Source organism: Sinohyriopsis cumingii, chromosome 11 (genome assembly GCF_028554795.1).
Source record: "Sinohyriopsis cumingii isolate HCF-2022 chromosome 11, ASM2855479v2, whole genome shotgun sequence".
NCBI lineage: Eukaryota > Metazoa > Mollusca > Bivalvia > Unionida > Unionidae > Sinohyriopsis > Sinohyriopsis cumingii.
In genome coordinates, this window is record NC_142971.1 from 11,631,373 (window position 1) to 11,903,284 (window position 271,912).

The following is a 271,912-nucleotide window of genomic DNA, read 5'->3' on the forward strand; positions in this document are numbered from 1 at the left end:
GGATTTTTAACGTAGCTTTTAACAAGTGTTCAGTCATATCGCTACGATGTCTGCAGTGTGGCAGTTTATAGTGACGTCTAGCAGACACGTAGCATGATGTCCCACCCAGTCGCATTATCCTGACACCAGGCCGACCAGTCCTAACACTAACCTCTTAATGCTGAGCGCCAAGAGAGGGAGCTGTTAGTACTATTTTTTAAGTCTTTGGTATGACTCGGCCGGGGTTCGAACCCACGACCTCCCGCTTCCGAGGCGGACGCTCTAACCACTAGGCCACCGGAGCGGTTATTAGACAGTGTGTGTGTGTGTGTGTGTGTGTGTGAGCGTGATATAGATTTTTAACATAGCTTGAACAATTTTTCAGTCATATTGATATGATGTCTGCATTGTATCGTTTTATAGTGATGTCTAACAATATTATAGGGCATCATGCCACATACATGTAGCATCATGTCCCACCAGGTAACATTATCCTGACACAAAGCCTACAAGTCCTAACTACTAACGTCTTAATGCTAAGTGCCAAACGAGGCAGCTGCCAGTACCATTTTTATGTCTTTGGTATGACTTGGCCAGGGCTCAAACCCGCGATCTACCGCATCAGAGGCGGATGTTCTAACCAATTGAGCCACCAGAGCGGTCGACATTATGTGAGGAAAAATATTTGTTTGGATTTTAACATAGCTTTAACAATTTTTCAGTCATATTACTACGATGTCTACAGTGTATCAGTTTTTAGTGACGTCTAGCAAGGGGGCATCTTCCCGTAGACATGTAGCATCATGTCCCACCCAGTTACATTATCCTGACACCAGTTCCTACCACTCTTAACACCACATATTTATGCTGAGCGCCAATCAAGGCAGCTGCTAGTACCATTTTTATAAGTCTTTGAGGGGATAACAATCAAGAAATACCAAGAAGAAAAAAAACTTGTTTAGATCCCTGATGCATATTCTAGAGTTGAGTAGATCACATAAAAATCTGGAAAGCACTTTGAACACAGTAATTAAAATGGTACATTATGAAATATAAAGATAACACTGTCCATGGGTCAACTTTTATACATTTTTGGAAGCCACCCTTTGAGAGGATGAATTCTCATCATAATTACTGTCCCCGAAATAGTAAGCTATGCAATAGCAACAAGTTGCATATTATCGATATTGAAGAATTGACTGTAAAATAATTTTTAAATAAAAATTAACTTCTTAGCAGCCCTCTCTTTTATTATTCAAAAAAAAGTAATTTACATTGTATGCAATGTACATGTTTTGATATCATAAGGCGGTACACAACATGAGGACATCTAAATATTACAACATAGAGGGGCAAATGAACTCTCTGATACATGAAAATATCCTACAACCTAATATATGTGAATAGAAAAATATACAAACACCTCTATTTTTTCTATTTTCAGTAGTATAAAAATCTGTAAGAGTGATTTACAAACATTTACATAACAACCCCATTTTCCAACCTTTTAAATACCTCTTTCTCCATAAATCTAGGTATACTGTTGTGAGGAAAAATTAGAAATTTTTATGGATAAGAACATTTCTCACATGTGAAAACAATTATTTCTGAACAAACAAGATTAAATTATGAACATATTAGCAAAATATGTGAGTTAAATACTTATTTATAAATATGATTTACAAACACTTTAACAAGAAAGTGCAGCAATCAAATGGATAAAACCTAGCATAACATATATAATGATGACAATAAACTAAAAATCTTCGCATAATTTGCATGAACAGTTATTCTGAGAAAGAAAACGACAGATTCATGATTTCTGTGAATTTTCTTTCAACACAGAAAGGGAACAAAGTTTTTAATTACAACAAGGTTTTTACCTTATATGCATGATCAGATATAAATAAATTAATAATATAATGTACCTACTGACCTTAGCTGAGGTGAATATAAACTTTTATGAACTAGTAAATCCCCATATTGACGTATACAAACCAACGTTTCAATATTGTGGATCAATCTATCAGGTTTACTAGTTTATAAAACTTCATATTCTCCCAAACAAAGGTATATAGTTTTTTATTACTTAATTTAGTATTTTAAAAAATTGGAAATTTAACTGTACGATGCTAAATTTTTTTTAAACAAGTCATGATGTCATAACAATTCAAACGGCATGATATTGTAACAGCCAATGATAACACATCTCTCACTGGAATCATGTAATATCAAATTATTGATTAATTTTTTTAAATGATCTGATTTTCTGAAATAAATGCAATATAAATCATGAATGCTGATGATTAACGAGTTTAATAAACTAGTTCATCTAATTTCCTCCACAACATGTACATTACAGAGTACTTAGAGACTAGTACAAAAACAATTCCAATTTAAAACTCATATCCTGCACACTTTCAGTATATAATCCCCCCCACCCCTCATTCAACCTTGAGTTCTTTTATAATATGTGTAACAAACGATACAGCATCAGAACCCCAATATTCCCTAAGTTTCAAAGATGGGAAACAAAACATTTTTCTGAAGAAACTAGATTTGAGTTTGTAAACACATGATATCTTTGAAGACCAGAAACATCCAAGTCCCAAAAATTCATAAATTTACAAAGTCTGAAAAAGTGCTCAAATGGCAGAAAATCTAATCTGATTACCTAAACATGCATTCTAGCAAGCACATCAAATTTTATTTGTTTACTTTCATTGGTTTATGTTTACTCAGGTTAACAAGATAAAGTAAAAGTCCAAAATTCAAACTTCAACTGCTCTAATAGCTTGAAATTCTAATCAGGTCATCTACACATGCATACATAATGCTGACCAAATTTCATCTATCTAAAGTGGATTTTACTTAAGTGTGTTAAAAAAGATTTCATAAAATTGTCCATGTATAAAACGTTTCTAAAAATGTAAGCATTGTAGGTACTGACAAAGTTGTTCCCTTTATTAACACAATGAAACCTAAAAAAAAACTGTCCCCTATCTGGCCAATTTTTTGTAAAGTACCGTATTCAACCTAACAGCCACATATACTCTGGTAAAAGCATACCTCTCCTTTTCAGTCAAACCTAGCACAAAATATCCATTTTTATAAGCATTTCTGAATCTTTGCAGACATCAGGAAGTGCTGTTAAATATAACATAAACTTGACAATTTTCTTGCAATACACCATCTTGTATCCTTGTTGCCAGTTAGTTTCATGGGTTAAAACATTCTTAAAAACAGATCCTAGTAGTTCTTTATTGTGTGCAACCATACTAGGGAGAAAGAATGAACAGCCATAGTTTAAGTTTTTACAAGGTAACTGGTATCAAATATATGGGTAAACAGTTTTCATTCTTTCAGTCCCTGTGACCTAGACCTCGAACCATTTTAGCTCAAAATCAACTGATATTTTTTCCTTGCCCCAAATGCAAGCTACATACAAAGTTTTGAAATGGTGGAAAGTGCAGAAATGAAAAAGGTATGGATGGACATCATAAAATTGTATATGCACTGTCTTATGGAATCCATGTAAAATCCTCGTCTAACAATGAATGTCGAAAAAATATTAGATTAAATCTTTAGAGCTACTGCTGTCATCTATTGACAGATCTGAGCAATCTGGTCCACTGAAAATCACCATGTGTTCTGTCCTGACACGCCTTTGAAGAGCACTACCCTGACATGAATTTTCTGACACATTTTCTTCATTATCTCTTCTCCCCATCTATCTAAATTAATTCAAGATGAATCTTCGCATTTTAAGCTTAACAGGGTATGAAATGTTTTAGATAACTGAGAATCTTAAGAGCAATATTAAATTCAGGAAGATGAACTTGGTTTGGACAACCTGGTAATAAATAAACTGGATTAAGATGATCCAGGTATACTTTGTATGTTCCTTGGCAAGTCTGTACAGTAATACCTCGTGCATTCGCGTTTCTGGATTCGCGAATTCACAGATTCGTGAAATTTTCATTGGTACCCTCAACATACATGTTTTCTTTATTTTATTGAATTGTACCTTCGTTATATGACTTCTGTGACATGAAGTTTACCTAGTTTACCTTCCTGACAATGACAAAGAAAACGTTAGTCATTAAGTTTACAGTCCCATTCGTTACTTGGTGTTACCTTACTGTGAGTGCAAAAGAAAACGGCAGCCAATGAATTAGTATAGGGGTAATATTAGTACATGTATACATGTACCGTACTGTAAATGCGCTAGTGTGGCAAATACCCATTAGGCGATACTGTACTCTAATTTTACCTCAACCATTTATTTCTCTTTTTAAGGGTAATGTATTAAGCTAACTTTTAAATGAAATTAAAGTGCTTTGGGAGCATAATTTGGGTCATATTTAGGGTTTAAACCCTAGAAATAAGCATTTATTAGCAATTTTAGTGACTCATACCAAACATTCGCGATTCCTCCTGATCCGCGACCGGTTCTGGAACCTAACCTCGCGAATGTTCGAGATATTACTGATAAGGTGAAATTTTATTTCAAAGCAATGTCGGACACAGCTTATATAAAGCAACTCTCAAAACTATTTCATAACTCCCTCATTATAACACAGTCCAGAAAAGTCTGGGTATATCAACTTATAGTAAGACCACCTTTTATTTAAGTACATGATATAGTACTCCCTCATTATAACACTGTCCATGAAAGCTGCAGAGTATATCAAGTTATACTGAGACTACCTTATACTGAAGTGCATGATAAAGTACTCCCTCACTGTAATGCTTCCATGAATGCCAGAATATACCATCTGATATTGAAGTACATGATACATTGCTCCCTCATTATAATGCCATCCATGAAAGCCAAACAGTATATGAACTTATAATGAGACTGCCTTATACTGAAGTATATGATACATACAATTCTACTACCACATACTGAAGTGGGATCCATACTTACACTTGCCTTACAACAGCAATCATATTATAATGACGAGACGGAGGTTACATTACAAATTTCTGATATTTTGTAAGTTTTTTTTGTCTTCTCTTAATAAGGATACCTAGAGATATAAAATCAATATCCTTTACAAAAGCACATCCACAGCAGTGCTATGCTTATATATTCTTTATCGCAAAGCTTTAACTGAGCATAGATTCCTAGTGTATGAAAAAACTGTTTTCAAATCTTCACTTTCAAGGTACCTATTTTTCTTATATTGTATGTGTTGTTTATGCCAGTATCATTACATACTTATAAACACAGCTATTAGTGCAAGTCAACCACAGCTGCATTCATGAGCATCAAATTTACCATCATCATCTCATCCTTTCTTAGAATGTTCATAACCTTGAACCAGAACAATATTATCTTACACAGTCACTCAACTGTCTCAGATTCTCCACCACTAAAATGAATGCATTTAAAATGAGTGAGATAATTACTTGCACATGGGTCAAATACAAGATCAGGTATTCATTGATAAACATTCATGCACATACGTCAGGTACTAGCTGATAAACATTCATGTACATATGTCAGGTCCTCATTGATAAACAGTCATGTACATATGTCAGGTCCTCATTGATAAACATTCATGTACATATGTCAGGTCCTCATTGATAAACATTCATATATGTGTCAGGGTAACATTTGGAAGTACCGTATATACTCTAGCGCAAACTGGATCAAACTGCAAACTGTACAGACCAAGATCTTACAGTGCATTTGGCACTGGCAGACCTGGGTCTATACAGTTTGTTAGGAGTAATCGGTAGAACAAATAAAACAGACCCTAGTATATCAGCACATTGTAGTGACAGATCAGGAAATCTGTCAGTGCACTGAGAGATGGCAGATCAGAGTTTGCAGTTGCACTCAACTTGAACGTGACTATATACAGTAACCTGAAAACCATATCTCAATTATGAAAATGTGTATCAAATTTTAATTGAGTCAACTACCTTACTTGCTGATTGGTATAATTGGTGAGGTGCAAGTACACAACATGAATATTAAAGTGATGCATTTACTAGTATTTCAGATCGAATGTCCTCATGACAGAAGGAAAATCTGATATTAGCATATCATTTATATGTGCCCAGAAAAAAATACCAACATGTTCAATCATCTAGTGTACTAGATGATGGGTGCATTAGAAATGCTATGTTCCTGATACATCGTCTATTAACTCGAGTTATTATCCATTAAGTAGAATTTTAATTATAATTCATCCGCTTTCTCTGAACTTTTTCTTCCCAAACTAACAAAAGATGGATTTATTTGAAGCATTTCTACATGTCAATTTGTTATGAAATGTATTCCTTTTAAAATATATTACACTAGCTATTGCCATACTTAAAGGCAGAAGTCAGTAGATAATGGTACACATAAAGATCTTAAATTACCAAAGTTGTTCTTTTCATTCAAATAAATAGCCATCTTAACATTATGATCACCAATGGTAATCATGAGCATCAACATATCTCGGTCACCTATAGTTCTTGTTCATCTATTTGCATATGCAAAAGTTTGACCTTAAAGTAATAAATTTCCACAAGGTCCAAAAGTCAGGCCTTCAAATAATAAACTTCCTTGAGGCCCTACTCAAGGGAATTTAATTAGAAAAATATTTCACTATGTACAGGCTTTCAATGTCGACAAGGCACAGTTTAGATTTGTCACCACATGACTCATCTATCTTGTGGATAAACCAACAAATATGTGCCCATGGCAATATATAGATAAAACCTCATTCATAATTCTGGAAACTATTTTTGCCATATGAATAACATTCACAGTACAAAATCATCATTCCCACATACACATGGATGCAAGCATGAACTCATGTGCGCACACACACCTGCGTGCATACATACAAGCACACAAAATATGCATCAAAGTACAGACGCACACAACACATGCAGTATAAAGCTCATCTTGGTCCCATCATTACAAATACACTATTGGTCTCTCTTGCAATGAATTCAAAGGAATCAAATGATGAGAATGTATCTTCTAAAGCAGGTGTGTCCAACCTGTAACCCTAGGCTGTATGTGTACTGTATGGTGTATCCATAACTTCAATTACAGTGAAATGTCTCTCCTGGAAAAACTCTCCCCTGAAATGTTCTTCTTGTAAGGAGTGTCAAGCTCTGAGGGTAATCCCTTCCGAAATTGCTCCGAGAAGGAGGTATGCTACAGCCAACATCTTGTCAGAGAAGACCCTGATGTAGTGACTTATTTTGTCTAGAAACTGGTTTTAATTTGGCCAATAATTCTGATGGTGGAAGTCCTGTCCAAGAGAACTGAGCAGTAATTGGATCTATGTGCAGTTTCCAGTTTGCCAGAAGGAGAAACTGGAGGGGTCCTGAGTGAAATCTGGCTAGGAGACACAAGTCCACCATGGAATTCAAGGTTTCAAGAAGGGGTATGTGGTCTGGACTCGGTGTCTATCACGAGGGCCATGATTCTGACAACTCTGTCCCTCAGGACATTGTGTGTCAGGAAATTTCTTCCCATGTACATGTAATCTTCAGAAGGAAACAGCTCCAATTTCTTGAAGTGGAGTAAAAACCTGTGTGGTCAGTATGGACCAGCAGCAAGCCAGATCTTTCAGAGAGACTCTGACCAGAAAATGAAATCAATTAATTGTTGATTTACTGGAGGACTGGGATCCTCACTGACCTTAAGTGAATGGCAACTACTTCCAAGACTCTGGTAAAACTCAGTGTGAGATGGCTAGGCTTAATGACAGGGTGAAAATTGGAAAAAACTCCTTGCCAAAGCAAAGTTTGAGATACTACATGTCAATAGGAAGATAGGAATGTGATGGCATGCATCCTGAAGGTCAATTGAGACTACCCTGCTGCCGGGCCTTAGGGGCCATCCATTTAGTACGTATGCAAATATCTGGCAGAGCTTGACCCCTCCCCTCTGATTGTAACCATGCATGATTTTTTTTTTTAAAACCCGTATGCGTAAGCTTCACGCACACACACCCTCAAATTCTAAAGAATGGTCTATATTTAATCCACACAGAAATGATCAAGGATTAATAATATTAATGTGTTTAATAAAACAGACAGTCCACCGATGTTAAATGTCTGGCTGCATTAAAAAATAAGCTGCGTAATTTAAAAAAGTTTGTCTAGTGTCTGCAAAAATTGAAATGCCAACTTAAGTTCAGTCGAACAGGTTATGTATTTTTATCAAGGTTTCACCCCACCCTCCTGCGTTTCCTATGTGTACATACATTATCAGCAGACCCTCTATACGCAAGCGTATTCATTTGGGTTAACCCCTCTCCATGTGTACATACTAAATGGACAGCCCCTTATGGCATTCCTGACTGAAGTAATGGTCTCCATTTTGAAAGAATCATCCTGCAGAAGCTTCTTTAAGTTTTAACGGTCAATTATTAAACTCAAGTTTCCACTTTTTGGGGGTACCAGGAAGAAACTTAATGTTGCACCTCTTCCATTAATCCCACCAGATTCAATTGGTAGAACCATACTGGGTTCCCTCCCAAAGGAGTAAGTTCCTGGAACTGAAACAAGTATCCTCTAAACCAACCCATTGTCTTTTATGCTTGACCAATCAAACAGAAATAGTCTAGCACCTATGGGAATCAAAGAAAGAGGGATATAACACAGGAGATGGAAGCAAATTTCTAGGGCTGCCCATCTCCTTCCTTAGAAAAGGGAGATGAGACAGAAAAATTCCTCCATTTGTCTTCTGGCAACCCTTTCTAGGACCCAACTGCCGTGGGAAAGGTCTGAATTGGGGTTACTTTTTGGAATGGGGTTACATGGCTCTAAAGAACTCTTCTGATAGAACTTCTTGGCTGGTTTTGACTGGCCTGGAATGGAAGTGAGAGACTGGTGTTGTTGGTCCCCCAGGTCTACCCAGTGTGTGATTTGGATTTTTAACGTAGTTTTTTTTTTTAAAATTCAGTCATATCGCTACAATGTTTGCAATGTGGCAGTTTATAGTGATGTTTAGCACTGGGGCATCATGCCGCAGACATGTAGCATGATGTCCCACCCAGTCCAATTATCCTGACACCAGGCCGATCAGTCCTAACACTAACCTCTTAATGCTGAGCACCAAGCGAGGCAGCTGTTAGTACCATTTTTATAAGTCTTTGGTATGACTTGGCCAGGGATCGAACTCACGGGTCTTGGGAAGCCATAGACTGAATAAGACCTCAGATACTTGTAGGCAGTAACAATAAGGGTCAAATGAGAATAAAAATGGTGTATCTTTCCCTTCAATTACACAGCCCTGAATTCCTTTAAAATTTTGGCCCAAAAAAAGGGACTGTTTTAGTAAAACCTACCTGGGACCCAGGGAAGGCACTTTTAATATGGGGTACTCACCCATCAATGCAATTTATAATTTTCTTATCATTTTAACATGAACTGTGACATAAAAGTACCCTGGCATGTATTTTTTAAACACTGCCTTCCCTGGGTACAATGTATGTCTAAATGGAACAGCTCTAACTATAAATATTACTTTTCTTTATGTAATATGTTGTTGTTATTGTAGGGTTTACGCCATTTTTCAGCACATGATAGGCCATACATGGCAGCCAGTATTAATGTTGGAGGAAAATCCACGGAAAGAACCACCAACCCTCGATAAGCTACTGGCAAGCTTTCTCACATACCCACATTGGCCGAATTCGAGACTCGAACCCACACAGACAGAGATGAAATGGCAGTGATCCATAACGGAGAGCGCTTTATACCACTCGGCCACTGGGTGCCGCTTTATGTATTATGTGCATCTTTCTTATCTCATCATTATTGCCACCATTTGTCACCTACTTTACAGTCTTGCCGACTGGTTTCTTGTTGTTGACATTATTTTTGTCACTTTGAGAAAACATGTACAAGTCTAAGCCATTACTGTTGAAATACTTCTGTTCACACAGAGAACTCCTGTTAAAAATTGTATCCCATAAAATTGTTTTTTGATTGTGGAATTTTCACCAAATGTGAAATAACTTTACAAAATCTGGAATAGCTGGCATCTCTGCAAATGCTTGTGCATATTAATGAAGTTTTGTATATGTCTTTATCAATACTGCCCTTAAAGTTCTACTATTGTAACATATGCCAGCAATTCTGGTTTTCTGGATTTGGGATTGCAAGTATTATCATGATTAGTGCTGCTGTGAAAAAGTGATGCAATTCTATCTTTAGACTCATTAAAACTGAGGTCGAGGCCTATCATTTTTAAAATAATAAAAAACCCAGATGTTTCCAAAGAAAAACAGCTTGACCAAAACTGAACAAGTCCAGTGTGTAATCTCTCTCTCTCTCACACACACACAAAGATACACACATAGTAAGTGTAGTCAAAGTATCCATATACATGCATATACTTTAAAGTACTCATATACACACAGCTTTGACAACTTCTTGAGGATCAGCCTCACTGGACCATTTCACTTTTAATTACCATATTACCCAATACAATATAGTGGATACTACTTATAAATGACCGTTAAAAATACGTACTACTAAATTGTGCAGACAAAAAGTCTGAATTAGATAAATGTATACATATGTTAACAATCTTCCACACAAGTATATTCTATATTAATGTAAACTGTCACTTGTGAACAAACATGAATAAAAATGAATCAATACAAAATAATAAGTATGTCTTCATTTGTATAATCCCAACCTTGTGTGCAGTTAAGATATCTATCCCTTAAAACTGTTTATGTTATTTATCAAGTTCAATTGAATCTCTTTATCCACTCTGATGATTACTTTCTTTCTTCAAAGATAAACATTTGTTTTCGATATCGAAGAGTGCTCTCCCCATATACGAGCATTTTGTTTCTCATTTCTCCAGTTTGACAGAATCTGTACATTCAAATTGTGTTACCCATCTTGGCCTGAACTGGCGTTTGTTCCAGCTTGCATCACATGATTCTTATTTTGAACAGAATGAAGTTCTTCCAAACCACAAGAATACACACTCTGCAGTCTGAATTCTTTTGCAGCCATCCACTCTGAAAATGTTCCTTGATCATAAACTTTCCAAACCTTAATAAGCCACTTTTCTGTCACATGTTTGTCTTATTCATTTAAATTTACAATTTGCATAAAGAGTAAATTCCCCACTTTGACATGGGTAAAAAGACCTAATTTCTGCTTGCAAATAAACAATTTGTGATATTAGCAAAAGCATTCTACACAAAAATTATTTCCGTGTTATATTTATACCCAAGAAACGGTAGCACTGACTGGCATAGTGTTTGTCTAACCTCAATAAAATTTGATTTGTTCTTTCGGACATCCAACATCCTGATTCCATAACTGTGTTTTCTCTCTGCTTCAGCATTCGAGACATCAATATCAATATCAAAACTCCATTTAAAATTTTCAAAATAAATATATATTCAGTCTTAAATGATGCGAATGGCTACACCCACGAGTCTGCTCCTTGCTGTCCTCCATCTTGTGTTAAACTGTAACCAGGTGGACCCCCATCATCTGGTCTCCTTCTGTTGCCTTTCTGAACCATTGCATAGAGAGGCTCATTTGGATTGATGTTTGACTGGGGTTGCAAATGGGACTGAGGATGACTCTGAAAAGGAAATTTAACAATATATGAAAACAGAACTTTCAGCCAGCATAAAAATTTGGATGTGCAAGCAGGCTTGACATTCCTCATCTGACATACATTAGTCTTAAATGCAGATGCAGTAATAAGGCAGGTAGGTGTCTTGAGTGGAAAGACACCCATCTCAAGATAATATCCAACTATTTGAAGAAACTGACGGTATTGGACATGTTTAACTGTGTTTCAACTTTGACCAACTTCAGCTGGTCACAACCGGATGGTGCACTGGCATCTTTTTAAGAAAGTTGCAGTGCTCATGCTCAATTTTGTGGTTGTTTAGTTGGTTAGTTTTACTGGTACTTTAACACATTATTGGCTGGATTACACCAAAGAAATAGGAGCCAAATGTTCCTGCTAGATCTTTACCTATCACATTTTGTCTGATATGACACACTGGGTTGGATATGACAAGGCAGTTTTGGAGAAAGTCATTCTCTGTTGACTATTTTTTTAATAAATATATATATATATATATATATATATATATATATATATATATATATATATATATATATATATATATATATATAGTAAAAATAGTGAATACTTTATGAGAGGTATTAATCTTTTGTAGGTTTTCCACCCAGTTGCTTTGAAAGTCACAACATTAAATTAGCTAACCAAGACACAATACAGAATATTCTAAAAACCATAATACTAAGTCTGATGGAGAATGGATAGACAATTCAGAGTGTTGAAAACAGTTTTTCATATCATTACTATTGAAGCACAGACTGCTGCTAGCAGTGCCACCAAGACACAGTTGTAATAAAGCATGTCCTATGAAACATTCCTACCAAATCTGATAAAATATTAACTCAGTTCTAGAGTTGCGGTAGGGTAGACAACCCAGACACAATTCTGATATACTGGTAGTATGTCTTATTAAACAAACTATACCAAGTTGACCAAAACTGGCTCAGCCAGTGTTCAACTTTTTTGCTAATGAATCCTACATCATAGGAGAGCAGTAATTCATACAGCATGCCCTAAAAAGTATTCATAGATAGCCTGATTGGTAAGCTGAATATAGGTTTTCTGTATGAATACTGCTGAAGCCACAAGATTTCTTTAGGAGCCACTGCAGACAGAATGCTTGTCGAAGAAAAACTCGCAACAAGTTTACCTGGTCACTAATGAGGACAATTCATTGCAAGTTAAGCTGTTCTAGAAAATAAGCTGAATAATTGTCATTATTGTCATTATCATTATTATTATTCACTAATAAAAACTCCTAGCAAAACATTCAGTGAAAGGTCTTCCAAATATAACTTACTCATATATTGACATTTGAAGGGACAAGCAGTTTTCCTGCATAGGTTTTGCCACAAAACTGCCTTATTACTATAAAGGTTCTAAACTGGCAGAAGTGAATAAAGTTAAAATAAAAACTATAAAAAAAACCACTTGCTGCATTGACTTATCATCTTGAAAGGAAAATGAAGATCAGCACAGAAACAAACATCTAAATTAATAAACTTGTCCTTTTCACACAGTGAATCACTAGATATTTTTTTTAAACATGTCCTTTTCACACAGTGAATCACTAGATAACAAAATTTAAAAACTGTTCTTTCACACAGTGAATCACTAGATAACAAAATTTAAAAACTGTCCTTTCACACAGCGAATCACTAGATAAACAAAACTTTAAAACTGTCCTTTCACACAGTGAATCACTAGATAACAAAATTTAAAAACTGTCCTTTCACACAGTGAATCACTAAATAACTAAATGTAAAAACTGTCCTTTCACACAGTGAATCACTAGATAAGTAAATGTAAAAACTGTCCTTTCACACAGTGAATCACTAGATAACTAAATATAAAAACTGTCCTTTCACACAGTGAATCACTAGATAACAAAATTTAAAAACTGTCCTTTCACACAGTGAATCACTAAATAACTAAATGTAAAAACTGTCCTTTCACACAGTGAATCACTAGATAACAAAATTTAAAAACTGTCCTTTCACACAGAGAATCACCAGATAAAATTTAAAAAAAAACTCCTTTCACATAGTGAATCATAAGGTAAAACTAAAACTCTTTCAAACTTTTGAGATTAAGATGGGACTACAGCTTTTATCAAGATAGTCACCTACATATAGAATTCAATCACATGTCTTCTGTCATAGACAAAGGAAATTAAACTTCACAATAAAATTAAGTTTTGACCAAAAAGATCTATTTAATCAGCTTTTTTAAACAAAGCTAAAACTGTATCGTGTAACTGGTTATGTGTGAATCCATTAAACCAGGATCACAACCTCTTGCTTACTGATGAAGAAATCCATATCATGTGCTTTTACATGCCTCAAAATTTCAACTGTCAGAGTCAAATAAAATGCATGAATAATAATGACCTATTTCCAATACTTTTGGTGCAATCATGCTTAACATATACACAAAAATGACTAATTAGTGAAGATTATCAATGCTTTTTTAAGCTTAAAGACAGTGTATTTAAATGCAGATGGTTTTAAAAAAAAACAACAATTATACCTTACACCAAGTAAGAGCTATCGACAGAGCTTGGTAATGGTATAGCTGCTGATTGTGAAGAACTCAGGTACTGTATGGAAACTAAATTTATAAACGACTGACAGATGGACACCATAACATAATCTGCTCTGCCTCCTGGTAGTGGCAAAAACACTTCCAAAGTTTTGTTTAAATTTAAACATTTTTATAGTACATTCAAGTAAAATAAGATCCTGATTTTAAGATTCTAACAGATGTCAAAATTAGCTTATGTTTAAACTTTACTTATATTACATCTGTTGTACAAGAAAAATCTTTGTGTGATGCAATCTTAATGTAAGAATACTGTGATCATAGAGGCCTGGATATAATAGCAGTAACGTGCTCACTTTGCACCTCAAATGCAGGCACATAATGGTTGTTGTTGTTGTAGGGTTTTATGCCATTTTTCAACACAAGATAGGCTATACATGGCGGTCAGTAGTAATGGTGGAGGAAGAACCTGGGGAAATCCTGGAAAGAACCACCAACCCATGATAAGCTACTGGAAAGCTTTCTCAGGTACCCACATAGGCTGAGCCTGATTCTCAAACCCGCAGACAGATGTGAGATGGCAGTGATGCATAACTATGAGCACTTTAGACCATTTGGCTGCTCAGGGCCCTGGCATATAGTGGTCTCAGTGTCCTTGATAGAACAGCAATAAGGCACTCTCTTTGCACCTCTCATGCTGACAGATTATGGTCTTATAGGCCTTGATAGAATGGCAATAAGGCGCTCACTTTGCACCTCTCATGCTGGCAGACTATGGTCTTAGAGGCCTGAATCGAATGCCAATTAAGGCACTCACTTTTGGTGGTTCTTTCCAGGATTTTCCCAGGTTCTTCCTCCACCATTAATACTGGCCGCCACGTATAGCCTATCATGTGCTGAAAAATGGTGCTAAACCCCAAAACAAAAACAACAACTCTGACTTTTCTATATACATTAAAAAGTCAAAATAAAAAAATAATATACCTTGTACTACAAAATGATGCAAAAAATTATCAGATACAAACTAACTATATCCTTATTTTTCCATGAATATAAAGTTAATAATACAATAAGAAAAAGATAAAAGTGAAATGACTACATTTGGGTAAACACTGTTAGAAAATGTGGAAACATTGCTGGCAGTTTTTTTAATCAAATTTCAGAGACAAAGTCTGATGGAGTGGCTGACAAAGTTGCTATCCTCTTTAACTCTTTGTGTTGATAGAGGAAATCTAAATTAGCAAAGCGTAACTGGTATTAAATAGTCAAATGCAAAATGCTTTTCATATCTGTAATATTCATTTTCAAATCATTCATTTACAAATATTTAAAACTTTCTGTTTTTACCAGTCAGAAGGAACATGAAATGAATCTGAAATATAATCTTGCATTTGAAATATCATCTCAAGCTAAAGAAGTGCTGAAAACATCTGGTTTTTACACTCCAATCAAAAACATGATGAAAATGAAATCTTTATTATCAAATTATCCAGACTATATCAAATTGTTTGAATTATCCCAGTTCTTACCGGTGGAAGATTGGGTAACAAAGGCACCCCACCAACTGGGGGTTTCACTCTGTGATTTCGCTCTACTATTGGTGCATATCCTGGTCCAATGTCAGACATTGGGATTTCATCTACTCTATTCCGACTGCCATGGATAAAGTGATCTGAAAAAAAAGAAGGGCCTGTCTAATAAACTTCAATACAATAATAAGCTGGGCAAATGCAGACTATGTCCATTGCATTTATCATGAGACAATTTTCAAGCCACTCAAGTGAATGACAACAATAAACATGAGTGAAAGACAGCCATAAGCAAGGGTGAACAACAGCAATAAGCATGAGTAGATGACAGCAATATGCACAAATGGATGACAGCAATAAGCATGACTGGATGACATCAATTAGCATGACTGGATGACTGCAATAAGCATGACTGGATGACAGCAATAAACATGAGTATACAGCAATTAGCACAAATTGATGACAGCAATAAGCACGAGTAGATTATCACAATAAGCACAGGTGGAAGGCAACAATAAGCATAAGTGGATGACAGAATTAAGCAGGAGTTTATGTCTGCAATAAGCATGGGTGGACGGCAGCAACAAGCAATGGTGGAAAACACCAATAAGCCTAACTGAAGACAGCATAAGTGAACATAAGTGAATACAGCAGTACAAATGAGTGGAAGACCTATAAGTATGAGTGGAAGACAGCAATAAGCATGAGTGAAGACAACAATAACTTGTTATACAAGTCTCCTGAAAATGCTTTCTTATGTTATTTCTAATATAATATGCACTGACCTGAATCAATTATTCTGCCAAATATGGAGTATCTTGATTATGAATTGTTTTATGATTCTGCTAATGCAGGCTACACAGGAGCTTGATCATATCAGGGCACAATCTTTACATATTTTAGCAAACATGCAGTTTAATGCCCTGATGCACTGATGAGAAAGGTGTAGTTTAATGCGATGAGGCACTGATGAGGAAGACGTAGTTTAATGTGATGAGGAACTGATGAGGAAGATGTAATTTAATGTGATGAGGACCTGATGAGGAAAGTGTAGTTTAATGTGATGAGGCACTGATGAGGAAGATGTAGTTTAATGTGATGAGGCACTGATGAGGAAAGTGTAGTTTAATGCCATGATCCATTAAAATGAGGAAAGTGTAGTTTAATGTGATGAGGCACTGATGAGAAAGGTGTAGTTTAATGTGATGAGGCATTGATGAGGAAGCTGTAGTTTAATGTCATGAGGCATAGATGAGGAAGATGTAGTTTAATGCCACGATGCATTGATGAGGAAAGTGTAGTTTAATGCCATGAGGCACTGTTGAGGAAGATGTAGTTTAATGCCATGATGCATTGATCAGGAAGGTGTAGTTTTATGCAGTGAGGCACTGATGAGGAAGATGAGGAAGTTGTAGTTTAATGTCATGAGGCATGAGGAAAGTGTAGTTTAATGCAATGAGGCACTGATAAGGAAGATGTAGTTTAATGCCATGAGGCACTGATGAGGAAGATGTAGTTTAATGTGATGAGACACTGATGAGGAAGTTGTAGTTTAATGTCATGAGGCATTGATGAGGAAAGTAGTTTGATGCCTTGAGGCATAGATCAGGAAGATGTAGTTTAATGCCATGATGCACTTATGAGGAAAGTGTAGTTTAATGCCTTGAGGCATAGTTGAGGAAGATGTAGTTTAATGCCATGATCCATTGATGAGGAAAGTGTAGTTTAATGCCATGAGGCACTGATGAGGAAGATGTAGTTTAATGCAATGAGGCACTGATGAGGAAGATGTAGTTTAACGTCATGAGGCATTGATAAGTGTAGTTTAATGCCTTGAGGCATAGATGAGGAAGATGTAGTTTAATGCAATGAGGCACGATGAGGAAGGTGTTGTTTAATGTGATGAGGCACTGATGAGGAAAGCATAGTTTAATGCCATGAGGCATTGATGAGGAAAGTGCAGTTTAATGCCATGAGGTACTGATGAGGAAGATGCAGTTTAATGCCATTTAATTAGATTAAAGAATTTGACATGACGACCCTTGTTGTGAAAAAATGACATTCAAAAACTTGCCACAACAACCACTGATATGAAAAATACGCTAACATTCAAACACGTACCATGATGACCACTGATGTGAAAAATGTGCTGACATTTAAAAACTAAAGCAAAGCACTTTAACAATAATCCAACATCATACCTGTTGATTAATCATGTGTTGATAAAGCCATACCTTGATCCATTAATAATTCCATAAATTACTCATATCTGTTGGTAAATCCATATATTAATCTTATCTGTTGATAAATCCATTCCTTAATCATTTTTATTGATAATTCAATAAATTATTCTCATCTGTTGATAATTACATCAATTACTGATATCTTATGATCAATCCATACATTAATCTGTTAATAAATTAATACATTAATTATATTTGTTGATAAATTCTTACCTATTATTATCATATCCATTGACAAATGTATTGAAGATGAACTATTCCATCTGCTATATCTGTTGATGAACTTCATTTACATGTGTATACAGTTTTGAAATTATTTGCATAAGATTGCTGTTAGGTCATTAGTCTCTGCTGTTAGCAATTATGTATTCATAATTCATTTCATAAATAAACAACTCATTCACAGGTTTCTGTTCATGTGTTTTTGCTTCATCTAACCCCATATGGTTTCATTATGTTGCAAAGAATGGGACAACTTTCAGCATAGCTGGTTTCAGATGGAACTGCAAATGGTCTTTAGTGATGCATCTAAACTTGTATTAATGCAAACAAACTGAAAATTGGTTTTGGTGATTTTCTTTTACATCGGCTTCAACTATTTCTTATCATTCCTTTCTCTGTTAATGTAAACACTATGCATACGATTCAACCTCAAATGCTCAACGTTCTTGTGATACAAATTTTCAGCAACAGAAAAAGAGTAGCAAGTTGATAAAATCCTGAAGGGGTGACAGACCTTGGACAATCAAATGCTACTGTCATCGGCAATAATCATCGATTTTCCTCAACATTCAAAGATCATTTAGGGGAAGAAAAAAAATCATTTACAATAAAACCAAATATGGCTTTAAAAACAAATTGATGAAATAGCAAATGACCAGAAAAAACTGGCAAGTCAGAGCATGCAAACCTCTGCATGAAACCATGGGACAACATGGTGGCAGTTTTAACACTATGAGCACCTTGATCAGCAGAGCTGAATGCATGCTGTTTGTATTAACATAGGAAAGAATGGTATGAAATTATTAAAGCCAGTGAAAGAGGAACTTTCTTTATCCATTTTAGGCATCTGCCATAATATCTGCAACCAAATGTTATCATCTGTTGAAAAAGCTTTAATGTTTTAAATGCGATTATCTCCAGAAATGCAAATTTGATCTATTTAAATTTTAACTAACCTTGATCAGGGGCCAGGGCTGGGTTACTATGTCCTTGGATCATCCCACTGCCACCGCCAGAATGTCCATCCTGCTTGCCAAACCCTGAGTAGCCACCATTGCGAGCTATCCCACGGTTAGAGGACAGCGTGGTGTCATCATATCCCTGACTTGCCATTGGGCGACTGAGCGTGTTGTATGGAGTGGAGAAATTGCTATGTGATGGACCTGTCCCATCAGGTCTAAATAATTGAATTATAATCACATGAAATATTTCATTTTTATATGAAAAAAATGTGGCAAATGCTCAGAAAACTCTCATGTTATTGTCATTAATATAATGTTTTTTTTCTCCAAGTCGGACAATTTTAGTGAATTGTAAAATAAACAGTGGACAATCACATGGGTTCTGCAGTTCAATGGCTTATTTATAAGCCATTCTATACTTAACCATCCTTGCAAATAATTTTCAAAAGCTGAATACAAAATCATGGCACAGATAACAATGAAACTTTTGCCATTATCACTATTGGGAGAAAAAATTACCCATTTCTTGTGATGCATCACAAGGGAGACAATAAGCTGTTCATCTGAAAACAAAGCTTTGTAAAGTATTTGTACATTGTCATTTTTAGAACAACAGTTATTATAAATATAAGCACAGATACAAGATAAACTCCAGCATATAAAAGAATGACTTAAAAGGCTTATCCAATTCTTTAGCTTCCTGAAAATGCTTATACAAGACTTTCTCTCCTTCATCTTTAAACTTCAGGGACCTTACAGTAAGATGTGGGGCCCCGAGTGGCCGAGTGGTCTAAAGCGCTCTTCATTACGGATCACTGCCATCTCACCTCTGTCTGTGGCGGTTCGAGTCTAAGATTCAGCCAATGTGGGTATGTGAGAAAGCTTGCCAGTAGCTTCTCGTGGGTCGGTGGTTCTTTCCGGGGTTTTCTCTGGTTCTTCCTCCACCATTAATACTGGCCGCCATGTATAGCCTATCATGTGCTGCAAAATGGCGTTAAACCCCACAACAACAACAACAACTACAGTAAGATGTCATACTCACCGTGTAGTGACTGTAACGTTGAAATCTGTTTCTGTGTAACCAAGTCGGCTAAATTCATTATGTAGTACTTTGAACTTCCATAAAGCTTTAAGAACCTGGAATACATAAGAATTCAAAGTCAGCATGATCATTGCTACAGCCAAGAAACTCTACATCTCTGCAAGTCATACTTCATTGCCTTTCAGTGCTATTGTGGTACTGACATAACTGAATTCTCCATCGGGGAATCAATTATGCAACAAAACCCATTTCTAAAATGATGTTAAAATTATCTCCTGATTTTTTCAAGTGTAATATTATCTTTTTTATTTAGCTCAGCCTATGCGTATACTCCCAAAATAATGCCTTGTAAAGTATGCTCTTTTAAAGATAAATATATATTATTGTCTCCTGCCTTGGTGTTATATGACACTTCTTTACACTCATATCTAATTGTAGAATATATATGCATTAAGAATTTATAATATATGATCTATTTATTGTCACACACCTTTAGATGACGTCAGTATAGTCATTATAATACAAGATCTATTTACTGTCACAAACTTTAAATTAAGTCTGTGAAGTCATTATAATATATGATCTATTTATTGTCATGCATTCTAACATAGGCCTATGTAGTCATTACAATATATGATCAATTTATTGACACACTCGAACATAAGCCTGTGTAGTCATTACAATATATGATATATTTACTGTCACACACTCTTAACATAAGCCTGTGTAGTCACTACAATATATGATCCATTTATTGTCACTCTCTCTAACATAGGCATGTGTAGTCATTGTAATATATGATCTATTTATCGTCACACGCTCTAACATAGGCCTGTGCAGTCACTACAATATATATTTACTGTCACACACTCTAACATAAGCCTGTGTAATCATTACTCTATATGATCTATTTATTGTCACACACTCTAACAAAGGCCTGTGTAGTCATTACAATATATGATCTATTTATTGTCACACACTCTAACATAAGCCTGTGTAGTCATTACACTATGATATATTTATTGTCATGTACTCTAACATAGGCCTGTGTAGTAATTGTAATATATGTTCCATTTATTGTCACACTCTAAAATTGGCCTGTGCAGTCATTACAATACTATTTATTGTATTTATTGTCATACACATTAACATAAGCCTTGTAGTAATTGTAATATATGATATATTTATTGTCACACATTTTAGCACAAGTCTGTGTCGTCACATGTATGTTATTACCAAACACTGTTGGGAACGACACAAATGTATTCTGTTACCAGAGACTGATAAGAAGGACACATATATACAGTTACCAAATACACTGTTGGAAATGACACAGGTATGCTGTTCACAAACACTCTGTCGGAAAGAACACACTTACACTGTTACCAAACACTCGGATGGAAAGGGCACACATGTATGATATTTCCAAACACTAATGGGAAGAACAAACATGTATTCTGTTACCAAACACTGTAATGGAAAGGACACAAATGTATGCTGTTACCAAACACTCTGGGGTCCCAAAGTGGCTGAGTGGTCTAAAGCACTCTCCGTTACGGATCACTACCATCTCACCTTTCTGCGTGGGTTCGAGTCTCGGATTCGGCTAATGTGGGTATGTGAGAAAGCTTGCCAGTAGCTTCTCATGGGTCGGTGGTTCTTTCCGGGATTTTCCCGGGTTCTTCCTCCACCATTAATACTGGACACCATGTATGGCCTATCATGTGCTGAAAAATGGTGTTAAACCCTACAACAACATCAACCAAACACTCTGATGGGAAGGACACAGATAGCTTCAATCTACACTATACAATGATATATCAAATATTACACCCAAGGCCCTGTAAAAATACTTACTGCGGCAGTGTATTTCACTGTCCTGTAGGTGAACTTGGTCTGGTTCCGTGCAATATGCATCAGCCTGGTCACCCCATCCTCCTGACAGAAGGACCTATAATATTACACAGCAAGGATGACTTATTTCAGCTAATACCAGAATTATCCTTAGCAGATTAGAAACAATTAGTTTTTCTCAAGTCAAAATTGTCAATGCATCTCAACAGACTTTCATCTGATCCAACTTTGACAATTATGGCAACTCAAGCTGGTTTGAAGTGTGGAATTTTGTCAGAATTACTTGCAGCAATTAGGTACATGTTGATTTTGTTATTTATAGGCAGCACATAAATAACTGATTTTGTAACTGATCATACAAGAATACTGTTCATTCAGATCTTGCTATGTGGCAACTAAATATTTTATGGGCTATGAAACCAGTCTATGTGTGATGGTCTTTTAAATAAAATATTTAAAAAGAATGAAAGTTGTTGATTGGCCAAAATTACGTTAAAAATTACCTCAGAATTGTCTGAAGAGGAGCAAGTATGGGTAAATTGTAAACAATAGTAGACTTCAGCCTAAAATAATTTTCATTTTATTGCTGTTACCACATAGGTATTACTGGATGGGGAGTTACCACTGGACTTGATTTTTATAGTGGGCACCTACACAGGAATTTACTCAAAATCAAGTTGCGTGGTATATCATTTCAAAAGTTTCCACTGCGATAGACTGTGCATAAGATTCAATGCATGTTTTGTTATTCTTACCATAAAAGTACATTAAACTGCCAAAACAAAATAATATTATAGTCTACAGAAATCAAATTAGTTCCTTCTCAACGACATGATAAAAGCCCATACATGAAAATTGGAAAGAAAGTTAATAAAACTCAACTAAACTTTTACACGTGATGCTTGCAAGATGAACAACAGTAGTGCCATAGCAGTCTCTCCCATACAGCAGATTAAAGTACAACAGTAGTGCTATAGCTGTATCTCCCATACAGCAGATTAAGGTACAACAGTAGTGCCATAGATGTCTCTCCCGTACTGCAGATTACAGTACAACAGTAGTGCCACAGATGTCTCTCCCATACAGCAGACTACAGTACAAGCGGTCTCTCCCGTACTGCAGATTACAGTACAACAGTAGTGCCACAGATGTCTCTCCCATACAGCAGACTACAGTACAAGCGGTCTCTCCCATACAGCAGATTACAGTACAACAGTAGTGCCATAGCTGTATCTCCCATACAGCAGATTACAGTACAACAGTAGTGCCATACTTGTCTCTCCCATACTGCAGATTACAGTACAACAGTAGTACTATAGCTGTCTCTCCCATACAGCAGATTACAGTTCAACAGTAGTGCCATAGCTGTATCTCCCATACAGCAGATTACAGTAGAACAGTAGTGCAATAGCTGTCTCTCCCATATGGCAGATGAGTTACTGTAAAAAATTCCAGTCATGTATCAAAATAAATTTCTTCTGCAAATTCCTAACTTTTCTGACCAGAATTTAACGAGCCTTCACATTTTTAACATAAAGAATAGAATATTTGGGTAAAATAAGTTAAGTATGGGTATTCCAAATAATTGTAGGTGTGTTAAACTATACAGATAAACTGGTTAGGTCTTGCACTTTATTTTTTACATCTATTGCAAGTCATGTGAAATTAGTGATCAATAAAAGAAAAAAATTCTTCGTTTCATTTCGCGAAGACATAGTCTACTATGGAAGACTGATAAACCATTAAGACCACCTAAAACCATCTTTCCTTTTTTTGTATCTTGCACAAGTAATTTATATGATTTAAGCTTTTTAGTTTATATTTTTTTTAAATATTTGTATTACACCGCTTATCGACTGTCAAATCCCAACTATCCGCAGATTCAATCATTAGAAATTTCTACTTGTCAATTAGTCACAGGAAATATTATTTTATGAGCTTAGGAACCAGCCTACGTATGTGTAAATTGTACACATTAGGTGTCTTGAACAAAAACCATTTCTGCTTTAATGCTTCTGCCATGCAGGTATGAGTAGATACCAATGTGGAGATAACTGGGTTGGATTTTCACAGTGGGCACCTACAAGGGAATTCCTGTTTGAAAATGAGGCCCAAAGCATATCATGGTTAAAACTTTCCTCTTGCATGGATCGTACATAAGATTAAGCATCATCTGCCAATCTTACAAGAAATAAAAGTTAAGCAATTTAGGCCAAATATTTACATTACAGTTCATGAGAACTGAATTAATCATTTGTGCCCATTATCAACTGATTTACCTCTGGACCTTCAATATATTATAATTTATCCAAATGACCATTTTTCCAAACAAAATCCATGAATTCACAATCCATCTGATAAAAAATTTTGATCCCAAGGGTGGAATTTTCCTCACCAACACTGAAGCATAACAATGGATGCTTTATATCACATCTCTGAATGAAAAACGAGGGTCAAACTCAATATGGCATACTGTTTAATACTGATATAATGTCCAAACAGCAAAAGACCCACTGAAAAATATAGTGTCAACTTTATGTGGTATTCAATCATATTTTAGATTTCAAAGAACCATGGTTGAAATGGCTCAGGTAATGGGAATACAGTGTCTAACTTGTGTACTGCAACTAGCTTGTGAAATGATACAAATGTAAACAGGTCAAGAAATAAAGTCCACACTGTTATCCGTAACATTATTCAAGAAAGACTTTGAGTCAGAATTCATTTACTCTTCAGAAATAATGAGAAACTGATTTTTTAACACGAGTCCCTCGAAGGAACTAATGCTTCACTGGCTGAAAATGAACTTCCATTTAGAACCAGTTTTTAATTGTAAACTGAATATTTGATCATTGTTTAAACCTAACATCTTGATTATTTCAAATAATGGTTTATGTCAGATAGCTTTTTTTTGTAACAAATCATTTCCTTCATTCCAAACTTTAGTTAGACTGGATAATTTATGATAAATAGAAGCAATGGAGCTTTAATACATGCCATCTGTGAAGCAATTGTAAAGTGATTCATTAATTACATTATTTTTGAGTTATAATGCATTATCTGAACACAGCGTTATTGCAACATCCCGCAGTATAAGGCTCCCTACCTGATAAAGCTAGTCACATGTATGACTTCTATGAACAGCATTATTCAGAGGTACTGAAGGTACTTACCTGGCAAAGTCTTGGTTGTGCTGTATGACTTCATTCAGTGTAGCCAGCACAGCAGAAACTGTCTCATCATTAGTTTCTCGTGGACGATTGTCCTGTGGCAAGTTACTTACTAACTGCTTCATAGCATATTTTCCTGAAAACAACCACTAAACATCATCAGATTTGTGTCAAATTGGGAAGATATAATTGTAAAAACAATTACCTTTGTAATTCTAAACATTTAAATTTTTCAGAAATAAACCGAATGCATTTAGCTATAACATTTATTCAGCCGATACCAATCCAGGCCAGCCAAACTGGTTGCCTCAAGTTCTTGGGAAAAGCACTCAGCACTCATTTCCACTGTAAGATACAGCCAAATCAACAAGTGAAATGTTCCATTAAAAAGCATGCAAGCAATCATCACATGGTTATGCATCAAGTACCATTACAGTAAGGTCTGTTCCAGTAAAATATACATGGGACCTTGGGAAGGAAATTTTAATGTAGAATAGTCACTCGTACTGTAATTGTGAATTCTGTATTACTTTCATATGAACTCTATGGGTAATCTGAGTATCCTGACATATATTTTTAAAAAGTGTCTTCCCTGGGTATCATGTGTATTTAAATGGAACAGCCCTAATCAAATGGATGACAATGTCATGGTCATCATAAGGTATTAATCTACAAACTCTGCTCAAAGTCTGGATCTAGACAAACCTGTAAAAATGTGATCATTTGACAACCTTAAAGATTGAAAATTACCATGAAAAACACATTATTAAGTTTCTTTCATAAAGTAAAACTGTTATTTCTCAAAACTGCAATTTTGTCAAATTTGACCATTTGTTCAGTATTAGTTGCTGTTTATTTTGTTAGGTTCAAAACAAGCTACATATATATTCAATTATACATGAGAGATCTCGTCGATGAGTACAACAGACCTGCCAACCCTGATGAGTCCGTCTCTGTAAGGCAGTTGATTTTTTTCAGTAAGATGACCAGTTTTCAGTAAGGGTGTAACAAAATATTATTAACTGCTATTGTAAAGCTGGAAAACATAATTAAAAGTTTGACACATCGACAATAAACATTATGTTCAACTGAAAAGTTTGTAATGTACGCATAGATTTTATTTACCACTAGTACAGTTACACAAACTGTAGTTCCAAACCCTATGCAGCTCATTGACTTGTTGCTATCTCTCAACTTGATATAATTCTGGAAATTCTTTTCCAATTCACATGACGATGGCAATCATATCTCCTGCCATAAGACATACTCAAATTGGCATGTGATGTCCAATAAATATAATTGTGTCCTTTCCAGCTTTTATACACAAGAATCTGAATACTCCTTTTCATTCTTCTGTGTTGATTATTAACACTTTTCAAGAAGTTTATTTTTCCTTTGGTCTTAAACAATGGAGGTATAATATTAAACAAATTCCAACAGAAGCACCGGATAAAGCACCGCTTTCATGATGCCATTTAAAAACTCTATAATCAACAGTTTGATCATGCAGACGCGTCGCATGAACAAATAGGTGCAGTTTAAAACACCTGGGGTAATTCTGTTAAGTTAGTCTGGTTCCCTGACTAATTTTACTAATTTTAAGATAAAACCCAGATCCAAATAAAACATGGATGAACCAATTATCCGGATTTTTCAGCAATGATCATTTTTCCATCGTTTTTGCTAGTATGCAATCAACAATGGAAGAGACTGAAGGTAACAATAACACTGATGAATATTTGTTTCTAAGTGACATCATCTACCTCAGAAACAGTTTATCATTTTCATTCGAAGAATAACATTTATTAAACAAGAATCCCTTATTTAGGCAAAAAGAATTCTGATGAATTCAAGACCATTTCTTCCTTTCAACTGTCTTGCATTGAAACCATCTCTGATATTCTTCAGCAATAACAAGATTTTCAAAGTAGCTGTTGTGGTACACATACTGGATGTCAGCTTGGCACAATTTTCATTCAAGACAAAGTTCACATCATTATCTTTCGATGAAAATCCCATGTCATCAATGGTCATCCATGGAAGGGGTGATAATGACAAGATTTTTAAAACAGTTGTCATGGCAGCCATATTGGATGTATAACCAGCACCATTTCATTTAGGGCCATGTAGGTATCATAATTAGTCTATTGCTGATAAATCCATGTTGACATAGCCACACATTTGGAAAGAAGTCGAGATCACAATATATTCAAGACATGATTTTCCATTCAGAAGTAACAATAACAATATTTTCAAGATGGCTGCTGCTGTGCCCATAATGGATGACAGACTGGCACTATTTCCATTTATTACCAACTAGACATAAGAAGCCTTTTAGTGAATTTCCAATGTTGATATGAATTTCCATGTAGGAGAAGCAGCAATAACAAGATTTTCAAGATGCTGATGTATAGTGATAAATACAGTTATGTGACATCACTGACATAGAGAGATTTGTGTAAAGTACCAATATAACTTATATAAAAATTTGGAGGCATGAAAAAATAAGTACTCTTTCAATATTGTCAAACATCATTTCATGAGATTTTACTTACCTACTAATTCTTTATTCCTTTCATCTAGAGAAAGATTTCTGAGAGCTGTGGCAGCAGCACATACAACCCTGTCAAGCTCATAGGTAAGTAAGTCAACTAGACCTGGCAGACCTTTCTCTTTCCGAACAATTGCACGAATCTCGACAGCTGGCTGTAAAGTATAGAGAGTGGAATATAAACTGCAAACAACAGCAAGACATAAACTTGCATAAATGTCCTGCTAATAAAATGCACACTTTAACATATCTATGACTATAATATGCTTCCAAATTGGTACAATATGCTTTCAAATTGATATCATGTCATAAAATCCAGTAATAATGTAAAAAATGTAGTCAGAAACTTGGATATCATTGTGACATCATGACTTTCCTTAACATGTCACAGAGATAACTTTTCTTATGGTTTGTCACTGTGGCATCAAGGTTTTATTTATGACAAGTTGCATCACTGTGATGTCATGATTTTATTATGACATGGTGTGTCACTGGTGTCATGACCTTCATTGTGACCTCATGTCACTGTGATGTTACAATTTTTCTTTATGGTGTCAATGTGATGTCATGACCTTTCCTTATCAGATAGTGTATCATTGTGATGCCATGACTACTCAAAATGTGTCACTGAAACATCATGCCTTTCTTTATGACATGGTGTCTCTGTGATGTCATTCCTTATAATATGACATATTATTTAAACATCATGACTGATTGCATGGTTTATCAAGGTCATGTCATTACCTGACTTGTAACATCGCATCTTGCTGTGATGTCATTACTTGACGTGACGTGGCATGTTGCTGTGATGTCATTACTTGACTTGTGAAATGGTATGTCGAATTAATGACGTTATTACTTTACTAGTGACATGTCACTGTGATGTCAGGACTTTACTTATGATGTAGTATCTCATCATAATATCAGGACTTCACATCAATTATATTGATAAAATGGGCATTACCTTGGAATCTAATAGTACTGGGGGTGATATTTCAGCCAATCAGGCATAATGAATTGAATACACAAGAATATAGAATAATGACACTATTAATGATCTCAAATAAAAAGACTGGTTTTCAAATGACCAAAATGAAACATAAGATTTTTTTATATTTAAAAGAAAACATGAATAAACTAGTTATCTGCAGCAATGCCTCTACTAACACAAACATGTGAAAACATGTATACAAAAGTTAAGTATGAACAAGACGCACTAGTACAGGGGTCAGCAACCTATTTTACATAGCATGCCACTTTGTTCCAGATTAATTACAGAATGAATGAGCGCACACCACCAGTAAGAGAGTAACAGTGTCAAAATCAAATCTTTACGTGCCACACATCCACCATGTGGCATGTGTGCCGTAGGTTGCAGGCCCGTGCACTGATGAATTAATATGTAGAACTCTTAAGTGAAAAAGGCATCAGCAAACAAGGAATGAAGGTCTAATGCCATACTTTGGTTAAAACACTATGCCATAACAAGCTTGAGAAAAAAAGCCTTGTCCTTGTATACTGACGAGTAGTTGATAAATCAGAATAAGCAGAGCTTTCCAAACTGCTCCCAATATGGCACTCTTGTTTCTTTTAATATAATACTGCCAACACAAGTTGGTTTCAGCCATTTCTTGCAGAAATAGATACTGCTGTTTTACAATAAAAAATTAAATGAATGAAAGGACAATTTCCAATGAGGTTAACACCAGGGTCACATGGTCTATGCAACCTGTAGCACTTTCCCAAAGTCAACGGAGCAGCTTATAGAAATTTCTGGTTGAAATACCCCAAGTTATAGTCACATAATAGTAATGTTTATGCACTGAGAGGCTAGCCAAGGTTCCAATGTGATAACCCAATCTACACCTTGGCATATTAAGCAGATATTATTGTGCTTTGGGTCTGTGTATTTTATTGGATGTGGCAGCAAGCCACTTTATCCAATCAAAATTAAGTTATTCAAATCTGAACACTATTCCTACATGACTGAGACAAGGGGAGCACACGACCTGAATGGACAATTTTTCAGTGCCAGTCCATGTTTGCACAAATACCTTTCACTCAGATACACCTGTAATGGCTTCCCTCTGGTGCACAGTCATAATTCTGTTGTTAAATTCCAAAGTATCCTTCTTAAGTCAATTGTCCAAACCATTTTTGGCCGATGTACAATGCACTAGGCCACTGGTTAGCCGTCAGTAAATTAAAAAGGGAGGCAACTCATAAAATCCAATAAAGGTCAATAGGACAAAGCACCAATATATATGTTTGATCTGCCATGGTATAGATGGGATTATCACATCAGAATCTTGGCTAGCAAAGATACTAGATAGGAAGTGCCAACATTTTAAGTTTAGTAGCTCACTCAAATACATGATGCAATTGCTATGAAAGGACTAAAAGTAGGCCATAACTTATTGTCATTAGATTTGTGTTTCTGGCTGCTGCCTTACCTGCCAGTCACAAGCAGCTAGGTTCTGCAGGGCTCCACATGATGCTTCAAGTGTGACAGGATTTGAGCTGGTTAGTAGATGTAGATACTGCTGCACAGCATTAGCAGACCATAACCCCTTGTATTCATTGGCCTGTGGAGGAAGTCTTGGAGGTGGTCTACAAAGACAGAGTGATTAGAGTCAGTTAACAGTAAAATGCTGGCCACATGCATACATGCCAACCCCTGGCAAGGAAAAAAAGAGTAATCCAAGTGGACAACAAGAGTAATCTAAGCAGAAAAAGAGTAATCCACATATAACAGAATAAAATTCAATAAGCATATGTACACAATGAATTGCTTACCCCTTCTGGTCTTCTTACATCAATTACTGCTTCAAATTTTCATATATATCACTTTGAGCTTTAAAAAGCAACAGTCTCATATTGCATTTCAAAACACTTTGTACCAGCTGAGATTATGAATATTTTACACACCAGTAGAGAACCAAGTGCTGGGTTACTGAACCTGGATCTTAATTCATTTTTATTTTTGCTTTCCAGTTATTGAATCTTTTAGCTGGTAAATAAAGTGCCATCACACATCAAATCTGTCTACATGAAGTACATTGTCAGAAAGAATGCCAACCTGATACTTCAGGAGTTCTTCTAATTTATCAGCAGCCTTTCCTGCAGCAAGGTGTATCATAAGACAGGGACAACCCGATATGTACACTGATGGAGACATTTTTCAAAATATAGAATGCAAATCCTTTATGAATTCCAGTCATCACTGATGCAGTATCAGCTGAAAGCCTAATATAGTTCTGCCAATTTATGTTTATTCCAAGCATTATCAAACAAATAAAAAATGTTTTCTCCAGTGGAATCTACTGTTAATTCTGGTAATGAAGAAAGAGCACTCAGACTTTGCCCTTTTCATTCTCAAAGTCTCTTGCACAGACAGGGTACAACTTTTGTCATCATAATCACTGCTCCTGTCTGTCGCAATACTAAATGGCCCAATTTTCATGGTTTCTGCAATTTTAAGTGAACTATCTTCTGCTAAACACCTAATAATATTAGATGATTTTGTTCTTGCAGATGCATATGTTCTGCAATTTTGGAATCTGGAAACAGCTGTTTGAACAAAGGACCAACATAGTCTTCTACTGCTAGGGGTAGTCTGTTTTCTATTAAGAACTTGGTAAATAATGGCTCTGCATTTATTAGTTCCGCTTTAAAAAAGAAGTTACAAGTTACCTTAGTATTGGAGTTTGTAAAACGAGCTAATTCAAGGTTTCTTTGTTTTTACCATTATGACCAATATTAAAATCATTTCCACACAGCCTGCAGTGGGTGTGAAGCTGCCCTAGAATGGAGAGCTGTATTGTGTAATTCATGTATTCATCTTTGAATTAGATTTTTGGCTTTTTCTAATCCATCTGTGAAATTATTTGAAAAACATTATTGCTCTAACACACTTTACTAAATTTGACTTTACTTTTAGCACCAAATACCTACAGACTGGTTCTGTATCAGATCTGAATTAGAACAAAGAATCAGCAAGCAAAGATTAAAAATTAGAAAATCAGTCTGTTCTCTCCTAAGCCATATAACTGCTATAAATAGAAATTGAGGTCAAAGTTTTAAAGTAAAACCAGCATGTTTCTTGGAAATAGGGCAGCTGCTATAAATAGAATCTAATACTATTAGGAAAGTGCACACAAGGCTACGGACAAGTGTACTCTTATGTCGTAGTTACATAGAAGCTGTTTTTTTAGAGTACGGTCTGAAAGATTAATGGGATTTTTTAATAAAAACATGAAAACAAATTATTAATTTTTTTGGGAGGGGGACATACCAAAAACGCGTCATCTGAATACATTTACGTGCATGGCGTAATTAAGTGAGAAAAAAAAGTGTAATGATTATGCCAAAAGAGTAATGGTTGGCATGTATGCATATGATAGGGATCTAGATCACTTCAGCATCTCTGATCTGAGTTACTAGTAAACAAAGTGAAAAACTGATGCATAATCACTTTAACCTATTAATCCTATCCCAGCTGAAGTCAGCTAAAAGGCTTAGCATCTTGAATCATTTGAGAGTAATACGAGTTTCCATTAATACTTAGCCTTTCTATTCAATTAGTTTTAACACATCTGTAGTGATCATGTACAAACAACATCCAATGTCACTGCCCAATGGAAGCACAGCAACTTGGACTTGAACATTTGTTTTGCCATATAAGAAATAAACCAGTGCTATGAATGGCACATTATATCCCCACCTCATTTCGATTCATATTTGACCTTTAGTCCCCATCCAGTTCTCACATTTCTCATTCTCCTAAGGGAATCACCATACTAATTTAGATCCCATAGTATATGTATGCAAAACACCATCATATTAAAAATTCAATAACTTTAAATTTCTGTACGCTCATGATCAAACCTATACAAATATTAGTAAAGATGCATCCTGGACGACAGCTTCTGTGAATAGTGTTAAAAGACTGAAACTCCATCCAAAAAAATGTCTCTTTTTTTTCAGTTACAACTAGGATAACTGCTCAGAAGAATCTTTTTACTAAAAATCTAACTTTTATTACCAACCAATCCTGGACAGCTAAACCCATATATACTCTATTTTATATTCACTCATTTCCAGACTGGTTCCCATTTTAAAAAAAAATTAGTATCAAGTAGGAAGTGTCCTTTAGATCCTATCCTGGTCTCACATTTCTCTCTCCTTTAAAACCCATCCAGGTCTCACAATTCTCTCTCTTTTAGACCCCATCCAGGTCTAACATTTCTCTCCTGTAGACCCCCCATCCAGGTTTTACATTTCTCTCTCTCTCTCTCTCTTTTAGACCATATCCAGGTCCCACATTTCTGTTTCAAACTGAATTATCCATCAGCACTGTGGCTGTGTTGCTTAAAATGACAAAAAATGTTTTCAAGCTTTTCTTAAAACAATGCAAGTGACAGTGAATATCATGAATGTGTCTGTTCTCAGTTATGAAAATGAACTATCTGACCAATTGCATGTTTTCCCTGACCGTATGTTTCATGTCAAACGCAGACATACTTTCTGTTATTAAACATGTTAAATGAAAGGAACTGACCACACGTCTCTAATAATTAGCCTGTGCTTGATAATAAAACCACCATCCATTTAAAAAAAAATTAGTAAATTTTTGTCTTTGGTAATTTAATTTCTCACAAGGACATAATGAATAAGACAAAAGCTTCAGCCGTGGGCATTGCACAATGTTTCTCTGCATGTTCAGCATTGATAAAACAACTCCAGCCTTGGACATTACACATTTCCCTGACTGCTTGTCTATCTTAACATTTCCCTGACTTAGAGAACAATACTTCCAGATGTTTCCTCTGACATTTCTACTCAAATCTGAGTGTATGTGTGTGTGTGTGATGGAATTAACAATTTTTCAGTCATATCACTATGATGTCTGCAGTGTGACAGTTTATAGTGATGTCTAGCAATGGGACATCATGACGCAGACATGTAGCATCATGTCCCATCCAGTTACATTCTCCAGACACCAGGCCGACCAGTCCTAACACTAACCTCTCAATGCTGAGCACCAAGCAAGGCAGCTGTTAGTACCATTTTCATAAGTCTCTGGTATGACTCAGCCGAGGATCGAACCCACGACCTCCTGCATCTGAGGCGGACACTCTAACCACTACTCAAATCTGAACTGAAATTTCAATTTCCCCTTATCAACTTTTCCCCCTACTTTCCTGAATATTCAAAATTCTGTGGCTTTTTCCTAACTGGTGAAAATCCTGCATCTGACAAGTACTTACAGTTGATTTGTATCTGGGCTCTTTCCTTTAGTTTGTGGCTTCTTCTTACCACCACCAAAACAACCGGTATTTTCTGTGAAAAAGAAGTTAAAGTATTGGAACCTATAATTCTTCTTTCACAAAAGAATAGAAATAATTTTTACATATCAAACAATCATCAAAACACTTCTTTTGCTTTGAGCAAAAAATTCAAATCTTGATGCATTTAATGTAAAAAACTGTTCTAGCACAGTTAAAATATTTTTGTAACAAAAGTTATTTATTTACAGTACTTTACAAAGGTGGCAGATGGCTGAAATATCTGTTTCAATATGTGAAATAAAACAAATCCAAGTGTAAATGTACCAATGTTTTAAATTTTAGAATGTAACAAAATGAGTTCTTACTATTACAAATTTCCCTTGCAATACATAAATGAAAATCATGTTAATGATCAAAAGCACTCTGCAGTCACCTCTGACCATATTGAAAAATAAATCTCTGAACCCTTGCACAAACCTTTGCTTGGCTGTTTCTGCCGTTGTAATGTTGCATTTCTCTTCTTAAAGAATTCAGGGTCCTCCACTTCCTGAATACGATATGTCAAGTTTCGCAATATACACATACAGTTTTCCACCGGTTTATTGTCAATATTATTCTGCTCATTTGCACTTTGTAATGTATGAATTAACGAGTTCACTAGACCATGACACTCGCGTAACTTCCTTCTTGCTTCAATGCCAACTGAACTCACATTCCTGAAATATAAACTAACCTAATTAGGATTTTAATAATGCCATTACAAATTATAATTGTACAAGTGATTAATATTAATTTTATTCAATGACAACCTTAGTACTCTTGAAATAATCTAATATATCTCAAATCTTTTATTTTAAAAATCTGAAATATATGCTTAGATAGTTAATACTCATAATTACTTATGCATGTCTCTTTAAAAACAAACAAAATATGAATTTTTATTTAAAATGCTCTTTTAAAAAATTCTATCCTAGAACTGAAATAATACCCATATTGGCCAAGCCTACCATACAAATGAAACAATACCAAACACTGGCTAAGCCTGTATTAAAAATAAAATAATACCCACATTGTCCACGCCTATTCTAAAAATGAAATAATACCCACACTGGCCTTGTCTATCCTAAAAAAGAAATAATAAACCCATTGGCCAAGCCTATCCTAAAAATGAAATAATATGCACACTGGCCAAGCCTTAATAGAAATGAAATAATGCCCACATCGGCATAGCCTATCCTAAACATGAAATAATACGCACATTGGCCTAGCCTATCCTGGAAATGAAATAATGCCCACACTGGACTAGCCTATCCTAGAAATAAAATAATACACACAAATATCCTAGAAATGAAATAATACGCACATTATCCAAACCTGTCCTAGAAACGAAATAATACACGCATTGGCCTAGCCTATCCCAGAAATGAAATAATGCCCACATTGGCAAAGCCTGTCGCTGAAATAAAATAATACAAACATTGGCCACACCTATCCTAGAAATGAAATAATATGCACATTAGCCAAGCCTATCCTAGAAATGAAATAATACGCACATTAGCCAAGCCTGTCCTAGAAATGAAAAAATATGCACATTGGTCAAGCCTGTCCTAGAAATGAAATAATGCCCACATTGGCAAATCCTGTCTTAGAAATAAAATAATACAAACATTGGCCACACCTATCCTAGAAATGAAATATGCACATTAGCCAAGCCTATCCTAGAAATGAAATAATACGCACATTAGCCAAGCCTGTCCTAGAAATGAAAAAATATGCACATTGGTCAAGCCTGTCATAGAAATGAAATAATGCCCACATTGGCAAAGCCTGTCTTAAAAATATAATAATATAAACATTGGCCAAGCTTATTCTAAAAATTAATTTAATGCACACATTGGCCTAGCCTATCCCAGTAATGAAATAATAAGCACATTAGCCAAGCCAATCCTAGAAATGAAATAATGCCCACATTGGCCTAGCCTATAATAGAAATGAAATAATACACACATAGGCCATGCCTATCCTAGAAATGAAATAATAAACACATTGGCCAAGCCTACCCTAGAAATGAATTAAATCACACATCGGCCTAGCCTATCCAAGAAATGAAATAATGCCCATATTGGCAAAGCCTGTCTTAGAAATGAAGTAATGCCCACATTGGCCTATCCTATCCTAGAAATGAAATTATGCACACATTGGCCTAGCCTATCCTAGAAATGAAATAATACACACATTGGCCTAGCCTATCCTAGAAATGAAATAATTCCCACACTGGCCTAGCCTAGCCTAGAAATGAAATAATACACAAATTGGCCTAGCCTATCCTAGAAATGAAATAATACACACATTGGCCTAGCCTAGCCTAGAAATGAAATAATTCCCACACTGGCCTAGCCTAGCCTAGAAATGAAATAATACACAAATTGGCCAAGCCTATCCTAGAAATAAAATAATATGCACATTGGCCAAGCCTGTCCTAGAAATGAAATAATTCCCACCTTGGCCTAGCCTATCCAAGAAATGAAATAATTCCCACATTGGCCAAGCCTGTCCTAGAAATGAAATAATGCCCACCTTGGCGATGCCTATCCTAGAAATAAAATAATGCCCACATTGACCTAGCCTATCGAAGAAATGAAATAATACCCACATTGGCCTAGCCTATTCTAGAAATGAAATAATGCCCACATTGGCCTAGCCTAGCCTAGAAATGAAATAATACACACATTGGCCTAGCTTATCCTAGAAATAAAATAATACCCACACTGTCCAAGCCTATTCTAAAAATGAAACAATGTCCACATTGGCCTAGTCTATCCTAGAAATGAAATAATGTGCACACTGGTCAAGCCAATTCTAGAAATGAATTAATACACATATTGACCATGCCTATCCTATAAATGAAATAAAACACATTGGCCTAGCCTATCCTAGAAATGAAATAATGCCCACATTGGCCAAGCCTATCCTAGAAATGAAATAACATACACATTGGCAGAGCCTGTCCTAGAAATGAAATAATTTCTTTCAAATTTTTCTCTTAGCATACTTCATCTGCAGAACCAAACAGTATCTGTATGAGTAAACAATGATGTAAATGCTCCTGATGCCCAATTTGGTATCTTTTCCAAAATATAACTTATTGTAGTGTCCCTAAGTGCAAGAAAAAAGGCAAAACCTAAAAAAAATTCACTTTTTGTGCTATGCTATAGGTTTGGGTTATAATTTTGTGTTATTTTCTTAAAATAAAAGACTAGAAATGGAAGTCATTATTACTGTATATCCTCAGGTTACTTTCATACATGAAACAAACCCTATGATTCTGGAATATCCAGTGTATCTGGAGAATTATCAGGCCTGTGTTAAAAAAAACCACATACCCAACAGCAAAAATTGTAAGCTCATATCTGCAGCTGCATTATGTGCTAGTGGATCAGTCCAAATGTGTTATGCACATTATGTAAGTGTAGATCTACATCTATGCAACTGTAGATCTAAGTAAGAGACAATTAATAGAGACAGGAGCCACAGTGACTCAGTGGTTACTTACTGTAATTGGGACAAAAAGAGTATACGTTTGAATCCTATGACTCAATCTGCCCAGGCTGGCAACCATGGTGCATTATGCCTTGACATTAAAAATTCCTAGCTTTGTTGCTAAGCAATTTTAATGGGTTATTTTACTGACAGGCATAAAACCCATAATAATTTGTTATGTACAGTTGTATTGCTTAAAGAAAGAGCCATTAATTCTCTGAATGTCCAACTAATTTGATGTGTAAACTGTTCAATGAAAAGCAGTTAAACTCTGTAGAGCACTCCAGCTATACCCACCTAAGAACCCCTGTAACATTCCGGAAGATAGTGGTAAAAGGTTCATGGCCCTGGAAGGTGGTCATCCCTGGTTTGTCATAGCCGGAGTGTGGAATGATTACCACATTTACCAGAACTGCCAGGCCATCATCAATTATTGGTTTCTTCAGGTCCTGTATGTAAAATTGAAAAACTACTCTAGTAAAATTTAATAAGAATAAAAAGAGTTCAAGACATTTTGCTACAAACTATCCAATTTTTTATTTGCTGTGTTAAAATTACTAACAGAGACCAAACTATTTAAAGTTTTGCAGTGCTATATTTGCAACTTTTTTAGAGTTGTAAACTCTTGAAACATTCTATAAAAATGAAGAATTGTATACACATGGTAGAAGTTTGATAGAAACATCCCATAAAAATGATAAATTATATACAAATGGTGGAAAAGTTTGATAAAAAGATCCTGTAAAAATTTAGAATTATATATACACGCAATGAAAACGTTTAAAAGAGAGTTGCAGACAATCATTCTATCCCTAATTTGACTCTTTTTACTGACCTCTAAAGAGGAGAGATTCCAGAGGACTCCTGTGACGCTGTCCCTAACATCTTCATCCTGTGTTTTTCTCAGAAGCCGGATCAGAGCTGGTATACCGCCAGCATTCTTTATTGCTCTCTGCAACAAAAAACATGCACGACCTGCAGATCTGCTGTCTTATCCTTCAAGAGGGTGGGGAATTCAGACTTAAAAATTCCATAATCACATAACCAACTTCTGTACTCAGAATTAGTCTATTACATGAAACATGTATGAGAAGGAATTAATTTTAACATCATGAAACCTCTACCATTCAAGCTTTAGTAAAACTGTGTCACTTGAAAAACTTCAATATAAAAGTTTCATGAATACTTTCTGTGTACAGAATTTTACATGGCTTGCATCTGACCTACTTATGCTGTACTTCTATCTCTCCAATCATCTTTAGACCGGTGTTACATTTACAATCAAGTAATCTAAATAGGGGATGTTCACATTTTAGGAGGACTAAGTAATTTAAGAAAGGGATGGCAAGTATCTCATGTAAATCAAATTGACAAAGATAAGTTTTTATTTTGGGACATCTGTGACAAAGTCATAACATAACTATCATAAATATATGGGGGAAAAAACAAAATTTAATGGACTCTAGCGCTGCATACTAAAAACTTCTGTACAATAATTTATGGCCATAAAGGTCATGTCCAATTTACCTTAATGAGCAGAGCAGTCCTATAGCTGTATCTGCAGATCACAATCCTACCATTGTATCAAGATCACAATCCTACCATTGTATCTGCAGATCACTAAAGAGCTATAGAGAATACTGTGACAAGAATTTATATAACAGCAGGTTTGGCTATCAAAGTTGTCTTAATGCAAAGAAAATCAGGCCCAGCTTTAGCCAAATTCTCAAAATCCTGCAATTTGTGTCCTAGAATGGACCTGGTTTTATTAAACTTTCCAAAAGAGGTTATTACTTACCTTATTATCATCGTTATTTTTGCCATATGAGAGATTCTTCAATGCACCACAGGCATTCTTGTGCACCTCTGGAAATTCACTGTTCAGCAGCTCAACTAGGGGAGGTAAACCATCAAGGCCTCTGGAAAATCAAAAGTCAAAAATTGTCCCAAATCGTCAAATAATAAATTTGCATATATGTAAACAAGCTCTGAATATTGCTTACACGAAAACTTCCTCCATGTTATTAGTTTCAGGTCTCTGTTCAGTGAGGTGATTTGCAATCTGTATGCACAATTGTAAATATAAATTTATTAAGTATGAAATTTATGTCATTAAATATTTTGCATGGTTCAAGCTGCATGCAGCAATTAGCAGACTGCATTACTTAAGAAGTTTCAAAAAGCTTGTATTATTAAGGAGTTTATTACCATCATGAACATAAGTTTGTGATTCTATATCTACTGCACTGGTTGAGCTGAAACATATTTCAAAATTTCCTACTGGAATAATTGTTGATTGTATTTGGACAGAATTACAATTTATGTCAATGCTACAAAACCCGTTCTTTTTTTCCTATGTTTGCTATGACATTTATGACAACCCCTCCAACACACCACATCCTCTTCCCACCAGCCAAGCTGCAAAATGCTCCAAACACAGATACCAAAAATGTTCCTGTAGTAATGAAGATGATCTATCTATAAAAAAAGGCTGTAACTCTTGATTACTTGTTATGTTTACTGCAGGGTCCATCTCAACAAACAGTATGAGAAGTGACTTGTACACAATGAAAATTGCACTGACTTGTGACAAATTTAATTAAATTTGGATACAGTGACTGATGGTACATAAAGGCTTTATTGACTTTGATATGACAACCCTGATCCACATGTTTTTTTTATGAACATCTGATCAATACCATGTTCTTTATCAACCCCTGATCTATACCATGTTCTTTATCACCCTTCCATATTACACAATATCTTTCAAAATTGCATCAATGCCAACAAATCAAAATGTGAGCAATGTAACTATATCAAACTTTGATAATATCATTGTTTACCTTATGAGTAACATTTCACAACTTCAGCTGATTTAGCATGTTTTAGACTGTTCACTAATTGCCTAATTCAACATTGCATAGTTTGTGTGTGTGTGTGTGTGTGTGTGTGTGTGTATGTGTGTGATTTGGATTTTTAACATAGCTTTTAAAAAAAAATCAGTCATATCACAACAATGTCTGCAGTGTGACAGTATATAGTGATATCTAGCACTGGGGCATCATGCCGCAGATACGTAACATCATGTCCCACCCAGTAACATTATCCTGACACCAAGCCAACCAGACCTAACACCAACCTCTTAATGCTGAGCGCCTAGTGAGGCAGCTGTTAGTACCATTTTTATAAGTCTTTGGAATGAATCTGCCAGTTCAAACTCATGGCCTCCTGCATCCGAAGTGGACACTCTAACCAGTAGGCCACCAGTGCGGTCATTGCATAGTTTACATTTTGCCCTGTTTGCTTCTATTATAAAATACTGCCAAACTAGCCAGGTAAACAAAGAAATATTCAAATAATGATTTGTATTTAAATATTTGCAAAACGTTTTTTGATTTGAATGTCTGGTTATTCATATCAGCTCTATGCACTGACCTTGCTTTTCGCTAAGACAAAACTGGTCATTACAATGTGATGTTACAAAGATATCACATCTAAATCTAATGGGATTCTATCCACATCTCAAAATGTAATCATGCAAGAGTATATTGTACCTTGTTTTAGCTTTTATATCATCGTCATTATAACAAAGATGCTGTAGGTAGGCTGCTGCATTAGCTTTGATCATGTCACTTGGATGGCTCAAGTAGTCAATGACCTCCTGCAGATCTGGTCGGCGCCACTTCATTGCTGAAATGTATTGTTTATTATTATTACTATTATTATTATTATTATTATACTTTATTTAAAAATGACCCACCTCCATTCAATGATTACACCAAAGTCATTAAGCAAACTACAGTGATTTCACTCACATTTATTCTGTGTGATGTACAGAACAAATGGTTGAGTTCCAATGTTCTTTTCTTATAAAATTTTCATTTCAGACACAATTCATCTTCTGATGATTCATTCAGCAAACACTGACTGATGATAGCAAAGATGAAAATGATATTTATGGTTTTGAAGTAGATGAGATTGTTATTCTTGTTATGAGGTTTAATGCCATTTTGCATCAGCACATGACAGGCTATACATGGCAACCAGTTGATCTGGTACACGAAGAACCCAGGATAGTAGTAGCTGAGAAAATTAGAGTTGGGAAAGTGTTATTTTAAATACTAAATTAATGTGGTTGAATACAAATCCTGATGTATATGCTGAATGGACAAAAAAGGAAGGTGTGCCTGTCTATCCCCCACTTAGCAGTATTTAATTATTTGCACCTGAAAGCACTAGTTTGAAAAAGTCATCTATGTGACTTGATGTTTACAGTCAAGTTCAGACACTGACAAACAATTCTCATAAATGGTTTGTGTATCGATGATGTACAGTAATTAAAATACATTATGTACAGTAATTCAATACATTATGATGTACAGAAATTACAATACATTATGATGTACAGTAATTAAAATACATTGTGTAAAGTAATTTCAATACATTATGATGTACAGTAATCACAATACATTATGATGTACACAAATTACAATACATTATGATGTACAGTAATTAAAATACATTATGTAAAGTAATTTCAAATCATTATGATGTACAGTAATTACAATACATTACAATGCACAGCAATTACAATATATTATAATGTATGCATGGTTCCCACACTTTTTTAAATATAAATTTCCAGTTCTTTTCCAGGTTTTTCCAGGATGAAATTAATTTTTTCAAGGTTAACATATGACCATTACTGAATGGAATTATAGAACATTTTGGATTATAAAATATGCATGTTCCGAATCTGAAGATGTTTCTCTTTCAAGATTCTCCAAAACATATTATGTCAGATAAGATAATCATGTACAAAACCAGAAAATGAGTCACAGTAAAACAAATCTGACTATATTCCTATAAACTGGCATTTAAAGCCATTTCAATGTACAGAATACAAATCTAACTTTTCTTCACTGATCTGCATTATGTTGCTATGTGGAAACAAAATAATGAGCATAAATTATTTCGTTTCCTTTCAAACTTTTAATTCCAAAGAATTCTAGAGCAATATATGTGCATGTTTTACAAAGTAAACATTTCCTATCGCAATATGAAAAACCCCAACAATAAATGCTAAGTATTAGAATCTTATCTTGTAACAAAAAAAGTTTAACCCTGAATTTGTGTGCCAATAAAATCTCAAACAAGATTTTTCAACCAACCTAAACTCCTTAAGACAATTTGGTTAAAAATTCCCTCATTTAAAGACATTAATTTTACAAAAGGGTTGATTTAAATTTTGACAAAAGAACTTCAAAATTATGTATTGATGCATAAACAAGGACTGAATTTTCTGTAAAATCAACTTGTCTTCTTATAGCTCAGTAAACCAGTCCCAAAACCTGTATTAATACATGTGCTCTTATCGTTTCTTAATATATAATAAAAGGGATGACAATTTCCCATTTCACCTGCATCCTATTTAAGATCTGAAACCAATGTTTCAAGCTACATGTCACTGTAATAGATTCACACCAAAGTTCAGCTCAGAGATTCAAAATTGTTCTAATCCAGGTTTCCTCTGAATATTCCAACCCCATTTTTCACATTTGGACATTTAAGACAGAGTGTGGGTTCAGAGCAATTACATATAAAAAAATCTGGAATCTGCTGCCACCTAAAGATAGTTTACAAGGTGGCCTAGCAAATTTAAACTATGTAATATTGACTTATACCTGCATGAAATCGATAGTAAAATTATTTATTTTCTTAAAAATGTCAAGTATATAATTGTTATGTCTTTAATTTGCTGACAGTATAGACAAAACTCAGCATAGATAAAACCTGACCCAGTACTCGCCATTTGCATTAATAGTCACATGACTTCACAAGTCTCAAACGATGACATCAGAAGTCCAATAGTCATGTGATATCAACAACTCCTTTTTAATGATGTTGTACAAAATTTCAATTACATTAAATGAAAGTCTGATACTTTTTGTAAAAACCAGAAAAAATATATAATTCTCAACACATTTATTTCGAGAACCACTACAAGAAACTTGGTCAGTCTGATTCATCAAGCAGAGTAGTCTGGTTCCCTGCTTCGTATGTTCACTGCATGAGAGAGCACATGTCAACGTGGTAGTCACGTGATACAACAAAACCTTGATGAAGTTGGTCTCAGAATAAATATAGAGAATTTTGTGCTCTTTTGTTTTTGTATTTTTATTACAACCAGTATACAACTTTCATTTAATTTGTTTTCTACAACATTTGAAAATAACGATTGTTAGATACTGTGTGCTCGTGCAATTAGCAATCACAATCATTAGTACCAGCTCAAATTTCATCAACGCATTAGTTTTATCGTCTTTCAGCTGATTGAAGACATAACGATTTTTAATACTCTCAATTTCCGAGAAAATAAATAATTTTCATATCGATTTCATGCAGGTTTAACTCGATTTAACAACATTTAAGTTTGCTAGCCCATCCGCAAAGCAGCTATGTTTTAACACCACCATGTTGGCCTCTTGAGATGCTAGACTGGTTTTCATACCTTCCATATAAAAAAAGATATATGGATATCATACTGTCTGTGAAACAAAAAGTCTACCAGACGAATCTAATCCACTGAGCGCTTGGATTGTCTCAACAAATTTATTTACAACAAGCACACACATGATCCATACTGCAACCTCATAATATTCTGGTTAGAGCTCGATAAATTTAACTCATGATCAGTTCAGTTATGACTCAGTTACATAATTGTTTCAAGCGTCAAGTAGTGGAGGAAAATTCCCAGGTTTTTCTCGACTTTCATCATATTTGCAAAATTCAAGGACTTTTCACGGTTGGTAAAAAAATTATCGGTAGCGTGGGAACCCTGTGTATGGTAATTACAATGCATTAAGTACAGTAAATTAAAATACATGCAATTTAGACAGTCTGTGTATCTACAATGGGCCGTGATTAAAATACATACAATTTAGGCAGTTTGTGTTACCTATGATGTACAGTCATTACAATAGTGTAATTTAGAATCCAAGTGCAATCTTCATTTCTTTTCAGTAATCAGGGATCTTGAACAAGATAATCCATGCTGCAATTTAAGGGCTCATTTCTTAACACTTTTTTTTTTGAAGAACGGCCAAGATGAATATGAAAAATATCTGCATCTGTGGTTACAGAGTTTTCCAAACTTGCACATCACAAACAGTAGACAAAACTATATGACAAATTACAACACCAAGACTCAAGTTCTCAAACTTTAAAGTAACAGCCATTCTTATGTCTCACATACAGGTCTTAGCTTCAGACCTTAAGTACAGGTCCTAGCCTCAGATCTATTGAGCAGGTCATAATTTCAATTTTCATTCACAGATCTTAGTACATGTATCATATCTCAAGAACAGGTCTTAGCCTCAGATCTATTGAGCAGGTCATAATTTCAATTTTCATTCACAGATCTTAGTACATGTATCATATCTCAAGAACAGGTCTTAGCCTCAGATCTGAAGTTTAGGTTATAATCTCAGGTCAAAACTCCAGGTCTTAGTTTCAAATCTCAAGTACTGACCCATGGAAGCAAAACTGCCCAAGTAGAAAAACTGAACTCAAAACTCCAAAAAATTAGAAACCATACTTACAGTATCCCAATACAGTCAAACCTGGTTATCTCAATTATCATCCAGGTATCAAGTCATCAGGGTTCATAAAAAACAGTAACAAAATTTTAAAGATGTCCTTGACCTTTATTCCTGTCTGTTACTCTTAGATTTACTGCAATGTTGCCATCAAACAAGTCAGTTTTTAAGATTAATTATTGCTTTATTTCTAGTTTTACTTTAGTAACAAGTGTTGTGATTTCATAACTTTGTAGGCAGAATTCAGACTCCAACTGTACATTGCAGACAATACAGAAAAGTGCTGTTAATAAATTACTCATGTGTGTACATATATGTGCAATCCCTGAAAAAAGGTACAGTGTGTACTCTATTCTCTTTTAAAAACACAATGTATATTTTGCTGTGAACATATCACATTAATATTCCTCAGTAAATAAAACAACCTTATCCCCTGAAGAAATTTTAAAAACAAATGAAAAATTCTTAAACCTGACCACCCCTATGGAAGCAAAGAGGATTTGCTTGTGTCTTTGCTGATGGGAAGAAATATATATGTGTACCTATAGCTGCCATTAATCTAACTACAGATATTATTTAATGGAAATTGATACACTATAAAGTGTCATTAATGTCAAATTTTATGGGCTGAAAAAAGGAATCAGAATTTTTAAAAAATGTTAAAAACGTGAACACACTTAATACATTGCAATGGCTAAAAGAAATTATCATTTTTTTGTTGTTCTTTTATTTCTTCTTCAAATGGCTACTGAGATGCACATGTGTACTGTAAATAATTTATATTTATTAAGATCTTTTAATTGAAAAGAAAAACACTGTACCTGATTTGGACTTTACCAGAACATGTTTCTACCGTCACAGCTTAGCTCTAATTAGCCCCTGTTGTATTCAGGCAAGATAATATATTTGTATTCTTAACAGGCTATTAAACATAAAAAATTACCCATGTCTCCAAAAATGCCATAATTGTCATTGGTCCATATCTACTATTATATTTGGCTGAAGCACCCATGACTGTCTAATTTGCCTTTAGCACTAAAGCCACTCCAGCAGATCAGTGACTTTCTCTGTAAACACAGCTCACTGATTAAACAGAAAACCAGCTTATTGTCCAGTATTTATTGATACAAGGAACCAGATCACAGAAAGGTTTAGCAGCAGCATGTCTTCTGAACTTGCCACTGCTTTCTGTAATCCATTAAAGTGCAGCCCAAGAGCGATAAATGTTCATTTGCATAATGTAGCTACAGTATAAATAAGTTCTATTCAAACAGTTACGTGTCACTTTTCAGTGAAATCAGATTTTCAGTGAAATCAGATTCAAAATAGTTTAGTCTTATCAGTATTTATGAGGGACAACATTTAATCTCGCTATGGAGACATCCAGGAAAAGGAGAGCTTATTTTGTCTATAGGTTGTTATTTTAAGGGATTCATAGAGGAGGATGTTTAAGAGCCTAAAACTGTGCTAAAGGGACATTTTAACTCATCTGACGAAGTTCAGAACTAGATCAAAATTTATGAGGGCTAACCCCTCTGTTCAATGTAAGACTGATGCTGATATCGTCCAGTTCCTCCCAGACACCATATGAGAAAATTTAGAGTTAAAGTATTTTCTTTTGTTAGTGCTGACTTGTGATTAGTCAAAAAAACTTACCAAAATTGTGTGTGAATATGGTTCACTTTTATTGATCATTTCTTGTAATATTTCTCTGAGATGGATGTTACAAGTTGCACTGCATCCAAATAAGCAGGTCCACATCACTTTTCCAATTGAAACTTACCCCCAATGTAATGCAGTTATTGTCTAAGCAGAGGTCAAGGTAAGAGGGGAAATATTAGCATAGCACAGGATTTTATTAGGGACTGGACCAAAACACTCATCATACACAGGTTCACGAGATAAGCAAGGTCGAGATAAATGAGTGTGACTGTATCTTTTAAATCTGGAATGCATTTAGATGAACACAGCATAACTTTATCGTAAAATTGTATCCTCTTAACATATTTTGGGGCCAAGTTCTTTCCAAAAATCAAAACTTGTTAATATTAAACACAAGTTTAACTTTTGTGCTCAGAAGTTTCACGAGTATGGGGCCAGGTATTCATCTCATATCTTCATTGCAGGTGACAATCTCAGGATATCAGAAGTGCACATCTTAGTCTCAAATCTTATTATCGGGTCTTACTCTCAGATCTTATGATCAGGTCTTAGTCTTAAACCTTTTTATTGGGTCTTACTCTCAGATCTTATGATCAGGTCTTAGTCTTAAACCTTTTTATTGGGTCTTACCCTTAAGATCTTGTGATCAGGTCTTAGTCTTAAACCTTTTTATTGGGTCTTACCCTTAAGATCTTGTGATCAGGTCTTAGTCTTAAACCTTTTTATTGGGTCTTACCCTTAAGATCTTGTGATCAGGTTTTAGTCTTAAACCTTTTTATTGGGTCTTACCCTTAAGATCTTGTGATCAGGTCTTAGTCTTAAACCTTTTTATTGGGTCTTACCCTTAAGATCTTGTGATCAGGTCTTAGTCTTAAACCTTTTTATTGGGTCTTACCCTTAAGATCTTGTGATCAGGTCTTAGTCTTAAATCTTTTTATTGGGTCTTACCCTTAAGATCTTGTGATCAGGTCTTAGTCTTAAACCTTTTTATTGGGTCTTACCCTTAAGATCTTGTGATCAGGTCTTAGTCTCAGATGTCAGTATTGTATTTCTCCCTTAAGAGCTGAGACCAGGCTAATAAATTTATCAAAATGCAGGAATGGGCTTCTTATCAATGGCAGTGGGTTTTATTAATAGCGTGGGCTTATTATCAGATAAAATACAATACGTATATTTTTAAATCATACTTCTACTCATAATAAATAATAAAATTATTGTATTGAAAATTACAAACATGACTTAACAGTGGCATCGGCATCAGATGATAAATTAGATGATTTCTGTATCCTTTCTGTAAGCATTTGTCCCTTATTTACATACTAGTGAACAAACATGAAGAGAGAAAAAGGTCATACTGAATTACCTGCTGGTTTCATCTTCCAGTGGAATATTGTCTGGCTTGATATTGCACTGCATGCCTGGTATGGCAGAAATGCCTCAATCATATAAACCATGCACAATGCATGAACACCACTATACCAGTTTATCAACTAGACCAACCCTTAATGACTATTCCAATTAAATATAAAGCATACAGGTAATGTAGGTCAACTATAAGCACTTCAACTGAAACACAGCAAGTGAACAAAATCACTGAATGAAATCTTCATTACTGAGCAAATACGAATTTTGACCAAATTAATATTGTGCTTTTTATCTTTGCTGTACTCTTCATTATTGTTATTGTATTGAAATGAACAAGTAAAACATTGTCATGCCAATGGGTAAAAACTAACATTTCACCACTCTGATGTTATGTTCAGCCCCAACCTTTTATTTTAGAGTATTCAAGTGATCCAGTTAATTACTTTAATTTATTCTGTACCTTCCTAATTCTTTACCTTTTCTCTGTCCACTGTTTGTGTGAATACTAAAATGGAAGACTTCTCTTCTGTGGGGGAGCCACATTAGCTCAGTTGGTAGAACACTGGACTCATAAAATTCAAGAGTCACTGGCTTGGATACCTACCCATTCCAGCCCAAGCCAGATGCCTTGGTGTGTCCATGGGAAAGGCACATTAATTCCATTTTGTCACATGATACAGTCCATAACATGTTAAAAGTGCACTTAAAACCAACAAAATACAAAAGACATCTTTTTTGTAGTACTAAATTTTGCTCCTTTAAGCTTATTTAAGATACAACTTTTCTCTTCTTAATGTGACACTTAAAATTGTTTGAATTCAAGGAAAGAATCAAATTTTATACTGACTTCTGCCATCTACAGATGGAGTATGTCTGCTGCCATCAGAGTGGTAATCATCTTGGGGGCCAGCAGCAACAGGGTGTGCTTCTCCTCGTGGAATTTCATCATCATAATATGGTGGCCTTCCTTTCTCATCTGGGTATTCCGGCTGACTGTCGTGCTCATATGGTGGCCGGTTATCCAAAGGGTCAAAGGAATCCCTGGGGTCAAACTGGGGTCTATCTCTGTAGATCCCTTGTCCAGCTGAGTAGCCAAGGATACATGAATATAATTAATGTCATGAGCAGCCAAGCATACACGAATATAACTAGTGTTATGATTAGCCAAGGGTACACGAATATAACTAATGTTATGAGTAGCCAAGGGTACACAAATATAATGTTATGAGTAGCCAAGGGTACACTAATATAACTACTGTTATGAGTAGCCAAGGGTATACGAATATAACTAATGTTATGAGTAGCCAAGGGTACACTAATATAACTAATTTTATGAGTAGCCAAGGGTACAAGAATATAACTAATTTTATGAGTAGCCAAGGGTACAAGAATATAACTAATGTTATGAGTAGCCAAGGGTACACTAATATAACTAATTTTATGAGCAGCCAAGGGTACAAGAATATAACTAATGTTATGAGTAGCCAAGGGTACAAGAATATAACTAATGTTATGAGTAGCCAAGGGTACAAGAATATAACTAATTTTATGAGTAGCCAAGGGTACAAGAACATAACTAATGTTATGAGTTGCCAAGGGTACAAGAATAAAACTAATGTTATGAGTAGCCAAGGGTACAAGAACATAACTAATTTTATGAGTAGCCAAGGGTACAAGAATATAACTAATTTTATGAGTAGCCAAGGGTACAAGAATATAACTAATTTTATGAGTAGCCAAGGGTACAAGAATATAACTAATTTTATGAGTAGCCAAGGGTACAAGAATATAACTAATTTTATGAGTAGCCAAGGGTACAAGAACATAACTAATTTTATGAGTAGCCAAGGGTACAAGAATATAACTAATGTTATGAGTAGCCAAGGGTACAAGAATATAACTAATGTTATGAGTAGCCAAGGGTACAAGAATATAACTAATTTTATGAGTAGCCAAGGGTACAAGAATATAACTAATTTTATGAGTAGCCAAGGGTACAAGAATATAACTAATGTTATGAGTAGCCAAGGGTACAAGAATATAACTAATGTTATGAGTAGCCAAGGGTACAAGAATATAACTAATTTTATGAGTAGCCAAGGGTACAAGAATATAACTAATTTTATGAGTAGCCAAGGGTACAAGAATATAACTAATGTTATGAGTAGCCAAGGGTACAAGAATATAACTAATTTTATGAGTAGCCAAGGGTACAAGAATATAACTAATTTTATGAGTAGCCAAGGGTACAAGAATAAAACTAATGTTATGAGCAGCCAAGGGTACAAGAATATAACTAATGTTATGAGTAGCCAAGGGTACAAGAATATAACTAAATTTATGTGCAAATGAAAGAAATATTTTCAGATATCACAGATCTGGACATAATTTCACTCAACAATACAAGTCATCCTGCAACTCATGTCTCATGCCTTTAATTTTCAACAAGAATCAATACTTTATGTTAACATACCTAATTCTATACAACTTTAGGAACTTCTGAAATCTGTGGTTTAGATCAATGTTTCTAACAAAATATAACTTAGGGAATTTCCTGAAATCAATGCTTTATGTCAACATATCTAACTCTATTTAACTTTGGAGATTTCCTCAACTCAATATAAAGTGGAGAAATTCTATACTTAATTTAAAGCCATTTATTTTCAAACTTACTGTTAGGACTCTGTATATAAATTCAAGTATTATATGCTTCTCCATACTGAACCTTTTCTATGGAACAATGTTTCTGATGCACCAAGAATGCATTTCACTTTCATGCACTGAGCATGTCTTCCACTTTTATCCACTGAGCATGCATTTCAATTTCATGCACTGAGCTCTTTTCACTTTCATGCATCGAGTATGAATTTCACTTTCAAGCACCAAGTATGTACATCACTTTCATACACCGAGTGGTATATACCTTCCACTTTCATGCACCAAGTAATGCTTTTACCTTCCTGCACCAAGTATGCCTTTCACTTTCATGCAATGAGTATGCATTTTGCTTTAATGCACTGAATATGCATTTCACTTTCATGCTCTGAGTATGCTTTCCACTTTCATGCACCAAGTAGGCATTTCACTTTCATGCACCAAGCAGGCATTTCACTTTCAGGCACCAAGTAGGCATTTCATTTTTATGCATAAAGTATGCCTTTCACTTTCAAGCAACAAACTCCTTTCATTTTCACACAAAGAGTATGCATTTCATTTTTATGTAGAGTATGCTTTCCACTTTCATACACCAAATAGGCATTTCACTTTCATGCACCACGTATGCCTTTCACTTTCAAACAACAAGTAGGCATTTCACTTTCATGCGCCAAGTAGGCATTTCACTTTTATGCACCAAATAGGCATTTCACTTTTATGCACCAAGTATGCCTTCACTTGCATGCAGTGAATATACCTTTCACTCTGACCAACTGAGTACACCTTTCACTTACATGCACTGAGTAAACCCTGTACTTTCAGGCACCAAGTATTCATTTCACTTGGTCCCTTTGCTAACCTTGAGCACATTTGCAAATGGTTAGGATGAAACATTTATTAATCTTTGCTACTGTGATATGTTTTACTTATATAATAATATTTAGAACATTGTTCAATTAGTCAAATTATATGAGCAGACTTGACACATGACTATGACTGCTATCTCAGTAGAAGTTGCAAGCATATTAACATTTTAACCAACTCCTTTTACATGATTCATTCAAAAGACTTAAGTAACATGATAATATGACAGGTCTACTTTTGATTCATTGCAACAATGCAACAGATACATCTGGAAGTTGAAGATCAAAAACACACTTGGCACTTATATTCTCACAGAAATGCTTACAAGCACCACTTTAATGGTGGCCCGATGCATTTTTCATTTGAACACAATAAGGCATATTACATTTATGATGACTATGATTAAAGCCAAATTAAAAACATAACTAATAAAAATGAATTTTGTTTAACAAGACATATTTAATTGGTATTTATTTCTCAAAATGTTGCTACCAGCAGGCATTACCTGCATTATTATTTACAGTGTATTATTGATTTTTAAACTTTTTAAAATGAAAACTTAACAAAATTTACAACCTGTTAATAGCTGCGAATTTCATGATGCTGATTCCAAATTTCCTGGTACTAACTGCTGTTTTCAGTGATAAACAAGTTTTTCATTTAGCAGATTTTTTTCTCTATTTTATTCATGTTCAGCATATGGGGACCAATTGTTCTGGCACATTTCTGGAAGAAGAGACCGTTTTGAAGGGACTGTTGCTCTACTGGGCAGGAATTCAAGATAAGACCGTTTCTTCCTTTTAACTGGGAGTGTTGAAACTATCGCCGATACATTTCAGGTACAATACAATTTTCAAAAAAAGTTGCTATGGTGCATATACTGGGTGTCAGCTTAGCATCATTTTCAATTAGGGCAAAGTAGGCATCATTCTGGTGAAAACTCCATGTCATAATGACCATCTATTCAGGGTAGTGGTGGTGGTGACAAGATTAAGACAGTCATCACAGCCATAATAAATGAATGACTGTCACCATTTTCGCTTAGGACCAACTAGTTATGGTAAGAAGTCTACTGTTGAAAACCCGATGGTGATCAAACCAACTTTTTGGGAGGAGTAGAGATAGCAATATTCTCAAAATATAAATTTCCATTCAGGAGTAGCAGTATGTTTTTAAGATGGCTCTCTGTGGTGGCCATACTGGATGTCTAATCAACACCATTTTCATCTATGACCAAGTAACCTCATGTTGATAATGATATAACCATCAATTCTGGAGGAGTAGTGATGAAAAAAATATCAAGATGGCCCCCATGTGGTGGCCATATTGGATGCCAGATTGACACCATTTTGATGTAAAACCAACTCAACATGACAACATATCTTCTGCTGAAAACCCCACATCAGTAGGACTTCTGTTCAGGTGGAGTTGTGTTAACAAGATTTATAAGATGGCTGCCATGATGGCCATATTGGATGTACGATCAATACCATTCTTGTTTAGAACCAGCTAGGCATCATAAGAAGTCTATTAGTAGAAATCCAATGTTGATACAACCATCCATGTTAGAGGAGTAGCAATAAAAAGTGTTGAAAAGAAGGTCACTGTGATGTCCATACTGGTCAGATATGTACTATTTTCATTTAGAACCAACCAGACGTCATCAGAAGTGAAAACCCTATGCTGATATGACCACCTATTCTGGAGAAGTAGCAGTAACAAGCTTTCAAGGTGGCTGCAATGGTGGCCATATTGGATGTCAAAGCAGCACCATTTTCATTTAGGACCACCCAGACCATGGAATGAATGTGCGTGTCAAGATTCATGGGAATTCTCCTTGTGATTTAAGAGAAGTAGCAACAACAAACTTACGCAAATGGACAGATGGACAACCAACAACAGACTATCCTGTAAGTTCTTACTGTCTATGACCAGCAGAGCTAAATGGGATCCATGCCAGCCCAAGTTATAAGCATGTATACGCGTTATCAAGGAATCTTAAAACAAGGGAGTGATTCCAAACTTTACATGTAAAGTACAATTTTACCAAAGGCTCACAAATGTAAAAGATTTGTGATGTTCAAGTAATTTAATAAAGAACTTTAACATTGTTGGTAAGGATTTCATTGAGAGGGAAGGCAAAATCACGTACCCATTCTGTCACTTCCTGCACCTGGTGATGGGCCCCTATTGTATGGATCCACCACCCTTTGGGGTCCAGCTCTCCCATCAACTTGGAAGGGGTCATCAGCAAAGGGATCTGCCCTAACTGGTGGAAGGCCATCATGACGATGATCATCCATATCTCTATTGTATGGATCCTCCACCTGTTCATGGGAATGGTTGTCTGGGTAAAGACCTTGAGCTGGATCCTGGAAGCTGTCATTAGGGGGATTCTCAACAGATCTGTCATGTGGTGGGCCATGAAAACTGTCATCTGGATAAACTCTATACCTGAAAATTTGGTGCGATTAAGTTTTCAACAGCCAAAATCAATTTTAAAAAATTCTCAAATCTGGAAGAATGCACATAAGATACAAGTGATTCCTTCGGTGCCAACACATAACCTATCACCTGCAGAATTAGATGAAGAAAGAAAAACAAGTACCCAAAACATAATTAAATAATAAATATCTGACTCCAGTCTGGTAGATTATAAATGCTGCATGAATGGTTAAATTAAACTAAAGATTAATCAAGGATTGAGCTCAAATGCAAAACTCAAAGAGAAAAATATTCTCTTTGACCAAGACTGTAGATGCTCAGAGCGAGAGAGACAAATAACAAGAACAAAAAACTTCACATAAAACTGAACTGTGTCTAAAGTTTGTGAACCTAAATAAATTTCATCCACATCCCATGTCATCAGTAGCAAGATTTATCAACTTACCATAGCAATTACAAAGGTACAGTTCATATAATTTTTCAATTTTACATGACCGTAACCTCTTATCTTGAATGTGGACTTGAAAAAAGAACTGCTCTTTCTCAAATTTAATGCAACTGTAAAAATGAAGAAAACTGAATGGGGGAACTTGAGAAAAGTAGATACATCACACGGAGCCCAAAATGAGAACTAATCGTTGTACTCAAGAATCAAAGGGAGGCAACTCGACCCAAGGATGGACTACCTACCTAAGAAGATTAATTAAACTGGATCGAGGAATTTGGCTAAAATCAACAGAAACCGAAAGTAATTACACTGTCAGCTCCATTGACCCTAACCTTTCACCTCTTGGCTTGAAAATCAATAGGGAGCTGCCCTTGCGAACTCATTCGGCCCCAGTGGTTTTTGTCGTTTTTGCCTGAAATGTTCGTAGGAAAGACATTTGGGGGGCTATTTCTGAATACATCGTAATACATCGGCTTTCAACAGATTTTCCATGAGACTAATGCCTAGCTGTATTAGAAACATCATTTTCCATTGGTTATTTTGCTTGCACATGAGCAGAAGGGTAAAAGTTGGAGTTCTTTTTTTTTTTTTTCTTAATGGTCTCATCATTTTTGTATGGAGACCACAATTTATTCCAAATGCCCACCTTATCCTAGTTTTTGCAAAGAATCACCTGTCTGTGTGCAGTTAAGACTGGTATGCCTTAGATCTGAGGCCAAAAGGTCAAAAAATCCTGACCCAAAATCGCATTCCGATCTCGAACGAATTTTGGGTGAAAAAAAACGGGTCCAAAATATGAGGTTCTTCTCTCTGCATTTTGTAGTGCACCTAGAACTTCCAGATTATTTGGTATCATTTTAGAGCTTAATCTGCTTTTTTTTAATACCACCCACATTGGTACATCTTAAATGACCTTGATGCTGCAGAGCTCGGAAGTAGGGTACAGCTTCATCACGCCTACAGACGGATCTGGGCCGAATCGGTTAAGTGTAGTCTACTTTTAAAGTTGAATGAAATTTGGGCCAAGGACACTTGGCTTGACATACAGAAAGGAAAATCACATTTTCAGCTCCAGTGACCTTAATGTAGGACCTAGCAGTGCCACAACCAGTAACCTTGATCCTGGAGCCAGCAATGCCCAAATCAATAGACTTCTAGCTCTATCCATGGTTAAGCAACATACAAGATTGGAGAGAAAAGTAGACCACAACAAACTAATGCTATGTTGCCTAAAGCACCTCTTGTATGATGGACAGTCAACAGGATATCACTAGCACTCCTGCATCTCTGGTCAAGGGGATAAGAATAAGTAGACAAATCACTTTTGATTTTTGACCAGCGCTCTGCTAGGAATGTATGTCTGAACTTCTCCATGATCATACATACTGACAGTCATGAGACGCTAGATTTGTACCAATAAACTTATCCAAGACAAAACATAATGATAGTCATGGGATGGTAGATTTGCATGTCTAAACTTACCCATGACCATATACAATGATAGTCCTGGAAGGCTAGACTGCATATGTCTAAATCCATCACCGCGCACCATGACGGTCATGGGAGCCTAGAGTTGTACGTCTAAATTTATCCATGACCATACACACTGATAGTCTTCTTGGGAGCCTAGATTTGTACATATCTAAACTTATCCATGACTGTACACACTAACAGTCATGGGAGCCTAGATTTGTACATTTGAACTTATCCGTGACTGTACACACTGATAGTCATGGGAGCCTAGATTTGTACATCTAAACTTGTCCTTGACTGTACACACTGATAGTCATGGGAGCCTAGATTTGTACATATCTAAATTTATCCATGACCATACACACTAATAGTCATGGGAGCCTAGATTTGTACGTCTAAACTTATCCATGACTGTACACACTGATAGTAATAGGAACCTAGATTGGTACATGTCTAAACTTAACCACGACCGTACACACTGATGGAAGGCTAATATTAAGTAAAATATCAGTACTATCTGACCTTAAATGATAAATTTAAAGAGCATGTCTATTTGTACATATCTAAATTTATCCATGACTGTACACACTAATAGTCATGGGAGCCTAGATTTGTACATCTGAACTTATCCATGACTGTACACACTGATAGTCATGGGAGCCTAGATTTGTACGTCTAAACTTGTCCTTGACTGTACACACTGATGGTCATGGGAGCCTAGACTTGTACATATCTAAATTTATCCATGACCATACACACTAATAGTCATGGGAGCCTAGATTTGTATGTCTAAACTTATCCATGACTGTACACACTGATAGTAATAGGAACCTAGATTTGTACATGTCTAAACTTAACCACGACTGTATACATTGATGGAAGGCTAATATTAAGTAAAATATCAGTACTATTTGACCTTAAATGATAAATTTAAAGAGCATGTCTAAAATGGCCTTTCAAGGAGTGACTGTTTTGCTGTATGTAAAGACAGCATATGTGACTTTCAGGTTCTTACCAGTCCGTATAATGCTATATGATAGTACAGCAGAAATGTATTCTATTTCCCAAGATATAGTGGACCTTTTTCAGAATAAAAAACAATATATAGTGTATTCATATCTGGTATGATAATTTGAACAGGAGGTTGAAAGGGGTGATTAAATAAGAAAATGGAAACCATATTGATTAAATCACCCTTAAATTAGTAAATGATTGATGAAAAAACGTCACTGTTACACAATTTAGAATTGCCCTAAATTTTTAAACTTCCACAATGTATTTTCCGTTTCAGAATTACATAATTACAACAAGTAGCAAGTACCTAGCAATTACAGTTAGTAGGAAAGTGAAATAGTTATGTCATAATGTTTCTGATATAAATCTGCCATTTATTAAATAGACTGCATTTTGTCCACCTCCGATGCAGTACTTTTGCTTTTTGAAAATGTGCTAACTGATTACAAAATACTGGAAAGAAAACATTGATAGAAAGGATGAAATATTTCAATATTTTCCATCATTTGGGGTATAAAACACACACACACACACACACATTTTCTATGTATAAATTACAATAACAAGTTTTGGACAGAAGAACACCTTTTTGTTCTGAATAAGCATGAGAGATAATTATTTCTTGACCAAAACTTCCCAAAATATCTAAAAAGACCAGAGGACCACAGTATTCTAAAAGGACCAATGGACGACAATAATCTAAAAAAGACCAGTGACCATGGTATTCTAAACTGATCAAAGAGTGTAAACATGATAGTAAGAAAATTGTTCCTAATCCAAAACAAATCGACTTTCTATCTGATAACATCTCAACTTTCCATTTGATAATTCTTAATCTTATTTTCTTTTACCTTCCATTTGAGAAATGGCAAACTGAAGCAAATGAGACAAAATGGGGTTGGGAGATAGAGAAATATGGATGGTTTGTAGTATGCAACAGTGGGACAAGTTTATGTACTGCCAACTCACTTATCTTTATGGGATACCAATTTTCATAGTTTTGCACACAAAACATTTGGTCATTAAGTAAGTTCTTTTGATTGGGGAAGAGGTACTATTTGTCTTCACAGATCGATCATTGTTTGTTATGTCTTTAAGCTCAGGAATTGTTGCAAAAACCAAATCCAAGAAAACTGGTACCCCCCCAAAAATGGTGAATTCATATTAATTAAAATTTACATATTACAAGCAAGCTACATATAAATCACAGTTTCATGACAATACAGTTGCAGTTCAGTACATACCATACGTTTATCTACTGATTTCAGTCATATTGGCAGAAAATGCCAACATCACCAACATTAATCACCATGAATACTATATTAAGAAACACAGTATGTTAAGCCTCGGAAATTTCAGTCATGGTGTGAGAAAAAAAATCCTGGCTGCATTGGCAATTTTTCCTGAAAACAATTTCCTAAAAAGTGCCACAAATTTGGCGAGACACATAAAGTACAGTTGATTGGTTTGAAGACTGTGGAAGACTTTGCCACCATGGCAGTTGTGGTGGTTGTAAACAAGATGAAGCTGTATCCTTATTGTGACCTAATCAGGCCAGTTCCAATTAGTATGACACTAACAACTTCATACTGACTTTTCATGAATCAGTTATGCAGATTTATCTTTTTAAGAACATGCTCATTTTCCTGAACGTAATTTATACAGAAGTTTATTTTGTTTGCATTTCATTATGTAAGCATGAGGTACATATCAAGTTTGCTCAACTCAAATGTACGCAGAACGCTTATGGAAATGTATAAATCCTGCTGCATTGCCTTTAGGTTCAAAAATCTTCTCCATGTTCCAGTCAATATCTGAACTCACCGTAACCTGCTAAAATCTCTATGTTAACATGGGTCATACTAGACCTGAAGATGTAACTGACAGACAAAGATTTAAGGCACACACAATGGAAAAAATGACAGTATTTACATCATAATGGCTCAATTGCAGAATTGTATATTTTGGAATTTTTGAGTGTAACACATAAAGCAAACTAGAAACAAAAATGCAAACTGTGTAAGGGCTGTAATATTCTCTTTTTAAAAAGTGCTGAATCATTGTTAAGGTTAACTCATTATCTCTGCATGCAATGTTTATGCATCATGAGGTAGTACCCTAATTCCGCACTTTATGATGGTATCATTTATGGCACACCGAAACAAATCATTTTAGAAAAAAGGAGATGTAGTTCAACAATGATACCAAGTAACACAGACTTTCAAATTATGTTAAAAAATAAAGCAGAATTTACATCATTTTTGAGACCCGATCTTATTAAGCCAAACATTAAGGGTTTTCAGCACTTTAGTTATTGGTTTGATTTTATACTTTTGGCCTCAGATCTAGAACAGACCAGTCCAAACTGCAGACGTACAGATGAACCTTTGTAAAAAGTAGGACAAGTTTGGGATCTGGAGTAAAAAGGTCCAATTCCCACCCTTCTGCACATGCATGACTGAAATAGCCAGTTGAAAACAGCTTTAAAACACGTAAGCATCCAGATAAATGAAAATCTCTTGTGTTTCGATGCATTCATTAGTAACCTAATAAATGTCTTCCCTACCCAAATTTCAGATAAAAATTAAAATCATCTCCAGAGGACAATGAGTTAATGGGTGAATTTAGATGACATCACTAAATTTGAATATTCCTTGCTTATTTGATCATTTGTGCTTTAACATTGCACAGAAATTTTAAAAAATTGCCATTTCTGGACAATTTATTAGGAATTCTTTTTAAAAATCACTCAAATCTTATTCCCGTATGTCACATTTAAGCGCCATGAGAAAATAAGGTTGCCCTTACATTTATATGCAATTCCGACTTTAACTAGAGAATGTGATTACCAAGGTTTGTGCATCTAAGCAGAAGTTTTATTAACAGAATATACTGGTAGTGCTGGAGAAACGTGGGTTTGTACAACTTAAAATACCTATTGTTGTCATCCTGGTAGCAATGTAACTGTCATTCTGAAGAGGTAATCCTTGGTAACCATCATTGAGTGGGCCATATCTATAAACAGCAATCACATACCGCTAACTATACCATATGGGACATTTCCATATTACTCATTGTCCCTGCTAACTATGCAAAATGGGACACTTCCATGTATTTACTACATACTACCATGACCACCCATAAACATGGTCACATTTTAGACTGGATTCTTCATAGACCCGATGATAACATTCTACGGTCCTCCCTGGTATCACATGACCTTGCATCAGATCACCTCTGCATTATATGCCATCTTAACGTATCAGTCCCTAACCCTCCACCTTTATCTGCTACTAAGAGAAACCTCTGTATGATAAATAGAATCAAACTAATGCACGACATCCAAGCTAACCTAACAACTTGCTTACCTCCTATCACAGAACAACTCGATAACTGCCTGCATTCATTGCTTGTGGGGTAATGTAGCATTACTCCAAGCACTGTCCTAAGGAGAATTACTCTAAAGACTATATACTTATATATATATTATTACGAGGATGTATATTAAAATCCCTATGGTTAATGAATGTAGGGACATTGATTACCACTAATAGTACTAGAACTATTCCCACTCTACCGCTAAACAAGCATATCAATAATTCGCTCCATACTGGGTTTCTGCTTGGTATCGAACCTAGGACCTCTGAATGAAAGATAAGACAACTATCGCCTGCCTGCATGTTCCAGCGCCCATACTACCACGGCCACCTCCACATCACCAAAAAATGATGTTTTGGTATCCGTTCATATACGGCGCTAGAACGTGCAGACACTATCGAAACTTAGATACATACATTATTTGTCCGAAGATACCTTGGCACTGGCAAGGTTAGGTTATATCTATATAAGGGAGTAATGTAGCATTACTCCAAGCACTGGCCTAAGGAGAATTACTCTAAAGACTATATATTGGGACCAGCTTCGCACTGCTAAAAGAGACCGCCGTAAAGCTGAGAGGCTCTGGCTTTCCACCAGACTCACTTTTCATAAGCAAATCTATGAAGCCGCTAAGAAGAATGTCACAAATATAGTCCATGCAGTGAAATCAGCCCACTACACTACTAAGATCACGGAAAGTTCCAGCTGCAAAGAGCTCTACAAGATTGCTAACAAGCTAATGTCAAGGAATAAATCTACACCACTTCCAACTACCTTCTCTCCAGTCGACCTTAAGGACATGTTTGAAAATTTCTTCCGTGACAAAGTACAAACAATTAGAGATAAGCTTTACACCACAATTTCAATTGACTTGTCATCACCATACAGTTGGGATACAGAATTTGAGCGGCAACCATTAGCAGCATTTGAACCTGTCTCTATGGATTTCGTACGTACAATCCTGATGAAGAGTGCACCAAAGTCATGTGAACTTGATCCAATTCCAACATCACTGCTGCTTGAGTGCTTAGATCCAGTATTGCCTTCACTAACTGATGTTATTAATACCTCTCTCTCATCCGGGGAATTCCCATATTTTTCAAAACTGCCATTGTAAAGCCTTTGCTGAAGAAACCAACACTAGACCATAACGAATTAAAGAACTACCGCACAGTTCTTAATCTCCCATTCATATAAAGAATCTTAGAAAAGGTTGTTCTATCCCAGCTTGTATCTCATCTAAATTCAAACAGTCTTTTTAGCAATGTACAATCTGCATATCACCCTTGCCACAGTACTGAAACTACTCTTCTAAAAGTAGTTAATGACATTCTCTCTGCGTTGGATAGCGGAAAGATTACAGTCCTCACCCTCCTTGATTTGTCTTCAGAATTTGACACAACAGACCATGATATATTACTTCACCGTCTCCCGCATGTATTTGGCATTCATGATACAGCCTTACTGTGGTTCAAATCCTACTTGGTCAACAGGACACAAATTGTATCTGCAAATGGAATACACTCCAGCCCAGTCGATCTATGTTGTGGTGTTCCACAGGGGTCTGTTCTTGGACCTGTTCTCTTCATTCTGTACACTCAGTCGCTCTCAAGTGTCATAGATCATCATCCAGTGTCTCACCAACTGTACGCTGATGACACCCACATATACAAATCTAGCCACCCAACTGAAGTTGATGCTACCATCCAAGGTGTAGAGAGGTGCATTTCTGATGTGAAATCATGGATGACATGTAACAAGCTGCAGATGAATGATGATAAAACTGAGGCCATTCTGATCACAACACAAAGATTTTCTCATTCACATCCTTTACCTCAAGCAATAAATATCAGCAACACCAACATTAAATTCACACAATCAGCATGAAACCTAGGTGTTAGTCTGGACAGTACTCTCACACTGCACCAACATGTCATGAACATATGCAAGGCTGCATATATTAAGCTGAGACGCATCAGCTCAATTTGCAAATATCTTTCAGCTGATGCCACTAAAACACTTGTGTGTTCATTAGTACTTTAAAGACTGGACTATTGTAACTCAATTCTGTCTGGTTCATCTCAATATCTGCTCTAGAAACTTCAAAATGTTCAAAACACAGCTGCTCGGATCATACTTAGAGTACCACGATCAGAGCACACCTCCCCACTGCTCTGTACCCTACACTGACTATCCATTCGATCCAGGATCAAACACAAAATTTGTTCTCTGTGCTACGTTTCACTGTCGGACTCTAGTCCAACATACCTATCCGACCTCACCCATGTGTACACACCAGCAAGATACTTACACTCCTTTTCTGACAATCGTATACTCATTATTCCCACTATGAAAACAAAGTCATATGGACAGCGTTCTTTTGCATACCAGGGCCCAGCAACGTGGAATGAATTGCCCACTGAACTTAGACACAAAGACACAGTGATCACATTCAAGAGGGCTCTCAAAACACATTTTGACTGCAAGAACAAACTTAAAGACCTAATAATGTTTCTTACCTTAAATATTCTCAGCAGGAGGTTTTTTTTTTTTTGTAATCATATCATTATGTTTTTTTATCTTATAGGTGTTGTCTAATGTTATAAAGCGCTTAGAGCTTAAAAAGATTAGGCACTATACAAAGTCCTCATTATTATATATATATATATATATATATATATATATATATATATATATATATATATATATATATATATATATGAATGAATATGATTTAGACTCTACCTATCATCCTGGTGATCTCTATAACTGTCATCATGTGGTGGTCCCTGGTAACCATCATTTGGTGGTGGCCCCTGGTAACTATCATCCAATGGTGGTCTCCTATACAAATCGCTGTGTGGATCTGCAAATCTATCATCTGTGTGAAGTCCTCTAGGATCCTCATCAAAGGGCAGGTCCATATACCTATCAAGTGGTGGTCCCCTTTTATCCAGCATGGGGGACTGTCTATAAAAACTATCCTCAGGTGGTGGGTCACCTTGATAACGACCATCATCAAAGGATGGGTCACCATAGCGATCATCTGGAGGACCTCTATACCTATCATCTGCATACTGACCATCCCTAGAAACAAAGCATTTCCAATCATTGCTTATAAACCAGAGTAAGACTTATATTGTTAAAGAAATGTTCACCAGTTACTTCAATTTACATTTAAAATGCTAACATTTTCTTACCTATTTTTCAGAATAATAATTTCCAACTTTATGATAAGGACTATTTTCCCTGAAATTTATTTTTAAAAATGTATTATAAAAATTACTGGTACAAATCTTTACCACTGACTGATTCAGTTTAAATATCAGTATGTCTTATCACAATATAATACTTTCAAAACTCCTTAAGATTCAAATTTGACAAGTTGCTTAATATGGTATTGTGAAATAATCACATTAAGAATTTTGTTTTTCACTGAAATGATGTGTACAAGTACACATTCTCAAAACATTCAAAAAGAAACCCCAATAAAGACATTCTTTGAAAGTGATGGGCATGAGTAATTGCTAACAATCAATGCAGTCATAAAACATGCAAGAAATGATTGCTGTAGCTAATATGTTAACAAATCTATAAACAAATCACTCAATCAAAACTTCATTGTCATGATGCATTACACTGAGCTTTCATGCAAGTACTGCACTCCCTCCTTATAAGGAGCATCATAATAACAGGGTTCCTGTTATATGGCAAGTATGATATTGGATTCCATGTCATTAAGTGGCTGTCAAATTGTATGTATTATGTGCAACATTATAATGAGGTCTCACTACAAAGCAGTATACAGAATGAGGTCTCACTACAAAACAGTACACACTGTAATGAAGTCTCACTACAAGGTGGTATACAGAATATGGTCTCACTTCAAGACAGTACACATCACAATGAGGTCTCACTACAAGGTAGCATACAGAATGTGGTCTCACTACAAGACAGTACACACTGTAATGAAGTCTCACTACAAGGTGGTATACAGAATATGGTCTCACTTCAAGATAGTACACATCATAATGAGGTCTCACTACAAGGTAGCATACAGAATGTGGTCTCACTACAAGACAGTACACACTGTAATGAAGTCTCACTACAAGGTGGTATACAAAATATGGCCTCACTTCAAGACAGTACACATCATGATGAGGTCTCACTACAAGGTAGCATACAGAATGTGGTCTCACTTCATGGCAGTACACATTGAAATGAGGCCTCATTACAAGGCAGTACACATCATAATGAGATCTCACTATAAGGCAGAACACATTATAATGAGGTCTCACTACAAGGTAGTATACATCACAATGTGTCCTCACAACAAGGCTACATACTTCATAATGTGCTGTCACTTTAAGGCAGTAACATTATAATGTGCTCTCACTACATGGCAGTATAGTAAACATAATGCAATTTCACAACAAAGCAGTACAGTATACATAATAATGCAATTTCACTACAAGGCAGTATACATCATAATGCAGTCTTACTTCAATGCAGTGTACATGATAATGTGGTCTCACTACATGGCAGTATACACTATGCTCTATTTAAAATGAGGGAGAACTGTATTGCTCTGTGTAATAATGAGGGAGAACTGTATTGCTCTATGTAATAATGATGGAGTACTGTAGTGCTCTATGTAATAATGAGTACTATATTGCTCCATGCAATGATGATGGAGTATTGTATTGCTATGTAATAATGATGGAGTACTGTACTAATATATGCAATACTGAGGGAGTACATATTGCTCTATGTAATAATGATGGAATACTGTATTGCTCTATGTAATGATGATGGATTACTGTATTGCTTTATCTAATAATGAGGGAGTACTGTATATCTCAAGCTCTTCATGATTACTCTATGAGGTAAAAAAAAATACTATCAACAATAGTACAAAGTAAAATATATCTAATGGACATACATACATATATGTAGATTTTATGTGGGGAAAACATTTTGTTATATAATACTTACCTACTACTATTGCAATGCTTTCTTTACCAGGATGCAAGTCTCTCTATCAATCTAAATAATTTCCACCTACAATTAGAACTGGAATGTTCTAGAACAAAAGAGCATGATCCCAGTCTGACTAATATGTCACAGCCCACATATGGAATGCTATCCTCTTTCCACTTGGACCTAGAGCACAGGACATCAGAATGGAGTGAGAAGAGGGAATCTTTGCAGGTAAGTATTACATAATTAAGATGATTATTTTTTTTTATCACCACCCCCAATACACTGCTGAATTTACCAATTAGGGAGTTTGATGGCCTCAACAATTTCATACAAAAACATTCCACCTGCCTGTAAAATGTTAGTATTCACAACCTTAAGCCATTAGAAGGTTGGACCACTTGTTGTGCCATTACTATGCGGTCCAACAAACATACATGTGCTGTGCCAAAGTTGCTGATGATTTGGTGTTTTTACAGCACAGCAATACAAGATGGTTATTTAGTGCCAAGGCATTTGGAGTCTAAGCATTTCCCTGGAAACATCACAGTGGTTGATCCAGGCTGATCCAATGGCTGGACTTAGCACATATCTTTCAATTGTGAGTCTGGCATGCTAACCACTTAGCTACTGTGCCTCCGAAGGTAAAAGGATAAGAAGGCAGCATGTGACCATCAAAATGCAGCTCTTATAACATCATCCAAAAAGGATTCAAACAGTCCCAAAATGAAGCTGCAGCCCTAACTTCATGAGTCCTAATACACATGAAAGAATGGTCCCTCTCATTTAGGTACTGACAAGCTCTCTTGTTAGTGAGTACAATCAACCTATAAACAGTGGATGCTGGAAAACAACCAACAGTTTCTCAGCAAACTCTTTTGAAGTCAACATTAATGAAATAATGACATCACCCTGCACTTGCTCCTTAGGTATACATACCAACCCCTAGAGGGGCATAAGTGCAATTATTCTTGATATAAGTGGCCAAATAAACATAATCTGAGCAAGTAAAATATAATCTAAATATTACATGTCATAATTATATGAAAATATACAAAAAAATTGTATTTATTTTTGCTACTAAACTGGTTCTGCAGCTTTTTAAAATTTTCATCACAAAGTATTTTTTAAATATAACTTTTCACTTCTTTATTTTTTTAATGTACCAATAAAACAAAAATCCATGTACAAGAGAGCACAAGTTAATTAGGTGGGAAAAAAATTACAAAGATTAAATGGTTGACACATATGCTAAGGGGAGACAAGACTCTCTTTCAGAATCTTTTCTGTGGAGAGGCAAACACGGAAATACAATTGTCCTGGACACCAAGCTCCTCATGGGGGTGGGGGTGGGGGTTGCATGGGACTGACCCTACAAGTGGACCTTCAGAGGCACTGATAACATTTGTTTTTCATACAAGACCATTTATGGCAAGAGTATCAGCCACCCCCCTCCTTTCTGACCCTGGCCAGATGGGGCAAAACAGGTTAAAAAGAAACAGCAAAGGGTGATGTTAATTCAATCCCTAGCTGATCATGAACTGGCCGACTCCCTATCTCCATCAAGATAAAACAGTAGCAAAGAAGCACATGTTTATTGACCTAATCCCTGCCCCAAGACCAATGATGGACCCTACTGACTGATGACTCAAGTCCAGTGACTTGTGGATGACAAGTGCCCAGTTACCTGACAGACTGATCTGACAATGACCTCTAATGGATGAGCCAATATCAGATTTATTTGCACAACGTCACTTTCTTCCCTGGAAGGTGCATTTCATTACTCACATTCACATGGTCACCACTATTAGGATGGTGCTGCTGCTCCCTAATCAGTGGGCACTACTTGCTCTCTGGTGTTTCTACTCTCTTGGAAGGGACCCAGGACTGATCCCTCATCAGTAAGGATGACATAGGATTGAGCATCAGAGATTCTTGGGGGTTATGCAATCTAAACAATCTCTGAACATTATTACACCACTGAAGCATTATTTTTTTCCCAAAGGTAGAAAAGATTAAGACTCCTCCTAGCAACGGTGGGAAAAATCTAGCGAAGATGTGGAGGAAAGAAGACCTTCTTTCTCCCTTTATATCAGCAGTGAAATTTCAGCCATGGCCCACCCTTTATCAGACCAAAGACAACAAATACAACACTCAACTGACACAAAGAAGTGAATTGGAATGCCAAAATACATTTAAACCCAAAATGATAGCAGTTTTCAAGCAGTGAATAGCCCATATCTACCAGAATAATAGTCCACATGTGGAAGTCAGACTGGAATCTTGTTTTTCTTTTTCTGCTCTGTAACCTTGTATTACTAACTGGAGGAAATTAATTAGTGAGATTGGTGACTTGTGTCCCAGAAGAAGAAAGCATTGCAACTGTAGCTGGTATTGCATTACTGCTATTAAAGTTTATATTTTAACCAGCAAATTACAGTACATGGTACATGGAAAATCAGTTTATTTTAAATTGTTTCTCGCTTTCCACTTCACATACTTTGTAGAACACATATGCAATTTCCTCCACAGGCCAGATAAGCAATTTTTAAAGCCACAACCTATGATGCATCTAAGCGGATAAAATCTGGCCTGTGGGACATAGTTTGCACATGCCTGCTGTAGAACAATAACTTGTCTAAATTCAACTTGATGAAGATTTATCATAAAAGGCCATGCATAAAAGCAAAAAAAAGCAACAACAAAATATATAACTAGGTGAAGACCATGATGCAATGCGATCCATATTGCAGGTAATAAATATTATGAAATTTCAAAATCCCAACCATGCCCTAGTAATGCATTATCATTAAATTCTGATCAGTAAAATATTTTATACAAGTGAACATAAATTTTGAATCTGGAAATAAAAAGTAAAAAAATTTCTGAGCTGCTAATCATGCCACTCCCTATTAAGATGTGCCTTGGAAAAGACTCGATTGCCAACACTACAAGTCTTGTACAGAAACTCGTTAGCATCCCTATGCATAACACAGATTACACATTAGTATCTACATCTGCCAGCAAGTGACAACAAAATTAGCTCTACCTTATTATAAGGCAGGTGTTGTACATTTATACAATTTTCTTTATCTTTATAAGCAAATTTGAAACCGATTCATTGATAAACATGTGTATTGTACAAGAATGTTACAAGCTAGCTGTTTTTTAGAGTCAACCTCCTGTTTAAGGTTCTTACAACCAATCTGTAATGTTAATATTAACTGTAAATGTTGCTCAATAATTGGATTACACAAAAAAGTATTTGTTAAATTCTTCCTCTCCTCAGGTATAAGAAAATTTAGAAAGCATAATGCAAATTAAAGTACATTTGATTCCAATGTATGTATGTATGCATGTAGGTATGTACATACGTACGTATGAAAGGTTTCAAATCTGAATCCAGCAAGGGGAAGGGGGGGGGGGAATTTGTAAAAAGTAAATATTTGTGATGGCTTTCATCTCTAGCTTACATTGCCAAATTGCATGCAAGTAAAGAAAGTTAACAATGCCACAACTCAGTGAAAAAATTAAACAACTGTAAAGTTGCATAGGAAAGGTGCTTTCCACAACACTAAATGGATTTTTTTAATACTAAGCACAAATATTACAGTGATTTATCAGTGACAAGATGCAGTTTGCACAACAACAAAACATCATATTTCTACATTTCACACATGCATGTGTAATAAGTGGGAGGGTAGTAAATCAAAATCTACCTATCATTGTAATGATTGAATGACGAGTCTACATGATTGGAAGACTGTAGAGGCAGCTGATTATCATATGAATCCACACCAAAGCGAGCTAAGCTAGTAGGATAATCATCCTCATGGTTACGAGACCTTAAATGATCCCCAGGTCCTGGGGGGGGAGACCCTGCAGGAGGGAGAGGTGAACCCCTCATGTCATCATAATTTCTGATTTGCCCTGAATATGGCATGTAATTGTCACTTGGATGGCTATCATGGGGTAATGATGATCGACTTCCATGGGCGTTTTGCACTTTTGCCAGTTGCTGAAATACAGAGAAGTGTTTATATTATTATATTAAAAATCAAAACAGTTTAAACAAGTATGTGTTCATGGAACTGTTATGGTCCTAAACTAGGTCACAGGAAAAGCAAAACTAACAAGTTTTGTAAAATTCAATGAATAATTTAGTTCTCTAATTTAAAAAATGAACATTTAACAGGAGCTTACAGTATTGTGAATTAAATCCTATATATAAATCTAACAGTTCTATCATAAGTCCAAAAGTACCAATGAATGAATTCCAATAGTCCTGACTGTGTAACTGTACCAATAGCCTTCAATAGTTTGATGTACCAACAGTCTTGATATATCACAATGATACAATTCAAAATGCCCTTGAATGATCTCACAATAATTCAAAAATAGTGATTTAGTCCAAAATGTCAATGAGCACTTTGAAATTTCAATGAATAACTTGGAAAAATATTTCCTCTCAAACTATAACTGAACACAACTAAAACCGATTCCTCAAAGACTGATGTTATGACGATTTTAAGTATATCTATATTTTTTTTAAAATTTCCATAACTGTAAATTTTAGTGATCATATATAAACATGATATAGCTCAACAAAATTTCCTTGGGTATAGATTCTATTTTAAAAATACTGAGCTTTGATTGAGTGCATACAAGTAAATTCAACCTATATATTAAACCTGTTGACAAGTTTAGATTAAGTTCTCAATGGCTAGTGAGGTCAGGTAGGTTCTTACAAGAATTAAGTTATTTCCCTTTGGATGGGTTGGTCAAGTTGGATATTATGAATTGTCATGTAGTTGAGGTATTTGTGTATATAAGGAGAGAAATGAGCATTCCTGTTTTTTATTTCATATGTTAATATCAGTCTGAAGATTTATTTAATGCTGTATTTAGATATAATCTGAGGAGACATTTGTTTGGATTATTCAAGAACTACACAGTACATGTATTTATCAGACTAAAACATTAATTTGGGACTACTGTGAATTTATTCAAAGGAGTTCAGGACAATGCCATTTCGATACACCAGAAATGTTGGCAGACCATTACATGCAAGATCTGAATACTGTCACTAAAGTACTGAGTTACTTCAAGAGTGTCACAAAAGTGTGAGTCATTGTGAGTTGTGTGTGGACTTTCAATTCTTTTGGACTTAAGTAGAACTTTTTAGGATTATTTTGGATTTATTTCATAATATTGTTAGTTCCTCTTAAATGTGCATAACTTTGACAATTCAATTATTTTTTTAAGTTTAACAACTTTCTGTTATTTATCTCATGATGACAGTCATAACTGATGGGACTGAATAATCTTGTTGAACTGGACCCATGTTACAATATTCTGTTCTTTTTTTAAACACCCCCCCCCACAATTATCTAAATGGAAAGTTCCCCCATTCCGCCAAACTGTAAACAAAATTTGTTTCCTGAATCTTCTAAAATGATAATCAAGGCTGAGTCATGAACTCAAACCTGAGTAAACAACCTATTTTTAACTTCGTACCTTCGTAACAAGACCAAGAGCAGGTGTACACCAAAAACTCAATAATGGACTAAAGTCAGGCACAAAAAATAAATTAAATATACATGACAGAACAAAAATGCTCACATCACATTGCCTGAAAATTGATCTAAATGCCTTATTTAACTAAACACACTGAAGGAGAATGTTAACAATATATGCTATTACAACCTTTCTGGTGGGAATAAAGCAATGTGAGAGAAACTGAAAAATGTTTCATGGTTACTGCCAGTTAATCGCATGTAATCATTTCTCTTCTCTGCATTTATATCATTCTAAAAGAAAATCAAAAATAGCAGTTACAGAATGAAACAGTCACAGTAAGAGTGTTACTAACATACAGTGAGTTATTTCAAGAATGCCACTAAAGTACTGTGTCATTTGCAAGATTGCTACTACAGTACTGCGAGTCATTTGCAAGAGTGTCTTAAAGTATTGTGAGCTATTTCAAGAGTGGGAATTAAGTACTGAGTCATTACAAGAGTGTGACTAAAAAGTACTATCACTTTTCAAGAGCGCCATGTAGTATGAGCTATTTCAATACTATCACTAAAGTACTGAGTTACTTCAAGAGTGTCACAAAAGTGCGAGTCATTGTGAGTTATTTGCAACTGTTATTTAAGTACTATGTGCTAATCAAGAGTGTCACTGAAATACTGTGAGTTATTTCAAGAGTGCCATAAAAGTACTGAAGTTTATTTCAGAAGTGTCAATGATGTACTTTGAGCCATTGCAAGACTTTCACTAAAGTACTGCTAGTTACTTCAAGAGTGTCACTAAAGTACTGTGAGTTTTGTCAAGAGGGTCACTAAGGTAATGCCAGTCATTGCAAGAGTGTCATTAAAGTACTGTGTGTTTTCTAAAGAGTTCCATTGAAACATCAAGTCATCTGGATGAATCACTGAAGTACTGTGAGTTTTTTGCAAGAGTGCCACTAAAGTACAGCGAATCATTTTCAGGAGTGCTGCTAAAGTAGTGACATATATCAACAGTGTCAATTAAGTAATGTGAGTTATTCTGATACTGACACTAAAGTACTTGGAGTCATTTGCAACAGCACTACTTTGGTACTGTGAACTATTGCAATAGTGTCACTGAAGTACTGGGAGTCACTGAGTGTCACTAGTACTTTGAGTTATTTCGAAAGTATCACTAAAGAACTGTGAGTAATTTGTTGTGGTTTTTGTAGGGTTTAACGCCATTTTTCAGCACACGATAGGCTATACATGGTGGCCAGTAATAATGGTGGAGGAAGAACCTGGGAAAACCCCAGAAAGAACCACCAACCCACGAGAAGCTACTGGGAAGCTTTCTCACATACCCACATTGGCTGAATCTGACTCAAACCCACGCAGACAGAGATGAGATGGCAGTGATCCGTAACAGAGAGCACTTTAGACCACTCAGACACTCGGGGCCCCTTAGTAATTTGTAAGAGTGTCACTAAAGTGCTGTGCATTATTTCAAGGGTGTCACTGAAGTACTTTGAGTCAATGCAAGAGTGTAACTAAAATGAGTTATTTCTCAGGTGTCAATGAAGTACAGTGGTCCCCCTCATACAGCCACTCCTTCTGCACCAAGAAGGTGGCCTTATAAAACGGGTATCCTTTACAGAGGGGGACTATATTTGTGAGATAACTTAAAGCAGTTAATATCTTCATTTATAAGTAGCATTAAATATCAAAATGGTCTTCTTGTATTAAAAACTATTTCAAGGAACATAAATTAATAGCTCTTATTCTTAGGCGTGAAACATGAGTGGGGTATTGTTGGCATGCGCATAACAAAACCATTCAAAAACGTTATTTAAATATGGTACATACATTGTTTTGTATCTGAAATAATTCTCTTTCCATTTACTCCATTATCCCACTGCTACAGAACATTCTCCTTATCTTTTACAATCTTGTTTATTTGAATTTTGCCAACAAAATCTTTCGGCAAATGAACTCTCCCCATTGTCATCAAGTCGAATAACTTTTACTTTTCCTTCTAAATTACTATTTCTTCATTTGCATGATGACATATTAAAGTTTTGTAATGATTTATTCCTATGTTGCTAATAGTACAGTACTGCATTTAATTTTGCAGAAGAAACTTTCGTAAGCAAAAATCCTCGTTATGAAGGAAGTGATACATATACTGTTACATGATTTTTCGGTCTTTGTCTAGTACCCTGTTTTGTTCAAGTTTAATTGTTTCTCTGTGCGTGTGTGTGTGTGTAATCAATTTAAAAAAAAAAATCTGCTGTGAGAAGCCCAAAGCTCTATCAAAATATTGCTGACCCATTTCTATCAGACCATGTTATGATCTTGACAATTATGTCCGGTTGTGATCATCAATTAAAACAAAAAAATCTGCTGTGAGAAGCCCAAAGCTCTATCGAAATATTGCTGACCCCATTTCTATCTGACCATGTTATGATCTTGACAATTATGTCCGGTTGTGATCATCAATTAAAAAAAAACATTTGTGAAGGCCAAAGCTCTATCAAAACATTGCTTACCCCATTTCTATCTTTCAATCTGACTATGTTATGATCTTGACAATTATGTCCAGTCATAAACACAGGGGCTCGTATTGTTGCTTGCAACTGACCTGTCATACATGAACTATATAATAACTAGTAGTTATTATATAGCATATGTATGATAGGTCAATTGTAAGCAACGATACAAGCCCTTCTGGTTGTAATCGGCAATTAAAGAAAACAAAAGAAAACCCACTATGTGAAGGCCAAAGCTCTATCAAAACATTGCTGACCTCATTTCCTGCAAATGTCGGTGTTAATGATAAGGCCAAAGGTCCATCAAAACATTGCTAACCCCATTTCCTGCAAATGTCAGCGTTAATGATATAATAATAACCTTAGCAGTACATGTACTTTAGTGAACACTTCTTTCAGTAACAAAAACCTAACATCCGGAAACAGACATCGGGAAAGATAACTGGATCACATACCTTACCGTAATTAAATATTGGTTCTGGACATCTATTAATTATAAAATGTGGCTGCTTGTCAGGGGTAAATTTTACATTTGTGCACTAATATGTTGGCCACTGGTCATGTTAGAGGGGTTGCCTTTCTTAAGGGGTACTTTTGAACACAAACTCGTTGGTGCCAAGGGATTCTGGCCATAAAGAGTGTGTGGCCACTGGTCAGGTGGCCGTTCTTTAGGGGGATCACTGTAAGAGTGCCATGGAAGTACTGTTAATTTCATTATCTTTTTAAGTCTAAAATTGTTATGGTTTTGCACCACTGACCATTTTGTCAGTTCTAACTTCCATGGCCTTGGGATGGTGTCGATTTCTATGTATCCAGGATGGCTGCCATGGTGACTCTACTAGATGTCAGATTAGCATCATCTTTCTTTAGGAAAAGCTAAATCATAATACTGTCATTCAGTGAGAACCCCATGATGTAATGCCATACATTCAGAAGCAATAAGATTTTAAAGATGGATGCTGTGGCACCCATATTGGACATCAGATCGGCACAATCCTCATTTAAGACCAACTAGAGTCTTTTCGTGAAAACCCTATGCTGATATGACCATCCGTTCAGAAGGAATAGCTAAAAGATTTTCAAGAAGGCTGCAGTGGTGGCCATATTGGGCTTCAGGTAGGCATCATATTTATTCAGCACCAACTAGACATCATAAGAAGACTTTTGGTGAAAACCCCATGTTGATATAACCACTAATTCAGGAGAAGCAATACAATTTTTAAAATGGCTGCTGTGGCAGCCATGCTGGATATTGGATTGGCACCATTTTCTTTTAGGACCAACCAGACAAGAGAATAGGTCTTTAAGTGATAATTCTATGTTGATATGACCATCCATTAGGAAAGAGTAATGATGACAAGATTTTCAATATGGATGCCATGGTGGTCATACTGGATGTTAGACTGGCAACATTTTCACTTATGACTAACTCACAACTTGACATCATAAGAAGTCTTTTGGTGCAAAGTCCGTGTTGATATAACCATCCATTCAGAAGGAACAGTGATAAGATTTTCAAACAGTCACTGGTGTGGCCATAATGGATGCCCATGCATCAAGATAATTTCAGTCCAACTAGACCATGGGATGAATGTGCAAAGTTCAAAGGCAATCCTGCAAGCAGTTCATGAGGAGTAGCAATAACAAATTTGTGCAAACAAATGAATGGATGGATGATGGATGACTGACAAAAGACCATCCCATAAGCTCTTCTGGTTTATGACCAGCAGAGGTAAAAATGAAACAAAAAATATTAAACCCATGAAAAATAATGGCATCACATTATCAGTAAAGAAATGTTTTTTGTTTAATGTATCTAATGTACTTGTAATTTGGCTTGCTGCAGATAAAATGTTAAATAATGTAGCATTATACAGCGCGTCTATTATAATAAGCATGGTAGGAGATTTCCCCTGTGAAGTTGATGGCAAGACATGGGAAAGGGGCCTTAATAATAATAAGCACGATATTAGATTTGCCTTGTGAAGATGATGGAAACACAGAGAGAGGCCTTAATAATAATAAGCATGGTATGACATTAGCCTTGTGAAGTTGATTTCAAGACATGGGAAAAGGACCTTAATAATAATAAGCATGGTATGAGATTAGCCTTATGAAGTTGATGGCAAGACATGAGAAAGGGGCCTTAATAATAATAAGCATGGTATGAGATTTGCTTTGTGAAGTTGATGGAAACACAGAGAGAGGCCTTAATAATAATAAGCATGGTATGACATTAGCCTTGTGAAGTTGATTTCAAGACATGGGAAAAGGACCTTAATAATAATAAGCATGGTATGAGATTAGCCTTATGAAGTTGATGGCAAGACATGAGAAAGGGGCCTTAATAATAATAAGCATGGTATGAGATTTGCTTTGTGAAGTTGCTGGAAAGACATCAAGGGACCTTATAACAATAAGCATAGCATGAAATTTGCCTTGTGAAGTTGATAGAAAGACATGGAGGGGCCTTAATAAAAATAAGCATGGTAGGAGATTTGCCTTGTGAAGTGATGGAAAGACATCAAGGGGCCTTATAACAATAAGCCTAATAGGGGATTTGCCTTGTGAAGTTGATGGAAAGACATTGAAGGGCCTTATAACAATAAGTATGATGGGGGTTTGCCTTGTGAAGTTGACTGAAAGACAGAGGGGCTGCATAATTGGGAGGTCTCTGAATATTAAAAAGTTGCAAAACCTTTGTTACAGTACGGATTTATCATTGGAAAATTAAGGCAAATGTATTTAAGATGGGATTGTTTTTTGGGGACTATTATAGTCATTTGCAATTCAAGCCTATTTATTTTCAAATATGGTCCTCTAATGACTCATAAAAAAAACCCAGCTTAAATACATGTATGTGGGCCTCAATCCCAATGTAAAGTGCATCAAAATCATGCGGAATTCCACAAATCATCAAATTATAATCCAAGCTGATACAATTTTTGTCCAAAATGATGGACCAGACCTCATTCCCAATCATCCATGAAAAATCCCTGGTATGGAGGTTAGAGTTTGGGAATCATAACCCGACAAGATTCACACTTACTGATCGTGGTAAATTCCTGTTGCTTCCGGAACTCTGCAATGACAATCGTGAGGAATGTGGGGAGGTCCGATGGTCAAACCCTATACTTCCCTCCCCTCCATTTATGTTGCCCCCTGTATACTGGTAGTTCAGAGAATTGTGCTCTGGTATAAATGGCCCACCTGGGCTACCAAACGAATCCTCATGTAAATAATTCATGTTGTCTTCACTGAAATGGAGAAACGCAAAGTTTAAGAAATTGGTGTACACGACACTCAGCAATTCATTATGACATTTAATTTTGTTTACCTTACTAATTCATATGCATTTTCACTTGTCACAATTAACATATTTTTTAAAACATCAACAGATCAAAGAAATGTAATCAGTTCTCTAATCTACCACTGCGATTTGCTTTTATCTGCCACCTGAAACTTCTGTTCTACATGTAAATATGACTACATACTGTAACTTTAATGTCATACAACAAAAATGGGATAGAAAAATATCTCTTTGCAATCTGGACAAGTGAGAAATATTGTTCAGCACAGAAAATGACATGTTACTTGCTATAAATTCACACAGACATCTAGATTTATGTTACAGTCTTTTGTGTATTCTTCCTTCCATACAGGGAAAGTTGTCCCAATCACAAAGTGTATAAATGTTCTCCTTAAATGATCCCAGATTTAAAACGTACAGGAACAATGAACACTCAACAAATGTAAACAGGTCTATCAACCAATCTATGACATTCACTGACAAACTGAATGTAAATCGTAACTGGTAAAGTCATACCAAACTTTTGGGAAGTATTACCTAAAATAAAATATTTTTTTTCTCACCATATTTTTTTAAACAATGTAGTGATGACCATGATTATTATTCGGTCATTTACACCAGTTCACTACTGGAATCAATCAAGAAAACTTTAGTTCAAGTGATGCTGAAATACCCCAAGCTGAATTTAATGAAAGAATTTGTCAAGAGACATTAATAAACAAATTTTAAATTGAAAATGTTGATGGAAGCATAAGACCAAATGGATGCAGGACATATCAGTTGACCTGTGTCGGTATCAAGCCTGTAACATGTGGATTACAACCTGTGTCTTTATGGCCATGTAAGCTAATGAGAACAAAAAGTTCAAGAAGACCAGAAATATGGATACATACCCAAAGTGTGGATGTCCCCTTTTCTCTAGTTCATTCCTGAAACAAAAAAAAACAATCTCCAGCAATGTTACATGACCTAATGTTTATCTTATTTCTGTCATACCTCCAACTTCAATGAGGTTGATCCAAAATCTAGAACGATTTTGCATTATCTATTTATCATAACCTATACTTTAAGCCTCTCTCAAAAAGTGTAGTAGAACTTACAGGGCATGATTCAGGCATATGCAGAAGTTTGCAAGAATGTATGCTTGAACCCATATGATACAAAGTAGCAAAGAAGACGTCATTAAACGTTTGCCCCTGACTCTCATACTGCCTTTAATAATCTGAATCAGGTGTTTTATGGCACAGCAACACAAGTAAGTTATTTAGTAGTAACACAACTGGAAACTGTACCCAACCCAGGTTGATCCAATGGTACATGATACATATAATTTTATGGCCACTTAATGAAATGGACGCCATGACCATATGTGCCTTTTAACAAGAAGAGTATTATAATGAAGGGTTTTATAGCAAGGAAATGTGCTTTAATTCATGTTTTCCTCATTATATGTTGCATGAACGCACTTTTTGACCTGTGTCGGTATCAAGCCTGTAAGCTGTGGATTACAAATCCAATCCTCTGCCAACTTAGCTACTGCATTTCCTGTATAAGGCAGGGTTGTGAACTTGTTTTGCAGACGTAGGCCAGTATTTGTGTGAGGCAGGCTTGTTACCTGTTATGCTAACATAGGCCAGTGTTTTTGTGTAAGGCAGGCTTCTGAATTTGTTATGTTGACATTGGCAGGTATATATGATGTAAGGCAGTGCTATGAACTTATGTGAAATAGGCCAGTATTTGTGTAAGGCAGGCTTGTGAACTTGTTATGTTGACATTAGCAGATATATATGTGTAAGACAGTATTGTGAACTTGTTTTGTTGACATGGGCCAGTATTTGTATGAGGCAGGCTTGTGAACTTGTTATGCTGACATGGGCCAGTATTTATATGTAAGGCAGTATTGTGAACTTGTGCTATTGGTATGGGCCAGTATTTGTGTGATGCAGGCATGTGAACATCTTATGTTGGCATGGGTGCATATTTATGTGTAAGATAGGATTGTGACCTTTTTATGTTGACATAATCTGGTATTTATGTGTAAGGCAGACATGTAACTTTGTTATGTTGACATGGGTTGGTATACGTTAAGATTGTGAACATGTATTGTTGACATAATCTGGGATTATTGTCTAGGGTAGGATTGTCAACTTGTTATGTTGACATGAGCTGGTATTTATGGGTGTGCCATCAACTACAATTAATTATAGTTGTGCCATCAATTGCAAGTTTTGTTGTTGTTGCTGTTGTAGGGTTTAACGCCATTTTTCACCACATGATAGGCTATACATGGCGGCCAGTATAATTGGTGGAGGAAGATCCCGGGATAACCACTGAAAGAACCACCGACCCACAAGAAGCTACCCAAACCAAAATGCATCCTTGCTGAAAGCTTATGGCAAGCTTGCATTAAGCTTGCGATAAGCTAGTTTGATGTTTATAAGCTAACATGGATGCTTGCGCAAGCTTGTACAAGCAAGTGCAGGCTTGGGCAAGCTAGCTGGATATAACCGCAAGCTTTTGCAAGCTTGTACAAGCTTTCTTGTTTGCTTCAGAAATTAAAGCTAGCTTGCACAAGCTTTCTTGTTTGTTTCATAAAGTAAAACTAGCTTGCGCAAGCTTACTTGTTTTCTTCAGAAAGTAAAACTAGCTTGCGCAAGCTTTCTTGTATGTTTCAGAAAGTAAATAATTTAAACTAGCTTGCAACAAGTTTCTTCATATATATATATATATATATATATATATATATATATCCATTGCTTGTGAAAGTTTGAGACCATGTATCCAAGTAGCAGGCACCATCACTGTCACGCCCCTACGAAAACAAATTCATGACTTGATGAACAATCATGAAGTGTTCATGAAAGTTCCTCAACTAAGTTCAGAATTTTGATGAATCATGTACTTGAGGTTCATGAACACACTGATGAATTTTTATGAACTATTATAATATCTTTGAAGTACCTGAAATGTCATGAACTAATGGTTCATGAACAATTCAAGTACTTTGATGCAATACCATGGTATTTCTTAAAAAAATGTATATTAAATATCTATATCATTATATTCATAAAATGTTCATGAAAATTTATCATACAAACTTCTCACAATATTAGTGAAATTTAAATAAAGGTGAATTTTTTCTTCTTTTTTTAAAATGATATACTGTATAAATGTTCATACATATCTTTAATTCAATACTTGTGTACTTAACCGGAGTATTTCTGGATTAATATGGGAAAATATTTTCTGGCCAGCATCAACAAAATGTATTTGCTTTAAAAAGCTTTCAATGACTTTGACCTAATTTTTTTTTCTTCTCTCCATTACTGTTATAAACTGCATATTCTATTGACTTAGTCACTGGTTGCCAATTTGCAGTAAAAACCGAAATATATTAACAACGATTATCCTGATTGGATGACTATGAAAAAAGATGTGATATGATTGGTTCATATACGCGCGCGATTTCAACAGTTAAGCTTCCTCAGAAACCAAAGATCATGCAGATGGTTAGGCAAAAACCTCGAACAAAAACCGTGGACTCCATGCAATGGACAGATGAGAATATTTTCAATATCATTTTTTTAAAGCAGAAGTGCAGAGAAGCGATTTTGAAGAATATGAAGGAAATGATTTGGTGAGAGCAAAATTAAGCAGAAAAGCATACCAAGCCTGGATGACCAAAATTACGGTGAGTATCTTTTTCTTGGTCATTCGTGATTATTTCAGTAGAAGTTATATGGATATTTTATTGGTTTATATATGTCATCATATTATTTATAACCAAGCTAATGACACGATTTTGTTCAGACCTAATTTAAACTTGCTCATCGAAGTTTTGAAAATCACTAAACATTATCACCCCCACCCCCCAGTTCATGATACCAGATGTGGTATGATATCGATAGGAGTTGAGATGTTCGAGATCGTTTTCTTTTACATGACATCACTATTTCTATAATCTGATGTAATTTGGTAATTTAAAAAAAAACCTTAAGAAAATAGTTAATGCGTGAAACTGTTCACAATAAAAGTGCAAGTAACAACGTGATGCAACCGGAAGCAGCTATACGCCACATGCGGAGTCGGAATGGATGCGTTAGTGACATACTAAGGGCCTACACCACACAAGTCTGGCATTTTATCAATAAAAAAATGGCGAAAATATTTGAAAGCATGAAATAACCATTATCTGTAATATATACGGTTATTTAGTGTAACGATGTTGTCAAAAAAATTGTCATATTTTACTGACTATACCTATGGTAGACAGATTCAATTAATATAAAACAGTGACAAAATTCTGCAATAATACAAATGCTCAGTATTATGTGTAAGGGATTAAATCATTTTTGAGTTGGATCATATTATTCCAGTAAGTAAGGTGGGGTACAATGATAATGTGCTAAAAGCTAAAAACAATGTTGATTAGAGATTATCTGTAATTAACTAACTTTACCTTTTTTCAGACCAGGCAGCAGAAAAGTAAAATTGTTTGAGGATGAAGTTTAAAGGTTAAGGAGGAAAATTTGAAAACTGGAGGATCCAAGATGGAAGAGACATTAAATTGTGACTGCTGCAACAATGTTAAAGATCCAAACAGTAATCGGATGGAACAGCTTAAGTTGCAGAAGGAGACATTCAGTAGTGACAATGGACAGGATTTGATTAAATTATAGACCCTGACCATCTTCACAAAAGAGTTATCAGACAGGTCAGTCTCTGGAAGAAGATTGGTCAGGAGAAACCCCAGCTGAAAGACAGCCCCATGACGATGAAATATGCTTCAACAGTTGATTACAGGCAACTGCCCCAATATCTCTTGAACATTTTTCAAAGAAAAATTACAGAACATACAAAAAGTGTTGCTAAGGGTTAAAAAAAAGAATATCACTTGTCAGTTTAAATTTATCTGAAATCAGATACAGTTTTTAAGATAATATGTTGCATTTTATACTGTATTAACCCCATCCCCCATCTAAGGTTATTGTATGATTCGGGATGAAATAGGTATTTGTGACTTGTCAGGTAATCATATTTTGTTTTATAGGCACTGTTCATGAAGTCATGAATCACTGAGAAACTTTGTTCATCATAGTTCATGAATATGTTCATGCACTTGTTCATGAATGATGATGATCCAATTTGTGGACTGTTTTCAGTTCATGCACATTCTAGAATAATTCATAAACCTTTTGATGAACTTTCATGAATGGTTCTTGAACCAAGTTCATGAACAGTTCATGCCAGTTCATTCATTATTCATGATCATTTCATAGGGGCATGACACTTGCAGCTAGGGGAACACATAAAGCTTCTGCAGCCTTGGGTAAGCTTGCAGTGAATGAATAAACTTGAACAATGGAATTAAACTTAATGTTTTGGCGGAACAGATTTGTTTTCCACTGCATTGCAACTATAAGATAACATTATTTAATCATTAAATATGCAGATTACTTCATTGGAATGAAGTAAAACTTTGCAATATATTATGATAATATGGTCCACAAGGAGTAGTTGAGTCTAAAATGCATTTTTGGACAGAGGCCTTCGAACTCCCAGACCCCCTCTTCACATTTTCAGGGGTTTTTTTGGAAGGGGGGAAAACACAATCATGTCTGATTTTTGAAAGCCCAGATACTTGTAGCAAAAAATCTCTGCAAGCTTGCAACAAGCTAGTAACAAGCTTGCGCAAGCTTGTGTATACTTCTTGTACCAGGTAAATAAATAACAAGCTTGCACATGCTTGTACAAGCTTGCACATGCTTGTGCAAGCTTAAGCTTTCACAAGCTTGTGCATGCTTATGACACTTTTATTAAATAAGCTTGCGCAAGCTTGCTGCAATGTTCCAAATACAAGCTTGCCGCAAGCTTTATAAATAAGCTTGTGGCAAGCTTGCTGCAAGCTTTAAAACAAGCTTGCAATTTTGGATTGGGTACTGGCAAGCTTTCTCACATATCCACAATTGACGAATCTGAGACTCGTACCCACATAGACAGTGGTGAGATGGCAGTGATCTGTAATGAAGAGTACTTTAGACCACTTGGCCACTCAGGGCCCCCAATTGCAAGTTTATGATATTTGTATACACTGTAAAAACACCAACAGATTATGTGAAACTTTTGCTAGTTTTGTAGTCACAATCACCTGGATGGTCAATGTCGTGATGTATGATATAACTTGACAGCATTTGTTTTTGCTTTGATTTGGTTGATAAATGTTTGATTCACTAGTTTTTGCATGTAAAGATGTGCCTTCTAGCCTAAAATAATGTTCCAAAATTAGTTCTTATATGCTTGCATACAGATGTTACAATCAATCTTCACATGCTATGAAAAGTATGTGGACAAGCTGACATGGACATACTGATCTCATTTTCTAATTCATCAGACAATATTTATGATTGATTAATGTACCTAGTATTTATATGAGTATGTGTATTAGTGTTATGACTCGATGGTCTTAAAGTAACAGAAATGAGCAAAATCAACAAATAATTTTCAACCTTGAATATATAATAAACATGTAAAATAATAAGTTATGGTAGTGTGAATTAAATCCATAAAAATCCTAGAATTTCTAACCCAAGTGCTACTGATTAAAGATCCGTTAAAAAAAAAAATGTGATATTCCAAAAAAGATTTCTAATGCTGTATGTGTGCCTGCTGAATCACAGTAATATAATCCAAGGTTTCCTTGTCTGAATTCACTCTAATTCCCAGTTAATGTCTCTTTCCAAAAATAGTATAAAGAGCACTTTGTATTTCCAAAGAATAACATATAATTGCATCCAATCAAGCATTGAACACAGCAATGCTTCTGCTTCAAGATCTTGTAGCACAAATAATTTCATGATAAACAAAGCCTTTTACTTGACCTATGTCACAATCATCATTTTCTATAATAATAAACAAACTTTTATCTAATACAAAATTTCTTTCTAGAAGATTTCAAATGTTTACAAGATAAAATCTGTTACTAAAATTATAAATAGAATGTGGTAAATACAATGTCCTTGACTCAGATCAAGATAAACCTGTTTAATTTCTATTGATGATGATCCTAATATTAAACCCATACTCACAGAGTAAATATTATCTATTAGTTGATCACAGAATTTTAAAAACTCAGTGATTTTGGTCAGGTACAGAATGAACTTGACTTTGGACAAGGTCACCTGCAAGATACAATTTTACACAAACCACCACATATATAAAAAAAAAAACATTGCAAATTAAATATATATAACATTAATCAACAAAATAACAGAACCCACTATTTTTGAGTACGTGTATTAGTCAACAAAAAATGTATCTAGTATGTTGTTGTTGTTGTGTTGTTGTGGGGTTTAACGCCATTTTTCAGCACACGATAGGCTATACATGGCGGCCAGTATTAATGGTGGAGGAAGAACCCGGGAAAACCCCGGAAAGAACCACCGACCCTCGAGAAGCTACTGGCAAGCTTTCTCACATACCCACATTGGCTGAATCTTAGACTCGAACCGCCGCAGACAGAGGTGAGATGGCAGTGATCCGTAACGAAGAGCGCTTTAGACCACTCGGCCACTCGGGGCCCCGTATCTAGTATGTACCTGAGTACATATTAATCAACACAATAAATGTACATAATAGTTTTTGAGCACATGTATAAATCAACAAAATAAATTTACCTAGTATTTATCTGAGCATGTGAATTAGTAAAAAGATAAATGTACCAAACAGTTTGTGTGTATCTTAGTCAACAAATAAATATACACAGTACTTATCAGAATATGTGTATTAGTCAGCAAAAAATGTATAAACAGAGTTATGAAGTAAAAGCTCAAACTTGCTGACATGTAGATACAGTACAAGACTTGCCCATTAATTCTGGACAGGTCTATATAGATCCTGATAGAGTACGGTAACAAATATCACTGGTGCAAGACATCCATTAATTCTAGACAGGTCATATGGACCATGATACTGTGTTAACATCTGGTATGCAAGATTCATTCTGGATATGTCTATATATGAATTACAGTAACAAATGGCTGATATAAACTACTCATCCATTAATTATGGACTTGTCTATATGATTCATCCAACTCAAATAACTAAGGCTATCATTGGATGTACATCTATATCATTGGATGTACATCTTATACACTGATTATTATCCACAAATACACTGTAACTTCCCCAGTATCTCTTTTCTCTTTCAGGATACTGACATAATGCATTACAACATGCTTTTCCCAGATTGCTCAAGAACTTAATTCTGCCACCAACCCCCACCACTAGCTGAATGGGGTGGGGGGGCACTTGGGTACTTGGTGTACAACAGTAATGGTTTTATGATGTAAACATGCATTTAGGTGCTAAATACAACAATGATCTATTACAGATTTAGGACAGCATGGATAGGATTAGCTCACACTGGGGTCAGAAGGTATTACAGATTAATCAACCAAAGGGTACAATTACCTCCATTACCTCAAGCTATTACAACTGTCAGGTAAAGGAGCTCCTGCAGGAATGGAATTTCAATCACTGCACCTGTATTTTCTATACATACAAAGACACAAAAGCAAGGACTGTAAACATGTTAACTGGAAGACAAGCACAAAATTATCAGATCATGAAGCCAATCCTGACCGGATTTGCTTTATTTTACATTATACAATGACCACTAGGGTTCTAGGCCTTTCACATAGTCCTTTCACAACTGGGTCTTTTAAATGCCAAGATGACAGTGCAAGTTCTGGTCAAAACTACAGTAAAGTCCTCTAAAATTCAACACATCTATATTTTAACTATTTAAATTTACAAAACTACATTAAAGTCCTCTAAAAATTTAAAACATCCATATTTCAACTATTTTAATTTGCACAACTACAATAAAGTCATCTAAAATTCAACCCATCTATATCTCAACTATTTAATTTACAAAACTAAAGTCCTCTAAAATTCAACCCATCTATATTTCAACTATTAAATTTACAAAACTGAAGTCCTCTAAAAGTCAACCCATCTATATTTTAACTATTTTAATTTGCACAACTACAATAAAGTCCTCTAAAATTCAACCCATCTATATTTCAACTATTTAATTTACAAAACTAAGGTCCTTTAAAATTCAACACATTTATAGTTCAATTATGATGAAATGGACCAACTAAAGGAAATGTATAAACTTGTATGATGTCTGTAAACCAGAAATACAAAACTAGAAATGAAGTGACATGGTCACCACAAATTTTCTAATAATAGCTAGGTTGTTGCCTAGTAATAAATGAATGCCCTCAACGGGTAAAGCAGACTGTTCTGACTGTGACAGGTCCTGAGATAAAGTCTGATGACAAATTTACAAAATGGAGAGGAACAATAAGAACACTCATTAGAAGACTTCTCAGAAATGGCAAAGTACCTGACAATAAAAGACTCTGAGAAGCTCCTGTGTCCCTTAAAATTTTAATAGGAATGAGACTGGCCAAATCACCCAAGAGTGGCATAGAACCCTTCGACATGAATGGTTTATAATTCTCCATGATAAAATCAGACTGGGGTTTATTAGACTCAACAAATGTATTGCTTTCATGACATGACCTTGACCTCTTAGAAATAAGAGAATTTGGAATAGTTGTTGTTGTTGTTGTAGAGTTTAACGCCACTTTTCAGCACAAGATAGGCCATACATGGCGGTCAGTATTAATGGTGGAGGAACAACCCGGAAAAACCCCGGAAAGAACCACCGACCCACGAGAAGCTACTGGCAAGCTTTCTCACATAACCACATTAGCCGAATCCGAGACTCAAACTGACGCGGAATTTGGAATAGTTCTGTCTTGATTCTGATGCTTATTTTTCAATTCGTAGCAATCAGAAATAACATGTCCTTTCTTTTTGCAATAGGTACAGATAGGAAGAGACAAGGTTTTTTGATCAAGCTTATCAGAAGCTTGATTTTTAAAAGTTGTGCCAGACTGAGATTTATAAGGGCTTGTATTAGGCTGAAATACTATTCTGGCAGAAGACTGCTGAGTGGAAGACTTGCCTACAAAAGGAACTTTATGAACTAAAGAATACTTGTCAGTGGCACAAGCAGCATTTTCCAAGGTCTGGACCATATGCTCATCAAGACAAGTCTTAATATCACTATGGACACAGTTTATTAAACAGGTTTAATGTGGTGTCCACTTTCATATTCTGAACATTTGCTAACCATTTACACACAAAAGGGAAATTTATAATTGTTCTGGACAAGCGATTTTACATCAAAATCAAAACTTCCCTCTGTTGTGATGATGTACATCAAACTACCCTCCCCCCTTGTGACATCCAAAGACCTGCTGGGTTCAAGTGACTTACATAGTATTACCATCTTTTCTCTCTTATTTGTAGCCAATAAAATATTGGGATGGCACAAGTCTATTTTACTCACAGGTCACCATTTTGCTCTAATATCAGTGGTTACATTAAAACACAAACCATGAGGCAATACTCTGTAACACTGCCTACTGAATTGACCTCCAATGTGAAGTTTTAATTGCAGTCTAATACTGTTTAAAATGAAATTTTCCTTGGGCAATCTTCCACACCAATGCTCTCCTTATAGAGACAGCATATTCACTTGTCTATTTTTATATTATCGTGTCAACAAAGTAATTATAATCATGAGATTATAAATCACTTGGAAGACTCAGATGAATCACAAAGCACTCTGAAAACTCAGATGAATCACAAAGCACCCTGAAGACATCATATTTCTATACTTCACTTGAACAGCAAGTGTTGAAACTCTGTTGGAACAGTTTTGTATTACTTAACAAGGTTCTACTGCAGAACTTAAAGTTGATGGAAGAAGGTAGACATAAGTGATGTCCCTTTGCATGGAGTCGGAAGTTAATCAAAGAAATAGTACGATGTGCTATTGTTAGGTGTTAATTCAGATTCAACCCAAAAATTATGCTACTGCAAAAATGCAATAATTAGGTCTAAATTTGCAACAGGAATAAACTTTAAGAGCATACTTAAATTCATGTCTCAGCATGTAATTGTCAAAATTCCTTCTAACTGGAAATAGTTTCACCCCGAATAACACCTAACCTTTGGCTTTCTTCAACAGTAAAAAGAAAGATTGTTTGTAATGGCAGACAAAGTACTGATGCACCTATCAGGTCAGTTCAAGAATAGACCCTATAATACTCCAAGAAATATAGTAAGTGAATGCTCAGTATCTAACAAACAAGGCTATAAACCTGCTAAAGGTGGAGGTCTATTATTATGGATGAATGGAAAAGAAAATGCTCTGATCTTCAAGTGCATCAGGTACTTGCAGTGGAAGAGACCTACATGTATAGGTTTGCCTCTTTTCTTACTCAGCCCATCTTACTGTTTAAAAAGGTCTGCTTCAATCTGATTAAAATGAGATCTACTCCAGTGACTCACAATAAGCATATCTGACAAGCACCAGTACAGTTCATGTTCTGCCACCCTATGGAATTCCCAGTCCATCTATTTTTAGTGTCCATCATTGCAGATAAAGAATTGCATTTTGTGTAAGAAACAAAGTGTTCCAAATCATGTCTTTTACTTTCATAAATATGACAGTTCTACCCTGACAAGTGATCTGAAAGGTCAACAGAAAATGACCTTCAAGCAATGTCCATCAATCTCTGGTGTGCCAGAGATATGGATTTTAATCAGATTTGGCACCTGTCTGTATACAATAATTATGGTCAGTACAAGATGGGTATAAGATCATTATTGTAATGGCTAAATAGACATAACAATGACTGAAACATGATCTAAAACTAGTTCTTGTCATTTAAAGCCAGGATGGTCTGTCTATAATCACAATTAGGCAGGTACATGTATCTAAGATGACTATCCAGATAAAACCTTAAGGTGTAATACAAAGTGTAACATATGCTCAAAAACAAGTCCAAAAGGCAGTTCAATTTAAGTCTCCCAAATACCAGTGAGCCCTACTCATTAAAAACTGGGTTATAATTTGATAATAATTTGCCGTCCCAACATGGAAACATATATAGCAGTCATACAATATAGCACACACACATAGCACACACAGGATATAGGTGACCCCTAGCAAGGGTCAACTATCTATTCACAAAGTCTGCTGAATTAGTCTTAATTTGGAAATGGTTTAATCTATTTTGTAGCAATGAATGAAAACTTACCCGCTACAAAAAGACTAGCATTACTGAAACAGTGTACCACTCTCTACATTTACTGTGTACCACTCTCTACATATACTGTAAAGTGTACAACATTTACTGTAACAGTGTACCACTCTCTACATTTACTTTTACAGTGTACCACACTTTACATTTACTATGACAGTGTACCACTCTACATTTACTGGATCAGTTATTATTCCTGACAGTGTGGTTCTCTAATGTTCTTTGGGTGTTCTATATTCTTCAAGTCTAAATAAAATTCTATTTAAGCAGTCAAACATGTCAATACTTATAAGTGGTTTCTCGTTAATATCTGAATCCACTGCAGTTTGGCAAGTGTATCAATCCCCTCTGACACTAACATAACAAAGTAAAAATGCAATGACTTTCAATTTTATGTTAACATACTGAACTGCAAAAATTATGTAACATGTGGAAAGACAATTGCAGGCCATGGCAAAAGGCTGGGAATGACCTCAGGCCATCATAACATCGTCATAAATAATACTGAGTTTTTACAGAGCAACTAATTGCAACTCATGTTCTGTCATATAGGTACCAGGAAAACCAGTTAATAACAAATCTGTAATACATGCCTGACTACAGTCAGACCCTTCATTGGTTCCAACTCGGTTTGAATCAACCAAGTCTTCAAGAATACTTTTCTATATATCTTAAAATGGACTACCTTTGAACGCTGAATTCAGTAATACCTTTTGTAAGGAAACAATTTTCATGGATTTTGTCATGTATATATACCATAAATTTAAGGATCCAGAAAAATAATTATCTTTCAGCAACATAATCTTTTTTTTATTTGCATATATGCTCCAAAATTCAGAACAAAATTATGTTTAGGTGGTATACTTTCTGTTGTATTTATAGAATATGCACAAAGTATACTGACCATAGTTCAGTCATTCAAGAAGAGGTGCTTGAGTGATGTTCAGTGAACAATGCTTGTGAAATCTCCTGTTTCTAACTATCCTTTTCTTAAGAAGCACAACTTTTCACTTAACTTCCACTTCTAAATTCCACCAGCCAGAGCATGGGTCACAAATCAACCAAACCTATTACCCAACATCTGGTGTTGCTCATGATGGACTCCATCTATAAATCCTAGAAGACTCAAGGTTCTAATTCAGTTCCCATAGTAAACCTATGCAAACACCATGATATTAAAAATTCAATAACTTAAAATTTCTGAGTGCTCATGATCAAACCTATATTTATCAGTATAGTTGAAACCTGAATGTCAACTTTTGTGCCAGAAACATGTGTTTTCAATTCTGCACCAAACAGTCAGGTGCTAATTTTAGTAATGAATATTCCAAACTCAGGACTGTTAAAGGACTAAATTCCATCAATATAACAATGTCTCTCTTCTTTTCACTTACAACTAAGAAAAGCTCTCAAAAAGATTCTTTTTCTTTAAAACATAGCTTATATTATTAAACAATCCTGGTCAGCCAAACCCATATATACTCTATTTTATGTTCACCCATTTCCAAGCTGCTTCTCATTTTTCTATATCATTAGTACCGTGTCCTATATCCACCCTTATTTTCTTGACAGCCCTAGGAATAGTAGTTACATAAGTAAGCAATGTGCATAGTTCTGCTTGTCAAAGAATACATTAGTGAATATTAAATTATACTGCTAGTTCATGTTCACCTAAAAAGCAATGGTACATTTCAGGCAACATTTAAATATCTGAGCTTTATTTAAGAAAATCAGAAAAAAATATTAAAATAAAGCTGTCTAACAAGAATCATCTTTTTTTAAATCACCATTTATCACTCTTCATTTTAATAATGAAATATAATTACCAGCTTTGTCATATTATGTAATTAATGATTAAAAGGTCAAGGTGACCATCTATATGTACATGGATTATCATAGAAAATGAGATTTAAATGACAAAAATTACCTAAAATTTCTCCCAAAAGACCTATAATTTAAAACTAAAGTAAGATGGACATAAGTCCATTAAAATGCAAAATATTACTTACTATAATTACTCAATAATTGGTAAATTTTCTATATATTTATTACTTAGCTTATAATCCAAAGTGCAAAACACTCCACCTAACTTAGTCCAATCTACACACTGTCCCCTCTCCCCCCTTCTTAGTAACAGTTGATACATTGGAATAGGTGTTGAATATCCCATTGAAAGTCACTCTGTGGTTTACAAAAGGTATTAATTTTGCTTGTTATCCACAAACAGAACCATATGATTGCATTGATAGTAAATTTAATTGCACTTGCATAATGTGGAGTCATTGTATTGCTGTGGCTGTCTATAGGACTTGTGGTACTAATTCAGTTCCCATAGTAAACCTATGTAAACACTATGATATTAAAAAAATTCAATAACTTAAAATTTCTGAGTGCTCATGATCAAACCTATATTTATCAGTACAGATGAAACCTGAATGTCAGCTTCTGTGTACAGGAAAGGATATGAGCCATGGCATTTTCTGGACCTGCATGTGTTTGAAACATGTGCTTTTAATTCTGCACCAAAGAGTTAGGTGCTAATTTTAGTAATGAGTGTTCCAAACTCAAGACTGTCAAAGGACTAAAATTCCATTAATAAAGCAATATCTCTATTTATTTTTTACACTTACAATTAGGAAAAGCTCTTAAAAAAGATTCTTTTTCGTAAAACATAACTTACATTATTAACCAATCCTGGTCAGAAAAATGCATATATACTCTATTTTATGTTCACCCATTTCAAGGCTGGTTAACATTTTTCCATATCATTAGTAACATGTGTCCAAGAGATTTCACTGTGTCATGCGGTGTACTTTAGTGGACACTAAGTAACACATACCCAAGTGAAAAACAGTCAATATATTTAGTGTCTAATTTATTTCACTTGAGTACATCTCTAAATCAATTGGCATAGTGGAAATCTCTAATATGCATTTAAAATAAAACATATCACTGACAGCAGCAATTCTGGACACTTTTTTGACACCTAGTTTGAGATGTGAGTTATGCAACATGTTAAAAGGCCAAGACAAGAAGTTGTGAATGTCCTTGTGCTGTCGTGAATAACATTATCTTGAAAAATGCCCAGGAATATTTTTAGGACATGTATAACGTAACTTTTTTTGCCCAACTAATATCAAGAAAAACACTGAATGTTATTTGTAAGGCATTTATTTCATAATTTGTTTGCCCAACTAATATCAGACAGCATATTATTTTCTTGACTGTGGTCAGACTCTTCAATGGTTCCAGCTCCAATTGAAACCAGTAGGTCTTCCATGAGAAAAGATTATTTTTCACTGTGCAATAAATACAAAAACTGGACCACTTACATTTACTCATAATCCATTTTTCAAAGCCTTTCATAGAACTGTACATGATTAGCAGATGAGGTTGTATGGTAATAGAAGGCACTAATACCTTTGCTTACCTGGATGTTGACATTCCATTTCAATGAGACATGTGCCTGCCACAATTTAATGGCATGCCATTGCACTGCATCTACAATCTAGCCTCTTGTTTTTTTGTTTTTGTCCTATACTGCCCAGACAAACTCTACATTTTTTTGTTGTCATAATCTCTTACAGGTTTTATGAGGTATTGCAAAGTTTGAAATACATATACATATATATATATATATATATATATATATATATATATATATATATATATATATATATATATATATATATATATATATATATGTGTGTGTGTGTGTGTGTGTGTGTGTGCATTTTTAAAATGTCCTTCAACTCTGCAAAACTACAGTTGTGACTGGCTACAGGTTACCCATTAAGGAATATAGGGGTCTGTAAGGTGTGTGTGATTTTTAACATAGCTTTAACAATTTTTAAGTTATAAAAACTACAATAGCGATGTCTAGCACTGGGGCACCATGCCCCAGACATATAGCATCATGTTCCACCCTGTCACATTATACTGAAACCAGGCTGACCAATCCTAACACTAACCTCTTAACATATTAACCCCTGGAGGTTTTTGTTGTTTTTGTCCGAAATTCGAGCAGAAAACATTTTGAAAGCTATTTCTGAATACATCCTAAAACACCAACTGCCAGGTGATCTTCCAATAACATACTGCCTAGTTGTGTTAGAAACATCCTTTTTTCATTGGCTATTTGGCTCTTGCATGAGCAGAAGGGTAATAAAAAAAATATACTTTTTAAATTTTATTATCTTGACAGACCCATTATTTTCGTACTGAGACCACTCTTTATTCCAAATGCCCATCTTATCCTACTTCCTGCAAAGGTTCATCTGTCTGTTTGCAGTTCATACCAGTCTGCCTTACATCTGAGACCAAAAAGTCTAAAATCTGGACACAAAATCGGATTCCGACCACGGGCGAATTTTGGGTAGACAAAAATCGGGTCCAAAAAATGAGGTTTTTCCCTCTGAATTTTGTAGTGCAACTAGAAATTCCAGATTATTACTCAAGCATTACCATATAAACAAAATTTATTATTTCAAAATGCAAGTATCTACCATTCTCAGCATACAATAATTACAAATTTGTATTCAAGAGTTTGATGAATAAGGTAAAAATATCACCTTACTGTCTGTCATTTCTGTATATTTTTTATGAATTATTTCTTGGAAGTGTATAAATAATATGCACAAATAGTGACTGTAATTTTTAACTCCAGGTTCTTAAATTCAAATATTTGAAAATAAAATAAGAACGAGGTTCTGTATGAAAATTTATATGACACAAATAATTCAGATTTGTATGGGTTGATGTGTACACAAAAATCAGAAAAGTATGAAAAATTATAGACAACAGAATAATTCCTTACTTTAGAGGACACATGTTACACATGTACTTGATAAAGTCTACACTAATGTAATATGTCACAATGACATTGTAAAGACCTGCCCCAGTCTTTTCCCCTTTGTGTCAGTGTTGGATTTAAACAGTCTGAATAGTTTTCTTATATCCCTAATGATGAATGGGTAACAAGATATCCCCTATTCTGGTTTTTCTATGGAGCAAATCTGACTGGAAGGATTGTGTAAGAACAATTCATTATTGTCATACTGGACACTCATCATCTACAGTGGAAATCTGACTGGAAGGATTGTGTAAGAACAATTCATTATTGTCATACTGGACACTCATCATCTACAGTGGAAACCTGACTGGAAGGATTGTGTAAGAACAATTCATTATTGTCACATTTCCAGAATCAAGTCTCATGTTGCCTAGTAACTAATTTGGAGGGAAAAAAACAACTTATTTTCACATTTGTACATGAGAAAGATACTGACAGATGGAGACTGACAAAGACTCGAAAAAGACAGCGAAAATAATACCTGAAAAAGATAAAACAATTAAGTAAGGAGTGAATACATTATCAAGTTAATTTTATACTCAGGAAAAACATTTGTTTTCATACATAATGAACAAGTAAAATTAGATTTTCTAAAATGCATCCATTCTGGAGTCTAAACTAAATTTGGACATAAAACCAGTACAAAAATTATCTGATTATTTGGATCCACAGAAAAGAAAGGTCAATGTACATGCAGTGTACCAGACATTTAAAATAATCTACTGTCTCTAACAGAAATACCTGAGAGGTAATGAAGCAGTGGTTATTACTCACATGTACACCTGTCAACACCTACAGTAACAATGACTGGTCATACATACCTTCCTACCACCTAAAAATTTATTAGCTTGAAAGTTAACAATGCCAAGCATGCACAAAGATACAGACACTTAAAAATTCAATGAACACTAACCCATTATCAAGTTTCAGAATACAACTCAGTGAACTAAAAGGTAAAATACATGAGGGGGGGGGGTGCCTAAAAAAAAAACAACATGGATCCAGCTGAATATGAAGACCTGCATAGCCTATGTCTATGAAGAATAAACTATGATTTTTGTATGGGTATACAGGAATAAAATAAAAGGCTGAAGTCATAAAAAAAATTAAACAAACCATGACTTATCAATTTCAGCATGTTATCTATATAAAAAAAAAAACAATAAAAACAAATGTTCTTCAATTTGATCAAATTCTTTCTCCAAATTATGGGCCCTGCTCCCATTCTGAATCATGTTAGAAAAGATAACAAAAACTACCCAGTATATAAAAAGACAAAACCAGTCTCCTAAGCTTCTTATAATGCATTTTTGTTTAAATTCCATTGCACACCACGATCTTAAATATGTACACGAACCCTGACCATGCCAAACTGGAACAAAAAATAGCCAAGAGTTAGGACTTGAGGTCTTGAGTTAAGTAACAGAAAGAAAGTGAAACAGAAATGCTAATTAAATCCCAAATAATCCTAAATGCCTTGTCACAAGTCCAAAAGTATACAATATTCTGAATGAATTCCAATAGTCTTGAATGCCATGATGTACCACAATGATACAATCCAGAATGTCTTTGTATGAGTTCACAATAATTACAAAATAACGTGTTAATCCCAAATTTATGAGCACTTAACAATTCCAAAGAATAATTTAAATAAAATATTCCTCTGGAATTATATCTGAACATCATAACTGTAAAATCTAATAGCAAATGGATTCCAGAGACTGATTTTGAAACAGGATTGAATTATTTGTTTCTCAAGTCCTTATTTATACAGATTTTTACTTGTCCTTTAACATAATAGAATGTGAAGACTTTCAATGGAAAAACCTAGTCTAGCTGACATTTACAATTACATAGAATTTTTAAAAAAACTATGTAAACAAACTGCCAATATGTACAGTCATGGCCAAAAGTTAAGTACACAATACAGATATACATAAGAATACCAAAACTTGTCATGTGTAATAAATACCAGGTTTCTAAGGTGAACTGAAATTTTGTTAATTAATTTAGTTGAGGTTTTAATATTGAACAGAATTATATTTGGAGGTTTGTTCGGTAAGTATCAATGTTAATAACAAGCAACTAAGTTAATACATATTGAAACTTTTGTGAATATTTACTGTTCAGTGTGTTCAAATCTGAAACTCACCATTATAAATGCACTAATGGCAAGTTCATGCTGGTAGCTCATGCTTAAAAGCTACATTGTATGCTAAAGCCACGTCTGCTGGAATGTGAAAATGATACAAGGCATATAGGTTTTGGTATACTTGACCATAACAGAATGAATAGGTAGGATTTGAATGAGACTTTTCTTACATATTTGCAGAAGAAATCTCATTCTTTTTTCTTTTTCTAACATCCCCATTTCATTAATATATAATACTCTTGTCCAGAAAGAATCCTCAAGTTGTGGGCATTTTTGACAGAGTTTAAGTAAAGGATCTACAAAGCCAAAAAGAGAGTCAGCCTCTATAATTGTATTGTCAAGATACTCACATAAATGAATCCAAGAGATGGGTGCTCATTTTAGGCTGGTCCCCAAAACTTTGGTTGTCTGTGTTATAGCCATAGTTGTTGTGAGGGAGGGTCTGGGGCCCACCCAACTGGAAGGTGTCTTCTGTGGAACTGATGCTAGTCATGCTAGAAGTTTCACTAACTACCCTTGACTGGAAAGAGAGAAATGAATAGCAAAATCCATCAACCAAGGTACAATGTTAGTACCCACTACCATTTTTCACAGTGTTAAAAAGTGTTGGAAATAAGCCCAAAGTCTGAAGAAGAGATTTTTACAAGGAAAGTTTTAGTATACAAGATTGGCTCAAAAAGGTAAAGTCTCTCTCATTACCAATTGCTCAACCATGTCACGATGGCAGCTTCAGGGCTGATCATAAAAATTTTAAAAAATCGTCTGAATTTCCATCATACAGAAAATCTGATATGTAATTGTAATGATCATACATTCTCTAAAGTAATGTAGACAAAATATAAAGAGAGTACATTAAAAGGGCTGATTCTACTGTCCAAAAAGAATTGCCAGGAATTCTAGATAAGACCATTTCTTCTTTTAATAATCTCTCATATTCTTGATCAATAAGATTTTTAGATCAGCCATCATGGCAGACAATAGTGGGTGTAAGATTGGCACCATTTCAATTTAGGAAACAGACATGATCATATAACTTTTGGTGAAAAACCCCACTCCATTATGTCCATTAATACAGGAGAGGTATCTATAAAAAAAATATTTCATGATGGTTATCATTATAGAGATCATAGTCAATGAAAGATAAGCACCATTTTCATTAAGACCAACTTAACTCACTATTAGAAGTCTCCTGGTGAAAACTCCATATTAATATAACTTTCCATTTATGGTTTATGATAGTAAGATTTTCAAGATGGCTGCCATGGTGGCCATACTTTAAGTCAGATCAACACCATTTTAATTTAGAATCAACATCATAAAAAGTGTGCTGGAAAAAAACTTTTGTTAATATGACATTCAGTCTGAGGAGGAGTAGCAACAACAAGATTTGCACAATGGATGATTGATTTTCACTTAGTACCTAAAAGACACCATATCTCCTGGTGGAAACCCCATATTGATAAAACCCCATGTTAATGGCTTTCCATGCAGAAGGCACATGACAACAAGATTTTCAAAAGGGCTCCTGTGATTACTAACTAGACGTCAGATCTGCATCATCCATCATTTTCATTTACAACAAAAATCTTTACTAAAAACTCTTCTTCATATGTCTATTCATTAAAAAGAAATAGTACTATCTTCAAAATGGTAACTGTGGTGGCCATACTGAATGTCCAAGCAGCACCAGTTTCATTTAGGATTTGAACTAGCCATTGCAAGAGGTCTACTGATGAAAATCCCATGTCAATATGACTTTGCGTGAAAATTAAAGAGAACAGCAATAACAAAATTTTCAAGATGGCTGCAGTAATAACTATATCGGACATCAGATCTGCACCATTTTCATTTACAACCAGCCAGACATATCATAAGAAGTCTTTTAGTGTAAACACCATGTTTATATGACTGTCGATTCAAAAGGAGTAGTGATAACAAGATTTCAGAGGCAACTATAATGGCTGTTTGAGCAGCACCATTTTCATTCTGGACCATTTAAACCTTGGGATGAATATATCGTTTCCCAGCAAGAACATGTAGGAAGAGTTGGAACAACAAACTTCAGGTTACAGAAGGGTGGATTATGGATGGGCAATGGACAACAGGTCATCTCATAATCTCTTCTGGGTTGTGAGCAGTAGAACTCAAATATGATGGTTCCACGATTTATTTAGTCTTGGCTATCAAAGGCATGTATTTACATCTTCCTCCAGCAGACCAATTCCAACTGTGCAATTTTTAAAGCCACACCTATGATGTAAAGAATCAGATAAAACCAGGTCATGGCCAGACCTGGCCCATGTGTCATAAGTTGCACATTTCTGCTACAGGAGAACAACTCCTGGCATGGTGTGGTGCCCTTGCTGTGGGTTCGGGTCCAATAAGCAACACTATAGTGAATAGTTGTTCAAGCAACACTATAGGGAACAGTTGTTCAAGCAACCCTGTAAGAGAACTGCTCCTGGTGTGGTACAGTGCCCTTGCTGGGAGCTTTGACATTATAATTCATCAAGCAACACTTTAAGAGAACTGCTCTGGGTGTGTTACAGCGCCTTTGCTGGGAGCTTAGACATTATAATTCATCAAGCAACACTATATGAGAACTGCTCCTGGTGTGTTACAGTGCCTTTGCTGGAAGCTTAGACATTATAATCCATCAAACAACACTATAGGGGAACAGCTGCTCCATTTGAGGTATAGTGCCATTAAGCTGGATGGGCTATTATAGCCCCTCAAACACTATAGGAGAACAGGTCCCTTAGAAGAAGGCAGCAACCTAATGATTGTACTTAATCATATTGCGACGGTCAACTCACATACTTTAGAGTATGTTATTCCATACGCTGAAAGCTATTAAATAATCTGCTTGCAACTGCTGTAAAGCTGAGGGTAAAACAAATCAGTTATACAATGCATTAACACATTAACCCCTGGAGCTTTTTGTCATTTTTGCCTGAAAATTGAGTAGGAAACACATTTTTAAAGCTATTTCTGAATAAACTCGAAAACACCAAATTCCCAGTCATCTTTCAATAGCATACTGCCTAGTTGTGTTAGAAATGCTGTTTTTCATTGGCTATTTGACTCGCGCGTGAGCAGAAGGGTAAAAGTTGGACTTTTTTGCTAAACGGAGCCATTATTTTTGTATGGAGACCACTCTTTATTCCAAATGCCCATCTTATCCTACTTTTTGCAAAGGCTCATCTGTCTGTTTGCAGTTCATACTGGTTTGCCTTAGATCTGAGACCAAAAAGTCTAAAATCCAGACACAAAATGAGATTCCGACCACGGGCAAATTTTGGGTAAAAAAAGGTCGGGTCCAAAAAATGAGGTTTTTCTATCTGTATTTTGTAGTGCAACTAGATATTCCAGATTATTTGGTATCATTGTAGAGCTACATCTGTCTACCTTTCTTTAATACCAACCACTTTAGTGTATCATGCATGACCAGATGCTACAGAGTTCGGCAGTAGGCTACTACCTCCTGCCCCATAAAGTCGTCACTAGGAATTAATGTGTTAATAGCATTACCATATTCACCATACATTTTTGGACAGTTTTTTTTTTTGTTTGAAATATAATATTTAAATACGTTGTAAGTTTTTGGACGTTGCTCAGCTATAATTTTTTCTACAATTTATGTTTTCGGACACAATCTAGGAAGATCTGCTGCATCGTTTTAATGTAAAATTCGCAGCATGTTTGCCGTTAATTTAAATGATACAAAGTTTGCTTCATTTGGTCACCAATTATTTAATGTGATCATGAACTCCCATTAACTAATATAATTTAAAATTCTTAATCATGTGCGTGTGTGTGTGTATGTATGTATGCATGCAGATAGAGTGATAGTTAAATAAACATTTTTATATTAAGCCATATACAATAAATAGCAATATCAAAGAATGAAAATAAATATGATTTAATGCTGAAAAATATTTAAATATATTATTCAATTTCAAGTAGCTTGTCCATAGCCTTTGTTAGGTCCTTGGGCAAAAAGCCCTCAAATTCTATATCACTATCATCATCTATATTGTTTAATTGTTTGTCATTTCTGATCAGCGCATTTTCACTTCCGCTCAGATTGACACTGATGTTGCACAACTTAAAAGATTTCATTATCATTGTTGTTATGTATGTTTGATTTAATTATATCTGACTTAATATATATTTATTTCAATTTAATTGTGTGTCAGTTTTTAAAAAAAAATATTTTTCATTACATGATATTGCAATGTAAATTTATTCACTAGAGATGATACTTTTTTAGAAAATAGTTTGACCTTGACTGTTAGTTTATAAACACTGGGTGTTGATCTAAATCCTGACCTTGTTTCACAATTGGTAGCAACCTTCATCAACAAGTTTTATTTTAAAATGATTGGTTGTTTCCAAGGTCATGATGGGACCTTGTCTTTAAGATAGAAACAATTTTTTAATTTTTTATTTCTTGGGTTTAAGATAATCAGACTCGTCATCTACAGCAGCTTTCTTCGCAGGCGGTTCCTTTTGTGATGCATCCTCAGAATCATTAATTCAAGGTTGTTTCTGTGGATGGTCTACTGGCCTCTTTGGAGATGATTTTGGCAAGGGAGAGTCACTCCATGAACTAGGCAGTGCCTTCTCGCTTGTTCCATAACTTATGACAAAATTATCCATCAAAAATATTACAGTACTAACAATATTATGTTTCACAACAACAGCTATCCAGTATATAAACTTTTGAAAGTGGTGGGTATTTTATTTATACTTTATATATTAATAGCTTGATTCGGCTAATAAAAATATGATTGGTTGTCAGTGTAGACATTGTTACACACAAAACTACTTCAAACAGGTGTGACAGTTATGGCTTTGATTACAAACCATGACCCCTGCTTTATGTCATTAAACAATATATCAGAGTCTGTATGGACTAGTAAAATTCATTGGCATTGTACAACAAAACAAACCACTTTTCCCTGAGGCATTATTGTCACGCTATAAGTAAGGAACAATAGCCAGATTGCAATATGTATATGCTAGACCCTGAGGCTAATTATTCGCTTCATAAATGTTGTGAGTGTGCGCCGACATCGAAAAGCTGGGAGGAAGCCAGTTGTATATAACATGGCCATAGGAACTTGTTACTGGCACCTTATTCGACGGCGTGCGATTCACAGGTAAGTGGCATAAATTGCTGGTGTTGGCTCAAAGGAAATCAAGTGAGAGTCGTAAATCCACCCTTGACAGACTGCTGGGGAGGGGGCAATGTCTGCTAATTATGTAGACCATGGGTGAATCGACATCCACTTGGAATTACGTCAGTAGTCGCTAAACCATCTTGCGGGAATTACATAAAGAAGTTCTAAGCTACTCCGACGTCATTTAAAATTGGCGGGAAACATTGTTATTCTGGGAATTACAAAGGAGCTTCGGAAAGGTCAGTGACTTATTTGCTCAATTATCGCAATCTATTACGGCAAGGTAATTGTACTTTAATTATGTGCAGTATGTATACTTCATTACTAGAATCGTTAGTATGTAGAATTACCATTTGTTTGTAGGATTTGATTCATTTGTAGTTTGATTTACATGCACATTTTGAGATATGAGCAATGTTTATGTAAAGAATTAATATTGTAATTCACTATTTGGTTAATATGTAGTAACCTCATGCATTTATTCATGTGATATTCTAGATTTGCAAATGTTGAATTGAATTATAACTTTGTATAATGGTTGCAGTGTGCAACATTAGTTAATATGAGTATTTGACTATTTGTGTATACTTTGTATGAGTATAATGTGTAAGGATGTATCAGCGCATGGATATGTGGATATCTGTGTACACTTTGTAGAAGTGTAATGTACAGAAATGTGTCTGATTATGTAATATTGTTCTGTATAATAAGATTGAGAATCTATATATACCAATGTGATGAAATCTATTGATATATGCATGATGAGCAGTTGATACCGTGTATGCCATACCAAAAAGTATGGGTATTTCGATGTGCACGAATGCGTGACCAAAGAAGGTAATGGATGATAGATTGTTGCTTAGTGTGAGGCTAGATAGCTAGAGGAAAATACTAATGTCTTTGTGTCTGTTCAGACAGGAAGATTTTAGGGACCGGAGGAACTGTAGGACACAGAGGAGGGAAATACCCTGGTACAGTTGGTCCCGAGTCTCTGGGAGACAAGAAAAGGAGAGAACGAAGTGGAGGAAGTGAAGGGTGAAGGACGTGATTGTTGGACTGAAGTGTACTGGATACCAGTCAAGAAATACTACAGATCAAGAGATGAGTAGAAACACAGGACAGGAGAAAAATCTATCACACTAAGTCAGATGATGAAATAGGCCATCACTTGGTTGAGTGAAAGACGAGTGATAGGGTTTTGGATATTGAATTTCATTTGAGAAGGGATTATCTGTAATTAAATGGCATTACATTTGTTGTTTATCTGAATTTCACCTTCTGTGTATTCAGTAATTTAACTGTTGGCATCACTGACTTGGGGCTCAGAGCATTGCATCTCTATCACTACTTCAATTTCTAACAAAAACAAGCCAGGGTGGGTCTTCTGTAATAATTAAAGATAATACTGGGAGCACTCCACCCCAATCTGAGGTAGTCAACGAGAACCCCTTTACAGTGGGGCCCCTTTACAATTATATACCAAGGTTTAAACATAGTTATTGTTCTACAGGTAATAAACCTCTCTGCAGATGATAAATACTGATTGTGGGTGCTAAATGTTTGGTACATCGTGTGCTCTTTTAATGAAATCCAGATGGCTGCCTTTTATTTCCAAACACACCTGTCAAAGAAATCCACAAGTTATATTATTAACAATTATTACCTAGACAACTTGAAATCTCCAACATGCATCAAAACCATCTTTGAGCAGTCGATTGTTTCGAGTTGGCAAGCTCTGCTCATTTTGAAGCTACCATGTGCTAGGTGGAAAAAAAGAAAGAACCACAACAAATAGATCACCTTTATTTTAAAAAATACCAACATATATGCCAACTCACATATTGCAATTTGCTTGTTATTTTTACCCTTCCTAGGTGTGCATACAACACTCACCCCATAGGAAGCTTCTCACCCTTGGTGCTCTAAGATTAGCCATCATACATGTACTGGTATTTCAACTCTCAATACTAAAATGTGTCTGTCATAAATATCTTAAGAATTATAATTCCAAAATCTTTTTATTTAGTTTGTATTAATATCTTAATTACACAGAAATAAAGCTTGTGTGCGTTTGTAATGTTATTTGTGCTTGTTGCCTGTTTTCACTTCGTTATTGTGTTCATTATGTATTGGCTGTTAAATTCCTATGTGTTTCTTCATCTCCTTGTTTTGGAAAAGAGAACAATTAGACTTTTTCTCAGCTGTCTTGCTCCACTGTTTTTGAACAAACAGCTATCACGTGATACTCGCCAGTCAACCCGTTTATGCTACGATGGACCCTCATTAACTGCTTTAAATGATCACTCCTTGGATCTCCACACTACATTGTGCTCTAGACTAAACGAACTGGGACTACATTCATCATTACCTAAGCGTAAACAAAAGCGAAGAAAGAAAAGTTGTTTCAAAGATGGCCGGCGTAGAACAGGAAGAAGAATCCCAGTTATCTCCCTTATTTTGGCACAAAATCGACCGTTAATTTAGATAACCTAATTCAAATCCCTATTAATTTGTCAACCTCTGTGTCAACTATCCAAGAAATACCTCTGCGCATTGCATTATTCAATGCCCAGTCAGTCGGACCACTGGAAAAGCTCACAGAAATAGTTAATTTTATCAACGACCAAAATGTTGACATATTTTTCCTGACAGAAACATGGCTAAAAACATCAGGCGATCAGCCCAAGTGTGCAGATCTAACACCCCCTGGTTACTCCATCAAGTCATTCCCCCATAATTCTCGTGGAGGTGGAATTGCTGTCATCACAAAGAACTCCATGATAAAACGTCTTAACTACACCACAAAATTCAATTTCGACCACACATCGTTTGAACTAGTCCAAACCACACTCACACTGGAGCAAAGGTCAGTCCATTTTTTCTGCCTATACCGCCCTCCTCCTAGTAGAAAAAACAAGCTGGCTGACTCTCTCTTTTTATTCTTGGAGATTTCAACTTTCACTTTGACTGTCCCGGAAACTCAAATACATCAAAATTCATAGATTCCATTAATGTTTTCAACCTCAAACAGTCAGTTAACCAACCCATCCATAAACATGGTCACATTTTAGACTGGATTCTTCATAGACCTGATGATAACATTCTACGGTCCTCTCTGGTATCCCATGACCTTGCATCAGATCTCCTCTGCATTATATGCCATCTTAACGTATCAGCCCCTAACCCTCCACCTTTATCTGCTACTAAGAGAAACCTCTGTATGATAAATAGAACCAAACTAATACATGACATTCAAGCTAACCTAACAACTTGCTTACCTCCTACTGCAGAATAACTCGATAACTGTCTGAATTCATTGCTTGACAAACATGCCCCAGCTACCAAGTGCACAGTATCAATTCAAAAGTGTTCTCCATGGTATAGCAGTGTTAGGGACCAGCTTCGCACTGCTAAAAGAGACCGCCGCAAAGCTGAGAGGCTCTGGCTTTCCACCAGACTCACTTTTCATAAGCAAATCTATGAAGTCACTAAGAAGAATGTCACAAATATAGTCCATGCAGCGAAATCAGCCCACTACACTACTAAGATCATGGAAAGTTCCAGCTGCAAAGAGCTCTACAACATTACTAACAAGCTAATGTCAAGGAACAAATCAACATCACTTCCAACTACCTTCTCTCCAGTCGACCTTACGGACATGTTTGCAAAATTCTTCCGTGACAAAGTACAAACCATTAGAGATAAGCTTGACACCACAATTTCAATAGACTCATCGTCACCATACAATTGAGATACAGAATTTGAGCAGCAACCATTAGTAGCATTTGAACCTGTCTCTATGGATTTTGTATGTACAATCCTGATGAAGAGTGCACTGTGAACTTGATCCAATTCCACGTATTTGGCATTCATGATACAGCCTTAATGTGGTTCAAGTCCTACTTGGTCAACAGGACACAAATTGTATCTGCAAATGGAATACACTCCAGCCCAGTCGATCTATGTTGTGGTGTTCCACAGGGGTCTGTTCTTGGACCTGTTCTCTTCATTTTCTACACTTAGTCGCTCTCAAGTGTCATAGATCATCATCCAGTGTCTCACCAACTGTACGCTGATGACACCCAAATATACAAATCTAGTCACCCAACTAAAGTTGATGCTACCATCCAAGGTGTAGAGAGGTGCATTTCTGACGTGAAATCATGGATGACATGTAACAAGCTGCAGATGAACGATAATAAAACTGAGGCCATTCTGATCACAACACAAAGACTTTCTCATTCACATCCTTTACCTCTAACAATAAATATCAGCAACGCCAACATTAAATTCACACAATCAGCATGAAACCTAGGTGTTACTCTGGGCAGTACTCTCACACTGCACCAACATGTCATGAACATATGCAAGGCCGCATATCTTGAGCTGAAACGCATCAGCTCAATTCGCAAATATCTTTCAGCTGATGCCACTAAAACACTTGTGTGTTCACTAGTACTTTAAAGACTGGACTATTGTAACTCAATTCTGTCTGGTTCATCTCAATATCTACTCCAGAAACTTCAAAGAGTTCAAAACACAGCTGTTCAGATCATAAAAGAGTACCACAATCAGAGCACACCTCCCCACTGCTCTGTACCCTACACTGGCTATCCATTCGATCCAGAATCAAACACAAAATTTGTTCTCTGTGCTACGTTTCACTGTCGGACTCTAGTCCAACATACCTATCCGATCTCACCCATGTGTACACACCAGCAAGATACTTATGCCCCTTTTCTGACAATCATATACTCATTATTCCCACTATGAAAACAAAGTCATATGGACAGCGTTCTTTTGCATTCCAGGGCCCAGCAACGTGGAATGAATTGCCCACTGAACTTAGACACAAAGACACAAAGACACAGTGATCACATTCAAGAGGGCTCTCAAAACTCACTTATTTTGACTGCAAGAACAAACTTAAAGACCTAATAATATTTCCTACCTGAAATATTCTCAGCATGTTTTTTATTTTTTAATGTTTTTCTAATTTCATTGTGTTTGTTTTTGTAATAATATTATTATATTTTTTTTATCTTATAGGTGTGGTCTAATGTTGTAAAGCGCTTCTAAAGATCAGGCGCTATACAAAGTCCTCATTATTATTATTATTAATGTAGATTTTAATGATCACTGATTAGTAAGACTACTATAGTTTGACTCTACCAACCCATTTTTTGTATAAAACCCCCCATTGATTTCAATAATGGAAACCTTTATTGTTATAAAAAGTGCAAGGAACTCAGTCAATTCATTCAATGATTTATAATTTCTAATGTGACTGGAGGGGTAAAGTGGCCCTAACCATGTCACTATTTGTGTGTTTCATGCTTAAAGGAGACTAGAAATCAAAATTTTCCTTCTACATATGTAATTCTCTACAGATTTTAATTCGACTGACATGTTTATAAATTAAATATCGTAAGTGGGCAGTGATTTTATTGCATGGAAGATACCACGATTCCGTAAATTGCCGAGTTTTTCCGAGTTTTAATGAGACGACAGATCACGTGGTACCGTGACGCAATACCAGCCAGTCCTCGAATACAAACATAAACATTGGCGAGCGAGGCAGACGGAAGGAGACCACATTTGGGTTGCACATTCAAAACTTGAATCTGCAGTCTGATATAATAGTTTATGTACTGTACTGGTCAGTGTTAAAAGAATTATTTTAGGCACAGGCCCCAGGCAGGTGACTTAAATAAACTCAAGCCCTGACTGAAATTCCACAAGCCCGGACAGTTCATACCTGTCAACTCTCAAGCCGGGAGAAAAACCTCCTGATTTTGGGGGTATTTCCTCATCTACATCTCGATCTCGTAATATCTCTAAATTTTTCGCAGCGAAGTCCCGATAATTACATTATGTCTGTCAATTTTCATTCGTCAGAAGAAGAAAAAACCAACCCCAAACCGTTTATAAATAGATATAACGTATGCAATCCACAGTCTAAGCTGCCACACTGCAGACATCGTAGTGATATGACTGAAACATTGTTAAAGCTACGTTAAAAATTCAAATCACACGCACACACGTCTAAATCCGGCACTGGAAGAAATAATTAATATCACACAACATTTTTTTTTCTTTTTTTTTTCTTCTTCAGTAAATAGAACGTGAAAATTAAACATTATTCAAGTAAATTTCAGATGTTTTTAAACAACTACAACAGTACTATAGTATAAAAAAATTAAAAGAATACAATTGTCACCAATTAGCTTAAATGAATGATCACTGTGAAATTTTCTCTGCAAACAAAAACCGCATCTCCATTTCCGCCAAAGAAACTCGGCCAGTTAACACCTGACATTCCTCGACCGTATATGTAAAGTTTAATTACCATAATTAAATTAAAAGGAATAAAACAAAATATACCATGCAGTATATGTGGCCCTAAAGAACTAATTCTGAATAAATATTTTGTTCAGCAAACAGTGTTACATGCATTAAGACTTAAACCTGAAGTCCATGGCATCGTAAGTAACAGCAAAATAGGCATCGTTTATTTTGGCAATCAATTGCTGGTGCTTACACACACACACACACACACACACACACACACTGTCGAACAGGGTTTCTTTGAAGTATGTCCGAAGGGCAGTCCTTTTCACAAGATCAATGCAAGGATGGAATATGTTCATCAGTCACATCGGCTTTATTGTGATGTGATGTGATTTTGATTTTTAACGTAGCTTTAACAATTTTTCAGTCATATCGCTACGATGTCTGCAATGTGGCAGTTTATAGTGATGTCTAGCACTGGGGCATCATGCCGCAGACATGTAGCATGATGTCCCACCCAGTCACATTATCCTGACACCAGGCCGACCAGTCCTAACACTAACCTCTTAATGCTGAACGCCAAGCGAGGCAGCTGTTAGTACCATTTTAAAAGTCTTTCGTATGACTCGGCCGGGGATCAAACCCACGACCTCCCGCATCTGAGGCGGACGCTCTAACCACTAGGCCACCGGAACGGTCACATCGGCTTTATTGTTTGCGTACTTAAATCAAAACTTTAGCTATTTTGCAATTTAGCCAGAGCTGACCAGAATATGCAAAATGGGCTTGTCCTGGGGGAATAATAAGGCGTATCACATGGAGAAAAGGTACGTCCCATGGGCGCTCGCACATTGGGGCAAGGGGTTGGGTCAATAGTCCCCCCCCCCCCAGTTTCTATTGTCAGCCATTTAATGTGAAACTTTGACCTCTTTTCTTTTAATCGCTGTTATTTAAACTGCCCAAGGAATAATTTTATATCAGTTCCAATCATTACAGATTACCGTTTATACATACTACATGTATACAATGATTTTTTTAAAAAATTTTTAATTTTTATAAGATTACTGAAAATTGTGTTTTCTCAAAACACGACAGGTTTAGAATATTATTTTTTGGCAAAGCCTCCATTTGATTAAAATCAAATCTAAATTTCACCTTGGACAGTATTGATTTGATTTAGATTGTGCCGTGTTAAGGCATGTATGTCAACATCTTGAAAATACATTTACTAATTTCACCAGCGCGATCAAAGTTTCCTCAGGCAAACAATTTTTGTTTCGACAAGCCTGACGGGCACCTCATTTTGAATACAGGATGGGCCGGAACTAAAACCAGAGGGACCCAGGGTGTCGGGCTATCCGATTTATTTTTAGCACTGCTGGTGTAGATAAAAGATCTGTGAATTGATTGTTGCATTTTGTGGTCACTTACTCGGCCTTCTGCCTAATTTCGTAACTCGCACGTTCAACACTTTTCCCAGGATTTAAAATATTCAACGTTATGTCTGGAACAGAGCCAACTTTTTGTCTAAGCCTAGCATTTGCGTATCCTTGAGCTGCCATTTTTTCAGAATCCCTGTCGTAACAGTTCTTTGAGAAATGTAACGAGCACATAGGGCTGTATGGTGTTGCTTTGAAATCGACTCGTCTGTAATAATGTATCCATTCTTTCAGTATGCCTTTATCTTTCGGAAAAGAAAAAAAAATGTTGTCCACTGGCTTTTCTTAATGTTTTATTACACCCGTAAGCAACGCAAAACGGTATTGTCTTTTACTCTGGCAATTCCCACTTGGGCTGCTGGAGTCGCTACTATGACGTCACATCCCGAAAGTAACCGAATAGGCGTGGAAATTTTGCATACGAGGTCATGGAAATTCAGCTCCTAGAAGATAGGCCAATATTGTAACATTGGCATTTCGGTCGCAGATGATACTTAAGAATAAGGTTTACTGCTATAGTACCTTTATTATTATCCAATATTTCCATTGGTTTCTGGTCTCCTTTAATGGAAGTTTTCAATATAATAGACAGACATGTTAAAGTTCCATTTCCAGTTTCTGGAAGTCCATTTTCAGCAAAGGGGTGTGTGCACAACTACAGACGATATTTACAATGTCAAATCAAGCAAAGGAAAAGAATGACAGCAACAAATTTGCCTTTCAAGTCATTTAACAAGCGGTTTAATTTCTATGTTCATGTGTGGAAAGGGATATCATTACAAAATCTTAATGTAATTTCCGGAATTATCTGGCAGTTGCCAAACAAGATGAACTATGTCATAATGTTGTCTGATGAAAATAAAGTAGCCCATAGAGTATGCAATATGGTGCCGTGTTATAATGGAAAGTCCGTTAAGCATGTAAGGTGCAGGTGATACCAGAATTTGTGCCATTCTGGTCACAGTCAGGTTAGAAATTATAAATCTATGTATTCAGTTGAATTAGTTCTCTATACTTTTTATCACATTAAACGTTTTCGTTATTGAAGTCAGCAGGGGGGTACAAACAAATGGGAATGTATAGTCAGACTATAATATGGTGGTTCTTTTGGAAAATACCCATACAATCATGGCTTTAATACATGTATGGCTGTTTTCTGGTGGTTGGACATGTATCAAATAGACAAAATAGGCAAGTAATGCCTGTTTTTCATTCATTATCCTTTCAGTGGTGTTAAACAAAGGGCTTGTTTTAGTTCATGGCAGCACGTCATCATGTGAGCTAATGGTAACTTCGTTACGGACGTGGGGGTGGTGGAAATCTATCTTCACCTGTATGTTTTCAGACACCTAATTAAAGAATTTAATATGTATTCGGTCGATACAAAAATTATTTGTTGCAGTCTGAAAACATACAGTAAATACGGCATTGCACTTTTACTATGTTTTTAAATCTCTTCGTATCTCTTTGCTACAATTTAGAAAGAAAACTTGTATTTCAACTACCTCACTGAAACAGAATTATTTGCACACAAGGAAAATAAACATGGAGGATTCAAATTTTTCTACAAGATACGGAGAAAGAAAGCATGTTCCACTTCATGTTAACTACAAGATATAGTGAGATACAAAGAAATAAGAATGTTTCTACACAAGAATTAGTGAGGATAGAAAACTGTTATAGGTTCTAATAAAACCAACAGAATTTATAACAATATAGACAAGTTCTCAGCTATAGACCATTCTCAAAATGTATTCATGTATTCATGTGATCTTGGGTCAACGAATCCAAAACGAGGCTAAGCTAGGCACCAACTTCATTTTATTTTGTAACCATGGCTGCTACAATTGATACTGGCATGACCAATATTGTTGTGTTCTGTTGTGCAATGGCAGTGCTAGAATTCATATAGATTTCAGCTTCCACCATATTCCATCAGTGTAGAAAATGGATTGTTGCAACATCTCGTGAAGTGGGGCAAAATTTTAAGATAAGAAACTGGATGACTATTGGTGTGTTTGTATTTCCTTGCAACTGAATGATGTAATAAAGAGAAATCCAAATGCAAAATAGGTTCTGTTGATGAAGCAAATGAGTGTATGTATGTGTTTTATAATGGTAGGTTTCTAAAAATGTTACCTGAAGCAAATGAGTTTATGTATGTGTTTTATAATGGTAGGTTTCTAAAAATGTTACCCCTAGTCCCATTCCACAAAACTATATCGAAATCTCTGCATACCTCCATGCAGTGCATTCATATCTGCGATTATGAACTGATGTATGAGTAGTAATTGCAGAAAAAGTGATACCTATTATCTCATTGAAAAAATAAATAGAAACAGTAGAATGAAAATAATGACGATAGAGAAGAGATAGCACCAGTAAAATGAAAATGATGACAGGACAAGCTGAACGAAATTATAAGAGAGAGAGAGAGAACATGACTGGATAAGAATTAATGAAACTGTTGATAAAACCTATTTAATGTGTGTAAACATAAGGAAAAATGCACACTTAAATCACAGGCCATTAAAATTCAATCATATTAGTAAGTTAATGTCAGAGAATCCTCCCAAAAGGGAAGCAATATATATATATATATATATATATATATATATATATATATATATATATATATATATATATATATATATATATACACTTACTGCAACCCCACCATAACGGGTTCGCGACAACGCGAATTTGGATATAATGCAGCTGTGGTGTGGCTACTGAAAATTCATATATTCATTCTCACATTAAAAAATATTTTTTGTTCAAAGTACATGAAATAATGTATAATTTTTTATTTATTTTTTTTGATTTTGGAGAATATAATATGATACAAGTATGTACATGTATTTTTCTCGTACTGGGAAAAATATTTTTTCTTAAGTACTAGAAATAGTGTGTAAAACGTTTATTACCATTTTCGAGAAGAGTTCACGTATGAATTTTAATATAATACGAACGTGGCATAGCTTTTGAAATTTAACAATTTCATCAGGTTCTTGAAGTGTTGAGCCAAAATAAACATCGGAAATGTTACTTATTACTGATCCATGAGTAAAGCCAGTAAGTCATCTTTGTGATTGTCTTTAATTAATTAAGTATACAATCATTGCTCAAACAATGGCCAACATGTGTTTCTTCTTTAACTGCATACACAACCAAGCAGCAGACAATGCGGTGATTGATAAAAGACTGTCACAATTTAATAAACATCAAAATACTAAAGCCGCCAATATGTTTGCTGGGCTTGGCAGTGTTATTAGACGCAATCAGTTGACCAGTAAATAATGTCCACTTTATTAGCTGGATATTGAAAGGGTATAAAATTGTACATGCATTCAGCTTTAAAAAATTTATAAAAGTGACTAGTGACCATTGTGGTTTTTTACCCTTAGTTCTGGGGATTTACCCGAGTGTGGTGTTTGCTTATAAACTCGTTATTAATTTCCTATTTTTTGTAAAAATATTTTACCGTTATGGAAAAGCAAGTTCACAAACGCAAGTCATTCTCTGCACTTTGCACAATGATTAGTTGTTTTCACACGTTTCTTTCGATATTCACAAAATCTAAAGTAAAAGTTACATTCATGCTGAAAGCATGTGTTGATTGTTAATTATTCTTGCTGTAGTCGTTCAAATGAATAGGCATACAAGCGTTAATTATTGGAAATTTACAATGGATAAATGTACATGGAAACATATGAGAAAGTTTTAACAGTATGAAATTTGTATAGACACTGTTCATAGACCCTGGAACGTAATGAACCATACACGTGCTTCATCTTTCTTAACCTAATTTTGCTGTTAAGTTTTCCCATTGAATTCAGACACATAATGATCTGTGACAAAATTACTGAATAGCTTAAATATGTACGCAATTTTTGCAATGGTGATGTGATGTGATGTGATTTGGATTTTTAACGTAGCTTTAACAATTTTTCAGTCATATCGCTACGATGTCTGCAATGTGGCAGTTTATAGTGATGTTTAGCACTGGGGCATCATGCCGCAGACATGTAGCATGATGTCCCACCCAGTCACATTATCCTGACACCGGGCTGACCAGTCCTAACACTAACCTCTTAATGCTGAGCACCAAGCGAGGCAGCTGTTAGTACCGTTTTTGTAAGTCTTTGGTATGACTCGGCCGGGGATCGAACCCACAACCTCCCACATCCGAGGCGGACGCTCTAACCACTAGGCCACCAGAGTGGTCTTTATGCAATGGAATTACATGTATTATGGATTAATTGCAAGCCCTGACGGTACAATATCAGTGTTAATACTCCATTCATGCTACATATTAGACGCTGAATTAAGACAAAAAATGATCTGGGACAAAATCTGTGTGCAATTTTTCAATGGAATTACATGCATTATGAACTGCATACCACGACAGCACGATAGTAAATGGTGTTAATGAATACATGTACATGTGACAATGAGTTGTTTTCTAAAAAAAAAAAAGTAAAATACTGTTAAACCCCACATTAATGCAATCCCGCTATTAACGCGATCCAAATTTTTGGACCTCAATTATCGCGTTATAGCCGGTTCCACTATATATATAATAATATATGAATATATATATCATTTTTTTCCTCCTTTATTTCTTGCATATTCTTGCATATTTTGTTGTTGTAGGGTTTGACACCATATTTGAGCACAAGACAGGCTATACATGGTGGCCAGAATAATTGGTGGAGGAAGAACCCTGGAAAACCCCGGGAAGAACCACCGACCCATGAGAAGCTACTGGCAGGCTTTCTCACGTACCAACGTTTGCTGAGCCTGAGACTCGAACTCACGCAGACAGAGGTGAGATGGCAGTGACCTGTAATGGTGAGCGCTTTAGACCACTCAGCCACTCGGCGCCCCTGCATATTTTGTTACTACAGTGATATAATTTCAATGGCCTGTACTGAAATGTTTGATTTTTTTTGACAACTAATTATTGCAACTAACTCCTGGTTTATTTTTTTATTTTGGAGCCACCTGTGGTGAAATTCTCAATGAAGGCAAAATAAATATCTGAGAACAGCTCAGGTAGTCACTCAATATAGAGTAGGATGCCATATTTTTTCTCAAACTGCCTAGCTTAGCCTCATTTTCGCGATACATTAATATTCATGAGGATCTCATTAAGAATGGTCTATAGATCCCAACTACTATAGCTTTCTATTATCACACAGAAGACATTCAGATCCAGAATGACCAAGATGGCAAAAAATATCTCTCAACAGCATCACAACAATTCTTCCACTGAAACTAACATCCCCATTAGTGGCAATATTTCTGCATTATTTAGAAAGAGTTGATAAATACCAAATTATTCTTTTAATCACCATTTCATAATATTCATAGATTTGACAGATTTCATTGAAGTATAAATTTTGATTTAAAGACTGATATGCGCATACAAACGATGCTTCCTACTGTCTTTCCATATATGCAGTAGTCCCCACAACAATTGGTACCATATATACTCTTATAAGACTGAACAAATTGAAAACTGCACAGACCCAGATCTGCCATTGCATAATGCACCAGCAGATCTGGGTCTGTGTAGCTTGTTTGGGGTAAAATCAGTATAACAAACGATATAAACCCTGATCTGCAGGTGCATTATGCTATAAAAGATCAGGCTCTTTCTTTCTTTGCAGTTTGACTTGGGAATATATATGGTATGTTAAAATAATGATCAGACTACAATGATAAAAACAGTAACCAGAAGGAAAACTGACCATTCATTTGCTATTCAAAAATGCAAATCAATTTTTACTTTAAATCAGGAAACCAATGAAAGTATGAAAAATATCTAATATCATTGCCAAAGGTACACCATGTCTACAGGTGTTGGATTCAATTAATATTCAGAAGTTTCCAACATGTGACCAGCTAAAAAATTAAAACACATTTTTCCAACATTTGCATACCATAAACCACACTTTAAACATGAAAACAAAATATTTTGTCAGACAACTCAGGAACAGCAAATAGCTCAGGTAAAAGTGGCATCAATGTGGTCAGGGACTCTTCTGCATGTAAAAAATAAATAGCCTCAAGGGGACACAACAGTGGTCAGTGATTCTTCTGCATGAACACAAAAATGACTCATGGGGGCACAAAAGTGATCAGTGGCAAAAAAACAGCCTACAGGGTACAGAGCACACTTTCTGCCTGTTAAACACACAACTACACAGTAGTGACCTTTATCTGCTTGTAAACAAAATACAGTAAAAAAATTTCCAGTACCAAACTTGCCCCAAGTTCATTCCTCCCTGACCATATGTACATGCATGGTCACATTTTGTTAATAATTGTATCAATAATGTTTATCTATATTTATATTAATAATAATGAACAATCAATATCATTTATAATGCTTTATTTTTCTAACTTCTGTTATTTATCAGCTACATGTACTTAAATTGCAACACAGCATTCCCTCACTAAAACACATTACCATGTTACAAAACAGCATTCCCTCACTAAAACACATTACCATGTTACAAAACAGCATTCCCTCACTAAAACACATTACCATGTTACAAAACAGCATTCCCTCACTAAAACACATTACCATGTTACAAAACAGCATTCCCTCACTAAAACACATTACCATGTTACAAAACAGCATTTCCTCACTAAAACACATTACCATGTTATAAAACAGCAGACCCTCACTATAACAGTGTCATGCAACAAACATCCTGCACAATAACACTACTAGTGCAACAGCATTCCTTTACTATAATACACAACCATGTTACAAACACCAGTACCTCACCATAAGACAGTACTATATTACAACAGCAGTGCCTCACTATAACACAATAACGTTACAAACAGCATTAACTCACTGTAACACACTACCATATTACAAACAGCAGTTAACTCACTACAACACACTACCAATATGTAACAAACTACAGTAAATCACTATAACACATAACTGTCTTACAACAGCAGTACCTTATTATAAGGTAGTTTACAGACAGTAGTACCTCACTATAACAGTAATTTTACAAAAAGCAGTACTTTGCCATAAGATGGCACTGTTACAAATAGAAGTGCCTCACTATAACACAGTACTGTTACAAACAGAAAATACCTACAATAACACTGTACCTTGTTACAAACTGCATTCCCTCACTATAACATAATACCCTGTTACAAACCGCATTCCCTCACTATAACAGTACCATATTGCAAGCAGGGATGCCTTGTACTGAGGTACATTATACACATGTATAATTGGATCCAAAGATATATCCATGTTAAATCAGGGATTGTGTTACACCGGGATGCTTTGTAATGAAGAACTACAACATTCATAATAATATACTTGTACTTGTGCGATTTCTGTATCATGGTCGTAGCTGTATATGCATATGGTAATCACCTGTAGGTAGTATAATAACCCTGTTATATCTGAATTGTGTATAATAATGATGTGTTTTATAGCAGGACTGTATATGTATCTGGGTCCTTCAATAAATGAAGTAGAGTTCCCCTGTATATGTAGCATGGTCCCCCTGTATATATGGCAGAGTCCCATGAGCAGAATATATTCAAGGAAAAGAAATTGGTGGTCACGTAAGACATTTATCTACATTACTCATTTCAGCATGAAACTAACTGCACTTCATGAATTTTTTTTTCAAGGAACCAGTAATAAAAATATATATTTTTTATTATTATTACAAACAGTTTATGACAGAAGCACCTGCTGGTGAATAAATATGAGACTTGTAAACCATTTCCAAAACTACCTACTTATTAGGGTAATTTGGAGTAAACCGTAAAATAATACGCCTCTTTAGAAAACTCAAGATGATCATAAAACCTTACTCTATGTACTCACTTACAAGTCTAGACAACCTGCAACAACAAAGATCCTGACCTGTTGCATAATGTGCTTGCAGATCAAGGTCTATGTTTTTAGTTCTACTGAATATTCCAAACAAACAGCACAGACCCAGATCTGGCAGTTCATTATAACAACGGCAGATCTGGGTCTGTGCAGTTTGCAGTTGGACTCGTCTTTTAAGTATAAATGGTATGTATAATGATTTCAGCTCGTTCAAGATTTTAGTGTCTTGATTTTGCTGTATGATCAGTACTCCAAGTAGCATAATTAAGTTACTATTTGAGACCTACAATAATATGTAAGCAGCCATTTCAAGTTTTAGGTTGCCAGAACTAACAATTTGGTCCCCCTATAAACTGACAGAAATCAAACAAGTTGGGAATTATTGGTAAATGATGACAAAATGAAAAATGTGTTAATCAAAGCAAACTAAAGAATAATTATAAAAAGCACCAGGTTTATCTTTAAAAGTATGCTTTTTCTGACTGAAAACTTGATAGTTAAGAACTGCTTCAACCACAACCTAGCCAGTAAAAACCATAACTTGGAGTTCTATAACACATTTTCTCTCCATCCTAACTGGCCTCAAATTCCCTGATAAATGGCTTATGGTTTATATTAATAAAAGTGTTGGTCTTATCTGTGTTTATTCATTTGACTGACAGCAACTTAGAAGTCTTTTAGTGAAAACTCAATGTTGAGATGACCATCACATTCAGGAGTAGCAGCTATAAGATTTTCAAGATGACTGCCATGAAAGCCACATTGGAGGTCAGATGGCACCATTTTCAATAAGGACCAACTAAATGTCATTGAAAAGTCTTTTTGTGAAAACCTCATTTTTATATGACCATCCATTCAAGAGTAGTAGCAATAAAAAGATTTTCAAAATGGCCATTCCTGTGGACTCAAATAGGTTAGGTGTGTGTGATTTGGATTTTTAATGTAGCTTTAACAATCTTTTCAGTCATATTGCTACGATGTCTGCAGTTTATAGTGATGTTTAGCACTGGGGCATCATGCCGCAGACATGTAGCATCATGTCCCACTCAGTCACATTATCCTGACATCAGGCTGACCAGTCCTAACACTAACATCTTAATGCTGAGTGCCAAGTGAGGCAACTGCCAGTACAATTTTTAAGTCAATTGTATGACTCAGCTGAGGTTCCAACCCACGACTTCCCTCATCCAAGCAGTTCCAAGTAGGTTTGGAGGAATAGTGATAACAAAAATCTTGTGCAAGTGGACAGAGATTGATGGAAGGTAGATAACAGACCACCTTATGAATTCTTCTGCATTATAACCAGTAGAGTTAAAAATAACTGCATTTTGTCAAGACCTGCAAATGTGTACATGTATTTTCTGTAATCCACTGATACATGTATACACTGGATGATGGTGCCTTGTTATAGGCTAGACAGATAAATTCACATGCTATGTAAAGGGATTCTCCTATCAGTCCTAACAGTGATCCATTTCAGTTTCTATCATCAATCTCTGGGGTATATTGATTGTCAGGAAATAATAACTTCTGACAAAATCTAAAACCTGTACACAAAAGAAACTTATTAATGTCAAGCTTGGAATGACCCCCTCCTGGGTCAAGGCATCCTAGTCACTGCAAGGCCCCATTGGTTTACTACATGTATAAACATTCAAAGGAGACAAAAAGGAAAACATTCCTATACTTAATTAATAAATGAACTTGAAAATGTGTCATTTATCAGGTTCTAAATTTGCAGTTGCTGCTTTAGTATTATTGTCCATAATTAAGTGGATTCCTTTCAAACTAAATTTACTTTATGAAAACATTTTCTTTGTCAAAAAACTGTGTAATGGAATTACACTCAGCACTCAAGTAATTGATGGAAAACTGACTAACTAGTTGAAAAATACATAATAACCTAATTAACCTACATTTTGGGTCAAATCAGATGGGGAAGTTTTATTTATCAGGTCTCTAATTAAGTCTTGGTGGTTGATGATAAAAGTAGTTATTGTTGTTGATGATAGTATCTTCATTTTCTGAACTGTGGCCTAGACATGAGCATGCTGTTTTGTACTATGAGGCTATTGAGTTTTAAGACAAGCTGGCAACACATCTACCAACTGACCAACAAAAAAACAATGCAGTCACCCTTAAGTCAAGATTAATCAGCAACATTCTTATGGATTTACAAGACAACCTGTAAACTATTAAAATATATTCAATGGTTCAAATTTATACTTCAGATAAGGCTAAAAGTGACAGAATTACATTTTCCCTTACTGTGACCTTGACCTTAAGGTATGGAACCTGGCAACACACCATCTAGTCATGATATATAAACATATACTTAGACAAAGTTTCAAGAAATTGCATAGTTATCAGACACAAGCAAATGTTAACTGACCAACGGATGGATGGCAGGATGCAAGGATAGCTATGGCATGCCATTATATGTTCAACACAGATGAATCTCTTTCAGAAGGTCACTTATTACCAGGTGTATTATACAGGTACATGACTTTCTGCAAAGTCTGAATTTATACAGGTACATCACTTATTGTCGAGTTTGAATTTATACAGGTATGTCACTAATATTGGCAAGTCAGTATTTATACAGGTACATCACTTACCGCCAAGTTTGAATTTATACAGATACAGCACTTCTCACAAAGTTTGAATTTATACAGGTACATTACTCACTGCCACGTTTGAATATATATAAGTACATCTCTACCACCACGTTTGATTTTAAACAGGTATATTTAAATTCTGCAACTGGAAAATTAATTTTAAGTACTGCAGTACAATTAAGAAGCAACAAATCACTGACTTATTAAGGCTTCTTGAACAAACTATTGTCTGTAGCTGATAACCATGCCTATTCATAAAATTTTCTGTAAAAACAGATTTTTTTCTTTTGAAGAATTTATCAATTTATTAGAGTGAGATATAGTTTAGGTTAATTGGAAGACATTGGATAACTAGATCTGTGGATGTCCAGATCATTTAAAAATTTAAGAAAATAATGTGAAACATTTGCCACGATGCATGAAACTTTAATCAGATGGTAAGGATGCAAATTTCTGTCGATCTATGGAAAGCATATTAACTTGGGACCAGAGAACAATAATTAGATTTATGGGGACAGACACTTGTTGAATCGCTATACTGTAATGATTTCTAATGTCTGTGCCGGAAGAAAAAGTGATTCTTAATTAAGCCTTCGTTTACATAGCCATTAGAAGACTAAAAAAGGGATGGTAAAGTTCGATTTCATATCGGAATTGTCAGAATTGAAATTCTCCAGAAGAGTTATTCGGGAAAGTAGGGGGTCAGGCTGACCCCAATTTTGGCACCTAGTTATAAAAGGCGGTAAATATATTTCATCCTGATTGGTTACACTAAATAGGGGCATGTTTCCCACATGAAATTCCTTGGGCTTTACATATTGGCCCCATTGAAAACCCCAATTAGTCTGCAATTTTCCTGCAAGAGTGAAACTATGTGAGACTCCAAGAGTAAATTTTGAAGAAATTCTCTCGTAAAACATTTATCAAAGGGGCCAATGTCTGGAAAGTCAACAGACACACTTCTGATGGTATAAGCGGACAAAGCTTGAAGCATGAGGTATATGCATCAATTTCATGTAATTTATTGATACCAATATTATGACTTGCATGAATTTATTTGTTTACATTCAAAGATCAATTTTCTTGATATGAGTATAACTGAGTTCATCTGAATTCGTACAATTATTTTCTTTATATAAGTTTAACTAACTGGTTTAAGTTGTCACTTGTTTGTATAGGAATTGGGTATTCTATGATTTCAGGCATTACTTTAGTTGATATGAGTTACGAGAATCCGTTTGTATTCACCGATCTTAGATGATTTCACGTATGATAAAGACCTGAATGTGTGTATTCGCTGAAAATAGCGTAGTTAAGCCATTTAATGAGTTTCATTCATTTATTTATGTAATTGAGTTGAGAATGGAACTGTTATGTCTCATGTGCTGTTAATGTGAGTCAGGATTGAATAGCCATTAGGAAGTACATGAATCTTATGAAACTAGGTTTGTTTATGATCTGTCATGTTCAGCTGACCAGATAGCCTTGGTATCTGTCTGAATTCTGATAGAACGATATCTGACCATAACGAGAGGGGAGTAATGATCGGTTCCCAGTGGAATAACCGACAGAAAATTTAGGCTGCTTCTCTCTTTATTTAAAAAGGGGAAATAGCTCCACTGACGTAAACAGTGAGATATCCACTGATATATCCATGCACCTACTGATACAAGTATCGATGTATCTACATGTTTACATATCCACCTACCCACACAAAGACTGAGGGCTTGAAATAGGTGAAAGAGTAGGGAGGTTGGAGGAGAAAAACAAAAGAGTGGAAGGGCCGAGAGGAACAACTACCATGATATTGGAATGAACCAGAATGCACAGGTTATGAAGTTGTACAAGGCAACGACTTTGATTGTTCACTCGACTCTATGATGAACCAATTCTATCATTTAAATAGATCGGCTATTAACATAAATATATTTGTGTCTGAAATTTGGTGAAAGATTTATTTAAAAAAGAAGTGCATCTTCCTAATGTAATGTGTGATCACAATTGTTTATGTAATTGATTAAATTGTTGTTTTCATATATATTGGGGCTCATGCCATTCTGTTCTATATATCTGCTCAGATCTCTATTTATTCCACCTACAAATTTTACACTTTATATTAATATTTACTCGATCTGGGCAATAACACAGAGGGTGATCATCTTGTAAGAAGGTACAATCTGCCAATTAACCCCCCCCCCACAAGGTGGGCTACACAGGTCATCTCCACATATACAGTAGATTCCAGTTAACTTGGCCATCTTTATAACTGGGGCAGCCATTTATTTGGGCCAAGCCTTAATACATGTACAGTAATACCTCGAACATTCGCGAGGTTAGGTTCCAGAACCAGTTGCGGATCAGGAGGAATCGCGAATGTTTGGTACGAGTCGCTAATAAATGCTTATTCTAGGGTTTAAACCCTAAATATGACCCAAATCATGCTCCCAAAGCACTTTAATTTCTTTTAAAAGTTAGCTTAATACATTACCCTTAAAAAGAGAAATAAATGGTTGACGTAAAAATAGAGTACAGTATCGCCTAATGGGTATTTGCTACACTAGCGCATTTACAGTACGGTACATGTATACTAATATTACCCCTATACTAATTCATTGGCTGCTGTTTTCGATTGCACTCACAGTAAGGTAAAACCAAGTTAACGAATGGGACTGTAAACTTAATGACTGACATTTTCTTTGTCATTGTCAGGAAGGTAAACTAGGTAAACTTCATATGTCACAGAAGTCATATAACGAAGGTACAATTCAATAAAATAAAAAAAAAACATGTACGCAGAGGGTACCAATGAAAATTTCGCGAATCCGTGAATCCAGAAATGCGAATGCACGAGGTATTACTGTATACCACCTTTTAACTCCTAAGCATAATTGGGGCAGCCACTTAATTGGGCCAAAGCATTCAAGTCCTGATGCATCTCAATCAACAGGAATCATATATATATATATATATATCAAAAGGATTTTGGCTGAATCATGCTAACATGGTTTTTGTCATTCAAAATGAAAAACTTTAAGTGAAATGAAACTTTTGGGGGGAAAAAAGTAAGAACAACAACCTGAAAATATAGCAAGGTCATCAACAGATGAGTCCTAATAAGTCTCAAATTTAACTTGTCAACCTTAAGTGGTTTCAAGTCCAAAGAGTTCACAAATGTGTAAAAGAACAACAAAAAAATATACAAACTGCCATAATGATCTAAAAGTCTGATCTTGTCATTCACATATAAATACAAATATGCTGAAAAAATTCCACAAGTAAACTTTTTTGCGCAATCTTGCAAATTAACTTTTTGCCTTGGAAAGACAGAGAGACCTGACCAAATCATGTAATGGGGGCATAAAAGTATGACAATATAAAACAATGGATTTATACCTGCAAACTGTCCAAATGTGAACCATTAACACATTAACCCCTGGTGATGAGTTTACGTGAGAGGATGTAGTAGCCTACTGCTGAGCTCTGTAGCGTCAAGGTCATGTATGATACACTAAAGTGGGTGGTATTGTAGAAAGGTAGACAGATGTAGCTCTACAATAATACCAAATAATCTGGAAGTTCTAGCTGCGCTATAAAATACAGAGGGAAAAACCTCATTTTTTTGGACCCAATTTTTTTATACCCAAAATACACCCGTGGTCGGAATCCGTTTTTGTGACTGGATTTTAGCCATTTTGGTCTCAGCTCTAAGGCAGACCCAGTATGAACTGCACATTTGGACAGTTTGCAGGTATAAATCGGAATTGCGCACTCGAGTTTGTTCGGATCTTACCTTTCGGTCAATGGTGAAATCCAAGACTGTCCGAATGCAAAAATCGCGCTGTGATTTGGGATAATGTCCATACGTCAAGATCGACGAACAATTATTGCATTTTCTCCATTATATCACAAACTGAACGAAGTGTATCGAGCTGTTTTGAAAATTGAACTATTCTTGATTACGACTGGCCTAAGTTGGAAATTAGCAGACGCAAATAGGATAAACTAGCAGTGTTGGAACTGCCGAGGGGTGCGGACTGGTGTCTTCCCTTGTGTTATATTATTACAGGTTAGAACCCCCATCCCTTGATTTTCTTTGTAACGAGCCCCTGTGCCTTTACCAATCACTACCACATCACCTCTGACCATGTGGGTTAACCATGCATCTTGTGATGCCTCTACTCCATTCCCATGGAAGCGCCTTTTGACGCCTCTATTCCATTCACATGGAAGCGGATTTTGACGCCTGCTGTAAACATCATCCATTTTAAGCTGGTTTTCGTAGCGTCATTTTCTGGGAAAAACCCTCTATTAGATACTACATTTATTTCTGCAAATGACAATTACGTCATAACACGTGGTCACTGTTTATGCACTGGTCGATATCTGCTTTTTAAAGTAACTGGGTCGTAATCGCCACTCTCCAAAATGGTCATCGCGGATTTCATTCAGTACTTAATGAAGTTTTCACGATTAGAATCACAATATGAAAGATTCAATAACTTAGGTAAAGGCTCTGATATTGATGTAGGCAGCAATTAGTTTTTATGAATTATCAAATTCAGATGACTTAGTGATGCAGACGCAGACGAAAAACGTGTAAATTTCGAGTATGGGAAATGGCAGCTACGGTTGGTCACGTGGCCTCACTGACATGACGGTGAACAAGTTCTCTCAAGATTTAAAAGCACATAAAAAAATTCTTCCGTGAAAAATAATTACACAGCTAAACAATCAGACTTTACTCTTCAATTTTTCCATATATAATAAATGTTTTATAATAGATGTGTACCAAAAATGTAAAATGGTTAAAATTGCTGTTAAGCGTAATGTACACTACATTGCTTAACAGTTCACAGGCAGGCCTATGTGTACGCGGTCAGCTAGGTAACAGGTGTTCTATTTATAGCGCACTGTACTTTGTCACTATGCTCTATGAGGTAAAGGGTTAAAGACTCGGGCTCCGAGCCAATGTGGGTATCTGAGAAAGCCTGCCAGCAGCTTTCCGTGGGTCAATATTCTTAGCAGGCTCTTTTCCAGGTTCTTCCTCAACCAGCCTATCATGTACTAAAAAATGGCATTAAACCCACAAAAACATTTTAATTGCAGTATTTGTACGGATCTGGCATTCAACAATTTTTAAGACGTACATAACATGTGCAATCAACTTGTCAAAGGCTGTGTTGATGCAGTCACCAAATTTCAATGTGAGTTAGGTCATCACTGTCATTAACATAACACACAATTTCCTGGACAGGTGTATTTGGAAATAAAAGGCACTCATCTCTAACACTTAACCACCAGGATTATGTTAAAAGCATGATCAAAGTGATAATTACAGGAGACTAATACTGTTAAATGGATACAAATAAGTGTTCTCAAGTCATTCTTTAAAGGTGACTTGACAAAGATCTGGATGCATTTTGCAGATTTCGAGGGAACTAGACGATAATTGTTGAGGAAATGGATAACATAAGTATTTGTAAATACTTCAGTTGCACGTATGAATAAATCATCACAAAGTCTATTTTTTGTTACTGCTGATGTAGCTGAAGAAATGAGTCCGCTATCATATTAAGGTGGATATCATATCAAGGCGAAGAAAGAAAAATTGAGAAAGCTATTACAAACAAATTAATGAACCTATTTCAGAGGGAGAAAAAAAAACATTATAATGCTATGAACATGCAAGAAAGTTCTGACAACCATTTGATTACTTAATATCACTGGCTAGATATTGAATATTCCTCGGCCTGACACTAGCTAAGTACTGAGTATGCTAGATATTGAATATCCCTGGCTGGATACTGAGTGTTCTGCACCCACTGCCAAAAATATCCCAAAAACTGTTCAAAGTAAAAATAAAATTTATTTTCCACTGGGTTATTTCCAAAACCCTTTGCTGCCTATCCATTTACATGAATCTGTCTATCCATATAGAGGTATATGTCTGTCTTTGTTCTTCTAGCTGTGTATTCTAACCATTTCTCATCTATATATAAATATCTATTTTAATAATTTTAATTATCAGGATATAGTTTTAAGTTGCACCCAAAGATAAAAAGAAAACAGAAGCAATTTATTTGTAAAATAATGTGGTTTCCTTTAAATATCCCATATTTCATCTGATCTTTTTTTTTTCTCTCAGGTTGAGATGCTGTTTGGAGCATGCTCAAGTCTCTGATGGGCAAGTTTTAATTTTCCAGTCAGCCTGGCCAAGGCAAATTGATATTTATAAAATCTGTAATGCCTGCTGTGACAGACCACCAAAGGAAATACTTTGGGTGTCGTGATGATGTATTTACGACTTTGTTCTGCTGTTACTAACTGATAAAAAAATGTTAAGATATCTAAGAATATTGCTTCTGTACAGATGCAAAGTAAAAAATTGGATTCATTTATGGGCACAAAATAAAGAAATGCATTCATGTTATAACAAAATAAATAGCATTCCAGTAAAGACACAAAATCAAAAATAGCTTTCCTGTATAGACACAAAATAAAGAAGCCAACTTGTGTGTGAAGTTTTAAGTAATACTATCTTTCAGAATGACAGCCCACCATAAATCAGTTCTACAAACTTCCAGTTTATTATTTGCTCACTCCTGGAAAAACTTGTTTTACAAGCATTCATCTTTAATCAAGGGCTGACTGGCACTTCTTTCAGTGACACAAAGGCAACAGAGAAGAAATCCGCCAACTAAACACTTGGTGCGAGAACTCCAGCAGCAAAAGATTTATCAACTTTATAGTTCTGAAAAGAGATTCCTACAACTCCTTCTTTAATCCATTTATTTTCATTTCATTGGTTAAATAAAATATTTCAATGGTATTTTTTATAGAAAGTATACAGATATTCTTGTGTTACTAACACTGTCATGTACATACTTTTAGCTGTCAACTTGCTGATTTTAAGTGAAAAGTTTAAAATGGTTTTACTGAAGTACTTTTTAAAAAAAAAAACCAGATCAAATTTACATTTTGCATGATACAACATGTTACACTTTCTTACCTCCCACTGCAAAATGTCGCCCAGACACAACAAGCTACCTATAAGCAACAGTAACAATGTTAAACAATGTAAACCTAATCCACCTGGCAGAGAAGTTTCCTTTGTTGGGCTTTGTTGAAGACAGAGAACGGTTGTATTTGGTCGAGCTGAGAGAAAAAAATTAAAATCTTCCTCCTTACATGGTATATTCACCAATTAAGGATCCAAAGGGGAAATACATTTTCCCGGAAGGGGGGGGGGGGGGCATTCATGATAGCACAATAATGAAAGCAAGAGTCTTTGATGTACTCTTACAAAGGCCACATGTACAGCTGGGGATCTTTCTGCCATTAAATTCAGTCATTGTATATATCAACACAATTAAAATGATAATTGATCAACATTTTCTCCATTCTGCAGCTAGTTGAAGTAGGACCATTAAGTCTTTGAACTTGCCACCCAGCCATAGTGTCACGTTTAACAGTACATGTTTACATTGTACTGGGTATTGACAAGCACGGGCATTGCACTTATCTTTTAAATTTCCTGTTCTTATAAAAGGGAGAGGAAACTCTGTGTGTGTGTGTGTGTGTGTGTGTGTGTGTGTGTGTGTGTCTGTGTGTGTGCAAATTCACTTTGTACCATCTGTACAGTATTGTATGATTGTTATTATTTAAATGAGTTTTCCTGTATTCTCTGATGTTGGTCAAATGGTTTGGAAAATATCACAAAAAAAATTAAACATTTGTTACAAGGTCTAAGAACTCAATGGCCGTTTAAGTTCGAATTGCACATGTGTTGATAAGTTTATAAACAAGAATAAAAAAAGGTATAAAGTTCAACCATGCAAATGTTTTGGAATTTTTTTCTCCATATTCCTTAAATTAGAGGTGATCTTAAGCAAGCTGTGTACTCTTTCAAGCTGAATGCTCATGTGTCATAAATGCATCATTTTAATTATCTCTGATAAATAATGATGAATGTTAATTAACTATCCACAGGTATACTATGTCAAAGATTTTTTGAATATGAGGTCAAGTTGTGCTTAAATTCCCTTAAAGCTTTTCAGTGAAAATACTTCAAACATATATAAGCATGCAAATCAAACAAGGTTCTATATGCCGCATTGTACATAATTTTTACAACACCTTTCTTTAATTATATTTCAGGTGCACAAATATTTCACAACATTTTAATAACAATATAGCACTCTGCACCAAATCATAATTATAATCTGTATGGACTCTGGGCCACCAAGAGGGAGAGTGGAAACCAGAGATATATCCCCGGAGCCCGACCTGAACAACACTTTTTATTTTTATTTAAAAAAAACAAATTTTGTTTGAACAAGAACTACCGGTAGGTGAGGCCTGTGTGTTTCTTACCCCAGGGCCTGTGATCGCTCTATACAGCCCTATATGGACTGAAGAGGGAAGTATGTAAAATTATGACAGTTACTTGGGCTAAGTAGCAGTGTTTTGTATGTAACATTTGGACACTGAATGGAATTCATCTGGCAATGTTTTGCATGTAATATTGGGATAGTGGCTGGGGCTAAGCTAATAATATCTTTTATGTAAATTTTAAACTGCCAGGTGGGTTAAGCTGGCAGTGTTTTGTATGTAAAATCTGGACACTGACTGGGAAGAGTTCTGTATGTAAAAAAAAAATTAGGACCCTGACTGCAGCAGTTCTGTACATAATATCTGAATACTGACTGGGAGTCGGAAGTGGTGTTTTGTACATAGCATCCACATGGTAATGACAAAGCTAGCAGTGTTTCAAATGAAAATTTCAAGCACCTACTGGGGCTCAGCAAGCAGCACTTTACAAATGCCATTCCAAAAATCATCAACAGAGTTCTTAAAAACTGATCAGAAGTCATTTTCATGAAATGTGAAATACCAATAATTAATTTATTTTTGTAGGCAACAAGTTTTGCTGCATTGTGAAGAACTATATTTTCATTGTTACTTAAATTTACAGACTGGGGAATGAGTTCTTGTGTTTCCACGAAAAAAGATTCATGGACTGGGGAATGTGTTTCAGTGTTTCCACATAAAAATTAATAGACTTAGGAATACATTTGAGGGCCTCAACAACAACAAAAATCAAAGACTTGGGAATGAGTTCTAGTGTTTCCACAAAATGTTTTATGGACTGGGGAATGCATTCTAGTGTTTCCACAGAAAAATGTATAGACTTAGGAATACATTTCATTGCTTTGACCACAAAAAAAAGTCATAGACTGGGGAATGAGTTCTACTGTTTCCACAAAAAGATTCATAGACTTGGGGATGGGTTCTAAGTGTTTCCACAAAAAGATTCATAGACTTGGGGATGGGTTCCAGTGTTTCCACAAAAAGATTCATAGACTAGGGAAATGAGTTTTAGTGAGGATTTATAAACTGAGGCACGATCACTAGTGTTTCCATAGAAAGATATGTAGACTAGAGGAAGCAAGTTCAAGTATTGCCACAAAAGATTCATAGACTGGGGAATTAACTCTAGTGAGTGTTGCAGGAAAAAAGATTATTCCTAGCGTTTCCAGATGAGTTTCAGTGTTTCCACAAAAAGGTTCATGGACTTGGGAATGAGTTCTAGTGTTCCCACAAAAAGATTCATGGACTGGGGAACGAGTTCAAGTGTTTCCACAGAAAGATTCATGGACTAAGAAATAAGTTCAAATTTTTCCACAATGATAATATTTCACCAGTTCTAAAATTAGTGGTTTTACCAATAAATTCATGAAAATGAATACCCCATAAATAACAAGTATCTTAACTTTATAGGTTAAATTTCACTCTCAAATATGCCAAACAAAACAAAACTATCCACAATCAAACATTTACATTTTGTGAATACTTTAGAGAGTAAACCAAAAGCAACATAATCACCTGTTTAAAGTGAATTTAATCATTGTGATTGTCGCTGATAATGAACCTCCACAATGCAGAGCAACACACTACTGAATATCACCTGTAAATTCCATCAACAGGCTGCCAAGCACACCATTCATTTGTAACCATGTAATTATTTTGTTTGAACCTTTCAGTAGGGGACCATTTTAAAACATTTCATTAATTTCAGAGAATACAGTATGCTCAATTTTACCTAGGGTAAAGAAATCATACCAGATTCATGTACATGATAATGACACAACAGTATTTCTAAAAACCTGAAGGTCTTTCAACTTGACTTTGCAATTATTCAGCAAGGTTCTTGGTCAGCCTACACTTTATGTTGGCATTCAAGCTAAAAATCTCATGCCCCATTTCATAAATGTCAATAATATTCAAAGCGCTCCAACTGAGTATTTCTTTATGTCAACAAAATAAAAGTCTTACAAATTTCAGTACAGATATGGCTTTACAACTATGTTTTTAGCTAAACAATATTTTTATGAACTTCCTGTATAACCAGTGAAATAAAAAACATAAATAAACAATTTATCTTATTTAGCTGAAAATGTTTAGTTTGAACATTATTTTATACTGAATTTACAGCAAGACTGACCAACTTCAAATAATAAATGAAATGTGTTCATGAATACTTCACCAGAGTGACCTAAACATAAAACTATACAAGACATGGGTTACACTGCATACTTTTCCACCTTCTGGGTGGAACAAAGCAAAATCCTGCTGATGCAGATACTACAAACAGCACATCATATGCCTGTCTTATGACATTTTCCCACTAATGACCTAAACATCTGAACTTGGCTAGAGACATAACTACTGTATAAGGAGTGAACCTGGGTAAAGTTTCATCAAAATATTTTAAAGAAATGGGCCACTGAATATATTATTTCTTGAAGTGACCTGGAATAAACTGTTAAGTTAAAATATACAAAAACCTAAAATTTAAGTAAAATATCTTCATTGGTTCAAAGATTATATTCCAAACAAGGATACAAGTAAATGAGGCATGGGCATGACTATTATGATATGCGGCACAATGCCCAGTCAGGATACAGTGTGGCAAGGGGCATGGCTATTATGGTATGTGGTACTATGTTTTGTCACGATACACTGAGGCACTGGGGCACTGCTATTATGGTATGTGGCACAATGTCTTGTCACGATACAATGAGGCAGGTGGCATGACTATTATGGTCATGTCTAATCATGAAACATTAGGGCAAGGGGCATGGCTATTATGGTATGTGGCACAATGTCTGGTCATGATACAATGAGGCAAAGTGCATGACTATTTTGGTACAGTATGTGGCACAATGTCTAATCATGAAACAAGAAGACGGGGGCATGACTATTTTGGTATGTGGCACAATGTCTAATCTTGATACGTAACTTATTAAAATTTCTTCAGTTGTTCAAACATTATTCTAAACAAGGGGTGTGACTATAGTGTGTGACACACCAGACATATATCATATACAGTCAAACCCGGTTATCTCGATTACGTCGGGGGTGTAAAAAAATCGTCGACATAACCGGGTCCCGAGATATCCGGGTTCATAAAAACCGGTAATTTTAAAAATGTCCTTGAGCATTACTCCTGTCTCTTGCTGGTGTTTACTGGAATCCCCTCCCACTGCATGTTACAATAAAATAAACAAAACGCTTAATTGATAATAAAATGAAATGAACTAACCTGGTGTTGTTATCATTTATTCCTTTTTTATCATCATAAGTAATTTATTAAAGAAAAAATATATCTATGAACTCCTTATATCACATGTAGCGTATGCATCCATTACTGTAGTGTGCATCACTTATGTCAGATAACACACGACGCATTTTTATAATTGATGTGAATATTGAAAAACAAATCATGTTTGGTTGTACTCAGAGGTTTGAATATGTTATCAGATTGAAAAATGGATCAAAGAAAATCACAAACGAGAGAGTGAGAGAGAAACATCCACCGATTGCTTTCAGGCACCCGCCATTCACGCATAACGCGGTGTTAGGTGCAAAATAACCAAGATTGTATTATATCCAGGTTAATATATGACTGTATCTCGCAGATAAAGATCAATAAATGTTTTTGAAAATACATGTACATGTACATGTACATTGACTGTGAGTGCAAATGACACTCCTTTCGCTAGCATGGGTTACAAAGAGTATTTATTAAAGCAAGTTAATGTTGAGTAGACTACTTACCCCGCAGGCATCAATGCGAGTTTGTATCAATTATGATTCCAGATGGCAAATAAATAGATGCGCGGGTGGTGAATAAACACATCCGGTAGCGAGCAGTAAACTAATTCTTTGAACTTACCGGCAGGATATCAAATACAAAGGTTATTTTATTGCAAAGCCAACCGACCCTGGAAACTGACTTTTGATTCTTTCAAGTGTGCCGATTCTTATTTTCTTTTCTGTTACATTGTAATTTGTACACACTCTTGTCTTTGTGAATCCTTGAATATTTTATGTAGTGAACATGATATATTCTTAATAAACTAATCGATTAAGCTACTCTTATGAACCAAAAATAGAAAGAATATGAAATAAACATGTGACTACTGCCGTAACGGACCAAAATTGTGCCTGAAAATCGATCGCTTTTGCTGACTATTTCTTGTACAATTTCTGTGAGATTGACGTTAAAAAGTTGCATTTCGTCGAATTAAGCGGGTCCACATGTTACTTCGGACCGAAACTTATGCCCGACATAACCGGGTTATCGACTTAACAGAGGTCGAGATAAGCGGGTAAAAAATAGCATAACAAAGAAGAATTTTTTCGGGACCGGACCAAAACGCTCGACATAAGCGGGTTGTCGAGATAACCGAGGTCGAGATAAGTGGGTTTGACTGTATATTTATGGCAGAAGTTTCATTCAAATATCTTCAGTGGTTCAAAAGTTATCCCTGCCCAAGGATACAATTAAAAGAACTAGATTTTCACATGATGTGACCTTGACAGATATGGTTAATATAAAATGTGTCAAAAAATGGAGCTGCCAACCAAGAATAAAGTGGCAAATTTGCATATACCCTTGCCATGACCATCACCTTAAGGCTAGGTGTATGGTTAAGGAATGCAACACACAATCTCAACAGGATATAAAACTGACTAAAGTGGTTGAAACATAATATTTTGGACAAGGATACAAGTAACAATGGCATTTTCCAATACTGTGATCTTGACCTTAAGGTGTGTGGTGGTGGTGGGCACAGTTACATGGGAGCCTGCAGCATAGGCCAAGGGGGGGGGGGTCATTATGTCCCCACTGGAAATTATACTGCTAATATACACAAATTCCAACAAGTTTAATCATGCAAATGAAGCTGAAAATATGTCACAAGATTCTGTTCAAAACGCTTAGTAAATATTAGCTTTAGTTTCAGACTGCTTATACATGGAAGTACACAACTAACTCTCCCAGGCCGTGACTGACTGACCCACCCCCCACAGCAAAATATCCTGTGGGCGCCCATGCATAGCTAAGGTATGCAACTTTTACAGCTTATGTCTGTTAATTAAAGTATTTGCAGTAGCTAAAAGTTGAAGTCTGGAAAAGGATATACATCAGGTAATTACAATTTTCTTTGCTATGACCTTGACCTTGAGGCATGGGGCTGGTTTTGGGATGTAACAGACTATACAGTCAAACAAGCAAATGTTAACATTTGTCTCAAGAATGATGTATACAAAAGAACACCCCAGGCAAACATGCAACATCCCCCCTGATTATCAGTCAAGACTCCTGTCTCCTTGATTCAGACCCTACAATTTTGCTGAAATACTGAGAAAACTGAAATTAAACCTTTTAATTGGTTAGATGCTTACTATTACCATGGATTGCCTATCTTATTATCCATCCCTCTGAAGGCTGTTTCAAAATCGTCACATGAATGTATATTGGCCCCTTATCATGGAATGACTTTTATCAGAAGAAAGCTTCCATGTTCAAATATCTATCTATCAAGACATGGATAATAGAGCAATCAAAGTTTCATGCAGCCAAAAAATATATGTAACTATAATGTTATATTATGCATGATTTCCACCTGGATATTTCAGATTATATTTTTAAAAATCTGTGGTGTTATAAAGGTAAGAAATCTATATCATTCTTGCAGAAAATTCTTTGTGGCTAAATAATTGCAGGGAACAAGTTGCTACCCTACATAATATTCTTTATGGTTACATAATTATGTGAATCAAGTTGTAAAACAACCAAAGATCCTTGGAAATTACAATCAACCTCAGCTGAAACTGATAACTTGGCCTGAATATAACCAATTTCAGAACTCCTTTATTACACCATAACAGTTTCAATTACTGATTAAAATCAAGGTAGACACTATACAAGAACTGAAGTTAAACCACTTTATATAAATGATTTTTACTTTTATGAGAAAATAGGTAGGTAAACATAATGAAAAGAAAAGGCCCAACCAAGAGATCAAGTTAACACCACTAAGGTCAAATATTAATAAAAAGGATACTGACACCAATCCAAGGTAATAGTAAGCATCTAACCAATTAAAAGGTTTAACTTTAAACAGAAAATGTGCATTTACCTCAGTCAGTATGTCTTGTGACCAAGGCAAGCTCAATTAAACATATTTATAATAGTTTTTTAAGGCAAGTTCAATCAAACATGTTTAAAGAACAATTCTGTAAGGCAAGCCAAACATGCTTAATTCTAATTCTACAGGTAAGCTCAACATGCTTACAACAATTCTGCTTACTATTCCAAAGTTTGGAAGAAAGGACTTGTGGTACTTAACAAATATACTTGCTTTTAAGTTGCATCCAAGGGCAAGCTACAAAGACCAAGATCTGCTTTTGCATAATGTGCTGTCATGTCATGGTCTCTATTCAGTTTGTTAAGAGTAATCAATTGAAGAAAGAATACATACTTAGATCTGTTGGTACATTATGCAACAAATCAGGGTCTATGCTGTTTTCAGTTGGAGCTGAATTATAAGCCAGTATATATGGCAGACATATCTCTCCTTGTATTTTAGTAGTTAAAACTCATGTCCAATCCTACTCAACAAACATCTCTGATTGCTTTCTACATTGTAATGTAATTTTATTTATCAGTTGTGTATACGAAAAAATAGAAAATCACAGGTAATAAGTGATTTTGCTGAAGTAACAATGAAATCAAAACCAGAATTGGATCACAAGAAGTGTCTTGAGAATTGAATTAAAACCCATCCTTTTGCTTTACATGCAGCTTTAAACTGAAACACTCTAAATAGACCATACACAAGAATTTAAAGGAATAATTTTATTTTGATACAGCGTGAGCTTTTTATTTTTTTGATCATCAGTTTCACTGGACTTAAATTTCTGGATTCAGGAAGGGATCCTAATGTTTTCACACAAGTATCATTGTCCAGTTGGTCTTTAAATTTACAGTTTGCAACACAACTGCAAAATCCGTGAAATTTTGTACCACATTAAAAAAATTTTTTTAATTCATAGTATCCTCTTTTGTTCATGATGGCAACCACCTGATCTTCATCATAATTATTTAGCGACTCTTCTAAATCTGTGTTAATGCAAAAATTGAGTTACTTACAAACACAGACAACACACAACACTACAACAAATGTAAAACATTTGCTCCAAATGAGCTATTATGAACACAGAGTCAACACACAATAGTACTCATGTAAAACATTGGCTCCAATGAGCTATTACGAACACAGAATCAACAGAAAATAGTACTCATGTAAAACGTTGGCTCCAAGGGTTTTCTCAATGTCAAAGCGATTTTTTCTTCAGTTTCTGGAGGTCCCTCGGTAACTTGCGCCTTGCTTTTAATAGTGTGGTCTATGTTTGTGGACCCCATTGTGTGCGAGTTATTGAGGAAGAGTTGTGTTGTGCTGACTGCAACTTACCTGCTCTGGTTGCTGTATAACTGTTTGTCTCTCTGCCTCTAGTTCTCTTGTCAACTGTTCAATCTTATATTCCTAAAACAAAAGAAGAAAGTTTTCATGAGGCAGGTCTTACTTTTAAAGTATAAAGATAAGAATCATAATGACACTTATTGTTCAAATTCTGGCACTTTCTAAGTTTTCCACTGATTCTGTATCCAGACACTTTTACCCATCTTCACTGGGGTCCTAGATGCATGGTTGTGAACTAGAATGGCTGGAGATAATGAGATTAAGAATCCAACTCAAAACTTCTTCTAATGATGCCCAAAAGTTTTGAGAAAGCATATCAATTAGCTTGGGAGGAAACAGGTAAGTTTATATTACAAGCAGATGCACAAATACACTGCATATTCATGCTTGGATGGTAGGATCATAAAGTCTGTATATTTTTATTCTTTGATACAGAACATGTTAACCATAGAGATTCTTGACTACCTACATGTATATTTGGTGTTTATTTATTTTTATTGCAGAGCTATAATGTAACCTAGCTGTTAACTGTGTGTGTGTGTTTTATTTGGATTTTTAATTTAGCTTTAAGAATTTTTAACTCATATCATCCCCTACGAAAACAACTTCATGACTTCATGAACTTGTTCATGAATATTCTTGAAAGTTCCTAAACTAAGTTCATGAACACTTCAAGAATTCTGAAGAACTTAAAGTTCATGAACACTGATGAACTTTTATGAGCCATAATAAATGAAGTTCTGAAATGTCATGAACTTGGTTCAGGAACAATTCAAGTACTTTGATGCACCACCAAGATATTCTTAAAAATGTATATGAAATTTCTATATCATTATATTCATAAAATGTTCATGAAAATTCATCATATAAACTTCTGACAATATTAGTGAAATATAAATAAAGGTGAATATTTTTCTTTATTTAAATGATATGATACTGTATAAATGCTCATAGAGATCTTTTATTCAATACTTGTGTTCTTAACCTGAGTAGTTCTGGATTAATATGGGAAAATATTTTCTGGCCAGCATGAACAAAATCTATTTGCTATAAAATGCTTTCAATGACTTTGTTCTAACGTTTTTGTCCATTACTGTCATAAACTGCATATTCTAATGACTTAGTCACTGGTTGCCAATCTGCCCTAACAACCAAAATATGTAAACAACGATTATCTTGATTCACTGAGGACTGTGAAAGAAGACGTGATATGATTGGTTAATATACGTGCGAGATTTCAGCAGCTGAGCCTCCTTTTCCCCACAAACGAAAGAGCATGAAAACGGTTCTGCAACAAGTAAAATCCTCGAACAAAAACTGAGGACTCTCGTGGAATGGACAGATGAGAATATTTTCAATATCATTTTTTTCAAGTAAGAAGAAGTGCAGAGAAGCGATTATGAAGAGTATGAAGGAAATGATTTGGTGAGAGCAAAATTAGGTGGAAAAGCGTACCCAGCCAGGATCATAAAAATTACGGTATTTTTTTCTTGGTCATATGTGATTATTTCAGTGGAAGTTATATGAATATTTTATTGGTTTTTATATGTTACATTAGTTTTAACCAAACTAATGATACATGATTTTGTTCCGACCTAATTTAAACTTGCTCTACGATCTCAATACCAGATGCAGTACTGCATCTATGATAAGAATTGAGATGTTCATTTTCTTTTTCATGACATCACTGTTTCTATGATCTGATGTAATTTGGTAATTTAAAACAAAAACTAAAGTAGTTAATGTGTCAAAATGTACATGATACAGGTGCATTAACAACGTGATGAAACTGGAAGCAGCTATACACAACATGCGGAGTCAGAGTGGATGCATTAGTGACATCATACTAAGGACCTATACCACACAAGTCTGATGTTTTATCAATAGAAAATGGCAAAAAAAACTGAAAGCACGAAATAACTGTTATCTGTACGTAATATATATATATATATATATATATATACACACACACACACACACAGATCAGGTTATTTACTTTAACAATGTGAAATAATTTTGTCATATTTTATTGACTAAAACATCCGACTCCTGTAACTATATCTATAACTAGTCACCTTCAGTTAAAATACAACTAGTGACAAAATTGTTCAATAATATAAATGCTCAGTAAGTTGTGTATCAAGTGTCAGGGATTAAATAATTTTGAGTTGGATCATAATTATTCCAGTAAATAAAGTGGGGTACAATAATAATGTGCTGAAAGCTGAAGACAATGTTGATCAGAGGTTATCTGTAATTAACTAACTTGACCTTTCTTTCAGATCAGAGAGCAGAAAGTAAAATTATTAGAGGATGAAGTTTGTAGGTTAACAAGGAAAATTTGAAAACTGGAGGATCCTATGGCCAAGATGGAAGAGACATTAAATAGTTACTGCTGCAGCAATGTTAACACATTAACCCATAGCGACGACTTTACATGGCAGGAAGTAGTAGCCTACTGCCAAGCTCTGTAGCGTCATGGTCATGCATGATACACTAAAGTGGGTGGTATTATAGAAAGGTAGACAGATGTAGCTCTACAATGATACCAAAAAGTCTGGAATATCTAGTTGCACTACAAAATACAGATAGAAAAACCTTATTTTTTGGACCCGACTTTTTTTAAACAAAATTCACCTGTGGTCGGTATCCGATTTTGTGTTCGGATCTTAGACGTTTTGGTCTCGGATCTAAGGCAAACTGGTATGATATTAACTGCAGACAGACAGATGAGCCTTTACAAAAAGTAGGATAAGATGGGCATTTGGAATAAAGAGTGGTCTCCATACAAAAAAAATGGCTCTGTTTAGCAAAAAAAAAAAAAGAAGTCCAACTTTTACCCTTCTGCTCATGCGCGAGTCAAATAGCCAAAGAAAATCGATGTTTCTAACATCACTAGGCAGTATGTTATTGAAAGATGACCGGGGATTTGGTGTTTTCGAGTCTATTCAGAAATAGCTTTCAAAATGTGTTTCCTACTCGATTTTCAGGCAAAAATGACAAAAAGCTCCAGGGGTTAATGTGTTAAAGATCCAAACAGTAATTGAATGGAACAGCTTAAGTTGCAGATGCAGACATTCAGTAGTGACAATGGGTGGGATCTGATTAAATTATAGGCCCTGAACATCTTCACAAGAGTTATCTGACAGGTCAGTCTCTGGGAAAAAGATTGGTCAAGTCAGAAGAAACCCCTGTGGACAGACAGCCCCTTGACGACGAAATATGCTTCAACAGTTGATTGCACACAACTGCCCCAATATCTCTTGAAAAAATTTCAAAGAAAAATTACAAAGCATACAGAAAGTGTTGCTAAGAGTAAAAACAAGAATATCGCTTGTCATTTTACATGTTCTTTGTTGCATATTAGAAATTTATCTAAAATTAAATACCGTTTTTAAGATAATATGTTGCATTTTATACTGTTTTAAACCCCACATCTAAGGCTATTTTATGATTCAGGATGAAATAGGTATTTGTGAGTTTGTCAGATAATCAAATTTCTTTTTATAGGAACTGTTCATGAAGTCATGAATCATTCATGAGAAGCTGTGTTCATCATAGTTCATGAATATGTTCATGCACTTGTTCATGAATGATCCAATTTGTGAACTTTTATGAACTGTTACAAATCCAAATCACAAACACACACACAAATCAAATGCATAACTTGTAATAATGAACCAGTTCCATGCAGTATTTTTAACTACTGGTACAAGAATCCTTATTATGACATGATTTTTCCCCTGGAGTGCCAGTACTACCTGGAATATTAGAAAAGTCACTTAAAAATCAGCCCAAGTATGAAGCCATTGTTTCTGTTGGGCAAGTATTTGAATTATAATCCAAGAGTCACTGGTTTGATCAGCTGCCTGTGTGTGTCCTTGAGAAAGGTACATGGCTTCTAATTTCTCTGCAAAATACCTGTTAAAGAACTGCTCAAAGCCAAATAACAAATACCACCCTAAGAGAATCCTATGTAAGGTAAATACAAGACTGAATATGTGGGTAAAAGTAGGTCAGCTCTATACAGAGAGATATTCCAGTTATATGCTACCAACACAAGTAGATAAGAATGGATTTTACAGCTTCTTTAAGATCATACCAAATATCTGTATGGTTTAACAAGCAAAAATCCTCCCTTACAATTGTGTGAATTTCTAAATTGCCTATTCATGCCCTAAAATAATAGGTTAAATTGTATTGATGGTAAACTAATTATTTCTTCTACCATATATACTCTCTTGTCAGATGAATCTAACTGCACTGCAGCACATACCTAGATCTGCCATCACATAATGTGCCAGCAGACAAGGTTCCGATAACCACATCTACACCTTGGCATATCAAGCAGATATTTCTGAGCTTCGGGTATGTGAATTTCAGTGGATGTGGCAGCAAGCCACTGCATTCAATCAAAATTAAGTTGTTCAAATTTGAACACTGTTGGTATGTGATTGAGCCAAGGGGAGCACACAACTTGAATGGACTGATAAATAAATACTTTTCCAGTGCCGGTCCATGTTTGCACAAAAATCTTTCACTCAAATAGACCTGTAATGGCTTCCCTCTCATGCACAGTCATACTTTGGATGTTCAACTTACAAAGTATCCTTTTGGGGTCAACTGCAACCACTGTTTTTGGACGATGTATGATGCATCATGCTATTGGTTAGTTGGCATTACATATCAAGGGAGGCAACACATGAAATCCAACAGATGTCACTAGAACAAAGCATCGATATATCTGTTTCGATCCACCATGGTGTAGATAGGGTTATCAGATCCTTTGGCTAGCGAAGATGACGTGAGCCTGTGCAGTTTGTTTGGAGTAATCAGTAGAACAAACAACAAAGACCCTGATCTGCAGACATATTATGCTATGGCAGATCAGGACCTTTGTTGTTTGCAGTTTGCGTCAACTTATAAGCGAACATATACAGTAATTTGTGTCCAATTAGATAAAGTTAGCATTGATATCCAACTAATACTATTAATAACTAATTACATGACTGGACTCTGATTACTGAGAATTTGTAGAAGCAAACTAATAAAACAAACAGAACTAACCACAAAGGTTGGGCTGGTACCATATATATTTGCTTATAAGTCAAGTCAAACGTCAAACAACAAAGATCCAGAATCTGCCATAGCATATTGTACCTTCAGATCAGGGTCTATGTTGTTTGTTATACTGATTACTCCTAACAAACTGCACAAACCCAGATCTACCATCACATCATGCAATGACAGATCTGGATCTCTGCAGTTTGCAACTGGATTCATCTTAACAGCAAATATATACAGTACTTCATGACAAATAAAATTTATAAAACGAAAGAGAACTAGTCATGAAGTATGGGCTGGTACCTGATGATAAATGAAATTTATAAAGCGAAACAGAACTACCGGGTAGTCACGAAGTATGGGCTGGTACATGATGATAAATAAAACTAATCAAGCAAAACAGTATTAACCAAAGTATGGGCTGGTACTTGATGATAAATAAAAGTGGATATCTCTGTCTTCTGACATCACATGCATTACTAAGCCAAAAGGATTTAACTCCTTGTCAGATTGATGAATTACAGGTAATTCCCATACATTATAACATACAACAGCTTTAGGTCATTTACTGGGCAGACTTGGATCAAATAGTTAGATTTATAGGTTCTTTCTTTGTCATAGTTATATCCAGAAATAATAGACAGTGGATCTTTTACATGATTCATTGCAAAGAAAATGATTTCTGGGATTGGGAACATAGAAGTATGCATATACTGTACACAATCACACAATGCAGAAATGATTTGAATACCATGCACCATTAACTAATCATGCAAACACAAGGTACATCAATCCAATGTTTATGTCGTTATACATACAGTACACACTGATCATGATCCTACGATAGTATTAAAGATGAGTGTCACACACCTTCTTTTCTTTTAAAACAAATGATTTTCTTTTTTCTTTCATTTTTCACTCTGCAATTTATAATATACAATGCAAAAATAAACTGCATGACCTACAAAAAAGTCTTCATTTGAAATCATTCTTTATCTGCATTTTTCCCATATTCAATTAAAACTATCCACCATCTGAATGTCAGCAAAACTATGTTTATAAAATGACCTGCTGTTGAAAGATAGTCAGGTGTAATGTATGTAAGTAAAATGTTTGCAACTATTACAATAAATTAAATTTACACTGGATCTTACTCCTTTGCTGGTAAGTATACTGTGATGTTCTGCTTACAAAACAAGTTGTTATTAGTAGCAATCTGAATATTCTTTAGGTAAAGAATATGATGGAATGCAAAAAGAATCACTGCTTATGTATCCACAGTGTGAGAATTTTTTAAACCAACTTTAATTCAGATACAAATTTTGACTGACAAAGTTCTCACATGACCATACTAAAACCATGTTGCATTTAATTAATTTGATGGCTAACTGAGGAAAACATCACAAGACAATTCCCATTGGACTGTATCACTCTGAATCATTCTAATTTGCAAAAATTTCTTTAAATATCAGCATATTCGCAAAACACCTTCAGCAAAGACATGTCTGCATATAATGAGACTGGTTATCATTTCTGACTACTGAATATGAAGTCTAAAACATGAAATAGTATAACCAATATCGGCTGCAACAATAGGTCATGACAATATAAAAAACTGTCACATGAGTGAAAAAGCAGCTGCGCCAGTGGTTCTGGTGGCAAATGGTATATAAACTTCTCACATACAAGATACAGTGATTCCATGTAGCCGAAAAATTTTTCAACAGACTATTTCCCTCTGATAACACTGGACAACAAATTTTTACAAAAGTCATGTTACTGAAATAAAATTAGTCAATTCTTATCAATTTTTATGTGCTGAACACGAATATGACAGTCAAATTGCAAAATTGGCTCTAGTTTTTTTGTAATCTGCAAGAAATTAATGTTTACATAACGAAATGCATTCCAATAGTAAAAGGTCAACTGTAATAGCCTACCTATAAAAAATCAAGTCATTGACTACATCTTAGATTTCTTCGCCTGTCTCTTGTACAGCTGTTCGGGAGCATCTCTGAGGAGTGTCCAGCAGTAGTCAGCCAGCATTGTAGTGGACCATTTTCCCTGGTATCTTTGTTCCATTGTTGCGATATCTTGATGAAAACGTTCGCCGTGTTCATCACTAACAATACCACAGTTGCTAGGAAAGAAATCCAAATGGGAATGAAGGAAGTGAATCTTTAGAGACATATTGCAGCCAAGTTTCTTATACTTCATCAACATGTCTTCTACTAGTTCCTTATAGTTTTCTGCCCTAACATTTCCGAGGAAGTTTGTAGAAACTAGGCGAAAAGCATTCCATGCTTGTTTCGCGTCACCTTCCAGCAAGTTGTTGAACCGGTCATCTTTGAAAAGCTCTCGAATCTGAGGACCCACAAAAACTCCCTCTTTAATCTTTGCCTCGCTGAGTCGAGGGAATTTTTCATGCAGGTATCGGAATGCTGGCAAAGTCCGGTCAATGGCTTTCACGAAGTTCTTCATCAAACCTAGTTTGATGTGAAGGGGTGGTAGCAAGATTTTCTGAGCCTCAACCTGAGCTGGGTGTTGGATATTCTTCTCTCCAATGGCTACATTCTGCCTGTGAGTCCATTCCTTCCTCATGTAGTGCATTTCCCTTGCTCGGCTATCCCACTCGCATAAGAAACACATGTATTTTGTATATCCTTGCTGCAGTCCCATTAAAAGGGCAACTACCTTCAAATCACCACAGAGGTGCCAGCTGTACTTGTTATACTCAATGGAATTCAGTAGCTGCCTTAAGTTATCGTATGTCTCTTTCATGTGGACAGCATACGCTACTGGAATAGATGGAAGAATGTTTCCATTGTGCAAAAGCACAGCCTTGAGACTCAGTTTCGAAGAGTCCACAAATAGTCTCCATTCTTGTGGGTCATGAGTGATTTTTAAAGCATTCATGAGGCCCTCAATATCGGAACAGAATATCAGATTACTTTCCTTTCTGAAGAAAGGCTCCAATTGCTGGTGGCGCTTTCGATATGCAGTAATTGTGACATCTTCTTCTAGAAGATTCCATTGTTGGAGTCTTGATCCTAGCAATTCTGCCTTGTTCTTTGATAAGTCCAAATCACGAATCAGGTCATTTAGTTCTTCCTGTGTTATTCTGTGTGGGGTTGATGATGCACCACAGCGAAAATCTGGATCACTGCATGCTGATGGACCAGGAGAAGAACAGGTCGACTCACCTTTGTCTTCATCAGATGAATCAAGAGAATATTCTGCTGGAGGTTCTGGAATAGGAAGTCCCTCACCATGTGGAACTGGTCTCAATGCAGACGGAATGTTTGGGTAGACTATTCTCGACTTCTTTCGCTTCGTTATTCCGCCGGAAAGAGGAGGAACCAAGCAGAAGTAACAGTCATTTAGGTGGTTGCTTGGCTCTCTCCACACCATTGGGACTGCAAACGGCATTGATGACCTTTTGCAATTCAACCACTGTGAAAGCTGTGTTGTACATGTAGCACAGCATATATGCAGAGCCCAAGGCTTGTCTTGGTCACCAACCTTGCATCCGAAGTAAAGATGATATGCCTTCTTCACTTGAGAATTGATACTTTTCTTCTGGTTGGCAAATGTCACTTCCCCACAAATATAGCAAAAATTGTCCGCGGTATTAACACACTTTCGAGGCATTACTGTTCTTTATTGTACGTAAATGGATAAAATAATAAGTTTTATGTAACAGTAGCTTGAACTGTCTCGCACAACGTCTAAAATATTTTAAATGCTGAACCTATCTGATTGGGCTTTATATAGTACACTGCTTACGTCAGCTTCAGCAGCCGCCTGGCATTAGTATAATAGGCCTACACATGTATAGTACACTGCTGACGTCAACTTACTTCAGCAGCCGCATGGCATTAGTATTGCATTGCATCAGAAAATGATGCAATCAACTGTGGATGATGTGAGCATGATGGTATTATGCAATGTTACATCATTATTCCGGATGTTGCTGCAGTCCTACTGGAGAAATTTACACAGTGAAACATAGAAAATGAGGTATATGAATATCTTCAAAACGAGAGCCAATACAAATTTTTCACGGTTATATTCGTGTTCGGCACACCAAAATACTACAGATTAGGGCCTTTTCAAGTCAGTAATGATTTCACTGTTGACCAGTGTAAGCTACAAAGATAACAGAACTGGTCAGGGACTTGTCTGACTAGATCACCCGAGCAGATTTTGCATTTTAAAGGTTGTTTTGTTTTCAAACCATATCAGAAAGAAACATGCTGTCATACTCCAGTTTGGTTTCAGTCAATCAATTCATCATAAGCTATCCAATACTTGTAATTCTACATCAGTGAATTTGAACCTTGGAAAAGACATGAAAACCTTCTGACGCAGTAAGGCTTTCACACTTGCACCTGTAAATGAGATGTTTCCTGTGAGCCCCATAAAAGTTTGGCTGAATGTAAGCATGGCAAGAAAAATCTCCAGTTTGAAAATCTTTTACAACTGTTGTGTCAGCAGCAAACAGAAAGCTAAATATAACCTGTGTTTTACAGTGGTTCCCTAACACTGAAAGAACCTGATTATACAAAGGTCAATTACCATGTTCAAGTCACTAGTGCAATGTTCAAAGTTAAGTGACAGCAATGTATTGAAAAACACCTGGTCTCTGACCATGCAGTATATTTCTAGGCAAATGGTTCAAAACTTTTGTTCCAAATTAAACCCCTTGTACAAACAGACAGGAAAGGGAACAATTTCCAAATGTTTGTCTGCTATGCAACTATACCAAGAGTAACTTATGAGATGAATCCACTACTTGGCATGAGCCAAGCAACTGACAATACAAGTGGGTGGAAAAGTTTTGCTCACGTATTTTGGATAGATATTAATGCTAATCATCTTCTGAATAGTGAACGAGAAAATTAAGAAAACATATGTAACTATTCCCATATAAATTCTAGGTGACTGAATCTTCATATTTCTACAGTCTGTCCATCAGGTAATATTATGGTGGACTTAACCTTTTTAACAATGCAGTTATTAAATGCACCTTTTTGTAACTTTTGGTATACATGTACAAGTGCAGCGTGCCAGGCGGCCAACTGGTCCAGAGCACTCACCTTTACCAATTTCTGCAATCTCACCACAAGTCTTGGGCTCAGCCAATGTGGGTATGTGAGAATGCTTGCCAGTAATCTGAATTATTGTGGAAAATATTTATATTCCGACTTAATTGAGAAGGATTTCCTTGTCCAATAAATATCCCTAATGAAAACAACTCCCTTCTGGCAACAATATATCAGTTCTGCTATGTACACGTAAGTGGATTAAACGCTTTTAAACAGAATAGTTTTGTGTTTCCAATGGTTGTTTAAATATTTTTTAAAATTGGTAAACATGACAGTCGTTAATTGTACATGAAGTTTGTTGTGTCTGCTATTCAGTCATTAACATTACACTCTTTAATAATTTTGAAATACAGTAATTACCTTTTCTGGTTGGTGCAATTGTTTCTATTGATGTACATGTGTGCACTTTACCCAAATATATACAAGATTCAGTCAACACTGTCATAAAAATGGAATATATTAAAACATACAATGATTATGTTCAACATAATATGGGGATACTCTATAAAAAAAATCAACAATAATGTTTAGAGTGCAATGACTGACATTACGTGTATTTACATCTACTAAAGTCATATGTTTCATTCAATTTTCAAGCTGGATCACAAGAAGAAGGTATTACTTTATCATGAAGCAGTGAAAGTCAGTTATACCGTATTTTCCGGCGTATAAGTCGATGCGAAGTACAAGTCGAATTGACCAATTTTGTAAATTTTCCATCCTTCGTCCATATATAAGTCGATTCGAAGTATAAGATGAGACCAGGTCAATAACTTGGCTTTGTATTTTATACTACCGGTAGTAACTTCTGGTTGCATGAATATTGATGGTATCGTTGTATGATATTCCATATTACCGGCAATCGTGAAATTGCATTACCAATGCTAACATGCTTGTGATTTTACTTCTGAACTGCTTTATTTTGTTATCAATTGACACAGCTGAATAAACAGTCCATGCTTGTCTTATAATTGAAAGCACATCCATGTTGTAGTTCATTTTATTACCTGTAGTTACGAACGTAACTTATACAAACTTGTCATTTTCTATCGTAAGTTTGAAAGTCACGGACTCCGTTAAATCGATTCATATATATATATATATATATATACACATACATATACTATTTTTTAAGTGTTTGTTCTGTTTGGACTTGGATATAATTAACATTTTATTACTAATCTATTCAATGCTATACCCCACTATTATCTTTATCGGCGAGTTCGAATACAAAGTAATGGGTATGATCTCTTGTCCTTATAACAAATTTTGTATGGACAATGACTTCAATAAAATGTTGACAGATTTTCATTTCCCTAAAATAAGCCTCATTTCCCTACTGGCAGCCTCGCTGATTTGACCTATTCTGTCGATTCTTGCCCTCAATCTGGTTTCAATTATAGCCAAAGCGCTAAGCATGTTTAATTACCATGTAAATAACACTGCATAGCCATGTGGTTGTTGTGACAATGTACATCGTAATTAAAACAGGAATGAATTGTTGATTTAGAGGTGTTTATTGATAATGGAATATAGTAGGCTCGTAATACATGAGGATTATCACAATCGTCAGGTAACTCAAAATACCGTCTTTTTTCTCTTTGCAAAAGCTACAAACAAAAACCGCCCTGAATAAAAGAACGATCTTGTACACGGACAATTTTTTTCATCTCTCACTCTCTCTCTCTCGTGTGCACACACACAAGCACGCGCGCGCTCACAATATATCTGATTTTAGTTTAGTTTAAACCATATTTGTTTTAATTATGATATCCATTGCAACAAGAGCCACGTGGCTGTGAATGCTTTGAAAAGATTGATCAAAATATACCGAACTCATTAAAATGTGCCCGTACTATAGCAATAAAACAATGCCCATGGCTAAATTCATTATTTACATCTAGAGAAGGGAGTGGGCATCATTTCCTGTTGTACTTAATCCCATTGATATTAAAAACGGGTAGCGTAATTGATGTGGATTAATGATAAAGAACAATGGGGTACCGGCAATATGGTAACTAGTATCGGTAGCTAAAGCCAATATCAAGGTCTAAACAACTGCGGCAACTGGCTTTGATTGTTGTTGGAAACCAAAGACCAATTTATCAACAACCGGTATAATCAAAGAGAGACACCGAATCGTCAGCTGGTTAAGAATGAATATAGGTGAAGTGTTGACATTACAATTTGCTTTAAACTGAATTGCTTAACTAAAAATCATGGATCACTGATGATCTATGAGTACTGGTAGTCCATCTATATATCTGATTTTAGTGTAGTTTAAACCGAATTTATTTGAGAAACTTTGTCAAATACAATTAGAAACATATGATTTGGAGGATTCAGTAGAATGCATGATCTACATTATTTTATAAATAATCATAGAATGCTCGAGTTAACATGGATTACATCCCTTTGTAGGATCAATTAAAAAGCTATGCCGGTAATTGCTCACGTGTGTCCAACATTATACTGGAAAATCAAATATTAATGGACCAGTTATTTCATATCTTTTTTTTTAGGAACAAACAATATGCTTTGAATTAGTACAGTACACTATAGAGTAAAGACCGTAAGTGTGCTATGCGGCCCGGTGAAGATTTTACCGGTACGGTAAATTGTTTTCTTTTATTTTATGTTTGAGAAATAAGAAAAAACATGAAGAATGCAAAATAAATAATGACAAAACTTACAAACATAAACGCAGTCATATTAGTTTATGACAATTTATTGACATAGTAATTTAACATGAATTTGTACTTCTATGTGACCTGTTTTCGATTATGCCAATTATAGAGCAATGTCAATAGCATACCGGATGCTGTAATCCATATATAAGTCGATGCAATTTCAATGACACAATCCATATATAAGTCGATTCGGAGTATAAGACGAAGACCGAACTTTCAAGTCAAAAAGTATAGACTTATACGCCGGAAAATACGGTAATTAGTACTGCAACAGACCCATGTCTTGTTAGCCATGTTAAAATGTTAAAATTTAGAAGGATTTAATACTATGTATCATGTACTCTGTATGAACTATACTTTATGTACTCTGTATGAACTTACATGTATCTTGTATAAGCTATACTTCATGTACTCTGTATAAGCTATACTTCATGTACTCTGTATAAGCTATACTTCATTTGCTCTGTACAAACTACACTTCACTGACAGTCAATGTATATTAAGATAATTTTCGGATTGTCATTATTTTATCTTATGATGACTGACCAAGGAAGCTGGTCCCTTCATGGATAAAGGAGCTGCACACTCAGTTTCAAGGCAACTGCATTTGTTGTTGTTGTTCTAGGGTTTAACGCCATTTTTCAGCACAAAATAGGCTATACATGGCTGCCAGTATAACTGGTGGAGGAAGAACCCTGGAAAACCCACCGACCCACAAGAAGCTACTGGCAGGCTTTCCCACGTACCCATGCTAGCCAAGCCTTGGACTTGAATCCACGCAAACAGAGGTGAGCTGGCACTGATCTGGAACAGTGAGCGCTTTAGACCATTCGGTCACTCAGGGCCCCACAACTGCATTTGTCTCAATATACAAATTTAACACTCTCTCAGTATCACAACTCTGCTATGTTTTCCTATAATAAAAAAAAAATTCAAAACATGCTTTGTTTTACAGCTTACCTTAAAGTACATATCACAAGAAAGGATTCACATGTACACGCAGCCACAATTATTATCCTTCTATGTGCCTGCTAACACAACCTTAAATTTCTGACTTAAATGAAATAGTAATCCACAGAAACTCTGGAACTAATCCATTATTTAAAAATTCTATAAGCAAATCATAACCTCATGAACACATAAAACAGTACACCATTATGACTTCCATTTTATCCATGCACAAAACCTGTAAAGAATCCGACATTTCCATGAGAATATGTCCACATCCTCGAATCCTGATATCCACTTCTCACAACTAACAATGTAGATTGTCCCAAGTGAACCCAGCATAATACAAGCTAGAATAAGCTATGGGATTCCTTGACATTGCCAGTCTCAGGCTAAAAGTGAAAGCCAATTCCTGACTGTATGCATGGAGTGATTCACCCAGGTAATTAAACCAGGTAACACAAACGTGACTCCTACAGCTTAGTATTCAATACACACAGGAAATGGGAGTGTAAATTATACTGCATTCCAATATTTACTTCAAAATAGCCAGTAAAACAGGCATATATATATATATATATATATATATATATATATAAAATCAAAGAATTTCAAAACAGGTATTTTCATTTTTTTTAAATGCACACAAAAATTGTGTACATGATTTTTCATGTGTCTTGTTTATCAATATTGATTCATTTGGCAATTTGCATCACCATTGAACAATTTAACATCCCTTTTATATTCATCAAATACATGGAGACAAAAATAAATTTAAAAAAATCACAATGTATTATGTCTCATCAACTGTAACATCCTTTTCAGTCAGACTTTGGAGAAAAAAAATTAACCATAGGAATATACAAAAATCTTAGAGTCAAGATATTTGGTGGAATGCACTAAAAGACACAATGGAAATGGTTCATGGTTTTCCCACTGTCACTGTCTCCTTGTGCAACCAATGCTGAACAAAAGTAGTTCTCAGTATAGTAAATGGTGTTATTAAATTTTGGGGGTAGGGGGAAGGATGTGGGGGATAGGATGTTGCTATAAAAGACCCATGCTGTTCCAATAAGTCTCATAATTTGTAACAATAGTATACAAAGTCCTATACTTGCCATGATGTCACATGTTTCCACCCAAAGTGAAAATAATCAAGTCAAGTTGTCATCCTAAAACCCCACTACATATTACAAAATTAAGATGGTATACTGCTGAAATTGGAATAATGTTAAAAACAAGTATAATGGGAGGATATTTTCTTCTACTTTAATATTGAATGTATGTCATCATGTGGTACCCAATCAAATGTGATACTGGCAAAGCAACAAGTTAAAATGGATCATTTTGTTACAAGATTAAATATATTTGGTATTAAGCCAAAAAAATATCTTTTTATTATACAAAAAACTTGCTTTCAGAATCGAGTGAGTTTGTGTGTTTTTGGATTTTTAACATAGCTTCAACAATTTTACAGTCATATCGCTACGATGTCAGCAGTGTGGCAGTTGATAGTGATGTCCAGCACTGGGGCATCACACTGCAGACATGCAGCATGATGTCCCACCTAGTCACATTATCCTGACACCAGGCAGCTTCTCATGGGTCAATGGTTCTTTCCGGGGTTTTCCCAGGTTCTTCCTCCACCATTAATACTGGCCGCAATGTATAGCCTATCGTGTGCTGAAAAATGGCGTTAAACCCTACAACAACAACAACTGACACCAGGCCGACCAGTCCTAAAACTAACCTCCTAATGCCAAGTGCTAAGCGAGCCAGCTGCTAGTTCCATTCTTATGTCTTTGGTATGACTCGGCCAGGGTTTCGAAGCCAAAACCTCCCGCATCCGAGGTGGATGCTCTAACCACTAGGCCACTGAAGTAGCTGCTTCAGAATCAAAGCTTAAAAGATTAAATTCAGTCTTCAAATTCACTGCACTGATCATACAAATCTTAGCAACTTTAGACAGCACTTGGCTTGGCATGACCCAATCTGTTGCAGTGAACTGTATTTTCACCATTTTATAAACTATTTGAACATGTATAACCACAAAGCAAGTCAAATTCAGTAATGTATCACAGCAGGCTTATCAATGTTGTCAAGAAAGAGGCAATAACTTCATGGATATGCAAATGGTGTCGAAGCAAGTTTATTCAGCAATAATTAATTTTCATGTCTGAAATGTAATGTAGCTCCTATTTATTTGCTACAGCTCGCAAAGTGCTTATTCTTCTTGCTACAGGTATAAGCTCTGTGGGCATAAATGATCAAGCATCACATGGTATGATGGTAAATCTTTTATTTTTCCCCATCTGAAAATATAAGGATTATTTTTCTCATGTGAAAATATAGGAACGAAATAAATAAGAAAATTATTTTTGACAAGTTTCTATATTTCACACTTTAAGTATATAATAAAGTATCATTATGTGGATGAGGGACAGATGGCTTGTAACCAGAGGGAGACCTAACATTTGACCACATGACTGGTTACTATGTGCTGAAATATACAACATGTACCATATATACTTGCTAATAAGCTGAATCAAACTGCAATCAACAAAGATCCTGATCTCCCATAGCATAATACACCTGCAGATCAGTGTCATTTGTTTTACTGATTATTTCCAACAAACCGCAAAGACCCACATATGCCAGTGCATCATGTGATGGTAGATCTGAGTCTGTACAGTTTGCAGTTGGACTCGTATTATATGCAAGTATATATGTTACTTTATCTAACTAAAGTGAAACGTCATGCCTTTTTTGAGAACAGTTATACTTCTTTCCATGAAAAACAAAATCCCAAATACCTGATCCTTAACAGACTTCAGAATTTTTGCTGTTGCACTTCTGTCATGATAATATATGTCTCTGTGGTGATACAGTTGCTGATTCTGATCGTTGTCATCATACTGTCCAGCAGGCATGCTTTACATCCTTTTATAAATACCTATACACCATCCAGTCCAGAGTTTCACACGTCTAAAGTAGGGGTGGGGAGTTAAGCTCTAGTGGGTCCTTCTGCAATGAAAAGCATCCATATTAGAACAGGAAATTAAACTAGTAACCAATATGGACAAATATGAAAAAGTGTGAACCATGTGATCTTTAATTTTAAATTTGCTGTTATATCTGGGATCACTTTTTAAAAGTATACCATGTCTCAGAGTATGCTTCATGGTGTATCAAGGTCTACATGTACACTAACTTTACATGGAATAAACCACACTTTTAAAGCACCTGCTAATTTCTCCACAAGATTTTTCTTTGCATAAACTCAAGTTTTAAATGCAACTTCATATCTCTTTCTACTGATCCCATGATAATGTCTCCTATACAAACAATGACCACCCAAACTTGGATCACAAATTCAAGATCTAATAAAGGATATTTGCAGAAATATTCCAATTGTCACAAAATATAAATGAATTACATGAGTCCAGTCAGACTCTCTCTAGATGATCAATCTTTATCAATAATGGAGTGAATAAAAAAGACAGTAAAACTGTAAAGACTCCAGAAGGAACACGTCATTATACACGTGTTCATAAGCTTATTGTAAGTTATATAAATAAAACTATGCCCTAAGGTCATAGATAGTGTACAAGTAAATCCTGCACCTACACAATAAATACTAGGTACCTTAATGACATACATTTTGTACATGTAAATGCAACACCCACACAATAAATACTAGGTACCCCAGATCATAAATTCCTATCAAGTGCAGCCATGCAATAGTTGATCAAGTCATGCTTACTGTAAGAAAGATAACTCTGAATAGTACATTATACTCTGTTGGTGTTTTATACTCCTGCATGTAGGCACTAGTAAGCCATGGTTCACTAAATGACTGACCTCTCTCAGGTCAAGGTATGTGGTTTTGACCTAAATTTACTGTGCAGAAACCAATATTCTCCAATTTAGCATCAAAATTACCATGTGAGCCCAATTTCTTTATATTCTTGTATTGTTTAAATGCAAGTTTTGTTACGAAACTAAGTTTACTACAAAAGTTAATCTGTAAAACACATTTTTCTTCCAAGCTACAATGGCATGACCTTTGACCTTTCGATGCCCAAATCATTGTCTTTTTATAACCTTAGTGCAAGCATTCAACAAACTTTGGTCAAAGTACAGTACACACATCATGGAGCAAGGAAACTCCATATTTCCACTATGAACCTTAATCCTTTTCTGTCAAAGACCAAACATGGTTGTCAACATTGTGGCTCAGAGTGGGCTGATCAAGTTTAATGCCCCAATTAGAAACTTGCAGCAATATAACTATGTAATAGTGGACATCCACTATATCAGATGGAACTTACCTCTCGTCTAAGCTACAGTACACAATGCTTAATGATTTTTTTTACTGTAAATTGTACACAATGCTGTTTAATATTCAAAGACTCACCCACTAAAATGCAGCCAAGTGTATTGAAAGAGATGAAAGAGTCATGAGACCAATTAGGTCAGGGCTGAGCAAATTCCATAGCCCGATGTCCCGGACTAGTCATTTTTGAAGTCGGACAAGTAAAATTTTCCAAGTCGCTAGTCCGGGACAAGTGCTTTTTAAAAAAGTCAGGCTAGTCATTATTTTTGTGCTTTAATCACTATATCTGCCTTTATTTGGCCAATCATGCCCTCTGGGCATACTGAATACTTGATTCTACCCCTCTTCGTGTATACATTTACATCCTTTTACCACCTGACTGCATATTGGGCTAAGCGACCAAATTATCGGCAAATCAAAACACATCAAACAAAAGAAAGCCAGTATGATCGATTAGCAGTGTTGTAAGCGGTTTTGTTGCAATGAGTTTACTCAATCTAGATCACAATGAACGGCTCACTATGATTTTAATCCAGCGAGTCAGTGTAATTAAATTAATGAAAGGTACTTTACCGACATCAGTGTTGGTTTCCTTTATGAACTGATTAAATGACAGTAATGATTCTTCCATGTGCGATATTGTGTTTGAAGCGAAACAATTACGCTAATTAATGACCTGTTTCAGTTCGTATTTAAAAGAGAAAATTGATGTTATGATCACTTTAGAAGTAGTTGTCAAGCAAGCTGATAGTTACTCTGTGGATAAATTGAGTTTGCTAAATTATTTTCGCAAGTAAGGTAATAACGGCGATTCGGCGAAGGTAAATTTGTTTGAAAATGGAGGGATAAAACATAAGACAGATACCGAGTGTGCAGTAGCTATTTCTGAGGATGAACGAGGATTTAGTTCAATGAACTTAATCAAGACTTCTTTAAGGAATTCCTTAAACCAAAAGAGTTTACAAATGCTAATGAACATTTCTGCAAATGGACCAGAGCTTGAGGACTTTAACCCAGACACAGCTATCAACTGCTGGCTTAGTGCTGGTGCAGGTGGCAGACATATACATGGACATATTTTCAAATCCATCAGCTAAAACATATCTACATGAACCTGAAGAAGCCAAATATATAACAACCAATGTTTTTGAAAAATTAAATTCTTTTAAGAAATAATTATGTTGTATATCGTTTGTTTTTTTTCTTTTTTCTATGAATTAAGTACACACGTCTCGTCAAATCTCGGCAAGTGATTACGATTTTGGGACCAGTGAAAAATAAGGTGGGACTAGTGACGAGTAAGGTGGGACTAGTGAAGAGAAAGGTGGGACTAGTGAATTTTCTGAAACCACTTGTCCTAGACTAGTGGTTAAAAAAAAAATTTGCTCAGCCCTGTAGGTGCTTCACAAAGTATGCAAAGTGTAAAGACAGTAACTGTATTAATTGTATTAAGAGAGATTCTGCTTTTAAACAAACAAAAGAAGTTTTAGTGGGTTTCATTCTACCATTAAATAAACTTAATGCAAGAAATGCTATGATTTTTTAAAATCTTTTTTCATTTTCACAGTCACTTGTAAATTGTTTGCTTAACATATCCCACACAATGAAATATACATAGTACTATCCAAAACAAAACTTCTTATGTTTAGTACTTTTGACCCAAATATATATGTCCATGCAAAACATTTTCTTGAGAACTACACATGCATTTGTTTACATTTACTTGGACCATAGACCTACTGTAACCAAACAGCTTAAAATGATATTTAGGATTGCTGATTTGGTCATCTAATGAGTTTAATGTTACCAAATGGATGGGTGAAAGTGATTAACAAATCAATTACTTAAACATTTTTGGCAGGAGATAAAACTTGTACCAGTATGCATTATTTTCAGTAAATGCAGATAGAATTTTGGGGGGTACAGTATATTCTTTCAATCCACATGACAAATACTGCAATGTCAATAAATATTGTCCATCACTTTTGCTAATTTGTTGTTACAGTTTTACCCAATTATCCTTTCTAAGAAGCTGACATGAATACAAAATAAAACATTTTGTCACCAAAAAGGTTTAGCAATTAAGCCAACAATGTGAATGTACTGAAATTATGCCATAATTGCTCAATTGACACTGAATCTTTGGGAACCAAAACTAATCCTGATATTGAGCAGTAGCTGCTAAGAACTGTCCTAATTTATGTTGTTGTTGTTGTTGCTATAGGGTTTAATGCCATTTTTCAGCACAAGACAGGCTCTACACCTAATTTATGTAATTTAAGACTTCAACTCCATATGATTATTATGCTAGAGGCAAAGTTTCTGGGGTAAATCCCCAGACCCTGGCACCACTGTATTTGGTGTGAGATATATGCACAGGTAATTGAAGATCCTAATCTGAACTTGTAGCTTGCTTTAACTGAAGTGGTAGATAATTCCATTCAAAAGATATTCTACATGTAAATGACTTTTTCAACGCATTAGTTCTTGGTCTCCGTAGTTTTAAGCAAATGTGTGATGCTGATCTTAAAAAAGTACACAGAGATAAGCATATCATTTAGGTACAAGAGGTGTTAAATTACTGAAGACTTTATACAGCAAAGTACATCTACATTATGAGATTCTTCTGTCAAAAGGGATCCAGTTTGAAACTTTACGTGTGAGCAGGGGGTGTCACCAGATAAACCTCTTGTACAATTTTCTACATACAAGTAAACCAACGATTTTCTGGAACAGATAGCCTGGCACCTCTTTTAATCTTGACAAAATTACGAGAGGGCACTTGAAATTCCTGACACCGCCACTTGGGATTGTTTACACTGCAGTTGTTGGAGGTGATACTTGTATTTGTGCAATTCTTAGCTAATTTTACTTGCATTTAACCCTGCCTATGGCTTCTAAGAATGATGCAAGTGTCAGTGGTGGTGTCAAACATAAAGATCAGTCAATATCGATACAAGATAAAGTAGAACTGTTGAAAAAACTGTGTGGTGTTTCTGTGCGAAAGCTGTGTCACACATATGATATTGGTTCATGAAGTGTTTACAAAATAAAGAAGCAGTGGGACAAAATATTGAAATTCTATTTAGTCAGTGATTCCAAGAAGCGAATGAACATTAGAAAAACTATGAAAGATAGTAAGAGTACTAAGCATGACCGAGTGATGACAGACTGGTTTCAACAACGTCGGAGTGAGAGAGTGGATTTGTAGGGCAGGACTGTAATGGACCAGGCTCAGTTGTTTCATAATGGACCTAAAGTAGAACATCTGTGTGACCATAGTGAAGGATGGCTTCAAAGGTTCAAGAAGTGTAGGTTCAAGAAGTGTCATAGTATTTCCGTGCATAAAGTGTGTAGAGAAAAATGGCCTGCAGACCATGAAGGACTGCCAAGCATCTGGACAAATTTCAGAAGCTTGTAGTTGATGAGCACCTCAGTCCTGAGCAGGTGTATAATGCAGACGAAAATGCACTGTACATGTATTGGCGATGCATGACCTAGGTTGATCTGGCAAAACTGTTAATCTGGCAAGGCTTTGGAAACAAGGGTGCTGGAAAATTGGTGGTTTACCTGTACATGCTTTTGAAAGTTGTACTATATCATTAATATCTGTTTGTGTGCATGATCCCTATACTGTGCAGTAGTACTTTAGGTAACAAGATAAATTCTTTCTTTGCATGGTAGATCTTTCTTCAGTCTTTGCAGAGTGTTTGTAAGCTATAATTTAACAGACATGATCTATGCAATGATTTCACGTTAGTTTATCATCACCATATACTCCATGGAGCTTATGGCTCTACATTTTTCATCATATACAGTCAATCAAATGGGGCTTTGCAGGGATATTTTATGTTTCTACATGTACTAGCATTGCAGTGGTCCTCATATTTATATAAATTCCATTGTATTAACATCATTTACTGATATGATTAAGATCATGCTCTAACTGTTCTTGGATTATGTTGCTGTTTTGACACCATATGTGGAATGCTGCATCATCTGCATACATATTATTTTCAGTAATCTCTTAACTCAATGCCATGTCATTAATGTATAACAGATACAAAAATGGTCCAAGGATATAACCCTGAGGAACACCATATTTTATTAGACCAAGACTTTATTAGACCAACTCGCACTTGCTGAGTTCTGTCACTAAGTAAAGTCTATCCATGAAAAAGTTTTTGCACTGAATTTGTACTAAACAAGCTTTCCAAAAAGTATCTGTTACGTATATCTGATTTAATATATATATATATATATATATATATATATATATATATATATATATATATATATATATATAAATTTAATTGTTTGTTTGTCAGTTTTAAATTTTTATTTTTCTTACATGCTATTGTAATGTAAATTTATTCACTGGAGATGATATTTTTTCAGAAAATGGCTGACCTGAATCATTCTTTTCATAAACACCAAGTGTTGGCCTGGAAGCTGACCTTGATTCAAAATTAGTAAAATTAAATTTTAAAATGATTGGTTGTTGTCAAGGTCATCATGGGACTAGTGGGTTAAGAAGTAAACACTTTTTAATTTTTATTCTGGAAATAAAATCATTGGTCTAATCAAGGTCATATTCTGTGTACGTGATATAAACATGATCACGTGACCCCCCTCTGATTTTGCAACTTGGGGGAATTTTGAAATTGCATCTTATGATACAATATATCCTTTGTTTTACAGAGAGAGATCTCAGTTTTGTGTTTTTCACATTGATGTCAAGTTAATCTGTTGTAGCCAGATTTTGAGTTAATTATCTTCAGATCATTTGGTTTTCAAAAGGATTAATTCTGTATTCTCTGGAAATATTTTGAGGAGTGCTCACACAGAAATTTTTGAAAAACATATTGCTTACATATGTAATTTGGATTTCCAACACCCGAGTGCCATTATCTGTATTTCTACAAGGAACTGTAGATAAGCACAGTACTGACTACAGCATACGCCGTCATCCATCTTGGATTTTCCATCAGGATTCGAACTTGAAATTATTAGAACATTTATTACTAGGCCTTTTGCAATTTAATTCATGGATTATTCTTAGGTTATTTTTGGATTTGATTCTTGAAACCCTAAGTTCTTCTCTTTTTCATTTTTACAGAATTTTCGAGTAAAATAAATTATTTGTTAAATTTTAAAAAGCTTGTTTTCACTCTTTCTGTGTTACTGTTTATTCAAGCCCAAATATCCTATGTCATAAATTTAAATGCCTTCATTAGATCTAAAAAATATGGATCTTATTATGTTACCCTTATCAATGTCTTCAAGGCATTTTTTTTCTGATTGGTGCTGATGAAAGAGGTCATTTTAAAGAAAGTATATTTGTTTTGCAGCACATTTCTGTTTTTGTTATTGTTGTAGGGTTTAATGCCATTTTTCAGCACAAGATAGGCTAAACATGGCAGCCAGTATAACTGGCAGAGGAAGAACCCCCAGGCAAACCCCAGGAAGAACCACCCCAAACCATGAGAAGCTACTGGCAGGCTTTCTCACATACCCATGTTAGCTGAGCCTGAGACTCAAACCCAGACAGAAAGAGGTGAGATGGCAGTGATCCGGAACGAGCTTTAGACCACTCTGCCACATGGGGGACCCCAAACACATTTCTGTAGAAGTATTGAAATAGTGTGAAGGACTGAAAAATGGGTCCAAAATACTATGGAAGATCTTTCTCATGTCCTTTTATATTGATAACAATGGTGTCATTCTTGCTCTCTTCAAGTACTGTATAAGAAAATTTATCACATTTTATTCTCAAGTTCATAATGTATGCAACTGACTTGAATACTGTATTAGCACTTAGCTGCAACAACTTATGGCCTTCACCTTTAACTTTGGTACCTTTGTGACTTCTAGTTTTTAGATAGAGCCTTCATTCGTTATCTCCATTATTTCAAGTTTATCCTTGATGCTGTTCTTAAGTATGTTAGCAGCAATCAGTAGAACAAACAACATGGACCCTGATCTGCAGGTGCATTATGCTACAGCTGATCAGGATCTTTGTTGTTTGCAGTATGAATCAACTTATAAGCAAATACACAGATGGTATGTCTACATCCAATAGGTCTTGGTGGGATTATTCTCCAACCATCAGAAATCAAAACTGCATGAATCACTAGCACCATCATTATATTCCCTTGTTTCCCTTGTAACTCAGAACACCAAAAGATATGGTAAAACAGATCTATCATACAAAATCTTATAATGTCATCCTTCACCCAAACAAAGTGGATAAAGATGAGTAACACTGCTATTTAAAATACAAACCCGACATTGCTCCTAAATTCAATGACAAAGAAACTCAATACATAAACCATGCCTGGTAGCTCTGGTGTATACAGCAATTGTGACCTTATCATTTCCTCTTGAATAATATTCAGGTAGTACCAGTACCTGACTGACAGGAAAATAAATACATCTCCCTAACTGCTGCATGAGGTGTACACAATTGTATATATTATTACATTATAGTACACAAAGTGGAGCTGGGCGATTATTGTATATATGCAAGCAGTAAGTTAGTAGTGTTCAAGTGAAATAACTTCAAGGACTCCTCTAATAAGGCACTTTACGCATTCACCATTTCTTTAAATGGAAATTTAGTTAATTTACCCATAGGACCTGGCGTGCACTGTATTACGTCCAGACAAAGCAAACAAAATGGAGTTTGCCCAATGTGATGCTTCCAATCAACATTGTTTTATACTCTGTTAAGTCTGTCACTGCTCATATAAATGTATACAAAATAACATTGAAAGATAAAATATTAACCCGATTTAGTAGACAAAATAAAGACTTGTTTTATAGTCTTTTTGACCTCTAATTTGGGAGATTAGTGATTTATCAGCTATGAAGATAAGTATTTTATTGTTTAGCCTAATAAAAAGTATTTAAAGAAACACTTCAATAGTAACATCGTTTAGTCATAATTTGTGACTTGTATTCCCTTTGGTAGTTTCCATAAACATGTCCAGTTTATGAAATGTTGTGATCCTTTATTTTATTTATTAAGAACAAACTTAAAGACCTAATAATGTTTCCTACCTGAAATATTCTCGGCATGTTTTTTATTTTTTAATGTTTTTCTAATTTTATGGTATTTGTTTTTGTAATAATATTATTATGTTTTTTTATCTTACAGGTGTTGTCTAATGTTGTAAAGCACTTAGAGCTTCTAAAGATTAGGTGCTATACAATGTCCTCATTATTATTATTATTATTATTATTTATTATTATTCATTCTCTTTCATGTGTAAATTCAGAGATTTTTCATGTCTCCTATATGTCTACCTTTTCTTACATTTATTGTTTTTTTTTTTACATTAATGATTTTCTTACATCAACTCTTGTACTAATACCAACTGATATGCACCTGTCCCTCCATTATTTCAATGTGCAAAACTTTTTATTACAAGACCAAATGGTTAATTATGAAAACTAAATGAATTAGATTAATGTTAATATCAGCAAACATTTTTAAGAAGAAAAAAAATAGCTAAAACTGAAATAGACTTGTAATTTAATTGACACATGTGTGATGGAGGATTTCCTTGAGATTATCTGATTTTTTATTAACTAAGTGACAGAATGATTGAATGTGTCAAAATTTGCATGGAAAGGTAAACCAGTCAACAAATCCAAAGCGTTTTAAAGAACACAACTGATTACTGAATATGATTACCATTTTACATTCCTCCTGATTTTTCTGCTTTTAGAAGCCCCAACATAAATAAAATACTGAAACAGGTAGATATGAAGGTGACATTGCTTCAAAGATATTCTTGTAACTGGTTTCAGAAATAATTACCAATAGTTCATGAGAAACACAAAGCATTATATAACAGACTTATCAAAATATAGACTAAGATAAACACTGGTGTGCCCATCCACTTTTAGAAAAATTTACAACTTGATTTCAACTAAAGTCCACAGCTTATATACCATATAGTAGCCAGACAGAAAGCTGTGCATAAGTCTGAAAAAAGGTAACTTCTATAATGGCAACTACAACATATATTAAAATCAAAATAATGACTTGTAAAGGAAAGGGCCTGGACTTCTGGAGTCAATCAAGTTCAGACAGTGTCACTGTGGTCTTATTTTGACTTCTCTCACTGACAAGTCACTTTTGGGTAAATAGCAACCTATATGTACTTCACTTAATCATGGAAAGTTAAAGAAACAAATTCCTGACCCACTTCAAGTAATACATTGTTTTTTTCTTCAAAACTCCTTTATATATCCCTGAAATGTACATACTAATGACATCACCCCTGCAAAACAAAGGAATGCAGTGAATCACAGACAAGAATATGTATCATCGCACATGATACATATACATATAACACATAACCCCAAACTCCCCGCTCCAGAAAGAATATCCCTGACAAGTGGCCATCTTGCCCTACACCACACAAGTATATTTTACCATTTTCTTTCCCTCAAGTGAGTCCAACTCTTTTAAAAAATGTAAGCTTTTCAGAGCAGAACGGGTGGATCTCAAAGGTGCCACCACCTACTGACCCATATGCCCTTAGCCCAGGGCTACCAAAATGCTGATCTGAGCTACTATAAATTGAAGTCAGTAGCCCTGTGGAATCTGAAGTACTATAAATTGAAGTCAGGTAGTCCTGTGGGATACTATTCTGCATCATGAATGATTTCATTGAAAAAAAATACATACAAAAATGCTTTACAAGGGAATATAGTTTTACATTCAAGAGCTTTTACCAGACAAAATAAATCCCCAATAACCAATTTAAATAATCCGCTTCAAAATAAATTTGTGAGCATATACAAATTGCACGCAGCTGATTTGCAGTATGTGTAACTAATCCTGTGATATTTGTTAATGTTAACAAAACACAATGTAATCATTTCACTTTCAGAATAACTGCTACAATCAAAAGCTAATGACATTTTTCGAGACCAACTGCCAACATCAAGTGCATAATGAATTTTTTCTAGACCAACTGCATGACCAAGTGACCTTGTTGCAACTAAGCAATGATATGCTTTCATTATCTGGTCATTTAAAGCGTTTTACCAAGTCCTGCTACATACACATACCAACCAACCAACCAACAGTACTTGGCCTGGAAGGATGTACAATGGTTGCCATACATTTTTTATATTCAGTGGTGCTGTCACTGCTTTTACATGCTGTTACTTCCCTTCTCATAATACAAGATAGTGGTTACTATTATTTATTAAAAGTTATTTATCACACACGTTTGTTAAAAGCATACTATAAGGGGTTTTATTTACAGAAAATGTTCTCATAAAAAGAAATTGCCCTCCATAAAACTGAAAATCCACCTTACAAAAATGCTGGAGAAGGAATTCAGTCTCTTTGCAATTCCTGGAAAAACTGCTGTTGAATTTATGCTGAGATATCAGGTGATTTCCCAGATGTCCACTGGGCTATGATCTAACCTTTTTTAAACATGTCACACCCTGGGCTAATATACTAATTCTGAATCAAGTCACACACTGGGCTACCATCTGACTTTGAGATAAGCCACACCCTGGGCTACCATCTAAGTCTGAAACACTGACAAGTTAATCTAGATTCACAAAAAAAGATGTTTCAACACAGTAATGTAGACAAGATCCAAAATTAAATTTCCAGCAAAATAGAGATCCTGTTATGCAGTAAACAATTTAACTGTTTAAATAGTTTTTATAAAGCAAAGATGTGATGTCAAAGTTTATACTAACCTAGTACTAATATTAATACCCCTACCTCTGATGTCAACAGGACAAAGGTACAATATCATAGCTAATGTTCACCATGGTCAAGGAAGTACATGTCATATGAAAATGTTTCTATTCATGGACAGTCAACTTTTTCTGTTTCTGAGCATACATTTTTGTGGTATGTGCATTTCACACGTACAGTACTGAATTCTTAGGGAAATTACCAGAGCATTAATTTCAGTTTGGTTTTAAAATGTATGGCTAGCAGAAACATGCACTACAAAATAAATTTTCATGGGTACAGAACTGAATTCTTGGTTCGGGGAAGGGGTCCCACAATATCCACAGAGTAACTAATTTATACTGGGTCTTTCAATTCAATGTTAGCAGCTATCACAAAAGTGGGATTTTACTTGTCACAAGCAGATATGATAAATCACTAAGACTCTAAGACTTCTCCATCATAAACTTGACTCAGCATTTTGAGTAAAGAACTCAAGACTTACTTGAAATCTGCAGACCTAAACCTTGTAATATGTCAGAATATTTTTTCAAGTACCATTTAGAAAGACACTTGTTTTCAAGCACTGATCTGGCAAAATTCCAAAGGATACCAAACTGACACCAATTTGCAAAGAACAAATAGCAGCTACAGTAAAACATGAGTTCATCTTTGACTGGCCCCATACATGCCCAATGAGCCAATGTTTTTCTAAATTTTGCGTTCACTTGGCATAAGGCCTCCAAGGATCATTTACCTGCTGTTCAAGCACATAAGACAAAGCAAAGAAGAACTACTAGCGAACTTAACTATTACAATAAAAAAAGCAACAAAATTTATTTATTTTTTAAAAGTTTGCTCAAGAAAAAAAGTGTGTAGTAGTATGCTCTGTTGCTTCAAGATGAAACAAAAAAAATGTGAATGCAATATCATCATCTGTGACTTGACAAATTTATTTATTTTAAATATAAGTATGCTAAAGAATACAGAAATTACATTTTAAGTTCTTCCATTTTTTTTTAAACTGCACATGAAATTCAACAGTTACCACTGTTCCTAATTTGTTTTATGACACTAAATATTTCACAGTGAATGAGTACTAACATGCTTATCATATTGATATTGGTGACACAACGCATACATAATGCCATAAATTATTTCAAGCAAAAATAAATGTCTCATTTTAAGGAAATTATTTATGACTGGAATTCAAGGCAGAAGACCTGGACTTTAACATTAAAAAACCCATGCATAATTTCCAAATGTAAAACAGCTTGTTTCAACACCGATTTATTTACCATGTGATAGGCTGTCTAGCATGTAACCTAAGCCAGTGGCCATACCACCAGATACATGTATAATGAAACACCGCTATAACGCAATATTTTGGGTCCAAAAAATTGGATTACATTAATAGAGGGATTGTGTTAATGCAGGCTTTTACAGTAGTTTACTTTTTTCAGAGAACATCTCATTGGCACATATATGTGTATTCATGTCTAATGTATATGATAAATAGGGTATCAACACCATTTACTATCATGCCGTCGTGGCATGCAGTTCCTCGTAATTCCATTGAAAAATTGCACACAGATTTACAAATTTATTAATTTTGTCCCACATCATTGTGTCTGGATTCAACATCTAATATATAGTATGAACAGAGTATTAACACCATTTACTTGCCATCAGATATCATACCATCGGGGCTTGCAATTAATCCATAATACATGTAATTCCACTGCCAATATTGCATACATATTTAAACTATTCAATAATTCTGTCACAGATTATTATGTATCTGAATTCAATGGGAAAACTTAACAGCAAAATTAGGTTAACAAACACGAAGCACATGTATGGTTCATTACTTTCCAGGGTCTATAAACAGCATCTGTACAAATTTCATACTGCTGAAATTTTCTCGTATGTATTTTCGTGTACATTTATTCATTGTGTGTGTGTGATTTGGATTTTAAATGTAGCTTCAACAATGTTTCAGTCATATCGCTATGATGTCTGCAGTGTGACAGTTTATAGTGATGTCTAGCATGAAGGCATCATAACGCAGACATGTAGCATCATGTCCCAGCCAGTCACATTATCCTGACACCAGGCCAACCAGTCATAACACTAACCTCTTAATGCCGAGTGCCTAGCAAGGCAGCTGTTAGTATCATTTTTGTAAGTCTTTGGTATGACTCTACCGGGGATCGAACCCGCAACCTCCCACATCCGAGACGGATACTCTAACCACTAGGCCATTGGAGCGATCCATTTATTCATTGTACATTTCCAATAATTAACGCATGTACGCCTAATCGTTTGAACGACTACAACAAGAATAATTAACAATCAACACATGCTTTCAGCATGCATATAACTTTTACTTCAGATTTTGTGAATATTGAAAGAAACGTGATAACTACTATACTAATCAATGCACAAAGTGCAGAGAACTACTTGCGTTTGTGAACTTGCTTTTCCATAACAGTAAAATATTTTTATAAAAAAACAGGAAATTTATAACGAGTTCATAAGCAAACACCATACACATGTAAAACCCGAGAACTAAGTGCAGTACGCCTTCAATGGTCACAAGTCACTTTTATAAAATATTTTAAGCCGAACACATGTACAATTTCATACCCTATCAATTTCCAGCTAATATAGCAGACATTATTTACTGGTCAACTGATTGCGTCTAATAACACTACCAAGCCCAGCAAATATGTTGCCAGCTTTCGTCTTTTGGTGTTTATTAAATTGTGAGAATCTTTTATCAACCATCGCCTCGTCTGCTGTTTGGCGCATTTAACCCTTTACCTCATAAAGCATAGTAACAAAGTGCAGCGCACTATAAATAGAACACCTGTTACCTAGTCGACCACATATGCATAGACCTGCCTGTGAACTGTTAAGCAATATAGTGTATGTTACGTTTAACAGCAATTTTAACCATTTTACATTTTTGGTACACATCTATTATATGTGGAAAAATTTAAGAGTAAAGTTCGATTGTTATAGCTGTGTAATTATTTTTCACAGAAGAATTTTTTATGTGCTTTAAAATCTTGAGAGAACTCGTTCACTATCATGTCAGTGAGGCCACGTGACCAACCATAGCTGCCATTTCCCATACTCGAAATTTACAAGTTTTTCGTCTGCGTCTACATCACTAAGTCATCTGAATTTGATAATTTATAAAAACTAATTGCTGCCTACATCAATATCAGAGCCTTTACCTAAGTTATTGAATCTTACATAGTTGTGATTCTAATCGTGAAAACTTCGTAAGTACTGAATGAAATCCACGACCACCATTTTGGAGAGTGGCAATTACGACCCAGTTACTTTAAATAGCAGATATCGACCAGTGCATAAACAGTGACCATGTGATCTGACGTAATTGTCATTCGCAGAAATGAATGTAGTATCTAATAGGGGGGATTTCCCCGAAGGTGGCGCTTCAAAAACCAGCTTAAAATGGCTGATGTTTACAGCAGGCATCAAAAGGCACTTCCATGTGAATGGAACAGAGGCGTCAAAAGGCGCTTCCATGCGAATGGAATAGAGGCATCTAAAGACGCTTGCATGAGGTAAAGGGTTAAAGAAGAAACACATGTTGGCTATTGTTTGAGCTACGACTGTATACAGAATTAATTGAAGACAATCACAATGACGAATTACTGGCTTTCCTCATGGATCAGTAATAAGTAATATTTCCGATGTTTATTTTGACATGACACCTCAAGAACCTGCTGAAATTGTTAAATTTCATTAGCTATGCTACAATCGTATTATATTAAAATTCATAGTGAACTCTTCCCCAAAATGATAATAAACGTTTTACACACTATTTCTCATACTTAATTTTTAAAAAATCCTGGCACGTGAAAAATACAAGTACATGTATTGAAAATTTCAGGAAACAATCTATGATCATATTATATTCAAATTTATAAACGATCACTTCCAAAAATGATAATATATTTTTATACATTATTTCACGCACTTTAATTGGCATTTTTCATTCCAAGAACGATTTTATTAGTTCATTTTTCTTTTAGTTTAAAGCTGTACTTTTAACAGTCTCCTTATAATCATTTTGCAGCAATATTATAGACCAACACATTACATACAAGCCAATACAAAAAGCCAAATAAATCATTTTAACCAAACAGCAGTTAATTTGCTATCATAAAATGTGTACTATACTTGGTTTCATTATACATTGTCCTAAAACATATTTATCCAAAAATCAAACAGGCTAATGATTAATCTTCTTTCTAATAAGTCACACATGAACTTGAAGATCTTTCTTTTATTGCAGCAAGTAAAAAACCAACAAAATCTGCAATGACACCCTGACTTCGTAATCCAAATAACACATGTCTCAGTATGTTTACTGATTTCTTTGTTGCGAAAGAATGTCTTGGGTGATAATATGTTTTCCAGAAATCTTGTGGCGAACAAGGGCAGATTTTTAAAAAATCTTAAACCAGGTCACAAAAGGATTATTCACTTTTGCAGTCTTTGCAATCATGTGACCAGAAGTCACACCAGTAATCCTAATGAGTGTGTCAAATTCCAGTCAATTGAATTATTTTCTCTGTTTTTCATTAAAGTCATAGCCACATTTACTCTTCTGTTTTCTGCTTCTTTCACTTTCTTCACTTATGATTCTTAGTCCAAGCTGTTTTAATCTGGTGATCACTTTCTAGTGCAACAAGCACTGACATCAAACATCTGGATGACATCTTTATGAGTTCAATGGAAATTGCATGATCGAGAGCTCCAAGCAAAAGTCATTATGTGCCGCTGCCGCATGCTGCTCACACACCTGCACAACCTCCTCTGCCAGTGATGGGATGAGTGCCTCAGGACATGAGACGCCAACATCATAATCCTGTACAATAACAAAGGTGACAGATAGGAATGTAACAACTACAGGACATTATCCCTTCTCAGCATCGTGGGGTAAAGTCTTCGCAAGCATCATCCTGAACAGACTGCAGACACTTGCTGACAGAGTGTATCCAGAGTCACAGTGTGGGTTCCACGCAGAGAGGTCCACATTCGACTGCAGGAGAAATGCAGAGAACAACACAGACCCCTCTTCCTGGCCTTTATAACCTCACCAAGAAGTTCAAACTGGTCAGCACAGACGGACTCTTCACAATCCTTGCAAAGATTGGATGCCCTCCAAATCTGCTAAGCATGATCCAGTCCTTCCACAATGTCATGAAAGGCACAGTGCAGTAATGATGGCTCAACATCCAACCCCTCTGACATCCGCAGTGGAGTGAAACATGGCTGCATCCTTGCCCCCATGCTCTTCTGCATCTTCTTTGCTGTCCTGCTCAAGCATGCCTTTGGGACGTCCACAGAAGGATCCACCTGCACATGCGATCAGACAGCAGACTGTTCAACCTGGCATGACTGAGGGCAAAGAGCAAAGTATATGAAGCAACCATAAGGGACATGCTTTTCGCAGACGATGCTGCTCTAGCCACCCAAACAGAAGCTGAGCTACAGCACATACATATGTGCATAAAGGGAAACACTGACAAAGATGAGATGTTTCTACTGGATGACTCTGATGACCTGCTCTATTAGAATACTGTCAGAGATGATCAATCTTAGACATTTGTGTCACAAATCCACTACCCATATCCCCAAACAACCAAATAATCATCTCTAATACATGATGTCTTACACGGTGGCTGCAGGTCAGTTAAAAGCTTTCTTACATAATTTTTAATAACTGCTCACTGATGTTTTTGTTTGATGCTTACTGCATCATTATGTCTTCCCTAGGTATCCATATGTAAGTCAGCTGTGGTAGATCATCTTAAAAGCATTAGATTTGTAATCCAAGGATTACAGGTTCAAAACCCACCCAGGTCAGCTACCTCCAAGTGTCCTTCAGAAAGGCACTAGCTTTCCTCTGCATGATATAGCACCAATGTACAATATTGCTGTTAAAATCAGCAAAAACCATCAAAAGCTAAATTATGTGATGTTGCTGAAGTCACAAATTTCTACAAAAATTCAGATCATAATAATAATGCAAGTCCACATGACCGAGAGTAATAAATTTCCTGTCGGAATACAAATGAAGTTTTATAATTTAAAAATTCCAATGGCTCCTAAATTTCCTGTAGCTGCCAGTCAAAAATTTAAAGGGGAGGCCTAGTGAAGACTCGGCAGGACAAGTAAATTTCTCAGTCAACAAGATATTCTAGCTACAATTCAGAAATATGTTAAATTCAAAGCCTGAGATTACAAGTCATTTTCTTCCCAAAATTCTCTACTTAACTAAAATTATTTGGTTTTTGATCATCCTGAACCTCCGAAGAGCAAAATAATACTGAAGTTCTGATCAGTCAAATTCATGCAGTTACTACAGGTTCACTCTAAACAATTTTGAAAAAAATATCACACAGCATAAACTGGCCTAATCCTGAGCGTAATAGTATAAAGTGAGCAGCTCGAATTACTTCACTGAGTATTTTTAAGAACTTTTAAGCAAAGCTGGTTGTGACACAGATGTGTAGCATGCTGGCTGTGACACAGATGTAGTGTAGCATTTTTATGAACTATCAATCAATGCTGGCTGTGACAGATGTGGTGTAGTATATTTAAGAACTTTCAAGCAAAGCTGGCTGTGACAGAGATAAAGCTCAGAGTGAATGTAATGATTTGAAAGTACACAGTCATCAACTGCAGATCAAGAATCTTATATTAATAACCACCATTAGCATGGTGTTTACTTGCTGCAAAACCCAAGGTACATATACCTAACCCCATTTATATATATGGGTGTGCATTTTTCTTTCAATTGATAAGCCTGATGTGTTTGTTGTTAACTGAAACAAACAGAACAATCAAAACAACAGTGAGTGCTTTGCCCTTGTTTGTCCCAGTCTTGAGGTAACAGGCCAAGTTCAGGAGATGAATGTTAAACATGGCTTAGGTTGATACAACCTTCAAAACAATCAATACAAAACATTTCACAAGAACAACAAATTACAATATCACTATACTAAAGGGTTATGTATGTATGTACATGCATTGGGTTTAACAACATGTTAACAACAATATTGGCAATATGGTGCTCATTGGTTAAGTTCTAAAAATGTAAAATGTAATGTACTAAAAAAAAAACCTCAGGAAGATAAACCCCTCAAAATAAACCTAGATATGTATTAGAACATGGTAAAAGATAAAAGGTAAAGATATAAAATGTCAATAGATGTTTAATAAAACAAATAATGTAGAGGTGATAATTACAAAATCCTTAAAGAAGAGGTCAATGTGTAGATTTTCTCAAACGTTAGTCATCATAAAAAACACAGAAAAACTTGTCTTGATGGGCAAAGTCAAAGTATTCAACAAGAATGTATTCCACTGTTAGTGAACACAGGCAGGGTACCACTCAAGTTCAAGTTCACACTTTAGGAGTTATACATGACAGAGTTGGTGTTTATCTTCATCCCTATTGAACACATAAAAATAGCTGAGGTTCATAATTGGGAAGCCATGCTTAACGTTTGCATACATATGCAAATGATGGTTGTCTTGGAGTTACCCACAGTATCTACCATGATTGATGGATTTTTTTTCCACCCAAAGGTTTAGGTGGTACTACAATTTACAAACTGATGGATGGTGGACAAATGGAGGATATCAATATACCCCACATTAAAACATGGAGATAAGAAATAAAATGATAAGAGTTAGCAGAGAGCAGAATACCTCACCATGAGGCAGCATGCAACATTTGTAAAAAATAAACTATGAACAAAGCCACTTCTGTTGGAGTTTCTTCATTAACCTTCCTTTCCCCAGTCAGCTCTTTCTGTCAATATGCCACAAGTCTCCTGCACTTCAACCTGTGTGAAACCGGAACAATTGAGAAACAATAAGCCATCTGAAGTGAGACTCCACTTCAATCAGCCAGGCTACTAAAAACAGTCAACTCAGTTCAGCTTAAGCCCTTTCTCTTACCTTATGCTGTTTCTGCATGTACAAATGACCAAATAATCACAGAAGTTTTAACCAAGCATATAGCCATGGCAGCAGCATCCCAACCATAACACAAGCCACCATTAGACATCAGATTTTTCCACCCAACTGCTTTGGTCAGTGAGATGATTCTACTATATTAATTAGGGATGCCGGGCAATCCCAAGTTAACTGGTGTCCAAACAAATTTTTATTTTGAAATATCCCAATAAAAAAAAATAGTAAAACTTGCACGCTTGAATTTTCCTCTCATTTCATTTAATTCTGTAACATGTTACTGGACTGGAACCAGATGTTTGATGTTTTCATCCTTGCCAACATCCATCTTGATCACATACATCTCTACCGGAGGGACTGAGAGAGGATCAAAGAAAACTCAGTCTGTACCCACAATGTTGTCAACAGAATTCTGTTGCAAAAGGTTGATGCCTTGATTAAATATATGTGTTATGCTGAGCAGAAAAAAGAACTGGGAAGACAGACATACAGAGTCTGTCAGGTCAGGGTATTTAAGTGTAATAAATGCCAGAATCATGACATGAAGAAATGACAAATTCATTTACCGTATATACTCGCGTACAAGCCGAATTTAGAAAAAAATAAAGGCCTGGAAGAAGGGGTGCCTTATCCGCGGGCCAATGTTTAAACTTGACAGATTTTAGGTCTTTTTTGTTGACTACTTTAATGGCTGTAACTCTTGGGACACGAGGCAATAATTTTTTCAATGTCCTAAGACATAGGCATGTAAAAAAAAAGTAACTTTCGGTGACCCAACAATTATTAAATTGTTATAAAGTATATCATTGATTTTGTTATTATTTTGCATGTGCATATTTTCTGATTTCTCCAACGCAAAGTTAAAGAAAGGTAAATACAGACTTCATAATTCGTGGGCCGGTTGAGTTTACCAGGGAGACCATGCTAAACTATAATGTACAGTACTTACACGGTGCAGAGTGTGCATAACGTCACTTAAATCCTTACTTATTCCCAAACATAGATGCAGGTTTTGCTTTATTCATTGTTTCGACCAAATTGCATTCTTCCAGATAACATTTCAGCTAGTCCTTAACAGCTGTTTCCTTTACGTTGAAACACGCTTTCACGAGTTACTCATTTTCTATGATATAAGCAATCCTACAAGTTAAATTTTTACAACTGAAAAAACACGACATGAATAAAGATTTATCTGATCTATAGGAAACCACATAACTTGACACCAGTCCATGATACACCTCTCCCTCGATAACTCACGCACAATGAGGTCCACAAACATAGACCACAGTATAAGCGAGGCGTGAGTTATAGAGGGACCTTCAAAGATTGAAAAAAATCGCTTTGACATCGAGAAAACCATTGGGGGGAAGCTGCGTTAGGGAACTGGGCTTTTGATTGACTGAATCCTCATTTTACAATCACGTTAATAATGATTTTTAATAACATGCTTTTTCTAATGAAGTTGTTCATTATTCTGTTTAAATAACATTTATTTTCAAAATGTCCAACATATGAAAAAGCGTTCCAACTGGTTTCAACAACCATCATGTGTACGTGTAGAAAATCTGTATATTACGTCACTGCTTTTTGTTTTCTTGATGAGTCTGGTTCCCATAGTGATGTTTAATATTATCCTGCCAAATCAAGAATCCACAGAGCAGGGAACTAGACTAACTGTTGATGCACCACCAAACAAGATTCCTTTTTGTTCAAAAACACTCTACATTTATTTTGTGAGACAATTTCGTCTACGTTGAAACTTCATTTTTGTATTGCTCAATTAATATAATATTGATGTCGTGAATTAATACACAATAACATTTATAAGTGTTCGATTGATCAAATAAAGTGAGTTACCCGACATACGACTGGGGCTGCTAGATATTAAGTCTGTGTGATTTTCTTTTATTCCACCTCCTTTATTTGATTAAAAGACATAATTAATGTGATAATACAAAGGAGGCCAGTTTTTAATTCAGTCCAACAAAACAACAAATACTTTGGAAGTCGGTTATCAAAACATGGCCGCACTTAATTAGGTTCTCAGAGAAACGCTCATGGACATAGCTGTTACGGTAGATTGACGTATTTTACATTTAATTACAAGAGAACACATTGCATTTATGATGATTACACTTAAAAGGAACTAAAAGATAGAATTAGAACACAAATTTCAATTGATAAAAAATTATTTAATTTGTATTTATTTATTAAAGTACTACCTCCACTTGGCATAAGTGATATTTTCATTGATCAAAATTTCCTTACATATTAATTGCAGTGTATTTGGAATGTCATTTGGAAAGAAAATGTAAAAAACAGTATGACCTATTTTTAAATTTCATATTTCAGTGTTGATTAAAATTTCCAAGTCCTATCTACTGTTTTCAACAATAAAACGCACGATAATCAAAATTTCCGTTAACAATTTTGATCATGATTTTCTTCAAGTTCAACAAATATAGATCAATTTTTGGCACATTTTCTGGTTTAAAAATGGGATCCACGCCTGTGCCCACATTGTAAGCGGGTTCACGAGTTATCAGGGTGCAAGTTATCGAGGGAGTGATGTAATCACATGCCATGCAATTAGGCGTTAAACTGCTAATATTTATAATTATGGTTTTATTAGACACCTGCAAAGACATCAATCTGAGGGAGAAAAAAAGCCCTTTGATGGAGTAAATATTTATGATATAATAAAAAAAATTGAAAGTGAACCCTATCAAACTATGCTGCATCAGGGGAACATGAGGGGGTAAAAACAAATGCATCCTGTCCACTGATTAATGCATCAGACTCAGGCCCTGAGATCAAAGGAAATTCCTGAGATTAATGATGACATGTTTGAATTTTACTCAGTTAAGTAGAAACAGGTAATGACCTTTGAGGCACCCATATTTTTTTTAAATGACCCCCCTGTTTGACCTGGTATGGGCCATTGAGCCACATATTTTCCATTCCTGGAGGAAGCCAGCCATGGTAGTATAGTCTCTAGAACAAGGGTGTACAACCTTTTTCAGCCAAAGCAAGGGCCAGATTGCATTTTCTAAGACCACTCGAGGGCCGCAAACACTAATTTCTTTAATATTACTACTGTTCACAGGCCAGATTTCTGTGTTGTTTTAATTTGCCCTGAGGTCCAGATAGAACACGTTTGTGGACCAGATCTGGCCCATGTAATGTGCACCCCTGCCATAGAGCATTACATTTGTAATCCAAGGGGCATGTATCCAATATCCACTCAGGCCAGCCAAGGTCAGCTACCATTGTGTGTCCATAGGAAAGGCACTTAGATCCCATTTCCACAGCATGTTAAAGTACCATTAAAACCACAAAAACAAAATTCCATTCCTAGAATGAACATGAAGTTCTGCTTATCAACTTGTACATGCAAAACTATACATTTTGTGACCTTTCCTTGATAGTTATGGTTAGTGCAAATATTTAAAATCCAAATGTTTTAATTATACATAAAAAAGACACATAAAAGATAAAATGTTTTAGACTGAGTGTGCAGTCTTTTGAAAATCCAGAGAAGCCTGATGGAGAACTGTGGTCACCACAGCTGCTCTTTACTATCTACCCCCAGGGATAAGGCCTAAACCTGTGACCAAGTAGGATTTATATTCATTTGGAATGAATTTTGTCATGCTTGCAAAAGCATATATCTAAGGGGCCTTGATTCGTAATCAATGTCCTGTTAACTACAGCCTGCCATAAACTTGCAGATACACAGCAAAGTTTGTCTGACCTGCCTTCTGATGACAATAGCCCAAGAATGCATAATCAAAGGCACTTATTTCAAGCAACAAATAATGCCAATTAAGCGCTATCCCTGGGATAACAAGGCAGAATAATCAAAATAACTACATGGTTGATTGCATGCTTTGCTGATGACCTGTCAGACAGAATAAATTTATACAAATCGGAATATGCCTGCATCCATTACTGACAATAGAAATAAAATTTGACAAAGCTATCATAACTGTGAACTATGTGTATGCAATGTAATGTATAACTGTTTGGTAGGCCAATAGGTAAAAGGGTTAAATATGGAAGGGGATGGGGTATAACCAAAGTGAACCAAGATTGTCTACCCACTGGTAAAAACAAGGAGGAAATGGGGGGGGGAAAGAACCTCATAGAACCAAGTGGGTTCTCTAGGACACCAAACTCTGCATAAAGGTTTGCATACTTTCATTTTTGTGCAAATGAAAATTACGACACCTCAGTCCTCTCTATGCAAGTTTTTTTGTCTGCCAAATTTTCTAAATCAATTCTGTTTCTTCAAAATGAGTATTGCTCATGATGTAGAGTGGAAGCCATCAAAGTTCAAGCAATTATAATGGGATTAGGTGAAGCCACATAGGTTCCTGACTGCTCCAGTGGTCTAGTGGTAAGAGCATCCGCTCTGGATGTGGGAGGTCATGGGTTTGAATCCTGGCCGAGTCATACCAAAGACTTCTATAAAAGGTACTAACAGCTGCCTCACTAGGCACTCAGCATTAAGAGGTTAGTGTTAGGACTGGTTGGCCTGGTATCAGGATAACGTGTTTGGGTGGGACATCATGCTACATGTCTGTGGCATGATACCCCAGTGCATGACATCACTTTAAACTACCACAATGCACACATCATAGCAATATGACTGGAAAATTGTTAAAGCTACATTAAAAATCTAAATATCACACACATAGGTTCCATTTTAGCGGAATAGGAGACACTTTCTTTGGTGCCAAGCACAAGGCTGCAGATGGAAATAAGTATCTAGTTCTGGCAAACAAAAACAGAACACCTAAGAGACCATGAGATTTGTAGAATAAACTGAAGAAAAGGCCAAAAACTGAGAAGGCATTGGAACATTATTAGCTTTAAACACAGAAGGAAAAATGCAATGGCAACCCAAAAACTTAAGGATTTTGATCGTAAACATGCTTGGAGAAATTTGTAAAAAGTTTGTGTAATAAAAGCAAATGTTTGTTTAACCCTTTACCTCATAGAGCATAGTTACAAAGCGCAGCGCGCTATAAATAGAACACCTGTTACCTTGTCGACCCCATACACATAGGCCTGCCTGTGAACTGTTAAGCAATGTAGTGTATGTTACGTTTAACAGCAATTTTCACCATTTTACATTTTTGGTACACATCTATTATATGTGGAAAAATTTAAGAGTAAAGTCAGATTGTTATAGCTGTGTAATTATTTTTCATGGAAGAATTTTTATGTGCTTTAAAGTCTTGAGAGAAGTCGTTCACCGTCATGTCAGTGAGGCCACGTGACCAACCGTAGCTGCCACTTCTCATACTCGAAATTTACATGTTTTTCGTCTGCGTCTACACCACTAAGTCATCTGAATTTGATAATTTATAAAAACTAATTGCTGCCTACAACTATATCAGAGCCTTTACCTAAGTTATTGAATCTTTCATAGTTGTGATTCTGATCATGAAAACTTCGTATGTACTGAATGAAATCCATGACCACCATTTTGGAGTGGAGATTACAACCCAGTTACTTTAAATAGAAGATACTGACCAGTGGCATAAACATCGACCACATGATCTGACGTAATTGTCATTTGCAGAAATGAATGTAGTATCTAAGGGGGGGGGGGGTCCCCGAAGGTGGTGCTACGAAAACCAGCTGAAAATGGCTTATGTTTACAGCAGGTGTCAAAAGCCACTTCCATGCGAATGGAGTAAAGGTGTCAAAAGGCGCTTCCATGCGAATGGAGTAGAGGTGTCCAAAGACGCTTGTATGAGGTAAAGGGTTAAAGACGAAATGAAAAAAGTGAATGGAATATGGTCATAACGTTCTTTTTTCCAATGTCTTGGAAATTATATTGAGTTGAAATGGAATTAAGCTAACCAAATATATTAATATAGAAAGGGAAGTCTAATTTCTTCCTTGATTCCATATTGCCTCAAAAAAATTAAATGGAAAAGACAAGGAGAAGTTATAACATCACAAACAATCACAATTTATCATGGTTATCAACTGCCTTAATTTTTCTTTCATTTATTAGTAAATATTTCATCATGAATAAGCATTAGCAATCTGATGCTGACACAATAATATAAACATGTTCTGAATTAATGCATGAAACAAAACAATCATTACTGGGGCTCCTAGCTTTTGGACAGAGATAGCAACTTTTACCCCAAGTAGGAATCATGGATGGGCTGCAACTTTCAAAATCCTATGGAGAACCCTGACCAAGACTGTTTAAAAAACAAGACCACTGCATGCATGAGGGGAAGCAGCCTATAGTATTCACCTACCTTCCCCTTTGTTTGTAAGAATACAAACAAATGAACAAAACTTAGTCATTTCAAATATCAACTTTAATTTCTAACCAAATCTAGAAATCATAAAAGGACAGTGAGCGTTTTGGTTATCCGCAACAACTTCATGTTGGTGTGAAATGCAAACAAGATGACGGTGTTGGGGGCAACCTGGGGATGGTCAAGTAAGAAGTAAGAAATTCTAAGTTAACAGCACGAAATGACTATTCGTGTATTTGTTTACATCCTTAATTTTCATTTTTCAAATCAATAGGGAGCTACAAACAAATAGGATCTTAAGCAAATAATATAACCATTATTGTCCACCCACTTTGGTGTATGTAGCAGTCCAAATTACCCATAACCCTACCTATGATGTAAACTGTGTGATTCAGTATGCATGTCACAAAATGAAGTCCAAGTTTTATAATGATTTGACATAAAGTAGAAACAAATTCCATCAAGTGGCTTAGAAAATTTATATCAACTGACGAAAACTTAAATAAAAATCTTGTCACATGTTTTTTAAGACTGGCCTTGGCCAAAACGAGTAAGGAAGCATGTAGCCTAATGAAACTATTTAAGCTTTATAATGATTCGTACAAACATGAAGAGATTCTTATGATGGGATTTTGGACATGTATGTACATAAAAACTTGTATCCAAAACATAACTGTCGAAAAGTGTCGACTGTGTTTCGCTTGTGACTGACGTTGGCTCCAAAATTATTGGTTGTACAAATGTCTAGAGTGCGGAGACCCCATGCCATCCTGGAGTTTAACTCATTTTTGTTTGATCACCTGCATAAAGTGCTGATCGGCTGGTATACACAATTTTTCATTAGACACAACCCCAAAACAAAAAAACACCAAATACAGTTTCAATAAAAACCATGCGTCACGTCTTATTTATATTTCACAGTAAGTAGTGATAGGTTCAAATGTACACACATGAGCAGCTGTCGCACCTATAAATTCCGATTCAAAAACCGACCCAGTTTACACGGCGCGGCCATTATTGTTTAGGCACCCAAGATTCAGGTGTGATATGGAACATTCCAACAAGATTATAAAAAACATGCTCAATATTTTTCCTTTATACATACGTTTGATGTAGTAACTGAAATTCACACAAGTCACGTTCACTATTTCATCATGAAAAACGTCCCTTAATCAACCAAAAGTGAAAAACGAGATATGTTGGTGGCCACTCGACCCTGACAAGTTTTGAAGCGACACGGTCACTTGTCAAAATTTCTGCATTGGAATAATGTTCAGATTTCCATTACATCAATGATAGTTAAGCTTTCATACCGTGTTGCAAAAATATACTTACCAAATGTAAATAAATATATATGTCCGGTGTAAATAAACTCCATAGAATGGTTCACCCAGCGAGTTCGTGTTACACACAAATTTACTAACGGCGCTCTTCTAGTTACTGATGTGGTACATTTTGTTTGCTGTTGCATTTATTAGTGAAAAACCATATATTAAATATAACATAAAATTAAGTTGTATCATAATTTTATTTTTATTTCGGCTGCTGAATGCAACTATAAAAATAAAATATTTTGTTTCAAAATTATAAATGTGTTTAAACTATTCGACTAGATAAAAACAGAATAGCTTTGCATGTTGATTAGCGCCCTCTATGGTGCAAACAAATTTTACAGGTGCAAAAGGGGGATATAATATGTAGTAAAAACCCTCTAAAGTGTGCAAGAGTTGTCCTATGTTACTTTCCTGACGAGTCCATTTCTAGTAAATGAACGGATTTCTCTTATTGCTACTAAGCAAACAACTTTCGGTGCTTTTGTTTGTGTGTGTGTGTGTGTGTGTGTGTGGCGGTGTGTGTCTTTTCCATTTCAAGGCACACAAAAAACAACGACAAAACGTGAATGATTAGATTATGATTTGATATTTTGTATGCCACACATAATAAAATCAGAATTTCATCAACGATTCCGTCGCTAATCTCTACAACGCTTCTAGTAGTCTCTATCAACCATTACAAACATAAATCATCATACAAAAGAAAATAAAGTCAGAATAAACTGATGCTGACCAGCGAGAGGCTGACTGTCAGTGACAGAGGATAAAAAGTGCTTGCTTTTCCACCATAACAATGGGAAGTACCTTATTCAATGAACAAAACCAAATAATAATTTTGTGAAACGCGAGAGAGAGAGAGAGAGAGAGAGAGAAGTCCGAACTTGGTGAATTTTTTTCTTTCTTTTTCAGTTGAAATGACGGTGTTGAACTATAAATTAGTTTCTTGGTTTTATCGACAGTTTAGTCATAATGGAGTAGCCACCTAGGTGAGAAAAGTCAAAGTCATTTACCAAATATGATTTCAAATGCCCACGGTATGGATAAGCCTTATAATGCAGGTTTTATTTTGTATGTGTGTGCCAATAAACATACTGACTATACTCTTGAAATCAGTGGATCCACCCCAACCCCACCATTTCCTGATGACGTAAACAAAACGATCCGCCTCACGGTAAAGGAATTGACAGGTGGTGGAGGCCGACACTAATTTGGTTAGTCGAAAAGATTTTAGTGGCAGAAAAAAATATATCTGAAATGACTGGACTATCATATTCTACAATTCATAAACTTCTGGACAGGTTTCACAAAAGAGGTCCATGTGAATCTACAAACAGCAGAGAGTATATGAAGCGCGCACGCGCGCGCGTGTGTGTGTGTGTTTCTGAATATCTAATTCCTACATTCGAAACTTATATATATATATATATATATATATATATATATATATATATATATATATATATATATATAAGAAACAAACTAAACTCACCATTAAAGTCCCCAGGAATGCTATTTTATTTTTAAGGAAATAGCCATGGTTGCAAAACCCAGTCTTACAAGTTTCTTATAAAATAACCATGTGCCAGTTACTAGATTTCGGACATGTACTGATACTGACCTAGGCTTATCCAACGCGCGAAGTGAACATTTTTCGTGATTACCCGTGACGAAGGCAGAAATACACACCATTCTACTACTCTGATAGCATACACTGACCGACATTTTACCCCCAAGGTCAGTTCGCTTGCTACACAATTTTTTTATTTACCATTCCATGAATGAAAACATGCCCTAGTAGCTGTTAAAGTTAACACAATGTGAAACGAAGTTAAAATTTACTAAATTACTAAGTTACTGAAGGTAAGAGTTATTGTTCAAAACTGTTCAAACTGGGAGAAGTTGGTTTGTATATATGGTTTCTTGTACTGTAAGGATGTAAAATTGTTCTGCTTATGTTATTAAACTATAGCAAAAGCAATTATTTGAGAGAGAGAGAGAGAGAGAGAGAGAGACTCTGTGTGTGTGTGTGTGTGTGTGTGTGTGTGTGTGTTTCATAACCAAAGCAAATGTTCAGGGAAGTACATAGGTAAGTCGGTACGTATGAGGGTCAATAGCTAGATATATATCGATAGAATAAGAACATTGTCTTTCAACCTTATTCTGGTGTGTGGACAATAGTATGTCAATTATCTTCATCAATGTCATCTTGAATTTCCAGTACACGACATAATTCATCAAGAAACTCTGAAATATGGGTCTTTTTTTATATGGTTTTGAAAGTAGAATATGCAACAAGATTCCTGTGGATTCCTAAATAAGAATATACAAAAAGGTAAATGTCACTTTGTCTTGATTTCTTTCGTTTACGTTAATATGCATAAGCCACCGCCCCCCCCCCCCCCCACCTCCTCTTTTTGTGAAACCTTTCCAAAAGATCATGAATTAGGTAAAAATTGATATTCCAATGATATCATAGCAGAACATGATATTATACTTACGTCAGGCATTTCTTCTACTAAGGTCTTTTTCGACCAGCTATATTATCGTCTTCTTCTATCGATTCCTCAAACTGAAGCGGAACATTTAGTTTATATCACCGGGGAAGTCTAAAAAGTTAGAATAGCACTCGTTAGAAATCATAATTTTAGACTACCGGTGTAGTGTTAAATTTTGACCCTCGTTGAATTCTGACCCGCCGGGTCATTTTTCAACGACCATGATCAAAATTTCACGTTAAAATCTGACCCTTTTTAAAATGTCCTGTTAAATAACGACCCAGATATAGTATCACATTTTGACCCTCGTTGAATTCTGACCCGGTCGGTAACTTTTCAACGTGATCAAAATTTCACGTTAAACACTGACCCTTTTTTAATGTCCTGTTAAATAACGACCCGTTCAGGTGAAATTATGACCTTAGGGTAAAATGTTCTGTTATCAAAACTCAACGTTGATTTTTGAACCACTTCTAAAATGAAATCAACTTATTACTCACTGAGCTGTGTCTTTCTTAATTTTTTTCTTTCTCTTTTAAGGAAACAATTGTGTGCAATAGAATGTTGTTAATCTGTCACTATCGTAATTCTCTCCGTTATACTTTTTTTTTAAAATGTCTCAAAATGCGGAACATTTTCAAAATAGCTGAACTTTGCTTTGGACAAATTGATAAATGAATGACTATGTTTCACTTCGGTAAAGTCGCAAGGTTCAACAGGGCAGGTAAACAACTGAACAGTATATTAGCGATGATCAGGAGCGTAGCTGCCTACAAGGCAGCTGCCTACACAGAATTTTGACGATTTTTTTCAATGGTTTAAGTTTCACTCACGAAACCGATATGAAATCTATATTTATATAATACAATACATACGGAAAAGAGGATTCGTTAGAAGCAAAAACACGAACAAGATATTAGCAAACTCGATTTTACTAATTCTGTTCATAAGAATTTGATGTTTTCTTTTTATTTTTACAGTATTAAAACAGCACCAAGGTTCAGAAAGTCTCAACAAGATGCATGAAATGCTATCTCAGAGCCTCTAGATTGTAACAATGTTGCCCCGTACCCACACATACCCCACTCTTCTAGCAGTTCGAGACTTCGCCGTTCAACATGCCTAATCATCAATCACATACTAGCTACGTCCCTGAGGATAATTATAACAGTAAATAAGAACCCGTACATAATGAATAAACCATCTACAGTCGGTTTAAAGATGCATACTAATGAACGACTTTGTCTATTTGTTATTGTAGGTAAATCGGGTAAAATTAGGATTTTATTAAATGAAAATGTAGGTTATACACACACACACACACACACACACACACACACACACATATATATATATATATATATATATATATATATATATATATATATATATATATATATATAAGAATTAACGTTCAGTTTAAAGTTTGTGATGGATCAATTGCCTAGGCGGTTCAGCGTATTATTTAAGAAAACCATATATATATATATATATATATATATATATATATATATATATATATATATATATATATATATATATATATATATATGTTTTGTATGTGTATAAGCGTTCGAATCCCAGTGAGGGCACTCTTTTGTTAATTTATTTCAAATCGAATTTTGAAGTTTTGAAGTATTGATAAGCAATTTGTTCTAACGTTTCCTAGTTTATAATGTATTGTTGAAATTATTTTTGGGAAATGCATATTATTTTATTTTCATAAACATTCTCCATTTTAAATTACAAAATAAGATTCAAGCGATGCGACAAAAAAGGCGTGGCGATGTAATTCTTGTTAGACCTAATATGCCGTGTATGTTTCTGAAGTGACCGCGCCTTCGCTTGCGGTTTATATATACGTGCATTTAAGACATTTTGATACGATCTTAAAATTGCACACCGGTACTCTTAAAATCGATAATGCTAACTGTTTTGTCATGATATTACATCAAATAAAAATCTCAGATATGCATCGGCATGTATTATGCATTATATATATATTTTTTAAAAATCATATCGATTGGGAATAGAACCAATGACCCTTTCTTGATAGGCAAGATTTTAAAAAGCTTACAATGGCATGCATTTTAATGCGAATCATTTCAACTGTTATCAATATACATGGGTATAACTTATATCCCTATAAATACACCAATGTTTATAATGGTTATCATGTAATTATCGGCCGACAATACACAGAAGCAGAGATCAATTGACAATGTTTACGTTTAGGCCAAATGTAAACAATATATATATTTAAATTTTAAAAATACAATTCTTAATTTTATTACAAGAAAAACGTAAAACCCGCGGCCTTAAAATATCGCTAATTTAGCACGATTCACCTGTATTAAAAGATTTCCAAAAATGGCTTCCTTCACTTGGAATTAAATTATTATGTGCTTGGGAAGCGAACATTCCATTAATCTTTTAAATTCTGACGAATACAATTGAATAGTTGGGAGCAATCAAGTTTCCAACAAGCAAGCAAAATCTCTCAAGTTTTTGCTACATTTGAACTAGTATTATGTGTTATTTGTTCAAAATCCCTCAACATGTAAGGGTGATATGGAGCGGAAACCAAATATATAGTCTATTGGACCATCACTTACAGGTGTATGTGGAATTCCAAAAAATAGCCCTTTTCAGGGCTAACCAAAAACTCTAGAAAAGAAACACTATTCAATTTGCCAATGTGAGAATGTGGAGTAGTATTTATATAAACACTCCCTCCTTTCCTGGTGTGTGTGTGTGTATGTGTGTGTGTGTGTGTCTTTATGTGTTTGTAAGCGCTCATGTACGTTTGTGTGGATGATAGATTATTGGGTTTTGTAAGCGCTGAAGTACGTTTATGTAGATAGGAGAGAGAGTGGTTCTTTAAACCTTCACGTGTATGGATAGTATATTATGGTTATGTTTCTGCTTTTCCGTGTGTAGATAGTAGATTGTGGTTATGTTTTTAGCTTCTCCCGTGTGTGGATGGTAGATTTTGGGGTTTGGTTTGGCATCTCTGCGTGTGTGGGTAGTAAACTGTGGGTTTGTTTCTGCTTCTTGACGTGTATGAATGGTAAATTTTAGGTTTGATTTGGCTTCTTCTCGTCTGTGGATAGTATATTGTGGTTATGTTTTGGCTTCTCAGCGTGTGTGAATAATATATTATGGTTATGTTTCTGCTTCTCCGTGTGTAGATAGCAGATTGTGGTTATGTTTTTAGCTTCTCCCGTGTGTGGATGGTAGATTTTGGGGTTTGATTTGGCATCTCTGCGTGTGTGGGTTGTAAATGGTGGGTTTGTTTCTGCTTCTTGGCGTGTGTGGATGGTAGATTGTATGGCTTGATTTGGCTTCTCAGCGTGTGTGGATAGTATATTATGTTTATGTTTCTGCTTCTCCGTGTGTGGATAGTAGATTATTGGGGTTTGTAAGCGCTCACGTAGGTTTCTGTGGATAGTAGAGTGTGTGGTTCTTTAACTTTCCTTTTGTGTTAATAGTATAATTGGGTTTTGTTTTTGCTTCCCGGTGTGTGTGAATAGTATAGTTAGGGTTTAATTTGGCTTCTCCCCGTGGGTGGATAGTATAGTTTGGGTTTGATTTGACTTCTCCGCGTGTGTGGATAGTAGATTTTGTGTTTAATTTGGCATCTCTGTGTGTATGGATAGTAAATGGTGAGTTTGTTTCTGCTTCTTGACGTGTGTGGACAGTATATTATGGTTATGTTTCTGCTTCTCAGCGTGTGTGGATAGTAGATTGTGGTCATGTTGTTAGCTTCTCCCGTGTGTGGATGGTAGATTTTGGGGTTTGATTTGGCATCTCTGCGTGTGTGGATAGTATATAATGTGGTTAGTGATTTGTCTCATTACCTTTGTGTGAATAGTAGATAATATGAGAAGACAAAAGTAGGGGATGTTTTCCTTCACGACCGTGCTTTAGATATAAGTGTAAAAAGTGCCCGTCATTCGCGCCTTTCTACGGAATAAGCGAAAAGAAGATGGTAGCAGTATCTGACTTGTTTAACCAGTTGAAGGAGAGTTGGTATTGGATGATAGATCCGGAGTATGTAGTGGAAAGACTTGAAAGAGAATGGAAGTTCCCAGGCAGCTTGGACTTTGCAAACAATCTGAAAATAGCCAGGGAGAACATTGAAGGGATGCTAGAAGAAGAGGTAAAGAAGTTGAGAGGTTTCATCTCACCTGAATATATAAGAGTCGGAACATTGAAGCAGTCTCTTGAAATTGTTATCAAAGTCAGGTGTTTTTTGGATGATATCTTCAATTTGACAGAGTGGGCTTTTGTCAAAAGGGGACGGGACCAAGTCCATAAAGCAGAAGAAATTATGAAAAGGGTCTTGGAAGAAGAAGCCAAGAACGTTAAAGACACATGGGCAAAAGATAGGAAAGAACAAGAGAACAGAAAGAAAAAAGAAGCGTTTGAGACAATGAACAAAAACTGGATGAATGTCCAGGAGAAATGTAGAGCGATAGGTCATCCAGACTGGATTCCTGAGTCGGAACACAAAAAGAAAGGAATATTGGGAAAATTTAGGAGATGGATAAAGAAATGGAGAAAGTAGAAGAAGAAAAAGCAGAAGAACCAAATGACTTTCATGCCTAACCCTCCAAAAAAATATATTTTTTAAATGTGGTATCAGTGTTTATAATCCACGATATATTCCCATGTTTATTTCCCCTTGACGCTATACAGGTCCAGGTTGTACTTCAAAGTACTTGTCGCTATATCGTCCCACGGGACCTTGTAATGGTAATTCCGATTGTCGCTATAACTCTTGTCGCCATATCGTCCCAGGGTGGTTTGTAATGCTAATTCCCATTGTCGCTATAAATCTTGTCGCCATATCGTCACAGGGTGGTTTGTAAAGCTAATTCCCATTATGGCCATATCGTCCCACTATACTACTCTGATGTCTTTCTTTAAATGTTGGTCTACATCTGAAAGTGCTCTACAAGCGTAGGTAATAATCTTTCCATTATTAGTTAATAATGTGCCTAGACCGACAGGAATTGCATGTACAAGTAATTGCGTTTCCTTATTAGGATCGAATTACGTTATTATTGCGTTATTTTATTAAATTCTATTAGAGTTTTTCAAAGGCTTTATCGTTTTTCACTCCATTCCCATGGTTGATTTTGTTTGGTTAAGGCTCGAAGAGGGTCATTGATTGTTTGATGGAACGCAGCAGGCGAAGTACAAACAAAATTACATTATATCCATTTCAAATATGGAAGATAACTATATTCATAATTTCATTACTACATTACATTGCTTTTGTTGATTTTATACATACTAAGCATTTCCTTATTGACGATTCATAAACCCATGCATGCATAACTTAAAACAACATCCGTTAAAAAATGACCCGGAAATCTGATCAAAATTCAACGCTGCGATCAGTTTTCAACGTCTGTGAAAATCAAAATTCAACGTTAAGAACTGACCCTGGGTCAACTTTCAACGTTAAAAGCAGACCCTGAGGGTCAGAATTCAACGAGGGTCAAAATTTAACACTACACCGGCAATATTTTCATTGGTTTATACATATAACACAAGGCTTGCAGTATAAGGTATATCCGTTCCATGGGAATTTGAAATCGCGTTTCACTACATGGCGTCGACGTTTCTCACAGTGGTGGAGCAGCAGAGAGGGTGAACAGACCACTTAAGGGAGTGGTCACCCTTGTGTTTAGACCAAAAAAAACAGGGACCCTTCATAGAGGTCAATACCACGTCTACGATTATTATTTGTCCCAAACAGAATTGTAGACGAACCCTCCCTGCTGCTATCAATATTGGGAATCATCATCTGAATCATGGGAATCTTTTGTTTCGTTCTTCAAGTAATATTCAAGTTCTGATGGTGGTTTTTCTATTTTTGGATTTATATTCTTTCTTTTTCTGTAATAGTTCATCAAACTTCTGTATCGATCTCCACCGCAATTTTTGCAAATCTAATATAATCCTCTAACGCCGTTGTTACATCCAACACATCTTCTTGAACCAGCATGAGGATTTTTCTTTAAAATATAATTATGTTTTTCACAATATTCTCCACGACACCTTTTGTTGCATTTATTTGTTGTTCCTTGAATTAACCACGCACAGTTGTTCATTATATGAATGATATATGTTTAATTAAATTTACACCCTCTCTGCTGATATCAATTAAAAAATTGTTATATTTAAAATAATGGTATATCCAGAATCTCATACTGCAAGAATGGCACGAGAACGATTAGAAGCAATTAAACAATTTCTTCCTGTCAGAGACTCATTTAGAAAAAATCTACAAGCGCAGCAAGAAGCACAAGTTGAGTTCGAAGAAGAAACTAAAAAACTGTTTAAACCCGTCACTGCAGCTACTGAAAAGGTTACAGCTGTCATCAAAGAAGATCTTCTTCCGGTATCAAAACAAACAGCAGAACAAACTGAAAAAATAGCAAGAAGAACTAAACAGACAAAGATTTTACGAGATCTTCCACCTCGCATAGCCAGGGAAATAGCTGCGGCTCAACCTCCACCTGTTGGCAAAGAAATACTTGAAAGTATTGGAAAACTTCGTACTGAAGTCGCCGACGTGCAAAAAGAACATGCACCTGAACCCGAACTAGTAGAAGAAAACGTGGAATTGATTGCAAAATTTAGGAAGGGGTTGTTGAAGAAATTAGAAATACTAAAAGAGAAAAATTACCCGAAGCAATATTAAATATACTATTTAATAAGTCTAGTATTTTAAAACCCCATTATGAAAAAGTAAATGATGATAATCTTATTAAATATATATATCGCGTATATTACAACAAAAAACAAGCTAAAGGTCAAGAATATAAAATTATTAATGAAGAAGTAAAAAGACTTTATAGAGAGAGACTGAAACAACAAGAACAACTCGCCCAATATCAACTTCCTCCACCTTTACAACAAATAGAACAACAGCAATTGATGTTAAAACCATCTAGAGAGCAAAGGAAGCAGATGGCAAAGGAAATGAAGCAAAAAGCAGAAGAAAAATGGAAACAAGAAGAAGAAATATTTAGAGATATAGAAACTAAACAACAGGAGAAATTACGTTCACTGGGTAAAGAAAGAGATCCTGACGCTGTAGGAAGTGGGTTCCTGACTACATCAGAAGGAAATAATTTTGTTTGTCCTGATAATATCCTCAATGAAGTGTCACGGTTAGACGTTCTCATAGGAGGAAAACGTGCCGGAAATAATTCACCAGAAATAATTAATGAAGCAGCTGATATTTGTCGGCGATTATTTCAAGGTGGTATCATGGATATTGGAGTTTACCGAGAACTTATCGATGAACTTGTTGATGACTAATTGTTAGATAAATGGTAAATTAAAAAAGATGATCATACATAATAATCATCGTAAACCTGTACAGGTCAGAGCGGTAAACTCACGATTACCAATCTACAGAGCTACTTACGGAGCAGCAGAGAGGGTGAACAGACCACTTAGGGGAATGGTCACCCTTGTGTTTGACCAAAAAAAATAGTGACCACTCATAGAGGTCAATTACCACGTCTACGATTATTGTTTGTCCCAAACAGAACCGTAGACGCCCCTCTCTGCTGCTATCAATATTGGGAATCATCATCTGAATCATGGGAATCTTCATCTGTTTCATCTTCATCTGAATCTTCGGAATTTGTTCCATGTTTCAAGTAATATTCAAGTTCTGATGGTGGTTTTTCTATTTTGGGATTTATGTTCTTTCTTTTTCTGTAATAGTTCATCAAACTTCGATATCGATCTCCACCGCAATTTTTGCAAATCTGATATAATCCTCTAACGCCGTTGTTACATCCAATACATCTTCGTGGACCAGCATGAGGATTTTTCTTTATAAGATAATTATGTTTCTTGCAATATTCTCCACGGCACCTTTTGTTGCATTTATCTGTTGTTCCTTGACGCAGCCACGCACAGTTGTTCATTATATTAATGATATCTGTTTAATTAAATTTAATTTTATCATCACCCCCTGTTACCCAAATATTTTATCAATACCCACACGATATCTTGTTCTTGGATCATGTAAATTTATTGTTATAAATCCATGCGGGGTAGCTTGCGCTCGTGAGAAGAAATTTTTGAATTTAATTATATCCATGTCACCACCACACCAGGTTTGATGAATATTTCGCAACGTGTGTGTGTCTACGCCATTAAACACAACTAAAATGTTGCAGTTGTCTCTGATCACCTTCGGAATTTGTGTATATCGTTGAGTAACATAGATCACGTCTGTATTTTTGTGTCTACCTCGGGAAAATATTCTGGCTGGATTTGATTGTTTATCTAGCATCACATCGTCGTATACGACTAAATTATTAATAAATCCGTCTATGGAATCTACGGATGGTGCTTCATCAATATCGGTTATAAACTCTATAACATCATTATCTTCATCCAGTAATCGCGCGTTTTCATTGAAATCTTTAAGTACATCATAACATCGTTGATCATCAACGGATGGTGCTACTAAATACAACTTATCCCATTTCAACCATCTCATTATCAGATTAAGTAATAATTGCGTCTTACCCGATCCAGATGGTCCTATGATAATCATTCTGATGGAGTTCGGTAGCGCAGGATGATGCTTAACTGGCTCTCGCTGCCGAGTTGCTGAGAAATCAATTATATCCATATATATTATAACATGAATTTATATTGTTTACGCTGTAAAGTTAAAACTCCAACTATTGATTTAGCTACGGTTATAACAAAAAATAAAAAAATAGCGTACGGTGGAAAATGTTCTGTATGCGGTAGAAAGAAATTTTCGTTTTTACCTAATAAGCGGGGTGGTGATATTGCTAATTTGATGTCAAAGTTTCCAGGTGCTCCATGGGCTAAATACAGCGGAGAAAAACATCTACCGGGATATAATTATTGCGGTCCTGGTACCAGACTCGATATCAGGCTCGATAATCAAGATCAACCAAAACCAGGCGAGGAACCAATAAATGCTATTGATCGAGCTTGTCATGCTCATGATGTAGCTTATAAAAGTAAAAATCTACAAGATAGGCATATTGCAGATGTAAAATTAATTCATTCATTAAATTCTATAAAAAATAAAAATATTAGAGAATCATTAGCTAATTGGTTAGTAAGATCCTCGATGAAAGGTAAATTAGCGATTGGGGCTGGTAATTAATAATGGAATCAATTTATTATTCACCGAGAGGATACTGGAGAGGCAAAGCAGCAATTGGTAAACTCGCTGATGCAGCATCGGTTAAACATTCTACTGCTAAAACGTGGTTATCTAAACAAGCAATATGGCAAATTTATCTACCACGTCCTAAACAAATTCAGTACTCGTATTTCGATGTCAGTGTTCCTAATGAAGTTCATCAAGCTGATATTCTGTTTTTACCGCATGATACTGTACGTGGAAAAACGTACAAGTACGCGCTAACCGTAGTTGATGTTGCAAGTAGATATAAAGAGGCAGAGCCGCTATCAGCGAAAACATCATCTGAAGTAGCCGATGCGTTTGAACGAATTTATCAACGAGGACTCGGACCACAAGGTGGTCTACGATGGCCACAGCTGCTACAGGTTGATCCTGGTAAGGAATTTCTTGGTCCAGTATCATCGCTGATGAAACAACATAATACCAAAATACGACGAGGTCATACTGCAATTCACCGTGATCAAGCAATTGTTGAGCGATTTAATCGAACACTTGCTGAGCGGTTATTTGGATATCAATACGCGAGGGAATTTATTCAGGATAAGAGATCTCGTGAATGGGTTGCAAGATTACCAAACGTGATAGCTGCATTAAATAATGAGATCACACGAACAACCAACATGAAACCCATTAGCGCGGTCACAAAAAAAAATATACCAACACAACGAAAAGATGCTGGAAAACAAAAAATATTAGGTGATGTCACAGTCAGATATTTATATGAGCCTGGTGAACTTGAAGGCGGTAGCGCGAGAGCAACTGATCCTATTTGGAGTGTTACCACACACAAAATATCTACCGTGACAAGATCCACTGGAAGAAATGTAGGCGTTTCCAGACCTGCAATCTACAGATTAGATTCTGCTGCTCCTCAACGTGGATTTACGCGTGAACAACTACAAATAATTTCCGCGGATACACAACTACCGCCGCGATCACTTCGGTGATTTCGATCACTTAACTAGCGCCTCTACGTCGATTACACTCAAGACAGGTTAACATGGTATTTTCTCGTGTATGACCGCGACTATTATCTTTTCTATCTACGGTAAATTGTCTTGAATCATTACTCGAATACCGCCATAACATTATACAATTACAACATGCGCAATGATTGTTCTGCTGCTGTTTTAACTCAATAATAAATTCAACATCAAGATCAAAGTCGCGTTTATTTTTTTTGTCAGATTGTTTGTATCCGATTAATTTTTTTCTTATTATATCATCATCGATGATGTTAAATTTATCAACGATTTCAGGAATTATAATTCTACGTAATTGAGATATATTTCTGACCCTCGATACCGCCAAATAAACTAAATTTGACCACTCGATGCGATCGTCTACAATCCAAACTCGTGTATCAGAAATAGTTAATCCCTGTGACGAGTGGATCGTCATAGCGTATCCCAACACCCATGGAGATTTGTCAGCGCGTAATGCATCTTCGACCACACTGATATCAACGGCGACAATATCATTTAATACGAGATTCTGTTTCCTTGACTCTGTCAAGGGTCCTGGAATATCAACATTAATATTCTGTTTTCGTGTATCTGATGGTCTATAACACAACGGTACGGGTAGTTCTGAATATTGTTCTTTATGTAGCTGAAATAACTGTTGTTGTAAAGCGTCTCTGATTATTTTTCTACTTGCTACGATCAAATCGTTAGGTCTCCATGAGTTCAAAAAATCACTCATTGATGTCTCTGAGATCACTCCACGTAATATTTCGCACTGAATTTTGTTTGATTGTAATCTGATTAATTTTTTAAACTCCTTCAAATTTGCATCAAGAGCTCTATGATCATCATCTATTTCTTCGTAATAGTCAACGAAATTTTTTAGCCAATCATGTGGAGATGGTCCAACAAAGGGCGGCGGTTGACCATGATCGCCACACATTATTATGGCGGTATTTTTCGTCAACAACCAATCAAGAAACATTTTTAATGTATCCAATGACACCGTGCATATCTCATCCCAAATAATTATTTTAGGTATATATTTTTCTCCCATCCGTTCAGGAGTCCATGTATCCCCGCGCCATCGGAAGAAACTATGATACGTACACGATTGTACTTGCCGCTGTTTCATCTCACGTGCAAGTCTATGTGTGGGTGTCAGCACGATTATATCTGAATTTCTAAAAACATTAATCGTTCGAGTTGTTTTGCCGCATCCACCAGGTCCATTGAGATATACTGTCTTATATCTGGTTATTGGATCACTCAACGATGGTGCTTTCGACATTTCTGATATTTTATTACCCTCACGATAAACATCTCTCATTGGAACATCTGCTGATTCTGTGTAATTGTGTAATAGTTCCTTTTTTATTCTCCACGAACCCCATCGTTCATCATTACTTGTAAATTTCATAACAGATTCTAAATATTTACTTGAAATATAAAACGAGTCCGTTGCGACTCTGACTGCGGTCTCAGGAAATCTATTAATCATCGATAATAAATTTATAGAAACATAAGCCAACATGGAAGATCTTAGATGAGTATATTGCGGGGATACGTCATTTATGTAACTAACGATCGTACCTAATTTTGTTCCGTCGGATAAATAAACACTCTCTCGATTTACAAACGTATTTTTCGCCGTTGTATCAGCGATTATAAAATCGTACTCGGCATCATCTAAAATTAATCGTGCGTGATGTCTTTTATAATCATATGCACCACCTTGAGTAAATTTACCTATAATTTTTCTACCGAGATCTTTTGCGGTTTTGAGTTTATTAGGAATATCGTCCTTAAACTCGCTGATAACTTCAGAATCTGACATGGGCAACCAAACTTTGGTCTGTGCATGATATGATATAATTGCCTCACTGACCACCAACGATGTCAGTATCATACAATCTAGCATATATCGCAACAAAACTATAGGTGCCCAACGTTTTTCACAAAAATGTCTACCAATCCAAACATAACAAATCTTGTGAAGATTTTCGTTAAACTCGAACGATTCAATACAGGCGAATCCAGTCAGATCAAAATCAGGTAATGGTCCATTAATTGCCACTCGCGTCATCTCGTTTGTAGGGTGACCAAATCTTTCAAAGTACGTAGAACAATCTCCGTATCCCAGAAAACTTCCTGGATAACATGCAACCATATCAACCGAAATAACATCATTGTAATTGTATTTGGTATTCCATAATCCGCCATGTCCATATTCGACGCAACTTGCGCGTACGTCCTCGAGTAAATCAAATCGTGTTGGTTTCCATGAATTTCGTTCCCTGGCGAAATGAGTCGCAACAGATGGAACGGTAAAACAATTAGTTAGTAATTTGTCAGTATTTTCCACGTGCTTGCACTGTAAAAACGTCGCAAGATTTTTCATCTCGTCATGGAGGAATTCTGTGCGATATATTTCACCGTTCGGTTTGACAAACTGATCAAATTCACCCTCCTCATTACTTTTGAATAACCATACCGATACAGGATCGGTTTTACTTATTTCGTTAATAAAATCAAACATACTCATATCTGCCACAGATAATTCTGTGGGATAAAATCTAACAGTTCGATCACGTGGAAATATTGTTACTGCGTTAGTCCATGCGTGCGCGTTATGATCGATAATATTTATTGGAGCTCCCTTCGATTTATATTTCGACTGGTACAGTACTTCTCCCGTTATTGTCGCCACAGTTATTGGAAATTTTAATATTTTTCCTAACTCAGCAACATCTTTTATTGTAGCACCAGTATCCTTAACTGAATCAGCCCACGAGTTTATTTTTTCACGCCTTAAATCAGTTAATCCATTTCCACGCATCGCGTTTGTAAAGTGTTCTATTACTCGTTCAGCTACACAATTTAACCTTGAAAATTTCATCGGCGCTAGTTTATCAACGTTAGGTTTTTTATTTATCTCATAAATTCCATAAATAACCGCCGTTACAGGATACGCTCGTTCATAATACGGTTTATCAATACCTGTCAGTAGACCCGGTCTGGAATTTTTACTTAATATGATAGTTTTGTTATTGCCAAGGACAGGATCATATTTGTCACGGATAATCCAACTATCTGTTTCTGTTAATACAATAAATTTTACTCTGAAGAAATATTTTTGATTGCCCTCGTACTCAGCGATGTAGTTAATGATAGTTGCCGCTCGCTTGTCGTTCATTGTGGCGTCCGTGACAGCGTCCTTGACTCCGTCAGCGCGTATAATCTTGAACGTTGACCATGTATGAGATGCACCATCCGTGTAAAATTCTTTCTTAGCGTCATGAATTTTCGAGATCAAACTTTTATTTTTCGGATCAACCAGATCTCGTACTGGCAAGTCAGAAGATAATCTGTCAAGGTTGAATTTATACTTAACAGGCCTAGTTTGGGATAATCTTTCAAACTCGTTCATATAATTAAAACAAATATTTAAATAAAGAAAATTATATATATATATATATACAATGTCCCAATGTAGATGGTTGATGATCGGCTCAGTAAATCGATGCAACAAATCCTGTAGAAAGGAATTTTGTTGGATGCACTCACAAAACATACGACGAGGAAGTCTAGGACCAATACCATGTCTACGGTGTGGTATTGGAGTGCGAGGAAAGACAGAATTATGTGGGAAGTGTGGCGGGAAACGGTTCAGAGAGCTTAAAAGATATTATGACAAAAAAAATAATAGCGGTGAAAACGCTATAAAATCCGTGAAGGATTATATATCAAGATTTCAGACAAACAATGATTTAAACATATAATATTATTATAATGGAGCAAAATATATTTGTCCCACATCCTGTCATAACAAACTATGAATCAAATATTAATGGTATCATCAGACACCGCAAGTGGAAGAGACAAGTTGGTTGTATTAATAATGTTGGTTATCTTAGATTTACAGTTGGGAAGAAACATTATTTGTGTCATAGATTTACGTATGAATGTTTCTTCGGAGTGATCAATGATGGTCTTGTTATTGATCATATTGACGGGGACACTCAAAACAATAATTTATCCAATTTACAAGCTATCTCTCACAGCGAGAATAATACACGCGGTAATACAGGAAGATGTAAGACAATCGGAAAGAGGGCGGTAATTTCTACAAACATAGAAACCGGTAAAGAAATTATGTTTCGTTCGATGCGTTCAGCTGCGACATATTTTGATATTCACTCGCGTTCAGTACAAAGAGTGGCAGATAATATAACCAGATCTGCTCTCTCGAAAAAATATAAACAGAAAATTACATTTCAGTATCAATAACTATCATCACCACATTATTAACTATCATCACCACATTATTAACTATCATCACCACATTGAATTAATTTTTTTAATTTATGTCACAGTAGGTCCTCCATATACTACTGAATTTTTGATTTAAGGGGAGATTACTTTGTAATATATAGTTTTCTTCGTAGATGGTTGGTTTTTTATGATCGTAATTAGTCAGTTTAACTAATTACATCGTATAGTGCCGACGAACCTAGCTCATTAGACTCATAAGTATTATTTATGGTTTTTAAATATTTCCCCATCATACAACACATGATAATATTATTGATCCGTAGGAAGCTGTGTGTGAAACAGAAACCGTTACTCATTGTAATCGACCTGCAGTTGTGTGTTCACTGAACTTACACTCTGGAAAGTTCTTTGACTGGTGCATTAATGCTACTGTTATTATTGATTTTCGGTCTGCTTAGGAAACTAGCTACAAATACAGAAACTATTATTCAGAAACTGTTATAAATACAGAAACTATTATTCAGAAACTGTTATAAATACAGAAACTGTTATTATTCAGAAACCGCTACAAATACAGAAACTGTTAAATACAGAAACCGTTATTATTCAGAAACCGCTGTTTAGTGTAAATATTGGTTCCTTAGCTATATATTAACTTCCGAAACATATGTTCGTAACAATGTTTGATAGCTCGATCAGTATGGTATTGGACTGTGGCGCTCGCGGTCCAGGATCAAACCCCCATGGCTGACAATTTGTCGGTGGTGCGCATAATTGCGATTTTTATAATAGTGGGGGGAACCGCAAGAACCCCTCCGCTCAGCAAATTCACAACCACAATATTGACTGGTTGTTGATACATATTTTCGTATCACCCACTGGATTAATTATTGTGGGTGTGATTTTGCTGAGCGTACATGTTTGTACTGTCCTTAGTTAGTACCGTTTCATTCATAATCTGAGCTCGCTAATACACTCGATAGGGGCTCTTCATTCATTGTATATAACCATTTCATTGTATATATCCATTTCATTGTATATAACCATTTCCTTAGTTAAGTTATATGTTTGTGCCGTCCAAGCATAATCTGAGCTCGCTAATACACTCGATAGGGGCTCTTCATTCATTGTATATATGTTATATGTATGTCCGATAAACTTGGTAGATTGCGGTGGCAAGCTACGAGTTTAATGAGGACTGTGCTGTCCTTGTGCTGTCCTTAGTTAGTTATATGTTATGTGTATATCCTCTAAACTTGGTAGATTGCGGTGGCAAGCTACGAGTTTAATGAGGGTTGTGCCGTCCCCCCTCTTGGGCCTTCTAGACCGTTGTTTGGCGGGTTAGGGGCTCTCGTAGAGGGAATATTTGCCTAATGAACTTGGTAGATTGCGGTGGCAAGCTACGAGTTCTTGGCTGTGCTGTCCCTGAAACATCCCGACGAACTCGCTAATACACTCGATAGGTGTTCTAGGGATATTTTTTTTATTTTAAAGATTTATATATTATATAATGAACCATGAAAATATCAATGATGTAATTGTCGCTATTAAAAAATTAAAAAAAGATGGAATTAATATATCTGATGAACTTAATCCTGAAAAAATAGTTTCTGACTTTGAGATTTTACAAGAACGTAAAACCATGGGGACACACACACTATCATCTGAATACAGGCTCATGAAACGGATTCAATCGGCAATGTTTCAGTCGCTAGCTACCGTAGAAGATGATCATGTGAAGGAGTTCGTTCCTCTTTCTACCGCCGTAGAAAGAATTAAGTCGTTATTATCCCACGAGTATGAGGCAAAGAAAACGATTAGTACTCGCATAAGACTATTAAGAAAAATAATGTTAGATCGTGAAACGATCCAAGGTAACTTCGTTGGTGAAACGATCCAAGGTAACCTCGTTACTGATGATAATGAAAATGAAAGTTTTGGTAACTGGGGTCCAAGTCAACGCTGACCACGTGTATTGGTAGTCAAAATCAAGAAAGTTCTAACCTTGTCAAATTTGTTCCTAATAAATTTTATTTATTATAAATTTTATTTATTAATAATATTATTTTTACTGAGGATTTTTTTTTTTTTTACTAAAATCAAGAAAAATGCACAAATTACTTGATTCTGACGGGGTAGTTGGTAGTCAAAATCAAAGAAAAATGCACGAACTACTTGATTTCTGACGGGGTAGTTGGTAGTCAAAATCAGGAAAATTGAGCAATTTCGTTGTATTTTAGTAAAAAAAATAAAAATCTCAGTAAAAATAATATTATTAATAAATAAAATTAATTTATAATAAATAAAATTTGTTAGGAACAATTTGACAAGGTTAGAACTTTCTTGATTTTGACGGGGTAGTTGGTAGTCAAAATCAAGTAGTTCGTGCATTTTTATGTTTCTGACGGGGTAGTTGGTAGTCAAAATCAAGTAGTTCGTGCATTTTTATGTTTCTGAGGGGGTAGTTGGTAGTCAAAATCAAGTAATTTGTACAATTTCAGTAAAAATCAGGAAAATTAATAAATATTATTTTTTTTGTGATAGAAATTTTAATTTTACTTTCATCGACTAGCTTTTTTAGTTGCCTAGGCCGATTAATTTGTACCAAACACAAATTTGTGCCAGTAATAATAAAATATTTTTTTAAGTTGATCGAATTTGATTCTGAAGATCTACGACAAAAGTCCTTAGACAGAAATCCTTAAGACGGAAGTCTTTACGACAGAAATCCTTACGACGGAAGTCTTACGACAGAAATCCTTAAGACAAAAGTCCTAGGACTTTACATACAGATTTATTACAAGCTCTTCTTCACGTATGTCAATCAAGCGATTAAGGTGGTCTGTGAGTTTAAAATTGATTCGTGTTAACATATTATTGTGACACCGCAGATACACAGGATTAGTTGGTTCTTGCACGATTAAATTTCCAGGGGGGACTTGTGGTGTGAACGTGTACAGGATGTATCCTTGTTGAGCCTGATTTGATCTTCCGAGATCTATTTGATAGCTGCCATCGATTACGTCACAAACCAGATTGACCGCGACCGTCGGTGTTATATTAACGATCCGCGGGGATACGTGTCTTCCGCCGCCGTGTGGATCATTATCATGTCTAAGAACAGTTGGAGGTGGAATTAATTTTCTCCATGCATCGAGTAGTTTAGAAAAAAACTCATCAATGACATCATTGATAGATTTTCTCAACTCGGTTACGCTATACCCGGGAAATTTATAATTCGGTACATCGGCTTCTGTTAATTTATATTTTTCTAACCATGCTTTTGCATCAGAATTTTCAGGTGATTTTAAAAGACTAACCATCTCCTGAACTATTCGGTTATTAATATATTCCATATCTGATATAAGCTGATTTAATATTTCCACACGCGTGATGATTTTTTCACGCGATGACGCTGATATGTCAAAAATATGTTCGTTAAAATATTGATTTAGTTGATCTAGTTGTTTTTTACACTCTTGATTGATTTCCTGAAAATATTCAATAATCGTATCTCGATGAAAACCCCAATGACGTCCTGTTTCTCCCGGATTTTTAAAAAACCATGCCTCAACTCTACCGAAGAAAACAAAATTGTGAAGCATTGATTTATTTTTTATAATACGTAGTTGTTCCCCGTATGATGGATTAATTTCATGATATGATTGTCTATCCGTGACATAATCAGACTTTTTCGGTTCTGGTGGTATCGGTGTTATCGGTGGTGATATTTCAGGCCATCCTAGCACGGATCTGATTGAAGATTGATAAATATCAACGGCATAATCAGGCGAGTTTATTTCAACCGTCGAGGACAACGTCGGCTCATGAACGTTTATTGATATTTTTGATTCCTTTCCCGTTATTGATTTTATTCTACGCGCAAATTCCTCACCGATCTCTTCAATCTGGTAACTGCCGGTTGGTATTCCAACAACAACCCAGTCAGGTGTTCCATCGGGTTTGTTGCTGTTAGTAAATACAAGCGAATTATTTGCTGGTGTACCATTAAATGATTTTGATCTGATATTTGGCCAGCTGTAATATACCCGTAATTGTGCTAGTGCTATTTCTTTTACTGGAATTGCAGTAGGAAAATTAACACTAAATTCAGGATTAGTTGAACTTACCGAGATCATCGTTATCTTTGGCGGAGTTGTGTTGGTCACGATCTGCTGGAGTAATTCTGTCATTATTGATACTTGTATCTTTAATACCTTCGTCGTATATTTTGGTTATCATTGAAAATTCGAAATCAGATATAATTCCATCACTGAGACTCGCTGATAACAACGAGGACAATTTCGAGTATGCTACCGTCGCTGTATGTAATTTTATTGTGTAATCGGATAATTTTTCGTTCGTACAAGTACATATTTTTTTTGTGATGATACCAAGCACACCTGCAATAGTTGTTGCTGCTGAAATACAAACAGTTACAGCTACTGGTGCCATCCTTGTCAACGCTGATAATATTACACCGGTTCCAGCAACAACAGCGGATACTGAATAAACAATCACATCAACGATAACCAATCGTCGTCGATATTTTTTTACTTTTACTGTATATTGATCGACTTGATCTTTTAGCGTCGCCTGCCATTCACGCGCTTGATTGTATCTGTATTGTGCACCGTCCATATATTTTTATGCAGTAACCAATTGAGGTGTTTCAGCTACAAATTCCAAACACCACCAGAAGGATGTTGCGGTTAATTTCTTATCATCTGCTTCCAGAATAAATATTTCTTCGGCTCCGCTATTTAATACAACAGATACAACCCCGGAAAACCTGTCTGTGGAATGACGCCATGGAAACGTTGTAAATATTTCAAACTTAGCGGCGGAAAACACAGACAACCTGTACACGCCAGTGACTGTTGCGGTATATTTGATAGTATTATTTTGCTGCGACCATGTTGCAAATCCCGATGATACCGTGCATACGATGTTTGTAATATGCCCGGGAGTTATTGCAGCTGAAATTTTAATCAAATTGGTTTTGCTGACAATCTCAGCAATTCCCGCTACGACGTCTTGCTGTGTTTGTTTGATCGTGTCTAGGTCAGTTTTGATATCAACGAGTTTCATGTCAATGGCGCGTGGAGTACCGAAGAATTTATCTATGGTATCATCGTTTTTTTGAAAATTTCTTCGAAATCTTCCAAAAGCTCCTGCGTGAACGTCATACTCAGCCCGTAACGTGGATAATTTACCATCTACGGTGTCGACGTATTTTTTTGTTGCTGCGTCTTCGTCAGATGTTGGATCTCTTAAAACTACTATTTTATTTCCGTTCATGCTAAGTTCACCCGTCATCGTGTCACCGGTGTTTCTCACGCGATTAGCAACACTTTTTGCAATTTCATCTCTGATGGTTGCTAATGATACACTTGAATCTCTGATTTTGCCGCTATCAGTAAACACGGGAATATTATCCGTAACTGCACCAAGTACTCGCCGGACTATATCATTCCATTTGATATTGCTGGTTTTTAGTTTACCATATCGATCTTGAAAAATAACAACTTCATCTGGGTCAACTCCAGCCAGGTTCATGATATCAGCGAGGTCATCTTTAGTCGCATACTTTGACAGATCAACGTCGGATTTTATTTTCTTAACGCGTGAAGATCTTCCGTAAATGTCAACCATTATAATAAGATCCGTTGTTTAAAATGCTTTACGCGCAACATATCGGTTGCTTGTATAATCGTGCACGACTTTATGTGGCGGCCTGGATGATTTTGATATAGCGTCGAGTACATTAATTACTTCACGGCCGCATATTGACGGATCTGTCATTGTTTGTGTGGGTAGCGTTGAATACCAAACTTTATAACCGCTAGTTGTTGCGTGGAGTGGTGCGACATACTTGATAAATTCAACAGGTGGAGCTAACCCGTACGAATCAAAATAAACAATTCCACGCGGATCAACCGCGTATGATACCCAATGAGTACCAGGTCCGGAACGTTTGTCAAGATTAATAATACCTGTTTCTAGTTTGTTTGGTTGTTTCGGTAATTGATCTCGCATAAAAACACCTCTAAAGGCGGATATTTTTAATTTTTTAGCAGCATCAAGTAAATCAAAATTTGATGCTGGAACGTCTAACGAAATGATCCTGGAAGCCTTAGGCCTCTCCCCCAACGAGATCCCGGTAATCTTAGACCGCGCCCCTTTTTTTTGTATCCCTGCCCTGTTGCTTTCTTTAGTGCCATTCCAGCGGCTGTTCCAACAGCACCTAACGCGGCCGCTTTTGCTACGGCTGGAGCAGCTGCAGCTATTAATGCCGGAATGGCCGCAAGTAGTGGAAATATACCACCCGTTTTAACCATGTCTTTGATGGCGCTCGGGGAGAGATGGAATTGAACTCCAGTTTTTGATTCCAGAGCCTTATTGAAATGTTTAATCTGATTATTTGTTAACGATAATTTGTTTGGACCACCACTAATATGATCTCGTTTTAGTGATATTTTAGTTTCGCATTTGTTGGCGGTTTTTGATTGAAGCTTTTTTACCTGACCGGGGGTCAGAGTAACATTAACATGACTATACGACATTTTTATATAAAATATATTTTTCTAAATAACACGATTAAAGATTTTCCACCGGTGCATCAACGACCCTCATTCGACCACTGCCACCTTCAAGTAACATGGCCTTGTCGCTAAGTATGACCGCGATCGCTTTGTAGGCGCCGCGAACAATTGGTGGACCAGCTATATCAGGAGGAAGGTTAGTAACATGAGCTCGAAAGTGTATATCAACAACAGATTGTTTGGATAAATCAAGATGTTCTAGTGAAAAATAATAAATCGGATATAGACCTGTAAAATCTAGTTGTGATATTTGCAAGCCGGTATCTATATTTTGATCAGGTCCCATGAATGACATTAAACGATGATATGCGCGCGCTACATGATTTTGAACAAAATTTAGTTGTATATTTTCTGTTGGTTCTTGATGTCCATTTATCCGTAAGGAAACTTCATTAACTCCAAGGTTATCAAATATCATATGTGAACGTTGTTGATTATTCGTCCGAGCATTATCTTGTAGTGCAATAAAAATATGTCGTGGTGCAGAAACACCCTGTTGTGATGCTATATGCCATGTAAATAAACCATTAATATTGCTTTGAGCAGCATCTGTGGTTACTGTTAACCATGATAGCAATGATTTACCGCCTTGATCCATAAAAGATAGTAATTTTTGTTCCTCAGTAATAGATGGAGTCATTACTGGCATCCACAATGAAAGTTTTGATATATTTACTTTACCAGCATCAGCAACACCAGCACCTCGCCAGATTGCATCATTATCATCACCTTTTCTTACGAGCACAATTGTGTGTTTAGCTCCAAAGATGACCTTTCTAACATTTCTGCAAAATCCAAAGATGTGAGATAATGGAATTGCACACGAAAAATTTCTATTATTTCCTGACAGCGCTGATCGGCGTGTTGCAAACCCTAAGTTGAAAGTCGGGGCAATATCTTTTATGATTTCAAAATCAGCACCTGGTCTAGCTTCACGATCGGGGTTGGCACCTTCTGCCTGATTAGCAACAGAAGTATCCTGTGGTGTGAGTAACTTGATATACTGATTATGGTTGGCGTTGTCGGTGATATCTTTAGCGAACATCATTGTTGGACCAGCTGATCTTGTAAAGTCATCAGAATATCTCGCCAGACCAATTATTGTTGTAGCAACATCAACATCCTTCTGAATTGATTCAATATTTTTTCCATCAATCATGTATGTGGCGCTATCAAACAGTGCCATAATTCCGTTGTTGACAAAACCAACACGCAGATTGGCACCATATGCCGTATCATCCCCCTTTACAAGTGTACCTTCTACTTCAATAAACGCTTCAGCGGGCAAGAAATATCTACTTGTATCATGAACCTGTAATTCGATTCTCCCCGGATGATTTGGTTGTCTTGCGTCATAAGAATAAAACTGATAATCACGTACTGACTCGTACTTAAGGACAGGTGCCTCCATATCAAATGCTGGGTCTGATTCGCGCCTGAACATTTTTATTATAGTTACCATTTTTCCAAATGATGATCATCGTCGACGAAGACCACTTCCTGCTATTAAATTTGATGTTATATTTTTTTCTGCTTCTTCAGATATCGCCGCTAGTTTTTGATTTGCAGCCTGATTTATTATTTTACTGACATCTGCAGACATCACCTCAGTACTTGCCAGTTTCACCGGTGGTTGTTGTTTTCGTCGCAATAATCGTGATAATCTTTCTTTGATCGCCGAGAACGCCTTACCAGCAACATTGACAATTGCACCAGGAACTTTATCACGAACAATATCAATAGCACTGGTCAACAGTGAAATCATTACTGACTTGAAAAGGCCCTAATCTGTAGTATTTTGGTGTGCCGAACACGAATATAACCGTGAAAAATTTGTATTGGCTCTCGTTTTGAAGATATTCATATACCTCATTTTCTATGTTTCACTGTGTAAATTTCTCCAGTAGGACTGCAGCAACATCCGGAATAATGATGTAACATTGCATAATACCATCATGCTCACATCATCCACAGTTGATTGCATCATTTTCTGATGCAATGCAATACTAATGCCATGCGGCTGCTGAAGTAAGTTGACGTCAGCAGTGTACTATACATGTGTAGGCCTATTATACTAATGCCAGGCGGCTGCTGAAGCTGACGTAAGCAGTGTACTATATAAAGCCCAATCAGATAGGTTCAGCATTTAAAATATTTTAGACGTTGTGCGAGACAGTTCAAGTTACTGTTACATAAAACTTATTATTTTATCCATTTACGTACAATAAAGAACAGTAATGCCTCGAAAGTGTGTTAATACCGCGGACAATTTTTGCTATATTTGTGGGGAAGTGACATTTGCCAACCAGAAGAAAAGTATCAATTCTCAAGTGAAGAAGGCATATCATCTTTACTTCGGATGCAAGGTTGGTGACCAAGACAAGCCTTGGGCTCCGCATATATGCTGTGCTACATGTACAACACAGCTTTCACAGTGGTTGAATTGCAAAAGGTCATCAATGCCATTTGCAGTCCCAATGGTGTGGAGAGAGCCAAGCAACCACCTAAATGACTGTTACTTCTGCTTGGTTCCTCCTCTTTCCGGCGGAATAACGAAGCGAAAGAAGTTGAGAATAGTCTACCCAAACATTCCGTCTGCATTGAGACCAGTTCCACATGGTGAGGGACTTCCTATTCCAGAACCTCCAGCAGAATATTCTCTTGATTCATCTGACGAAGACAAAGGTGAGTCGACCTGTTCTTCTCCTGGTCCATCAGCATGCAGTGATCCAGATTTTCACTGTGGTGCATCATCAACCCCACACAGAATAACACAGGAAGAACTAAATGACCTGATTCGTGATTTGGACTTATCAAAGAACAAGGCAGAATTGCTAGGATCAAGCCTCCAACAATGGAATCTTCTAGAAGAAGATGTCACAATTACTGCATATCGAAAGCGCCACCAGCAATTGGAGCCTTTCTTCAGAAAGGAAAGTAATCTGATATTCTGTTCCGATATTGAGGGCCTCATGAATGCTTTAAAAATCACTCATGACCCACAAGAATGGAGACTATTTGTAGACTCTTCGAAACTGAGTCTCAAGGCTGTGCTTTTGCACAATGGAAACATTCTTCCATCTATTCCAGTAGCGTATGCTGTCCACATGAAAGAGACATACGATAACTTAAGGCAGCTACTGAATTCCATTGAGTATAACAAGTACAGCTGGCACCTCTGTGGTGATTTGAAGGTAGTTGCCCTTTTAATGGGACTGCAGCAAGGATATACAAAATACATGTGTTTCTTATGCGAGTGGGATAGCCGAGCAAGGGAAATGCACTACATGAGGAAGGAATGGACTCACAGGCAGAATGTAGCCATTGGAGAGAAGAATATCCAACACCCAGCTCTGGTTGAGGCTCAGAAAATCTTGCTACCACCCCTTCACATCAAACTAGGTTTGATGAAGAACTTCGTGAAAGCCATTGACCGGACTTTGCCAGCATTCCGATACCTGCATGAAAAATTCCCTCGACTCAGCGAAGCAAAGATTAAAGAGGGAGTTTTTGTGGGTCCTCAGATTCGAGAGCTTTTCAAAGATGACCGGTTCAACAACTTGCTGGAAGGTGACGCGAAACAAGCATGGAATGCTTTTCGCCTAGTTTCTACAAACTTCCTCGGAAATGTTAGGGCAGAAAACTATAAGGAACTAGTAGAAGACATGTTGATGAAATATAAGAAACTTGGCTGCAATATGTCTCTAAAGATTCACTTCCTTCATTCCCATTTGGATTTCTTTCCTAGCAATTGTGGTATTGTTAGTGATGAACACGGCGAACGTTTTCATCAAGATATCGCAACAATGGAACAAAGATACCAGGGAAAATGGTCCACTACAATGCTGGCTGACTACTGCTGGACACTCCTCAGAGATGCTCCCGAACAGCTGTACAAGAGACAGGCGAAGAAATCTAAGATGTAGTCAATGACTTGATTTTTTATAGGTAGGCTATTACAGTTGACCTTTTACTATTGGAATGCATTTCGTTATGTAAACATTAATTTCTTGCAGATTACAAAAAAACTAGAGCCAATTTTGCAATTTGACTGTCATATTCGTGTTCAGCACATAAAAATTGATAAGAATTGACTCATTTTATTTCAGTAACATGACTTTTGTAAAAATTTGTTGTCCAGTGTAGCCTTCATCGATAATTGTTTTGCGACGGGTGCTACTTTTGGAGCTATCCTCGTGAATAATCCCCGAATGACATCACCAAGTCCATCTCCGTAAATAACACTATAGATTGGTAATCGTGAGTTTACCGCTCTAACCTGTGTGGGTTTACGATGATTATCATGCACAATCATCTTATTTTATTTACCATTTATCTAACAACTAGTCATCAACGAGCTCATCAATAAGTTCTCGGTAAACGCCAATATCCATAATGCCACCTTGAAATAGTCGCCGACAAATATCAGCTGCTTCATTGGTTATTTCTGGTGAATTATTTCCGGCACGTTTTCCTCCTATGAGGACTTCTAACCGTGACACGTCATTGATGATATTATCAGGACAAATAAAATTATTTCCCAGACCACTGCCAGTAGCTCCTTCTTCTTCTGATTTCTTAAATAGTCTTAAGGGTGATCTTTTCTTAAATAGTCTTGAGGGTGATACTTCTTCTTCTTCCTCACTTATTGTTCTGAGAGATTTTGGTTCTTTTTGTGCAAGATACATGTCTATTTTTCTGCGATAATCATTATATACCTCATCACTAGAGTAAACTCTATCTTTATCGTAATATATACGATATATCCATTTATACCAGATTTCAGGATCACTAATACGAGTGGAACTAAATTCAGGTCTTAAAAGTTCTCCCTTTTTATCAAAACTTGCAACTGCAAGTTTTGATAACGTATCAATATCCTCAATTTCTTTTATGAACTTGATACCCGCACTAGTAAATTTATTGCTCAGCATAATCATTTTCCCTTCTTCTGATTTTGTTGATTCACGATCTTTCATATCACCTATCTCAGCACGAAGTTCTCCAATTTCTTCAACAGGTGGAGGCTGAGCCGCAGCTATTTTCCCGGCTATGCCAGTTGGAAGGTCTCGTAAAATCTCCCTCGTCTGTTCAGTCAGCGCTGCAGTTTGTTTTGATACCGGAAGAAGATCTTTTTTGATGACAGTTCTAACTTTCTTAGTAGCTGCAGTGACGGGTTTAAATAGTTTTTTAGTGTCCTCTTCATACTCAACTTTTGCTTCTTGCTGCGCTTGTAGATTTTTTCTAAATGAGTCTTTGACAGGAAGAAATTTTTTAATTGCTTCTAATCGTTCTCGAGCTGTTCTTGCAGTATGAGATTCTGGATGTACCATTTTTATTATAACATGATAATTTAATTAATATCAGCAAAAGAGGAATACAGAAGTTTGATGATATATTATAAACACAGAAAGAACATAAATCCCAAAATAGAAAAACCACCATCAGAATTTGAATATTACTTGAAACATAGAACAAATTCCGAAGATTCAGATGAAGATGAAACAGATGAAGATTCCCATGATTCAGATGATGATTCCCAATATTGATAGCAGCAGAGAGGGGCGTCTACGGTTCTGTTTGGGACAAACAATAATCGTAGACGTGGTAATTGACCTCTATGAGTGGTCACTATTTTTTTTGGTCAAACACAAGGGTGACCATTCCCCTAAGTGGTCTGTTCACCCTCTCTGCTGCTTACGGAGATGGACTTGGTGATGTTGTGCGGGGATTATTCACAAGGATAGCTCCAAAAGCAGCACCCGTTGCAAAACAAATATCGATGAAAGCTATCGATATTGTTCGTGAAAAAGCTCCTGGAGCAATTGTCAATGTTGCTGGTAATGCGTTCTCGGCAATCAAAGAAAGACTAGCACGATTATTGCGACGAAAACAACAACCACCATTGAAACTGGCAAGTACTGAAATTATGCCCGCAGACGTAAGTAAAATAATAAATCAGGCTGCAAATCAAAAACTAGCGGAATTATCTAAAGAGGCAGAAAGAAATATAGCATCAAATTTGATAGATCAAAGACTCAGTGAATCAGGAAATAATATTTCAAGCATGATATCAGGAAGTGGAGTTTCCAAACCCGGTTTTCGTGTTAGACGAAAATAATTATAATAAAATGTTTAAGCGTGAATCCGATGAAGCATTTGATATGGAGGCACCTGTCCTTAAAGATGAATCGGTACGTGATTATCAGTTTTATTCTTATGAGGCACGAATACCAGATCAACGTGGAAGAATTGAACTACAAGTTCATGATACAAGTAGATACTTTTTACCCGCTGAGGCTTTTCTTGAGGTAGAAGGTACAGTTATAAAAACGGATGATACTAATTACGGAGGTGCAGTAAAAGTTGGTTTTGTCAACAATGGGATTATGGCGTTGTTTGATAGCGCCACTTATATGATCGATGGAACAAATATTGAATCGATTCAGAAAGATGTAGACGTTGCTACAACAATAATAGGATTAGCAAGATATTCTGATGATTATACAAGATCAGCAGGTCCTACAATGATGTTTGTGAAAGATAACTCCAATCACCCTGAAAGCGATCCGTATAATATAAGACGACCAAGAAATTTTGCCAATAACGCTGATGCTGATGTGGCCCCAGTGGTTCATGGTTCTAGCGAAAATTTCAACTTGGGATTTGCAGCACGTAGAAGTATGTTACTAGGAGACAATAGAAGATTTTCATGTGCAATTCCACTATCGCATATTTTTGGATTTTGTAGAAATTTTAGAAAGGTTATTTTTGGAGCTAGACACACGGTTGTTCCTGTGCGAAAAGGTGATGATAACGATGCTCTGTGGAGACCTATTGGTGATGCTGGTAAAGTAATATTGTCTAAACTTTCACTATGGATGCCGGTAATGACTCCAACGATCGCAGTAGAACAAAAATTAATTTCTTTCATGGACACTGGTGGTAAATCCTTGTTGTCATGGTTAACAACAAGCACAGATAGTATGCAAACTAACGTTAACGGTCAGTTTACATGGCATATAGCATCACAACAGGGTGTTTCTGCACCGCGACATATTTTTGTTGCGTTTCAGGAAACTAATCGATTAGGCTCACAAGTTCACTCTCATATGATATTTGATAAACTAGGTATCACAGATATTTCTTTACGGATAAACGGACAACAAGAACCAACAGAAAATATACAACTAAATTATGAACAGAATCGTATAGGACGTGCATATCATCGTTTAATGTCATTCATGGGACGTGATCAAAATGTTGATACTGGATTGCAAATATCACAATATGATTTCAGAACTTTGTATCCGATTTATTATTTTTCACTGGAACATCTTGATCTATCAAAACAATCTGTCGTTGATGTACATCTTAAAGCAACATTGAATACAGGTGGTGCTAATTATAGAGCAATCGCGGTCATACTCAGCGATCAAGCCATGTTACTTGAAGGTGGTAGTGGTCGAATGAGAGTCGTTGATGCACCAGTGGAAAATCTTTAATTATTCTGAAAAATATTATTTATATAAAAATGTCGTATAGTCATGTTAATGTTACTCTGACTTCCGGTCAGGTCAAAAAGCTTCAATCAAAAACCACCAGCAAATGCGGAACTAAAATATCACTAAAACGAGATCAGATGGGTGGTGGTCCAAACAAATTATCGTTGACAAATAATCAGATTAAACATTTCAATAAAGCCCTAGAATGAAAAACTGAGTTCAATTACGTCTTTCTCCGAGCGCCATCAAAGACGGGTGGTATATTTCCACTTCTTGCGGCTATTCCAGCGTTAATAGCTGCTGCCGCTCCAGCCGTAGCAAAAGCAGCCGCGTTAGGTGCTGTTGGAAGAGCTGCTGGAATGGCTCTAAAGAAAGCAACTGGTGGACGATATAGCAAAAAAAGGGACGCGGTCTAAGATTACCGGGATCTCGCTGGGGAAGCGGTCTGAGGCTCCCACGTTAGATGTTTCAGCATCAAATTTTGATTTACTTGATGCTGCTAAACGATTAAAAATAAAAGCCTTTAGAGGTGTTTTTATGCGAGATCAATTACCAAAACAACCAAACAAACTCGAAACAGGTATTATTAATCTAGACTCGACTTCAGGACCCGGTACTCATTGGGTATCATACGCGGTTGATCCACGTGGAATCGTTTATTTTGATTCATACGGGTTAGCTCCACCTGCTGAATTTATCAAGTATGTCGCACCACTCCACGCAAGAACCAGAGGTTCCAAAGTTTGGTATTCAACGCTACCCACACAAACAATGACAGATCCGCCAATATGCGGCCGTGAAGTAATTAATGGACTCGACGCTATATCAAAATCATCCAAACCGCCACATAAAGTCGTGCATGATTATACAAGCAACCGATTCGTTGCGCGTAAAGCGTTTTAAATAGATCTTAAAATATAATGGCTGCTATTTACGGAAGAAGATCTTCCCGCGTTAAGAGAAAATCCGGAGATGTTGATCTGTCGAAGTATGCGACTAAAGATGAACTCGCTGATATCATGAGCCTGGCTGGAGTTGATCCAGATGAGGTCGTTATTTTTCAAGATCGATATGGTAAACTAAAAACGAGCAATATCAGATGGAATGATATAGTTCGACGAGTACTTGGTGCAGTTACGGATAATATTCCCGTGTTTATGAAATTGCAAGAAGCGTTGCTAATCGGTTGAAAAATACCGGTGACACAATGACGGGTGAACTCAGCATGAACGGGGATAAAATAGTAGTTTTAAGAGATCCAACATCCGACGAAGACGCAGCAACAAAAAAATACGTCGACACCGTAGATGGTAAATTATCCACGCTGCGGGCCGAGTATGACGTTCACGTGGGCGCTTTTGCAAGATTTCGCAGAAACCATCAAAGAACCGCAGAAGAATTCTTCGGCACTCCGCACTCCGTTGACATAAATCTCGCTGATATCAATACGAACATCGACACGATCAAACGAACACAGCAAGACATCGTAGCGGAGATTCCTGAGATCTTTCATAAAACCAATTTGATTAAAATTCCAGCCGGAATAACTCCTGGGCATATCACAAACATCGTATGCACTGTATCATCGGGATTCGCAACATGGTCGCAGCAAAATAAAACCATCAAATATACCGCAACAGTCACTGGCGTGTACAGGTTGTCTGTGTTCAGTGCTGCGCGATTTGAGATATTTACAACGTATCCATGGCGTCATTCAACGGATAGGTTTTCCGGGGTTGTATCTGTTCTATTAAATAGCGGAACCGAAGAAATATTTATCCTGGAAGCAGACGATAAAAAATTAACCGCATCATCTTACTGGTGGTGTTTGGAATTTGTAGCTGAAACACCTCAATTGGTTGCTGCATAAAAATATATGGATGGTGCACAATACAGATACAATCAAGCGCGTGAATGGCAGGCGGCGCTAAAAGATCGAGTCGAACAATATACAGTAAAAGTACAAAAATATCGACGACGATTAGTTATTGTTGATGTGATTGTTTATTCAGTATCCGCTGTTGTTGCTGGAACTGGTGTGATATTATCAGCGGTGACAATGATGGCACCAGCAGCCGTAACTATTTGTATTTCAGCAGCAACAACGATTGCAGGTGTGCTTAATATCATCACAAAAAAATATGCACCTGCATGAATGATTACATGATAAGATTGCATACAGCGACGGTCGCATACTCGAAGTTATCTTCGTTGTTATCAGCGAGTCTCGGTGATAGAATTATATCTGATGTCGAATTTTCAATAATGACTAAAATATATCACGAAAGTATCGGTATTAAAGATACAAGTACTAATAATGACAGAATTACTCCAGCAGATCGTGACTAACACAACTCCGTCAAAGATAACAATGATCTCGGTAAGTTCAACCAATCCTGAATTTAGTATTAACTTTCCTACTGCAATTCCAGTAAAAAAAATAACATTAGCTCAATTACGGGTATATTACAGCTGGCCAAATATCAGATCAAAATCATTTAATGGTACACCAGCAAATAATTCGCTTGTATTTCCTAACAAGAACAAACCAGATGGTACTCCTGACTGGATAGATGTTGGAATACCCACTGGTAGTTATGAGATCGAACAAATCAATGAAGAATTTCAACGTAGAATCAAATCAATAACCGGAAAAGAAGCAAAAATATCAATTAACGTTTATGAACCGACGCTGTCCTCGACGGTTGAGATACATTCTCCTGATTATGCCGTTGATATCTATCAATCCACGATAAGATCCGTACTAGGTTGGCCGGATGTTCCCCCCGTGTATGAAGGACCACCAGAACCGAAAAAATCTGATTTTACGTCAACAAGTAGCTCTCGTCACGAAGTTACAATGACAGGTATTTGGTGGTGGTGGCGTGGAGTTCACACTTGGGATATTAGTTTGGATGATTTAATTGGTTATGGTGGTGGCTTATTTTCAGGTTTACCAGAAAGTACATTCCGTAACCATATTAATGAAGAAGAAATTAAAAGAACTATTGACAGTTCCAATCTTGATCATAAAGATCAACTAAATAAACTGCGTGAACGCCTCACTGAGTATCTTTTCGATATAACATCCCACGAGACACGAGGGGAAATTATCAAACAAATAGAAATTCTGAATTATATCGCAGAAGCTGTAGAACGCAATCACAACAAAATTATAGATCTACTTTTAAAATCATCTCCCGCTGCAAAAAAGTTTTTAATTGATAAATATAAAATCAAGGAATCTGATATACCGACGTTCAAATTTCCCGATTATGACCCGGACGCTCGGAGAAAATCTGTCAGTGATGTCATTGATGAATATTTTCCTAAAATACTCGATGCGTGGAAAAAACTAACACCACCTCCAACTGTTCTCAGATATAATAATGATCCACATGGCGGCGGCAGACACGTTTCTCCGGGAATCGTTAATATAACCAGCACGATTGTGGTCAATCTGGTTTGTGACGTAGTCGATGGCAGCTATCAAATAGATCTCGGAAAATCAAATCAGGCTCAACAAGGATACATCCTATGTACATTTACACCACAAGTTCCCCCTGGAAGTTTAATCGTGCAAGAACCAACTAATCCTGTGTATCTGCGGTGTCACAATAATACGTTAACACGAATAAATTTTAAGCTCACAGACCACCTTAATCGCTTAATTGACATGCGTGGAGAAGAGCTTGTGATAAATCTGTATGTGAAATCTTAATTAATCCAGTAAATATTATATAATGTACCAGCACGTGATTGTTTTTTATACACTTGAAAAACACCATCAGAACAGTGTTTTCAAAACACAGAGCAATTTAGTTATTGATGAATACGGAAGCGAGAACAGTTAGATGAGCTCCGCCGAGAACATATTATCGAGATCAGATTCTAAATTATACACACTCCTGTATTAAACTCGACCAACTTAAAAAAATAAATAAATATAATTACTGATGGGATAAATTAATCAATTTTGTACAATCTGATGGGATAAATTATACAAATCAATCAGTTTGCTAATTCTGATGGGGTAATTGGTACTGAAAATTATACAAATTAATCAGTTTTCCAAAAAATACTACAAAAAAAATATTGTATTATTATTCTGAAATATTTTTATTATTATTCTGAAATATTTTATTTTTTTATGAATCAATCTGATGGGGTGGTTGCTACTCAAAAGTATACAAATCAATCAGTTTGCTAATTCTGATGGGGTGATTGGTACTTAAAAGTATACAAATTAATCAGTTTGCTAATTCTGATGGGGTGGTTGGTACTTAAAAGTATAGAAATCAATCAGTTTTCCAAAACATATTTTATTATTATTCTGAAATATTTGTAAATTAATTCTGATGTGATATACAGTGAGGAAAATTATATTACTACTCAGTCGTTACCCGCTGACATAATTTTTCTTAAGTATCTTATGCGGGTACTGATTGTTCTTTTTGTTTCGTATTCGCTGGATAATTCCGACCTGATCTTTTCTATTGCAACAGAAAGAGGAATAAATTCATTTACTTGATCATCTTTCACCATAGCCAGTGACTGAAACATTGCTGCCTGAATCCGCTTTATGAACTTATATTGAGATGATAGAACATACTTATTTTCATTTTTAAGTTCTTGTAACGTTTCAAAATCAGATATTATTTTTTCAGGATTTAGTTCATCAGATATATTAATTCCGTTTTAATAGCAGAATAAAAAAAAAATATCCCTAGAACCCCTATCGAGTCTTTAGCGAGTTCGTCGGGATGTTTCAATGAAGAGCCCCCTATCGAGTCTTTAGCGAGCTCAGATTATGGATGATTATGGATGACGAGCCTCTATCGAGTCTTTAGCGAGCTCAGATTATGAATGAAGGACGGCACAAACATATATTATGAAATGAACTTCTATTCGAGTTTTTTAGCAAGTTCATTAAGTATGAAATGAAATATATACAATGAATGAAGGACGGCACAAACATATATTATGAAACGAGTTTTTTAGCAAGTTCATTAAAGTATGAAATGAAATATATACAATGAATGAAGGACGGCACAAACATATACGCTCAGCAAAATCCCACCCACAATAATCAATCCCGTGGGTGATACGAAAATATGTATCAACCACCGGTTGATACGTGGTTGAGTTTTGCTGAGCGGGAGGATCTGGCGGAGCCCCCAATTATTATAATCGCAATTATGCGCAAACCACCGACATGTTGTCAGCCATGGGGATTCGATCCTGGACCGCGAGCGTCACAGTCCAGTACGATACCGATTGAGCTATCAAATCTTGTTACAAACATATGTTTCGGAAGTTAATATATAGCTAATAATCATTGAAAAGGAACTAATTTCGAATAATACAATTCTGAATTCAAGAAATACGTTTATATGATATATTTTCACCAAACAAAGCTAAATTAAGGAATTTCCTATTTACTATACCACGCCATGTATGATAGAACATCCGGTCTAGATCATCTAATTGCTAGACTGATAAAAGGGAGTTTGCTCGATAAATAAATAATCACACATACATACACAATCTCGCATTATATTTCTGCACTGAACAAGGAAAATGCACTGATTTTTAATTCCAAACACTATCGTGGACCTATGAGTCAGTACATTGCCACACGATACAGACTAGACGCTTGATTCTGCACTCAGCAGGCTGGAATATACATGTCGGTTTTCTGTAGGTTAGGATGAAATATACATGTATTCTATGTGTTGCGCTGTTCTAATAGGGCAGAAAAATCACGAACTGTAAGTTAGAAATCTGTAATGCATACTGTATCCACCAGGCATCACAGACCTTGGATGTTGTATATGATTATGACAATAAATTACCTCCCTTTCGTGAGTCAAAAAATAAGTAGTATAATAATGACAATTTTTGATCCCCCCAAAAAATAAATATAATTCGAGGTGGTGATGATAGTTAGCAGTACTGAAAGGTGATTTTCTGCTTATATTTTTTTGAGAAAGCAGATCTGGTTATATTTTCTGCTACTCTTTGTGCTGAATATGAGTTAATATCAAAGTATTTCGCAGCTGAACATATCGAACGAAATATAATTACTTCGCCAGATTCTGTGTTTGTTGAATTTACCGCCCTTCTAGAAACTGTCTTACATCTTCCAGTATTACCACGTGCAGAGTTCTGACTTTGCGTGACAACCCTCAGATTGGATAAGGAGTTGTTTTGAGCATCCTCGTCAATATGATCAATAACAAGACCATCTTTGATCACTCCGAAGAAACACTCATACGTGAATCGATGACAGTGATACATTTTATTTCTTCCAGCGTTGAACCTTAGATAGCCAGTATTAGTAACATTACCAACTGGTCTCTTCAACCTACAGTGTCTGATCATGCCATTACGATCTGATTCATAGTTTGTTATTGTGGGATGTGGGACAAATATATTTTGCTCCATATATGCAATAATATTATTTGTTTAAATCATTGTTTGTCTGAAATCTTGATATATAATCCTCCACGGATTTTATAGCGTTTTCACTATTATTAATTTTTTTGTCATAATAGCTTTTAAGTTCTCTAAACCGTTTTCCACCGCACTTTCCACATAATTCTGTTTTTTCTCGCACTCCAATACCACATCGCAGACACGGTATTGGTCCTAGACTTCCTCGTCGTATACTTTGTGAGTGCATCCAACAAAATTCCTTTCTGCAGGATTTGTTGCATCGATTTACTGAGCCGATCATCAACCATTTGCATTGAGACATTGTATATATATATAATTTTCTTTATTTAAATATTTGTTTTAATTATATGAATGAGTTTGAGAGATTATCCCAAACTAGGCCTGTTAAATATAAATTCAACCTCGACAGATTATCTCCAGACTTGCTAGTACGAGATTTGGTTGATCCGAAAAATAAAAGTTTGATCAATTAAATTCACGACGCCAAGAAAGAATTTTACACGGATGGTGCATCTCATACATGGTCAACGTTCAAGATTATACGCAATACTGTCAAGGACGCCACAATGAATGACAAGCGAGCGGAAACTATCATTAACTACATCGCTGAGTATGAGGGCAATCAAAAATATTTCTTCAGAGCAGCAGGGAAGTTGAACAGACCAGAGTTTCCAGCCAAAATAAAGCTTCCTACGCGAACTTTCTCCGTAGAAGCCTCGGATTTCATTTTTACGGCCTTCTACGGGAGCTAATTTTCATGCATTTCAGACCGAGTGCATCGGGTGGTCGCGCCGTGTGTGTTAGTAAATATAGCGTCCAGGACAGGAAAAATAAATAATCAGGGAATAATTTTTTTGTGTTATTTTTTTTGTTGCATGGTGGGGCTGCTTTTTTATGAATAAATTTGATCAAGACCAATTCGATACCGACTGCGTGGATCATGAAGATTTATCGTGATGAAACCATGTGGCGTTGCCTGAGCGCGGCTGAACAAATTTTTAAATTTATTTATATCCATGTCGCCGTTGCACCAGGTCTGATGAATATTTCTCAGCGTGTGCGTGTCCACGCCATTGAACACCGATAAAATATTGCAATTATCTCTAATCACCTTTGGAATCTGCGTATATCTCTTTGTCACGTAAATAACATCGGTGTTCTTGTGTCTGCCACGCGAGAATATTCTGGCCGGATTAGTTTGCTTGTCCAGCATAACATCGTCGAATACAACAAGATTATTAATATCGCCGTCCAAATTTTCCACGGATGGAGCTTCATTGATGTCTGTGATGAATTCGATTGTGCCTTCGTCGGTGTTGTCGCTAAATTCTTTTAATACTTGATAACAACGTTGATCGTCAACGGATGGTGCAACCAAGTACAATTTGTCCCATTTCAGCCATCGCATGATCAAATTCAATAATAATTGCGTCTTACCAGATCCAGATGGGCCGATGATTATCATTCTAATCGAATTCGGTAATACCGCATGATGTTTCACCTGCTCGCGTCGTTTCGTGGCTGAAAAATCAATTACATTCATGTTACTAAAATACATGGATCTATATTGTGTTAAGTGTCGCACACACACAGCTACGATAAATCCAACCGAAATCGTTACACGCAATAACAGAAACGCAATTGCAGGAGAATGCGAAGTTTGTAAGACACGCAAGTTCAGATTTGTAAAAAAAAAAATAGAAGAACCGGAGGAGATATCGCAGCCTCCTTGACAAATCTACCTGGGACCCCCTGGGCAAAATATCCCGGAGAAAAGCATCTGCCAGGGTATAATTATTGTGGACCCGGAACGAGGCTCGATATCAGACTCGACGATAATGACCAACCAAAGCAAGGTGAAGATCCGGTAAACGCAATCGATAAAGCAGGATAAAATTTAACAATACGATCCCGCGGAAATATCATCACCGATTGCGACCACGCATGGGAATTGTGATCCACAATCTCGATTGGTGCTCCTCGAGATCTATACGGCGACGAGTATAATATTTCTCCCGATAACGTTTTCACCGTGATAGGAAATTTAAGTTTTTTACTCAACGCAGCTACATCGTCCACCGATGCACCATCAGCGACGGTACTTGCCCACGCGTTAATTTTATCCAGCCTCAATTGTGTCAAACCAGATCCACGTCGAGCGTTTTTCATATGTTCGATAACACGCTCAGCCACGCAGTTTATCATCGGTGATTCTTTCATCGCGGGTAGATTTTTCACATCCGGGTTGTTATTTAGCCGATAAATTCCATAAACAACAGCGCTGGCTGGGTAAGATCTAGCATAATAAGGGCCATCGATTCCCAATAACAAACCAGACTTAGAATTCTTATCGAGAACAACGTTTTTTTTACCACCACGCACTGGATCTCGTTTATCGCGAATAATCCAAGTATCGTCAGGCATTTGTGCGATAAATTTTATTCCAAAGATAAATCGCTCTTCCTTGTGTTCGGTTTTTACATGCTCGATTATTTTCTTAGCTCGTTCCAGGTTCATCGTAGCATCAATGGAATTCGTTTTCCAGGTCGACCAAGTGTGAATCGCTCCATCGTCGAAGAACTCTTTCTTGGCTCGATCAACCTCAGGAATAATATATTCTGCCTCATCAAGATCAAATGCGTCCATGATTATATTTTAGACATATGTTTAAATTATAATGCATTGCAAATGGATACTAATCGGTTCAACAAATAATTGTGACAAATCTTGCAGAGGCGATTATTGCGGTGCTCACATACATGCGATTCGGCGTGGCAGTAAAGGACCACAACGATATTTAGTTTGCCAAGTTGGCACGCGAGGAAAAACTCGATTATGTCTGGCTTGTGGAGGAAAGAATTATCGAGAATTGCGGCGATATTATGAAAAAAGATCCTCGTCGGTCATAACATGCGAAGAAGATTATATTAATCGATTCAAAGCAAATAACGATTTAAACAAATAGATTATTATATATGAGCCTGAAATCAGAGATTCCTGAATCAACAATGACACACGAGTTTAAATCTCACCCAACGATCACTGGATACGAGGCGTCGTCCGATGGTATCGTTAGAAATATTAGAACAAAGAATCGGGTCGGTAGGGTTTGTAATTCAGGTTATCTTGTTTTTACCCTCAACAAAAGCAAAAAACAAAGATGCGCAAGTTATCTCAGTCATAAGTTTGTATTTGAATGTTTTCACGGACCAATAAAAGTCGGTCTTGTTATCGACCACATCGACGGAGATAAACTTAACAACAAACTGTTAAATCTTCGGGCGGTAACTCCGAGTGAAAATTCCAAATTTGGTAATACCGGTGGCGTACGGCGACCATCTAAGGCAGTTAAATCAATAAATCGAGAAACAAACGAGGAAATTATATTCACATCGATGAGTGCCGCTGCAAAATATTTTGATATTAATCCAGCATCGGTGCAACGTGCGACAGAAAAAATAATAAACGCGACATTCTCCTACCGATTTGGTGCATGGTTCGAATTTTATTATATTCCAATAATATCAGATTAAAAATTAATTAAAATTACAAATATAATATAAATGAACGAGGAAAATGTAAACAACATCATCGAAGCCATCGAGGATCTGAAAAAAAATGTAAATTTATCTTCAGATTTGGACGCAGGTAAAATCCGGTCCGAATTTGAAACGATCGTCCAAGGAAAACTCGAGTACAGGTACACGCTGCCATCCGAATACAAGTTTATAAAGAAAATCCAGATTGCGATGTACCAATCGCTCGCGACTGTCAGCGATGATCAAATCGAGGATTTTGTTAAATTATCGACGCTGGTAGAAAAAGTTAGATCGAGTTTATCAGACGAGTACGAGTCGAGAAAAATTACAAGTTCGCGCGTCAGGCAGCTAAAAAAGCTGGTTGATGAAAGTAGAATCAAAGATTCTTGAATTAAAATCGAAGATTCTTAAAAATTTCTATCAACAAAAAAAACAACAAAATTTCAAGAATCTCCGATTCTAATTTTTATTATTTTTTTTATTTATTTTACTGAAATTGTACAATTTTCTTGTTTCTGACTACCATTTACCCCATCAAATTTACGAAATTATATAAATTACTCAATTTGACGGGTATTTACCCCAGCAGATTCACGAAATTATATAAATTACACAATTTGTTGGGTATTTACCCCATCAAAAACATAAAATTACACAAATTTCTTAATTTCTCTGATTTTTATTATTTTTTTTTATTATTTACTAAATTAATTTATTTACTGAAATTGTACAATTTTCTTGTTTCTGACTACCATTTACCCCATCAAAAACATAAAATTACATAAATTGCACAATCTGACGGGTATTTACCCCAGCAGATTTACTAAATTATATAAATTGCACAATCTGACGGGTATTTACCCCATCAAATTTAAAAATTTTTACTAATTTTGAAAAATTTCCTGGTTTTTATTTATTTTTTTTGGCCATTTTTTCTGCGGGGTAGAACTTGAAGAATCTTAGATTATTTCACGATCTCACCAGCAAGTTGATACTTAGTGTTTCCCCGCGTATGTCAAGCAAATTTCCATTCTGGTCCGTCAGTTTGAAATTTATCCTCGACAATAATCGATTGTGACATCGCAGATAAAACGGATTTACTGGCTCTTTTATTATCAAAAAACCCGGAGAGGCGCTAGGTGAAAACGAATATAAGATAAATCCCTGCTGCACCTGCTCTGACACAGACGCATCTGCGTTGTAGCTACCTTCAACGACATCCGCGTGAAGATAAATCGCGATAACCTCCGTTATGTTAACGATACCTGGCGAGATATGCCGCCCTTGCCCGGCAGGATCATTATTGTGTTTGAGAATCGATTCTGATTGTATTTTTTTAGTCCACGCGGCATGTAATTTCGGAAATAAATCATCGATGGTATCAGTAACAGATTTTCTCATTTTATCAACATCATAATCGGGAAATTTGAAATTTGGTAGCGTTTCCTCGGTTAATCCAAATACTCTCATGAATTTTTGTTTTTCTCCTGAATTTCTGATCAACGTGAAGCTGCTAATAGGAAGAACATAATCGGCAATTGATATATCGTCGATTATCGCCCGAATGAACATGTTGTGATAATATTCAACATCATTCGCGAGTTGATTTAAAATCTTCACGCGTCCGATAATTTCGCTGCATGAACCTGATTTATTTAAGATGCATTCATGAAAGGATTCCCGCAATAAATTTAAATGTAATTTATGTTCTTGATTAAATTCGTTGATGGTTCTTCTTATCGAGATGCCTTCTATGGGGAATATTTGCCTGTTAATGTTGGTAGCGTCGAAGATTTTCACGCCGGGGGGAATTTTAGGAAGAACCAACCACGAGAGAATTTTTTCGTCTCGTTAATTTTTTTTGTTTTCTCGCTGAGATCGTCGTGTGATGTTTTATCGACCTTTTGACGCGCCAATTCACGTACCACGTTAATATCCTCGTTAATTTTGGCAATATCCTCGTTGATTTTTTTTGTTTTCTCGCTAAGATCGTCGTGTAATGTTTTATCGCTTTTCTGACTCATTACGATATTTATTTCGGTAATATCGGCGAGAATATTAGTAATATCTTCGTTGATTTTTCTCACTTTATTGCTAAGATCATCGTGCGATGCTTGATCGACTTTTTTCTTTGCTAGCTCGTTTGCGGTGGTGGAGATATTATCGACGGATGTTTTTATATCCTCGTCAATTTTTTTACTAAGTTTACCTAAGGTATCGTCGAGTTTTTTAAGATCGTTATTTAGCCTGCTAAGTCTCTTTGTCAATCTGTCCTGAAGATCGTCGTGTAATGCTTTATCGGCCTTCAGAAGCAACGTTGCTGATAATTCGCTATCTCTTCGTTCCACATCCGCGATATCGGCCTTCAGGGGCAACTTCGCTACAAGATCGGCGATATCAGCGATGGATTTTGATAGGCTAGTAAATTGATTAATGCGATCGTTATATTCGTCTCGCTTGATTATATCTGTTATTTTCACGTTGCTTGTTTGTAATCTTCCTTCGCGGCTCTGAAAAACAGCAACTTCGCCAGGATCTACCTCTGACAGCGATAGAAGATTATTAATATCATCCCTGGTTGCGAATTTTGATAGATCGACGTCGGCTACTTCCTTCTTCCTGTAGAGGAATCTTCCGTAAATATCAACCATGATATTTATCTACGGCGTATTTAAATACGATCCTATGATACGGGTCGGATGATTTTGAAATTGCATCGAGGACGTTAATTGATTCTGGGCCTCATATCGGTGGATCCATTAACGTCTGCGTTGGAAGTGTCGAATACCAAATCGGAATATTTAACTTTGAAACGTAATTGATGAATTCTTTTGGTGGCGCTAGTCCGTATGAGTCAAAATAAACAACTTCGCGAGGATTAATCGCGTAGGCGACCCAGTGTGTGCCAGGGCCAGTATTTGAATCGAGATTTATTATTCCTGTCTCGGTAGAATTTGGTTTTTCTGGTAGTTGATCCCGCATAAATACGCCTCTGAAAAAAATTTTTTTTTTCTTTGCTTCGTTGAATAAATCTAAATTTGAATAGGGCGCGTTAATCTTAGGCCGGATCCGTACGGGTGGCGTCTTAGATAAAGGCCGCTTCCCTTTTTTCTACCATATCGCCCTCCCATTACTTTGTGTACTAGTTTGTCGCCTACAGCTCCGGCCGCACCTAATCCTATCGCTTTTGCAATTGCCGGAAGAGCCCCGGATAATAATCCAGGAATAGCAGCTAGGAAAGGGAAAATTCCGCCCGTTTTGACCATGTCTCTGATGGCACCTATACTAAGATTCAAATGAACGCCAGAATTCGCTGATTTGGCTTTGGTGAAACGTTCACGTTGACTCTTAGTTAGCGACAGTTTGTTAGGACCGCCCTGAATTTGATCGTTTTTCAGGGTTAATTTCACACCGCATCGCTTTGCTGTTGCTGTTTGGAGTTTTTTCATCTGACCCGGGGTCAGAGTTACGCTGACGTGTTCGTATGGCATATTAATAATCGTTTAATCTAAATTTAGAAAATCTTCAAAGTTACATTTTCTCGACAGGTGCATCGATGACTCTCATTCTGCCACTAATTCCTTCTAGGATCATTGTTCTATCGCTGAGAATTACCGCGATTGCTTTGTGATTTAATCCACCTGTGTTAATTCTGGCTTTGAAATGGATATCGACAACGGATTGTTTTACCAAATCAAGATGCTCCAGGGAAAAGTAGTAGATAGGATAGTGAGTATTAAAATCCAACTGTGATATTTGCAATCCGGTATCGATATTTTGATCACGACCCATAAAACACAACAAGCGATGATATGCGCGAGCCGTCGAATGATTTTCAAAATCAATTGATATTTCCTCGGATGGTTCTTGTTGGCCATTTACTCTCAACGACACATTTGTTGCTCCAATGTGATCAAATATCATGTGACTGTATAATTGATTATATCTATTGGTACGCAAAAAAGCGATAAAGATATGCCTAGGTGCAGAGGTACCCTGCTGCGATGCAATACGCCAGGTAAAATCACCATTAATATTGATAGTTGTGGAATCTGTTGTTGTTGTCAGCCAAGACATAACAGATTTACCGCCCTGGTTCATGAATGACAATAATTTTTCTTCCTCGATTATTGATGGAGTTATCGCTGGCATCCACAAGGTAAATTTAAGTAATCTTACTATGCCGTTATTTTGCGCGGCATCATTGGGACCTATCACGCCAGTAGCGTAATCGACAGCACCTTCTCGCCAGATAGCATCGTTGCTATTTTCCTTTCTGACAAACGTAACGGTGTGTTTTGCTCCGTAGATAATTTTCCTGAAATGTCTACAAAATCCGAATATATGGGATAACGGGATAGCACAAGAGAATCTTCTGCGATCTGGTGCTAGCATAGACTTTCGCGTGGCAAATCCGAGATTATAATCAGGATAAGGTCTAATGATCATATCTTCGATAGCAGCGGGAGCAGCAGGAGCGGCGCGATCGTTGGGCTGTCTGATAAGAAACGGCCTACTTTCGGGACGATTAGAATTATCCTTGGCAAACATCATACTAGGGCCAGCTGATCTAGTAAAATCATCCGAGTATCTAGCTAGACCTATAATCATCGTTGCTAAGTCAGTATCGTTGGTAATTGACTCAATTTCTCTTCCGTCAATCATGTAAGTGGCACTCTTGAATAATGCCATAATACCGTTGTTAACAAATCCGACCCTAAAATCTGCTGCATAGGCGGTATTATCTGCTTTAACAACTTCCCCGACAACTTCGATATATGCCTCAGATGGGAGAAAATATCTTGTCGTATCGTGAACTTGAATTTCCAAGCGATTAGGTGTATTTGGTTCAACTGCGTCGTACGAGAAATACTGAAAATCACGCACGGAGGTGTCCTTGCCTACAGGCTCGTCCATGTCGAACACTTCGTTTGACACTTGTGCGAACATTTATTATTAAGAATTATCGTCTAAAACGAAGACCGCTACCCGATATGAAACTTGTATTTGCAACTTCCTGTGCTAGGTCATTTATTTTTTTATTTGCTGCGTCGTTTATAGCTTTACTGACATCGGCGGGCATTTCGCTGGTGCTAGGTAATTTGACAGGCTGCTTTTTTTTCGCATTAAATTTGATATTTTGCTTTTGACAACATTGAAGCCTTTACTGGCCAAATTACCAACGCCAGAGATGACAGTCTCGCCAATTTTTCCTATTGCTTTTGATGCAATTTGCTTAGCTGCGGGTCCGATTTTAGGGACTACTCTTGTAACGAAACTTTTCACGATGTCGCCGAATCCATTGCCGTGAATATATTTATATACAGGCAATCGAGAGTTAGCTATGCGGACCTGTCTAGGTCTGCGTTGATGTTTGTGAACAGTCATGTTATTTCAATTATGTTGTTTTAATCGATCAGTTCGTCAACGAGCTCTTTGTAAATATAAGAGTTAATAACACCGCCGCGGAATAATCGCTGGCAAATATCTGAGGCCTCGTTGATTATTTCATGAGAGTTATTTCCGGCTCGCTTTCCTCCTATTAATATTTCAAGGCGAGATACGTCGTTGACAACGCTGTCAGGACAAATGGTATATCCGCTTCCTATTTTAGGATCTTGCGGTGGTGGCGTGCTTAGTCTAGGATCTTGCGGTGGTGATGTTCTTTTTCCAGGATATGATGATCTTCTTGTAATTATTTCTTTATATTCATCGACCTCCTTTTTAAAATTTGAATATCCGATATCAAGTAAATCCATCGGTTTTCTTAAACTACCAAAATAAATTAACTGCGGCCATGTTCCTGGTCCGAATGATTCACGGAACTTTTCTTTCACGTATTTTCTTATATTCGCTGGAGTATAATTCGCAGCGGTGTCTAACCTTTCACCTTCATCTTTGAGCTTATCGATATTGTCTTTCCTCAAATAATAATCAGCAGGTTTACTATAATCAACTTTTTCTCTTAAACGAGATACAATTTCTTCCTCAGCTAATGCTCGAACTCTCTCGTCCCCAGGTGGTTTGTAATCGCTTGGTTGAAATATTGGTTCCTGGTCGCTCTTATCTTTTTTACTTCTGGGTTTTTTCTTTTTTTCCTGAGGTTGACTTCTTTCTTTTGGTCTGGCCCCTAATTCCCGTGGTTGAATATCTTCTTCCAATTCCTGTGGTTGAATATCTTCTTCCAACTCCTGTGGTTGAAATTCAAACTCCTGTGGTTGAATTTCTTCTTCAAACTCCTGTGGTTGAATTTCTTTTTCTTTTGGTTTTGTTTTTCTTCTCCGTGGAGATTTAGGTGTTGTTCTTAGTAATTCCGCCTGTTCCATATTATAATTATACGTTTCCTGTGCAGCCCTAAGAAATCTTCTGTAATATGGATCATCGTTCCTTGCCTGAGATTTTCCAGTGTAAGCTCTATATAACATTTTGTACCATTCCTCACGCCCCTTGTATTTTTTTTTCCTTCATTAGTCAGATATTCTCCTCGACCACCATAATAATCTTCCGCAAATTTACCAAATTTATCTATATTATAAAGTGTCGAGAGCGGCTGTGATATCATTTCCCATCCTTCCTCGGTAAAATTTCCTCTTAAATCCTCGAGATGGAACGCTTTTCTTCCTCCAGGTTTTCTTCCTCCAGGTTTTCCTTTTTTTATTTTAAAACCAATTGCTCCTGCTGGTTGTGCTTGACCACGTTGTTGTGCTAGTATTGCTAGTCGTTCCGGTAATACTCGTGAATGTTCCTCGATTCCTCTCAACACGGGAAGAATTCCGCGTTTCTTGATATCTGGATCTTTTATGTCACCAAAAAAGACTTTTTCGGTTGTTTCGGTAACTGGCTTTAACCATTTTGACGATAACTCGGTGATTCCAAATTCTGTGTCTTCGTGAGCACGAACTTTTTTCTTGAATAATTCTTTTGTTGGAATAAGTTTCTTTAGTGCCGCTAATTGCTCTCGCGCTAATCTAGCGGAATGAGGCTCTCCAACTGTATTAGTTTTCGAGCTCATATTATTTTTAATCATATTATTTTAATGCGACGTAAAATGGACCAAAGCAGCCCCAGTGACAACAAAAAATATAACACAAAAATTTATTCCCTGACATTTATTTTTCCTGTCTCGAACGCTATATTTACTAACACACACGGCGCGACCACCCGATGCACTCGGTCTGAAATGCATGAAAATTAGCTCCCGTAGAAGGCCGTAAAAATGAAATCCGAGGCTTCTACGGAGAAAGTTCGCGTAGGAAGCTTTATTTTGGCTGGAAACTCTGGTCTGTTCAACTTCCCTGCTGCTCTTCAGAGCAAACTTTATTGTATTAACAGAAACAGGTAGTTGGATTATCCGTGACAAATATGATCCTGTCCTTGGCAATAATAAAATTGCCATATTAAATAAAAATTCCAGACCGGGTCTATTGACGGGTATTGACAAACCGTATTATGAGCGAGCGTATCCTGTAACAGCGGTTATTTATGGAATCTATGAGATAAATAAAAAACCCAACGTTGATAAACTGACACACATGAAATTTTCAAGGTTAAATTGTGTAGCCGAGCGAGTAATAGAACACTTTACAAACGCGAAGCGTGGAAATGGATTAACTGATTTAAGACGTAAAAAAATAAACTCGTGGGCTGATTCAGTTAAGGATACCGGTGCTACAATAAAAAAATGTTGCTGAGTTAGGAAAAATATTAAAATTTCCAATAACCGTAGCGACAATAACGGGAGAAGTACTGTACGAATCAAAATATAAATCAAAAGGAGCTTCAATAAATATTATTGATCATAACGCGCACGCATGGACCAGCGCAGTAACAATATTTCCACGTGATCGAACTATTAGATTTTACCCCCAGATATGGGGGCAGATATGTTTGATTTTATCAACGAAATAAGTAAAAACGATCCTGTATCGGTATGGTTATTTAAAAGTAATGAGGAAGGTGGATTTGATCAGTTTGTTAGACCAAACGGTGAAATATATCGAACAGAAAATCTCCACGACGAGATGAAAAATCTCGCGGAGAAGTTTTTAGAGTGCAAGCACTCCGCGGAAAATACTGACAAATTACTAACTATTTGCTTTACCGTTCCATCTGTTGTGGCTCATTTCGCTAGAGAAAGAAATTCATGGAAACCAACACGATTTGATTTACTTGAAGATGTACGCGCAAGTTGCGTCGAATACGGACACGGCGGATTGTGGAATACCAAATATAATTACAACGATGTTATTTCGGTTGATATGGTTGCATGTTATCCAGGAAGTTTTCTAGGATACGGAGATTGTTCTGTATACTTTAAAAGATTCGGTCACCCTACAAACGAGATGACGCGAGTGGCAATTAATGGACCATTACCTGATTTTGATCTGACTGGATTCGCTTGTGTTGAATCATTCGAGCTTAAGGAAAATCTTCACAAGATTTGTTATGTTTGGTTTGGCAGACATTTTTGTGAAAAACGTTGGGCGCCTATAGTTTTATTACGATATTTGCTAGATTGTACGGCACTGACATCGTTGGTGGTTAGTGAGGCAATTATATCATATCGCGCGCAGACCGAAGTTTGGTTGCCCATGCCAAATTCTATCAGTGTTGATGAAGTTATTAGCGAGTTTAAGGAAAAATGTCCTGATATTTCCGAAGATGATATTATCAAAGAAGCTCCTAAAATTCTCGAGATTAAACTCAAAACCGCACAAGATCTAGGCAGAAAAATTATAGGTAAATTTACTCAGGGTGGTGCATATGATCATAAAAGACATCACACACGATTAATTTTAGATGATGCCGAGTACGATTTTATAATTGCTGATACAACAGCGAGAAATATATTTGTAAATCGAGAAAGTGTTTATTTATCCGACGGAACAAAATTGGGTACGATCGTTAGTTACATAAATGATATCTCCCCACAGTATACTCATCTAAGATCTTCCATGTTGGCTTATGTTTCTATAAATTTATTATCGATGATTAATAGATTTCCTGAGACCGCAGTCAGAGTCGCAACAGATTCGTTTTATATTTCGAGTAAATATTTAGAGTCTGTTATGAAATTTACAAGTAATGATGAACGATGGAGTTCGTGGAGAATAAAAAAGGAAATATTACACAATTATACAGAATCAGCAGATGTTCCGATGACACATTTTTATCGTAAGTGTAATAAAATATCAGAAATGTCGAAAGCGCCATCGTTGAGTGATCCAATAACTAGATATAAGACAGTATATCTCAATGGACCTGGTGGATGCGGCAAGACGACTCGAGCGATTAATGTTTTTAGAAATTCAGATATGATCGTGCTGACACCCACACATAGACTTGCACGCGAGATGAAACAACGGCAAGTACAATCGTGCACGTATCGTAGTTTCTTTCGGTGGCGCGGGCATACATGGACTCCTGAACGAATGGGAGAAAAGTATATACCTAAAATAATTATTTGGGACGAGATATGTACGGTGTCATTAGATACATTAAAAATGTTTCTTGATTGGTTGTTGACGAAAAATACCGCTGTGGTGGTGTGTGGCGATCATGGTCAACCGCCGCCTTTTGTTGGACCATCTCCACATGATTGGTTAAAAAATTTCGTTGATTATTACGAAGAAAAAGATGATGATCATAGAGCTCTCGATGCAAATTTAAAGGAATTTAAAAAATTAATCAGATTACAATCAAACAAAATTCAGTGTGAAATAATACGCGGAGTAATCTCAGAGACCTCAATGAGTGATTTTTTAAATTTATGGAGACCCAACGATTTGATCGTAGCAAGCAGAAAAATAATCAGAGACGATTTACAACAGCAGTTATTTCAGCTGCATAAAGAAAAATATTCAGAATTACCCGTACCGTTATGTTATAGACCATCAGATACACGAAAACAGAATATTAATGTTGATATTCCAGAACAGACTGAGAATCAAAAACTCGTATTAAATGATATTGTCGCTGTTGATATCAGTGTGGTCGAAGATGCATTACACGCTGACAAATCTCCATGGGTGTTGGGATACGCTATGACGATCCACTCGTCTCAGGGATTAACTATTTCTGACACACGAGTCTGGATTGTAGACGATCACATCGAGTGGTCAAATTTAGTTTATTTAGCGGTATCGAGGGTCAGAAATATATCTCAATTACGTAGAATTATAATTCCTGAAATCGTTAATAAATTCAACGTCATCGATGATGATATAATAAGAAAAAAATTAATCGGATACAAACAATCTGATAAAAGAAATAAACGCGACTTTGATCTTGATGTTGAATTTATTATTGAGTTAAAACAGCAGCAGAATAATCATTGCGCAAGTTGCAATTGTATAATGTTATGGCGGTATTCGAGTAATGATTCAAGACAATTTACCGTAGACAGAAAAGATAATAGTCGCGGTCATACACGAGAAAATATCATGTTGACCTGTCTTGAGTGTAATCGATGTAGAGGCGCCAGCGCCTTGGGTGCTAGTGCTAGTTAAGTGATCGCGGTGGTAATTGTGTATCCGTGGGAATTATTTGTAGTTGTTCACGTACAAATCCACGTTGAGGAGCAGCCGAATCTAGTCCATAGATTGCAGGTCTACCTGGCGATCTTGTCACGGTGGATATTTTGTGTGTGGTAACACTCCAAATAGGATCAGTCGCTCTCGCGTTACCACCTTCAAGTTCACCCGGTTCATATAAATATCTAACTGTAACATCACCCAATATTTTTTGTTTTTCAGTATCTTTTCGCTGTATTGGTATATTTTTTTGTGTGACTGCGCTAATGGGTTTCATGTTGGTTGTTCGTGTGATCTCGCTATTTAATGCAGCTATCACGCTTGGTAATCTTGCAACCCATTCGCGAGATCTTTTATCTTGAATAAATTCCTTAGCATATTGATATCCAAATAACCGCTCAGCAAGTGTTCGATTAAATCGCTCAATAATTGCCTGATCACGGTGAATTGCAGTATGACCTCGTCGTATTTTGGTATTATGTCGTTTCATCAACGATGATACTGGACCAAGAAATTCCTTACCAGGATCAACCTGTAGCAGCTGTGGCCATCGCAGACCACCTTGTGGTCCACCACCTCGTTGATAAATTCGTTCAAACGCATCGGTTACTTCAGATGATGTTTTCGTTGATAGCGGCTCTGCCTCTTTATATCTACTTGCAACATCAACTACAGTTAACGCGTACTTGTACGTTTTTCCACGCACAGTATCATGTGGTAAAAACAGAATATCTGCTTGATGAACTTCATTAGGAACACTGAAATCGAAATACGCGTACTGAATTCGTTTCGGTGGTGGTAGATAAATTTGCCATATTGCCTGTTTGGATAACCACGCGCTAGCAGTAGAATGTTTAACCGCTGCTGCATCAGCGAGTTTACCAATAGCTGCTTTGCCTCTCCAATATCCTCTTGGTGAATAATAAATTAATTCCATTATTAATTACCAGCCCCAAACGCTAATTTACTTTTCATCGCAGATCTTACTAACCAATTAGCTAATGATTCTCTGATATTTTTATTTTTTATGGAATTTAACGCGTGAGTTAATTTCACATCTGCAATATGCCTATGTTGTAGATCTTTATTTTTATAAGCCACATCATGAATATGACAAGCTCGATCAATAGCGTTTACTGGTTCCTCGCCTGGTTTTGGTTGATCCTGATTATCGAGCCTGATATCGAGTCGAGTACCAGGACCGCAATAACTATATCCTGGTAGATGTTTTTCTCCTGGGTATTTAGCCCATGGAGTACCCGGAAATTTTGACATCAAATTAGCAATATCACCACCGCGCTTATTAGGTAAAAACGAAAATTTCTTTCTAACGCACACAGAACATTTTCCACCATACGCTATTTTTTTATTTTTTGTTATAACTGTAGCTAAATCAGTAGTCGGAGTTTTAACTCTACAGCGTAAACAATATAAATTCATGTTATAATATATATGGATATAATTGATTTCTCAGCAACTCGGCAGCGAGAACCTGTTAAGCATCATCCTGTGCTACCTAATTCCATCAGAATGATTATCATAGGACCATCTGGATCGGGTAAGACGCAGTTATTACTTAATCTGATAATAAGACGGTTGAAATGGGATAAATTATATTTGGTAGCACCACCCGCTGATGATCAACGATGTTATGAAGTATTAAAAGATTTTAACGAAAACGCGCGATTACTGGACGAAGATAATGATGTTATAGAGTTTATAACAGATATTGATGAAGCACCGTCCGTTGAGTTTTTAGACGGATTTATTAATAATTTAGTTGTGTACGATGATGTGATGCTGGATAAACAATCAAATCCAGCCAGAATATTTTCTCGCGGCAGACATAAAAATACAGATGTGATCTATGTTACTCAGCGATATACACAAATACCAAAAGTGATCAGGGACAATTGTAATATTTTAGTTGTGTTTAATGGCGTAGACACACACACGCTGCGAAATATTCATCAAACTTGGTGCAGCGGTGACATGGATATAATTAAATTCAGAAATTTCTTTTCACGAGCGCAAGCTACTCCGCATGGATTTATAACAATAAATTTACATGATCCTAGAACAAGATATCGTGTGGGTCTTGATAAAATATTTGGATAAATTTAATTAAACAGATATCATTCATATAATGAACAACTGTGCGTGGTTAATTCAAGGAACAACAAATAAATGCAACAAAAGGTGTCGTGGAGAATATTGTAAAAATCCTCATGCTGGTTCACGAAGATGTGTTGGATGTAACAACGGCGTTAGAGGATTATATCAGATTTGCAAAAGTTGCGGTGGAGATCGATACAGAAGTTTGATGAACTATTACAGAAAAAGAAAGAACATAAATCCAAAAATAGAAAAACCACCATCAGAACTTGAATATTACTTGAAGAACAAAACAAAAGATTCCCATGATTCAGATGATGATTCCCAATATTGATAGCAGCAGAGAGGTATGTTGCTCCACCCCGACACTTGTTTGAATCGTTGCATGTCTGGTTTTCACCTGTGGTCAGAGTCTCTGTACCTATGTGGGTAGTGTAGATCCCTAAAAATGTAAGACATGTACGAACATCTAGCATAAATGGTATGGAGGCTCTTTTTGAAAGCATAAGTGGAATACTGTTTGAAGACGTAAAAAGTATGGAGGCTCTGTTTGAAAGAATACATATCACGGAGTACTGTTTGACAGCATACATGATATGGAGGCTCTGTTTGAAAGCATAAATGGACATTTTGTTTGAAGATATAAATAGTCTGGAGGCTCAGATTGAAAGCATATATAGCATGGAGCATTGTTTGAAAGAATACATGGCACGGAGGCTATGTTTGTAAAGCATAAATAGAGGTACTGTTTGAAGACATAAATAGTATGAAGGCTCTGCTTGAAAGCATACATAACCTGGAGTTCTGCTTGAAATTATACATGGTATGAATGCTCTCTTTGAAAGCATAAATGGAACTACTGTTTTAAGACATAAATAGTATAGAGGCTCAGTTTAGAAAGCATACATAGCATGGGGTACTGTTTGAAAGCTTACATTGTATGGATGCTCTGTTTCAAAGCATTAATGGAGGTACTGTTCAAAAACATAAATAGTATAGAGGTTCTGTTTGAAAGCATGCATACCGCGGAGTACTGTTTGAAAGTATGCATGATATGGAGGATCTGTTTAAAGCATAAATGGAGGTATTGTTTGAAGACATAAATAGTATGGAGTATTGTTTGAAAGGACACATGGTATGTAGGTTCTGTTTGAAAGCATAAATGACATGGTGGCACTGTGTGAGCATATATGGTATGGAGGCTCTGTTTGAAAGCATATATAGGATGAAGCCATTGTTTGAACGTATACATTGTATGGAGGCTACATGGTACAGATACACTGTCTGAAAGCATAAATAGCACAGATACACTGTTTTAAAGCATACTATAGTATGGAAGCACTGTTTGAAAGCATACATGGTAATGAGGCTCTTTTTGAAAAAAATCGAAAACCTACATAAGCACTTAAAAATAAATTTAAATGAACTCAAATTGAGAATTTTTCAGCAAAATTATGAAAACTAATGTACAGGATTATCCATATCAATTTGAACTATACAAAACTTTCAGCTAAGGGACCAATCATTTATTCAGAGAATGGACTGTGAGTGTGCTAGTAAAAAAAATGTTTTTTTTTTTTTTTGGGGGGGGGGAATTCTGCTTCGCTGAGACGATGATAAACTTATTCTTAATCTGATGTGTACTCATTATGTTGAAAACTAAAGTTATTATCTCAAGGTAAAGGTTGAACCATAATGAATGAACACAATGTAGCATAACTGGATTTTATAATTGAGATTTCAAATATAAGTTTTGAAATATCCGTCAAATATTGGCCCAAAAGCCAGGAATAAAATGACTGAAGAGCATCGTCTGAACATTCTATTCAGTGAATCCAGCATGAATGATATGTCTGGAGTTTAACACTGTCTTCAGTGATTCCGCTTCGCCGAGAAAACTGAAGTCGATATTTTGTCCATTTCTGAACATTATCTTCAGTGAATCCATCATGAATTAAGTGACTAGACCCATTATTTTGTTAATTTCTGAACAATGTCTTCAGTGAATCCAGTATGAGCAACATGACCGAAGTCTTTATTTTCTGCATTCCGTAACACTTTCGTCAGTGAATCCATAATGTGTGAGAGGATTGGAATTTGTATTTTCTGCATTTCTGAGCTTCGTATTCAGTGAATCCAGCATGAGTGAGATGACTGGAGTCTGTATTTTCTGCATTTCTAAACAGTAGACTTTGGTTAATCCAACATGAGTGAGATGACTGGAGTTTGTATTTTGTCCATTTCTGAACAGCGTCTTCGGTGAACGCAACACGAGTCAGTTGACCGGAGTCTGTGTTCTGTCCATTTCTGGACATCGCATCCAGTGGATCCATTATGAGGTAATGGATGGAGTCTTCAGTGATTCCAGCAAGAGCCTCAAACAACAAAAGACACCATTACAAGTAGTCACAGTCAAACTGGAAATTTTCTGTTTTTGTGGTGGTGGCGTTGGCATTGGAGGTGTCATGAAAAAGATGGTGTATAGTGAAATCTACTACATACTTATATTCTTTCGAGGAGTTTTATCTACCTAGTTGATTGTTCTTGTTAACGACTTTCAATCACTCCTTTAATATTTGGCCTTGTTGCTCGTCTTTGTTAATCCCTGTCAACCATTACTTTTTTATTACTTTAATGTCTAAGTACCACTGCAATATAATCGGCGAGGTATGTTGCTCCACCCCGACACTGATTTGAATCTTTGCATGTCTGGTTTTCACCTGTGGTCAGAGTCTCCGTATCCAAGTGGGCAGTGTCGATCCCTAAGAATTTAAGACATGTTCGAATACGCAGCATAAATGGTATGCAGGCCCTGTTTCAAAGCATAAATGGAGTACTGTTTGAAGATATAAATAGTACGGAGGCTCTGTTTGAAAGCATACATAGCATGGAGTACTGTTTGAAAGCATATATGGTATGGAGGCTCTGTTTGAAAGCATACATAGAGGTACTGTTTGAAGACATAATTAGTATGGAGGCTCTGTTTGAAAGCACACATAGCATGGATTACTGGTTGAAAGAATACATGGTAGAGAGGCTCTCTTTGAAAGCATAAATGGAGGTACTGTTGAAGACATAATTAGTATGGAGGCTCTGTTTGAAAGCATATATAGCATGGAGTACTATTTGAAAACATACATGGTATGGAGGTTCTGTTTGAAAGCATAAATGATTTGGAAGCACTGTGTAAGTATATATGTTACGGAGGCGCTGTTTGAAAGCATGAAGCACTGTCTGAAATCATACATGATATGAAGGCTCTGCTTGAAAGCATATATAGGATGAAGGCATTGTTTGAAAGGACACATTGTGTGGAGGCTACGTAGCATGGATACAATGTCTGAAAGCATAAATAGCACGGATATACTGTTTGAAAGCATAAATAGCACGGATACACTGTTTTAAAGCATACTATAGTATAGAGACACTGTTTGAAAGGATACATGTTATGGAGGCTCTTTTTGAAAGAAATCGAACGCCTGCATAAGCACTTAAAAATAAATGAAAATAAACTCAAACTGAGAATTTTTCAGCACAATTATGAGAAAAATAATGTACCTGATTATCCAGATCATTTTGAACTATACAAAACTTTCAGTTAAGGGACCAATCATTTATTCAGAGATGGCATTGTGATTGTCCTATAAAGTTTTAGGGTTCACATATTATGCTTCGCTGAGAGCATGGGAAACTTATTCTTAATCTGATCTATATTCATTATTTTGAAAACTAAAATTATTATCTCAGGGTGAACGGAAACATTATCCTGGTTTGAAAGAATATGCCAGGTCACTTCCCCTCACCTCAGAAAATTAAATGGTTGAACCATAATGAATAAAGACAATGCAGCAAAACTAGATTTTATAATTGAGATTTCAAATATAAGTTTTGAAATGTCCGTTAAATATTGTCCCAAAGCCAGAGTAAAATAACTAGAGAGCATTTTATAAACATTGTCTTCAAACTTGAGATTTTGAGTTTTTGTGGTGGTGGCGTTGGCATTGGAGGTGTCATAAAAATGATGGTGTATAGTGAAATGTACTACATAATTATATTCTTTCGATGAGTTATTTGCTTTTCTCTACTTGGTGTGAATATAAATATTGCTGAAGAATTCATACAGTGTACAAATGAACAAAGCGAATTGATTCTGCTCTCTTCACAAACCAGCTACATGATGAGCAGAAGGGGAGTGTAGTCATAAAACAACATCATATGAAAACATAAACGACAATTACAATAACGTAGTATGTACAAGCCAATGAGACGGTGGCGTTTTCATCAGGACTTGAGGAGAATTGGAGTTTGTACACTGTCGATGAGGATCTGTTGTTCAAGCAAAAGGTCATATTTGGACAAGTCTCTAATTTAGCGGCTTGTAGAAACCATACAAATGGGCAGATCCCATGAAATATTCAATTCTTTGTTGTCTGATCATCTTGGTCCTGTAGATTGATCAATATGCAAGTAACAATATCTGTATTTCATGCAATAGCAAATACCATGTGAACATCTATAGTCTGTATCACCTCCCCATATTCACTGCATTTTATTCAATAAACAAAGGCAAGAAAACATCCATAATGTACACATTTCACATCACATAATTTATATTTTCCTGTTCAACACTGATTTATGCAGTGAATAGTTCAAGTGTACAGTATGAATCTGATATTGTCCTTGATAATGCCTGTGAAACTCACTTTCAATCTTTGGCCTTGTTGTCCGACCTTGTTAATGTCTGTCAAGTTCTCCCTTAATCTGTGGCCTATTTGTCTGACCTTGTTAATGGCTTCAAATCCTCGTTTAATATTTCGTCTAGTTGATTGTCCTTGTTAATGACTGCCAAACTCTCCTTTAATCTCTGGCCTAGTTGCTTGTCCTTTTTAATGCATATCAAACTCTCCTTTAATATCTGGCCTTGTTGCTCGTCCTTGTTAATCCCTGCCAACCATTACTTTAATCTCTAAGTGCCACTGCAATATCATCGGCCAGGTATGTTGCTCCACCCCGACACTGGTTTGAATCGTTGCATGTCTGGTATTCACCTGTTGTCAGAGTCTCTGTATCCAAGTGGATAGTGTCGATCCCTAAAAATTTAAGACATGTACGAACAAGCAGCATGAATGGTTTGGAGGCTCTGTTTGTAAGCATAAATGGAGTACTGTTTGAAGACGTAAATAGTATGGAGGCTCTGTTTGAAAGCATAGCATGTGGTACTGTTTGAAAGCATACATGATATGGAGGCTCTGCTTGAAAGCATAAATGGAGGTACTGTTTGAAGACATAAATAGTATGGAGGCTCGGAGTGAAAGCATACATAGCATGGAGTACTCTTTGAAAGCATACATGGTATTGAGACTCTGTTTGAAAGCATAAATGACATGGAGGAAACATGTGTAAGCATATATGTTATGGAGGCACTGTTTTTGAAAGCATACATAGCATGGAGTACTGTTTAAAAGCATACATGGTATGGAGGCTCTGTTTGAAAGGATAAATGACACGGAGGCACTGTGTAAGGATATATGGTATAGAGTCTCTGATAGCATACATAGCATGGAACACTGTCTGAAATCATACATGGTATGAAGGCTCTGTTTGAAAGCATATATAGGATGAAGGCATTGTTTGAAAGTACACATTGTATGGAGGCTACATATCATGGATATACTGAACGCATAAATGCCATGGATATACTGTTTGAAAGCATAAATAGCACGGATACACTGTTTTAAAGCATAAATAGCATGGATATACTGTTTGAAAGCATAAATAGCACGGATACACTGTTTGAAAGCATGAGTAGCATGGATATACTGTTTGAAAGCATAAATAGCACAGATACACTGTTTTAAACCATAATATAGTATAGAGTCACTGTTTGAAAGAATACATGTCATGAAGGCCCTTTTTGAAAGAAATCGAAAGCCTGCATAAGCACTTAAAAATAAATGAAAATAAATTCAAATTGAGAATTTTTCAGGACAAGTATGGAAAAAATAATGTACCTGATTATCCATATCATTTTGAACTATACAAAACATTCAGGTAATGGACATATCGTTTATTCAGGGATGGGATTCTGAGTGTGCTATTAAGTTTTAAGGGTTAAAAATGTTGTTTTTCTGAGAGCATGAGTAAATTATTCTTAACATAATTTGTATTCATTATGTAGAAAACTAAAATTATTATCTCAGGGTGAAGGGAAAAAATACCCTGGTTTGCAAGAAAATCCCATGTCACTTCCCTCACATCAGAATATTAAATGGTTCAACCATAATGAAAAAAGACAATGCATCAAAACTGGATTTTATAATTGAAATTTCAAATATGAGTTTTGAAATGTTCATTGAATATTGGCCAAAGGCCAAGAGTAAAATTACTGGAGAGCATTTTATGAGCATTGTCTTCAGTGAATCCAGCATGAATGGGATGGCTGAAGTTTAACACTGTCTTCAGTGAATCCGCATTGCTGAGATGACTGGAGTCGATATTTTGTCCATTTCTGAAAATCAACTTCAGTGAATCTAGCTTGAAAGAAATGACTAGAGCCATTATTTTGCTAATTTCTGTACAATGTCTTCAGTGAATCCAGTATGAGCCACATGACTGGAGTCTACATTTTCTGTATTTCGTAACAATTTCTTCAGTGAAGATTTAATGCAATGTACAAATGAACAAAGCGAATTGATAATGCTCTCTACACAAATCAATTACATGATGAGAAGAGGGGGAGTGTAGTCATAAAACAACATGATATGAAAACATACCCTCAAACTGTCAAACTCTCCTTTAATCTCTGGCTATTTGGGGGCCCCGTGTGTCTGAGTGGTCTGAAACGCTCTCCGTTACGGATCTCAGTCATGTCATCTCTGTTTGCGTGGGTTCGAGTCTCGGATTCGGCCAATGTTGGTATATGAGAAAGCTTGCCAGTAGCTTCTCGTGGGTCGATGTTTCTTTTCGGGATTTTCCCTGGTTCTTCTTGCACAATTAATACTGGCCGCCATGTATAGACTATCGTGTGCTGAAAAATTGGCGTTAAACACCACAACAGCAACAGCAACAACTGGCCTAGTCGATTGCCCGTGTTAATGACTGCCAAACTCTCCTTTAATCTTTGGCCTAGTTGCTTGTCCTTGTTAATGCATATCAAACTCTCCTTTAATCTCTGGCCTAGGAGATTGTCCGTGTTAATGACTACCAACTCCCCTTTAATATCTGGCCTTGTTGCTCGTCCTTGTTAATGCCTGTCAACCATTACTTAAATATATGGCCTAGTTGACTGTCCTTATAAATGCATGTCAAATTCTCCTTTAATCTCTGGCTGTGTTGTTTGTTCTTGTTAATGACTGCCAAACTGTCTTTTAATTTCTGGCTTTGTTGCTCATCCTTGTTAATCCCTGTCAACTATCACTTTAATCTCTACGTGCCACTTCAATATCATCGGCGAGTACGTTGCTCGACCCCGACACTGGTTTGAATCGTTGCATGTCTGGTTTTCACCTGTGGTCAGAGTCTCTGTATCCAACTGGGTAGCGTCGATCCCTTTTCTTGAAATCTACCTGGGTAAAAAGGTTTCATATGTTTTATAAATGTCTACCTCTTAAGTGATTATGGTTTAAAGTAACTTTGTCAATCTTTGTCCATTATAGAGCTGAAAATGGAATGCAAATGATCTGTATCTTTGACATTTATTAAATTCTGTTTTCAGTTATGTATATTAACTGTATGTAAAACTCTTTTGACTCTTTAATGACTCAAGTATACTATGATGTACAGACCCTATTAACTATTAAAAATTTCATGATTTAAATTCGTTTTATATTATTATTATTATTATTATTATTATTTCTTATGTTCGCTGTTACTTTCATCTGATCTCCATTTCATTGCTGAATACTTGCATCCAGGCCCGGCCCTGGGGTAAGGCGAACGAGGCAACCGCATTGGGCCAGCGCATTCAGGCAATGCAATTTTTTTTTCTTCTGGGGCCCAGCGCTCATCGCTTGCTGCTTTGGGCCCGCACATCCATGGGCCGGACCTGCATGCATTATTGTCTATCATATTTAATGTATAATGTTTCGATAATTATAGGTTACTGCAGTGTATGTAAAGTTAACGGTGAGGGGGAAAAAAAAACAAAAAAAAAAAAAAACGAGCATGTCATACTATAACAAATAAAAGCATACTGCTTACATGTTGATGACACTTTATGTGTTTTCTCCAGAAAGAGTTCTTATTTAAGTGCACGCCTGTGGTTGAACAAACATAGTCTGGTGTATTTTACAGGTCACACATTAACGTGTTGTATACTTTCTTCGTATCATAATTGATGCATACATAAATTCAACTGTGTATGTTTATGTGTGTGCCTATGTAAGTACATATGTATTTGTATATATGTGTGTGTGTGTTGGTATGTGCATGTGTCTGTGTATCGGCATGTGATTCAGACGGTGACATAAGTTAAAATAAATATAACATGAATTCCTTTTTTGTTTTTGTTCACTCATATTGGGATATTATTCTTGGGGCAAGCTCAGATTTCCCAAAGACAAATTTAATTTTCTAGTCAACGAGCTTGGATATGCAAGCTGACTTTCATTTTTAAAACAAACAAACAAACAAACAAATCAAAACAAACAAGCAAAACACTACAGCAACAAATCACATCGAATGCTTTCGTCTGTTGCGCGAGAATATGCAATCGGGCAAGCAAACGTCATCCCCCTCCAACTTGGTCTTGGCCCCCTCACTCAACCGGGCAGAAAATCACTCTGATGACAGTTACATGGAAATCACGTAATGCTTTATGCAGACAGTTTGTTCTATCCGTAATAACAAAGCATTGGAAATACCGAAATGCTATTTTTAGATTTAGTTCTGGTTAATGTTATTCAGATAACAGGACTGGCGGAAGATCTACCAGGACAAGCACCTGAGTCGATATGAATATTCATGAGTTTGAGGTGAGCATTCTTGACTGGTACACTAGAATTGTATTTTCTTGTACATATTAATATGCTCTGGAGGTTTTCCAACTTAGCACTTAGCTCTTACTGTTACAAATTGCAAGTGATCACAGACATGCGTGATTACTATTACAACGTCTTTTTCTTTAAAAGAACTAGTAATTTTTCTGCTTTGTCAGAAGTTAAAGTGAACCTGAAGAACTTACCAGGGCCTTGAAGATAGAAAGATAGAAACAAAACGATCCAAATAATTATATCATATCCGGACGAAGAAATTTCCTAACCAAAATACATCACTGGGTATGCGCTACAAACGTTATTTTCGTTAAATTTATATGCTTATATACAATGTCCTATTATAATCATGTTTATGGCTCAAGTCTGCAATTTTCCATCAGTGATTTTATTTAAATATTGTATAACTTAATATGATACATGCCAAGGAGTATCAAGCACTTAAAATAAGGAAATAGCGTTGTTTGATTTTCTTTTTACTTTGTTTCATTAATAAAAAAGTGATACCAAGTAATTAAATTCTTTAATTTCATAATGAAAGGAATAAAAACTTCCATCAATATATATTATTTGATTTAAGTACTATAATTATCTTAATCTAGTATACATTACACACACATCTCTCTCTCTCTCTCTCTGTATGTCTGTCAAAAAAAAATTGAATTTGAAAATGTGTTGATTTTGTGATTAACTTTATTTCAGAATATGATCCACCTGTTTGTGCAGCCAAGTCGATTCAGTTATCATCTTGTCAAAACTATTGTACAGTCCTTTTAGCGTAAACAATTTATTTGAACAATTTACTTGACCGGTTATGTATATCTCCGCACATGCGGAGGTAAATCTATTTTCCTTTTAAAATTAATTTGGCATTCAATAATGGCCCCACCCCCTCTATCCTTTAAAAACTATAATTCCTTTGGTTTATAGTGTGTTCCCTTTTGAAAGAACATTGCTTCTCAAGATATTTCATCGGTTAGCACAGCCAAGCTCGTTCAGATGTCATTACTATGTCAAAGCACATGGCACAGTTTACTTGACATTTCTTAAGCCAGACACATCGACACATGAGATATTAAAGTGTATGGCTGTTAAAAATATTAGGCATTAAGCAATCTCTCTCTCTCTCTCTCTCTCTCTCTCTCTCTCTCTCTCTCTATATATATATATATATATATATATATATATATATATATATATATATATATATATAGAGAGAGAGAGAGAGAGAGAGAGAGAGAGAGAGAGATTTAGATAGATAGATAGATAAATATTTAGATAGATAGATAGATAGATAGATATCCATTGAAGATGTCTCAACAAAACTTGTGAAAAATATCCAACTATTGGTTTACATGCGCATTCTTCTATTACAGATTCTTCCAATTCAATATCTTCACAGCTTTGATCTTTTTATAAATCCATCAATTTCCATACAATAATTCCTTTCTTATGCATAAGTCATTCACCGTCATGATATCTCTACTTGTTAAATATTTTAAACACTAAATTATTCACCTGCTCCTTTTGCTACTAATAATTAATTGATTCAATATCTTTTCTCTTTGGTTGGAATGTTGGGGTGAAGGAGTCGGAGTTTGGCATGGTGGAATAAACAAGTACATTTTTCTTAAATTTCTCGAGTTTCCAGATTAAAAGTGTGCTGTTACAGTATTTTATTAATTATTGCCATACATTTTGAAACTTGTATGTGAAAATATGACTGATTGACGATGAATCATATTGCTGTATATACAGATTGTTTTCCCTTGTTACTGTTCTAATTGTATCATTGTATCATATTGCTGTGCGGAGGCTTCTGTGCAATGATCGCTTTAAAAAACAGCAAAACTAAGATAAATCAGAATATATATATATATATATATATATATATATATATATATATATATATATATATAATCGACCCTGAATTAAATCACTTAATGATGAAAATTAGGTCACCATTACTTAATGTTTAAATCTAGAAGAGAAAACGGAACTGCTTTCAGATGAAGGTTGTTGAGCTTGTAAAGATATTGAAACTTACTGACAATTGTTCTGCACTGGTGAGTAAAAAAGATCAGAGTCTAAATCCACGCACACCTTTTACATATGAAAAGGGTACCTGGTATTGTGAGATAATTGGAACGAATTTCGTTAATTATTATTTTCAATATTTAAAATTACTATTGAAAAAGATAAGGTCATATTATACTGAAACTTGCATGTACCATTGCTATACATATCACATATGAGCGCTTGTTAAAACAAAAGCATTCCATACAGATACAAATACAGGAAGGTAACAGCAGGGCCGCAAACAGGGTAGGAAAACTAGGGCCAAATTCCAGCGGTCCAAAACGCCGAAGGGAATTTTCTTTTGTAATTCATAGGGGTCTGCTGGAGAATTTTTCCTAGGGCCCACACATCCTGTCCGCTTTTATCTGTTGAAATTTAAAAGAAATTATATGCTTGCATGATACACACAAACCACCTCAGATTTCATCAATTGCACACATTACGCGTATAGGAAGGAAAACGTACAATTAGATGTATGCATATCATAATAACAAATTATGTTAATCAGTCCAGCTATATACAGGTCATTATGATGGATCAAAGTCTGATTTCTATTTATAGTTATGTTTTTAAGCTCGTAAATTATTCTACAATGGATCTGTTTGTACAAAAGTGATAATTTACATACACGTTATAAAATCAGATGAATGTTCTTCCATTTTTATTGGATTCTTTGCACCCTAAATTTTAGAATATGAAGCCATTCATTAATTCTGTCATGTATCATATATGAAAGTCATTATTTGTTACCCCTCCCCCCCCCTCCACGCTAGCATTAACTGTTATTATTCAGTTGCCCACAATGTAGCTACACCTAACTCTGGTTAGTATGTATTCACAAAGAATCGGACATTTAAAAGGGGCTGTGAAAATATCAAAGAACTGAAGTATCCAAGCCTCAAGAGCAAGTTAATAAATATGGAAAATAAAACATCAGCGTACCAGTCAAGATAGCGCCAAAACTCATGAATATTCATACCAACTCTAGGTCCTTGTCGTTGTAGACCTGCCGCCAGGCCTTCTCATATAGTGTCTACCAGATTAATGACGAATCGAGTTGGTTGAAAGGGTAGTAATGTATAACCATTGTCGACATATATAGGTAAGCGGTGTGTGTGTGTGTGTGTGTGTGTGTGTCAGACGAAGAGGATGTGTTGGTGGTTCAGTAGGATCAATAATAACTGATTTTTGGAACACTAACACCGTCAAATGTCCCACCACCCCTCATCCTACCTCCCTCTTCCGGTTGTAGATTTTAAGATAGACTTAAATTATTAAAATAACTTATGTTGGCGCAGGGTGGGATGTCTATAATGCACAAGATCCCTAACTTTTCTCAAAAGGGCACCAAAGCAAAAGTTTACTCAAAGTGTGCATATTACTCAGTAAACGTGCGCTAGAATAAAACGATGGTCAAAGTTCAAGAGAGGAGTGCACGCTTGTGTGTGTACGTTTCTTATTTTTAAATTAATTTTATTGTTTTTACCCTGGGAGAGAGGATGGTAAAAGAAGGCTATCACGTGATAGTATGACATCAAGCATGAATCTTTGTTGAGTAGTATTTCTAGTTCACTAGTTTGATTATAGATTTATTTACTTTACATATTTGCTTTACTATCAAGTTTTATTCTTCGATATTTATAATTTATTCACATAATTTATTTTCACTAGTATAAACCACTCAAGAATTCTTAATCGAAACTGCCTGTGCATTTGAAGGTATTTTATTTCCGTTACAATTAGCTCTGATTACAGTTCAGTTTCAGAGTGCAACAGCATGCATATTGTGGCGAGTTGGGGTTTGTTATGCCGACACTGTGGTAGGTGTGGGGTGGGGTGCTTCCAATATTTATTTAAATTATTATAGAAGTCCCACCCAGGCTCGATTTTGGTTGGAAGATAAATTAGTGAAAGATAGATGTAAACCTCTGAGCCCCCAGTCAGCAATGCCGACGGTTAATTGATTGAAAATAAATAAGTGAAATTAAACTAATAACAATTTAATGACAATTCTATAATCAGTTGATTAAAATTTCCCAAGTACTCTCCTTTCTCTTGACCCTGTGATAGCCTATTGCATCATTTGATTTGTAGTGTGATATAGCTTTCCACCTGTCCTTATATTCTACTCATCTGTGTATTCTTCTCTCCTATTTCTCCAATTCATTCTCCTCTTCCTCCCGACTTTCTCCATATTCATTCTCCTCCTCGACCTCTATACTTCTCTTACTTTTCCACTTTCTCCTCCTCGACTCCTTTTCCTCCTCCTCGACTTTATATACCGACTAGACTTGTCGACTCCGACTGTTCTGCTGCTCTTACTTCCGTCTCCCCTCTTAGAGACTTGGGACTCACTGAACCGGAAGTTCTCTCCCCTCAAAACCTTCCTGTGAAAACACAAGGACGGTACAATATTTTTCCTAAACCCTCTCATTTCACACTACACCCAGCCTATCATCAGATAACGGCTATTATATTTCTTCTGTCACACATTCATTCACATCGAAATGCTCATACGTTCTTGTATGGTAAAATAAGGTCGTAATAAAAGCACGGTATGAATTACTTCTCATATATACATCAATAAATTGCGTCACATCAGTACATATTCCTAATCCCATTATCACAACAAGCACACGCATTTCTTTACATTACAACTCATACAAAGTACACAACTATTCAAATATCCATGTTCTGATATATCCATATAAACTAATCTTACACACTTCCAACCATTTTCCAAATTCACAATTCAAGCATGTACAAATTCTAACATATCTCATGAGTAAATGGACTAGTTTACTACGAAGTAGCCGATTGGCGAATTACAAAACTAATTCTGACTACACGCTAACAATCTACATAATTCTCTACATAATACTCAAATACTTTTCTCAAATACGCTTGTAAATTAAACACTACAAAGGTAATTCTACGTACTGAACGATCCTAGTAATTAAGTATACATACTATAAATAATTACAATTACAATGCCGTAATATTCTGCAAAAATCGAGCAAATAACGGAGACGGATTTAGAATACGCCCTGGTCCTCGCGGGTTCCTCTGATCTTTGTAACACATATGTGGGAAGTCGTTCGATCTAACACCTAAACCGATTCAAGATGCCAGTTTGTCTCTCTGGTCAAGGTAACCCTGTGTAAGAGATTAAATCTAGCCTGCGGCAGACATCAAATATGGCTTGTAATAATAATACCTTAGATTATACCGACTTACGAACTCGGGTGGAACAAACGTGACACACACACACACACACACACACACACACACACAAATATATCTATCTATCTATCTATCTATCTATCTATCTATCTATATATATATATATATATATATATATATATATATATATATATATATATATATATATACACACATATATATTTGTTGTTGTTGTAGTTTTTAGCACACGATAGGCTATACATGGCGGCCAGTGTTAATGGTGGAGGAAGAACCCGGGAAAACTCCGGAAAGAACCACCGACCCACGAGAAGCTACTGGCAAGCTTTCTCACATACCCACATTGGCTGAATCCGAGACTCGAACCCACGCAGACAGAGGTGAGATGGCAGTGATCCGTAACGGAGAGCGCTTTAGACCACTCGGCCGCTCGGGGCCCCCTATATATATTTATATTTGATTTAATTTAGTTGTCTGTTTGTGTCACATTTTTTAAAATTTCATTACATGGTAACATTAATGTAATTTTGTTTACTGACATTTGATATTTTCCAGAAATTAGTTTGACCTGACATTTTAGTTGAAAACACCAAAAAATAGAACTTTGTATATTTTGCTGACCTAGTTCCTGACCTTGATTGAGAATCAACTAAACGCCTTTCTATTTGTATCATATCTTAGAGTAAAATGATTTGTTTTTGTCAGGAGAATACTGGGAATACCTGACTTTAGATGTAAACAGCCTCTATTTCGAAATTCTGGTTTTACCAGAATTGCGCAGTAGTCGTGTTTAATACCGATGTTTATTGAGAGTTTAGTCATGTCGGGCTTCTAAACACTGGGACGTAAGGTGTTTTTTTTTCTTCTTCATGTTGTGACCAGTTGAGTTATATTTTAAATTTTCTTCAAACTATTTGGATTCTAAAAGATTATTCGTTTCTCTGGGAATATTTAAGTGCTCAAATAGAATTCTTGGACAAAGACATTTATTTAAATTTTATTCGGAATTCAAACACCGGAATATTATTCTCTGTGAACAAAACAAGAACTATAGACACAACAACACTATACTGGCTATAGTATACGTCATCGCCTTCCATTTCGGATTTTTCTTCGGGACCCGGACTCAGATTCTTTAGAACATTTCATTACTAGGGTTTCTAAAATTCAATTCGTGGATTATTCCTGGTAAGTTCTTTTCCTCAATTTTACATTGTTTTTCCAGGGAAATAAATTATTTGTTAAATTTTGCAAAGCTTGTTTTCACTTTTTCTTTGTTACTGTTTATTAGAGCCTAAACACGGAACATAAGAAATTGGGCGCTCGTACTTGGATATTTGAATTTTGGCTAAGATATTTCAGAAAACTATGATTATTGTAATTTGAATTCCCCGATTTTTTAAATCTTTTAAAAAATCCCAAGTGTTATTTTACAATTTTGAAATCTTTAGTGAAATCAACAGGCTTTTTCACAACATCATCAAAAATAGAGAATATTTTGAATTTTACTCAGGAGTGGTTAGAAAGTTGGAAAATGGAAGTACAGCTAAAAAGTTCGAATTGAGATAAGACATGTTCAGTTTCAGATAAAAAAAAGATACAAATGGATAGAGAGATGGAAGTAAGAATAATGCAGTTTCAGAAAGAGATGGTAGTAATGCAGTTACAATTTGAGAAAGAGGAGAGACCGGAAAGAGAGAAAGAAAAACAAATGCAATTAGATAGGGAAGAGAAATAAAGACAAATTCAGTACAAGAAAACAATGCAATTACAAGAAAAATAAATGCAATTAGATAAGGAAGAAAGAGAAAGAAAGGGAATTTAAAAATAGGTTAAAAGAATTCGAGCTGGCAAAAGGAAAACACTTCCCTACTTTTGATGTTTTAAGAAATATCAAGTTAGTAACTCCTTTTTTGGAAAAAGAAGTAGACAAATATTTCCCTTTTTGAAAGAATAGCGGAAAATTTGAAATGGCCAAAAGAGCACTGGACTCTTACAACAATGTGTATTCACTGGTAAGGCTAGTGATATTTATAATTCATTGTCACTACAACAGAGTGCTGACTATGATGTAATTAATGACTATATATTGATGGGTTATGAGTTAGTCCGTGAGTCTTATCGGCAAACATTCAGAAACTATAAAAAAGAAGCTGACCGGACCTATGTCGAATTTGCATGGGAAAAAGCACGACAGTTTGATAGGTGATGCTCTTTTAGAAAGATTAATAAAGGTTACGAAAGTCTCAGACAACTCATATTGGTTGAAGAGTTCAAGAACTGTATCCATAGTGACATTAGGACTTGTCTTGACGAGCATAAGATCGAAACCTTAGAAAATGCTGCTCGTGCTGCTGCTGAGTATTCCTTAACTCATAAAGTTTCTTTTGTAAATAATACTTCTACTCAACAGTCTTCTAGCAGAACAGTATTTCAGCTTAACACAAGCCCTTCTAAAACTCAAATTGGCACAACTTCTAAAAGTAAATTTGTAGCAATCCGAAATAACGTGTCCTTTCTTCTTGCAATAGGTACACGTAGGAAGAGACGAGGATCTTTGATCAAGTGTATTTCATACACTTGATCGAAGATCCTCGTCTCTTCCTACGTGTACCTATTGCAGGAAGAAAGAACACGTTATTTCGGATTGCTACAAATTGAAACATAGACATCAGAATCATGACAGATCTATTCCAGATGTTCTTATTTGTAAAAGGTCAAGGTCACGGTCATGTATTGAAAAGCAATACATTTGTTGGGTCTAGTAAACCCCAGTCTGATTTTGTTATGGAGAATTATGAACCATTTATATCGAAGGGTTATATATCACTCTTGGGTGATTCGGCCAAATCCTATCCCTATTAACATTTTAAGGGACACAGGGGCTTCTCAGAGTCTTTTATTGTCAGGTACTTTGCCTTTTTCTGAGAAGTCTTCTTCTAATGAGAGTGTTCTTATTCAGCGACTAGAGTGCGGCTTTGATAATAATCCTCTCCATTGTGTAAATTTGTCATCAGACTTAGTCTCAGGACCAGTTACATTCTGAACAGTCTCTGTTTTACCCGTTGACGGCATTCAGTTATTACTAGGCAACGACCTAGCTTAATAAAAGGTTGTCGTTGATCCACTTGTAACTGACAAGCCTTGTTTGGATCAGAAAGTCAATCCAATTGATAAAGAATTCTCTGATTTATTCCCAGCTTATACAGTTACCAGAGCTATGGCAAAGAAAGCTTTTGAAAATATATTGATAAGGAAAGTTATCCTTTAGCTGACACGTGTATTGGTCAGGCTTTTGATGAGGTCACTTTCACTCCTTGTTTGGATCAATCAGAAGGTATTGATCACAGTGATCCTCTTTTAACTATTATTCTGTTTATTCTAATCAGGGTAATAAACGACAATCACTTGTCGTCGAACAGGGAAAAGATCCTAAGATCTCCTGTTTGTTTCAAAGGGTCATTAGTGAAACTGAAGCCACTGAAGTACCTGTCTGTTATTTCATTAAAAATGGAATTCTTATGAGAAAAGGGAGACCTCCTGAGGTACCAGCTGATGACGAGTGGTCAGTGAACTATCAAATTGTAGTTTCATAAACTTACAGACAGGAAATACTTAGTTTGGCCCATGAAACTAATATGGCTGGTCATTTAGGAATTAATAAGACTCATCACAAGATCTTGACTCACTTTTACTGCCCAAAAATCAAAATTGATGTTGGTAAATACTGTAGATCTTGTCATACTTGTCAAATGGTAGAAAAACCACAAAATAGCTAAGGCTCATTTGCATCCTATTCCTGCATTTGACGAACCATTTAGTAGAATTATGGTAGACTGTGTTGGTCCCTTACCTAAGACCAAGTCAGTTAACCAATACCTGCTGACCATTATGTGTGTGTCAACAAGGTTTCCAGAGGCGATTCCTTTGAAGAATATTAATTCTAAAACAATAATAATAGCTATAATAAAGTTTTTCTTAACTCAATTTCGCCTTCCCAAATATGTGCAATTGGGTCAAGGGTCAACTTTTTGGTCTGGAACTTTCCAGCCCATTATTCTTGAATTTGGCATCAAGCAATTCAAGTTAAAAAGTGAAATTAAGGTTTGACAGAACTACAATGAAGAGAACTTTTGAGTCTGGTAAATAGTTATGTCTCTCTTGCTCGTTCTTCAAAATTTTCTTCAGATTATATATTACGGCCTTTGCAAAGTTAAGAAGAAAATAAACGAGTTAAATTATAATATTAGTGCTAATGGGATCTAAATAAATTATTGGAGTACCAGTATACAAAAGAGACAGCCAAGTTAAATATGCAATCAATATAGTTTTACATGTCCCACTCATTGAAGATTTAAGTGAAGGAATATCATCGGATTCTACTGATATTGCAGTGACAAATCTTCGGAATTCAGAAATTATGAAAAATCTGGACCAGAAACTTTCACATTTGCAGGAGCAAGAAAGAAAAATAGGGTCCCGAGTGGCCGAGTGGTTTAAAGCGCTATCCGTTACGGATCACTGCCATCTCACCGCAGTCTGCGTGGGTTCCAGTCTAGGATTTGGCCAATGTGGGTATGTGAGAAAGCTTGCTAGTAGCTTCTCGTGGGTCGGTGATTCTTCCTGGGGTTTTCCCGGATTCTTCCTCCACCATTAATACTGGTCGCCATGCATAGCCTATCGTGTGCTGAAAATGGCGTTAAACCCCACAACAACAACAACAACAAAGAAAGAAAGAAATGAACTTAAAAAGTTATTAATTGAATATGAGCACTTATTTCCAGATGTCCCTACAAGAACAAACAAAATTTTCCATAACTTTGAAATTGCAAATACTAAACCTGTCAAACAACACCCGTACAGGACGAACCCTCTCAAACAGGAATACTTGAAAAAATAAATTCAGTACTTGCTGGAGAATGGTTTTATAAAGCCCAGTAAAAGTGACTGAAGTTCACCATGCATACTTGTTTCAAAACCAAATGCAAGTTTCCGTATGTGCACTGATTATAGGTAGGTGAACAGTGTGATAAAAACAGATTCATTTCCATTACCAAGAAGCGATCAATATATTGAAAAAATCGGAAATGCCAATTATGTCACCAAATTTGACGTTTGAAAGGATTTTGGCAAATTCCACTAACGGAAAGAGCAAAGGAAATTTCGGCATTCGTGATTCCAGATGTACTTTACCAATATAAGGTGATGCCGTTTGGGATGAAAGGTTCGCCAAGTACTTTTCAGCGTCTCATGAATATGATTACCTCTGGTTTAGACAATTTTGATGCTTACATTGATGACGTCATCATCTACAACGACACCTGGAAAGAACATTTAGCAACTTTTCGGAAATTCTTTGACAGACTCACAGGTGCAAGTTTGACAATTTATTTATCCAAAAGTGAGTTCTGTCGTGATAGTATAACTTTTCTAGGACGTATCGAGGGAGATGGACAAGTTAAACCTATAGATGATAAGGTCAAGGCTATATCTGAATTCCCTGTGCCTGTTAGTAAAAAGCAACTGGTGCGATTTTTAGGTATGGCTGGATACTATCGGAAATTTTGTTCCAATATTTCAATAATTGCTGAATCCCTGACAAATTTATTGAAGTAAGAAAAACAAGTTCTTTTGGACCGATAAATGTCAAGAGGCTTTTGTTAAGTTAAAAGCCATACTTAAAAGCGCGCCAATACTTACAGCTCCAAATTGCAGCCAATTATTTAAACTGTCTGTTGATGCAAGTGATGTTGGGGTTGGAGCGATATTGATTCAAGAAGACGAAAATGGACCTGATCATCCAGTGTGCTTTTTCTCTAAGAAATGAAATGAGCATCAAAGAAAGTATTCAGCAATCGAGAAAGATTTTGATTTTGATTTTTTTTGCGTAGCTTTAACACTTTTTCAGTCATATTGCTACGATGTCTGCATTGTGACAGTTTATAGTGATGTCTTGCACTGGGGCATCATGCCGCAGATATGTAGCATGATGTCACACCCAGTCACATTATCCTGACACCAGGTCGACCAGTCCTAACGTTAACCTCTTAATGCTGAGAGCCAAGCGAGGCAGCTGCAATCGAGAAGGAATTGTTGGCTTTGATATTGGCATTACAACATTTTGAAGTTTACATTAGTTCAGCTCCTTCTTCGATTATTGTACTTAGTGACCACAACCCCCCATACTTTCATCGGCATTTATTTAAATTGTATTCGGAATTCGAACACCGGAATATTATTGTCTGCGAACAACACAGAACTGTAGACACAACAGAACTATAATGGCTATAGTATACGTCATCGCCTTCCATTTAGGATTTTTCGTCGGGACTCGAACTCAAGTTCATTAGAACATTTCATTACTAGGAATTATAAATTTACTACGTGGATTATTCTTGGATTATTTTTAGATTTGATTCTAAAAACCGTAAGTTCTTTTCGTCAATTTTACATTGTTTTACCAGCGAAATAAATTATCTGTTAAAATTTTACAAAGCTTGTTGTTTTCACTTTTTCATTGTTACTGTTTGTTAGAGCCTGAACACGTAATATATATATATATATATATATATATATATATATATATATATATATATATATATATATATATATATATATATATATATATATATAGTGTTGTTGTGTTACAAGTAATGCGTGTGGATTGCAGGATGTCAAAAAAAAAAAAAAAACGAATACAATTTTCTTGTTCTATATGTATGATAGTTCCAAGCTGAAAATGGGTAATTCTCTCTTAGTTCCAAAGAAAATAACCGAAATATTTTTGGCAAAGTCTGGGTTGAAATAGTCCACGCAAACTTATTGGAAGTTCTTTAACGTATGTGTCTTTTTTGCAAGTCGCCGCTCCAGCTCTTAGGCGTTTTTAGGGCGAATTTAATCGCGTATACAGTTACGTAAATATCAGTAATCTTGTTTTGCATTTATTTACAGAGTTGGTTCCAAGATGTTTCGTGTGCATTATCATGGGAAAAGGAATGTCATTAAGGGTGGACGACATAGGAGAGTATTGTACAAAATTAGAACAACTTGACACGTATGCAAAGCAATAACACTGACGAAGCGCACTCGTTATTTTTGCAGTCGAGAATGTTAAAAACGTTGCCATATAAACTGTCTTGTTTGATGACAGTGTACCAACATTTACACGATACGATTAAACTTTGGCTTAGTTCGGTACATAGGTATGAGGTTTCAAGTTGAACTGCACGTGTAAAACGGTTTTCTTGATGTAATAGGAACATATCAAATTAATACGAATAAGTAACAAAAAAGAAAGAAAGAAGCAGACATTATTTCTAGCTGTAAAGAAAGTACGCTGACTTCGAAAAGAAGATCGTGAACGTTATGAAAACAAGCACCATGTACGAACTATTACACAAGTCCGGACAAGAAAGAGATGGCAATATCTGCATTGAGGAAAAGCTTCTTCAGTGCGTTGCTTTTGACCAGGATGCGTTTCGGGACCTTCGTATTATCGCGGCTGAGGAAAGACAAAAGGACTGGGAAAACAAGTTCCTAAGAGAACTACAAGAATGTTCAGGGTCCGAATTTATCTACAGCAGGAGAGAACTGCCAGGCAGGACAGACAGCTCTGCTGAAATCTTGAAGCATTTACACATTGATAAGATAGTTCTCTTAGGGAGTTCCATGGATGGATTGTATCTAGAAAAAGGATTTCCTGTTGTAGATACAAACAGCGGAGCAGTGAACGAGACAGATCTAGACGTTATCTTTGAGTTCAAAGGGATTGACATTTTTCAGAGAATGCCCGAGGACATGAATTTTCCTCATTTGTTGGTGAAAGAAAGCAAATTTCCAGGATATGTATTGCTACAAATTGTCTCTTGTAGACAAAACGAAGACAAAGCACCAGAATATTTTGAACCGAAGGTGTTACAAACACATCTGGCTCTGACTCTGCAATCTTCGAGATTCTGCGTGTTCAACATCCTGAACGCGCCGCATGGGGAAAGTTTTCTTCCGAAAGGACCAGCTTTATCGGGAGCATGTGAAGACGAACTTGGAATCCATCAGTTGGATTATGTGGCTGCCTTGACAATGGCTGACTGGCCAAATATCGCCAATTCATTTATAATTCGCCAGAGGCTTAGTGGCTGGCCTTCAAAGGAAATAATTCAAGAACTTAAAGAACTTGGATGTGGATTTGTGGCCGCTGGACATGATGAAAGTCCCACTAAGGAGTTGGAATGGCGCGTGTCCTTTTCAACATTGGAGAAAAAGCTTTTGAGAGAACTGAGTGAGGCACAACTACGGTCATACCTTTTCTTTAAATCTCTGTACAAACTCCTTCTCGTCGAACCAAAATGTTTGACAAGTTACATGATGAAGAACATATTACTTTGGGTGATTGAGACGGTGCCTTTGGATACATGGAGATTCGATAATATCCTAGAGTGTGTACTAGCTCTTGTTGACGAACTCGCACGATGTCTTCAAACACGCACCATTCCCAACTACTTTGTTCCCAAAAGGAATATGATCAGACACATTAAGCAGAATATTGTTAAAGAACTCTACAAAAAAGTTTGGATCATACAGAATGACGTGCTAGGTACCATATTAGGCTGTTCAGAGATGGTTCAGTTCATGGCATTTCACGATACATCACTGAAACCGCTTTACCAAAAATTGTCCGGTTTCTCTCTGGACAAAGCAAAAATGATTCTCAGCGCACTTCACTATATAATGTATCTGAATCTCCGCTTGCATGCTCGCCGCTATCAGATAAAACTATCACTTAATACCCTCGTGGCTTGCTTCAGGAAGAAATGCAGAAGTCTCTTTAGCTCTGTATGCTCAAAATCAGCATGGTACTTAATAGAAGCCATTAAGCTCCTTCCAGACGCATCGCTTGTCCGGTTGTCTACTGAGGACAGTCATTATGTGCTGCATACATTGGGATTGCGTCAGCAAGTTATGAAAGTCGTTACTTCAGAGTTATATCAGGGGTTTCTCAAAAAGGTGATCAGCGACCAAGAGTTTGTGACAAATGACCAAGTAACTGCAATTCCTGAGTTTGACACTCTGGTGGACTGGGTGGACATGACATCTGTATGGAGTGGTGGTCAGCCACTTAGTAGTGACCACATAAAAACACCAATACAGTTAGACTGAGGCCACATGGTTTCTAGTTAGTGATGAACTAGTTCAGGTGAAATGATAAAACGTTTACCTTGGCAAGGACTTACAAAAGTGATCATGCGGCGTTAAATTTAGTTAATTTTCTGCTAATGACGTGAATGTGACAGAAAATAGAAAATCAACATGAACTGTTTTTCTTAAGGCATGAAGTCAGAGGGGATCATCAAACTAAGGTTGAGATTTAGTTTCAACCAATCGCAAAAAACTTTATAGTTTTGAAACGTCACTTTTGATTTGCTGAGCTTTAAAGTTTCCAGTTTCCAGGCGTTGTGGTCTTTTTGTATTTTGAATAATTACTTGTTCAAGTTTAAAGAGAATATATATAAATTCAATCCTTTGATTTGTCTTTAATGTAAAAAGGTATCTGCTCAGATTAATTTTGGAAATATTTGTCAGCTAATTTTCTTAGCAAGATATACATGTCGAATTGAAAGTAGAATGAGTGCTTCTTGAACAGTGATCATTATAGATTAAAAAAGGAGAAGACCATAATCACAATATTTGAATCATCATCTAATGCTGAAATCAATATAAAACTCGGAGGTTGAGTCTGAAGTTCAGTTTCCACTCAAAGTTAACAGGTGGCTTTTTAATTGCAATAACTTTAGTAACTTGATGCTGTACAGTCTTAAGCTCTAACTCTGGCCGAAAGGGACCACTCCGGTGGCCTAGTGGTTAGAGCGTCCGCCTCGGATGCGGAGGTCGGGGGTTCGATCTCCGGCCGAGTCATACCAAAGATTTACAAAAAATGGTAATAACAGCTGCCTCGCTTGGCGCTCAGCATTAAGAGGTTAGTGTTAGGACTGGTCGGCCTGGTGTCAGGATAATGTTAGTGGGTGGGACATCATGCTACATGTCCGCGGCATGATGCCCCAGTAGACATCACTATAAACTGTCACACTGTAGACATCGTAGCGATATGACTGAAAAAGTGTTAAAGTTCCGTTAAAAATCCAAATCACACACACGCTTTGGCCGAAAGGGTTTTTGATCCCCGGCACTGGGTAACTCTGTATATAACAAAGTTCATGCAGGGCCACAGAGAGCGATCATGGTCCATGGGGTAAGAAACACCCGGGCCTCTCCTAGTTCTTGTTCAAACAAAATTTTTCTTTTATAAAATAAAAAGTGTTGTTCGACTCGGGCCCCCTTACGGGCCCAGCAGCAGGCACGGTGAACCCACCTCAATAAATCCGAGCAAAGAAGTCTATACTGCTTACCTTAGAGAACGAAGGTTCCATTTTGAAAAATAAAGCTTTCAAGAAAGGTTTCATTGGAAGGGCCGGGCTAAAAAAATCTATACTGCCTACCTTAAATAAGGAGAGGTCGCATTCTCGTTGCTGCTGTCATCCAAAAATGTTATCAAGGCCTATACGATATCGTGATCGGGGATCATGTAAATGCATTGTTATAAATCCATGCGGGGTTAACTGAGCCTGACTAAATAAATTTATAAACTTAATTATATCCATTTCACCGCTACACCATGTCTGATGAATATTTCGTAACGTGTGTGTATCAACACCATTAAATACAACTAAAATATTACAATTATCTCTGATCACTTTTGGTGTTTGTCTATACCGTTGAGTAACATAAATCACATCTGTGTTTTTATGTCTTCCACGCGAGAATATCCGAGCTGGATTTGAGTGTCTGTCCAGCATCACATCTTCGTATACAACTAAATTATTAATAAACCCATCGAGGTCATCTACAGACGGTGCTTCACCGATATCAGTAATAAATTCAATAACGTCTTCGTCTAACAAGTTTGTATTTTCATTAAAATCCTTAAGTACTTCGTAACATCGTTGCTCATCAACTGACGGAGAAACTAAATATAACTTATCCCATTTCAACCATCTCATTATCAAATTAAGTAACAATTGCGTTTTGCCAGACCCAGATGGACCTATTATGACCATTTGGACAGAATTTGGTAGCGCTGCATGATGCTTGACCGGATCTTAATTTCGTGTCACTGAGAAATCAGTGACATCTATGTTATAGAAATATAATAAATAATATGGATTTATGTTGTGTAATATGCAGGACGCGTACCCCCACAAGTGAACTAACAACTACAACTACGAAAAACAAACGACAGGCACTTACGGGCAAGTGTGAACGATGTGGTACAAAATAATTTAAGTTTATTTCAGCTGACAAACCAACGGGTAAAGTTATAAAAAAAGGAGGTGATATTGCCGCTTCGCTAACAAAGTTATCAGAAAATCTACGGGGGAAATACACAGGAGACAAAATCTCCCAGGATATAATTATTGTGGTCCTGGTACCAGACTTGATATTCGACTTGACGAACGAGATTAACCAAAGCCTGAAGAGTATCCAGTAAATGCTATTGATCAAGCATGTCACGTTCATGATGTAGCGTATAAAAGCAAAAACCTACAAGAAAGACATATTGCAGACGTAAAACTAATTCACTCGTTAAGTTCTATAAAAAAATATAGAATCATTAGCTAATTGGTTGGTAAGATCCGCTATGAAAGGTAAGCTAGCATTAGGAGCTGGTAATTAATCAACTAATTATTAAAATAATGGAATCAATTTATTATAGCCCAAGAGGATATTGGAAAGGTAGAGCAGCGATTAGTAAACTCGCTGATGCAGCAAATGTTACACGTTTTACTGCTGTCAATGGTTAGCACGACAGGCAATGTGGCAAATTTTATCTACCACCACCTAAACGAACTCAGTACGCACATTTTGATGTCAGCACTCTTAATGAAGTTCATCAAACAGATATTTTGTTTTGACCACACGATACTATCAAAATTGGTTGACTTCAATCAACGTACAAATACGCATTAACTGTCATTGACGTTGCAAGTATTTGTAAAGAGGCAGAGCCGTTATCAACTAAAACAGCTGCTGAAGTTGTATCTGTTTTTGAACGAATTTATCAACGAGGACCCTTACAATGGCCACAGCTACTGAAGGTTGATCCTGGCAAGGAATTTCAGGGTGTAGTATCATCGTTGATGAAAAAACATAATGTCAAAATACGACGAGGACATACAATTCATTGTGATCAGGCAATTGTTGAACGATTGAATCGAACACTTGCTGAATTGTTATTTGGATATCAATATGCGAAGGAAATAATTCAGAAAGACAAAAGATCTCGTGAATGGGTTGCAAGATTATCAAGTGTGATAGCTGCGTTAAATAATGAAATTACTCGAACAACTGCGTTGAAACCTATTACCGCGATCACAATAAAAACATATACCTATACAACGACATGAATTTTCAAGACAACCCGTGCTGGGTAATGTGACTGTAAGATACTTATATGAACCTGGTGGACTTGAAGGTGGTATAAAAAGAGCGACTGATCCTATTTGGAGTATTACAACACATACAATTTCTAGCGCGGTAAGATCTACGGGTAGACCTGCAATCTACAGATTAGATTCAACTGCTCCTCAACATGGATTTACACGCGAGCAATTACAAGTAATTCCTGAAGACACACAGTTACCACCGCGATCACTTTTGTAAGCTAGTACCTCTACGCCGATTACATTCAAAACAGGTCAGCATCACATTTTCGCGTGTATGACCAAGACTACTATCTTTTCTATCTACGGTAAATTGTTTTGGATTATTACTCGAGTACTGCCACATCATTACTGTATTACAGCTCGCACAATGATTATTCTGCTGTTGTCTCAACGTCATGATAAATTCAACATCTAGATCAAAGTCGCGTTTGTTTTGTTTTGTTTTTCTTTTTTTTTTTTCTTTTTTTTGTCACATTGTTTATAACCAGCTAATTTTTGCCTTACTATATCGCTGTCAGTAACATCATTGATGGTTTCTGTAGCGTCTATGACATGTGTCCACAGCTGAGATATTTTTCTGACTCGAGACAGTGCGAGATAAACTAAGTTTGACCATTCGATACGATCATAGATGATCCAAACATCTGTATCAGAGATGGTTAACCCTTGAGATGAATGGTCATTGCGTATCCCAGTGTCCATGGAGTCTTGTTCGCGCTCAGCGCATCCTCAGCAACACTAATATCAACTGCGACAACATCATTTAATACGAGATTCTGTTTCTTAGTCTGTCCTGGTATATCAACTTCGATGTTTTGCCGTCGTGTATCAACTGGTCTATAACACAATGGTACACGTAGAGCTGAAATTTTTTCTTTATGCAACTGAAATAACCGCTGTTGAAGTGTATCACGAACTATCTTTCTACTTGCCACTATCAATTCATTTGGTCTCCACACTTGCAGAAAATCTTTCATAGACGTTTCTGAAATTATTTTACGCATTATTTCACACTGAATTTTATTCGGCTGTAGTCTGATTAATTTCTTAAATTCCTTTAATTCTGGATCAAGAGATCTATGATCATTAGTTACTTCTTCATAATAATCTACAAAATTCTTTAGCCATTCGTGCGGAGATAACCCAACAAACGGCGGTGGTTGACCATGATCGCCACACATTATCACAGCTGTATTTTTCAATAAGAGCCAATCGAAAAACATTTTTAATGTATCTTTAGATACTGTGCATACTTCATCCCAAATGTTGAACCTTGGAATGTATTTCTCGCCCATTCGGTCAGGAGTCCATGCGTCCCCCTTCCATCGGAAGAAACTATGATAAGTACATGATCGCACTCCTCGTTGTTTCATTTCTCTTGCGAGTCTGTGTGTAGGTGTTAAAACAACCATATCATCTGAATTCTGTAGAAATAATTCGATCACTCGATTTGTTTTACCAGAACTACCGAGTCCTTTTAGATAAACAGTCTTGTGTCGAGATACTGGATCATACACAGATGGTGCATTCGACATTTGTCCCGATAATATTGATATACGATACATATCTTTGATTTCAATGTCTGCGGATTCAGAATAATTATGTAACAGTTCTTCTTTTATTCTCATTTCGCCCCATGATACATCATGAGCGGTAAATTGAGTGAGTAATTCTGAATATTTTCTTTCAATATAAAACGAATCCGGTGCAACTCTGACCGCGGTGTCAGGAAATTTATTTGCCATCGACAATAAATTTATCAAAACATATGCGAGCATGGAGGATCTTAAATGAGTAAACTCAGGCGACTCGCCATCAATATAGCCAACAATTGTACCTAATCGTGTTCCGTTAGACAAATAAGCGTTTTTGTGGCTTACAAATATATTTCTTCGTTGCATCAGCAATTATAAAATCGAGTTCAACATCGTCTATAATTAACCGTGTATAATGTCGTTTATGATCATATGCTCCGCCTGGAGTAAATTTACCAATTATTCTTCTACCAAGATCTTTTACGATTTTATTTTCTTATCACAATAATTTTGTGGTGGTAACCAAACTTCTTTCTGAGAATGATACGATATAATTGCCTCACCTACAATCAACGATATTAGTATTTTACATTTAAGCATATATCGTAACAGCACTATTGGTGCCCACATTTGTTCTTAAAAGTGTCTACCAAACCAAACATAACAGATCGGACGAAGACTTTTAGCAAACTCGAATGACTCAACACGAGCAAATCCAGTTAGATCAAAATCGGGTAGGGGTCCATTTATCGATACTCTAGTCATCTCATGTGTGGAATGCCCAACTCTTTTAAAATATCCAGAACACTCTCCGTAACCAAGAAAACTTCCGGGATAACACGCGACCATATCAACCGAGATAACATCGTTTTGGTCATACTCGGTATTCCACAATCCACCGTGTGAGTATTCACATCGGCTTAGCTGCACGTCGTCAAGAAATTCAAATCGTGTTGGCTTCCACGAATTATTTTCTCTTGCAAAGTGAGCTGCAACAGATGGAACGGTGAAACAATTATTTAGTAATTGTTCAGTATTCTCTGTTGAAAATTTCTGCCCAAGATTTTTCATTTCTTCCTGGAGGGATTCTTTACGATATATTTCGCCGTTAGGTCGTACAAATTGATCATATCTTTCATCATCGGAACTCTGAAATAGCCATACTGATACAGGGTTGTTTTTACTTATTTCGTGAATAAAATCAATCATGTTTCCCCCAGAGTCTTGAAGGTAAAATCTTACGGTTCGATCTCGTGGAGATATTGTTACTGTGCTAGTCCACGCGTGCGCATTATGATCAACGATATTTATTGGAGCTGCCTCCTTTTTATGTTTCGAATCGTGTAAAATCTCTCCTGTTATCGTTGCTACTTTTAATGGGAATTTTAGTGTTTTTTCTAACTTAGCGACATCATTTATTGTAGCTCCGGTATCCTTGACCGATTCAGCCCATTTGTTAATTTTTTCACGTCGCTGATCCGTTGACCCATTTCCACGTATTGCGTTTGTAAAATGTTCGATTACTCATTCGGCTACACAATTTAGTCCTAACAATCTCATTGGCGCAAGATCATCGAAGTTGGGTTTATCATTTAGCGAATAAATTCCATAAATAACCGCTGTTACAGGATGCGCTCGTTCGTAATAAGGTTTATAAATACCAGTCAACATTCCTGGTTTGGAATTTTTACCTAGCATAGCGGTTTTCCAATTAACAAGGACAGGGTCACGTTTTTTGCGGCTAATCCACTCAGCGGAATCGCTTAGATTCTCTGTTTCTGATAATACAACAAATTTTATATGAAAAAAAAATATTTTTGATCGTTGAGATAATCAATAATCGTTTTCGCCCTCTCATCGTTCATTGTAGCATCGATGACTTCGTCGACACCTTTGGTATCGCGTATAATTCTGAATGTTGACCACACGTGAGATGCACCATCGTTGCGAAATTCTTTTTTAGAATCCCGAATACTATTAATCAGATTATTCGTCGGATCAGCCAGAGCTCACCTCCGCAAGTCATGACTTCTTCTGTCAAGATCGAATCTGGCCTTAGTAAACTTCGTTTTCCAGGGCTCGATTGTAGATAATCTCTCAAACTCTTCCATATTATATTTTAAACAAGTATTTAAATTAAGATATTATATATACAATGATCCAAACAAAGAACCATTGCAAGTGGTTGATGATAGGGTCTGCAACTCCTTGTAACAAATCTTGTGTAAATGAATTCTGCGGACAACATTTCCAAAGCGTGCGTCGTGGAAGTCTTGGTCCAAAACCGTGCTTACCGTCAGATTTTAGTCGATTTGACAGCAAAAAATATCCCCTGAATCAAGGCGGAGGTTTATTATACATTTTTTCTCTCTTGTTTTCAAGTATGTGTTGTCTTTTGATAAAATCAAGGACTCTACAATTAAAAATCCCTCACATATAAATTTAAGCTCAAAACCTCTCCACGACGGTCAAGCAAGTGGCCGGTCTGGTCAGTTAGTTTGAAATTTGTTCGTGAAAATAGCGGATTATGACATCGTATATAAACCGGATTAATCGGTTCTTGCACAATCAGATATCCGGGTGGTACCTGCGGTGTAAAAGTATATAAGGTATATCCCTGCTGAGCTTGATTTGATAGGTCTGTGTTTGTCTGATTGCTGCCATCAATTACGTCACACGCAAGATTGACCGCGATCGTTGAGGTTATATTTACAACTCGCGGCGAAATATGACGGCCTTCACCGTGCTGATTATTGTCGTATCTGAGAATACTTGGTGGCGGCGTTATTTTTCTCCATGACTAGAGTATTTTAGGAAAAACTCATCAATGATGTCGTTGACGGATTTTCTTAGTTGGATAATTTCAAATCCTGAAAATATAAGATCTTATAATTGTTCTTCCTTGATCGCATAGTGTTTTAGAAACAATTGTTTAAGGGTTATTGTGCGGGTTTTTCCATGGTAAACAACAAATTCACCGCCGAGGCGATTTATATTCCAATTGACAGAGTTGTTCATATATTCAAAATCTGATATAACCTGATTTAGATGTTGTATCGCTACAACGATTTCTTGTTTTATGTCATCGTTGTAGTGTTGTGTAGCGCTGGAAATAAATTTTGTAAATTATTTAATGATTGTCTAAACTCAACGTCGATAGGTTCGGAAAATGATTTTGATAAATTGCTCACGGACAATCGGATTTAATTTATCATCATGATTGTATAAATCACCTATTATTCGATGAAAAGGTTCAAGGGTTAATTCACCACTGGAAGTAGAGTGATAATAGGTTGTTCCTCTCCACGGATATTTTCTTCGATATTTTGGTTCATTTATATATTTCTTTTCTTTAGTAAAATAAATCACCCCGTGTTGGTTCAGGTATTAGTTTAGCACTCACCGGTTGAGCAACATCAGGCCGTCCTAGCACAGATCTAATCGATGACTGACATATATCGACGGCGTAATCCGGTGAATTTATCTCTATCGCGGCTGATAGTGTTGGTTCATAAACCGTTATGGCTATCTTGGATTCCCGTCCAGTTACCGATTTTATTCTACGCTGAAATTCATTACTGATTTGTTCAATCTGATAACTGCCGGTCGGTATTCCAACAACTTGCCAATCAGGAGTACCATCTGGTTTATTTTTATTTGCAAACACTAACGAATTATTCGATTGTAGACCGCCAAATGATCTTGACCGGATATTGGGCTAACTGTAGTATACTCGCAACTGCGCAAGAGCTATTTCCTTTACTGGAATCGTGGTTGGAAAATCAATGCTGAACTCAGGGTTAGTGGAGTTTCCTGATATCATCGTGGTTTTCAGCGGACTTGTATTTGCGACTATCTGCTGAATTAGTTCTGTCATTATTTAAACTGCCATTTTCTAAATCAATTACTTTATTGTATGTCTTAAGCATTATGTCAAATTCAGAATCTGATATCGTTGCATCGTTAAGGCTTGATGATATAAACGACGACAATTTAGAATACGCGTGTGTTGCCGTGTGTAATTTTACAGAATAATCGTGCAATTTTGTGCTCGTGCACGTGTATATCTTTTTCGCAATAATATTAAAAACCCCAGCGATGGTTGCCGATGATGAAACACATATTGTCACTGCTACTGCTGCTGTCACTGGTGTTAGCGCTGATAATACTACGCTGGTACCAGCAGTGAGCGTGGATACCGAGTATACAACAACATTGATGAGAACTGCACGTCTTCGGTATTTTTTTACTTTCGTTGTATACGCGTCCACGATGGTTTTTAACGCTGTTTGCCATTCACGTACCTTATTATATCTAAATTTTTGAATGTCCATTATATTTTACACAGTAACCAATTGAAGCGTTTCAGCAACAAATTCCACACACCACCAGTAAGATGCTGCGGTTAATTTCTTATCAACTGGTTCTAGTATAAATGTTTCTTCGTCCCCGCTATTTAACATAATAGACACAACCCCGGAAAACTTATCGGTTGAATGACACCAGGGATATGTAGTGTATATACTAAATTTTTCAGCGCTGAACACAGACAACCTGTACACACCAGTGACTTCCGCGGTATGTTTGATAGTATTATTTTGCGGTGACCATGTTGAGAATCCCGATGACATTGTGTATATTATGTTGATGATCTGTTTATGAGGAATATTAATCAGATCAAATTGTTTTAACGATAACAGGAATTCCACTTACGACATCTTCTTGTGTTTTCTTAATTGTATCAATATTTGTCTTAATATCAGAGATTTTTACGTCAACAGTCAACGGGGTGCCGAAGAAACCGTCTGCGATTTCATTACGTTTTCGAAAGTTTCTACGGAGATTTGTAAACGGACTTACGTGAACATCATACTCGGCCCGCAACGTGGATACTTTACCATCTTCGTTATCCACGTATTCTTTTTGTTGCAGTATCTTCGTCGGATGTTGGATCTCTTAGCACGACTATTTTATTTCCGTTCATGCTGAGTTCACCTGTCATTGTGTCGCCGGTATCCTTCAAACGATTAGCAACCCTTCTTGCAATTTCATTTCTGATAACCGCGATTGATATACTTGAGTCTCTATTTTTCCGCTGTCAGTAAACACAGGGATGTTATCCGTGGTATCACCGAGAACTCTACGAACTATGTCATACCATTTGATATTGCTCGTTTTCAAAACGCCGTCTTTATCCTGAAAAATAACAACTGTATCTCGGTCAACTCCAGGGAGGTTCATGATATCAGCGAGTTCGTCTTTAGTCGCGTACTTTGACAAATATATTTCGTCGAACTTTTTTTTACTCTTAGTAGTGTCGCCGCGGGATCTTCCGTAAATATCTACCATTATTCATAAACGACGCACTTGTATAATTGTGCACGACTTTGTGAGGTGGTCTTGATGGTGTCTGTGATGCAGCGTCGAGTACAGCAATTGCTTCACGACCACATATCGGCGGATCGTTTAGTGTTTGTGTTGGTAGCATTGAGTACCAAACCGGGATTTTGTACGGCGCAACGTAGCTGATAAATTCATGCGGTGGGGCCAACCCATACGAATCGAAATAAACAATTCCACGTGGGTCAATCGCGTATGCTACCCAGTGAGTTCCTGCACCGGCACTATTTATCAAGATTAATAATACCCGTCTCGGTGCTGTTTGGTCGTTGCGGTAACTGATCGCGCATAAAAACACCTCTAAAATTTTTGATATTTAGTTGCTTAGCAGCATCAAGTAAATCAAAATTTGACAACGCTGAAATCAACGAAGTGTTCCTCGCAGTCTTAGTCCCTTTCCCTTTACGGGTGTTCCTGGAAGCCTTACACCTTTTCCTGTTGCTTTTTTAATGTCATTCCATCAGCGGTTCCAACAGCACCTAACGCGGACGCTTTGCGACGGCTGGAGCTTCAGTAGCTATCAATGCTGGTATCGCCGCGGAAAGTGGAAATATACCGCCGGTCTTAGGGCAACGCTGATGGCTCCAGCGGAGAGTACAAGTCGTATTCCAGTCTTGGATTGTTTGACTTTATCAAGATGGATTCGTTGACGCGATGTCAGGGACAACTTGTTTTCACCACCTGTGATATGACTGTGCTTTAGCGTTATTGTGATTCATGTTGTTTTCAGTGATGTGACTTGTAGTTTTTTAATCTGACCAGGAGTCAGACTGACACTATCATGATGGTATGATGACATTTATGATAAAACTCGTATTTTTAAATCACCGCGCGATTACATATTTTCCATTGGTGCGTCAACGATTCTCATTCGACCACCAGCGCCTTCAAGCAACACTGCTTTGTCGCTGAGTATGACCGCGATTGCTCTGTAATTAACACCACCTGGATTCACGTTAGCTCTGAAGTGTATATGAACGACATAATGCCTAAATAAATCTAAATGTTCCAGTGAAAAGTAATAGATTGGATACAGTGTTGTAAAATCCAGCTGAGATATCTGCGACCCATTGTCTACATTTTGATCACGTCCCATATACAACAACAATCGATGATACACGCGCGCAACAAGATTGTGTTCAAAATTTAAGAGTATATCCTCAGATGGTTCTTGGCGTCCATTTATTCGTAAAGAACCTTCACTGACTCCAAGGTTGTCAAATATCATGTGACTATTTTCCTGATTATATAACCGATTAACATTTTGCAGCGCATTAAAAATATGTCTTGGTGCAGAAACACCTTGCTGAGTCGCTATTTGCCACGTAAATAACCCGGCAACATTGCTCTGAATGCTATCTGTGGTCATTGTAGACCATGACAATAACGACTTACCACCTGTCTTCATAAAAGATAGTAATCACTGTTCTTCAGCAATCGATGGAGTCATTACTGGCATCCAAAGCGAGAGTTTAAACAGTATTACTTTACCAGCAGCATCTGCGGCAGATCGCCATATAGCATCATCATCACTACCCTTTCTTACAAGCACAACTGTGTGTTTCGCTCTAAAGATAACTTTTCTGACATTTATGCAAAATGCAGAGATATGTGACAGTGGAATCGCGCATGATAATCTTCTACAGCCATCTTTCAGCATTAATTTACGTGCAGCAAATCCATAATTGTAATTGTTGTTGGTGCTCTGTAACATAAAAAATTCAGCAGCTGGTCTATCTATCGCTGTAGCCGGTTGTGGGTCACTCGCAGTATTTCGTGGTACTTGTACTTGAAGAAATTACCTATGATCAGGATGATCAGCGTTACCTTTGGAAAACATCAATGACGGACCAATTGATCTTGTATAATCGTCGGAGTATCTTGCTAACCCTACTATTGTTGTGGTAACGTCAACGTCCCTTTCAAGTGTCTCGATGTTTTTTTCCATCAATCATATATGTGGCGCCGTCAAATAACTTCATAATACCATTATTAACAAAACCAATTATGGCCTCCGCCCCGTATGCTGTATTGAGAGGAACATCTGTTACAAGCTCACCTTCTACTTCAATAAATGCTTCAGCAGGTAAGAAATATCTACTTGTATCCTGAACTTCTAATTCGATTCGTCCGCGTTGATTTGGTTGTCTTGCGTCGTAAGAATAAAATTGATAATCGCGTACGGATTCATCTTTGTCAACTGGTTCATCCATATCGAATGCTGTGTCGGATATACTTTTGAACATCTTATTATATTGCCCATTTTCCAAATGGTTATCGCCTTGACCTACCAAGTACACGAAGACCACTTCCTGAAATAAAACTTGTGTTTATTTTTTCCTCTTTAGGTAAAATTTCTCCTTGATTTATCAAGGCTGCGAGTTTTTTTATTTGCGGCCTGATTTATTATTTTACTGACATCCGCGGACATAACTTCAGTGCTTGGTAACTTCACTGGTTGTGGTTTTCGTCGTATTAATCGTGCTATTCTGTATTTGATTGTCGAGAACGCTTTACCAGCAACGTTACCGATTGCACCAGGAGATTTTTCTCGAATAACGTTGATAGCTTTCACTGATAATTGTTTTGCGATTGGTGCTGCTTTGGGAGCCATCCTTGCAAATAATCCATGGATAACATTACCGAGTCCATCTCCGTAAAACGCTTTGTAAACAGGTAATCGTGAGTTTACTACTCTGACCATTACGGGTCTACGCTGAGAACTGGGTATGATCATCTTATTTATTATTCATTTATCTAATCACTGTAGTAGTCATCAACGAGTTCATCAATGAGAGATCGATAAATGCTAATATCCATGATACCGCCTTGAAATAATCGTTGACAAATATCAGCTGATTCATTGATTATTTCCGGAGAATTATTACCGGCTCGTTTTCCTCCTATGAGAACTTCTAGTCGTTGCACGTCATCAAGAATATTGTTAGGCATGGAGTAACAAGACCACTTCCTCCTGGCGTATTCAGGGAAGAAAATCACTTCCAGTAGCACCGGTAGGCATGTCAAGTTCTTGTTTCCTTCTTTTTACTTGCTGTTTAAATTCAATGTATCCTGGATCTTGTCGATTAATCGGTGAATCTTTAGCAGCATAATATACCACAGGAATCCAATTACCAAGTGCTATGGGGTAATCACGTTTTAAATAATTTTGACGTTCTTCATATCCACTTGCAGCAACATCGATTAAATAATCCGGATCTTTAAAGTTATCAAGAGAATTATGGGTAAACATAATTCTAGGTTGTTTACCGATAATGCTTTGTTGTGATTGTTTTTGTTGTCGTTCTATCTGTTGCTGCGGTGGAGGAAGTTGATACGGTGGTGGCGGAGAAGAAGGTAGGCCTACAGAAGGTTGCTGCGAATATTGCTTTTTAAGCTCTTTATCAAGTCTTTTTATTTCTTCAACAAGTGCATCGTATTTAGTATCATCATATCTGATTTGTTTTTTATTTTCGTGTATGCGATACATCCATTTAAGAAGATTATCAACAGTTACTTTTTCATAACCAGGTTTTAATATTTTAGATTTATCATATGCCAAGTAGTATTTTTCCAGGCAATTCATGTTCTTTAGTATTTGTAATACCTTCAATAATACCTTCTTTAAATTTTTTAATCAATTCAATATTTTCTTTTTTTACTTTGGGTTTAGGAGCACGTTCTTGTTTTATGCCGGCGATTTCAGTACGAATATTCTCAAGTATTTCTTCACTTACAGGAGGATGAGCTGCAGCTTTATCAGTTGGAAGTATTCGTAAAATCCTTTTTGTTTGTTTAGTTCTTTCTGCTATTTTTTCAGTTTGTTCAGCAGTTTGTTTTACTGGCGGAAGAAGACCTTCAGTAGACGTTGCAACTCTCTCAGTAATCGTTGTGACAGGTTTAAATAAATGTTCTGCGCTTTCTGCAAATTCAACTTGAGATTCTTGTCGCGCTTGTAGCTTTTCTTTATCAGAATCTCTCAGTGGAAGATATTTTCTGATTGCTTCTAGTCGTTCTCGAGCTAATCTAACTGTATGACACTCCAATGACACTCCAGTGCTGGTACCATTATTTGATATAATTTTATGCAAATAACAGCAGCAGAGAGGGCGCGACTTTTTTGCCCTGCCCTTCCAGCGGATCCTTCCTTCTTGAAAGCTTTATTTTTCAAAAATGGAACCTTCCTCCTTTAAGGTAAGCCGTATATATTTCTTTGCTCGGATTTATTGAGGTGATAAAACCCCTGTTGCCCCCCCCCCCCACCTTTTCGGCCCTGAGTTCATAAATCTTCATGGAGAGAAGTTAAAGCAGACTGATGTGAAAAAGGTCAGACTGGGAATCTGTTTCACGGTGCTGAATGGTATTTTTATCTCCGTTTGAAAAAAAAAGAAGACAAAAACGCTCTAATGTACAGTCTGTCATTATTAAATATGATTAGAAACTTGCATATAAAGTGAACATATTCCAGATCAAAGTACAAGTTTGGCTTTGCTGGAGAGGGTATTCCGGTTTACTGAGACAATTTGATTGAAAGGAAAGAAAATTTGAGAACAAAAATTTATTGAATTTTAAACGGGGAATTTGGTTTGATGAGGTTGTGAGGGGTTTCAGTGTTGGTCTTTGAATCGAATCCTTTTCTCTCGTTTTCTCTATGTTCTGTAAATATTTTTTAAATTTGATTATTTTTTAGCACATATTTTCATTTTAATTCTTTTTTTCTCAATTAAGTGCAAATTATGCGTGATTTCTCTTATGTCATTGCAGAAAAGGTGGTAATTAGTTGTAAGAGACGGCCAGGACACACGTGACATTTTTCACTGTTACTATTGTCAGGTCATATTTATTTATTGCCCTTGTCAGTAACTCTTGCTGTCGAACGTTCAAAAAGGTTTTGTCTCTGGCATTGTAACAACACCTACATGTGCCAGTCTCTTTAGGTGGTTGAGTTCAACACAGGACATACATTAATAACTTTTAAGTTATTGGCATGCTACCATGGGTAATTCTTTGAAACATTGTTTATGAATACAAACAAATTAAAAATGTGCCAGTGTTTCCAAACAATTTCTTTTGTTCTGTTCGTCTGGGTTGCTACAACGGTCATGCGTTAATCTGCAATCTTAGCGTTGTAATTTTAATCTTTTTGATGAGACGGCATCAGTCAATTGCCCTAGTTTCTTCAATAGTTTCATCCTTGTATCCTTGCCAATATTAAGTACCTCACGTTATTTGTTGAGCCATTCTTATTTTGAGCATATATGCCCAATGCAAACACAAGGTCCAAACCGATTTTTTAATAGACATTTTGGGGTGAAAAACGGTTGTTACGAGATATCGATGGCAGTATGTTGGTTCGCAACGCAAGTCAGTTTATGTATCTCCATCCAGTGGCTCTCGCGTACACAAATATATTCGACTTGCCAGATGATAACAACAGGATGATTGAAATTATTTGAGAATTTAAAAAGCGTTGGATTTTTTCCTTTTTTATTTTCAATAGGTCATCATTGAATCTGAACTAACTCCGTGTCCGTTGGGTGTTGCTTTAGGACTTTTCATGGAAGTTTTCCCAGAAAATATATTAACATTTTACGAATGTACTTTTTACTGTTCTGGGGTGATTGAACGCGTCATAGACCAACCCTAAAGGCATTTAAGGAACACGCAATAATTCGTGAAATTTTATGTGTCTACTATCGATCGATCGAGAGAGAACACTCTTCGGTGTTTTGGTAAAGAACCGTTATGAAAGTAAATGCAAGGTAGAATAATA

General features: G+C 36.1%; 2 protein-coding genes across 5 annotated transcripts; one reads left to right on the forward strand and one right to left on the reverse strand.

The window, feature by feature from the left end:
* Nucleotides 1–1,208: 1,208 nt before the first annotated feature.
* LOC149787612 (uncharacterized) lies at nt 1,209–178,802 on the reverse strand. Of its 4 annotated transcripts, none has more exons than XM_089973781.1 (24): nt 178,717–178,802; nt 151,823–152,033; nt 135,191–135,262; nt 96,292–96,461; nt 77,643–77,678; nt 76,489–76,696; nt 69,244–69,416; nt 63,164–63,505; nt 53,813–54,114; nt 48,989–49,225; nt 41,071–41,206; nt 39,315–39,435; nt 38,352–38,468; nt 37,814–37,965; nt 34,454–34,692; nt 33,956–34,028; nt 30,140–30,296; nt 27,691–27,841; nt 25,139–25,271; nt 21,969–22,062; nt 20,112–20,206; nt 19,064–19,284; nt 15,643–15,785; nt 1,209–11,560 (listed from the first exon to the last, which is right to left on the reverse strand). In XM_089973781.1, exons 2-24 carry the CDS (start codon nt 151,937–151,939, stop codon nt 11,396–11,398), a joined length of 3,654 nt encoding a protein of 1,217 aa, XP_089829907.1. In that variant the 5' UTR covers nt 151,940–152,033; nt 178,717–178,802; the 3' UTR covers nt 1,209–11,395. The 4 variants fall into 4 exon arrangements, with proteins under 4 accessions (XP_089829907.1, XP_089829905.1, XP_089829906.1 ...); XM_089973779.1 differs by having other exon boundaries at nt 69,118–69,416; XM_089973780.1 differs by lacking the exons at nt 151,823–152,033; nt 178,717–178,802 and adding an exon at nt 149,022–149,407 and having other exon boundaries at nt 69,118–69,416.
* Nucleotides 178,803–244,483: 65,681 nt separating this feature from the next.
* Nucleotides 244,484–256,222, forward strand: LOC149787613 (uncharacterized). Its single transcript, XM_089973783.1, has 2 exons — nt 244,484–244,608; nt 253,659–256,222. The coding sequence occupies exon 2, from the start codon at nt 254,073–254,075 to the stop codon at nt 255,861–255,863; it is 1,791 nt and encodes a 596-aa protein (XP_089829909.1). The 5' UTR covers nt 244,484–244,608; nt 253,659–254,072; the 3' UTR covers nt 255,864–256,222.
* Nucleotides 256,223–271,912: the final 15,690 nt, after the last annotated feature.

Excerpts from the sequence above, each read along its gene's own strand:
- LOC149787612 (XM_089973779.1), bottom strand. The coding sequence starts at position 151,939 with ATGCCTGCTGGACAGTATGATGACAACGATCAGAATCAGCAACTGTAT. Across the intron at positions 39,436-41,070 it reads GATATAAAAGCTAAAACAAG|AGGCCTTGATGGTTTACCTC; the intron begins GTACAATATACT and ends TTGATTTTCCAG. Across the intron at positions 34,029-34,453 it reads GCAGAAACAGCCAAGCAAAG|AAAATACCGGTTGTTTTGGT; the intron begins GTTTGTGCAAGG and ends TCTTTTTCACAG.
- LOC149787613 (XM_089973783.1), top strand. The coding sequence starts at position 254,073 with ATGAAAACAAGCACCATGTACGAACTATTACACAAGTCCGGACAAGAA.